Genomic DNA, 279,067 nt, shown 5'->3' on the forward strand with positions numbered 1-279,067 from the left:
GCCTTAGGGAAGCTATTGAACATCTCTCTGAGACTGTACCCCAGGGGTTAAATGTCATCACTGTGCAACGATGCCTCCTTATACGCTTCTGCGTGCCATCTTCACAGCAATTCTGGAAGACGGGTTTCTCAGCCACCCTCTTATAGATGTGGAGGGAAGGACAAATATAGCATTCATCGAAGGCTTGCTGCACACCAGGCCACGTGCTGAGCCTGAAAGAAAAGCCGAGGAAATCCTATAGCCTCCCCTTAGAACATATGTGTCTTCAAAAGCCGAGGACTGGTTAATAGCTCCTACGGGTAAAACTGTAAAGCGGCAGTGCCCCCAGGCAGCCAAAAAGCCTGCCGCTCATCATCTTGGCTGGGACACTCAGAGAACGGTCACTCAGTCCCCAACCCAAGGAGCCGTTGTCAGCTGCAGTTGGATGGCCCCATACCCCCTTCCAGAGTGGTTCCCCTTCTTGTTGCCCCACAAGCCCCAACCCAGCTGATGACTGGTGTGCAGGAGCTGATCCAAGTTGGTTCTTCAGTATATTTTCGCTACCATCTGAGAGCTAAATGCTTTATGGCTGCTATCTCATTCGACCCCCCACAACAACCCCCAAAATGAGTATTATTGCACCAATCTTGCCAAGGAGGAAACCAAGCCTTAGAAAGAGGGCCACCCCATCTGCTGTGGGGTCTCAGTCTGTGGGAACAGCACCCTCCGTGCCTGGCAGCAGGACTGCACAGGTGCTGAAGGACAGACTCAGGTCCATTCATAGCAAAGGATTCTAGGCCTGAATAATCAACTGCCTATGCATCAGCACCACCAGGTGCCCACCGGACTGCTCAAATCCCACATGTCCAAAACCAAACCTCTGACCTTGCCCTCTAGTGGCCCTTCACTCATAGCTTCCCCACCACAACAAATAGCAACTCCATCCTTCCAACCCCCTGGGCCAGAAATCTTGGAGCCACCACTGATACACGTCCCCAAGATCTCACCTTCAATCATCCGAAAGCCTTGTCGGCTCTACCTTCAAAATATATTCAGACCCATCATTCCCAAACTCTGCTCACACCAACCTGCCATCCCCCCTCCCTGGATCACTTCAATGGCCTCTCACAGGTCGCCCTTCTTCTGCCGTTGGGCCCTACGGTCTACACAGTAACCAGAGTTAGAGTTGACCTTTTAAAGCCAACCTCATCCCTCCGCTCAACACCTTCCAGTGTTATTTCCCACTCAGAGCAAAAGCCAGGGCCTCACAATGGGTTCCAGGACCCACCCCATCTGACCTCTGCCCTCTCCCCCCAACTCTTCCTTCCACTCCAGCCCCACTGGCCTCAAACACTCTGGATACACTCCTGCCTCAGGGCCTTTGCTTCAACTGTTTTCCTTCCCCCAAATTTCCCCATGGCTCCCTCCTTTAATCATAAATCTCACCTCAATTAGGCCAACTCTGACCAAGCTATTTTTTTCTGTAACCACTCCTCCCTCAATACTCTCAATCTTCTCCTCTTATCCTATTCAACTTGATGTCCAAAGACTTTATTGGTTTCTAATACACCCTATGATTTACTTATTTTTATATTTTCTTCTTTATTGTCTCTCTTGCCCACTAGAATTTCAGCTCCATGCCGGCAGGCAAATCTGTTTTGTTCACTGCTGCATCCCAAGTACCTAGAACTATGATTGGCACATAGTAGGTGCTTAATAAATATTTCTTGAATGAATGAGACAACTGAGCTGATATATATATCCTCAAGATACCTTTGGCACAGCACATCTTAGGAGATTCTTTTGGTCAATGATTTTGGAGGGCTGCCATGTGTCAGGTCCCGTGCTAAGTAAGTCTAGGAAAGTGATCAGGGACAGATGTAATCCCTGCTCTGGAGACTCTTTACCCAGAAGAGGATACAAGTATACCTCCGCTATCTCTAGCAACGGGCTGTTGCAGGGGGGAGGGCGGTCATTCAACTTAATGCAAATAGTAATCATTGAGCACGCAACATACGGTTGTGTGGCTTAGACAAGTTTTACTTTGCCCTTAAAATACATTTCACAATTGAAAACACCTTTGCATCCATATCTCCTGAGATCCTCACTATCATTACCACCATATCACCCCCACATTCTTCCTTCCATCTTGCTTGCCTGCCTGCCTGCCTGCCTGCCTTCTCTCTTTCCTTTCTTCCAGAACACTTCCTTAGTACCTGCTCCTTCCATAACACAGCAAGGTAGGGTGGTAGGCTGCCCATGTGGTTCCAGAATCCCAGGAGATTTAGAACCGCACCCACAACAATTTCAACAACAAGACCAAGCTGTTAGATAAGGAACAGGACAAGCTATAGCGCCCCAGAGCAGGTAGGCTTGATCAAAGATACAGCGAGTTCTCATGGAGAAAGTAGATCTGAGCCAGATCTTTTAAAAAAGGATTTTCAGATATTCCAACACTGAAGGGAGGAAGAAAAGGATGCCCAGTGCACAGCTTGAACAAAGTCTTGGAGAAAAGAATGAGCCTGGCATAAAGGGCATGAATCTGGTTGCACCAGCAAGGTCATTTGAGGAGTGGTGGGATTCAAGGAGCACCTCGCCCAAATGATGAATGGGAAGGTCAGCAGGTCAACTGTGCAGCTGGATTTTGTAGCACAGATGGTATGTAGCTGGACAAAGCACCAACTCTGCATTCATGCAGACCTGGGTTCAAATCCTGACCACGCCCCTTGGAAAAGTCACTTTTCTGTCTTGGATTTCTTACCTCTAAAATAAGATAATTCCCAGGTCATGCAGAATTTGAAGATTAAATGAGATGATATATATGAAAACCTCTGGCTTAGCACTTTGTAGATGCTTTTTAAAAATGTTTATTGAATCTGAGAAAATTAAGGCAGTGGGTGTGAACCACTCATTCAAGAAGTTTAGTCATGAAAAGAGGGAAACATATTGCACAATGGTCACAGAGTTCAGAGCAGGGTTAAGAGAGCCTTTTTTTTTTTTTAAGCTGAGGAAGACCTGTGGGTGTTTGAAAGCTGAGAGGGTGGGTGCTGCCAAAAGACAGGCTGGCTGGTGATGAAAATGCTCTAAAACTGATTGTGGAGATGGTTGCACAACTCTGCGACTAGACTAAAACCACTGGATTGTCACTTTCAGTGGGTGAACTGTATGGCATGGGAATTACATCTCAATAGACCTTTAAAAAAAAAGAAGAAGGCAGGATAGATAGAACCGCGAGCTCCTTTGGGAGTCAGGAAGGGGGGTGCTCAGCAGGGGCCAGACTTAGAGAACAGAGGGGATGCAGGGTTCCTCCAAAACCCAGTGGCAGGCTGGAGGACTCACTCATCACTTGCATAGGCGTTAATGAGTGCCTACTAAGTGCCAAGTGCTGTGGTGGGGGCTGGGAGACTCAGATGCCCTTGAGTTGCTCACAACACTTGGGCGAGTCCAACATGGGCAGAGCTATGGAAGGGCACACGGAGCGTGCTGGGAGCAGGAAGAACAGGCGGAAGCAGAGACGGGATGGTCGCCCTGCTACCATCACAGTCTTCACCAACCAGAATGGGGTTGATTTCTCAATCACAGATAGACTCGCAGGTGAGCTCAGAGCTGCAGCAGACAGACAGATGCTTGGGCTGTGACTGGGGAGCAGGGATCAGCAAGGCGGGGAGCTCCATAGCCTAACTAGGAGAGTTGTTAGAAGTGCCCCATTGTGGAAGAGGTCAGAGAGTCCTGAAGCTATCATCTCCAACCCCCAAGTCACTTCCATTAGACCTCGATGCGGGGCGGGGGGGTGCTGAGAACATCAGGAGTCTTCACTGTTCTAACCTGCACATGGTTTCTTTACTTCCTTGAGTGAATGCCTCCCACCCCCAAAACCACTGTAGGGCCTGCTCATGTGGTAAAGTGATACCACTGATGATAGGTGCAGAGAGAGGGACCTGGTAGGTTTGGGGACAGGGCAAGGAGCCAGTTTGGGCCACAGAGAAGCCACCAAATGGACAAACCACGGTTGGAAGAGCACTGAGAGTCTCTTGAATCAACAGTAAGGGTCTTCGGGACACACCCCGGACCCACCTGTAATGTCAGGTATTCAACATGACCCCAAGCACCAGGACGTCCTCTTGACCGCCACCCAGACCTAATCACAGTCTTTCTCTTCATCCCCACAGAGCCACACCCCTGCTGGCCCTCTCCCTACACCGCCCTGCTCCCCAGTACATCAGGCAAACTGAGGCAGTGTGCTGGAGAGAGGGTCCTAAAAGGGGTCGTGGATTCTAGACCCCCAGGCTCTGCCCTCAACTTGCTGTGTAGCACCTGCTCTGGGCTCAGTCTCCTCACCTGTGTAAGAGGTAGAATGTGTGACGCTTCAGAGCCTGGGCTCCCCACCAGACTCCCGGGTCTTGATTTCCAGCTCTTCACTTACTAGTTTTGTGAACCTGGGACTGTTATGTATCCTCTCTGTGTCTCACTTCCTTTATCTGAAGCGGGGATAATGGTAGCATCCACCTCAAAGTTTAGTGTGAGGATTTAATGGGTTAATCAGCACAAACACTTGGAATGCTGCCTGGCACAGAGGAAGGGCTCAAAAAATATTAGGTATTTGTGTTATTATGACCATGAGGGAGGAGTGCTCAGCGGTCTCCAAGGGCCCTTCTAGCTCCGGTATTCAACCTGTCCTATCATATTTGGCTACGTTTCTAATTATGTGACCATTATTTGAGTAACCCAGGCATCTCAAATCCGAATGCTTGCTTGACCTTGGGCCTCCTTGATTTACCTTTTCCTATGACATCCTGGAGGAAGCCTCGAGCCCCCTTCCACACACTGTGGGGAGTCAGAGCCCTTCCTAGCATCTTTGAGGGCTGGGCATGGGGCGTCCTCTCACACCTTTCCTCGTGAAGCCCTCTGCCGTGTGGTGATCCACTCCTAAGCCTCACCAGGCCCACATCTGTGTGGCTGACTTTCCTGAAGATTCAAGGGTACAAGGGGAAATTACAGCACAGAGCAGGAAGTGACTTGACCATGGAGGTGAGACAGTAGGACTCTGGGTAAATAAACCTCTGTACACAAACCCAGTGGAGCACAGCACAGCTGTCAGAAAACCAGAAAGCCCTGCTGCTCCCGGGCTGATCACTAAGGAAATGCAAAGCTAAGCAAATGCTGAGTAAATACAGAGCGAGGTGCAGGGTCCTGTGAATGACATATTTGCAAAAGAAAGGGGGAAAAGCAGGAAGGAAAATATGTTTACATAGAGTTGCCCTATATACATAGAAGATCTCCGGGAAGCCACATGAGAAACTGGCGGTAAGCTTAGTGGCCCAGGGGCAGGGGTGGAGGGAGAGCTTTCATTGTGCGTATACACCTCTGTGTGCTTAATTTTTTTTTTAAGATTTTATTTATTTATTTGAGAGAGAGAACACAAGCAGGGTGAGGGGCAGAGGGAGAAGCAGACCCCCCGCTGAGCAGGAAGGCCGGGGCTCCATCCCAGGACTCCGAGATCATGGCCTGAGCCGAAGGCAGATGCTGAGCCACCCAGGCGCCCCTGTGCACTTAACTCTTTGAAATATGCAAACATATTCCCTACTAACAAAAAACAATTTTTTAAAAATTGAGATGAGACTTCTCCCTGGAGATTTCTTTGCTGGTCCTCACCCACTGGCCCTCTTTGGAGGACCCTACCCCCAGCGCTCTCCTCCCAGCTGCCCCAGACGTGACAGTTTTCTGAACACCTCAGGTCATGCGAAACTTTCACTCTGCCTTCACCTCATCCTCACCCACTCAGGCCATGCCTTTCTCACCCAAGCGGCCCATTGCTGTGTGTTCCCCACAAAAGAACCACTTCCCTAACATGAAACATAGCACATTTCTAGAAAGCAGAAAGAGCAGCTACTTCTGCATTAAACGGCCCTTTCGTTTCTTTGCCGGATCTGTTTTGGTGCCAGCCTCCCATCTGGACTGTGAGTTTCTGGAGGGCAGGCACCTGTCTCGTTCACCCTTAACCCCCGAATCACAGGTGCTTGCGTGCACACCACGTCAAATCTCCGGGAAGACAGCTGCTGTGGAATAAGAACAGCTCACATTTTTTGAGCATTTTACTACGTGCTGGGTACTCCTCTACATGCTTTTCATGCATTAACTCCTTCAATCTTCGCAATGACAGCCTTACTATCATTCCCATTGTATAGACAAGAAAACTGAGACACAGAAGATTGAGGGACTTGCCCGACATCACAGCTAATAGGTGGCAGAGCTGGGATTTGAACCCAGTCTGAGCCCAGAATATATGCTCCCAATTATTCAAATTGTCTCACGTGGCCACAATATAAGCCACACTATCCAGCCCAGCCAGTGCACAAATGAGATGGGGAGGGTGGAGCCCAGCCAGAGCTTGGGACTGAGAAGTGGGGGAAGGCCTTATGGAGTCTCCCTCTCCAGAGACTTTTTTTTTAAGATTTTATTTATTTATTTATTTGAGAGAGAGCAAGAGTGAGAGAGCACAAGCGAGGCGGGGAGCAGCAAGAGGCAGAGGGAGAAGCAGGCTCCTGGCTGAGCAGGGAGCCCCATGAGGGGCTTGATCCCAGGACCCTGGGATCATGACCTGAGCCGAAGGCAGACGCTTAATCGCCTGCGCCACCCACGCGCCCCCAGAGACTTTTTTTTTTAAGATTATATTTATTTATTTTAGAGGGAGCATGGGGGGAGGGGCAGAGAGAGGGAGGGAGAGAGAGAATCTCAAGCAGACTCCCCGCCGAGTGTGGAGCCCAACTCAGGGCTCCATCTCACAACCCTGAGATCACGAAATCACGAGTCAGACGCTTAATCGCCTGCGCCACTCAGGCACCCCTCCAGAGACTTCCAAAGGAAAGGGCAGACCGCTCTCAGTCCAGGCCTGCCTGGAAGCAGTAAGCTGGACAAGATCGCCTTCCAAGATTTTCACCGTCTTCTGGCTCTCACCTACGCCGAGAGCCCTAACAGCAGAAGTCTACGGGTGGCGTCCCTCACTGGGTCCAGCATGGAGCCGCTGCCAATGCCAGAGGTTCAAGGTAGGGAGCAGGGCAGCTCCTGAAGAAAGACAAATATTGATCTGACCCCACATCCCTGCTTAGCCGTCAGAGGCCCCCGGTGAGGCTGTCGGGAAGCAGGCAAAGGGCAGAAAAAGGCAGGGCCTTTCCAGCTCCCAAAGGGCCAACCCCAAAGGGGCCTGGCCCCCTTCCCCACTGCCCGTGCTCCCAAGTGTGTGCTCACAGAAGTCCTGGCCCAAGCATAGGCGCTCCCACATCCCCTGAGGGTGCAACAACCCTCAGCTGTGCAGGTACAACGTACCAGTGAGTCCACGGGCCAGCAAATCCATCCATCTATCCGTTCTTCATCTCACAAACTTCCACTGAGCTCACGAAGCCGCAAGCCCCAGGCCGGGCACCAGAGACGCAGGCCCACGTAGCAGTTACCCTTCTGGTGGAGAAAAACAGCACCTGAATGAGGAAGCACAATAACTAAATAATCCGTGAGCCCAGCTGATGCAGGAGTCAGCAAAGGATTCTTAAAAGAGGCGACGTTTGTGCGGAAACTTAAAAGAAAAGTGAAAGAGGGCAGGGGGGCAGGGGCGGGCATGAGCTTTCCAGGCCTCGGCCGGAGCCCACCTCTCCCCGGGCAGAATATGTTTCCTGTTGTGGGAGACTGCGGCTCATCTGGGCTGACTGGCATGTGGAGTCCAAGAGGTACAGCCACAGATGAGGGATGGAGAGAGGAGGGAGACAGAAGGCTGGGCACCGCGCAGGCCCCTGCAGGGCCCCAGGCTCACGCTGCAAGGGCCAGAGAAGCACGGAGGCATAGTAAGCAAGAGAGTGACGTGGTCTTCTTTCTGGCTTAGAAAGACCATGCTGGGGCGCCTGGGTGGCTCAGTCAGTTAAGCGTCTGCCTTCGGCTCAGGTCATGATCCCAGGGTCCTGGGATCGAGTCCTGCATCGGGTTCCCTGCTCTGCGGGGAGCCTGCTTCTCCCTCTGCCTCTGTCTCTCATGAATAAATAAATAAATAATCTTTAAAAAAAAAAAAAAAGAAAGAAAGACCATGCTGGCAGGGCAAAGAAGGATCTGAAGGAGAGAACTCTGGGCCTTGTCGGTCAACGTCATGGTCTGCAAGCCCCTCCTGCCCTTTGTACCAAACAAGACTCTGTCTACATGTTTTACACGTTAAGGGAAGGGAAAGGGTGATGACCTCCTGCATGGCTGGTCCAGACACTGCCCTAGGCCCCAAAGATGTGCAATGCTGGATCCAGCTAGCCTCACTAGTATCAGCTGCAACCCCAGCAGGGGCGCCGAGGAGAGTAAGAGAGAGCCTTTCATGGGGGAGGCGGGGCCCGAAAATAAGGTTAGAGATTTAAAATGGCAGCAAACTTTTATGGAGTGCTTAGCGTACGCTAGGCACCGTCTCGAGGCTTTATACATATTAATCCTATGAAGTAAGTTCTATTCACTGTCCCCATGTTGCAAAACAAAGCAAGTAGAGCAAAGAAAGTTCCCGCGCTGTCTCCCATGCAGATTCAAACCCAGAGTCTGGCTCTTTTTGGTTATTCAATAAACGCTTACTGAATATCTACCATGTGCCAGGCACTGTCTAAACACTTATTACACAATAGTGGGTAAGTAGTCAGTTCACAAATGGGCCATGTAGTCAACAACTAGGCCGCACTACCTCCCCGAGGTTGCACTTATCTAAAACGGTCATTCTCCAACTTGGCTATAAATTCGAATCACTTGAGGATCATCTAAAAATCCTGATGCTCAGGCCACAAACTACGCCAAATAAATCAGCATCTCTGAGGCTGAAAACAAGTCAAGAGTAGTTTTTAAAGCTCTCCAAAGGATTTTAAAGGGCAGTTTGAGAACCAGTGATGTGGACCAAGCCCTTTATAACCCAGGGAGGAGAACGGCCCAAGGTCACACAGCGAGGCAGCAAACCTGTCTTCCAGGGCCCAGGGCAGGCCTCCATCTGCCGGGCCCCAGCCCCCACCCTGCATGTTGCCGTGGGAACTGAGCTGACCCACTGCTACTCCCACACGGACCTTGGAGTTCTTGGCTCAAGGCTGGCTCAGAGGAAGGAATCCAGGACAGGCTGACAGAGCCCAGAGCCCCCTCACCCCAATGTGCTCTCCTACAAGCAGCCCCTTAGGCTGGATACCTTAGGGTAGAGCCCAGCCTGGAAATTCTCTAGACCAGGATACCAGCCTGGATTTCAAGGGCCCTCAGGAAGACTGGGGGAGGTGGGGGTGGGGGTGGGGAGATGATGGGTGGGACTTGGAGCAAGGACATCAAGGAGAGACATGCTATAGTCACAGGGGAGAGCTGGGGGTGGGGATGGATGATGACTGCCCTGACCCCACCCTGTGGGGCCCCAGGACTCCCCACTCCCTCCGCTCCCCACCCTTCTAATGACGCACTGACCCGTGCCCTCCACCTCACTGCCCTCACCCTTGATGGGGAGGCAACAACAGAAATGCCGGCAGCCTGAAGGCTATCAGACGCTGTTTCATTCTGGGGTCTGCCTGGGCTTCATAGGTCCATCCAGGGCCCCACAGGGTCCTGTGTCCAGGCTGCCCTGTCTGGGGGGCACAAACAGACAGGAGGATGGAGCCTCTCACTGGGAAGAGGGTCGGGGACAGAGTCTGTCCTTCGTGGGGCTGCAGGACTGGTAATATACCCTGAGACTCCTTCTTCAAGTCCATTATCAACACAGTGCAGTGAAAGACCATGGCTAGAAGCATGGACAGGTGCTGGTCCTCGCTCCCCCTTTCTCTGCCTTGAGCAAACTGGCTTCTCAGAGCCTCAATTTCTTTATCCATAAAACAGAATAGTTGCGGGCGCCTGGGTGGCTCAGTTGGTTAAGCGACTGCCTTCGGCTCAGGTCATGATCCTGGAGTCCCGGGATCGAGTCCCACATCGGGCTCCCTGCTCGGCAGGGAGTCTGCTTCTCCCTCTGACCCTCCTCCCTCTCATGCTCTCTGTCTCTCATTCTCTCTCTCAAATAAATAAATAAATAAATAAATCTTTAAAAAAAAAAAACAAAAAAAACAGAATAGTTGCCACCTGGCAAGTACTTGTGATAATTAAGTGATTAAGTCTGCATACTCCTGAGTGTATAGCAAGCAAGCAATACAAGGTAGCCTTTTATCATAAAAAAATAAAAGCCGATTTGTACACCTGTGTTCATAGCAGCATTAGTCACAACAGTTAAAACGTGGGAGCAACCCCAGTGTCCGTGATGGATGAATGGAGGAGCAAAATGTGGTCTACACACAACGGAATATTACTCGGCCTTCCAAAGGAAGGAAATCCTAACTTACACCGCAACATGGATGAACCTTGCGGACATTATGCTAAGTGGAATAAGCCAGGCACAAAAAGACAAATTGTACTGTGTGACTCCTCTCATATGAGGTACTTGGAGTAATCGACATCATAGAGACAGAAAGTAGAACATACTCACCGGGGACCGAGAGGAAAACAGAATGGGGAATTAGTACTTATAGGGAGGGAGCTTGAGTTTTACAAGATGAAAAGATTTCTGGGGATGGATGGTGGTGATGGCTGCACAGTATTAAGAATGTATTTGATACGGCGAGCTTTACACTCAGATGTGACATTTTATGTTATGCATACTTTACCACAATAAAGCAAAACATGGGGGAAAAACATTCGAAGTCAAACTTGGTCATACAGCTGAGTACAGGCCTGAGGGAGGCTACTCCCAGGGAAGAGCAGACACGTGGCCCTCTCTTCGGGCCTCCCGTTCTGAGATAGATACAGCAAGACAGATGCACAATGAATGAGCCCAGGATTTACACCACTAATAAACAGGAAATAATAGATGGGTTTAAATATTTACACGGCATGCAGGCTTCTGGGTGGGGACATGATCAGGGAGGGCAGAGAGGAGGAGGGAGAGGAAGGGGTAGGAGCCAGAAGGACAATGGAAGGCTCGGTAAAAAATGGGGGTTGAAGTTGCCCACCGGTGTTTCAAGCACACCCAGGAAAAGAGGGACAGCGACAGGAGGGGAAACCCCTGTCCAGGCTCAGGGGAGTGTGACAGAAGCCTGGGCCCTGCTGCCCCTTCCCTCCACGGAGAACCTTGTTTACTCTGCGAGGCTGGAAGAGAATGTAATCAAATTATGACTCGTTATTCTAAATTACTGTCTCTAGCGGGGAAGGCAGGCAGGCAGGGCTCCTGGAAGGGGAAACAAGTTGTTTTCCAGGACATTGTTTGCTCACTCTCCGGCTCCCTCTGTCCCCAAGCCCTTTCCCTCCCTTTCTGCCTCCCCACCCCACCCCCCCCAATCCTGGCCGCTCCCTCCCTCCTTCCTGAGCTCTGCTCCCTATGCCCCCAGCTCCTGGGAAGACTCAGGGCGAGGGGAACTCAGCCGGTGCCCACGGGAATATCCCGTACCCCAGGACTACCTGACCAGCCAAACAGAATTTTTCCAGCCCCTCCCGCCTCCCAACCAGAGAGAACAAATACAATCTATTTCTAGATGGCAGGTCACTGGATTGACTAGGACTCTGACTCTAACTGGCTACTACTCACTTTAAGCAAGTCATTTGTCCTATCTAGAGCTGGGAGGTCATTCCAGAGAGGGGAACACCCTCTGCTGCCACTTCCTGCCTCCCAGGCCTGGGATGAGACAAGGGGGGACTCCACCATCAGAGACCCTAGGAGCCTAGGAGCCTGAGGTGATGATACACACAGGCCTTCAAGGGCAAGGGCAGGGGGAGCCAGGGGTCATAGAATGGCCCCATGTCCTTCCCCCGCCCCCAGACCCCAGGACCAAGCTGGCCTGGAAGGCATGAGTTCCATGCTCCCCCACCCCCACCCCAGGGAGAATCCCATCTATCTCCCTCCTCTGCTCAGGGCAAAAGAGAGGAGGGGAGCAGGACACAGGTCCCACTGAAAGGTCAGATGGGCTAGAAAGGGAAAAGGAAAGAAAGCAGTCTCCCTCTCCCTCTGCTCGATGCCTTCCAGCCACCCAGAGGAGTGAGCAGAGTTTGGCTCCACTTCCTCCCCTGGGTTCTCACGTTCCAAGGCTGGCAGCTGTATGGTGATAAATACAACCAAAAATCTTCTCAGGGGTCAAAAGGAAACTGTGAGCAAAGGGGAAAAGTGGCATTTTTTCCAAACATCAAGTCATATTTTTTGAAGATTTTATTTATTTGTCAGAGAGAGCGAGCCAGCACAAGCAGGGGGAGTGGCAGGCAGAGGGAGAAGCAGGCTCCCCGCTGAGCAGGGAGCCCAATGCGGGGCTCCATCCCAGGACCCTGGGATCATGACCTGAGCCGAAGGCAGATGCTTAACCCGACTGAAACACCCAGGCGTCCCCCAAACATCAAGTTATGACAGATCTCCCTCTTTCATTCTCATTCTCTTCATCACACACACACACACACACACACACACACACACACACACACACCAGCCGTGCACAGAGCACATACCACGTGGTTATGAGTATCCGTGTCACAGATAAAATCTAGTTTATATTCTTTTATTATTAATACCCTTAACTTTAATAAATTCACCCTGAAACTGTCAGATCCAAAGCTCACCCAGAAGTTGCCACAAGCCAGGAAGGACAATACTGAGGGAGGGTTGTGACCCTGGGCCCCAGAGTCTTCTCATCTCCCGCACCACCCTCCCACCCCACCCCTACCCACCTCCACCCAAAGACAGCCTTTGAGGAGGAAGCTTGCTCCGCTGGCTCCCAGTCTCTGCCCATCCTAGCCCCGGCGACAGAAGAGCAATGGAAGGACATTAGCTCTCGAGTGATGGAACCACAAAGTTAGAGATGAGCTCAGAGACTTTCTACCTGACCTCATTCTTTAAAAAAAAAAAAAAAAGATTTTATTTATTTATTTGAGAGAGAGACAGAGGGAGAGAGAGGGAGAGCATGAGATGGGGGAGGGTCAGAGAAGGAAGCAGGTTCCCCACCAAACAGAGAGCCCGATGTGGGACTTGATCCCAGGACTCCAGAATCACGACCTGAGCTGAAGGCAGTCACTTTACCAACTGAGCTACCCAGGCACCCTACCTGACCTCATTCTTCAGAGGAGGTCACTGGAGTCGACAGTGGTCCAGGGACATGCCCCAGGTCACACAGCCAGTGAGGGGCAGACCTATCACGGAGACTCAGGTCTCCTGACTCTAATCCTCAGCGGTGACCGTCAGGGGTTCTCCAGCCGCTTCCTTCCTCCCCTGCCACCACCAGGGTCTTCGTCAGCTCAGCCTGCTGCCGAGTGGGTTCACACACAGACATTCCTTTCTCACAGTTCTGGGGGCTGGGAAGCCCAAGGTGCCAAAAGATTTGGCTCTTGGTGAGGGTCTGCTTCCTGACTTGCAGATGGCTTCATTCTCACCAGGTCTTCCCAAGACAGAGGGAGGAAGCTCTGGTGTCTCTTCCTCTTCTTATAAGGGCACTAACGTGAACACTGGGGCTCCACATTCCTGACTCATCTAAACCTAATCACCTCCCAAAGGCCCCTACCTCCTAATACCATCATACTGGGGGTTAGCACTCCAACATATAAATTGGGAGGGAGAAGGTGGAATACAAAAATTCAGTCCCGGACAACCACTCTGTGACTTTTGTCCCCTGCCAGGCCTTTCCAGGACTCTGAGGAAAACCATTCCAAATAGTAGAGCTCCCCAGGGGCCCCTGCCAGCTGGTCCCTCAGGCAGCCCCCCTCTCATCTCGATGCCCATCCCTGGCCTGGGACCCTAGTGACCTCCTGGCCCTTGGATAATGCCCACAGTAAACCAGAGCAAGCCAGAGATTAGGGGAGGGCATGGGAATCACCTCTGGATTCAGAGCAGGCCTTTTAGGCAGAGTTCCGGCCACAGCTGGAACCTGGCCCACCCTCAGCCATGCCACCTGCTAGCACCCCAGACATCATTTTTTTATGAGAGGAGAAACTGAGCCTCAGCAAGGTGAAAGGACTGGTCCGGGCTGACCCAGTTGGTCAGCCGCAGTTCTAGAGCCCCCAGCTCTTCCATTCCGGGGTAGATGCCATGAGGCCCTGTTCAGACCCCATTTCAAGATAAAGGACCTATTTTTCCAGCTGCTTAGAGGGCAGCAGGCCGAAAGCCCTGAGCTGCCAACTCCTGTGGAGAATGTCTAGCGGAAAGGGACCTACATCCAATGGCTCATCATCATTCGAATACAAAGACCTGGCCGTCTTGGGGCGCCTGGGTGGCTCAATCAGTTGAGTGTCTGACTTTGGCTTGGGTCATGATCTCAGGGTCCTGGGATTGGGACCCCACACCGGGCTCTATGCTCAGCGGGGAGTCTGCTCCCCCTCTCCCTCTCATCCTCTCTCTCTAATAAAATAAATACAATCTTAAAAAAAAAAAAAAAAAAAGACCTGGCCCTCTTGTCCCTACGTGAGACAATCCTGAAGGGTCATCCCAGCTTCAGAGCTCCCTGTAGGAGGCTGGGACATTTCACTGAGACCTCATTGCAGCTTGCCCCCTCCCTCTGTCCGATCCTCCTTCCTTCCCTCCCTTTAGCAAACATGGGTCCTAAGAGCACTCCCTAAAAAACCCATTGCGTGCTAGCCTCCGCCTCAGAGTCCACTTCTAAGAAGCCCAATCTGCAACATACTCTGAAGTCAGGGTGCTTTCCATTGTTCTGAGAGACCTTGCACCTTACTTAGGAAAATAACCTTACCCAAAGAAAGACAAAAAATAAACAGCTCCATGGGAACATGAAAGATGGCTCCTGACCCTGGCAGAAGTCAGAAGGAAAAGCAAATCCACCAGCTGACAGTCAAGGTATTAAGTGAAGGCTCTAGACACTTGTAAAGACCTGCTGTGGGCTCAGCCGGCCGGGGGAGCAGAGTGTGGAATGCGAGCATTTTGGCAGCATGATGACCACGTGAGGGTAAGTGTGAAGTTAGTCGGCAATTAGCCCACCAGACATGAGATACCACATTCTCCCTCAATCTTGGGCACATTAACAGATGTAGGGTGTTGAGATGGGGATACCAAAAGCCCAATTATATCCTCTACAGGTCACAGAACATCTGGGGCACTGAGCCCCACTGAAGGATCCACATTTTTAAGGAAGATACTGACCAGCCTCAGCTGCACACCAGGGTCTGGAACTTATGAGAGAAAAACAGAATTTAAGGGTGATAGGACCAAAACTGACTTGGATGCCAGTGTTGTCTTCTAAAAATGTAAATACTATAGTGTAGAAAAGAGTTAGAGGGCATAGGGAGACCCGGCAGGTATAAGTCACAGATGGGTGGATGTGGGCTGTCCAGAAATGGAGCCGGTCACCTTACCTAGCAGTGTGTTCCCCATGGGCTGGAAATGCCCCCTTGAAGCACCTCAGGGATTATGGTCACGGCACGGGCTAGTCGCCTAAGATCCATCCCACCCTTCTTCCTCAGCGTGTAAGAGCACCTCTGATTCTGAGCTGTGCGTGTGGCTGCCCAGAATTAAGGCATCTCTCAGAAGCTCTCACCGCTGAGTATAGCTATAGAACTAAGTTCTGGCAATACAAGGGATATAAGCTGAAGTGTGTGCAACTTCCAGGAGGCATCTTTAAAGGATAGCAAGTCGGGCCGTTCTTCATTCATTTCTCCTTTCTGCTCCCTAGACTGTATGGGCAGAGTGGCTGGCGCTCAAGCAGTCTTCTAGAACTATAAGATGGCAGAGCAACAAGCTAGACAAAGCCTGGGTCTCTCTCTCCAGAGTCCTTTGCATCTTATTTAAGTCACTGCTCTTGGGGGTTTTCCTCATGCATAGCTGACCCGAATCCTAACTAACACAGTTACTGTGACAAATGGGTGACCATTGACTAATTTTTCTGTCCAGCATTTTCCCTTTATCTTGGAACAGTACTCCCCCTTCTTTGGGGAAACATATCCTCTTTTGCCTTTTCTGCAGCTTCTCCATAGCATTCCCCTGGGGCCTGCCAATCTTAGGATCTCCACCCTGTCTCAAGCCTAGGAACCACCAGCAGCCTTACAGAGAGGAGTGAATAACGGCACAATGCAGAGAGAAATAGAGACATGAGAGAAGGGGAGGATGGGCCCCGTGTTTCTGAGTTTCTGGCTCCAGTTGCCCCGAGGCCCCACTGAACCCTGCCTCTCCTGGGTTGGTTATAAGAAGTAGCAAATGGGGGTGCTTGGGTGGCTCAATTGATTAAGCAGTTAAGCGTCTGCCTTCGGCTCAGGTCATGATCCCGGGGTCCTGGGATCGAGCCCCACATCGGGCTCCCTGCTCAGTGGGGAGCCTGCTTCTCCCCTTCCCTCTGCCACTCCCCCTGCTTGTGCTTGCTCTCTCCCTCTTTCTCTCTCTGTATCAAATAAATAAATAAAATGTTAAAAAAAAAAAAAAAGGTAGCAAATGTCCTCCTGTAAGTTTGATGACTCACTTACAGCCCAGAGAGTCCTGGCTCGTGTGGAATAGCGTGGAATCAAGTCACCAGAGGTAGGAGCAGCCTAGCACTGGAGGGGCAGGTAGGCAAGAGAGAATACCCAGAAAGCTCAGATACAAGAAATCTGGGGAGGAAGGAGGGGAGAAGTGGGCCGGGCCTTGAAAGAAGGGAAGGCACCCCTGAAGAGGAACATAGTGACAGTAAGGGGGCTGGGGGGGGAATGGGCACAGGGGAGGCTTTGAGAGTCCCTGTGGGAGAAGAGAGGGAAGAGGGAGAGGGGGGGCCACCTCGAGGAAGGCCCTGTGTGTGAAGCTGGGACTTTACTTCCCTTGGTCAGCAATTCTCAGATGTTAGTATTCCAGGACTTCTTTAAAAATGCAGATTCAGAAGCCAGTTGCAAGCGACAAGATGCCATCAAGCCGGGAAGAGCCCAGGCGTGTTTGGGAAAATTAGACGGGGACAGTCAAGTAGACTGGAAAGGGAGGCACAGGGCAAGGGGCAAGGCAAACGGAGGTACTGGAAAAATGACAGAAATGGAGATGGTGAGGAAGAGGGGAAATCAGGAGGTAACTTTGAAATGTGCAAAATGTATGAAAACTTTGGCGATTGGATGGGGACAGTAGATGGTGACTCTGTGAGCCACAGGGAGACTGACAGAAGTGCTGATAGTTATCAGGAAGGCGGCGGTGGCCTCACTTAGACACGGTGCACATTTATGCTCCTTCAGAAGAACCAAATAGAAATCTCTATAGAGAGTTGGAGACAGGCTGGAGCAGGGCTATGGATTTCGGACTTACCAGCGTCAAGGTGAGAGCCGAAGGGTCAAAATGAGTGAGATCTCTGAATGGGAGCAGAAAGGGGAGGAGGAAGCTAAAGACCAGACACTCTCACTCTGTGTCTTTATGGAGTCAGAATTTTAGAACCAGATGGGACTCCTTACTGAGGGGGAAACTTAGGCCCAGAGAGCATTACTGACTTAAGGCGGCCAGTGGGTAGAGCAGAGCCTCATTTTCAGGCTGCAGCTCTTCCATTTTGCTTTTGTATGTGTCCCTCATGTGCAAGCAGGGGACAACATCTGCCTAGGGTACCATTTTGTCCCTATTCACAAAAATACGCCAATAGTTCCAAAGTGCTCTAAGAGGTAAAAATCTCCCCCCTTATGTAAGAATTGGATTCAGGCACCCAGAGAAAGCAATCTGACGAGTTCCTTAACCTGACAGGGATGTGAAGACCCTTTCCAAAGGGGCACCCAGCCCTCTGCACAAAGGTCTAGCCACAGCCAGAATGACTTAATTTGCGAGGACACGGAGTTGAGCGGGTGGCACTGACCCCAACCATTGGCTGAAGCTAGAGTGAGGCTAATGCCAGGTGAGCTCTGGGGGTCCCTACCAGGGTGCACTCACTTGGAGAGGATTCTGGCCTGTGCCTGGGGAATACACACAAAGGGCATGGCAGCCTCTCTCTCCTTCAGCAGTTTTGGGTTTTTTTTTTTTTAATTGTTATGTTAATCCCCATACATTACATTATTAGTTTTAGATATAGTGTTCCATGATTCATTGTTTGTGCATAACACCCAGTGCTCCATGCAGAACGTGCCCTCCTCAATACCCATCACCAGGCTAACCCATCCTCCCACCCCCCTCCCCTCTAGAACCCTCAGTTTGTTTTTCAGAGTCCATCGTCTCTCATGGTTCTTCTGCCTTCAGCAGTTTTGTCTGGGGCCTCCCTTCCTCTGGCCTCACTTTCCTGAAAGGTTTTGAAGGCCCCTAAAGCCACCTCTCACCAATTTCACTTCTCTTTCATATATCCCCCCTCCCTCCAGCTGTTGTTCTGGCAGCAGCATGCCCTAGTGATCCAGCATAGAAACGAATCCATTTTGCCTTTTAATTAATCCCTTGTATGGTACGTTGAAGTTATATGATTTTTCTGAACATATTTTATTTTACTAATAAAAAATGCTTTTTAAAAAGGGGGGGAGGAAGCAAATAGATCCCAGGGCAATCGTCCAGTTCACATAATGTTTTTTTGTCAGACAAGAGCTTCTACCCCTTGAGAGTCTCCCCTGGTGCATGTAATCATTTGTTTGCAAAAGGCACACAGTAGCTGTTCAGTGGATACTTGCTGGCCCAATGAATCCATGAACAAATGAGGGGATAAGATGAATAACTTGGACAGAATCAAAGTCCCAGCGAGGAAGAGGAGCAACTCTGAAAAACCGATGGAAAGCCCTGAATTGCCCAGGACTCTAGACATAGCCTAGTTGTTTCTAGGCCCATTGAGTCAAACAGGGCATGCCTGTAGAGAGGCCACCACCAAGCAAGGGGTTCTTTGCCCAAGGTCTCCTCACCCACCCCCATTCATACCTGTTTGGAGGCAGCAGCCCTGCCAGACCAGCAAGAAACTGCCCTTTTTTAAAGGTCACAGGAAACACAGGTGAGCAGCCAGGCGAGCCCAAAGCAGGCAGTCCCTGGCTGTCCCCCGCAACCTCTCATGCTCTCCGTTGAGGTGTTGTCCCTTCCCTCAACTGCACAAAGCCAGTTGGGGAGGAGGGGCAACTGCTGCAGATGAAACCAGACCCTTCTTGGGAGGTTCACAGCCTGGGCTCCTGGCCTGGGCAGGGCAGGCCACGTGTTGTTATGGTTGAGTCAACCAGCTGGGAATCAGCAGGGGTTTGTAAGGAAACCACATTAATTAGGAGAAAGCAAACATGACAGTCATTCACTCTGTCAGCCTTTTCCCCTGGCTTCTCTTGCAGCCCCCTCCCACCCTGGTCTCTAGCAGATCAGCTCCCTCCACCTTCCCGCGCCTTTTCACTGTCTCTGTCATTCACAGGGAACATCTGTGTGGCTCTTGGCTCTGACCCATTCTTCCTGGGCGAGGTGGGAAGAAGGCTGGAAGAGCATCTTCATCCACAGCTGGGACCAGAACTTCCTCAGCCCCAAAGCCATAGACAGGCTGACCCACCCATGGCTTCCCAGTTTCTTGTCTTTGCTCTGGCCCCAGCTGGCTGGCCTGGTGGCTGGGAGCAAGTCTCTAGACCAGACTGTTTCTGCTGCTAGTGTAAGTTTCTCTTGGCAAAATGAGCATTTCTGGTCTCATCCCTTGTGAATGTTTCCCCAAACATCTTCATTAGGACAGTTTATTGGGGATGTGAGCTATCTCCAGACTTAAGATATAGGATCCAGGACAAGTAATGGACAAAAGAAGGAAGACTTCCCTGGCAAATGGGGTGGAAGCAAGGGGGCTGGGCTCCTCAGAAGAAGGGATGGATAGGAAATTTTGTCAAGCTAAGGAGTGGCTGGTTCAGCAGCCTCCCTTCTCTCATCTCCATGTATCCCAGGGTCACTGCTGCTCTTCAGGGTCCAGAACTGCTAATGTAGATGCACACAGCTCGCCCCAGGCACCAGAGTGACTCTGCCAACAGCCCCAGAGACCCTGGCTCTTGAAAAGACCCTTCCTTTGCATAGCAGCTATCATTCTGCAGCCCCCAGAGAAGGGCCCTCACTCCCTCTTATTCCACAGCACGGTTTTACTTTAAAAAAAAAAAAAAATCCAGGGACGCCTGGGTGGCTCAGTCTTTAAGCGTCTGCCTTCGGCTCAGGTCATGATCCCAGGGTCCTGGGATCGAGCCCCGCATCGGGCTCCCTGCTCAGTGGGGAGTCTGCTTCTCCCTCTCTTACTCCCCCTGCTTGTGTTCCCTCTCTCGCTGTGTCTCTCTCTGTCAAATAAATAAATAAAATTTTTAAAAAATTAAAAATTAAAATTAAAATTTAAAAAAAAATCCATGGGCGCCTGGGTGGCTCAGTCAGTTAAGCATCCAACCCCTAGTTTTGGCTCAGGTCATGATCTCAGGGTCATGGGATCAAGCCTTGAGTCTGGCTCCATGCTCAGTACAGAGTCTGCTTGAGATTCTCTCTCTCACTCCCTCTCCCTCCTCCTCCACCCCTCCTTGAGCTCTCTCTCTCTCTCTCTCTCTCAAATAAATAAATAAATAAAATCTTTTTTAAAAAGTCCACAACACACCCAACTGGGAACGGGGTATGTAAGACTCACTGATGAAATACAAAATGCTATTTTTGGAATAGGGAGATAGGTCTTAGAAAATATGTTCAAAGTAAAAGCAACTTAAATTCCTAGCAATTGGGGATATGACACTTCCAGACAATGAAATAGTATACAGCCATTTAAAATAATGCTAAGGGACAGAAAAAGAGACCAAATAGAAACTCCAGAAACAGATCTAAACCAGATAAAATGCAATGAGGGAATATGTGATGTTTTTAATAAATGGTGCCAGGTCAGTTAAATATTCCTAAAAAAAAAAAAAAAAAAATGAATCTTAATCCCAATCTCATATCATATAATAAAACAATTCTAGGTGAGTTTTGATCTAATTAAAAGGTAAAACAATACAGTTTTTGGAAAAAAAACATAGAACATCTTCATGATTTTGAAAAGGAAAAAATTTAAATAAGAAACCAAAGGGGCACCTGCTGGCTCAGTTGTTAGTGTGTGACTCTTGATCTCTGCATCATGAGTTCGAGCCCCAAGTTAGGCATGGAGCCTACTTAAAATACCAAAAATGCCAACCACAAAAGAAAAAACTGATAAATTACACTATATTAAACAATTTAAGGGGTGCCTGGGTGGCTCAGCTGGTTAAGTGTCTGCCTTCGGCTCAGGTCATGATCCCAGGGTCCTGGGATCAAGCCCCACATTGGGCTCCCTGCTGAGCAGGGAGTCTGCTTCTCCCTCTGCCCCTCCCCACTGCTCATGCTCTCTCACTCACTCTCTCTCTCAAATAAATAAATAAAATCTTTTAAAAAATTTAAAATACTGCTCATCAAAACAATATATTACAGAAGGCAACTCAGCAAGGAAGATGACATTTGCTGTACTTATATCCAACAAAGGACAAGTATCCAGAATATATAAAGAACTTCTACAATCAATAAGAAAAATACAGGCAGGGATGCCTGGGTGGCTCAGTCGGTTAAGCATCTGCCTTCGGCTCAGGTCATGATCTCAGGGTTGTGGGATCAAGTTCTGCATTGGGCTTCTTGCTCAGCAGGGAGTCTGCTCCTCCCTCCTCCTGCTGTTCCTCCTGCTTTATACCCTCTCCCTCTCCCCCCTCTCTCTATTACAAAAAAATAAATAAAATCTTGAAAAAAAATCACTTCATTGAAAAAAAAATAAAGGCAACCCAATATAAAATGGGCCAAAGACTTGAACAGACATTTTACAAAAGAAAGTATCTAAAGGACATAAACATATGAAAAATGATTCATCTTCATTAGGCATCAGAGAAATGTAAATTAAATACACAATGAAGTCCTATGACATACTCACCAGAATGGCCAAGATGAAAAGCACAAAAAAATATCAAATATTGATAAAGATGTGGAGCAACAAGAACTCTTATACACAACTGGTACCAAATAAACTGTTTGGCAGTATCTACTATCTAGTATCTAAGTACATATATACCCTATGATCCAACAGTTCCACTGCTAGATATATTCCTGAGGGATGTCTGTTCTTGTGTTCACCAAAAATCATACAGAAGAGTGTTCATCGCAGCACAATTTATAGTAGTCCCAACTGGAAAGTATCCAAATCCTATTAACAAGAGAAAGGATAAATTGTAGTATAACCGCAGTGGAACATTATATAGCAATGAGAATGCATAAATAACAACTACACATAACAATATGGGTGAATCCCACTCATGTTGTTGATGAGTAGATGAAAGCAGACACAAAAGAGCACATGCTATGTAGATTCTATTTATACAAAGTTCAAATGCAGGAAAAAGTAAATTATGATGCCAAAAATTAGGATAATGATTACCCTTGAAGAGGGGATAATGTCTGGAAGGGGACACCACAGGGTCTTCTGAATTGTTATTAATGTTCTACTTGGTGGTGTGGATAGTGTATTCCCTTTGTGAAAATTCATCAAGCTGCACACTGATAATTTGTGTACTTTCTTATACAGGTTATTCTTTGTTTAAAAATTTTTTTTTATTTTTTTTAAGGTTTTTATTTGACAGAGAGATAGAGAGAGAGCACAGGTAGGCTGAGCGGCAGGCAGAGGGAGAGGGAGAAGCGGGCTCTCTGCTGAGCAGGGAGCCCGACGCGGGGCTCGATCCCAGGACCCTGGGATCATGACCTGAGCTGAAGGCAGCTGCTTAATCAACTGAGCCACCCAGGTGCCCCTAAAAAAAATTTTTTTAAAGCTAGTCTCCTGAGCAAAATCTGGTCTCAAAGAATTTTTTTTCATGTAGGGACTAATAATAAATAGGTTCAGAAAAATAAGATATTGCAAAGTATTATTTCAGTATTATTTCATTTTGCTAAATGTAAATAATGTTTAACTCTGGATTATGGATGATATATATTTACTTTTTACTTTACTGTTTTATTTTTTCTACAGTAATCACATTACTTGTCATTGTATAAAATATAAGTTGTTTCTTAAAAGAAAATTTGATTATAATAAGTCAGGATAAGATAATGAAGAGAGGGTTGGCACTCAAATACTTTAGCTCATTGTGTCCAAAATAAGCTCTGGGTGGAGGCTCTCTTACTGCCCTGGTTGCTACTGGATCATCAGAAGCTGGGGACTTGTAAAGAAACAGGGGATATGGTATAAGCAAGAAGGGCTCAAGGTCATCATACAGAAGGAAAGTGGAAGCTATAGGAAAAGCCAAGGCTTTCCTGATCCTGGCCAGGACATCTTGAAAAATACCCCACCAAAACCCTCTCCACGACTCCTAATTCATGTGTCTGTCTCATTCACCCATACCGATCTTTCTCTCCAGGATCTGCCTTTACTGAATGTGATGTTTTATGGTAACCCGATGCCATATTTCTACTGTTTTCCTTGTCTATGGCGATATCACTCAAGCTCCCCATAGAGCAGCTGTTCTGCATCTCCTTAGTCCACCAGGGTGACAGTCCCAACTGGAAGATGGGCTCCTTCCCTCCCCTTTATCAGGAAACATTTAATACTCTGCCATTTAATGAGCCTGATTTTTCCATCTATGAGTCAGGGTAGGATAACTAGAAAATCCCCTTTCAGGTTTATTTTGGAGGGTGGAAAAGAATATCCTATTCACCAAGTGGAAGAATTGAGCTGTGTATATTTCTTATGTAGCTCTAGGGGAGCATCCTATATATCCTGCAAATCCAAAAGAGGGAAAACTGGGCAGTTGTGTTTTCTTTATAGCACTACAAGCTTCTCATTATGAAAGTACATCAAACTTATGAAAAGTACCTAGCACGAGGGCCATCTCAGTAATTGCCTTATTAATTAGCTTTTGTTTATTGAGCACTTAGGTCTTATCTCATCTAATCTTCACAACCCTATGAGATAGATTCTACTCATTCATTGCACTTATTGTGTTTCAGCACTGCATTAACTGCTGAAGATATAAGTCAACAAAAAAACAGTATTTCTGCCTTCATGGAGTTTACAGTCTGGTGAAGAGACACGTATTATACAAATAGAGGTAAAACCCCATTATGCCAAGTACTAAAATGGAGAGTTATCTGGTGCTGAGAGCCAGTAATAGGGAGGTTTAGGAAGACTCTAATGTGGAAGTAAATTTTGAGCTGAGCTCTGAGAAATAAGGAGTTTAGCAGGTGGCCAAAGAGCACGTAGAGGAAATAGCTATGCAAAGGCCCTGGGGCCAAAGGTAAGTGTTAGGTATAGGAGAATGAAAGACAAGTGTGTTTGGGGGGGTGGGGAGGACACAGATTGGTGGAGAAGTTAGGAATTAATTCTATCCCAGGTCTGCCTGATACCTGACGTTCCAGAACTAGAGTCCTAACGATCTCAAACTCTACTGTACAGGTCTAGTCTTAGCCATAAGAGGCAGAAAATCCACATCTGACTTGAAGAAAAAGCTTTTAAGTAAATAGGGGTGGTGTATGTGATTTTACAAAGAAAGCCTGTGAGGGTACGAAAGCGACCTGACACTTCGAGGACCGGCAGACGGGAGCCAGAACACCTGCCCTAGACCCTCAGAACGAAGCACAGGCTTAACACAGAAAACTCTAGGCTTACCCCTCCGTGGGACAGACTAGGGAAAAAGAAGTGCGAGAGTATCCGAGCGAGAAGCTCACAGCCGCACACTTCCTGCTCACCACTGCGGCTGCGCGCGCGCCGTTCCGGAAGCGGAAGTGCACAAGAGGTCACCGTTGGATTTCAAGATGGCGGCCCTCAATGTGCTGGTGTATCCCTGTGGACGGCTGCTCCGAGGGCTCCTGGCTGGCCCGATCGCGACCAGCTGGGCTCGGCTTCCAGCTCGCGGGTTCAGGGAAGGTTAGTCCTGGGTCCCGGTTATCTCCCAAGGTTGAGGAAAAGATCAGTGGAGTTTGCTTTCTCCAGCCCCCGTGTACTCCCCTCCCTCCCTTTCCTTCGCGCGGTTCTGAAACCCGGGAGATGCTGGCGCTCCGGGGGTGCTTGAAAGCCCTTTCCAGACCTTGATGCTATTATCTTGACCTCCCACCGCTCGCGAGTGTTCTTACTGGTGGGGGCGGGGAAGGACGGAAAGAAAGCCCTGCTTAGTTAGCAGGGGCAGGAAGAAACCTGGCCCGGGATTCAGACAAGTTTTTGGTAAAGGTTAGCGTGTTAGTTTTGCTTTCTGTATTCTCTCAGCCGCCGCCTCCTTTGTTAAAAAAAATCCCTGGACCATGAGAGAAGGACATGTAGCTATCCTTCCCAGGGCCTCCCTTTCCAGTTTCTCATCTGAAAATGCTGTGCTCTGATGGCGTCTTTTTCTGCCCCGGCCCCTAGTCTCCCAGAGAGGTGGAAGCTAAGGTGGAAAAGCCATCGAACAGCTGAAACAGAGACAAATGCTGGATGGTGGTTCTCCTTTTCATTAATCTTAAGCCTTGAAAGGCAGCCTGATTATAGTCTTGAACTGGGAGCTTACTGAAGGCCAAATACTGTACTTCAGACTGTCAAAGGATTCTGGAAAAAGAGAAAATTCAGCCCTTTTCCTGAGAAGTTGGGTTCTAAAGAGATGATATGTATACTGTCCAGTAAATGCAAGTTAGGTATTTACATGATTAACTACAGGGAGATTTGGTTACCAGAAACAGAAACCCAATTGGAAGTTTTAATGAGGGGAATGTGTCTTGAAAGGCTTTTAAAAGGATGGAATCTCACAAAGAGTGAAAAGGTCTGTCAGGACGCAGCCTTCCTTTGTGCACTGCTGGAAGCCAGAATGGATGAATGATGTGCAAAAGAACTGATGTGGGTTTGTTTGTTTTTAAGATTCTGGCATGGTATTGGCCAGCGTATCCTTTAAAGTTGAGAGGTGCCGAGAGGAAAAGAGTGATCATTGTTGTCAGAGGGAGCAGAAAAGTCCAAAGAGAGGAACCTAAAGAGGAGTCCATTGGATTTGTCTCAGAAAGAAAGCTGTTTCGGCTTTCAAACAGCAGTGGCAGACAGGGCTCCTTGTAGGCCCAGGCGCAGCGCAACCAGCTGGACTCGACCTCCATCTGGCAGATTCAGGGGAAGGGAGGGCTGGATCCCAGTTTGGGGAAATCAAAGAGATATTTCATGAAGAAATGAAAATAGGTATATTAGAAGAATTTAGCTATGAAGGAAAGATGGAACATATAGTAGAAAGAACAACAAAATCCAGATACTGCGTGGTTAATATTAGATAAACTAATCCATTAATAAAGAAAGGTACCAAAGAGATCATGCTGATGATAGGAAGGACATGGTAAGATGTTTCATCTATACCCTGCTGCAAAATAAGCATATACCCTTAACATTTTTGAGGGTGTCTCCAAAGTGTCAAGCTCTAATAGCTGTAATTTACATATCCATTGTGAAATTCAGAGTTGAAAACAGTTCTTTGCTATGTTCCCAGAGAATGGGGAAGAGGAATAGTTTTTTTTTTTTTTTGTCTGTCTGTTTGTTTACAAAAGAATATTTGAGATTGGAATTTTTTCAGTTGGAGATTTTGTGAATTGATGGACTGTATGATCATATGGGTCTTTGAACTTCTTTCCATAAATACCTGGGTTGGTAACTCTTCTGTTACTTGCTGTCAGACCTAAAAGCTAAATAATTGAATTGATGTGATCTTACATGAAGGCACTACCGTATTCTTTATTCTGCTTGAGAACCACCTGTCTTCAAAGCCTTTAAATGAAAAAACTTTGTCTTGATATACTACCTTCTATGTGTAAGGTGTAAAATATTAAATATGTAGTTAATTTTGACTGCCCGGTCCCGGCTGGTATATTTGACACCCAAACAATATTGTACACACAGAATTTAAAGTTGTGGGCAGGAAGCTGGATGTTTGCTGAAAATATTCAAGAGTATCAAATAGCATTACTTAATTTTAGTCAGAGTTTATGAGCACCCAGCATTCCGTGCTCTTGCCTGTAGAGACTCTCAGGCTAAAGCAGTGGTTCTCAGTTGGGGGGCAGTTTTGTCCCCTGGGAACATCTGGCAATGTCTAGAAGCATTTTTGGTTGTCACAACTGGTACTCCTGGCATCTGGTGGGTAGAGGCCAGGGATGCTGCTCAACATCTTACAGTGCCCAGGACGTCCCCCTCCCCCGCCCCCAAACAAAGGACCGCCTGGCCTGAAATGTCAGTTGTGCTGCTATTGAGAAAGCCTGGTTGAAAGTTTGATAAGAGGGACACACAAAGGCAAGAAGGATAGTGGAAGGAACAAAAGTGAAGGAAGACAGAAATGGAAATTGGGGTTTAGTCTGTGCCTGCTACAAGCACTGTGCTAGGTTTTCCACATACATTTATTCCGTCTTCTCAACAGTCTTTAAAGGCAGATATTACTGACAAATTACTGAGGAAATCTGGCCCAGAGGAGTTCAGTAGCTGCCCCGGATCACCCAGCTAGTAAGTGGTGGCATTGGAAGTAGAACCAGCACTCCTCCCTCTCCACCACTAAGACTGCCATGGTACGCCATGGGAGGGCTGCCCTGTGGTTCTCCCACCTGAAAGCTTTCATCATTTAACTTGCTGAAGACGGTGTAGTGCTTTTTATGGGAAAGATTGTGTTAGATCTCATTCCTGCCTTCTCACTCTTGGGAAGGAAATGTATTTAAAACAAAAACACATGTGACTCTGAATTAACAGGGCTCATCTATCGGAAACTAGTGCAGAGCGTGTTGAAATGAGTAAAGGCTGAAGGGAATTTTCTTCATCTCTTCCAGTTAGCTGAGGGGCTTTCTGGAGGACCTAGCATTTCAGACAGGGACGCACCTGGCAGGATGGGCAGCCCTGTACTAAAAGCTTTGAGAGGGGAGTGTGTGAGTTGGGGGCCTCAAAGACTTCAAGGGACATAGTCCAGAGGAACCTGCTAGTGGAAAAAGCCTAGTGCAGAGGGACGTTCCCTCAGAGGTCCAGGGGAAAGAACGGGATAGGTGATTGGAGAATCAGAAAACTTGAGTAGTAGAATTAAAGATGCACAGAGGGAAGTGGGGAAGGAGTTTGAGAAAAGTAGTCAACGGCCGGAAGTGCAGCCACATGTCCCAAACACACACTCCACTCTCTGGTCCTCCGCCAAGACTTGTGAGTGGTGCCTTTTAGCCATCAGTGACTCTGTTCTGTCATTCTCTGCTTGGTACTTGGTTTCCATGGATCCTTTCCAAGAAGGACTTGGTTTCTGGGCACTTCCTATAGCAGCGCCCTCCACATCATTCATGAGTCCTCCCTTCCTCCTTCACTAAACAGTTGGGTCTTGATACTGCTGCATTTCACTGTGTCTGTGTTTATGTGGCCATCGAGGTCTTTCTGCGTTCACTACAATCTCAGCCCAGCACTGTTTGCTCTAGACTGTTACAATTCAGTTATCTTGGACTCCATCCTAAGCGAGTATTTATTGAAGTACTCAAAGGACCTCTTTACGAGGCGTAGACTTTTATTGTACTGAAGTTCCCATACTTGGTTTCGTTCCCTTTTCTCCTCTAGGGTAAAGACTGTCTTCCTATTCTGTTGTAGCCCTCCATAGTAGGTGGGGCCGGGCTGTACTCCCTGGGGGCTCAGCAAATGTGTTGTCTCACGTGGGACGGGTTATTTGATGTGTATGAGAGAAGTGCTGGTCTTAGAAGATTTGGCCCCTAACTCCAGTTTAGAAACTCCAGTTTCATGTTTTTCCTTAGTTTACATCATAATAGCCATATTTCAGAACACACGGGTGATTCCACCTTTTTCTAAACAAGTTGTCTGTCAGTACCTAAATGTCTTAGTCCAGTTTTTCATGGTTACCCCCATCTTGAGTGGTGAGGAGGCCAGGAACAAAATGGATCTCAGGTTTGGTTTGGTTTTGACCTGTTTTTGTATGCACACTGGAAAGCAAAACTATTTTGATTCCTATCTCCTGTTTTCAGAGGCTTAAAATCTAGGGGTTTCTTGAGGTTCCACTCAGGCCTCCTGCCCCTGCACTGAGACACCGTCCTCATCACTCTCAATCTTGTACGAGTTCTCAGGTCATTCTTTCTGGTTTGACAAATTGTCTGTAGTAGATAAGCATCTGCCTATTGTCTTACCCCCTGGCATACAGTAAGATGATTCACTGGCTCAGGGTTGCTGTGTGGGGAGCTGGCAAACAGTGGAGCTGGCCATAGGCTTTGATCTCTTTTCCAGGGGCCAATGGAATGACTTCAGGGTTTGATTCTTTGCCGGGAGTGATGTGTGTTTTGTTAGATTTGTTTACTCATGGTTAGGACCCAAGTGCCTCCACAGAGAGGGGAACCACGTGTTTATCCGCTTTTTGTTTCAGGCCATCTTCTCCAGCTGGCTCAAGTGGTACCAGGAATGTGTCTCTCCTTTTGTTTCCTCCCAGGATTCTTAGAAACTTCCCCCTCACCTGTTGCTGCTTAGATTTGGTTGCCTTCCATCCCTCTCCCAGGTTGGTTTTTTGCAAAGTTTCCGGGGTGCCTGGAAGCCCTGCTGAGCTGGGGCTCTGCCCTGCTTCTGCTCCCCCATGTCTGTAGGTTGACATATTCCAGTGACTGTCCCCCCGCAGCTGTGCAGGCCTCCCGACTGAGCACCAGGCTGAGTCTCACCCACATCCCGTTTAGGCTGGTCTGCGTTCCGAACAAGTAGATCCGAGTGTGGGGTGACGCATTTTCTTTTACAGGGAGAAAACTAGTTTGTCTTTGAATTGATTAGTTAACTACAGTGTTCTGGAGAAAGCTTCAGGGCCTTTCTGGCCATCGTGGCTTCTTTGTGTGTATCTGGAGTTGGAACACTGAGGGGCTCTCAGGTTGGTTGTTTTGGAGTAATGAGGCTTTATGAATGGCCTTGCGCAGAAAACAAATGGGGGACAATTCCAGGCAGTCTGTGTCCAATTAGGTGTTGGTCACAGAGCTCAGTGATCACAGATGCTGCCAAGGGCCTCCGGTTGGGTTAGAGTTGCCTCACTTTTTTCTTAGACATTCATTCTCTTTCTCTCTTTTTACTGTTTATTTTTAAAACTTCAGAAAATCCAGGCAGGCATAAAGAACAAAGTAAAAATCATGTACCGCCACCACCGAGAGAAAACCAGCATTACCATTTAGGTACACATGTTTGATTGTATGTGTGCTTATGAATATATTTCCAGGAAAAGGTCCATAACTTTCACTAGATTCTTAACATTAAGAATCTTAGGCTCTTTCTTTTTTTCCTTTCTTTTTTAAAGATTTGTTTATTTATTTTTAGAGAAAGAGAGCGCAGGGGGAGGGGCAGAGGGAGAGAGAGAATCTCAAGCGGATTCCCCGCCAAGCACAGAGCCAGACACAGGGCTCGATCTCACGACCCCGAGATCATGACCTGAGCCAAAACCAAGAGTCCGACGCTCCACCAACTGAGCCACCCAGGCGCCCCCCCCCCCCCCCCCCGCCCCGGAACCTTAGGCTCTTTCTAAGCTGCACTACTTCTTGCCTCGCTGAAGCTGAGTAAAACTACTTGTGGGAGCCCGGCTGCTGTTTCGATACGGTGTTTGTACGTAAGGAGACGGTTTGCAGTCTAGCTCTGCAGACCAAGGTTTTGTGTAGCAGTGATTAGCAGTCAGAAGGGGCCGTGCTGACCGTTTCACGGTCTTGGTGCTAGCTAGCATTGACTGAGCATCTGCGTGCCGCTTCCCACGCTAACCGCAGTGGCTCCTCTCTTTCTAAAGACACTGGAGAACAAGGGGGAAGCTCCAAGAGCTTTGTTTGATTATATTGGCCAAACGTGCGCCATTGGCTTGGTTCTTCCTTGGAATATTCTTGAAGTTGTCATTCTTTATCCTGGTGAAGTAAGCGAGGAAATACATACAGCCTGAGGGATGTGTGCAACTTACCGTCCTGCCCTCGAGTTCTCCTCCGGGCAGAGCGATGAGGGACCCCCCCTCCGTTTGCACTTGCAGCGCTCTCCTGAGAACTCAGCCCGGGCGGGCGTCTGCAGGCCCCTCTCCCCCACCCCTGCCCCCACCTGCTCCCGCGTACATGCATAGCACAGCGCACCCTGCACGAGCCGCGTGCAGAAGGGCAGAGGATTTAACTCACACAGCTGCCTCTTAGAGCTCTAGCACCGCTCCCCGAGCCGAGTTCTGCGGGTGAGCTGCTCTCACTCCTTATCTGCCCTGGGGCCGCTGGAGCAGCCTTAGTTCAGGCCTGTATCAGAGACTGCACATTCTTCAGGGTCAGAAGCCATGTTTGTGTGATTCTCGTCATGAAAGGACACACGCAATGGGTACTTTTGAAGGTCTTTTAGATGCTTCCACTCCCACCCAGCCTAACTCTGAGGTCATTATTGCTAGCCACGGGAGGGCAGGATCTTGCCAATTCCCTTGGTTTAGAACCAAGATGAATCTTGGCTTAGAAAGACAAAAACAGTGTAGAGACCCTTAATCCCAGAGAGATGGTATTACTTGGGCATCTAGGCTTGCCCCCACCCAGCCTCGAGGGCATAGAGCCTTGGCACTTGGAGATGAACCCCGCACGCTTTCTTTCCCAGGTGGGGACCGTGGGAGAGTGCAGACCGAAGGCTCCGATTTTCTGCATGTGTAGAATTTGAGATGTTATTTGAAACTCCCTGTTCCTTATTAAATGGCTGACCTGATTTTTCCCCTTTATCTCTGTAGTGGTGGAGATCCAAGAAGGGAAGACGACTACAGTAAGTATCATCAAATTGGCCACTTACAACCTCTTTAACTCTTGGAGCTGCTGGGGGGCAGGGAGGGGGGAGGAGGAAGGCCAACCCAAACTGGACTCCTGGCATCAGGAGCAGCTCCGTCACCATAAATCCCACAGTCTAACGTTTTTCAAGCTGTGTGCTGTCATGTGGTTGAATCAGGAACAGTCATCGTGCCTGGACTGAGGCATCCGTTGTTTGATTAAAGTGGCCTTTTGTATGATAAGGTCTCAGAGGTCTTTGGTGGGGATAAATCAGTTTTCCAAAGGGGAAACCAAGGCAGTGGTGAGAGTAGAGAGCCCAAGTAAGTTGACCCATGGCCGGGAGCCTGGACCAAGCTACTTCTTAAGTGATGCCATTAAAAGGTGACACTCTCTGGGCCCTGGGCTCACTGGCCGGCACGCTGGCTTGTCTTTTGGTTAAAAAGCTAGAATGATTCTTCATCCACCTACTCCCCCCTTTCCCTTGTTGGGCCCATCTCACCTCCCTTCCTCGGGGAGTCATGGGGCCTAGATTATCCTATAATCCCTGAAAGACAACGTTGTTTTCACATGGCCTTCCATGCTTCCAGGAAATCTCAGCCACTCCACGGAGCTCCCAGAAGCCTCCGTAACTTCCATGTCAACCAGGGATTTAACCCTTCTGGCAGCCAGCCAAGCTCGGTCCTCCCCCAAAGCAGTCTTAACCCCAGGACGAGCCCTTAGGGTTCCCTCTTTGGGTCTTCCCCAGAATACTCCTCAGCCTTTTCACTGCTTAGCCTCAAAACGGTTCTTTTTAGGGGGCCCCCATCCCCTTTGGGCACCTCTTTTGGTTCCCTTATTCAAAGCCAAAACAAGCATTCACCCTAGGAACTCCATGCTGGTGGAGAAAAATATATCTGCCTTTTGAGTATGGAGTGTTTCTCATGTGAGGCGTCAGTCTGCTATTTGCAAAATGAACATGGAGACATCGTGGCTCCGTGAGACCCACTGGGGGAGGGAAGGCCATCCGTGCCTCCGGGGAGAGATTATCGCTGCGGCTGACCGGGCATTGCTCACTTTTTGGGGTCTCACTTTCTTCATCTATAACATAAGATCATGAATCTTCTTTCACGAGGTCTTGGGGGTGAAATGAGGTGATATGTTTGAACCGTTATTAGCACAGAGCCAGGCATGCAATGGGGAGTCAATAAATGTTAGCCGTGTCCCCCGCCAGGCCCACCGTAACCCCCTCCCAAGACCCAGCGTGCACCTCCACATTTTCCCTAGTGCACTTCTCCGTTTCTGGCGTGGCTGCGGTGGCCTTGGCAGAAAGTCAGGTAGCAGGACCCTGCACAGCCCCCTTTCCCTTTTGCCAGTTTCTCCCCCAGGAGACAGTATTACTTCCCTCCCAAAGCCTCAGACCTGTCCCAACTTCCCTCTCATAATCCATGGCCTCAATCAGCAAGGCTTTCTAAACTCCCCCTCTTGTAATCAGAGCCGCCTCCCAGATCATTGGCTTCTTGCACTTGGTAATTCCAAGGCTGTGTCACAGGATACAGAGCAATGGCGGAGGTCATTGCACACGTGGCCTCAGCAGGGTTTGAAAGGTGGCATCCAAAATGATAAAAGTGAGGAGGGCAGGCAAATATATCTTCCCATGTGTGTTTCTAAAAGAGCGAGCAAGGAAGCAGGCATGCACACGGTACCTGCTTGGAAGGGCGTAGAGTGGGCTCTCTCAGCCTCGAAGCTGCTGGCCTTTGGGGCTGGCTAGGGCTTTGTCGTGGGGGGCAGCATGGTTAGCAGCTTCCCTGCTGGATGCCCGGCGCACCCCATCCCCCAGCCGTGACAGTCAGAAATGTCTCCGACATTGTCCAGTGTCCGCCGGGGGGAGGGGGGAGGTGGCAAAATCCTGCCTGGTTGGGAACCGCTGCTATAGACTGGCCTCTGTCACGTGAAGCTGGAAAGGGCAGTTTCCTCTGAGAAGGACATGGTATGTGGGATGGGAGGGAGACTTCCTTTTCACTGTGTATCCCTGCACTGTTGGAAACTTTCTACCTTGTGCAGGTATTACTTTTTTCCAGAGCGGGAAGCATAATGTTCTGGTGTTTTGTTTTGTTTTTGAGGAAGGAAGGGTAGCATTCAGCTGATAGAACAAACCGCTGCCTCTTGCCCCCAGCATTGTCTAATTGCCACGATGCTTGCATGCCACCAGGTCACGTCTCTGTGGCCACCCCGAGGTCCAGTATGCAATGGCTGCAGAACCACTGCCGCAGGGGAGGCGGAGAGACCTATTAGCCACTCCCACAGAGGCCCCCACAGATGAACTCTCCCCGGCATCTCACCATTTGGGGGGTTGCTCAAGGATCTGAGGCTCCACATGCCCTCTCCCTCACTGGCTGTCTTTCTCTTCCTCCTAGATCGAAGGCCGGTTAACGGGGACTCCCAAGGAAAGCCCAAGCCCCCCTAACCCCTCTGGCCAGTGCCCCATCTGCCGGTGGAACCTGAAGCACAAGTATGGCTATGAGGTGAGCTGAGCTGCGCGCAGACACGCTCTGCATGGCGTGGAGGTTGCAGTCCCTGGTTCACTTCAGCGGCTTCCCCACCCCCCAGCCACTGCTGCATCTCAACCCCGGCTGCCCCAGGGAGCTTTAAAATCCTCCTCGGGCCCCACCCGCAGACACTGACTGCGCTTGGTCTGGGTGGAGCCCGACCATCATTCATTTGTAAAGCTCCCCAGGTGATTCGACAGTGCTGCCAGGGTTGAGAGTCACTAATCCAGATCATGGCGCTGGTTGCAGGCAGTTCAGACCACCAGGGCCCTGTAACCCCGTCTTGCAGGGTGTGTTCCCAACAGATGGAATCAGGCTCTGGATTTGGCTTTCCTCCTTTTATAAGGAGGGTATATTTGGAGAGTCCTCACTGTGACCTGAGGACACATTACTGTCTCCCTCCATACTGGAGCTACAAAGACTCCCGTTTGCTCCAGCTCCTGTTCTCTCTGTTCTCTCCACAGAAAGATGCTGAGGGTGACTAAGAATGGGAACCCCCACAGTGCAGGCTCCGTGTCAGGCACTGTGGTACGCATTTACAGGCCCTCATTCACTTGGTTTTCACCATATCCCTATGAAGTAGGTACTGTTTTCATCCTTGATTTCCAGACGAGGAACTTCGAGGCATGAAAAGTTGATGAACTTGCCTCAGATCACCCAGCTAATATCAGAGCCAGGCTATAAACTCCAGGGATACAAAACCCAGGCAGAGCCTACTATCCTGACGACTGCTCTCCATCCTCGCTAGAAACAGGGCGGGCTTGGGGGAAGGACGCAGCCCTAGAGAAATCCATACTTGTCCTTCAGGGTTCTATTGGTGACATTAAGCACCCTATTTTTAGGTTTCAGGTGATTAGGCTCTGGGCCAGTTTGACCTGCAAGTTGTCCCTGTACCGCTCTGTGGAATGGGATGACTAAAGGCAGAGGTCCTGGTCAGGTGGTGGGAGCAGGAGCGGCCACATGCCCATGGGATCCGAACAGAATGACCCAACTAATCTCCTGGGCTGGGAGCCTTGGCTCCGGGCCACCGGGCGGGGAGGAGGGTGCTCCTTTCACTCTGCTACCGGCTCTTCTGCTCATGGCTACCCGGACTAATAGGAAACCTATAGGCCACAGGACAGTGTTCACAGCTTCTTGTGACATAGAAGTTAATGGAGTTGTGGCCGCACTTAGAATCCCAGCTGAAGATGGGGAAGTGAAGTCCACACCTGCCTAACCACCATGGGGCACTCCTTCTACCAGCCATTTCCAGGAAATGGACTTGGCTGTGTTTATCCAACAGACGAAATCCAATCCCCCCCGAGGTAAAGGCTACAGTTGTTTTCCTTTTACCCCTTTCCACTCAGGACACCGTTAGCCTGAGCTGCACAAAGCTGTCAGCTTGCTTGGCAGCCTACGGTGGGGGGCTGGGGCTGCGGGCCCAGTTTATTAGTCCTGGATAATCCAATCCAAGTTGTTTTCACCAGATTCTAAAGATTACAGGGGTGGGAATTGGGGGCCCGGGTCCCTCAGGAGCTGTCCAGTGATTAAAACAAATCTGCGGTTATACAACGAGGCGCCTGCCAGGGCAGCAGATCGGTTTGTGGGACAGGACTGCGAAGACGGGCATGGCGGGCCCCTCGGTGGGCGGGGCCCCCCTCTCCTTGGGGAAGCCGTGGCTTTTGTTTAACCCCCTCAGCCACCCTGTGAAAGTTGGAAGGGGAAGTGGTCTCTTGGCTTGATTTTGGCTGTGTTTATCCTTGTGCCCTCGACTCATCCAAAGCAGTCTGATGGTCCAGAGGAAGCCAGAGAATCCATTCACATCTGGCCATGGGGGCTTAGAAGATGTGGCTCTTAACGTCACCACCCCGATCCTCTCCTCCCCAGCTCGTACGCTGCCTGCGCTTGCAGGGGAACTGCAGAGGTGGAGGGGCTGTCTGTGCGGATTCTGGCCTGTAGGCTATAGGGGTGGAAACCGTAGTGGTTTTTCCCCCTTGTGTGGATATCTATGACACGCCCCCTACCTCGCCCAAGGAGAATAACAGGCCTTTCATTACCAGGAGAGATGCTGCCCGTGCTCTAAAGATGAACACTTTTTGAAGAGTTTCTGTTCTGTAATCTCTCAAAGATTCTCATGGAGATGCTGGGAGCCCTTGGGGTTGGAAAATCTTACCAACTTGGGATTTAGATTTTGTTAGGGCAAAAATAGACCAGTGTGCAAAAGCTCTGTGTAGAGGGTGTGGTCCCTGGTTGGTTCCCGAGGGAGACATCAACCCCTTGGGGTGCTGGGGTAGGAAGGCCTCCTCTGTAAGCCACGAGGCCCTGGTGTCCCGTTTCAGACGCCCACCGGCTGACTGACTGCAGTTTTCCGTTTCCCCTAGGATGTTCTGCTGCTCAGTCAGTTCCTCCGGCCTTGTGGAGGCATGCTGCCTCGAAGGATCACAGGCCTGTGCCAGGAAGAACACCGTAAGATTGAGGAGTGCGTGAAGATGGCCCACCGAGCAGGTAGAAGGCCCTCTCGGGGCGAAGAGGAGGGCAGAGGGCTACAGGCGCCATCCCCCCATCCCACCCCTTGCCGGCTGCCCCCTGGTCCAGCCCCTCCTGGAAGAGATAGGAACATCCAGAGTCTTCGCTGTACTCACCCCCCCAGTGCCAGCCTCCCACCCCCCTTGGGCTTTCCGTCTACCCCTGAGAGCTGCAGAGGGAGCTGCAAGACCATCCCATACGTGCTCTTGTCTCTACTCAGGTCTCTTCCCAAATCACAGGCCTCAGCTTCCTGAAGGATTTGTTCCGAAGAGCAAACCCCAACTCAACCGGTAAGCAAAGCCAGGTATCGCCACCCAGAGCATTCTGCAGGCCCTCAGCTCTCACTGTCTGGAACTCGTCCCACAGCCCAGGAAAGCTAGAGTGCTCCCTTGGCTGTCTGTTCCATTCCTCCCCGCGTGAGCACCCACCCCCTTCAGTCCCAGCACTGCTGGGTGGATCCTGTGCACACTTCTGTGCGTCTCCCCTGCTGGCCTCAGACTCTCTCCTCTTCCCTTCCCGGCTGGGCACTTAGCACAGGGGCACGAAGGGTAAGAAGGTCTGCCGGTTGGGCATTAGAATGTGCTAATCCCCGGTTTATGACATCATACTGGGTTGCTATGGGAATGTCAGAGCACTTCTACAAACTTTTCAGTATCCCAGCACGGGGTTATTAAAGGGCAAAATGAGGCCTTAGAAAGGGGAGGGCTCTTTGGGGTGGGGCCACCGCACATAGCCGTGCCCGTCACGCACTGCAGAACTTCAGCCTCCATAGCGCTCCCTAGGGTCGTGCGGTTAACCTGCACAGCTGCCCTGGAGCGGGCTGGGAGGTCCTGGGCTTTTGTAGAGTGGAGGAACGCCCCCAGACCCTGGAATCAATCAGTCTGCCTTCCAGCCAAAGCAGGGGGCCCCCTCTGGTGTAGGAGCAGATTCCCATCTCACCCTCAAACAGCCGTCCTGCCATGAGCTCCCTGTCCCCCCGCCCCGGCCCCAACAAGACCACACTCATGTCCTCCCAGATCTGCAATAGCCCCTGCTCAAGAGTAGATCCAGGTCTATAAAATTGATTCTGGTCTTGTCTTCTTGTTCGCCCTGTCAACGGCCCCTCCCCTCTTCGGTCTGTCCAGCTACTACTGTAACTGCTCTCTCTAGGGGACCCAAGATGGCTGAAGCAGGGCAAGACAGCGCCTCTGCAGCCAACCTCCAAGGCTGATCCCCAACAAAATGCAGGCACGGAGGGTGGGGGGCCAGGCAAGTCCAGCTTCGGATGGCTGGACTGGGGGTGCAGGGCCAGAGCTGGGTCTTCACTGACACCTCGCCAGCACCCTGGCCCCATGCCCATCTCCACCTGAACCTCCCACATGGCTAGCTGGGCCATCTGCCAGCAGCCTGGGGGAGCAGGACATATTAACCTCTTCCTGTCTTTCCCGCTTGTGCTCTGGACCATTTGGAAGTTGAGCCCACCCTCCCGTCTGACTTGTAAAGAGACAGCAGCAGGCCTAAGGACATAATCCATCCTGCCCTCAGGCCTTTGAAGCAAGGCCAGGCTCCCTCCCATATATCCGGTGTCCTTTAACGTGACACAGGATTGATGATGTGTGGGGGCTCTTGGGTTGCAAAAGGCCACTCTAGGGGGGAGGGGGAGTCCTGGCTACGAAGGAGTGTGATTCTCTTGCATCAAGGGACTTTATGATTCCATCCAGAGGTCCTTGAGCTGCTGTGGACTGGCCCAGGCTCTGCTGGGCCCTAGGGAGCCACACTTCCTCCTTCCCCTGCCCCTTCAGGAGAGGTACGAAGGAGCCTTGGTTCTTCCTAGAGCTGGAGGGTTGCCCCGAGAGCTAACTGGAGGCCACTAACCACCGCCCCCCCCCCACCCCCAGCTGGCTGTTTCGGGTGGCACAGGCATCAGGCCCAGGGCTAGCTGAAGCCCAGCTTCCCTCCGCTCTCTCCAGGGCAGGGGGAAAACAGCCTGAGGGCAGCAGCTTTGGACAAGCTGGTCAGCCTCAGGCTCTCCCGGGGTCTTTGATCCCACTGCGCGTTTCTTTTAGGGAGCCTGCTCCCACTCTCTGTTTCTTCCCCCACCCCCTCTGAAAACTGGGAGATGCCGGCTCAGGGGCCTGCCAGGTGCTCCCCTCACTTCACCTTCACCTTCACGCTTCTGTTAGCCCGGCACCACCATAGAGAAGCCAGCCGTCGGCCCCACCCACTGCACAGAGGCCTTCCTGTTCGGGGGCATTGAGAGGGACAGCACACGTGGAGAGCACCCCCTCCCTGCCCACCTCATACTTGGAATGTAGGCTAGCACTTCCCACAGCTTTTTACTGCCTCGCAGAGCTGTTCCCTTTGCTCAGGACTAAGAGCAGGAAACCAAGGTCCAGGGAAGGGGAGCTCAGTTGAAATATGTAAATCAGTAATCATTTTTTTTTAGTTTTATCTAAAAATTCTCAACCAAGGTGATTAATTTTTTAAATGAAAAAGTCTCTCATGCGAGGGTCTCTAGCGGCTGCTGGGTTGAGCCCCAGCCTAGAGTGGAGGCAGAAGAGGAGCCTGGCTTTGCCATGGCTGAGCTTTGAGGACGAAGGGTGGGCCTCTCTGGACAGGATCCAAGTTGCATTCTGGATGGAGTAAACCCCAGTCCCAGCCGGCATGAGCCACTTTTCCGGGAACTGTCAGGGCCCTGGCCATCCCCAAAGGAGGCCAAAGGACTGTGGGCGGCAGCCATCTTTCCCCACTCCCCTCCTACTTACAGGAACCTTCCTGGGCTAGGTCTGTACCACGGGCCCTCACCCTTGGCTCCCATTATGAGGGTGAGGGGCAGGGGCCCTACACCAGTGATGGCCGCCCAGGGGAGCTCCTGGAAGGCTGGGGTGACAGAGTGAGCCAAGTGGGGAAGAGGGAAGGATCTCTCCAGGCCTTACATCAGCCTCTCCTCTCCCCATGATTGAGGCCAGAGAGGAATGATCTGCTTTCTGGGCAGCCTCTTCCTCCGCCTCCTCCCCCAGCAAGTATACACACAAACATTGACAACTCATAAAGATCAAGGGAGCGCATGGCCCTGGGCTGCCTGACCCTGGCCACACACGCTTGCGGCAGCAAGAGCCCAGCCCATCTGTTTACGGCACACTCAGCCATTGCTCCCAGGAAAAGCCCCTGCTCCTCGAGAAGGGAAACTGGTGAAAGGCTTTGGCCCGAGGAGACATGACCCATTGTCCCAGCTCCAGCATGCGCCCCCCAGCCCTCACAGCCACCTCCCTACCCTCCACAGGTACCTGACGCGCTGGTCTCCACGCTCTGTCAAGCCCATCTATAATAAAGGCCACCGCTGGAACAAAGTGCGCATGGCCGTGGGGTCACCCCTCCTGAAAGACAACGTCTCCTACTCAAGAAAGCCTCTGATGCTGTATCACTGACTGGGAGCAGGGCTCCCTGAGAACGTGACCAGAGCGCCCACACTCCAGCCCCATCCCGCCATGGCGGCCCAGCTCCTCCGGCAGGTGCAAGAGGCAGTGGGACTGACTTCAGTGCCCCCAGCCCGCCTGGCAACAGCACCGGGAAGATGGTTGGGTCCCTGAGCAGCAGCGGTGGTCTCATGACCACCGTGGGCCATGTTCAGTGCGGGGGAACAGGAGTTCTCCCCAAAGGAATGTCATAAACCAGGCTCATGGACTCTTGCCACTGGGTGTGTGCTTGCTGCCTGGGAAGTGCAGGGGGCTTGAGCCCATTTCTAGCCAGTTCTTGAGCACTGAGTCACTCATCTCTTGTGATAGGCCACATGAATGCCACCAGAGGAAGTTTCCGGGCCAAGTGGGTTCCCATGCCCTGTGTTGACAAGCCCTCAGCTCTTCAGCTTCCTCCGAGGACTCCTGGCTGTCCCCGCCTCCCCCAGCCCCTTCCACCCACCATCATCTCCCTCATGAGCACATTCCAGCCCTCCACCGCTTGCTCTAGAGCTGGGTCCCCTGGCACAGCGGCCTGTCCTCAGAGCCTGGACACCAGACGGGGGCAGAGGTGTGGAGAAGCAGCGGGACAGAACAAACAGACCAAATTCACAGCCATTTATGAAAGTAACATTTAGACTCTAATACACTCCCCCCGGCCGGCCCCTGCTACAGCATAAAGGGGAGGTCTATGTTCTTCTCGCCGGTGCCCACGTAGATCGAGCCATAGCTCTTGGTGCGGGGAGCATGGAAGAAGGTGAGGCCTGGCCAGAGCAGGCTGCGCAGCACCACCAGGGCGTTGCCCCTCTCCATCTGGATGCTCCAGGACCCTGGGAGGAGGTGGGCAGGAGGGGAGGCCTGGGTGCTGGGGAGCCAGAGCTCTGCCCTCTGCAGAGGCCCCCCAGCCCCTTGGGCAGCCTGGCCCGGGTGCTACGGTTCCACTGGGAAAGGGAAGACAATTTAATTATCCAGCGCTTTACTCCTCCTGATTGCCTTTTAGCCGTTTCACTGCTCATTAAAACCACTTCCAGAGGGAGGGCAAAGGAAATGAAAAGAGGTGAAGCACACCCCGCTTCATTTTGTTCCTGTCAGCAAGGCTAGTTAAAGGTTGAATGGGGGAGGAAGCGGAGTCCACAGGCGGGGGAGATGGGGCCCGGCTAGGAGAGGCTCTCTCCAGGCTTCCCCACTCAATACGAGGGGCAGCCCGTCACCGGTGACCTGCAGTCCTGACGCAGTTTGCCCTTCTTGCCCCTTTACTCTCTCATCCCCAGTCCCAGAAGCCTCTGCTCTGAGATGGATTAGACCTGACCAGGGGCGCACAGAAGTTGAGCTGTTTCAGGCCTCCCAGCCTCAATAGCCCGACCTGGCAGCCGGCAGACTGGGAGCCATGCTTGGCGGGAGGGGACTTGGGCTGCAGCTAATGAGCCTTTGTCCATGCTGGGTTCTGCCCTGGATTTTTGCTCCCCAGACAGGAGCAGCCCAGCCTCGGGCTGAGTTGTGCAGCCATGAGGACTTGGCGGGAAGGGCCTGATCCGGCTCCAGAACCAAGGGAGGGAGCCCCTGTGTGGGAGGAAGGAGCCTGGGAAAATCGCCTCTGGATGCAGATCTGGAGCTTCTATTCCCCTGCGCACTGAGGCCTCTCCCCGGCCCAGCCGCAGCTCTGCTCCAGGCCCTGCCAGAAAGGCAAAGGCTTTGAAGGTTTTGGTGTTGGAACAGCCAGTGATGCGCCGAGGCCTTCATCCGCTGCCAGCTCAGCCCGGCTGCTTGGCTCCCACCACCCAGCTTCCCACAGGCCTCCTCCCGCCATGGCCCACCCTAGTCACTCCACACCCAACAGCCTCACGGCTCCGTCCCCACCCATCAGGGGCCACCCTGCATCTGAGAGACCTGACCCCCAGGCGCCCTGGGGCCCCATAGCAGCTCAGTCCTGCTCAGGGTGCCACCACCTGCCCGGGTCAAAGCCAGAGCTTTCCAGGTGCATGTAGGTCAGCCGGCACCAAGTGCCACCACCACCTGTTCAGGAGAAGGTGCAGTGGAAGGCACAGTGTGGCCTTCATCCCGCCCCCAGGCCCACACAGTGCCGGCCAGATGGCATCGAGAAAGAAGAGGGCCCCTGGGTTACCAGAGCTCTGGCTGGGACACTGGGAAGAGGGGGCCCTTTCCTGGCCAGAGAAGGGGGTAGTGTTTCCCCTGGCTCCTACAACTTTCCTCTCTGAGCACCTGAGGTCCTCCACCTCCCAGACCTGCCCTCAGAGTTCTAGAGGCCCTAGCCCGCTGCTTTCCCAGACGCTCGTTACAGAAGACAGATTGCCTGGGGGGAATGGGAGTGAGGGTGTGACAGAACAAAGTGTCCCCAGTGCATGGCATTCAGCTTTTGGCCAGAAGAACAGACCCCAGGAAGGTACGTTCCCAACCCCCCCCACCACCATCCAGTCACTCCCACCAGTGCCCAGAGCATCATCTGGGGACAGTCCCTGCCCTCGGAGCCCACAGCCACACAGTTCTCTTGAACTGAAAGCAGGTCAGGCTCTGCCTCACTTCTCTCTGCCCACCCAGGAGGGCAGCTTGCAACCTGCCTGGGCCCAAATGCACTGAAAGAAATGAAACCCTGGAGGCCTCGCTCTCAAGTTCACAGTCACCAGCACCTTGGCACACCCTGGCGAGGGCTGACCTTCCCTCGCACAACCTTGGCCACCTCCTACCTCCTGCCTCCAGTAGATGAAGGGGCCCAGACTGAGCAGGGCACCCCCAGCCCCCACCGAGAGCAAGGGGGAGCTGGCAGGGAGGCCAGAGAAATGCAGTACCCCCACCGGGGCAAGGGGGCAGCGCCAAGCAGGCTGAAGGGTGCTGGCAGCGAATGGAAGTGGCATGTGAGGGGCCGGCCAGCCAGCAGCACTGCCTCCCTCCCTCCCTTGCATTCCTGTCACACTCCTGTCCTCCTCTCCTTGTCCCTGGCTCAGCTGGTCGCCCAGGAAACACACACACGCGCACAGACTCTCAACGTGCCAGGAGTCACGTAGCGTCTACCTGGAGAGCCCAGCACTCGCTGTCACCTTCACCCACTTGTATTGCAATTGCTGGAAAGGCCGGGCCCGGCCACTGCCACCGCCTCCTCTCAGACTCCAGGGGAAGCAGCCTCCCGTGGCCTTGGTCTCTCCTAAGTCTCCCCAAAACTTCCCTCCTGCCCTCTGGCAGCCACTCTTCTCTAAGGAGCTGTGTTTTGAGGATGTGGTGGGGGGCAAGCAGGTAAATCAGGGATGGAGCCTCTTGTCAGGAAGCCCTCCTGGGTTGCGTGGGCCCCAGGGGTCTCACAGGGCTAGTGGAAGCCTCAGGCTAGCCTCAGGCAGGCATGCGCATCCTGATTACACTCGCGTGCCCTCCTGGAAGAAACGCAGCAAAGCTCTGAGATGGTGTTTGAGGGAGAGAGCGGGCCAGACTGGGGATCGGGGCTCTCCAGCCACAGCAGATGGTTTTACACTTTCTCTTCAGACCAGCCCCACACAACTGGTCACACACACAGAAATGGCCATGGGTCACTTCTCTCAGAGTGGTCACTCCCCCCTCCCCCCACCAGGGCCACAAGTGATGGTCAAATCCCCTGACGGAAGAGTACCCTGCTCGATGGGCAAGGCCGGGCCTCCTGGTCCAGAAGGCTAAGCACCTGTCAGCCAGGCTTCCAAGGGGCTGGGTGGGAGGAGCCACCTGCACACACCCCCAAGAGAAAGCTGATCTGCCACGGTGTTCCCCTCCTGTCTCCAGGGTTCTGACTCCCCCGTCGCCCGCCTCCTCCTCACCAGGCCGGCAGGCAGGCCCCATGCTGCCCTCTGCTGCCTGAACTGGGCATTGCTGCCTGGCTCCTGAATGCTGCAGCCCCGCAGCCCGGGGGCCGGCGGTTCCTGAGATCCGTGGGCTCCAGCCCCTGAGTGGAGTAAGGAGAGAGCCTCTGCCCTCCACCCCCCCACACACCCGGCTCTGCTTCCCAGGACACCAGTGACCTTGTTCGTGAGGCACCTTCTATTTCACATTTCCACTTCCCATCCTGTTTCAGGTGATCTTCCCAAACCTCTGTGAGGCAAGGGCAGTGTCTGGTGGGTGAGGGCATCCTGCTGCCTGGCACGCAGTACCTGCTCAGTGGCTATCTGCTGAGGAGCACTGAACGGAGTGCTGCCTAGAAATCTGGCCCGACCTGGTGCTCCATCTGCCTCAGCTGACTGCAGACAGGCTCGGAGAACTCCTGGCTGGCCCTTCGTCCACCAGGATGATGGTTCTGCCCCCAAAGCTGCCCACTCCCACAAAACTCTGCAGACCCCAGGGCAAGGCAGGATGGCTCAGAAAGGCATTGGTGGAAGCAGGCAACATCCCTCCCCATCCTGTCTGCAACCATGGCTGGTCCAGGAACAAGCTGCTGAGCTGGCCTACCTCCATGCGCACAGAGAACAGGAGTCCCCGGGGCAGGCCCAACCTAAACCATCCCTGCTAACAGGTGACCCAAAGTCCCCCTGAACAATTGCCTCCGTCCCAGAAAGGAAACAATTATCCTACCCGGGCAGAAAACGACTGTCAAATTCCACTCCTCCAGCCAGTGCTGGTGTCCCAGGGAACCCTTCCCTGGGATTTTGGCCCTACTTCGCAGCCAGGCCCATTGAGGCTGCTGTCTGCCTTGCAGGCAGCCTCCCAGCAGCTCTTTCTGCTCCTTCACTGGCAGGTAAGGAAGGGAGTCCGGGAGCAAAATCTGAGTGTGCGCTCTTCCCTGGACCACCCACACTTCCACCACCACCCCCCAACACCACAGCCCCAACCAAGTCATCGTGAGGAAAAGCTGGGCCTGACTGCCTGGAGGTTTTCTGATGGTGGCTCTGGGAGGCAGGGAGCTGGAGGCCCAGAAGCTGTGATGTTCCCCAAGGTGAGGCCAGGAGCATCCCCCCTCAGGCCCACACACACAGATGCCAGGAGCCCTCAGCCACGAAGTCTCCAGCACTGAAGGCAAAGCCACACGCCAGGGCAGACTGAACCATCAGTTGATCCTTCAGCCCTGAGGCCCGCCGTATGGGCAGGATGTCTAGGGCCTCAGGCCACTGCAGCTCACCTAGCTCCCAGGCCCAGGTTCTTACCTCCTGATGAATTCACTTGCCGACTAGACACATCAGGGTGGCCCCAGCATCCTTTAGGAAGATCCCCCAAAGTTCCATAGCTTACAACCCCAGCTGCAGGGAGAGACAGCTACCTCCTGTGTCCCCTTTATCCAAAATGAAAGGGCAGACAGGGTTGCTGGGGTTCCCTTAGGTAGACTTTGCTGGGTCCCCACACCCCATCTAGCTGGCTTTGGTCTTGGCTGCAAAGGCCCTAGCACACCCCTCCCTGCTCCCACCGCAGAGGATGAAGCTCCAAAGGGAAGGAGGCACTCTTGGGCCAGTCCCCTAGTCAGCCAGCACTGCGGAGGGAGTGCAGCATCCCTGGGCCCTGGAGCATCCGGCTGCAGGTGAGCCCTGGAGCAGGGCTTTCCAGCCATGCCCAGATTCAGGGGAGCAGGGCTACAGCCCCCAGATGAGCGGTGTGAAGAGGACTTTTCTCAGCCCGCCCCTCAGACCCTGGTGCTGTGTCCCACCACCACAGTGTTGCTGGCTTCCTGTATCCACCAGGGATGTGCAGGCCACTCTGGCTTCTGGCCAGGCTGGGAGCACAGAGTTGGGGGAGATAACGGGAGTCTGGAAAGCGTGTCTTGTGGGGGAGAAGTGCCCCAGCCCTACCAACCTTCTTTATCTCCCCTGCAGGTCCAGGAGGCCCGTGCTATGCTCAGGGAGGTTTGACTTGGGACCCCCATGTGGCAGAGGCCAGAGTGGCCATTCCTTGCTGGCAGCCCTTACCCCCTTGGGACCATTGCCCGGCCCCTGGGGCACTGCAGGAGCCATGAAATGGCCTCCAGATCCCTACCTGGCCCCATTCCGTCCTTCTGTGCACCTTATTGTCACAGCTCCCACCGCCTTGCTGTAGGCCTCCTACCCCTTGGCTTCCTCGGTCCTCTTGGCCTGCCCTGACTCCCCTCTAAGGCCTTTTTGCCACTAAAAATAACACAAGTAATAATGACTAATTTTCATTTGAGTCCTTACTATGTGGTAGGCCCTGCTAGAAACATCTTGTATATCCATTAACTCATTCCATTCTCAGAACAGCCCAATGAGGTGAAAAATACCATTATTCCCTTTTAGGAATGAGGGAATGGAGGCACAAGGAAAGTGGGGGGCCTGCCCTGGGATCACACAGCTCGCGAGTGGCAGATTTGGGATCCCAGCCGAGGCTGTCTGATGCCAGAGTCCCTGCCTCCGCCATCCCATCCCCTCCCCCTGGCTGGGAGTGCACATGCTCCCCAGAAGTGGTCCCCCTCATGGTGGGGGCAAAGATTGTCCTGCTGTCCCCACTGTCCACTGAAAAGGAAACACTCATCTACTTGACACCACAGTTCATGCCAGAGCCCTGGAGACTAAGGCTCACCGTGTCTGTCCTTGGGTTTTGCTGTCCGAGCCTGCTTCCTCACCTGTAAAACGGGGATGAAACAGTAGCCCCCCCCCCCCAGGGCGGCTGTGAGGGGGAACGTGAAATAAGGCGTGGAGGGGGCTGAGCACAGCGCCCTGTGCACAGCAAGCAGGGCCATCACTCTCAGGAGTCGCCATTCCTGTCATTATCCTCGTTAGCACTGCTGGCATCCATAGCAGGTCCCTGCAGTGCTCAGAAACCCCAAACGTGGGGAGGGAACGAGGCAGGGTGCTGTGTCAGCACCCAGGGCCTCGGCCCCACTTGCCCAGAGCCTGGCACCTGTTCTGGCAGACAGCCTCCAAGCAAGAGCGTCTTCCCAGGACACACACTTCTCTACTGGCACAGCTCGGGGGAAGGAAATGGGGTCCCTGTGCCCCCACCCCCCAACTGCTGGGGGTGTGCCTGGGCCGGCTGGGCCCTGAAAGACCTCTGAGGCTGTACGTTTTAAGATTAAGACCTACCACGCACATAGCGGGAAGCAAATGTACAGAACTCATTTCCTTAGCAGGTGGTTTGCCCTTCAGTCGCTCAGCACCCACTCACCGAGCACCGGCTACGTGCCAAGCACTGGATCTATCCCCAAAACTGACAGTTAGGATAGACGTGTGGCTAGTATTTTCAGGGATGTTTTCAGCGATGTTTGGGAGAGGATCCCCAGCCTGCCTCCTTCAAGACTGGTATGGAAATCAAGAGAGGCACTGAGAGACCTCCTGTGTGTGGCATCACATGGAAGACAGTGCCTCCTTTTGTCTGAAGACATGTACCAACTGTTTATTATGAGCCGAGCCCTGGATTGGGCCCTGGGGAAGCCCCCACCCTCAGGGAACCCCAGTGAACCACCAGTTCCCACTCGGGCCCTTGGTTCCAATCTCAGAGGAGAATGGCAGGTGGCATGACCCACTGCTCTGACCTGGAGGCAGATCCAATGTCGTCCAAGTCATAGGCTATTACCTTTGGGGATGTCATGCTCTAAGGAGTCCATGAAGTCCAGGGAGGGGTCCAGGTCAGCCTTCTCAAGCAAGGTCTTGTTCTTCAGCTCAACAGGCTCCCTGAAGTGGAAGTAGGAACTAAGCTTCTTGGCTTCAGACAAGGACAGTCCTAAAAAGAGGTGGTAGGTAGGAAGGGATGGTCGTGCCCAAACCCCACAGTCTCCCTTTCTCCATGCATGAGGACCACATGGAGAGGGCTGCAAAGGACTCAGTCAGATACTGACAGAACTAAAGGGAGAAAAAGGAGTTGTGTTTTGTCAGCCCAGCCTTGCTCCAGACCCTGCGATGAGAAGACACCAAAGAGGAAGAAGGTGGGAAAGGCAGGGAGCCCAGAAGGCAAAGCCCTGGGACCCAGATGGCCAAATGCTCTCCTACCCTCAGACAGAAAAGAGTCAGGGTCCAGTGACTGGGCAGCCCATGCCAACCCACCAATGCCAGGCCATGGAGCACATCCTCCCAAGTGATATGGCCACAGCTGGTCTTTCTCTGAGGAAGTGGGACAGGTTCCCCAGGACTCCCAGAAATGTGTCTGACTATGCTTGGGAAGAGATGCCCTCCTGCCCTTGAGAGGGGCCCTGGAGACTTCACCTTCAAAGGTCCGATTGACGTGGATAGGTCCAAAAGGGGTCTTAAAAAGGGCTCCTCGGGGGATGACTGCCACAGCCTTGTCAATCTGGTCAATGACAGACACCAAGCGGGTCTCTTCCTTGATCTGGACCTGAGGAGACAGGAGACAAGCCAACCTGCCAGAGTGCTGTGCCCACTCACCCCTGGTGCAAGGGCCCTCTGCATGACCACCTGACCTGGATCACCACCACGTAGATGCCAAATCCATGGAAAATCATGTTGGGCAAGCCCTCGCCTTTCCTCCTCTCAAGATTCCCTCTCTCACTCCCTCCCTTCCTTCTCTTCCTTCATTCCTCTCTCTTTTAAATTGGTAATACATACTGATGGTGCAATATTTAAAACTACAAAAAAAAAAAAAAATAACAGTCTCTCTCACCCCATCCCTGACCCTCCAACTGCCCTCACTGGAGGCAACCACTGTTAATGGTTTTTTATGTACTCTTCCAGAAACATACCATCCTATCATCATATGTAAATGTTGCTTATTTTGCCTTTTTAAAATATAAACGCAATCCTGATCACTGTTGAATATTTAGGTAATATAGAAATAGTTTATAATATACTCCACAAAGAATTAAAACCATTCATCATCCACCTCCTAAAGATAATCACTAATAACATATTGGCATACTTCCTTCTATTCTCTTTTCTGTGCATATATTTAAAACAAGAGTCTCAGTTCATATAGTTTCAGATCCTATGCTTTGACTTAACATCTCTCAAGCACCACCCCATATTATAACATTTTCATGCGGATGAAATTGGTTACAATCAATATCAAGGGCAACCCTGAATAAAAGGACTTCGCAGCAATGTCTGGAGAAAAGCAGCACTTGACAGGGAAAACGTGTCACCAGGGGCCCTGAGAGTCACTCCGCCACCTATTTCCCAGGAGCTGCCAACTGGAATTTTTACACATTAGATGGAAACGAATGCTTTACACATGCCTAGCCCAGGGCCTTCACATAGGTTGCTTCATTTAACCTGTACGAGATTACAAAGTAGATATAATTATCCCACTGTTTGAGAAAATACACCTCAGGGAGGTCAAGTTTGTCAGGTGGGGTGGGGGAGAGGGGTGGGGACGGAAGTTGAGGCATCATAGGCCTCGACTGAGACTTTTGGCCTCACCCAGGTTCAAGGGCGCAGGCTGTGTTTTGAACTCCAGGTTTGTCTAATTTCAAAATTTGCACTCCGTATTTTTTGACCCAGCAGTTCCATTTCTAGGAACTGAAACTTCAGAGAGCATACACACGTTGGAAGTGTGTATGAGCTACAACTCGGAGACGTCGTGCATTTCCACGACGAAGACACTGGTCCGACTGTGGGACGTTCACACACAGTAAAAACAATAGGGGAGGCTCTTTAGAGTACTGACATAGAAAGAGCTCCAAAACATATTAGGTGAGAAAAGCAAGATGCAGAACTCTGTGCGTAACATCTGCCATTTGTTTCGTCTTAAGATCAAAAGAGACTATGTAGACGTCAGGTATTTGCTGAGGCTTGTATTTGCATCAAATATCTCTGGAAGTAGAGCTTCTGAAACTTTAATGTGTATTCGAATCCCCTGGGACTATGTTAAAAATTCCGATCCCGATACCAGCTGGAGAGTGTGCATTTCTAACTCCCAGGCCGTGGTGATGCTTCTGATCCAGACAGCACTTTGCGTAGCAAGACGTGGGCACGCACATACGTGCAAAATGGGTTACGTTAATGTCCCCCAGAAAGAGGACCTGGGGGACTGGCAGACAGGGATGAGAGGGGCACTTTGCTAAATTCCTCTTTGTGCCTTCAAATTGCAAATCATGTGGATATATTATCCAGTAAAATAAAAACTGATAGATACGAGAGCCTGTGCACATCCCATTACCCCATAGCACAACACAGACCCCCTCCCCCAGCCCCCGCCCAGAGCCAGGCTCCCGACAGAGCGGCCCGTCCACTCTCCACCCTGTCACACAGGAGCTGTGTGGCTTTATGCTATTGCCACCATAATTTCTATTGGGCTGGGCTTTGGGTGGCCCAGGCTCTCTCTGTCCTCCTGCTCTCGTCTTCACTCACCACTACTTCTTCTTCAAAGACCTTTTCGCCCTCACTCGTCTTCTGCAGCTCAGTGTGTTCATATTCATGCGAGGGGTCCCCCATGAAGCGGCCCTTCACCACAGATGTCTGCAGCAGCATATCCTCCGTGGCCGGGGGCAAGAGGCTCCACTCCATGCAGTTCAGGCTGCCAATGACATCCCCAGGATCCTGGTTTCCAGGCTTCCTGCCACCACCCCTTCTCTTGAGGATGAAGCCCAAGAAAAATGTTGGGAGTCACACCTCTCCCCTTCCAAGGCCTAAGTGCCTATGGTGCACCCTACCCCCGTGTGTGAGGCAAACTCAAATTTATTTCATAAAAAGTCAAGGTCACAAAAGCTTTGTAAATACCAAAATTCCAAAAAGCTTTTTCCTAGATAACTGCACTGTGAGATTCCTGATGAGCTTCTAGAAGCTGAACTTTCCTCAATTACAAGCGCTTCTGTGTTGGTAGGCCCCAAATTCATGCTCCGCCTGCCTACTGAGCCAGCAGCACGGCCACATTCCCCCATTTCTCAGGAAAGCCGGTCCCAGGCTCCAGGACCTGTCCTCTGAGGTCTCCAGCACTGACCAGCCGAGTCCCTTCTTCCCCACTCCTGCCAGGAGAGGGCGTCCTCCCACTCCTCTCTAACCCACTCAGCCTGTTGGGGTAGGCTTGCTCACCTTTCCACCCTTCTAGAACTCTCCACGGGCTCCTTTCTCAACATCAAAACTTCTCAGCTTTCTAAAACAACAGCCCTGAAAGCCATGCCCTGCTAGAAAATAGTCTTTTCCCGTCCCTCACTCCTCTCCTCCAGCTCTAAACAATAATCTCAGAACAACTGGCCCTGTGGAAGCCTTTCCTCCCCTCACCTTCACTCTGCCCACTACACGGTCACTTCTGCCCCTGCCACCCCACAAAACTGCTTAGGAGGACATCCTCAGGACCTAAAAACCAACAAATGCATCTCCCTTCTCTCTCCTCCACTGCCCTAAGCATTCCCAGGGATCTATTCTCACCCCTCTGTTCTCTCTGCAGGCTGGCCCACCTGACTCCCAAGGCCCTAGCTACTGCCTAGTTGGTATCCAGAACCCAACCACCTCTCACCACCTCCACTGCCCCCCGCTGGTCCAAGCCCCTATCTACTCTTACCTAGATACTACGGTAACCTCCTAACTGGTCTCCCCAAATCCATACCTGCTCCCCTTTCAGTCTAGTTCCCACCCAGCTGCCAGATCATGTCTCTGTGTAGAAGCTTCCAAAGACTTCCCATTGAGCCAAGTCCTTGCAATGCCCCACAAAGCCCTCTGGTCCCTTACCTCTCTGACCTCATGTCCTATAATGTTCCCTCCTCTCCAGCCACACTAGACTCTAAGGGTTTCGACCAACACTAAGTACACATCTGCCTCAGGGCCTTTGTGCTTGCCTGGAATTCTCTTCCCTCAGATGAACACAGAGCTCACTCAGTTGTTTCAGGTCTCTTCACATATGTTACCTTATCAGAGAGACTATCTCTGACCACCCTATTTAAAACAGTACCGCATCCTGTATTCTCTAGATCTGCGATCTTTGTGTTTATTTATTGTCTCCCCTCCCCCCCCCACCCCCACACACTATAATATAGACTCCATGAAGACAAGGACTTTGTCTCATTTACCACTGAATTCCTGGTGCCTGGATCAATGCCTGGCACATAGTAGGTGCTGAAGAAATAAAAACTTATGGAATAAAATGAGTCCCAAATCTCTATCTTCAGTCCAGATGTTTTGTCTGGACTCTGGGTTTGTACTTTAATATGCCTCCTTATGACCCTGCCCCGCCCCCCACAGTCACCTCATACCAAGTTCAATGGGGCTTTCCTAGTCCTGCTTCCTGAATTCTGTTCCAGTGAGTGGCACTAGGACTAACCCAGCCGCCTTAGCTTCTCCACCTCTCCCATTCAGGCCCAAGTCTGGCCAGTGCCACCGCTTACATCTTTCCAACCCATCCCCTGACCTACAGTCCCTCAGCTACCTCTCCCTTGCAGTCCCCTTCATCTGGACCCTGCAACAGTCTCCTGGATGCTCACCCACTTCAGGCTGGCCTGAGCAGGCTCTTCTTGCTTAAGGCCCCTGAATGGCTCTCCAGCTCTCCATAGCCCCTGAACAAATCCCCAGACTCTCCATCCAGTCTACGTAACATCCTGGCCTGCCATTGTCAGGTTTACCTACCTGCCATTCTCCCAAACACTCCAAGCCCACTCCAGCCAAGTTTGCAGAACTCTTCCCTCTAACTGGCATGCCTTTCCCCCACACCTTCCTGGGGAACTCCGGATCAGCTTTCAGATCTCTCTTAGCAATTTTTATTTCATTGCTCTCTAGAAGGCCCCCCTCGGTCCCCCTTTGCATACCCCTCTATCCTGGGATTAACACTTTGCTTTAATTGCTGGGTTACATATCGGTCTTCCTTCCTAGGATGTGAATAACTTGGAGACAGGTGAGTCTTAGCCATCTTTGTAACCCCAAGTCTACAAAGAATGCCTCCAATCAATGTTGGATTGATGCATGGACAGATAAATGAAGTCTCCAACTCCCTGCGGCCTGAATGGCTTGTTTTGTAAGGTGGGGAGCTTCCCGGCGTCGCTGGGGGTAGTCAAGAAAGAGGCGGGGTGGCCTTGCAGGGAAGGTAGCGTCTGGGGAATTTCCCCCAGTTCTAAATCCCTCCTCTCCCTTTCTGCATTCTTTCTCTACTTCCTAGAGCGCCTCCTTTTGTGAGCCAACTCCTCCACCGAAGATACTTCTGGACCCGCTTCCAAACAGCACCTCATTACCGTTTAGGGCTTCTGACCCTTCTCCAAGCTGTGCTCTTCAGAATGCCAGGCCTGCACCCGGCGTCTACTCCAGGTCCCCATTCTCCGGGACCTTTCACCTTGCTCCGCCTCCGTTCTTGACCCTGTCTGTATTATAAACCCACCTACGTCCAAATTTCTCTCCCCCCGCCCCTGCTCCGCGATGTTCTCAGGTCCCGGCCCCTTAATCCTCACCAGCTTAGTTGCGTCCCCGGCCCCGCCCCCTGGGCCCTTCTCCAGTTGGGTCTCCCCAGACCCTCTCCACCCGCTGCCCGGAGCCCGTCGGCCCCACCCCTTTCGAGTCCTACCACGCCCACCCCTTCCCGGCCGCCCGGTGGCGCCCCCTTCAGGAGCCAGGGACCGCCGCGGCCTGCTAGGGCGTCGCCTCAACCTGTAGAGAGTCTTGCGTGGTGCGAGCTGGTCCTCACTCAGGCCCTGCGCGATGTAGTAATCGGCGACGAGGCCGAGGATGCGGCCCCAGAAGAGGACCCGATCGTAGCGGTAGTCGCGCTTCACCAGCGTAAGGGAGGTGAGCAGCGAGGCCCGACGGTCGGGGCTGAGGCCCTGCCCGCTGCCGGACGCCAGCTCCAGCGACAGCAGGAGGCTCTCCGCGTCCATTGCGCCCACGGCTCTGATCAACGCCCGCCAGGTTGCTAGGAGAAGCTGTCTCCATGGAGACCTAAAGCTCTGCCCTTCCGTCGGGCAGGAAGGATTCCACCCACCCGGCCGCCCCCGGCCCCGCCCTCCCGGAACCTCAGGCCCGCCCTGCTCCCGACACAGCCCTTCCTTCCCCAAGTCTGGGCACACACTGGCTCCTGTCCTCGGTCCTTCTCGCGTTGGGGACCGCACGTGTTCTGCTGTCACGGTAACGGCGTGGTTTCCCCTAACATAGGTAGCCTACCGTGTGGGATTGAAGGTCCCCAGTTCCATGGATATTTTTGCCTTTTCTGAGCCTTTCCAACAGTTGAATAATTGAGTCCTCACCGTATATGCAATGAGGGCTTGGGAAGAAAAATAACACAACAGTAACGTTAGCTGTATTATTTCACTCCAGTTGTGTCCCTTCTTGGCCTCAGAATTGTGTGACGAAAAGAATTTGAGATCTTGGCTCTAACAGTCTAGGAATCTAAGACAATTAACCCCCACCCCAAGCCAGGTCCTACAGAGTGTGTGTGTGGGGGGTCCATCGTTCCATTCTCCTCAGTCTTCATGAGATGTCTCTCTTCACTCCTTCCATAGGACTGTTCCACCCAAGTGACAAATGGAGACCTAGGCACCGGGGCAAGGCCCACACCTTGGGGGAGCAGGGTGTGAAGAGAAGTACAAAAAGGATGACATCACCTGCCACCTACATTTAGCTACCTCGGCCCTACAACTGTTGCTTTTAGGCCCAAATGGTAGCAAAATAGAAAAGGCCAGAATCCTACTGCAGCTGGGGCTTTTCACTCCCTGGGTTAGAGACTACGTCACATCCAACTCCAGAGTCCCCAGCCAAGGTCAAACAGGTGAACAGATGCCTCAGCAAGCCTGTTGTCAAGGAAAGAGATGGGATGTGTTGAATTTTTTAAGATTTTATTTATTTATTTGAGAGAGGGAGAGAGAGAGAGAAACAGAGAGAGGGCATGAGCGGGGGGGAGAGGGAGAGGGAGAAGCAGACTCCCCACTGAGCAGGGAGCCCAACAGCCTGTTGTTAATATTGACTGACCTTTTCATTTCTGGATTCCTTTGGAGAGGACTCATGCAATCAGAATGACGTGGTCCCCCATGCCAAGCCAAAAGAGAAATAAGTGTCTAAATTACCCAGATAATTACTTTGTTTTGATTATGAAGGCTTTTACAATTGCTTATGAAGGCTTTTACAATTTGAGGGAGCTGACTTGGCCTAAGGTGTTTTCCATCTCAAAACAATCTGTTAACTCCCTTGTCCAAAACTCTTCCTCCCCGTAGAGCCCTCACCCTGTCCATTCCCAAGTAGGATATGGCCCAGGTCCTCTTTTGTAACGCAGTATCCTCAAACCAAAAACCAGCTGAAATTCTAACTGGTGGAATATGCTTCAAGTGGTCACAGCACCAAAAATCACCCAAACCTTTTGTCCTCACTGATTCCAGATGTACTGACCACTTATTACCGGCAGCTTCCTTGTCAGGAACCATGGTCTGAAGCCAGGGAAGGGAGTCCTGCAGATTTCCAATGCTACCACCTTTGGCAGAGTGAGCCTGCTTATTTCAGAGTAAAACCACACAGGCCATACAGCACAATGTACAGTACTCAGCCTCTGGAGCCGGGTGGACTGGGTTAGAATCCAGGTTTCACCACATAGGCAAGTTATTCTATTTCCCAACCCTCATCTGTAAGATGGGAACAACACATACTGTGGAAGGTTGTTACATGAGATCATGTATGTAAAGTGCTTAAAACACAGTGTAAAATTTAAACCATGTTTTATGTTTTCTTAACATAAAACATTCTTCGTAAAACATAAAAAATAGTATATATTTATACTGTCCCCATTTACACACATACACACACACACACACACACACACACACACACAAACCTGCCTATCTCCAACACCAACAGGGTAAGGACTCTGTCTTCAACTTGCTTCCAAGAAACAAGCAGGTGTTCTCAGGGACAAAGAGCATCAATGCTTAGCAGTCAGGATGGCAACAAGCCAGAGGAGAGCAAAGATCAGGATGGCCAAGTCAGAGGCGCAGCTGAGGGGAAGTGCCGCAGGTGGGAGAGTGGGGTGTGCCTAAGGACAGTGTGGCCAACAGGGACTGCCCACGGCCACCAGACGACGGCAATGCAGACAGGCTAGGCAGAACCCCCGAAGGGACAGCTGGCCTCGGGAGCTGTTCCCACGGGTTTGCAGCTTTGCAAAGGCCCTCTCAGTTTTCCTTTCTCAGCCCAATCTCTCAGCCCCTTTTCCCCTGTGTGACCTTTGGCACACATACCGTAATGATCACAAAAACCCCTATGTGGCAAGGAAAGGAGGTCAGGCTAGCAGGTAGCTGATGAGGACTCTAGTCCCAACTCTGACATCAAAGTGTTATACAGAACCTTAGCCAAGTCCCTTCACTTCCCAGATGGGCCTAGGGCTGATGAAGAGAAAGAACCATCAGTAAAAAAAAAAAAAAAAATCCTAGAAGCCCTGAAGCATAAGAGGCCAAGGAGAAAGACAAAATACTCCAATCTTAACCCTGGAAATCTTTAAGCCAAGAGTTACAGGATAATTTAATGCAAATCCATTCATTTTTTTTATATTCAACTTCATTATGTCCCTAGTAAAAATTCTGAAAGGCCACAGCAAAAAGCGTAATAGGGCCACTTCCATAAGAGTGTCTGTCTATGGGCCCACATTTGCTTTCCAACCCGAACAGAAATGCCTGACCCAGCACCTTCTGGGAAAACCAACCTTTGATTCAAAGAGATGTGTTCAGTGATAATTATGACAGCCACAGCCACAAAACCAGCCCACCAGGAAGTCTAAGGAAGGGAGGCAGGCAGCTGAAAGGACAGAACATTCCTCTCACCAGGAAGCAACTCTAGCTCCAAGCAAGAGATGGGTGACTTGATGCCACAGGGGCAAAGATCATTTAAGCCATTGTGTTCACGATGAAGAAGCACCCCCATTCACTCATGGAAGCCTTTAAGTGTCACTGGTGCCTGGAACCAAATGTAATCCTCCCAGGCCGTGGCTGGGATAGACGGTCTGCCACAGGACAGGGTCACAGTCAGTTTGTGGCCACGGGTGGGCACTCGGTAGTTGAGCTTGGGTCGAAACCAATCTTCTCCACAGTCCCGGTGCCCCTGTGCCATGACAATGGTGCCCATGAGCGGAGGAGCCTGGAGCTCACTGAAGGCATCAGCCATGAAAATGGCTCGGAAGAGACGGCGCAAACAAGCTGCTGTGCTCAGGCTCTGGTCCATGCTGCTGGGGGCCAAGCGGGACAAGTCAAGCTCGTAGAACTCCTTGGGACTTAAGGCACTGCCACCAAGGAGGATAAGCACGCGGGGTACTAATGTCCGGGCAAAGAAACCCTCTAGGTGGCTGAGGACACTCTCCAGTTCTGCCAGGGCTTGTTGGCATTTCCTGCTGCTCACCTCAGCGGTGGCCCGAGCTTTCTTCTTCATCGCATCCTCGGCCTGTGAGGACAAAGACCGGTGAAAGGGAAGGACGAGATGGGGGAGGCTAATGCCCTTTGAAGAACCCTGTGGGGATGCAGTATACTTCTGGGACTGGGTTTCCATGGCCATGACACTGGGCTTTTATCAGAGGGCAATATATTTAAAAAGGAAAATGCATTCTTTGTACAAAACCATACCTTTCCCATGCTCAGAACAGCAAAGACAGTACTCTGAAGCAGGAGGGCATCCAGAAATAAGCAACTAAAATAGTCAAGGAGATTTGGTGGCATGGCAGGTGGCAAACTTTGCTGTGCCATGAGTGACAACAGGAAATGAGGATAATCTGGATTAATAAAGGTGATTCTGGAGTTGGTCTTCAGTTAAATGTGGAAAATTAAACACATGCTTATTTGTGGTCCCATCTAAAATACTACTAAATGAGATAAAAAGGAAGGGAAGGAGGGGAGAAAGAAAGGGAACTCCCAAGGGCAAAGAGAACTGGGAAGCAGACAAAGGTAACCACAATTTCTGGAAAAGAGAAGGCAGATGGAAGAATTCAAGGGAGCTGAATACCAAGTGCTAAAAGAGGGAACCCTCCATGAAAAGCAAACCGATTCACACTGCAGAACCTCAGAAGGGCTCAGGAATTGACAATTTAGGTACCACAGAAGAATGAACAGAGAGGAACTGAGTGAAAACCCATGTGAGGACCCTTAGATCATCTCCCAATTTCCTCCACCCAGTCTTCTCCAGAGAGAAGACTTCCCATACTGATGTTTCAGGAGTCCTCCAAAGAGACCACTAGGTTCCTACCCAATATCCTCAGAGTGAAGTCTACAGCTCACAAGGCCCAGCCACGTACACAGAGCTTTCATTAATTTATTCTTAACTATTCATCAGACACAGAATAAAAGCCTCTAACATGACAGTCAGAGACCAAAACAAATAGGAAACTGAAAAACTGAAAAGAACAGAGTAAAAGTTCAAAAATACAATAATGAATATCCTCAAGTAAGAGAAGATCATATAGACATGAAACAACAGGATGGTATAAAAAAGAAACATGGAAAAAATTAGAAAGAGCTCTTAAGACTATGATCACAGGGGCGCCTGGGTGGCTCAGTTAGTTAAGTGTCCGCCTTTGGCTCAGGTCAGGATCCCAGGGTTCTGGGACTGAGCCCCATGTCAGGCTCCCTGCTCAGCGGGGCTCTGCTTCTCCCTCTGCCCCTCCCCCACCCCGACTCATTCTCTCTCTGTCTCAAATAAATAAATAATCTTTTTTTTTTGAAGATTTTATTTATTTATTTGACAAAGAGAGAGAGGGAGAGCAGGAACACAAGCAGGGGGAGTGGAAAAGGGAGGAGCAGACCCCCACTGAGCAGGGAGCCCGATGCAGGGCTGATCCTAGGACCCTGGGATCACGACCCAAGCTGAAGGCAGACAGACACTTAATAACTGAGCCACCCAGGCACCCCATAAATAAAAAATCTTAAAAAAAAAAAAAAATTATGATTGCCAAAGAAAATTATAAAAGTGTTAGAATATAAAGTCAAGGAAGTCCCCCAGTAAGTAAAACATAAAAATAAAGATGGGGGGTGCCTGGGTGGCTCAGTCAGTTAAGCGTCTCCCTTGGGCTCAGGTCATGATTCCAGGGTCCTGGGATCAAGCCCTGCACGGGGCTCCCTGCTCAGTGGGAGGCCTGCTTCTCCCTCTGCCTGCCGCTCCCCCTGCTTGTGCTCTATCAAATAAATAAAATCTCAAAAAAAAAAAAAAACACAAAGACAAAGGGATGAACATCTGGGGAGAAAAGACATTAAAATTAAAAGGTCAGTTCATCAAGTCCAAATGCAACACACTAGCAGTTTCAGAAAAAGAAAATGAGAAAATGCTGGAGGGTTAGACTATCAAAGACTAGGGTGGGGAGAAACTAAAGCCATGCAGCTGAAACATTCCTTACAGCTGTTGAGGCTGACAGGGCCTGAAGATTCCTCAGAACCCCTTTTCACCTGCCTACCATGTACAGTCACAGTGTCCTCACCAGCTTTCTCCCAAAGCCTGTGCCTACCTGGGTAGGAGGTTTTCGATAGAAGTGCTTAAGCTGTTCATAGGGCAGAGGCAGTTGTTGGCGCTGGTACATGATATGCTTTAGAAGTTCACAAGTAAACCGACAGCAGCCTTCCTGGCTCACAGGCCCGGGAAACACCACCGGCACCATGCAGTCTCTGGGGCGAAAGGGCTCCGAAAGGTTGGGAGGTTCTTGAGTAGAGGTAGTCTCAAGTAGTTCTATCTGGGGGGCGTGGGTTTCCTCTGACTTCTCATACCATTCCAAATCTAGTAGGTGCGCAGAGGGACAAAAGAGAGACAAAAAATTTAAAAGCCAGTCAGTCTTCTCATTCCCTTGTACTGGGGAGGGGACAGCCCGACACATTCCCTCCGCAAACTCCTTGAGGGTGGTGGCGGGGAGATTCCAGACCCCAGTCGCCTAAGATGATTTCAGTGACTGCTGGATGGGGAATGGGAATGGGGGAGGGAGAATTTCGGACGCCGTGACTAGGGCTCCGCTCAGAAAGTGGAGGCCCTAACCCGGGGAAATTCGTTTACACTAAATGTAATCAAGCGGGATCCAGAACGCCGCGGAGAGGAAGACAGAGTGGGGACGAACCAATGGGATCCAGGACCGAGGGGGCGATGGAGTCCCTGGAGCCGAGGGGGCGATGGAGTCCCTGGAGCCGAGCGGGAGCCAGGAGGGACGCCGGCAAATGGGGGCAAGGAAGACTGGCCAGAGAAAGGGTCATGGACTAAAAGACTGGATAGCGGCGGTAGGGAAGAAACAGGTCCCCAAGGCTCCCTGAGCTCCGAAGCCCAGGCCTTACCAGGTACTGCAGGCCGGCACAGCACTTCCGGCTCCGGAGCCGCCATCACGACCTCCTCCCGCTTCTCCGTGCGGTTTGAATAGGCGCCTCGCGGGGTATCATGGGAAGCCCTTGCCTCCACTTCCGGCTCGACTGGGACGAGCCGGGGCGCGGCGCCGCCGCAGTGGTGGAAGCTGGGCGGGGTTGGGATTTGAGCCCGGTGCTCTCTCCGAACACTCCTGCACGGGTTCCGCCGAGCCCTTCCCCCACAGGGAACCCACGCTCTCTCAGCCACTGAGGTCTGCCTTCCAGAGGACACTCGCCCTCACGCACCCATTCTCTCCTGCGTTCACTCTTCACTGTGCACCTACTTCGTGCCAGGCCCTGTCCTAGGTGCTGGAGCCTCTGGCAAACAAGCAGAAGGCGGTTGCTGTCCTAAGGGGTTTGCTGCCTAGAAATACGATACCATGTGATGAATTATATACCGTGGGGTGTGCACGGGCTGTGGATAGAGGAACCGGCCACCTAAGCTAGAGGGGTGGTCCCAGAGGAAATGTGCCCAGGAAACTGTGACCTATAGGATGAGTAAAAGTAAAGAGGAGGGCTTAGGTATCCTGGAGACCTTGAGAGACAAGAGAATCCTCCATTCAAGGAATGAAAAGAGTTCAAGGGCGCCTGGGTGGCTCAGTAGGTTGAGTGAGGGACTCTTGATTTGGGCTCAGGTCATGATCTCAGGGTCAGGACATTAACTCTGCAAGGGGCTCTGCACTCAGTGCCAGAGTCTGCTTGAGATTCTCTCTCTCCCTCTCCCTCTGCCCCTCACCCACTCACGCGCTCTCTCTCTCTAAATAAATTTTAAAAATTTTAAAAAAGAAAGAAAAGAGTTCAAATTATAAAGAGTTAAGGCTGTGGCAGACAAACAGGATCCAGATCATGGTAAAGCTTTACAAGTCCTGTTAAAAAGTTTGAACTTGATGCCCATAGGGGGATGGGGAAGCTTTGAAAGCTATCAGTAGGGGAGTGACATGATTAAATTTATAAATTTAATCTCTACACCTGCTGCAGTGTAGAGATTACAGGGAGGATGACAGAGGAGGCAGGGATACCAATTAGAGCTGCAGTTTTCCAAGTGTATTGGTGAAAGAGACCTGAACTCTGGTAGTCACGGTGGGGTGGAAAGAAATTGGTGAACCCTAGAGATATTTAGAAGGTCCAATGAGCATGACTTGGTGGTTGATCCCAGGAAGAGGAAAAGGGATAAAGACTACCAAGAAGACAAGCAGATTTTTTAAGTTTAGCAACTATATGGCCAGTTGTGCCATTCAATGAAGGAGGGAACACTACAGGAAGACCAGGTTTATTGGTGTGTGGATATGGAAAAAAGATGAGTTCAGTTTTTGACAGGTTGACTTTGCTGTTCCACTGGACAGTGAAGAGACATTTAGGAACACCATTAGGAATAGAAATGTGTTTGAGAGTCATCTGTGTAGGAGTGTATAAGATCACCCAGGGAGGGCACGTAGAATGAGGATGAGCTAGGATCCTAAAGACACTAATGTTTAGGGGATGAATATAGAAAGAAGAACCTAGGTACTGAGGAGTACCTAGAGAGGTATAAAGAAGAATAGACAAGTGTCAGGTCATGGAGGCCAAGAGGGGTGTGTCTCAGGAGGTAGGGAGCAGAGACCAAACATACTGTAAAAGTACAATGATTAAAATACTGTGGTGTTGGTTCAGGAATAAGCAAACAAATAATAAAATAGGAGAGAGTCCAGAAACAGATCCATGTATATGTAGATCTCAGTATATGATGAGGGTGACTTTCAAAGCAAGTAACTTGAGACAGCTCCTTATGCATTTAAAATAAAAAACATCAAATTAGTTCCTACCACACATCTTACAAAAAGATAAATTCCAAATGAATTAAAGATCTAGGGGCACTTGGGTGGTGCAGTCGGTTAAGTGGCTGCTTCTCGGTTTTGGCTCAGGTCATGATCTCAGGGTCCTGGGATGGAGCCCTGTGTCTGGCCCCAGGCTCAGCAAGGAGTCTGCTTCAGGATTCTCTCTCTCCCTCTGCCCCTCCCCCCGCTCTTGCTCACGCTCTCTCGCTCTCTCTCTCTAAAGTGAATAAACAAATCTTTTTTTAAAAGATTTTATTTATTTATTTGACAGAGAGAGACTGCAAGAAAGGGACCACAAGCAGGGGGAGTGGGAGAGGGAGAAGCAGGCTTCCTGCTGAGCAGGGAGCCCAGGACCCTGGGATCAGGACCTGAGCTGAAGGTAGACGCTTAACAACTGAGCCACTCAGCGCCCCAAATAAATCTTTTTTAAAAATGGATTGAAGGGGTGCCTGGGTGGTTCAGTCGGTTAAGTGTTTGCCTTTGGCTCAGGTCCTGATCCCAGGATCCTGGGATCAAGCCCCGAGTCAGGCTCTCTGCTCAGCAGGGAGCCTGCTTCTCCCTCTTCCTTTGTGCCTCCCCTCCACTTGTGCTCACTCTATCTCGCCCTATCTCTCAAATAAATAAATAAAATCTTTTAAAAAATAAAATGGATTGGGGCACCTGGGTGGCTCAGTTCATTAAGCGACTGCCTTCGGCTCAGGTCATGATCCTGGAGTCCCAAGATCGAGTCCCACACTGGGCTCCCTGCTCGGCAGGGAGTCTGCTTCTCCCTCTGACCCTCCCCCCTTTCGTGCTCTCTCTCTCAAATAAATAAATTTTAAAAAAATAACAAAATGGATTAAAGATCTAAACATAAAAATAAACCTCCAAACTCCTTGAAGAAAATATTGGGGAATAATTCATAATCTAGCAGTGGGGTTACCCTAGGCATGACACAAAACCAAGAAAGTATAAATGGAAAGATTGCTACTTCGAATTTATTTTTAAATTTTTTTTATTTTTTTATTTCATTATTTATTTGTCAGAGAGAGAGGGAGAGAGAGAGAACAAGCAGGTGGTGTGGCAGGCCGGGGGATTGGCAGGCAGAGGGAGAAGCAGGCTCCCCGCTGAGCAAGAAGCCCAACTCGGGACTCGATCCCAGGACCCTGAGATCATGACCCTAGCCAAAGGCAGATGCTTAACCAACTGAGCCACCCACGTGTCCCTGAATTTAAAACTTATGTAAAGGTACTCTACACAAAGAATAAATGACTAATTATATACCAGGAAAAATTGTGTGTGTGTGTGTGTGTGTGTAATCCCATAGCCAAACACCTCATAATCAACCCCTCCAGGAAACCAAACACATCTACTACCTTCCATTTCCCAGGACCCTGATCTCCTCCTAGACAGTCATCCCTGTTTAGTCTACTCCTCTGCCAGCCTTCACTCCTGTCCATGGTAAGCTAGGTTGTTCAAGAATGGGATATCAGAATAGGTTATCCCCTCCCATTTCTTAGAAGAAATTCTCCACTTAGGAGACAAGAGGATTGGGATGGACGAAGTGAAATTTTGTATGTTGGGTCATTGAAAGACACAAGGAGATGAGAGGATGAGTGTTATCAGGCAAGTGCAGCAGGCCCTGGTTATCAAGGGAACACAGAGTTGGTGGTGGTGAGAATGTTGGGGGAATAGTCTTGGCTCTCCCTTCCAACTTCCATCCTTCTTGAGATCTCTTACTGAGTTCCTCAGTCTCAGCCTCTAAGTAGCAGTTTTCCTGGCAGGGTCGTGCCCCTGGCTGGAGTTGACCTCTGCAGCATTACCTTCCTTTCGCTGAATAGGGTGGAAAAGAGAGAAGTCATGCGTGCTTTCAACCACTGAAGATGGCAAAATTGGCTGCATCTGCTGGGCCCTTTTGCAGATTTTGGTCCTTCTGCTTCCACGGCTTTGGGGAGTTATGCCTTGTGGAGAGCAACTGAATGATAAGTAACCCACCTCCCTCCTTGTAGTCTTGAGGGGAAGCCATGGACTCCACGAGGTCTGAACCCCTGAAAGGATCACCAGAGGTAAGTCACTGTTGCAGCTTCTAGTTTTCCAAGGAAAACTGAGACCTGGAGGGAAGGGTCGTTTTATTTCCTGGCTGTGTGAGAGCATCTCGATGTTTGTGAAAGAGGGGAAGTGGACATAGGGTGAGTGGTGAATCATGAGACAGCCATGGGGCTAGGAATTGAACCCTGGCGTCCTGACTCCCAGCCCTGCAACACTAATTGCTTCTCCACTCTGCCTTTCCAGTGTCTTGTGCGCTGGTTTTCTGTCGCTGAGTGTTTATTCTTTGCCGACTGCAAGAGCCCTAAAGAGCAAGAGAGATGGCTTGGCGAGAAAGTCAAAAGTCAGTAATCCCCTGGGCCCTTGGCCAAGTTTCTATTGCCGGCCACTTCTCCCAGCCACAGCCCTAGCAGTGGCTGACGTAACCCGAGCCCCAGCCCCGCCCCAAGTAGGGGCCAGGCGCCTCCTACGGGCCTGGCTATTTTAAAACTAAACTCGCTGTGCCGGGATTGGTTCGGCTTCAAAACAAAGGGGAGGGGTAATACTCGCTAAGGGCATCCTTGTAGCCCTCGGGCTGCAAGGCTGGTTTATAGGTTCGGGCCTCGTGTCGGTGGCACCGCGGTGTCTCGGGTTGCTAAAACCAGCCCCCGGAGGGTACCAGCCTGGTAATAAAGTAGTGACTACTGGGTAAAGGTGGCATAATCATCGCAACAATAACAGCCGTAATTAGGCTAACCACCATCTGCCTCCGCCCTGGCATTCGCCCTGACTCACCCCGACGGCACGCCAGCTGTCGGGGAAGAAACTGAGGCAGGGGCGGAGCCAGCCGGCTGGAGGGACCAGTCGCCCTGAATTTTGCAGCTCTCCAGGTCCAAAACCTGTTGTCTGGGATCTCGCTAAGGGGCCAAACCAAGGAGCGCCCACAAAGGTTGATTCTGATGTAAGCTCTCCGCCTCGGGTGACTGCCCCACCCCCAGGCCGCGGGTCCCTAAACTTCTCCCCCAAGGAGGCCCTAGGAAAAGACCCGCTCAGAGCAAGGAGATTGGGAATCAGACTACAGCTCCCCTAGGCCTTTGCGCGCAAAGGCGCACTCCTTGCCTACGCCCCGAAGCCACGCTGCGGCCCCTTGAGCTGCAATGCCTCCTGGGAATTGTAGGGCATCGGCAGCTCATTTAGGGGAGGTCCCAGGCTTGAGGACTCTATCTCCCGTGGTGCCCCGCGGCTGTTTCTGACGCGACCCCGGGCCAGAGAAGGGCGGGGGCGTGGCCTGCGGAGGGCCCCACCCCGCTCTCCTCTGGCTGGCCCGACGCGGCGGTGGCAGTAGGGGCGGCGGCGGCGGCGGCGGTGGCGGTGGGGGGGAGGGGCCGGGCGGGGGGCTGGTGGCAGCGGCGGATGGACTCGCGGGTATCGGAGCTGTTCGGCGGCTGCTGCCGGCCCGGAGGGGGCCCGGCCGTGGGCGGAACCCTTAAGGCTAGGGGGGCCGGCGGCAGCAGCGGCTGCGGGGGCCCAAAGGGGAAAAAGAAGAACGGAAGGAACAGAGGGGGCAAAGCCAACAACCCTCCGTACTTGCCCCCCGAGGTGAGCCCCATGAGAAGTGGCGGGTGAGGAGAGGAAACCGGGACTCTTTCCGGTCCCGGGACTCCAGGGAGGCGGAGCAGAGGGAATTGATACCCCCTTCCGGTGTCAGAACACTGTGGGGAGAGGAGAACCCTTCCTTCCGGTCCCAGGACCCCTGGGAGGACTTTCCTTCTGGTGTCAGGACCCCAGGGAGGAAGATTGGGGAGGGAGGATTTCTGAAGGAGGATTCTGATCCAGTAACCTCAGGAGGAGGAGTGGCGAAAGGGTATCCCACTTTCATCCCCTTGGAGAAAGCAAAGTAGAATGCCCTGGCTTCATCCTTCTCCTGCAACAGAAGGGAGACTGCATCCTGGGATGAGAAGGCAGCAGAGTTTTCTAAACTTGTTCCACAGGGGAGGAGGGGAGTACTGGGGAAAAGAGCAATATGTTCCGCCTCTGTCCCTGAGTACACATATACACACACATAAAAACAGACAACAGTCAGGCTTAAGTCCTCTTGCCCTTTGTCCTATGAGGAAGTGGGGATGGCTTCCTGCCCCATCTATCCCTAAGGCAGAGAATAACTGCTGTTTTGTCCCTCTTAGGAAAGGAGGACCGAGGGGGAAGAGCCTAAGCCAGTGGTTATCAAACTTTAGCATGTATCAGAATCACCCGGATTGCTGCCTCACCCCTGGAGTTTCTGATTCAGTAGGTCAGAGGTGGGCCTGATACTCCGCATTTCTTACAAGTTCCCAGGCAGTGCTAATGCTACTGGTCCTGGGATCACACTTTGAGAACCATTGGCCTAGACCGTCATCCTTGTACCACTTTTCTGAAGCCACCCATCCTAATTCTTCACCTTTAGCAAAATGATAAAAAGGAAGGTCTTTGTTAATGGGAAAAGATCTCCTTTTACTCCATGAGGTAGAGATTGTGGGTGAAGACCTGTTAGAGCCTGGAAGTCAGAGGGCCTTGAAGAGATGGAATGATGACAGGAAGGAAAAAAGAAAAATGGCCAGGGAGGAGGAGTGCCAAAATGCAGGACAGGCACAAGAAGCAAATCTCTTATCCTGTTGCACCCTAGAGGGGAAGGCTCAGGCAACAGGTTGCTTCTGTGGTGGGTCACCTGATAGAGGGAAGATGTAGAGGAGGTTGTGTGGGTGGATTCAGGATTTCATCTCATCTGAGGCATGTGAATCTGGTTGGTGGAGTCTGTCCCCTTTATTGCATTTCCCGAGTTTCTTCTCTTCATCTCAGCCCCAACTTTGGAGCCCTGCCCCTCATTTTACCTGGGCTAGTCTCTCATCAGGCTTATAGTGACCAGCGCTGAGCTCACCCTTTGGCCCTGGTCCAGAACCTCTTGCAGCCTCTTAGGCTTGGTGACATCAGCTGAGAGGGGTGGGCTGGAAGGAAATGGTGTCTCCCAGACCAGTGGCAGAGAATGACCTCAGCAACCTGAACACAGGAAATCTGGACTTCTGGGAACAACAGTTTGAGGCCCCAGGGAGAAGGAAGGGGTGATCTTGCATCTAGGAAGAGTATACCACCAGTAATCAAAGAAAGGAGGGACTAGGTTTTTGTTTCTGGCTCACGTGGGTGACTCACTGTATTCTTAGAGGCCTTCAGAGAGGTCCATTGGGAGTGAGTAGAGGGTTTGTGTCTAAGCAGGTGCCACTGAGGTTCCTGCTCTCTCAAGTTAGCTGCCTGGGCCCCAGCAGGAATCAGAGGGAAGTAGAAGTTGGTCAGGACCGTGTGTCAAAACTGCTTTCTGTTTCTTTTCAGGCTGAAGATGGAAACATCGAATATAAAGTGAGTCTTAGGCTGGGGAGGGGCAGGTTGTCCTTGCTGGTATGGGGTGATTTTTTCTGAGATCCTTCCAACCCCATGATGTATAGCAATTTAGGGATATGATTCAGGGTAAAGGCTCTATACCTCATTCTGTTGGAGGGGGACTCACTGTTTGAGGAGACCAGGGATGAGGGGCTTTAAGTGGGAAGGAAAGGTCCTAGTCCTTACAGCAGGACAGGTGGGAGCATGTGGGTTTAGGAGGAGCATCTCTGACTTGATTTTCTTATGACACCTCACCTGTCCTAAGCTGAAGCTGGTGAATCCATCCCAGTACCGCTTTGAGCACCTGGTGACACAGATGAAGTGGCGGCTCCAGGAGGGCCGCGGTGAGGCTGTCTACCAGATTGGGGTAGAGGACAATGGGCTGCTGGTGGGGCTGGCTGAGGAGGAGATGCGGGCATCCCTCAAGACCCTGCACCGGATGGCAGAGAAGTATGCTTCCCAATCCCTATTCTCTTTACCTAACTGGAGCAGACCTGTGAATACCCAGTCACCTTGGGCCTGAGGGGCCAACGCGGGACTTTCCTTCTGCTACCTGCTCTTGACAAAGGGCTGAAGTGGGGAGGGCTAGTGTTCTGGGTTCCTCCATATTGGACCGAGGCTTTTTTGCTCCTTGATTTAAGATTTGTTTGTTTAAAAGGATGTGGGATAGGCTGGAGGGTGGTAGGAAGCGAAGTCGCGTGTTGGGAGGTGTTGAAAGGCCATTTGGTCCAGAGCCAGGTTGGAAGGTGGGGGACAGGAGAGTACAGGTGAGATGTGGCAGCCGTGGCCTTGCTCTGACAGGGTCGGGGCAGATATCACTGTTCTCCGGGAGCGGGAAGTGGATTATGACAGCGACATGCCCCGGAAGATTACCGAAGTGCTGGTACGAAAGGTCCCTGACAACCAACAGGTGAGCATACACCCTTCCCTTACCTCTCACACCCTTGCTCCCCAGGAGGGTCACTGGCCTGGGAACCTGGGGGCGTCCAGGTCATTATTTGGTCCCCAGGGAGTGTCACTGCCCTTAACTCACCCATCCGTGGAGAGACGTAAGGGATTGGAGCCCTTACCTCTCGCAATTCATCCACAGTTCCTAGACCTCCGTGTGGCCGTCCTGGGCAATGTGGACTCAGGGAAGTCGACTCTGCTTGGAGTCCTGACCCAGGGAGAGCTGGACAATGGGCGGGGCCGGGCTCGGCTCAACCTTTTCCGCCACCTGCATGAGATTCAGTCTGGCCGAACCTCCAGCATCAGCTTCGAGATCCTGGGCTTTAACAGCAAGGGAGAGGTGCATGCAATCAGCGGGACCCAGTGGGGCCAGACTCTGAGGATGGGATGGTAGTGGTGAAGGACGGAGCCCGAGGACAGAGCCCAAGGGCAGACTTTTTGGAGTAGTGTAGAAGACCCTGAGGGCAGGGAACAAGCTCTGTCTCCTTAGAAAACAAATGGGGAATCAGCTGAGTTAAATCAGATATGGGGCTCAGGGGTAGGAGGCAGGGTCACCCAGTGACTGGTTTAGGTCCTGGCGACTCTTAAAGGGTTGGGGAGGCTGACAGGGGGCACTGAGAGCCCTGGGCTCTGGGCCAGGTGGTGAATTACAGTGACTCACGGACGGCAGAAGAGATCTGTGAAAGCAGCTCCAAGATGATCACGTTCATCGACCTGGCAGGCCACCACAAGTACCTGCACACTACCATCTTCGGCCTCACCTCCTACTGCCCCGACTGCGCCCTGCTGCTCGTCAGTGCTAACACTGGGATTGGTACGGGGCAGGGGGGCAGGGACGGGGCTGGTGGGGGGTGCTGACCCTCCTACCCTGAATCTCCTCGAATCCGGGAGTCAGACGAACTCTCCTGTCCCCCCTGCGCCCTCCCACATTCTCACCCCTCTCCTGCTGCCCGCCTTCCTTCTCTGAGGCAGCTGGCACCACAAGGGAGCATCTGGGGCTGGCCTTGGCCCTGAAAGTGCCCTTCTTCATCGTGGTCAGCAAGGTGGACCTGTGTGCCAAGACCACAGTGGAGAGGACAGTACGCCAACTAGAGCGGGTCCTCAAGCAGCCTGGCTGCCACAAAGTCCCCATGCTGGTCACCTCTGAGGATGACGCTGTCACTGCGGCTCAGCAGTTCGCCCAGTCACCCAAGTAAGCCTTCCTCACTCCAGAGCCCTGATCACGGGGGAGGCTGCCGCGTGGCGTCCCACCCCAGGACAAGACCAGTTCTGGCTCAGTTCTGTGTTTTTTCCGGTTGGGATTGTGGGAGGGAGTCTGCTAGCCAGCCTGGAGGCTTGCTGGTGCCTGGGACGCAGGAGACAAAGTGCTATGCCAGGCATTCGCTGTCTCCCTTGGGCTCCGGGATGAGCCTTGTGAGCCACATTCCTTGGCTGGCTCACAGAGAAAGGACTCAGAGCTCCTGACAAGGTCAGCAGATAGGAGAGAGGTGCCCCTGCCCACCCCCCCCACCCCCGCCCTAGAAGCTCCCCATTGCATGCAGGGAGCTCTAGCCTCTGCTTCCTATTAGAAGCTTCCTCATCTGTCCATTCCATGCCTCCCTCTACAGCGTCACTCCTATCTTCACGCTGTCCAGCGTGTCTGGAGAGAGTCTGGACCTGCTTAAAGTCTTTCTGAATATCTTGCCACCACTCACCAACAGCAAAGAGCAGGAGGAACTCATGCAGCAGCTGACGGAATTCCAGGTAATTTGCCACCTGAACGGGCAGTGAGTTGGAGAACTGGGAGGGACTAATTCTGACCGAGCCCTGAGCCTGTTTCGAGATTTTGGACTTGCCAGCCCTACTTGGCTGGCTGTTGATAGCGTTTCCTTTGGCCTCAGGTGGACGAAATCTACACAGTACCGGAGGTGGGGACAGTTGTTGGAGGGACACTTTCCAGGTGAGTTGCTTTGCTTGCTCCCCACCCCCTTCAGCCCTCACATACCCATACACTCCATCATGGCCTTAAGGAGACCTTGGAGTTGTACAGACCCATCTAAGCGACGTGCTTGTTTCCGGATTGGGCTTTCACCATGAGAAGAGCTGGAGAAGGCTAGTCTGTTGACTCAGGAGGGAAGAAATAGTATTGCCGCTAACTAGAAATCTCCAGGCTCCTGAGGGAGAAGTGTGGGTCTTGAGCCCCAGTTGTATTCACCTGACATCATTTCCACGTAGGGAAATGAGAGATCCCTTAAGACTTTTTTCAAAGCAGAGGGTGTGTTTAGTGTCAAAGCTGCAGGTACCTCTCACCGTCACTACTGGCCTTTCTAGGTATTAGCCGTTAGAGTCTGAAGCTTGAACTGGGGCCTCCTCCCCTGCCCCCCCCCCCCAACCGAGGGAGTCAGCTTAGAAGGGAAAGAACATTCTGGGTGACCCTCGCAGAGAAGCAGGTTGTAGGGGAGGGGGTGCTAAACTGACACCGTGCCACCTGCCCTCTGGGCCGCAGTGGGATTTGCCGTGAGGGGGACCAGCTGGTGGTGGGCCCCACGGACGATGGCTGCTTCCTGGAGCTGAGAGTGTGCAGCATCCAGCGCAACCGCTCTGCCTGTCGTGTGCTGCGAGCTGGTCAGGCTGCTACGTTGGCCCTCGGGGACTTTGACCGTGCACTTCTTCGCAAGGTAAGGTGGGAGGATGGGTTGGAGAGGGAACCCAAAGAGAAGTGCCTGGGAGACTGACTGCTTGAATGAGAAGCTCCTAAGATGCTTCAGAGGAACTCAAAGGAAATAGTCTCTAACCCAAGAAGGTGGTTACATAGACTGAAAAAGGCTTGGAATACTGAGAATACTTAAATATGGATCATTGTCGTCCAGGAGCCTAGAAATACTAAGCATTAGAAGGATTAGAGGACATGGCAGGGATGAGGAAGAGTTCTAAGTGGAGAGTTTGAATACTGTCTTCTGAGGTCTTTGTGTTCGAAGTCCTAGAGGAAGAGGTTCGGGAGCTGGAGGGGGTGTGACGGTGGTGGGGGAGGGAGAGACTAATGCAAGGTCTGCCCTGGGTCTGGGGGCTGTGCCTCCGCAGGGCATGGTGATGGTGAGCCCCGAGATGAATCCCACCATCTGCTCAGTGTTCGAGGCAGAGATAGTCCTACTGTTCCATGCCACCACGTTCCGGCGAGGCTTCCAGGTGACCGTACACGTGGGCAACGTACGTCAGACAGCAGTGGTGGAAAAGATCCATGCCAAGGTGAGAGGGACCCAGCCATGCCGTTTTTCCAGGGAAAAGTTAGAATTCTTCTGCCTCCAGAAAGGAAGGAGGCCTGGCCCCAGACTCACAGAGAACTCCCTGATCCCACAAAGGGGACAGAGCCCCACTCTGGGTGGGTAGAAGCCTGATAGGCCCCTGAGGGTGGAGAGCCACGGCTGGTAGAGAATGGGCCGGGAGGCACTGTCCAGGACGAGTGACGGCGTATCTGCTGCAGGACAAGCTGCGGACAGGGGAGAAGGCGGTGGTACGTTTCCGCTTCCTGAAACACCCAGAGTACCTGAAGGTGGGCGCCAAGCTGCTGTTCCGGGAGGGTGTCACCAAGGGCATCGGCCATGTCACCGATGTACAAGCCATTGCAGCAGGAGAGGCCCAGGCCAACATGGGCTTCTGAACTCCTCCAGGCAGGCACAGCTCCATTGCTGTCCCTACAATACATGAGGTGACTTCTGGCCATGCTGCCCACTGTTGGCGGCTCTGTGTGTTAATAGGCAAGGGAGAGACCGGTGCTCTCTGCCCCATGCTCCCTGCCACCTTTCTGGAGAGGTGCCAAGCTCGGTGTGGCCAGGGAGGGGCGGTCCTGAGGGAGAAGACAGGAGAATTCAGGGCAGTGCTCAGCAGCTGTGTGCCCACCTGGTTGGCTCATCAGCCCTGGCAACCCCATGGCCTGTCTGCTGGAGGGAGCTGACCACCGCCACCCTGGCCCCACTGTCGAGACTGGGCATGATTCGCCGGTGTGGTCCCTGCACTTCAGGAATTGTCACAACAACTGGGGGTGGTCCTCGAAAGCACTCCTTTTTCTATACCTCTTCTCAAGGCCATGTAAGTTGCCCATCTCTACTTGACTGTGGACAAAAGACATTTGCTCCTGGCCATCTGGTGGCCCAGGATCTGAAGAAATGGCACAGGGACAGAGCTCCCACCTTGTGCTGAGACATGAGGTCTGTTCCTCAGCTTTGTCTCCTTTCCCCTCTTCACTCAAGGGCCATTTCCCATTTCTCTGCTCATAGGCCCCACAGGTGCTATTTGTCGTGCTGGCCCAGGCGTGGGGCTGCCAAGCTCAGGTTTGGCATACCGAAGGTCAGCTGCATGTCAGTCAGTCTTGTCCCCTCCTCTGCAGTGATTTGTTGGTTTTAATGCTGGATCAAACAGTGTTTTACTTTCCCAGACAAGTGACTGGGGACCTGACCCACAGCTCCTCATCCTGCCACCCTTTCCCCCCCCTTCCTGCTCCCATGTAAGTCCTCCCTCTGTTGCAGGGAACCTGGAGGAAAGGGAAAGATGTTGCCATATTTCCTACTCTTTTAGGGCATGGACTCCCTCCTTTCCCTTTGTTAATGTCCTGGGTTCCCCGGACTCAGGGATTTGTTGGTTCAGGTTTCTCTGCATATATGTGTGTGTGTGTGTGTATATATATATATATACACACACACACACACATATATACACACACACACACATATATATACATATATATATATTTAAATACACACATATATATTGTACAGAATAAAAAATGTTTTATTGAATACACTGTGCTTATGCTTAAGATATGGGCTCAGCTTCCAGAGCTAGATTCCTCTTCAGGATCAGACAAGTGAAACCCTAACACTGCTGAGCCCTGAATGGGGAAGGAACCCATCTGGTGTCTCATTCACCATTCTTCCTTTCCTCTCCCTCCCATGCGATCAGTGTTCTGGTATTGTGACCTGGCTATTCTGGCCTATTTGCATAGTTCTCAAGTGAGTAGAATAGAAAGTGAAACTGCCGCCTTTTCAGCTGAGATAGGTAACCACGCCCCCTGCTGTGGTCACAGTGGTGAGGAGACCGCTCCTGTGCCTGTCAGAGATTTGGAGATTAGCGTGCCAGCTACTTAATGAAGAATGGATCTTAGAGTCTTGGCAATCTGGCCCTCAGACTTTCCCTAGCAATGCAAAATAGCCTGAAGTGAAGTTTATGTAGCCTAAACTGGCTTCTTGGAGCTCTGAGGGCCACCCAGCGAAACCTTAGTCCTTTCTTCCTGTTTCTGTGTTCAGAGTACCTGTCATGTTTTATGGGACTGCGTTTTGAGTACTGATCCTTACGAAAGAAATTTGATGATAAATGTGGCCCAAGGTCCCATGAGGCATTCTGTCTACAGGGTTTTTTGTTTGTTTGTTTTTAAGAGGGAGAGTGCGTGCCAGCGAGCAGCCGGGTTGGTGTTGGGTGGGGGGGTGGACAGAGAGAGAGAAAATCTCCCAAGCTGGGCCTGACACAGGGCTTGATCTCAAGACCCCAAGATCATGACGTGAGCTAAAATCAAGAGTGGGAAGCTGAACCGACTGAGCCACCCAGGCGCCCCCATCTCCAGGGTATTAAAGTAATAGCTTCCCTAACTATTCAAGCTCTGCTGTTTTTAAAAGATATCACTGGCTTAACTTGCTACCGTAAGAAGCCTGTGGTTGAAGAACTTCCTCTTCCTCCTGCGTTGGGGACTAAGAGCTATTTACTTCCTTCTGTGCAGTTGCTGATAAACAGCTCTGAGAGTAGGTTGTATTCAGCAAAAACGTACTATAGCTTTCACCCAACACTGACTTTTGCATGTCTGTCTGCTGTCCCCTCCACAGGCTAATTGTCAGTATGCTGGGGCAGGGTTGGCATTTCCAAGAAAACAGAAGGTGTGCTGCTGGTATGGTCGTGACTAGTTACCCATTCCCCCCGTCTTGGCCTCTAGAAGTCCAATGAAACCAGAGTTCCTACCACATTGCTTTTCTATATGACTCTTTCCAATCAAAGTGTTCAAAATTTGTTCCACTTAATCTGTATAGTACCCGAAGGAGAGTATTGCTTCATTTTAGGGTTTGTTTTTTTTTTTACTTTTCACTGGATTAAGAAAGGAAATTTCAGAAAATGATCTCAGTACTTACTTTTTTAAAGATTTTATTCATTTATTTGTCAGAGAGAGAGAGCACGCACACACAAGCGGGGGGGGGGGGGCAGGCAGAGGGAGAAGCAGGTGGGACTCGATCCCGGGACCGAGGGATCATGACCTGAGCCGAAGGCAGGCGCTTTTACCGACTGAGCCACCCAGGTGTCCCGTGATACCAGTATTTAGTAAGACATCTTCAGGAACCTGTGAGCTATACCTTGCTACATTAATGGAACATTTAGGAGGATAAAAAGATGTGTAAAGCAGCCCCCCCCACCACACCAGTGGCATGTACATTTTTACTCCCAGTTCCAGTAATCATCTAAAATTATTTACTACGTATGTTTCATCCAGTGAATCTCAAGCACCTATTATGTACAAGGCACTGTGAAGAATTCTTGCCCTCAAGAAACTACAAATCTATTAGGAAAGGGCCATGTACACAGTATTCAACTGCTACAAGAGGAAAATATTTTTGAAGGAAGAAGTAATTTTCTGCTATACTCAGCGTTTTTCAAATGCTGCCCCCTTCTTCAAACTAAATACAGACCCCCCCCAATTTATAAATAAGTTTGAAAAGCAGTTCGTTTGTGTATTATGTATGAGAGGAGGGATACGTACACCATTCTTCCTACTCACTTCACCCAACACCACCTAGTTCAGTTCATCTTCAGTTGGGTTCTCTGTGTAACACAAGGTTTCCCATATCAAAAAAGCTGATTTTCCACATAGAAGAATGCAGATTAAGAATACAGTACTATAAACACAGATAAGTGCAGAAAGCTACAATAAACCCTAAGGTAAATATTCAAACATCAGAAGGGAAGACAGGAACATGCCAGTGACCCTGAAAGCCAAGCCCTACCTCTTAAGTTTGTACTTTAGGGTTTAAGGAAATGTCATTGCCCTCTACAAACCTGGCTGGCCACGCCATCTTCTAGATCAGTATTTCTCAAACACCCTGGAGAATCCTGTTAATATACAGATTCTGATTCAGTAGGAATGGGGGTAAGGCTGAGACAATTTCTTTTCTTTTCTTTTTTTTTTTTAAGATTTTATTATTTGACAGAGACAGCGAGAGAGGGAACACAAGCAGGGGAGTGGGAGAGGGAGAAGCAGGCTTCCGGCTGAACAGGAGCCCAATGTGGGGCTCGCTCCCAGGACCCTGGGATCGTGACCGGAGCCGAAGGCAGACGCCTAACAACTGAGCCACCCAGGCGCCCCAAGGCTGAGACAATTTCTAACAAGTTCCCTGATGACCCTGATGCTCCTGTTCCTCAAAATCACACTCAGCCTAGGAAGATTCTAGAGATGATCTAGTTCTGAGCATGACTTACCCAATCTAAACAGAGTTCCTGAACTGGTCCATTAACAATCTCATTCTACACTAGACCAAATGCAAGAGGTAGAAGGGCCAGTGGCTAAAACTGTGGCCATAACAGGATTTACTTGTATGAAATGCAGTATTTATTGAGCAGCTTCTGTGTACAGAGCCCTACCCTAAACTAGTTATCACTTTAGGGTTTCAGGTCTTCACCTCATGTTCTCAAACCTCACATTTTGGTCAAAGCATTATCTGAACTGCCCCCGTCACAGAGCTTGGGGAAAATTTTTTAAAAAAACGTTTTTTTCTCAGTTCCTATTTTGTGCCATCTTTAAGCCACGTACTTTAAATACACTGTCCTCAATCTCCCATAATCTGTAAGGTTTATCAGTTGTACAGATAAGGAAAGTGCCTCTCCCAGGCTTCGAGGCCCACACATTTGTATTCTGACGCTGCCTCCCTAAACTCTGATAATTAAAAACTCAAAGCAGTGATATCTGCAAGATAAATTAGTTTTTACATCTCTGTCAGCAATGGAATTGGGATCCATGCATGTGAAGAGATGGGAGTTTTAACTCCGCATCTAACTGGATTATTTCTCTTACTAAAAATTTCATAAAATTACAGATTTCCTTGCGAAGTGAGCATATTTCCATCTCCTAGTTTACAGGTAAAATATTAAAACCCTGCAGCAAGCCTGAGGGCAGCACTAGTGTGTTAATGGCTTAAAAAATGATTCCAATGTCCGCATGCCCTCAGGCCTAGGGCGTTTATTACTGGAGGCTGAAGGGCTCTTGGGATTTCTTTTGCTTTGAGGAGAACCGGCAGGAACAGCCTGTGAGTTTGAGGAGTGGGGCTGCAAAAAGGATTTTTGCAACTCCAGTGCAAAATGATAGTCCATATGTTCTGGCATCTCCCAGACAGGTACCAGAGAGCCACACTTCTCACAGGGCACTTGGTCCTCAGCTGCCATAGGACTTGGGGTAGTAGTTGATTTCTGAGCCACCTCCAGAGCAGAGCTGGAAGTTAAAGAAGCAAGCCTGCTTGGGCTGTTCTGGGCCAAATCCATCTCTGTAGGAGTTGTTTTAGAGGATCCTGGCTTCAACGCTGCTTGACAGACAGGGGTGCAGTCTGGATACTCTGCTGGAAGACAGTTTGTTAACTCTTTACGGCTGGACTGTGGATTTTGTGGAGTGAAGAAAACTGAAGGATTATTAAGCTGTTTCTGTTTTAGAAGTAGATTCTTCAGCTTAAAGAAGGGCTCAGTTCCCATAGTACGACTGGTTTGGAAAGGTAAGGAGGGCTTGGATGGTGAATTGCTCATGGGGGCCTGGGTAGTGGCAGTAAGAGATGACAGTGAAGCTTCTTTGACTTTCTGCTTTTCTGCAGCTTTTTGGAAGAATGATTCCAGAGAAGTGGTTGCTCTCTTAGTGGCTGTCACTGCTGGGCCACATCCCTGGGTCTTAGCTTCTGGACTGGTAACTGGCACCTTTGGCAGAGAACTTGGGTCATTGCTCAAGAAGGTGGTGATGTCTGTGCAAGATGAAGGGGCAGGGGCGGAGAATTTGGTAGCACAGAGGAAGAGCATTTTGAGGGGAGGGGACCTATATAGAAAGTAAAGGAACAAGATTAGCACTAGGTCACATACGCAGTTTGTAAATGACTGGAATTATGATTCTGCCACAAGAGGAAACTATTACTGCAGTGTTCTTAAATATTAGGGCATCAGATTAGTACAGATTCAGTAGACCTGGAATACGCAGAGAATATGCCTTCCTAACAAGTTCCTAGGTGATGCTGATATTGCTGGCTTAGGACCACATCTTGAGAACTGCTGACTTGGTGAACACCTAACCACGTCAGACATATACAAAATGGATCCCCTGACAGCTAGGTATCATAAGGTATATCAGAAGATACATAAGAGCAGTTATAATTTAGGATTGAGGCAAGAAATTTTAGTCAGGGCAACAAAAAAGCTTTAGAATATTTAGATTGGGAATTCTCTTGAAAAAATCCTGTTACCCATTCTGTTTTTAAAGAGGGCACCACCATTATAACCCTCATTCTGACAGACTTGCAACTCGAATTTCTAGAGAATGAAATCGCACAACTGGAATTACCTAACCTAGTCTCAGAAACATTTCAAGAAATTCCTGCCATGTCTAATTACTCAAATAATTTTCACATGAGTTGAATTTCAGACGATAAAACATGCTTTTATATACAGATTAGTCTCTCGATAAGGTAAAGAGTAAATGCCGTTTTAAAACTGTTATGACAGTATCTCACTATCCCCTGGTTTCATGCTTTTGGACACTCTTATAATCAGATCATTTTGATGCTTCCCTGTCAACAGATTTCACATTCCCGATAAATTATTAGAGTCTGTCAATTTATAAGGTTTCATATGAACACAGTATCATATTTATCTTTTAGTTCAATGAAACTGTTCAATATTTGAAAATAAACACATATACCAGGAAGTAAAAGTTAAATAAACTATTCCACACAAAGAACAAAGATTCCAGCTTTAGAGACCCCATCATATTGTAGGTCTGCACATACAGTAGTACCCACAGAGTTAGATAAGCAATAACTTAGGTGTTCAATGAATATTTATTTATTTATTTGTAGTTGACACAATGTCACATTAGTTTCAGGTTAAATTTTATTTTTTATAATCTTCAGTATAGATCTATAAGTAAACAACCAATTTATGTTTCTCACATAATTATATTTCCATTGTGAATTAGGAATACTTTTTTCAATGTAACAGGCTATGTTAAATAAAGGATTCCAATACTGAAAATCATTAATATCTGAGCAATAAATAAACACATTCCAATGATATATTTGGTTATTTTTCATTACCAAATGAAGTGAAATTTAATATGACATTCGGTATTATGCCAGTGGAGCTTGTAATTGAGTTGGGATGTTAGATTGAGATTATCAATAAATACAGGTCGCTTTCATTATCAAGGAAGATAGTTTTAAGATAGAACAATCAAGTGTTGAGAGAGAAGTTCCCAAGTGTATCCTTGAAACTTGAGTTCCATACTCACACATGCAATTGGTTGTTCCCTCTGATTGCAGCAAAGGTAGGGATAATATTGGTTTACTTTGCGTCTGAAACCCACCCCTCAGAACTGGAATGCACCAAATGTCGGCACAGAAGCTGTAGTTGAGCTGCCTTATTTCTGGTGTTTCTGTTGTGTTCTGCCATTCCTCTCTGGGATAGGTCCTACTAGCAAGAGTCACCAGGAACCTACCCCAGCTGGAAAGCTATATACCCACGAATTTTAGACCAAGTCAGGGTACAAGTGTCTTCTAAGAAGACAAGCTAGAATTCAACTCACCAGTCAGTTTTGATTCCTGAGGTGTTACAGTTCCTGATGACCGCAAACGCGTCATGGCTCATCTTGTGAGCATCATAGCGGGTAAGGGCACAGCAGCGGCGCACGCTGCTGAGACGTTTGTCTCCTTGTATATGAATGCTCACAGCCAACTGGGTGGCCACCCTGTCATTCTGTGGGTATAAAAGGATTGAGACCAGAACTAAAGTTCTTGTGAGCATCTGGATTTTATATACTGAACTCGTGTGAGAGGAAATTAAGAACCAGGGTGACAGAATGGTTTGGAAATAATCACTCTTAATTAATACTTTAAACAGTGATATGACAAGGATCTTATACGTCCAGAATTACTTTTGGCATAAAGTCCTTTTAAGCTTAAAGATAGATAAATTTCCAGGGATCCCTACTGTGTTGCATTAGATACAAAGTGGGAGGAAAAGCCCCACTTTAAGGCTTTTAAAGCCTTATGAAGCCTTATAAAGATAAATGAGAACAGAGCGACACCTAGTGAGCAAAGGCAAGTAGGCCCATAACAACTGGGATCCTCTCCCTCTTTATGTGGCCCACCAAAGAACAAACATTCACCACCACCAATTCAGCTAACAAGGGGCAAACAGGTAGTTGTGGATGATTTCTGACAGTGTACAGTTGACTTGTAGGACTCCTAGATGAGGAAACACAAGAGAACATACCAAACAATACCATCAGGAAAGTGAAAAAACCCTCAGAATGGGAGAAAATATTTGCAAATGATTTGTCTGACAAGGGACTTACACCCAGAATATAAAGAGAACTCTAAAAACTCAATGATGAAGACACAAATAAACCACTTTAAAAATGGGCAAAGGATCTTGACAAATTTCTTCAAAGAAGATAAGAAAATGGCCAATAAGCACCTGAAAACCATATCCACTAGTATGCTAAAATAAGAAAAAGGCAGTAACAAGGATATAGTGAAATTAAACCCTTTTTACATTGCTGGGAATGTAACATAGTACAGCAACAGTCTGGTAGTTCTTCAAAATGCTAAATATAGTTACCATGTGAACCAGCAATTCTAATCCTAGGCACATACCCAAGAGAAAGGAAACATGTCTACACAAATATCTGTACATGGATGTTCATAGCAACACTGTTCATAATAGCCAAAAAGTGGAAACAACTCAAATATCCATTCACTGATGAATGGATAAACAAACTATGGCATATCCATACAAGAGAATATTATTCATTCATAAAAGGAAAAAAGATACTGATACATGTTACAATATGAGTGAGTCTTGAAACTATTACGTTAACCAAAAGATCTGAAGCCAGCCAAAAGGCCACATATTGCCTTAGTCCACTTACACGGAATGTCCAGAATAGTAAGTCTATGAAGACAAAGCACACTAGTGGTTGCCTAGAACGGGGTAACTGCTAATGGGTATAGGATTTCTTTTCTGGGTGATGAAAATGTTCTTGATTGTGGAATGGTTGAAACAATTCTGGAATATACTAAGTTCAAACTACTAGCTGTATACTGTAAATGGGTGAATTTTATGGTATGTAAAATATATACCAATAAAGCTATTTTTAAAGATTTTTTTAAAAATTTACTTATTTGAGAGAGAGAACGAGAGAGATGGAGAGGGAGAAGGGGCTCGATCCCAGGACCCCAGGATCATGACCTGAGCCGAACGCAGATGCTTAACTGAATGAGCCACCCAGGCACCCCAATAAAGCTATTTTTTTTTCTTAAGGAAAGGATAAACTAATCATCAGATGTCAAATCTTTGACTTTATACTCTCTCTCTAAAACTGCCAGTAATTTTCTGTCACTTGGACTATATTTAAGTTGCAATAATTTACAGTCTAATCCCTGAATGCCCTTTTTAATGGCTCTGTATTCTGATGAAGATCCACTGGATCTTCATCAGATTGCAGGGGGGGTTAGATAAGAAATATACAAAAGAGTAGAGGCAAATAGTAATGAGGGGGATGAGGTAGTCATATGTTCACAGTTCTAGGCTTTCAAAGATCATGTTGAGTTTTATGGGAGTTCTATGGAAGAAGATAAAAGATTTCTTAAAATTTCCTACTCTAGGGGCGCCTGGGTGGCTCAGTCATTACGCATCTGCCTTCAGCTCAGGTCATGATCCCAGTGTCCTGGGATCGAGCCCCACATCGGGCTCCCTGCTCCGCGGGAAGCCTGCTTCTTCCTCTCCCACTCCCCTTGCTTGTGTTCCCTCTCTCGCTGTGTCTCTGTCAAATTAAAAAATATATATATTAAAAAAAAATTTCCTAATCTGGTATCTTTTTGTATCTTTGTCTCTACTCCTCTTTCAGGTAATTAACAACTGGTAATTAAATCCCAAAGCTCACCCCAAGAATAAAGAAAGAAAATCTTACATCATTTCGGTCCTTGGTTAGTCTCTCCTCTAGTTCATGGGCTAATTGCAAAAGCCACCATTGGACCTAAAAAAGTGTTGAGACTTTAATCTTTCATTTAAAAATTCTAGGTTTGTTATAGTACTAGATGGAGGATTTGTTCAGTTCTCCCACAAATATAAGTGTACAATAAAATCTCCCCCATAACTAAGGGATCACCAGATTATAGAAATTTTCTGACCTGCCCTAGCTCAAGATTTTCATTTTCTTTTCTGGCTGGCATGCCATCAGGTGAACTTCAGGCATGTTTCAGCTCTGAGAAAAAAGAACACACACAAACTTGGGGCATAATATCCCAGGCCTTCCAAGTTACCACCTACTCAAAAACTGAGTAATTCCATTTCGAACTTCAGTTAGTTCCATTTTATTTCTTTTTGGGTGGAAAAAATAATAAATCAAGCTCCATTTTCAACACACACAAAAAAAGACCTTCATACTTTACAACCGAAAGGTCCCATCTAACTTATTAAACTTTCTGCAGTTATCAAAACCTACCCACTAACCCCTGTAAGAAACAATGTTCTCGTCAAGAATGCCTGCCTACCTGTTCGCGAGTAGCCAGGGCCGTCATTCCTGGGAAGTTCTTGCCACAGCCAATGGATTTAGGTAGTTTCCTGGGTTTAACTGGATCATGTTCAATCCCACGGCACATGGCATATAGCCAAGATCTAATAAAAGCAGCAAAAAAACTTTAAGGTGAAAGTAAACGCTTATTTTTGTTAAAATAAAATACCTACATTGCGCTACCCTTTTATCTCCTTCATGGAAAAGGAAAAATATGTCCAAAATTAAGTATACTTCACCTCTGACAGAATCCCTGCCCTTCCCAAAGAATTCTAGTGCAATATATTGCCAAGGAGAGGAACACTTGGTTATGCTTTTTAAAGTCAAGTCATCATTTGTATTTTTGGAAAAGTGTCAAGCAAACCACTGATTCATATCCCCAAGTTTTTTGGTACTTACTTACAAAGATTTTAAGGGAATTATCAGCATTTTAGCACACAAAAATGATGTATATACCCAAGCCTATCAACCTATTTAGGTAAATGAAAAACTACTCTAGACTGACAGGCCACAGTGATTTAATATTTTAAAGCAAAAGGACCAATGATATTACCTCGAGGAACAAATGTTAACTTAAAGATAGGTCTAAATTTTACTGGATGCTTTTGTCCATATTTGAATTTAGCATCTCCATAAAGGTTATGATTGAAAAGTATTAGGAATCACTTACCCATTCTTCTCCCCAAAATGACTCTGAAGCTGGGATTCAGTGAACTGAGTCAGTTCACCCATGTATTCCACCCCCAGGATTTCAATGACAGAGGCACCTAGCTTTCCTCCAAGATTACGGCTAACAAAAGAGATAAAGAATTTATAGGTCACATCATAAATATCTGGTTAGCAGCAGACATAAGAAATTTTGCTTGTGTAAATAGCTCTCCAGAGGATTCAGGGAAAATGAGAGCATATATTGGTCAGTCCTGTAAACTATTAATTTTCTAGTATAAGACTGAATGATTCTGGAAATTCAAATACTCTGGGAGTTAGGACCTGGGAAGATTAACAATAGCATAAACAAAAGGTTAAAGTCATTGATTAGGGGCACCTGGGTGGCTCAGTCGTTAAGCATCTGCCTTCGGCTCACGTCATGATCCCAGGGTCCTGGGATCGAGCCCCGCATCGGGCTCCCTGCTCGACGGGAAGCCTGCTTCTCCCTCTCCCACTCCCCCTGCTTGTGTTCCCTCTCTCACTGTGTCTCTCTCTGTCAAATAAATAAATAAAAATAAATCTTAAAAAAAAAAAAATAAAGTCATTGATTAGTTTTCAAGTCAACTGTATATAAAACTTTCAATTGTACAGGATCTACTGTCCCATTGAGGGATTAAAATTCTAACCCCAGGGGCACCTGGGTGGCTCAGCCAGTTAAGCATCTGCCTTTGGCTCAGGTCCTGATCCCAGGGTCCTGGGATCAAGCCCGGAGTTGGGCTCTCTGCTCAGTGGGGAGGCCTGCTTCTCCCTCTGCCTGCCGCTCCCCCTGCTTGTGCTCTCTTTCTGTCAAATAAATAAAATCTTAAAAAAAAAAAAAAGAATATAATAATAATTCTTAAGCTTGGCCCTTGAGGCTTCCTATAATCTGTCATCAACCTACCTTTTCAGTCCTATTTCTAGCACATATCTTCTTCATTTTGGTCCAGTTAAACTAGTTTATGTCCCAGCTCACTGAAAATACCTTATACTTTCCCCCTCTTTGTGTTCAAAACATTATTGAAATCAGAATTGCTCATCAATTCTCATCTGACAAAACAAAATCTCATGTCTTTTTCATAAATCCTCAGATTTCTCTTCTATGAACTCTGATAACTACCCATACAACTCATTTAGCAACTACTCATGTACAGTCTTTTTTTTTTTTAAGATTTTATTTATTTGACAGTAATAGAGCCAGAGAGTACAAGCCGGGGGAGGGGGGACTGGCAGAGGGAGAGGGAGAAGCAGCCCCCCCACCAGCTGAGCAGGGAGCCCCATGTGGGCTAGATGTGGGGCTGGAATCATGACCTGAGCCGAAGGCAGACGCTTAACCAACTGAGCCACCCAGGTGCCTCACTCATGTACAGCCTTGATAGCACTTTCACTGTTGCTTTCAACTGTTACATCTTGTCCCTTCCACGATATTATACACCCTTGCCAAGGACCCACATTGGTATGCACAGCCTAGTTATTCATTTTATTTGGCTTTTTCTCTCATACCTAGTTTGGGAGCAGTTCAGCAGCCCTAAACACCTTGATATCATATTAGAAGAAAAATAGGAAGTAAAATCTCTATTTGTTTTGTTATTTAGTAACAGACATGAATAAAAAGGCTAGAGGGAAATTAAATATACAGCTAAAAACCAGTTCATTTTTAAAATTCAGGATTAAGTAACTTCCACAGATAATACAGAATTGAAGGTTCATTAGGAAAAAAAGTCTCTGTGTTTTTCAAAATCTCCTGTGTTATCTCCCTTCTACTTTCCTGGCTACCTACTTTTCCTGGCTCCAGTCTTTCATAAGGAACAGAAAAAACCAGAGAGTGCCCTCACAAAGTATATGAGTGAAACTGGAGGTACTCCCTGAATACTTACATTTTGTTAATAGGCATTTGGCTGAAGAGCTGTGGGACTGACCTATGTGAGACCAGGGTCTGGCGGTTGGGCTTGTTTAGTCCACAGGCCAGTTTTGCCAGGACCTGGAGTATGGAAAGCATAAAAACTTCATTACTGACAACCTCACCCCCACAGAGAGTTGGTGAATATTAACACACACAAACAAACACAGGCACAGCTTAAGGGCTGTAACTAATGGTTTCCACATTAAAACCAAAAACAAAACCAGAAACTCAAGATCTCTAAACTTTGGTATCCCACAGCATCCTCAGTGGAAACTATGACCCATTATCAGCATCCTCATTATTCTTTCCACATCTTCTATTCTCAGTTTTCCTTTAGTCATTTTTTCCATCCCCATCTATTCCTTAAGGTTCTCCCACTTCAAGAGGGTAAAAAGCCTAGAGAAGCTGCAGAAGAAACTTCTATAAGATGCATTTCTTAGCATGTCCATATAAAAATGCTGAAACCAACCTGTTTTACCCTACTCCATTTATTTATATTTCTTGATTAATGGTTAGTCCATTTTGAGTCCTGGATTTAACACAGTTTACCATAATTTAAGTTTCTGTGATACGAGATTGGACTCAAAACCATCTTCCAATAGCAAACATCTTATGCTAGGAACAAGACTTCAAAATTAAAAAACAAAAACAAAAAAACCCCTTAAATCCTTGAGAACTCTTTTGAAAGAATAAGGTGCTTCAGTGGTATCATTTCACAAATTATAATTGGTAGGAAAAGTATAAAATCATCCTTTAAATTCACTGGAGAGATTCTCTGGAACTTCTACTAGGCAATATTTAGTCTCATTTAAATTACTACAGTGGGACTTTGGTTTCCCCTCCCTTCACCCAATCAGAAAAATATTCTAAAACTCTGTGGGATAGTTTGGCAATTGGAGGAAGGGGGAAAAGGCAGTAACCAGGAATAATCAGCCACTGCCCAATTATTGAGCCTAGTCAGAAGGGGACGAAGATCCCAGACCCTCACTGTACTTTAATAAGAAAACCAGTTATTCTGCCCCTGGATTATTGACAATTGTCTGTATTCCCTAAATCAAAATAGTGGTCCAAATTAATAAAATTTTATTATTCCATCTTTCTTATTCCTCATTAGAAAGGAGGGAATAGGCAAAAGCCTAAAATACTCAGGCAATACCACAAAGGTAGTGAGATAATACTAGGATATTCCGCAAGTGAAAAGAAACAGGTTTGTATATAAAATTCAAAGATTAACATTAACCTCCTTTCCTAGATAGTTCAGTCATTAAGGAAATATTTTGGATACAACTATATAGATAAGCATTTTCTGCAGATTTTTCAGATTGCTTCTTAGGAAAGTACATGTTCACCTTATTGTGTGAAATTCCAGCTGAACACTGAAAGCCCGTCTCCTTCTCTATGGCTGCTCTCATTTCCTCTACAATCACGGCTCCAACAGTGAGCTGCAGGTCTGGAGAGGTGGTGTTATCAATCTGAAGAGACTCAAGCCATTGAAATAAGCCTTGTTTTCGCATCTCCTCTGAAAAAATTGAAAGGTTGTATTTAGACATTTTTTTAAAGTCAGGATTTTGTGTTATCTAATACAGAAATGCTTCCTTTTCACGGTACTTTAGATATGTACATTTTCTTTTTTTTTTTTAAAGATTTTATTTATTTATTTGATAGAGAGATAGAAGAGCACAAGCAGAGGGAATGGCAGAGGGAGAAGGAGAAGCAGGCTCTGCACTGAGCAGGGAGCCTGATGCGGGACTCGATCCCAGGACCCTGGGATCATGACCTGAGCCAAAGGCAGACGCTTAACCATCTGAGCCACCCAGGCGCCCCGTTTTCTTTTTTTTTTTTTCCTTTTTATTTAAGAGAGAGAGACAGAGAGAGCATGAGTGGGGAGAGGGAGACACAGAGGAAGAAGCAGTCTCCCCACTGAGCATGGAGGCAGATGTGGGGCTCAATCCCAGGACCCCAAGATCATGACCTAAGCCAAAGTCAGACACAACCAACTGAGCCATCCAGGTGCCCTGATATATACTTTTCAGACACAAAAAAAATGGCAGTTGCTTAGACTTCTAGGTACTCAGAAGAGAGATCCATTTCTCCTTCCTATCAGTTCTAGCAGCCTTAGCTTCAGCATAGGCTGAAACTTATAATATGCAACAAATATTTTATATATTGTCTTTCATGATCAATGATTTTAAAGTACATCTGTTTTCTCTCTCTGGTTCTCTGGAACTTTCTTCCTCCAACTTTCCCTTGTACTCCCCCCACCCACAAGAATTCTGTTATTCAATTAGAAAATATTCAGAATTAACTCACGCTTCAAAATAAATGTATTTATATATTTTTAGAGACTGGGTCTCCTGGTGAGTAGCTAAAATTCTGATGAGACACTAGTTTTACTCTTTTTTTTTTTTTTTAAGACTTTATTTATTTATTTGACAGAGACAGCGAGAGAGGGAACACAAGCAGGGGGAGTGGGAGAGGGAGAAGCAGGCTTCCCCCTGAGCAGGGAGCCCGATGCGGGGCTCGATCCCAGGACCCTGGGATCATGACCTGAGCCGAAGGCAGACGCTTAACGACTGAGCCACCCAGGCGCCCCTAGTTTTATTCTCCTGACAAGCTATTGAAATTAGATATAGCTTTGGACTCAGGGCCTTGAAAATATCTTACTATCCAATTTAGAACTAGTCAGTTTTGAAAAAGCCTAAAAAATGATTATAAAGCAAGGGAGGTAGGTATATAGAAAATCTAGACATGTTGGTTTAAAGAGACAGTAATGAGGTATGAACAAGGCAAGATAATACACCAAATTATTGTGGAGAGGTACAGTGAGGATTCCCATACATAGAAGAGGAAGATGACCACATAGAAGTATTTTCCAACTCTAGATGACTGCTGCTTCTCTCCTTTGCTGGCTTATCTTCTTCCTCTAACACTCTAGCAGATACTGAGCAACATTCTCTTATCTGCAGATATGCTTTTTTCTCTTGGTGAACTGGTACTGGCTTACGTTTCAGTTTGCTTATGCTGAGTACACACAAATCTTAATCTCTATTCTCAAACTCTTAAACTCTAATCCCTTATCTCTATCTACCTCCCCACAGAATACCTCTTCTTGAATTTTTCATTATAGTTTCAAACTATAGTTCACTATGCTTTCTAAACATAACGAAAATCAATCTTTATTATGTTCCTTCTCAAATATTCTCTTTCCCAAACAACTCCCTATTTCTTTTTTTTTTTTTTTTTTTAAGTAGGCTCCATGCCCAGCATGGAGCCCAACACAGGGCTTGAACTCAGAACCCTGAGATCAAGACCTGAGCTGAGATCAAGAGTTGGATGCTTAACCAACTAAGCCACCTAGGTGCCCCACAACTCCCTATTTCTAGTAAAGGTTTGAAATTCAAATAATATTGGCTTCCTTTCTCTCATTCCCATTTAGTCAACAAAACCCACTTCAAAGTATTTCATATATCCATTGCAACCCACCCTATTTTGTTCAGCTTTTCTTCATTCCTGCCCAGACCACCTTAACTCCTAAACTACCCTCTCTCTGAATGCATTTTACATAATGCCCATGAATGAAATATTCTCAAATACCAATGTCATCCATCTTATCCCCTCTTCAAAACTGATGTTAGGGCGCCTGGGTGGCTTAGTGGTTAAGTGTCTGCCTTCAGCTCAGGTCATGATCCCAGGGTCCTGGGATCGAGTCCTGCATTGGGCTCCTTGCTCAGCAGGGAGCCTGCTTCTCCCTCTCCCTCTGCCTGCCGCTCCCCGCTACTTGTGCTCTAATAAATAAAATCTTAAAAAAGTAAAACTGGTGTTAGCTCTCTCACACCTGTAGAATAAAGTACCAACTCTATAAACTGGCATTGAAGACCATCTGGCCTTTTCAATTCATGTTCCACTAATCTCAAATTTGTTATATCCTTACAATTTCCTGAACATATGATGTCTCAACTTTAAGACATCACTTATTCTATTTCCCTGCTCTTATTTAACTCTGATCTCCCCTTTGCTTAAATAAATATTATTTATACTTTAGGGCTTATTCAAGCCTCATCTATCATGTGGTCTTCTCCAACTAGTCTAGCTAACTTTGGGGCGCTCCCATTAAAGTCCTTTAGCTCTTATCTGTAACACATACAGCATAATTGTTAAAAGAATATTCTGTAGTCAGTGTTCAAATATTGACTTTACCACTATGTGACTTTGAACAAGTTCCATAATTCTCTAAGTTTCAGTTTCATGGTCTATGACATGAGCTTGAGTACTGTATCTCATACGATTATTGTGAGGAATTATATATATAATGTGTGTGTGTGTATGTGCACGTGTGTGTGTGTGTGTGTATTCTTATATAAAGCTCCTTAGCACAATGCCTTGCATATATTAACAACAGTAAATATAACACCCTTCTTTTATTTTATTTTATTTTTTAAAGATTTTATTTATTTATTTGACAGAGAGACACAGCGAGAGAGGGAACACAAGCAGGGGGAGTGGGAGAGGGAGAAGCAGGCTTCCCGCCGAGCAGGGAGCCCGATGTGGGGCTCGATCCCAGGACCCTGGGATCATGATGTGAGCCGAAGGCAGACGCTTAACGACTGAGCCACCCAGGCGCCCCAACACCCTTCTTTTAAAGCCACTTATTATTTATTAGGTTTGGGAAACAAAAAAACATGAATTTATTGAAATTGTGGGGTTTTGGGGGCATTTTTCCCAACTACTAGAGCTAAATTTTCTCTGCTTTAGATTTCTTCATTATTGCTTTCCCAGATTAAGTAATGTTACAATCCTGCTACTCTATATCCAGGTCAGTTGAACAGGTCCACAAAAGATAAGCAGCATTTCTTTGTTTCCTTCTCTACTTGATAAGAAGAATCTATACTATTTTGGTTTTTCTCTGATACACCGAAGGGGACTAGAGGGAGAAGATTCCGGCAGTTTTTGGTGTAAAATGCCCAATAGAAGTGAGAGACTTCCCTTTTCATATTGAATTATCTGAGTAGCTTTGTGGAAACCAACTGACCAAAAAATGTGGTAATCTATTTGTGTACTTTCTATTCTGTACCATCGATCTGTCTCATCTTATACCAATACTACACTGCCCTAGTTACTGTAAATTTATAGTTATATCATTTTTTTTTTTAAGTAGGCACCACACCCAGCATGGAGCCCAACATGGGGCTTGAACTCATGACCCTGAGATCAAGACCTGAGCTGAGATCAGGAGTTGGACACTTAACCGACTGAGCCACCCAGGTGCCCCATAAATTTACAATTAAATCTTAAAACCAGATAGTGTTTAAGTCTTCTAACTTAGTTCTTTTTCAAAGTTGTTTGGCTATCCCACATCTTTTGCATTTCCATACAAATTTTCAAGTCAGTTTGGCAAATTCTACAAAATCCTACTGAGTCTAGAAGGGAATGCAATGAATCTTAGGTCAATCTGGGGCAACTTGAGCTCTAATAACATTTAATCTTTTGATCCATAAGCATGGTATGTCTCTCCATTTATTTCATCTTTTTTAATTTCTCAGGAATGTTTTAGTTTTTGTTTTTTGGTGTTTTTTTTGAGAGAGAGAGAGAATGAGAGAGAACACAAGTGAGGTGAGGGGTAGAGGGCAAGGTAGACATCACGCTGAGCAGGGAGCCTGAAGCGGGGCTCGATCCTGGGACTCCAGGATCATGACCTGAGCTGAAGGCAGCCGCTTAACTGACTGAGCCACCAGGCGCCCTTGTTTTATAGTTTTTACGGAACTAGTTTTTCAGATATATATGTATATATATATATATATATATATATATATTTCATATATTTCTCTAATAATTTCATGATTGTAATGCTATTGCAAATAATATGTCTTTTTAAATTTCAATTTCCCGTTTTAAATTTTAGTGTGTAGAAATGCTATTGATTTTTGCATACTGACTTCGTCCCCTACGACCTTGCTAATCTAACTTACTGCATTTTTTGGCGGGGGGCAGGGGGCAAGGGTAGATTCCTTAGGATTTTCTACAAACATGATCATTTCACCAGCAAACAAAGTTTACTTCTTCCTTCACATCTGAATATCTTTTATTTCCCCGTCTGTTCTGATTGCAGTCTTGTACCTCCAGTACAATGATGAACAGAACTGGCATAAGAGAGAGCATTGATGAGTTGTGCCAAAACTTTGGAGTTAAACTGATAAACCTCTAGCTATAGTCCACAATTCCAGGTACCATAACTACAAAAGAGAAGTTACTGTACTGGTAATAAGTGTGCCCTCCTCTATGCTATGAGCTGATTAGTGTCTTCCAAGCTACCTCTCATTGGCAGAATTTGGTCCCCATTTTTTTTGCTGGCTGTCAGCAGAGGGCAACTCTCAGAGCCTAGCCATGGGGGCCTTCTCCAAAGGCCCTCTCAGAATATGGCAGCTTACTACTTCAAAGCCAACAGGGGGTCCCTCCAACCCCCCCAACTCTCATCTTTAACAATGATTTATAATTTCTTATACAACTACACAACTGCTTCATGTCCTAGGCATTTAGAAGATGCTCATTGGGGCGCCTGGGTGGCTCAGTCGTTAAGCATCTGCCTTCGGCTCAGGTCATGATCCCGGAGTCCTGGGATCGAGCTCCGCATTGGGCTGCCTGCTCTGCGGGAAGCCTGCTTCTCCCTCTCCTACTCCCCCTGCTTGTGTTCCCTCTCTCGCTGTTGTCTCTGTCAAATAAATAAATAAAATCTTAAAAAAAAAAAATAAAATGATGATGCTCATTATATGTTTAGAAAGAAATAAATTAAGAGCAAAGGGAGGAGATAACTAAGGAGTTCCTTAGCTGATACAAACTACTTACAAAATGGCCCTGAAAGGAAAGTTTTCACTCTGGCAGTTTTTGAGTATTATTTTTAAGTAATCCTACCACTTAAAGCTTTCCACACACATAACTATTTCAGAAACAGAAAATAAGCTGCAAACACAGTATGGCTGATCAGCATTGCCAGGTTTGTATTAAGAGGCAGGAGAGCAAAGTTGAACAGAAACTTCAGTATCAAAACATCACAAATACCTGGCTTCCTTACAGGTTTGAAATATGTCACATCCATGAAAAATAATTTCTGAAAGATTATACACACTTAGATCAGCTAATTTCTGTTATCAGTTTTCTTGGTTGCACACATCATATGAAGACCCAGGAATATAATATGAAATACCATACACCATTTACTAGGCATTGCACTGTTTTGAACACTATCAATAAAAAGATGGTTTACTCCATCTGGAAACTTAATACTTAAACTGGACACACTAAAGCAATAGTTACATAAGACATACAGAAATAAGACTTCTTTATAAACCTCTGCATTTTTAATAAAAATGTACATAGGTAAAAAAAAATCAATGTAGAAGAAAGAGGAGCATGTCCATTTGAGTTGAGGTAACATTTGCCAACAGTGAAGGTATGTACCATAATCTTTGCCAATGCTCTTTGACAATGAGTTGCAGCCAAAAATACCAATGTAATGTGTAGTAACAGTTCTTATTCTGAGGTATGTGGTTTTCAGAGGGTCTGTGAATCTCCTGAAAACTGCCCACAAAACTGTCTAATGTGTAGATATGTGTTTTTCTGAGGCAAGCAAGGGTCCATAGCTTTCAAAAAATTTTCAAAAGGGGATACAGCACACAGTAAAATGTAGTACACAAGACTAAGACCAAAGAAAAACCTTCTTTCTTTTTTTTTTTTTAATTTGAGATAGAAAGTGCAAAAGAGAGAGCACAAGTTGGGGTGCAGAGGGAGAGGGAGAAGCAGGCTCCCTGCTGAGCAGGGAGCCCGATGTGGGGCTCAATCCCAGGATCCTGAGATCATGACCTGAGCTGAAGGCAGACGCTTTTTTTTTTCCAGATTTTATTTATTTACAAGAGAGAGCACACACACATGAGCAAGGGGGAAGGGCAGAGGCATAGGGATCCTTCTGGGACCCTGGGATCATGACCTGAGCTGAAGCCAGACTCTTAACCAACTGAGCCACCCAGGCACCCCTGATCATTACACTTCTGACTCTGGTCCCAGACTAATAAAAGAAAATCATGACATATTTCATCACCAAATGTTTATGTACTATAACTGCCTCCTTTAAGTGGCACATTTTTTTTTTTTTAAGATTTTATTTATTTGCGAGAGAGAGAATGAGAGACAGAGAGCATGAGAGGGAGGAGGGTCAGAGGAAGAAGCAGACTCCCTGCTGAGCAGGGAGCCCGATGTGGGACTCGATCCCGGGACTTCAGGATCATGACCTGAGCCGAAGGCAGTCGCTTAACCAACTGAGCCACCCAGGTGCCCTGTTTTTTTTGTTTTTGTTTTTTAAGATTTTATTTATTTGACAGAGAGAGACACAACGAAAGAGGGAACACAAGCAGGGGAGTGAGAGAGGGAGAAGCAGAGCAAGCAGCCCAATGCAGGGCTCAATCCCAGGACCCTAGGATCATGACCTGAGCTGAAGGCAGACTCCCTATCAACTGAGCCACCCAGGTGCCCCTAAGTGGCACATTTTTATTGTCCACTGTATTTTCCTGAAAGAACTGAAGGATTTGCAGCCGCTATATCAGGATCAGAGAATAAAATAATTCCTCAATTGTCTTTCTCAGAAGCTTCCCTGGGCAGTTCTACTACTACCCTTCAACACATTAAAGGCATATCATACAACTGTTCAATGGCAAAAGGATACTTTACATCTTACATCTTATTTTAAAACATGGAACCCATGGGAAATTTACCACTTTAACTAGAAGTAAGCTAAACTCTCTCTGAGCTTTTTCTAGACAAATCTTTGTTTCTACAAGTAATAACATATTGCCTTAAGGTTCCCCCCCATAAGAAGTTAACTTGCTACAGGTTGGTATCCAGATAGTTTCCTTTGGGTTAATAGCCAGCATGCAAAACTTTTTACTGAAAAAGCACTTCTGAATAAGAACAATGTTACAAAATAATAGTTCTAAAAGTACATGTTACAAACGAAGAGGAGATACACTGTTTTGAAGACAGCCTTTATGAAAAGTACTAGAAAATGTCTAGGAAAAACTGTAGATACCCTATTAAAAAGCCTCTAACTGCCAAGTTCTTTGCTCTGGGAGATCCAGCTGAATTCCAGTTTCATAATATTTGATTAAAAAAATTTAAGACCCGGGGTGCCTGGGTGGCTCAGATGGTTAGGTGTCTGTCTTTGGCTCAGGTCATGATCCCAGGGTCCTGGGATTGAGCCCCACATTGGGCTTCTGGCTCAGTGGGGAGCCCACTTCTCCCTCTCCCTCTGCCTCTCCCCCTGCTTATGCTCTATCTCTGTGTCTCAAATGAATCAGTAAAAAAATCTTTAAAAAAAAATTTAAGACCCAGATTCTCTTAGATCTGGTATCTAGAACTATTATAAACTAGTAATACCACAAAAGCAAAATTTTTGTTGCCCTAATTTTAAGAAAATATTTTTAACCATTAAGTACACTTATTAAAAGCATTTTCATGCAGATTACAGGATACCTTGTTTTATTGTGCCTTGCTTCAATGTGCTTTTATAAACTGAAGATTTGTGTCAACACTGCATGAAGTAAATCTATTGGCACCATTTTCCCAATAGCATTTGCTCACTTTGTATCTCCATGTTACATTTTGGTAATCTTCACAATATCTCAAACCTTTTCATTACTGTTATATTTGTTATGGTGATCTGTGATCAGTGATTACAACTTGCTGAAAGCTCATGTGGTTAGCATTTTTTAGCACAAAGTTTTTTTAAAATTAAGGTATGTACTTTTAAAGACATAACACTATGGTGCCTGGATGGCTCAGTTGGTTAAGTGTCCAACTCTTGATCTCAGGGTCATAAGCTCAAGCCCTGTGTTGGGCTCCACATTGGGCGTGAAGCCTACTTATAAACAAACAAATAAATAAATAACACTATTGTACACTTAGTAAGACTACAGTGTAGTATAAACATAACTTCTATATGCACTAGGAAACCAAAAAATTAACCTGATTAACTTTACTGAGATATTTCCTTTATTGTGGATTGTCGGTAACCAAACCTGAAATATCTCTGAGGTATGCCTATATATCACAAGTTTTTGTCAGGTAGGTAAAGTAAAGATGAACTTATAAAAAAAAAAAAAAAATCACTTATCATTCCCCTACACATCAATAACCAAGCATAAAATAAAATAGAAAAAAAGTTAAAAAATAGCAATAAAAAAATTAAAGCATCTAGGAACTACAACACATGAATGCATTAGACCTTTGTAAAAAAAAAAAAAGTAAAGCTTTAATAAATATATAATAATTGGACACTCACATAATAAGGAATTTTGATCCCCATTTCACACCCTATAGACACATACACAATGGACAGTAAATCTAAATGTGAAAAGCAAAACAATAAAGCTTCTAAAAAAAGACAGCAGAATTGCTTCGTAACCTTGAGGTAGGTAAGTACTTCTTAAATAGCACATAAAAAATGCTATCCATAAAGAAAAAGAAAAGATACATGGACCAAATTAAAATTAAGAACCTCTGTTCATCAGAAGCCACCAGTAAGAGAATGAGAAACAAGGCAATGACCGGAAGATATTTGCAATACATATATTAATAAAGGATTCATTTCCAGACTATACAAAGAAGTCCTACAGATGAATGAGACAAGATAATCCAACAACAAAAAAATGGGCAAAAGATTTAAATAGGTACTTAATGAAAGAAGATATCAAAATGGTGAATAAACTTACAAAAGGTGCTCAACTTCATTAAGACCAGCGACAAACTAAAACCAGTGACATCACTACACACCCATCAAAATGGCTAAAATGCAAAAGAGGAAAAAAGCAAGTGCTGAAAAGGATGTGAAACAACTGGAACTTTCATATATGCTACTAGTGGGATTATAAATTGGTACAACCATTTTGGAAAACTGTTTGGCAGTACCTACTAAAGCTAACTATAAGCAAACTAAAACTGGTTTTAGGAAATCTTACAATTGAACACTTCTAATCATATACCCAACAGAAATGCATACACTTGTTCACCAAAGATATTTATAAGAATGTTCATAGCAGCACTATTCTTAGTAGCCCCAAATTGGAAACAACCCAAATATCCAATAGCAGTAGGAATGATAATTTGTGGTATATTCATGTAATGCAATACTACACAGTAATGAGAATAAACAAACTCAACTATATACAATAGAATGGATGAATCTCACAAAGACAGTGTTGACCAAATGAAGCCAGACTTATACACTGAATGATTTCAATTTTATAAAGTTCAAAAATAAGCTAAATAGAAATCAGGACAGTGGTTACTGTAGAATGGGAAGAGGAACGGATAGTGACTGGAAATGTAGGCAGGTGTTCCTTCTAAGGTTCTGGTTTTGTTTTTGATTTGGGTGGTTCTTAAAAAGGTGGGTTTACTTTGTGAAAATTAGTTATGGAATACAATTGCGATTTGTACACTTTATGTGTATTATATCAAATAAAGGTGTAGATGAGAAAGAGAAAGGCAAATATACTGGATTATAGATCTCAGAAAAAGTAAAAATACTACAACAGCTAAAACTTTTTAGCTTAAAAAAAAAAAAACATTAAAAGGGACACAAATGAAGACCTAAAAATTGGTGATATGTTTATGGATGGCATAAATTAACACTGAGATAACTATCCTCTCTGGGGTGCCTGGGTGGCTTAGTTGGTTGAGAGTCTGACTCTTGATCTCAACTCAGGTCTTGATATCAGGATCGTGAGTTTAAACCTCGTGCCGGGCTCCACACAGCATAGAGCCTACTTATAAAAAAAAAAAGATAACTATCCTCTGTAATATATAAATTCAATGTAATCTCATCACAATTTTTTGAGGAGTTCAGCTAATGTATTCTAAAATGCACACTAAGCAACAAAGGCACATATATAGCTAAGACAATTTTGAACAAAAGCAGAGGGGAGTCCTTACCAAATATACTACAAACAGTAATAAAAAAAATTGTGTTTCTGGAGCAGGAGCAGACAGACAAATGGGATACTATAGAAATTGACCCAGGGGCGCCTGTGTGGCTCAGTCATTAAGAGTCTGCCTTCAGCTCAGGTCATGATCCTGGGGTCCTGGGATCGAGCCCCGCATCGGGCTCCCTGCTCGGTGGGAAGCCTGCTTCTCCCTCTCCCACTCCCCCTACTTGTGTTCCTTCTCTTGCTTTGTCTCTGTCAAATAAATAAATAAAATCTTAAAAAAAAAAGAAAAGAAAAAAGAAATTGACCCAGTTATATATACATGTGAAGTCGGGAAAGAATGGATTATTTAATAACTAATTGTTCGGAAGACAGGCTCTATAATTGTAAGAACATTAAAAAATAAAAATAGTAAGAATAAGATTTTTATTTATAAACTCAAATAAAAAGGTGAACTCCACATAGTCAAAAAAACCTAAAAATAAATTGTAAGGCAAATAAAAGAAAGTGTAGAAAAAGGTCTTAATGAACTTCTAGTAGAAATGGATGTCTAAAACAAGATTCAAAATGCATAAACCATAAGGTGAAAAATTGATGGACTAAAAGAATTTTGTTCAACAAAGTATAGCATAAACAAAGTTCGTGGATGACAGATTTGGGAGAAGATATTTGCAATGTCAAAAATAGAAAAGGGACTAATAACTGCAATATAAAAGGAACTCTTGCAAAACAAAAAAGGCAGGAAATCCAATGATAAATTGGGTAAAGATTATAAATAAGCAATTGACAAAAGTAGAAACTCAATTAGCTAACAAGTATATGAAGAAATGCTCAACTTCAATTGGTAAATAGAGAAATATAAATTTAAACAAACCAAAAACAAGAAATACCAAATCACAGACCTGTACCCCTGAAACAAATAATACATTTTATGTTAAAAAAAAAAAAAAAAGAATACAGGAACCAACTTGAAGGGAAGGCATTGCAAAATTCAGGCCAAATTGAGCATTGAAATTAATAATAGTAATAATGGATTGTAACCCAATGAATAAGATAAGTTGTGAGTTCATTAAATAAATCAATGGATTAAAAAACCAAACATGAAATACCACTTTATAGCCATCACACTGAAAATATTTTTAAACATTAGAAAATAGCAATTGCTGGTGAGGATATGAGGGCAACAGGAATTCTTGTGTACTTCAGGAGTAGGGTAACTGTTACAGCCATTCTGGGAAATGATTTGGCAGTATTTAGTGAAACTAAGTATGTGTATGCCTTATGACCTAACAGTCCACTCCTAAAAACATTTCTCAGAGAAACCCCTGCATTGGTCCAAAAGAGGATGAATGAGGATATTTATCATATAAACAGTAAAAAAAAAAAAAAAAAAAGAAGTAACAAATGAATGCATCACTAGTAGATTGGTCGTAAACATGATAGGTCCATACCATGGATTATGCTACAATTAAAAGCAATCAATTACACATAAATACAACTACATGGGAAGATCTATAAAATCATCACTGAAGGAAAATTAAGAAAAAGAATGAGATCTACACTGTATGTTGACTATACTGGAATTAAAATTAAAAAAATAAAAAAACAAGAATAAGATCTATAACACAGTACTGTCTTTTAATTAAAAAGCACAAATTTTAAAAGCACATACACAAAGCAACACTGTACAATTTGTAAAGACACACACATTTAAAAAGATACACCAAACACATCAGTGGGTGCCAGAAGCTGGGTTGGGTAGGGAGGGAGTGGGGGGAAATCACTATGAAGGGGAAAGGAAAATAAATAAAATGAGAGAGGCATTGCACAGTCCACTGATATTTTACTATACATTTTTATTTTTTTAAAGATTTTATTTATTTATTTGACAGAGACACAGTGAAAGAGGAAACACAAGTAGGGGGAGTGGGAGAGGGGGAAGCAGGCTTCCCGCAGAGCAGGGAGCCCGATGTGGGGCTCGATCCCAGGACCCTGGGATCATGACCTGAGCCGAAGGCAGACACTTAATGACTGAGCCACCCAGGCGCCCCTACTGTACATTTTTAAAAAACATTTTTTATTTGAGAGAGAGAGAGAGAGAACACACAAGCGGGGGTGGGAGGAAAGAACGGGCAGAGGGAGAGGAAAAAGCAAGCTTCCCACTGAGCAGGGAGCCCTGCATGGGGCTTGATCCCAGGACTCCAGGATTATAACCTGAGCTGAAGGCAGACACTTAACTGACTGAGCCACCCGGGCGCCCCAATATTTAACTATAAATTGATCAAAAATTCTGAGTGACTCAACTTCCTATACTTGAGGTCCCCCTTAAAAAAACTTAAATGATGAGGGCGCCTGGGTGGCTCAGTGGTTAGGCGTCTGCCTTCAGCTCAGGTCATGATCCCAGGGTCCTGGGATCGAGCCCCGCATCGGGCTCCCTGCTCTGCGGGAAGCCTGCTTCTCCCTCTCCTGCTCCCCATTTGTGCGCTCTTTCTCTCTGTCAAATAAATAAATAAAATCTTAAAAAAAAAAAACTTAAAATGATGAAGAAACCAAGTTACTGCATTATAAATTAACCTACAAATGACAGAAATGCTCAGTCTACTGATAACTCAAACCTGCTCTAGTTTAGGGCGCCTGGGTGGCTCAGTTGTTAAGCGTCTGCCTTCGGCTCAGGTCATGATCCCAGGGTCCTGGGATCGAGCCCCGCATCGGGCTCCCTGCTCAGCGGGAAGCCTGCTTCTCCCTGTCCCACTCCTCCTGCTTGTGTTCCCTCTCTCGCTGTGTCTCTCTCTGTCAAATAAATAAATAAAATCTTTAAAAAAAAAAAAAACCTGCTCTAGTTTATATCTAAATAGAAATTTGATTTCATACAGATTTCACAGCTTCTCAACATCCATATACCTGGAAACATAAGAGAATTTGTATATCCTTCCACGCGAGTCCTTGTGATTCATTCAGGTTGTAGTTTAAGTTTCCTTTCAATCAATCCAAGAAGGGTCAGCGTGACCAAGCAAAGCAGATTCCAAAGGCAGGAAGCAGAAGCATATGACGCTATGGAAGTACCTTTCTGATCAGTCCCTTCTGCTGTTGTAGGGCCTTGGGGCAACCCTTCAATGTAGGTGGTTGGCAACAGCTCAGCTGAGATAGGCTGACCTTGTAGCTTTTGTAGTCTCTCTTGTACAGCACTGGTCAGGTCTATATAAGCCTCATCAATGCTGCCACGTTCAATCCCAGCAAAACGAGACATTACCCCCATCACTTCCACACTGGCTTCCCGGTACCTAAAAAGTATAAGAATTATCGTATGTGTAGGCAATAAATGAAGGTAACATTGAGATTGTCAGCCCCCATCCCCTTCATCTCATAATGGAATCATATAAATAAACAGTGTAAGGTCTCCTTAAAGGGAGGAATGGCTTGGCAGAAATGAGGTAACACAAATGAAGGGGTCAATGAACAGGCAGATGGTCAGTAACAGAAGCAAAGAAAAAGAAGCACCATGGAGGCAAACATGTTTAGTGACTCTAGCACTACGAAGGTGGAAAGCATCCAGACCATAAACATGTTTTTGTGGATCTCTCCAAACAGGAAAGAAATGCTTCAAACTTGTTCAACTACATTTTACTAAGATCACCTATTCTTTTTGTTATTTTCATATATCCACTATGTATTTTCTACTTCTACTTTTGTCTTCAAATAAGACATAATTTACAGGAAACACTGCCCTGATTCATGAACCCAAGTATCTGGTCTTTCTCAAGACAGTATTTCTCACTATAAATTAACAAAGTGACATATGGATTTTATACCTCAGTCAACAGTGAGTTGGATCAATATGTGAGCTGGTTCTTGCTACATATATACACATACGCACACACACACATCCAACCAATCAAGTCCAATCACTTCACTTCTGGGTATACCAACATTCAAATAATCAAATTGAAGATAAATGCCTAGAATGTGCTGACAGCCTTCCCCAGGGGATACCAATTTCACCATAAACCTTCTATTTAAACCATAACAAGCAGCTCTTCTGGCTGTAGATAGCTAGTTTCCTATGGCAATATGTGCATACTTTCTTTGCTTTGAACCTGCTATGGAATTTAAAGTAAGTTCTTTGTTCCTGATAAATCTATCATAAAAATGGGAATATTTGCACCATTTCACAAAGACATCTATAAAAACTAGTATAATTATTGTTCTAAAACATCCTCAAAAGAATTAGAGAAATATTTGGCTTTTTTTCTTTTAATCATTATTTGTGCTGGAAAGAGGATAGTCAGACCTCAAAGGAAATAAAAGAGTACAAGCGTGTGCAAGAGCATGAGAACATGACACACACACACACACACACACACACACACACACACAGAGTGAGGAAAGAACACCTTATTGCAGTAGTTGGTGTTCCTTCACAGCCTCCTGGGCAAATTACTCCAAAGTATCTTAAGAATATTTGATAAAATGTATGTGTATACATTTCTGCAAATCATATTTTATAACTTGGTATCACAAGTTAATTATTAAAAAAATAATTTTAAATTGCCAGGTCTTAATAATTCTGGTCTATACACTAACTCCTAAATTTGGTAAACGGCTTTGTTCATTATTTCATGAAGATATTTTTTTTTTAATTTTTATTTATTTGTCAGAGAGAGAGAGAGAACACAAGCAGGGAGAGCGGCATGCAAAGGGAGAAGCAGGCTCCCTGCCAAGCAAGGAGCTCAATGTGGGACTCGATCCCAGAACCCTGGGATCATGACCTGAGCCAAAGGCAGATGCTTAACCAACTGAGCCACCCAGGTGTCCCATTTGATGAAGATTTTAAAAGGAAAATAAATGATCCAGTTTAAAGCATGCAGCTTTTCAAAATCATACTCGGAAGTCAACTATATTTCTGGGAAGTTACATTGTCTTTACCAGCATAAAATTCAATGCAGTGTAGCATATGTCCATTAGCTGAGTTAATTTTACTTTAGGGTTAAGATACTAATCTTCAGTCAAATCTGTCTTCTCTTCTGACAATAACTCCAAGGTGAAGTTGCTTATGGCACACCACCTTTAGACTTGTAATTCATAGGTGAATTCTCAAGTCTTAAGTCAAATCATGATCCCTACACACCACACTACATGGTAGAATATACTGTGAGAATGTGGCTACTGAAATCTAAAAAAACCCCTGAATCCTCAGTTTTCTATCTCCTGGCTGTGTGAACTTATATTATTTAACCTCTCTAAACTTGTTTCTTTGTGGAGGTGGGGGTGGGTAATACTAGAACCTATCTTACAATAATGTGAGATTTAAGAGATCTTGCCTATGGAGAGCTTGTACAGGCTGGCATAGGACAAATGCTCAATATATACTATCTATAAGGAGTATTATAATGGCTGGAGCTTGTACTTAACCTCTAACTTAGCTATGCCCATATAGACTAATGTCCTACAATCTGGGGAGCGACAGCTCACTTCAAACACAGAGGTAATCTCCTTTGAGATTGTTCAGTTCTAGCAAGTAATTCTAGATACTGCACTATAATGTCAGTTTGACTCATCCTTCTCTGGAAAAGCTTAGTTTCAGTCAATTTAATTACTTCAAACATTTCAGACTTTTGGCCTAAGAACATGGAAATTGGTATTAAGTTTTAACTATAACACCAATTCTTAAACAATTAAGGAACTGAAAGGGTGTTAAGGGCAGCAATTGTTATAGGCTGTAATGACTCTGCACTGTTCCTGAAACATAGTACCAAATATATTTTCATTTCAGAGAGTAAAGCTGGCTGTGCAAAGGAACTTTGTCAGGTGTTAATTATACAAAACAAATTTGAAACATCAGTTCCTAGGCTCACAGAATATTATTTCCAATTCTTCCATTCCCCTAAACAATCTTTTCTTCTTACTTGGTGAGGTTAGCCTTCCCACGGGACTCATGAACTTGTACCAGTAGAAGATCTGGACATAACTTCTTAGCATCATCTGCCCACATGCTTCTAGCAACCCCAAATGCACGAGCTTCATAACTCACTGCAATTATTCTAAGGTTAGGAAAAAAAAAAGAGAAACAGAAAAATATTACACAATCACAAACAAAAATAACTAAAATTTAACTGAATGGGCTATAAACATAATAGTAGAAACTTTTTGGTCACAGATGCCACTATTCCATCTCAAACAGAGCAGTTCAGAAATCTCAAAAACAGGACCTAACATACTGCCATGTATTCTTATAGAATAAAATAGCTGACAGTTACAATAACTATGATACATACCCACCACCCTTCCATGATTTGTACTGTGCAACCGCACAAGGTTTATTCTTCAAATGAGGATTTTGCCGCTGTTCCACTTGAACAAAAAAACAGTCCATGTCCAGTAGGGCAACTACCCGGTCCTGTCCAGTAGCCATTTTTCTGTAAGACAATATTTTATGGTCAGAAAAGACACCTAATCCAAAGTGCCAAGGAAAACTGTTATTTCTGTTCTTCCATTGTTGAGTTATCATGAGCATGGATACTAACAAGAATGAAATAGGCATTTTCATATACTGCTGTTAGGAGAATAATAAATAAATTGGTACAATTTTAGGAAGGTAGTAAAGCTTAGTCATCATGTCGCCTTAGTCTTCTATAATCTGTGACAGTTCCTCAGTCTTCCCTATTTTTCATGACCTTGACACTTTTGAAGAGAACTAGTCCATTACTTTGAGAATCTCTCTCAATTTACGCTTGTCCAATGTTCCCTCTTGATTAGATTAAGGCTATACATTTTTGGCAAGAATATAATGGAAGTGGGCACCTGGGTGGCTCAGTTGGTTAAGCGACTGCCTTCGGCTCAGGTCATGATCCTGGGAGTCCCGGGATCGAGTCCCACATCGGGCTCCCTGCTCAGCAGGGAGTCTGCTTCTCCCTCTGACCCTCCTCCCTCTCATGCTCTCTGTCTCTCATTCTCTCTCTCGCAAGTAAATAAAATCTTAAAAAAAAAAAAAAAAATTATGGAAGTGATGTACTCTTCTCAGTATATCATATTGAAGAGGTACATGACATCAAAATGTGTTATTACTCGTGGTGTTAACCATGATCATTTGGTTGTGATAGTGTTTGCCAGGTTTCTCACTGTAAAGTTATTTTTACTTTTGTAATTGTTATCTTAGGGGAGATACTTTGAGATTATGCAAATATCCTGGTTTTCCTCAAACTTTCAACCATTAAGCACCTATCAGTGGGTCTTGCCTGTAACACTTTACAGTGTTCTAATGGTGATTTTCTATCCATTTATGTAAACTTCTGAAGACAAAAAAAATACTACATACTATTCATATAAAAACATAGATAAAGGTATGGATGGTAGATTGGAAGAACAGACCTTATATACTTGATATCGGGCTCCCTGCTCAGCGGGAAGCCTGCTTCTCCCTCTCCCACTCCCCCTGCTTGTGTTCCCTCTCTCTGCCAAATAAAATTAAAAAAAAAAAAAATTTTTTTTTTAAATAATAAAATAAATTTAAAAAGTGAATTATTATAAGGGTTTTTAAAAATAAGCTTTAATATCGGGATGCCTGGGTGGCTCAGTCAGTTAAACGTCTCCCTTTGGCTCGGGTCATGATTCCAGGGTCCTGGGATCGAGTCCCACATCTGGCTCCTTGCTCAGTGAGGAGCCTGCTTCTCCCTCTCCCTCTGCCTGCCGCTCCCCCTGCTTGTGTGCTCTCTCTCTGACAAATAAATAAAAATCTTATTAAAAAAATAAGCTTTAATATCAATAATGTACTTGTGTAAACAAAAATTTAATTTTCCTTCATTTGCTACGAAGGGTGTTTTCTTGAACTACTGGTCTGCTCCTGATAAATTTTTCTTTACCTTTTTAAGTAATCTGCCTAGAAAACAAAAGATTCTGTTTCGTCAAAATTTCCTGTGCTTCATGTTATCTTTATCAAGTCATTCATTATAGAAAACAGAGTCTTCTCTATTAAGAGCTAAAGTTTTTTGGGGGCGCCTGGGTGGCTCAGTCGTTAAGCGTCTGCCTTCGGCTCAGGTCATGATCCCAGGGTCCTGGGATCGAGCCCCGCATCGGGCTCCCTGCTCCGCGGGAAGCCTGCTTTTCCCTCTCCCACTCCCCCTGCTTGTGTTCCCTCTCTCGCTGTCTCTCTCTCTGTCAAATAAATAAATAAAATCTTTAAAAAAATAAAAAATAAAAAAAAAAAAAAAAAAAAAAAAAGAGCTAAAGTTTTTTTGTTTGTTTTTTTTACAACTATGTAACTTGCCGTATTTGCTTGCAAAGTCTTTCTCACTTTGATTAAATGGACAACTAAGTATTGTTTCACAATGACCTGTGATCCTATTTAATCAAGGGGTTTCAACCTTTTTGTTATTTTTGACAACCTTCACCAGAAACTACACTCAGCATCTCAATACCAAACAGCCATAGCTTTGTGGACTATGTGAGCATATGAGCTTTCTCTTCATTTATTTTGTGGATCCGATGGCAAAATGTGTCCTAAGGTATCAGAAAAGTTTAAGAGAGGTTATTTTTTAGGTCTGAGAATGCTCAAAAACTTTTCCATATAAACAAATGGTAACTGCTTTTTTTGCTTTACACCACTTTGGTCTATGGGGTGCCTGGGTGGCTCAGTCGGTTAAGCATCTGCCTCAGGTCATGATCCCAAGGTCCTGGGATAGAGCCCTGAATGGGGCTCCCTGCTCAGCGGGGAGCCTGCTTATCCCTCTCCTCCCTGCTTGTGCTCTCTCTTGCTATCTCTGTCTCTCTCCCTCAAATAAATAAATAAAATCTTAAAAAAAAAAAAAAAAAAGGAACGCTCTACTTTCAGATAGTGGGGTTAACCTGTATGGTATGTTAAATTATGTGGGAAGCAGTGTCAAATATGAAATAATGCTAAACCTTCTTTATGCATATCCTTGTATGGAAATATAAGTGTTCAAGAAACTATATGAAATTCCTAAAATTCTGATATATTATCAATCTTAATTCCAATTATCTTTTGAAAAGTTATCATTTTAAAATGTTATGTGTCACTTGGGGTGCCAGGGCTCAGTCGGTTAAGTGACTCTTGGTTTCAGCTCGGGTCATGATCTCAGGGTTGTGAGACTGGCCCCATGTTGGGCTCTGGGCGTGGAGTCTGCTTGGGAATTCTCTCTCTCCCTCTGCCCCTCCCCCTCTCTAAAAAATGTTATGTGTCACAGAAATACCAAATTTCCTTGCCAAATGCATTATAATGAACTCTCAGATCTTTAACTATGGACATTTTTAAGTCTTTTGTCATTTAGAGTTGTTTGCAAATGTGTTTCATCTTCAGAAATTCATGTAAAGGACACTGATAAGTACTCTAGAATACAGGTTCTGATAACTTTTAGATCATACCACTGAACTGGGTAAGAACTGACAGGACACTAATAGAGAAACTGATGGTTTCATAAAACTTAACAAAAAATCAACAAGAATTCCATGGGACTGAATGAACTGATGAGGATGATTATAATTTTTATGACTTTTTGTATGAAACATTGTTGGTTCTTTAATGTTTTTTTCGTTTTAAAAAACCTCTTTTCTTAAGCTACCTCTGACTTATAGCAATTTGGTAAAGTATACTTTTGAGAACACAGATGAAACAATTACTTTTTCTCCCTACCTGATCCCTCCAGAACTAAAAAATGTCAGTGAATATTCTTATTTTCGTGGGAATATAATTATCTGCATAATCTGTTCATCTTGTAACCGGACACAAAGGGAAACATTGGTTATATTACCCAGACTTTCAGTGGAATGTCATATTTGAGAAAGACATACATAGATATAATAGTTAAGGAACTAAGGTTGACTTTATGGAGCCAATAAAGCCCCTTGAAAAATCAGCCTGCTACCTTGCTTACAGAGTTCCCAATAGCCTTCCTAAGGAAGGTCACTTCCTGGCAAGCCCAGGAACCTCAGGGTGTTTTAGGAACCTCAAGAAGAGAGGAATTCACCTAAATTTATAGGTATTGCAGGCAAGACCTACTGGCAGGTTTCTGGATTGGCTTCCTGGCCTTGAGAGGCTTTTATAAATTCAGTCTGAGATTCCTTATGAAAAGTTCCAGCAAAGCAGACTTAAAAGTCTATATGGTCAATTCTTGCTGCAATGATGTAAATTCTTACTGCAATTATGTAAATAATCAGCCAAATTTAATGAGATTAAACTTATTTTACAAATTAGCCTTACTTCGACTATCTCTGATAGAAATGGGGGTGATGGTGAGACAAAGAATGTTTTAGTAATATACCTTTGTGGATATCAGATTCTGTCGCTGTTATTTGTCTTTGAGGTTTTGTTTTCCACCTCTAAACTGAACTAGATCCTGAATTCTTCTAGTTTCCTCCAATATTTGGCTACAACTCTCCAAACTAACATTTCCAAGTGTTATCCCACCCTTCTGACTTGGAAACACTGAGAACTAAAATTGCCCTTTCCCAAAGCCATGCAAGCTGAAATGGGACTTGATATAAACTTAAGAGAAATCACCACAATAGTTCGTGTATAGACAATTTTTGTGCCTGTTACTGTGTGGGCCACTCAGAAAAGATCGCCAGAGACATTCAAACTGCAAACCAGGAAAATCTAAGATTGCCACTGTCTGCCCTCATTTCCATCTGAAGATGCTTTGAACCTGACATCTAGAAATCTTCTCAACTGGCTGCCTTCAGAACTCAGAAACTGGGATTATAATCTCCTCCAAACATTAACCTTTGTTTTTATTTTTGTTTCCATAGACATACCTCTTATTAAATGCCTGAAGCAAATACTTCCACCATGTAGGCCTGTTAAAAAAGAGACAGCAGGCCCAAAATGGAGTCACTTATACTAAGCCCATGTCACCAAACCAAGACTGAATACCTAATCTCAGTTTTAGCCCCTCCCAGTCTGTAATCTTAACCTGTCAGTCTGGAATTTCCTGGTCAGCATTAGTGCCCTGCCTTCCCCCAAAGAAAGGTGGCCTTGCTTGAAACAATCCACTCTTTGACAGTAACTTTCTTGTCATGCCCCCTTCTGCCTCTAAAAGTCTTTCATTTTGTACAGCTCTTGGGAGTTTGTTAGATGGGATGCTGCCCAATTCATAATCTTTGAATAAAGCCAGTAAGATCTTTACATTTATTCAGTGTTTGTTTTTTTTTTAAACAGGCTTAACTTGGGGAACCCACCTGCATGACCACCTTCTGAAATGAGACACAACCTTTTAATTATTCTCAGGACTAAGAAACTGGTTCCATTGAATATGAAACAATCTAGCAACTCAGGACAGGCTCAAACCTACTTATACCATATGGCTGAAGATGTTAAAATATTTCACAATATTACCCAAATCCTTGAACAGATTTCCAGGGCTAGCTAAATAGTCAGGATCACTGACCTATTTTCATGGCTGGACCCTTTCAAGTTTGGGACAATAGCTAGAGACTGGATTTCAAACTATGGCCTGTATAATTATTTATATAACTTTTAACATACCAGCTATCCAGGTAGTTAATGTCCTCATCATTGACTCTGGCATCACAGGGTAGATTATTATGTAAACCCTGACAGTTGTTCTCCCCCACCCCTTTTTCATAAGGGAGATGCCTGATTTAAGCTTGGATTGCTGAGGCATCTGCTCCAAGATAACTATCTTGAATAAACACATAGGCAGCCAAATGACTAGATAAAGTGCCAGACCACCTCCCCCAGCTAAGACTCCTTTGTTTTAGAGTTCTTGGTTGATTTCAATTAACTGGCCATTTTTTGGGTGCTTGGTTTTTTGTTTTCCATTTTCTCTCTTCCTATACTTTAAATTCCCACCTTTTTTTTTTTTTTTTTTTACGATTTTATTTGATTGAGAGAGGGGACGGGGGGCGGGGCGGACGGGGAGAAGAGAGGGAGAAGCAGACTCCCAACTGATCAGGGAGCCCCCCACAGGGCTCAATCCCAGGATCCCGAGATCATGACCTAAGTCAAAGCAGACACTTAACCGACTGAGCCACCCAGGCTGCCCCTCCTGCTCTTCTTTTTTAAATTCACTGATGAAACTCTTGATCGCCACCCTCAATCCCAGTAAAAGCAGAACCCCGGGCCTGTTCTAGCTTGCTTCCTCTCTACCTGTAACTGTGCTGTGTGCCCAACTGGTTTGTCTTGTGAGCTCCAGGGCTTGTAAGGAATAAACTTTTTTTTTCTTTCAAAGTTTCCTGCGAGTCACTGCTAAAGGGTGTCCTGCAATCATACTAAGAACCATAAGAACACTGGTTTGGAAAGAGATGTCTGTGGGAAGCTCACTGGAGCCCAGGTGAGTGCCCCCAAACATTTCTAACCCTAGCATTACGATCGCTAGGCTGAGATAGCACAAAACACATCCATACCAATTAAATTAGGATGTCTGGTGGTAGAACCAAAATATCAATGCTACTTAAATATTATTTTATTTAAATTTATTATTTTAAAGCATTATTACTAATAGACCAAGAGAGCACAAAACAGGGTGTGACCTGGGCATTGTGATTTTTAAAAGCTCTCCAGGCAGTTCTAGTATGTAGCAGAGATTGGAAACAACTGACCTAAAGTAAATAAGATACTTATGGAAACACCAGTAATTCATGATTTAAATATGAGAAACATAGGTTATACAGTTGAGTAAGCACTGGACTGTATTTAAAAAGGTCAACAATTAACATTCACCTTGAGAAAAGTGGCAGGCAACTAAGAATGACAGAAGATTACTGGAAAGAAAACAATGAATAAAAAATCTGAGTAATCAAGGCATTAATTCCTTATAAATTTCACTCACTGAAAACTGGAAGAATGTGTAACTTTAAACATTTGTAAGTTAAAACCATAACATGTCAGAAATCACCTTGCTTGAAAGGAAGTGGTTTTTGTGTTGCACTGGAACAGATAATGCCAGAATAAAAACAGTAAACACATTTTCTCACACACATACACATACACCCACATCCACCCCCACCCCCACCACGGAAGTACCATGCTAGATGCAAATAGCAGAAATGTAGTTTGAATAGGAAGTAGTGATTTAAGTCCAGCAAACATTTTACTGAGTAAACAAACACAAAACCCAATATGCAAACTTCAACAGATAATGAAGCTGCTGAAGTGTTCAATTTATGTATTATGCTGGAGAAAGCAAGAGCTTTTTAAAAATGGAATAATGAAATACACTCGCTGCCAAAAACCCCCCTTCCCGAATAAGGATTACACTGTTTTGAAGTCTTACATGTAGCACTTCAAATGATCCAAACTGCACAAGCCTTCAATAATTGTAATTATTCACCTAGCGAAAATGCCGTTTTCCCACAAGAAAATTCCTCTTAGGGGACCATACCGGGGCCTTACGTCTCAGTGAGCATGCGTTTGTTTCACCGAATTTGGGTCCAACGTCACCACCAGCCACTGCTATAGCATAAAACCAATAGCCAAAATATTAAAAGTCTGAAAACAGCGATACCGAACGGTTCTAAATCCTCTTACCAATGTAGCAAGCACCTGGAAAAACTGCCAACCACGGACGCCAAAGATGCCGGGCTCGCTGTCCACTGGAAGATGAAGGGGTCCTGAATATCTGCCCCCTTTCCGGGACAGGACCAGTCGGTTTCGAGAGCTTTATTCCCCGTGCTGCCGGAGAAACGGACCAGAGGTCACGGACGACCCTTGACTGGGGAGCCGTCCGCCCTACCCCACCGGTCTAGAGAGGCTTTGCGCGCTCAGCGGCCAGCCCTCAGAACGTAGATTAGACAGCGCGCGCAGCACAAAAAGCCGTTGACGCGCCTGCGCACTGCTGCCCTTCCGTCCTCCGCTCCGCCCACTGAGAAGAAACCGTCACCCCGGAGCCGCCACTTCCGCGGGCGCGTGCGCAGTGGCGAGTCGGGCGCGTGCGCAACCCCCGATTCTTCCAGGCTGGAGCTTCTGCAGCTCACGCTCCTCCTCCCGCTCCCCACCCCCCAGCCAGCCGCGGCCCGGTACCAGCGTGTGGTCCCGCGAGGGGAGCGGTCGGTACCTCGTGCTCACGACACGACCGTGGTCCGCGCTCGCGGCGCGTGGCACTGGCCATGGCGATGGATCAAGTGAACGCGTTGTGTGAGCAGCTGGTGAAAGCGGTGACGGTCATGATGGACCCCAGCTCCACCCAGCGCTACCGGCTGGAAGCCCTCAAGGTAGACGGGGTCTGGCGCCCCGGGCCTGCCCCAAGACCCTCCCCCAACCCCAGCGGTCCCCCCGCAGCCCAAAGCCCTGCTGGTTTCCCGCCCACGCAGCCCTTGGACCTCCTACCGCAACCCCGGGGGGCCTTAGCCTTTCCCCTCCCCGCCCTCCGCGCCTCTTCTCACTCCGGGCTTTCTCTGCTAACCGCGCCTCCCCTTCTCTCGGGACCCTCCGGTTCCTTGCTGCTTCTCATCTCATTACCACTTCCCACTGCCCTCTCCTCTCCTTTCCCCACTTCTGTTCAGTCTTGCCCGCACCAGAGCCGGATGCTTCTATTTTATTACCCCAAGCCCCACATCCCCTAGGCTTCCCGTGGCGCACGTGCCCATCACGTCCCCAACACCAGCTACATTCTTGACAGTCTCCCCTGCATTAAACGTTTCCTTGCACCCTCCTGACCCGTCCTAGTCGAGCTCCAGCCCCCTAATGCCACTTTATTTACATTCTTACACCTCTCACTAATCCTCTCTGTGTCTTGGGTTATTTCTGGGCTAATTCTCACACACCCTCCCCCCATGTTCTTTTACTGTGTTCTATTCTCAGGCTATTTTGCGCAAAGATGAACTTCTACCACTTACTTTGCATTTTAACAAGGGCACTTTGGTTTCCTGAAAGTAGTTTTCTTGAATCCGGATGCTCAGCTCCTGGGACTGACTCTTGTGTTGCAGTTTGGGAATGCTAATACAAATTGGGATGCTAATAAAATGTGAACTTATTCCCACATCAAACTATGTGTGTAGGATGTGAGAGATGACCATTAGGAAAAACACTTGTGCATATATATTTTTTTAAGTTTTTATTCAGTTAAGTGCTGTGTATGTTTTAAATGATGTAACTTTATAGAGTGAACATCATTTAGGGAAAACTTTACTTTTAAAAACATACAGATGTCTGCCACAGGATTTGGAATGAGAAACAGTTGGGTTCTATTAGTTTGGTTTTTTGCTATAAAATATTAAAAATATACGCAAAAGTAAAGGGAATAATACTACAATGATCTTGTATATACCCCTCACCTAAATTCAGGAGTTATAAAGATTTTGCCACATTTGCTTTATTCCTTCCCCCCACCTAACTTTTTTTAAAGCAAATGCTAGAAATTGTCATTTCATCCCTATATACTTCAGGGGTATATCTCTAACAAATGATTTTTTACTCCTTTAGGTCAGACTTTTTTCAACATTATTTGGCCATAGCATGGAAAATTTATAACTATCAAAGTGAAAGGAATGTTTATCAGTTCTTTACTCATATACTATTGGTCTAGATTCTGCAGTTTAAAAATGTAGCTCAGGTTGGAGTTCCGTAAGATGCAGTTTTTTAATTTTTTAATCCCCACTCTCTCTTGCCTCCTAAGGGAAATACTTTTTTTGTTTCAGTTTTGTGAAGAGTTTAAAGAAAAGTGCCCTATCTGTGTCCCCTGTGGCTTGAGGTTGGCTGAGAAAACACAAGTTGCCATCGTCAGACATTTTGGCCTTCAAATCCTGGAACACGTTGTCAAGTAAGGAGCTTTTGGACAGTACCACTGAAGTCTGTGAGAGAGCAAATCTTTATTTCTTATATAACTCATAGAGATAATCTTTAGGTGAGTAGAAAAGAACAATCTCCAAGAAGAAAGGAGTGATCCCCAAGAGATTATCACAGCCTCAAGAGTACTCTTATTTAAGACTTAACCTTCCTCTTTTTCAGTTTTTTCATCCATGTAAAATACATGGTACAGTCAAAGCATTCTACATATATTATCTGATAGTGGTTCAGTCAGTATTTATTGAGCTGCTACTATATGCCAGCAGATCTCAGTCTTTTTAGAATAATACAGTGTATAGGTAATAAATCTCTGGTTAGGCATGGTACTTTTAATTCTTTTTTTTAAGTTTGAGTGTGTTCTTTCTCTGAATGGCAAATCTGAAGCAGGATTATATGAGAAAAACTGAAAACCCTTCCTAACTTGAGTCTCCTATCCCTAGCATCTATCAGAAGAATCAGCTTTTAAGACTTAGCCATAGTTTTTGTGTTTTGTGTTATTCATAAGCCAGCACCAGAAAAAGAGGAATTAGTGGTATCACCGTTGCATTTTCTGAAAAGCAACTACATTTGTTGCAGTTGTCCCAGGTGTATATTTGCTTTTGACCTATCAGTAAAATCAAGAGGAAAAGCTAATCTGTGCACAAATCCTGTGTGAATTTCAAATAGTGGACCACTTCCTATATAGAACTTTTTCCCAAGAATTTTTCTGTTGTCAGCATTTTAGTTGAATATAGAGTGTTCTTGTCCATTCTTTGAAGGGTACAAAATCAAAAGTATAATTTCTTGGTGAAATCACTAGCATAATATAACACAGAATCAAAGCTAGTCTCTTATGAAGACTTCTAATGTGGTTCTCTTGACCTTACACATTTTGGTGGCCAGGTTTCGGTGGAACAGCATGTCTCGATTGGAGAAGGTCTATCTGAAGAACAGTGTCATGGAGCTGATTGCAAATGTAAGGAATGATTGGTTGGAACACTTGTGTTTCAGAGGTAGTTTAGACTAAGGGTGACTTCTTTAGCATTTATGTAAAAACTAGGTCTACATAGGTCAAACAGCATGCTCAACAGGGCAGAGAAGATGAAACATTTTCAGCAAATGAACAAGATTATTAGATCTAAATTAGATTGCACTTTGCTGTTTGTTTCCTTTTATTCCAAACCGAATTACTGTATGATTTTAACAATACAAAATATGCAGTATGAATTAGTATCAGGAATTAGGATATGACTTTAAACATGCCTAAAATCCACAGCCTTTTTTCTTTTTTTTACAAATGGCATGAAAAGTTGAATTCCCACCTTTTCCTCTCCAAAGTTGAGTGACTTTAATAGAAAAAAATCCCCTTCAAAACTATTTATCAATTTAGGATTTGTATTTTGCTGGTTCTTGGGAAACTTGATAGAAATCCTAATTCATTAATCTCGCTATCAAACTCCAGAAGAACAAAGTCCCAGGAATAGTTTTTTTGGTCTTATAATGCTAGAACTATCAGTAAAATATTTAGTTTTGCTTCCCAAACTCTCTTATTTTATCAGCTTCTTATTGTCCTCCTTCTTTCTGTACTCTTCTACTTTGGCGCTCTTACAAAATGAAATAGTATGAGAGTCTCTTCAGTTTGTAAAGGAAAACGATGTCTTCCTTGCTCTGTGTGACAGTCACTTTATTAGCTGATGCCACCCTTACTTAAGCTTTAAGTGAGGAAAATGGTTAGTGAGAATACAGGACAAGTGACTCAGACCTGGAGAGCAGGTTTGTTTACCCCGTTTAGTTTAAAAGCAAGCCTGCTGAGGAGTTGTGTACACTTTCACAGTGCAGGGTTTTGGGTTTTTTAGGTTTCTTAAATTCAGTCTTGCAAACCTCTTACTATCTCTTATTCTTTTTCAGGGAACACTGAATATTTTGGAAGAAGAGAACCATATTAAAGATGTTTTGTCTCGAATTGTAGTAGAAATGATCAAGCGGGAGTGGCCACAGCACTGGCCTGATATGCTAATAGAACTGGACACCCTTTCCAAACAAGGGGTATGAAATATAACTATATTAGTTCCGTTTATTTTGGGGGGCTGTTCTGGAGTTTGTTTTGTCAACAGAAAAGAGCTTTTGGGCATACCTATAGTGAAAAAGAAGTTTCAGTTTAATTAGCTTATTTCTATTGATACAGGAAACACAGACAGAATTAGTGATGTTTATCCTTTTACGACTGGCAGAGGATGTAGTGACCTTTCAGACACTACCCCCTCAAAGAAGAAGGGATATCCAGCAAACATTAACCCAGAACATGGAAAAGATCTTCAGTTTTCTACTTAACACGCTTCAAGAAAATGTAAACAAGTACCGACAAGTGGTAAGGGCTACCCCACCTCCCAAAAGTTCTATTTTCTAATATGAGTGGTTTTGTTGTTTGTTTTTTTGAAGTTAAAATAATCTGTCAGCAAGGAATTAGGATGTCTAGTTCAGCAAAAGGAAACCATTTTATAAGCAAAAGAGAAACAGATGACAGGAAGAACTGGAACTAATTTTCCAAGAAACTCAGGTCAGTGAGTTCCCATGTTAAAAAAATAATCCTTTATAGTAAGAAACTTCTTAAAACAGTATAAAAATTGTTAATTCTTAATGTTTAAAGTATTTAAAACCCGGATTTCCGGTAGGTCAGGGTAGCATCCCTGTTAAATTTTGATGCCATATTTAGTCCTGGTCCCTTTTGCAGGAAATTGCCAGGTTTTATTTATCTTGACCACATGATTCTTGGTCCAGATTTCCCCTGCTACCTGAAAGAAGAGCGTTCCCTTGAAATCTTTTGTAAGCCCAAATAGCATAGAATGAAGAAGAAATTACCATTAATTTATATGGAATAATTTCTGAACATTCCCACATCCAAAAAATAACCTCTCCTTAGCTTTTATGACACATTAGGGACACATCTTGCTAACAGGCACACAAAATAAGTCAAGATAAAGCGCAGATGCTCCCAGACACAGTTCAAAGCTATGGCAGCTCCATGCGGAGATGCTGAGTGTAGTTCCTGGGAAAGGAACTTAGTGGTACCTCTGTAAGGTCTTGCTGTAAAACAAATATTGAAAGCTATTTTCGCTTTTTGCCTTTCTTTAAAGTAAAAGCAGAAAATCCTCCTCGGATTTCTTTCAGTTAAAGAAAACAGCTACTAATGTGGGTCTTGTGAAAAATCAAAGTTTCATAACACAAACTTACAAAAAGTGGGAAATACCTGTATTTTATTCTTTCTGGGAAGGTATTCTGCAGAAGAGGGCAAGCCAGATACTGTGTTTCCAACCATTGTCATTTTTAACAGAGAGCTTTCAGAAGAAAGCCATGTGAAAATTAATCTAGTACAGTAGTTCTCAGCAAGGGATAGTTTTGTCCCACATGTTATCACAGCTGGGGGGTTGCTGCTGGCATCTAGTGGGTAGAGGCCAGGCATACTGCTAAACATTCTGTAACACACATAATGGTTCGTCTACAATAAAGAATTATCCAACCCAAATGCCAATAGTATTGAGGTTGAAAAACCCTGATCTAAGGATGCCTGGGTGGCTCAGTCGGTTAAGCCATCCAACTCTTGATTTCAACTTAGGTCATGATCTCAGGGTCAGGAGATTGAGCCCCACGTTGGGCGCCTCACTGAACGTGGAGCCTGCTTAGGATTCTCTGTCTCCCTATCCCTCTGCCCCTCTTACCCCACCTAAAAAATAAAAGGAAAAGAAAAACCCTGATCTAGAATTCTTATATGTGCTTATTCACAAAATAGGATTAATTAAAATTAGTTATTTTTTACACCCCTGGCAATTTTTTTTTTTTTAAGATTTTATTTATTTGACAGAGAGAAAGGGATCACAAGTAGGCAGAGTGGCAGGGAGAGGGAGAAGCAGGCTCCCTGCTAAGCAGAGAGCCCGATGTGGAGCTCAATCCCAGTACCCTGGGATCATGACCTGAGCCGAAGGCTGATGCTTAACCGACTGAGCCACCCAGGCGCCCCAGGCCCCTGGCAATTTTTAGAGAAGTATTAGATACTAACACAAATGATGGGAAGGTACTTTGAGCTGTTGGGGTGGGGAGAACTCAGAGTAAGTACCTAATATATTGCCATATACTTGTTTGCACTTTGTGTGTTACTTAATCTTCAGAACAACCCTAAGAGTCAGAAAGTATAGTCTCCATTTTATGGATGAAGAAAACAAGGTCCAGAGAATAATTATTGAAGATGCCCTAGTAAATGGTGGTGGTGAACTTAAAGTCCCATTCTATAATGGCCTGTTTCCCCTAGAATATCTCCCCAAGATTTTTCAAAAGAAAATGTCAGGAAAATACTTGCACTTAAAAACTTAGGTGTATTGAGGGTGAAGGAGGTATTTTTTTTCCTTTTCACCTAGGAGATTTTATCTGTGGGAGAAGGGGGACAAATTATGACTCCTTAGATGCCCCAGCAGTCTAGCCAGCATGCCTGCGCAGGGCTGATGAGTGATGGTCTGAGATGTTAGAAACACATCCGCTGCAGTGTTTTTCTTTAGCCTCAGTTTCAGTTCCCTTCATCTGTTAAACCAGACTACCTCTTGTGTCCAAGACCAGAGCACACCAGGAGCTGTCTTGTGTACCTGGAACAACGTCTTTTGCTTGAGAAGTTGCATCCCTTCTTCCATTCCTTCTCTCCTTTCCTCCCTTCTCTCTTTCCATCTCAGCTTCTTACTCCCTTCCCTTCCCCTTCTCGCCTTCCATCCCTTCACCTTCCCAGTTGGGGGGGGGGGGGAGTAGGTTGAATGGTAAACGCGACAGGATGAGTAGGCTCGCTGTCCCTGTCCAGTGACCTGGGCCCTGGTCCAAGGGGACCTACAGGATCGGAGTGGGACTGAAAAATTGTTGGAGAGGAAAGACTGGACTTGGCTCTTGTCACTTGGATTCCTTTTCCTTCTTGGACAGCATCAGTAGATGCTGGTGTGAGAGGGTTCTCCTCTCTGCCCATTAACACCTCTATTCCGTCACTGATGATGAAGACTTAATACTTGTCCTTTATTAACAAACGTATTTTTTAAAAGTTGAAAAGAGGAATTGTAGAACAAATCCTTTATAGTCCTAATGGCAGTGAGTTTTTCAGGTGCTTCAAAAGTTGTTATTCCTGCTTCTGTTCCCCTTTACCTGTCTTCAGGAGTTATTCTTCATTTTAATTTCAGAAGTTTTTTGGAAAATAATAGTTTTGTACGTGTAAATTATAAGCATTTTGTAATATTTATGGAATTTGAAGTATAAGGGTAGAAATCAGTTATAATTGTACATTTACTGAATGGACATTATTTTTATCTATTCAGCATGTGATATTTTTGTGTGTGTGATTTTCCTGTGTTATGTCCATACATACATGGTCATAAATTACGTTCATTCAACTTTGTCTCGCTTTTTTCCATTTATATTACATCATTTCAGTATTCTTTTGCTAGTTATAACTTGTCTTTATTTGAATATGAAAAAATGCTCATACTTTGTTTTGAGTTATATTTCTTTGATCCCTAGCAGTGTGGAGCCTTATTTATTCATCTGTTGTATTTATTTCTAAACAGTGTGCTTTGAAACTGTCTTTGTGGACTTAATGTTGTAACAAATTTGTGTAAGCTCTTTAGATACTAACTTTCTGTCATATTGCTAAAATTCAAATAACCTTTCCTTAGGGGAAATAGTAGCTAAATTTTCTTAATGCACTTGTATTCTTTTCCAAGGTTAAAAGTGGAGTCTGTATTTAAAATCATTATTCAAGGGACTTTATTAAGTGGGTGGAAAGTTACTTACATAGCCTTTTGCTCATTAAAAACATTGGATCCTTATACTTCTTTTCTTTCAGAAGACAGATAATTCTCAGGAGTCAAAGGTAAGAGCTCTTGTGGAGTTGGAAGGAGACTTCTTTGAGGCTTTCAGGTACAGAGATGCATATACCTAGTGGAGGGTAACCTCAGCCTTGGTTTAGATGATCACTGAGCAATGGTAGAAGGGAGTTAGAATTGCCGTATTTCCAATTTATCAGAGGAGATGAAATGGCTACATGCGCCAGTATGATCTCATTGACAGACACTGAGAATGCTGTTGTTTGAGAAGTTGTGCATCAAAAGAAGACCTTTGAGTGCTCTGTCTGGCTGTTACATGAGTACGTTTTTTTAAAAAAAATTGTTTTCTTTTTAGAATTAGAGAATAGGAGGAGCTAAGGTATAACCACAGCCTCTTTGTCTGTTAGTGAGGACTTAATGATTAAAAGTTATTTCTTTTCACGCAGGCCCAAGCAAACTGTCGAGTAGGAGTCGCAGCGCTGAATACTCTAGCAGGCTACATTGACTGGGTGTCCATGAGTCATATCACTGCTGAAAACTGTAAGCTTTTAGAGATGCTCTGCCTGCTTCTGAATGAACAGGAACTTCAGTTGGGAGCAGCTGAGTGTCTTCTCATTGCAGTCAGCAGAAAAGTAAGTTACCACTTCAAACTGACTTTTATCCTCAGAGTCTCTACAGGGTGTGTATGTGTGTCTAATTGTACGTTGTGGCAGAAAGACATTGGAAAGTTTGGGATTTATTTTTACCTGACACCAATTTAATTATCTGCCTCCAACCTCTTTGGACTGTAGTTTGCCTGTATTCTAGGGATCCATTGGCAGCATATACAGAGATGTGTTAGACTACCTTATTTTTGAAATCCCTATGAATCTTGGCACTTCACACTGAAGAAACAAGATGAAAGTAATACTAAAATTTGGGGCCCCTGGGTGGCTCAGTCGTTAAGCGTCTGCCTTCGGCTCAGGTCATGATCTCAGGGTCCTGGGATCAAGCCCCACATCAGGCTCCCTGTTCGGCGGGAAGCCTGCTTCTCCCTCTCCCACTCCCCTTGCTTGTGTTCCCTCTCTCGCTGTGCCTCTGTCAAATAAATAATAAAATCTTTAAAAAAAAGAAAGTAATACTAAAATTTAAAACTCAGTGTTATGTCAAAGAATCTTAGGTGGTAGCTACACTGGCTTTATATTGGCCTGGGCTAATAAATGGGACTGTGACTCTTTTCTCTGTAGGAATATTATCTTTAGATGTAATTTACTTTGTTTTCATATCAGCGTTATTGCCCAACACATTTAAAAATAGAAGAGATAGAAATCCAGTTTTGATTTTAAAGAATTGGCCTTTTTTCCAGTGTTTAGTTTGCCCTGGGACTGTGAGAAATTATGAAGTCAGTATATTTGATTATATAGGTATAGAAGATGTTAGTATTTGGAGGTTTTTAATAACAGAGTTTGTATTACCTGTGTTTCCCTAAAATTGATTCTAGGGCAAGTTGGAAGACCGGAAGCCCTTGATGGTCTTATTTGGGGATGTTGCCATGCATTATATACTCTCTGCTGCACAGTGAGTATCTACTCTTCTATGTGTTTTCTGATTTCTTTGTCATTTCTGTAGTTTATACCAATATATCTGAAGTTCCTATCTGAATATTGGCAGTCAGTTGACAGTGTTTTTAATTTGAAAGGCAGTCTTAAAGGAACTTTTTAACCTTTTTAAAGACTTTATGCTGGAAAGAAGTTGTGGCCGTTGACTCTATACCCAGTCACTTTCACAGTTTTCCCCACTCTTCCCAGACAGCTCATCTCCTTGATTCTGTTTGCTTCTGATGATCCCCAAGCCTCCTAGTAGCGCTGGTGCCTAGGCCTGAGAATGCTCTGATCTTCTGGACCAGAGTCTGCCCCAGGGCCTGCCTTGACTGCAGAACTCCAGACGCTGCTCCCTCCTCTCCTGCTCAAAGTAATCAATGCCTAAAGTGCTGAGGCTCTTGGAAGCAGCAGGAACAGTGTGTTCGATGAGAAATGTATGCATGGGACCTGCAAACACATTCTGTGTCCTAAAATAATGGCTTCCACTTTCTTTCATTTTTAACTGCTTTGGAAAACACTTGACCATTTCCTGATATGTGTTTCTTACTAGGAAGGCAGGTAGAACTGTACTACAAAGACAGTTAAAGCTGTCATAGCATCTTCTTTTTTTTTTTTTTGGATACTCTTCTCTTAGTCCCAGGGACAAATGAAAAGATATGAGATACACATGTATTACTTAAAATCTCTTACTGTCCATTCCAACACAGCTTTTATGATGGCTTTCTTTTCTCTGCAGACTAGCTCTGTTTTTAAGGGATCCTTTTAATTAAATTCATAACATGTCTTTTGGATGGCCACTGTAGTTGACTGTTCCCCAGGCCCATTTCTTAGTTCCATAGAAACCATGACATTCACACTGAGGTGTCCCATCTCTGTTGTGTTACTTACTGGTACTGGTTAGTAAAGCTATGATTTGAATCAGGCAATCAGACTCAAGTCCTGCATTAGAAACTGTAATGCCGTATTATCCCTCAACATGGCTAGAGCCCAGGTCTTCTTACCCCGAGGCCCATGCTTTTTACATTATACTCTGCCTCAGGAACACAGCTAATATGACTGCTGTACACACTAGTTATTACTAATTCTTACTAGTGTGAATAGTCCTGCATCATTTCAGGTCAGGTTTTGCCACCAAGTAAGTTATAATTTTTTTTTTTTTTTTTTTTTTTAGGGATGCCTGGGTGGCTCAGTCGGTTAAGCATCTGCCTTCAGCTCAGGTCATGATGCCAGGGGCCTGGGATCGAGTCATGCATTGGGCTTCATGCTCAGCGGGGAGTTGTCTTCTCCTTCTGCCTCTGCCACTCCCCTGGCTTGTGCTTTCTCTCTCTGACAAATGAATAAATAAAATCTTAAAAAAAAAAAAGATTTTATTTATTTTTATGAGAGAGAGAGAGCGTGCATGTGCATGGTAGGAGAGGGGAGGAGCAGAGGGAGAAGCAGACGTGAGCCAGGAGCCCAATGCAGGACTTGATCCCAGGACCTGGAGATCATGACCTGAGCTGAAGGTAGACACTTAACCGACTGAGCCACCCAGGCACCCCTTTTTTGAAGAGTTATTTGGATTCTAAAATAGTAGCTAAGGGATTACACATCTGAACTAAATGACTTTGAGAAGTGACACACAAAGTTATGTTTTTATTTATTTTTTTAAATTTTTTTAAAGATTTACATTTTTAAGAGCAATTTCAGGTTCACAGCAAAATTCAGCACAGGTGCAGAGCTTTCCCATGCTCCCCCCACATGCATAGCCTCTCTCATTAACAACATCCCCAACCAAAGTGGTACATTTGTTACAATTGATGAACCTACACTGACATTATAATCATCCAAAGTCCATAGTTTACTTTAGGGTTCACTTCTTGGTGGTGTACATTCTGTGGGTTTCAACAAATGTATAATAACGTGTATCATTACAGTATCTTACAGAGTATTTTTACTGCCCGAAAAATCCTCATTGCTCTGCCTATTCATCTCTCCTCTCCCACCCCAGCATCTGGCAACAACTGATCTGATCTTTTTACTTTCTCCATAGTTTTGCCTTTTCCAGAATGTCATATAGTTGGAATCATATAACCTTTTCAGATTGACTTCTTTCAGTTGGTAACATGCATTTAGAGCTTTCCCATGTGTTTTTATGGCCTTGATAGCTCATTCCTTGTTAACAGTGAATAATATCCCATTGTCTGGTTGTACCGGTTTATTCATTCACCTATCAAAAGACATCTTGGTTGCCTCCAAATTTTGCCAGTTATAAATAAAGCTGCAATAAACACCTAGATTTAACATGTTATAAACACGCAGGTCTTTGTGTGAACGTATTTTCAACTCCTTTGGGTAAATACTAAGAAGCATGATTGCTGGATTATTAAGAGTATGCTTAGTTTTGTAAGAAACTCAAATTGTCTTCAAAGTGGCTATACCATTTTGCATTCTCACCCGCAATGAATGAGAGTTCCTGTTGCTCCACATCCTCCACCACCATTTGGTGTTGTCATTGGTCTGGATTCTGGCCATTCTAATAGGTGTGAAAGGTATCTTATTTGAATTTGCAATTTCCTGATGACATATGATGTGGAGCATCTTTTCATATGTTTATTTGTCATCTGTTTATCTTTGGTGAGATGTCTGTTAAGCTTTTTGGCCTATGTTTTAATCAGGTTGTTTTCTTATTGTTGAGTTTTAAGAGTTCCTTATATATTTTGGATAACAGTCCTTTTTTAGATGTGACTTTTGCAGATATTTTCTCCCAGTCTGTGGCTTGTCTTTTCTTTCTCTTGATTATAGCCCTTTTAATTTTGTCAGTGGTGTAAGGAATTGTTACATGCTTTCCTACGCATCTCTCTTTAAGTCCTCCCTGGGTATCAACAAATGCCTATAAGTATATGCATTGTTGTATGCAGTCATGCTTAGAGTTTACATTATTAATCCAAAATACTTAAGGACCATATAATGTGCAGAACTAGAGTGTTTCTTTGAGGGGTAAGATTGCATTGAACCCTGTTCCTCATATTGATCCTTCAGTGTTTGGTTTGAGTTTTTTTGGTTTTTTAATTTTAATAACAGAAATTTGAATGTTGAAGCACAGACCACATACAGCTCCATTTGGTGGGAATCTTTTTGGTTCTCTTGATGTGCAACTAATCACACTATTTTCTCATCTTACAGGACTGCTGATGGAGGAGGCTTGGTAGAAAAACACTATGTCTTCCTGAAGAGACTCTGTCAGGTGTTGTGTGCTCTGGGCAATCAGCTGTGTGCATTACTGGTGAGCACTTACTTTCTGGAGAGTTTCAGGGCCATTTGAACAGAGCATTTAGAAAGTTATATTTGTATAATGAGTGGAACATGCCATTAATTTTAGCCTTGTGGAGCATTGCCCTACAGGTTATTTCATACAATTTTATAGATTAAGTTATTGTAACAGGGTTTGAATGATGTAAATTTCTTTTAACAAGTCAGTTATTGATGTTAACAGGAAACATCCACATCTGTTATTCCATAAAGTCAACATTACTATTCTTGTGAATTTTGGTACTTATAGAACATCAGTTTGCTGAATGCATTACCCTTTAGAGTCCTATTAGATCATGAAATATTATGTGTTTGAATAAACAACCCTTTTCCCAAATTTAAAGGATTGTATTATTGATCATAAAAGAAAACTTTAGTGTGATTGACCTAGAAATACCTGTCTTGAGGGAAATATTTAATAACTCCTAAGTTGAGAGATAGGACATTGCTACAGACATTTGCGTCTGATGTTATCCCTTTTTATGGTGGTTTGGATGGCTAGAGAGGATAGAGCTTCAGACATACGATATATACCATCAAGTGGTTGTTTAATAGATTTGGTCACAGAGATATGAATAGACTAGGTGTGAAGAAATAATACAGATTTTTTCTTTCTGTGATTTCTGAAATGAATGCTCTTTTTCATTTTAGTATTTGACTACAGAATGAGTTTTAATGATGATGATTAAGGAGGTAAAGCACCTTTCCTCTTTTTAGCCCTTGAATTGATGCCTTCCTTAGGTCACAAGGAAGTATAAAGTCCTTTCAAAACTGAAATTTGTGAGGGTTTAAGTTCTCTACAGTTGACCCTTGAACGACACAGGTTTGAACTGCATGGGTCCACTTAGACACATATTTTTTGATAAATACATGCAGTTCTGTAAATGTATTTTCTTTCTTAGAATTTTCTTAATAACTTTTTTTTTTTAGCTTCCTTTATTGTAAGGACACAGTATATAATATATATACAAAGTATGTGTTATGTGTTAAATCAGTTTACATTATCAGTAAGGCCTCCGGTCTATCGGAGGCTGTTAAGTTTTGGGGGAATGAAAAGTTGTATGTGGATTTTTGACCCTTAGCCCCCGTGTTCAAGAGTCAGCTGTGTTTGTTACCCTACTCCTCCCACTATCCTCTTCCACCCCCCATCAACGTCACTGATGTAGTGGTCTTTTTGTCCCTCAGGGTGTGGATTCTGATGTAGAAACACCAGCAAACTTTGGAAAATACCTGGAATCTTTCCTTGCTTTCACAACCCATCCAAGTCAGGTAAACGTTATGTAGGCAACGTCTGAAAATTTTAGTTAGGTAAACCAAAATCAAGCACTACGGCTTGAAATAATTAGCAGCTCAGTGTTTAAAATCCTGACTCTTAAGGCCCTAGGAAATAACTCTAGTGTGATTTCATTAAGAGAATTGTTGAGTCGTCTTCCTGAGCCAGGTGTTGCACCATCTAGGTTAACAGCTTTTTCCCTCAGGTAATATTCTGCTGATACTCAATCAGATGTGAGGTGTGTCTTGGGTGATTTGCTACCAAAGGCATTTTAAATGCAAAAGTCTAATTGATTGTGTTATAAAATTAATTTCACACATTTAAGGTTTTCCTTGTAGTACCACCCTGAGATTCCCATATCCTTTTTTGCCCTTAAAGTGGTAGAAGGGTACCTGGCTGGCTCAGTCGGTAGAGCATGCAACTCTTTTTCTCCAGGTTGTTCGAGCCCCACATTGGGCATAGAGCTTACATAGAATAAAAAAGAAGAAAAAGTGGTAGGGCTTGGCTGACACTCCAGGAATTAAACCTGACCCATAGTTTGTCTTAACAGGCAGTCATTACTGATAGAGTACAATATGGACAGTTTCAAAGTATTATAGAGATTTATTTCCATGAAAAAATATTGTTAATAATTGTTGGGCTAAGTAATAATCTTGGTTATATAAAATCCAAATCCTTAAACTGAGGTTTTTCTTTTTTTTCCCCCCCACCCCCTTTAGTTTCTACGCTCTTCAACTCAAATGACTTGGGGGGCCCTTTTCCGGCATGAGATCCTATCCCGTGACCCTTTGCTATTAGCAATAATACCAAAATATCTTCGTGCTTCTATGACTAACTTGGTCAAGGTAGGCAATGGGAATCAAAATGTGGAATGGAATGCCTGGGTGGCTTAGTCAGTTCAGCGTCTCGATTTCGGCTCAGGTCATGATCTTAGGGTTGTGGGATCGAGCTCCACATTGGGCTCTGCGCTCAACAGGGAGTCTGCTTGGGATTCTGTCTCTCCTGCCCCTTCCCCTGCTCACTCGCTCATTCTCTCTCAAACAAATCTTAAAAAACAAAACAGGGTGCCTGGGTGGCTCGGTCGGTTGGGTGGTTCGGCTCAGGTCATGATCCCAGGGTCCTGGGATCGAGGCCCGCATCGGGCTCCCTGCTCGGCGGAGACCCTGCTTCTCCTTCTCCCTCTGTCTACCGCTCTGCCTACTTGTGCTCTCTCTATCTCTGTTAAATAAATAAATAAAAATCTTTAAAACAAAACAAAACATGGAATGTAGGTGAATACACATAATAAGACTTAGATTGGCATTACTGACAGCCCATTTTGGTCACCAAGATCCCATCGTTAGGCATATTATTCTCTTATTCACTAAGAAGAAGGCAGTCCAAACTGGTTATTATATACACTTTTTCATATTTTGGAGCACTTCATACAGAGTACTGGGCTAGGTGCTAGGAAGAAGAACAAGAGCTGTGACCCATGACCATGCAGTGGGATAATGCTTTTCCCAGTTTAAAAGCAGGCAGGGTGGCGCCTGGGTGGCTCAGGTGATTAGGCATCTACCTTCGGCTCGGGTCATGATCTCAGGGTCCTGGGATCGAGCCCCACATCGGACTCCCTGCTCACTGGGGAGCCTGCTTCTCCTTCTCACTCCGCTACTCCCTCTGCTTTGTGCTCTCTTGCTCTCTCCGTCAAATAAATAAATAAAATCTTAAAAAAAAGAACTTGGGTGCAGGAGCTCATGCATTTCAGTCTAATAATAATAATAATAAAAGCAGGCAGGGTGGAGCCAAGATTCCAAGATGAAGTCCTATGTGATTGTTTCTGAAGGTCTAGTGAGGGTCTGAAGGTGAGTGAGAAGGGAGGACGGAAAGTGGAAGCAAATTGCTCACCACTTCAGTAGAATTGCTTGTGAATTCCCTGAGATCTGCTAAGGCCTCTTGTAGCTGACAGATGCTTAATCTTGATTTGTAAAAATCAGAGAATGGCACCTATATAAGGGTCCTCCTATTTCCTCAAGGAATACACCTAGCACTTGGCACCCTGTTCTCATTCTCTGCCATGGTCTTCAGGACTTTTTGAGTGGAACATGCAAAGTTCCATGCTTATTCCCAGGGTTCAGCATTGAAGGACACAGATCGTTCTCAATTCTTTCTTGGTTATTGCATGCTGTATTAGCATTTTGTTTTGGGACAGGTTTATACTCAGATACCGTAAACACAATCCAGAACTTAATTCTCCCTGAGGAATCTGGAGGAGAACATCAAATGAGTTTTCTCTTATCTACCACTCTCGGAATTATTGGAACTAGGAGAAGACTGTGGACTTGGGGTAGACCAGAAGCTTATAGAAGATCTCATGCAAACCCTTAACTCTTCTTAAATTAAAAAGTGCTTGAGCTCCTAGAGTTTAAACCTCTTTGGGTAGGTCTTTTTTTTTCCCCTACCCCAATTATCTTTCTCTTTGCAGATGGGCTTTCCTTCTAAAACAGACAGCCCTAGCTGTGAATACTCTCGGTTTGATTTTGATAGTGATGAGGACTTCAATGCTTTCTTCAACTGTAAGTGATCGTAGCCTGGAATTTCTGCCAGTCATCTGAGAATGGCATCTAGTATTAGGAATCATGGTGCCTGACCCTTAGGGTTCTATATTAAAGGGCCCAAGATCTGGACAAGCAGCCTGTTTAATCTCTAGTTTCACATTGCAGCAGGTACTGGGATAGCGCTCATTCCAAGTGTAGTATTCTCTCTTGTGCGTTGCATTACACACACACACATGCATGCGCACATACACAGCCTTTGGACTTTGGCGTTTTGGCATAGTAACTATATGTAAGGCACTTGAATTTTTTTATACCTAGGATTAAATACTACCTTACCTTGCTGGTCTTCTAAAAAAGGAAAAACCCACATTCTGATAACCTAATTCTGTTCTGGGTTTTTTGTAGTCTGGCTGGTCCCCCCTTCCTTTTTTTTTTTTTAAATAACATCTTTATGAGATACAATTTGTTTACCACAACATTCACTCATTTATAGTATACAGTTCAGTGGTTTTTTCTATTTTCAGAGTTGTGCAACTATTGCCACAATTTGTGGACATTTTCATGACCCCAAGAATCCCTGTCAGCCATCCCCAGTCCCCTCATCCCTCCCAGCTCCAGGCAAACCAGTAATCCACTTTCTGTTTCTACATTTCACCTACTCTGAACATTTCATATAAACAGATTATACGATATATGGTCTCTTGTAACTGCCTTCTTTCACTTAGGGTTATGTCTTTAAAATTCACCCATATTGTGGCATGTATCAGTACTTTGTTTCTTTTTATTGCCAATATTTCATTGTATGGGCGTACCACATTTTATTCATCCATTTCATAAGTTGGATATTTGAGTTGTTTCTACTTCTTAGCTGTTGAGAATAATGCTGCTATTGGGGTGCGTGGCTGGCTCAGTCAGAGTATACAACTCTTGGTCTTGGAGTCATGAGTTCAAGCTCCTCGTTGGGCCTAGAGCTTACTTTAAAAAAAAAAAGGAATAATGCTGCTGTACCATTTATGTACAAGTTGAGTGGACAGACATGTTTTTATTTCTCTTGGGTATATGTCTGTATTCGATCATATAGTAATGTCACGTTTAATGTTTTGAGGAACTGCCAGGCTGTTTTCCACAGCAGCCACACTGTTAACATCTGCACCAACCTAATCTTTTATTAATTCCAACAGAAATGGGAGACCGCTTTTAGTTTGCCTCTTAGAGGATTGAGCTGGTAGGGCGGCTTCCAGAGACAATTTACTTTTAAAAATTTCTGAATTCGTTAATCTTTATTGAACGTGTTACATTCAGAGCATAAATCTGCAGAACAGAGTTTCTTTGAACACTTTACTCCTGGGATGGATAAATGAATGAACATTAACTAAGTACCTCTTATCTGCCAGTTACTGATTTATGTCTTTCTCTTGGCAGCCTCCCGGGCCCAACAAGGAGAGGTAATGAGGTTAGCATGTCGTTTGGATCCTAAGACTAGCTTCCAGATGGCTGGGGAGTGGCTAAAGTATCAGCTGTCAACTTCTGTTGATACTGGATCCATGAACTGTAAGGTTTTTTTAATTTCTAAACATTAGTGAAGTATTATATCAAATATACATAGGAAATAAGCCTTGTAGGGCGCCTGGGTGGCTCAGTTGGTTAAGCGACTGCCTTCAGCTCAGGTCATGATCCTGGAGTCCCTGGATCGAGTCCCACATCGGGCTCCCCTGCTTGGCAGGGAGCCTGCTTCTCCCTAACCCTCCCCCCTCTCATGTGCTCTCTCTCTCTCTCATTCTCTCTGTCTCAAATAAATAAATAAAATCTTAAAAAAAAAAAAAAAAAGGAAATAAGCCTTGTAAGCCACACTTCAGAACAGCATGCTAATAATAATAAGCATTCGAAAATGATCTGTTTAAATTAGGGTAAAATCATGTCCCTGTCAGTCTTGCCTTCATTTTTCTTTCCTAACAGAATGAACCAGTTGCTCATTGTTGATTATATTACTTCACTGTTGGCACCATCTTATCAAATTGCATGTCTAGACTTTTTAAAGCTTTTCTACCAAATTCTCGCATAGAACCACTCCTAAACTTAGAAAGAATGCCTTGTTGGTCAGGCATTATAGGAGCACTACAGGGGCTTTCTCTTTCACTCAGCCACCTCAAAGCCTTTGGAAATGCTGCTTTGTACAAAATCAAAATAACACTTCTGTACCAAATGCATAAGCCAGGTAACTTCTCTGTACTCCATGTCATCTGTCTATTGTCTTACTAATTAATGCATGCTGTGGGTGACAGGATTTAATAAAACAGGAGAAGGTATAAGTCACTCCTTTAGAAAGGTTCCATATTTATGGTCAGTTACCAGATACACTAGTTACTTGGCATTCATAGGATTTAACATTTTGTTTTGGGTATTCATAACTGACTCTAAAGGTCCATGGTATCTGGTAATTTGAATGTTTGTGGAGGCCCACATACGTTGCACCAAGGTAAAGCTAGTAAATGGGAGCACTATATGGAAGGAAGAAAAGTAATTCATAAATCTTTTTGCCTGTGCCTTGCTGTTTGATGTGCTTTGCTGATACTTACGAACTTGAAGGGTGGCACAGTTCTCTAGAACTTGGAGTTGTCGTGAGGCTACTGGATATGAAGTAGCATTTTGTTATCTTATATCAGGTTTTGTTTCTGTTTTTTTTTTTTTTTGAAAGGATTCTTTATGGTCACAAATATCTTAATTATTTAGATTTTCATGGACAGGTTATAAAGGAGAGGAAGAGAGAGCTTAATTGATATTTATCAATTGCCTGTGTTTCTTGATGCTTACGTGTGTATTCTCATTCAATATTCAGAATCGTTTTACAGGTAGGACTCACAGAGGGAGTTCTGACAGCTCATTGTTAGAGGTGGAGGCAGTATAGGCCCCTCGTCTACTTTTAGTTCTTTTCTTTCCCCCAGGCTGAGAGGGATTAGATTATCCTAGTTCTTCAACTGTGAACTTACGTGATCTCTAAGTCCCCACTAAGTCCGCATTGTCTCTCTGTATCTTCTGTGATCCTGCAGTTGTGTGTGTGTGTGTGTGTGTGTTTATGTTTGTGTTTTAAAACCCTGTTCTCCTACAGCTGGAACTGGAGAAGGCAGCCTCTGCTCCATCTTCTCATCTTCATTCGTGCAGTGGGAAGCCATGACTTTTTTTTTGGAAAGTGTGGTCAACCAGATGTTTCGGACACTAGATAAAGAAGTAAGTAACTGTTTCCCGTGCTCATTGCATAATAATTTTGATCCTTTTTTTTTTTAAGATTTTATTTATTTATTTGACAGAGACACAGCGCGAGAGGGAACACAAGCAGGGGGAGTAGGAGAGGGAGAAGCAGGCTTCCCTCTGAGCAAGGAGCCTGATATGGGGCTCGATCCCTGGACCCTGGGATCATGACCTGAGCCGAAGGCAGATGCCCAACCAACTGAGCCACCCAGGCACCCCGATTTTGATCTTTTTAAAACTGACAGAGGGATAGGAAAATCTGTGGATGTGCGTCTCACAGAGGAGGAAATGGAAAATCAGAGAGGTTAAATAACATACTCAAGTTCAAATTGCAGGTCTGACTCTAAGCCTACAATGGTCAATATTCATTTTAAGCGGATAATAAGATAAGCCTGTTCATATAGTGAAGCACAGGTAGGACAACTTTTGCAGGGAGGACAGCAGTGGTAATCTTGAGTTGGAAAATCTTTGGAGATGTTTGCCATTAAGCATCCTTTTCAGTTTATGGCAGATAGACCCAATATTCATGTTAGCTGATCCGTGTCCTCTTCCCTGAATAATCTGAATAAAGTGGTCTTGTTTTTTATGCTTCATGTGACCTATTACCCTTCTCTTATCTACCCTAGATGGAGCTGTAATAAATTGGGTTAAAATCATTGGATCGCTCATTTCAGGGTGATTATGTCTTAGTATATTCCAGGTTAGTTGTAGGAAAAATCTAAATCCCTTGAAGATCAGTGAGATATAGTGCTTTTTCTCACAAAAGGCATATTAACAAATTAGATCTTAGAGTCACTAACTTCATCTGCCTGTATATTGATTTGAGTTTGAAATGATGGTATTCAGAGTTTGTTCCAAAATTTAGGTAGGAAATCCTACTTGGATCCTGCATTTTTTACTAAATGAGCCCTTTTTCAGGTTTAAGTGGGACTATCTAATCAAGAAAGCCCTTTATTGAATCAAGGGAAATGGCCCTGGGGTTTCTTTTCCTGGCATTTTTTAAGTTAGACAACTTGATAGATCCAAATACTTGGATATGATGCTGTTGGAAAGCAAGAGAATGAAATGGTCAGGATTTATCAGGTGTTTGTCTTTAAAATGTACGAAAGGACTGGCAGTATTGCGGGGGGTGGGGGGTGCCTAGTTGGTTGTAGGCTGGATTGTATGATATGTCCTTGAATATGATGGTATTTGGTCAAAATGCAAAATATCAGTTGGTCAGAAAGTACAAAAAGTTTGGATTGTATATAAGAGAAAGATGTGGGCTGGAGACAAAGCAAAGGTAACAATTAGAAACTGAGTAGGAGTCAGAATAATTGGTGGGAGAAAGATAGTAGAACGAAATTCTTTTTTCCTCAGGAGAATCCTAGATTGTAGTATTCAGGCTTCTGTTAGTGACTTAAAGTAAACCTCTGACTCTCAAACCATTTTTCTTCACCAAAATTAAATGGGTCAGAATGAAGCATTCCTAATGAAGAGAAGTGAGTTTTTGGTGAATGTATATATGATGAAATTATTCACTACTTGTTAAGGAAGCTGTAACACTTTATATGTCCCAGGAGTGTGCAAGTGACAGAACTCAGCCTGTCACATTCCCACTTGCTGCTCTCAGTTTCTGACTCTGCATAGCATTGTCTAGTCCAGCAGTCTTGCACACTGCTCACTCTGCGCCCTCAATCCCCACCCTCACCCAGGGTCTGTCAGCAGCTCAGCTGGTAGCCTGTGAAAGAGTTTGACCAAGAGGTTCTTTGGCTAAAAGAGGTTTTTGTTTTGTTTTGTTTTTAAGATGTTATTTATTTATTTGAGAAAGAAAGAAGGCACACACAGGGAGAGAGAGAAGCAGGCTCCCTGCTGAGCAGGAAGCCCGTTGCAGGGCTCAGTCCTAGGACCTTGGGATCATGACCTGAGCCAAAGGCAGACACTTAACCGACTGAGCCACCCAGGCATCCCTAAAGATTTTATTTATTTGAGAGAAAGAGAGGGAGGGAGCACGAGTTGGGGGAGGGGCAGAGGGACAAGCAGAGTCCCCAATGAGCTGGGAGCCCAACATGGAGCTCGATCCCAGGACCCTGAGATCATGACCTGCTCTGAAGTCAGACACTTAACCGGCTGAGCCACCTAGACGCCCACTAAGAGTTTTCTGAAAAGCCATTCCTCTCATTTGTAGTGGCATTAGCTGAGCTGCTAGCTTATATTTCCAGAAGACTTACTTTAACAATGGATTAATACAGGGAATAACTTTGGGTGGGGGGGATCACATCTTGAAGAAGACGATGATTGATTTGCCTCAGATAGCAAGATATGAAGGTACGATATTTTATAGGCAGTGTGGTACTGACATTAGATGCAGCTCACTGGGACAGAATAGCCCAGAAACAACCTGGAGCATATATAAGCATCCCAAAGAAATAGAGAAGGATTGGGTCATTTAATAAATAGCATTAGGGAAAATTAACTGTTTGAGGAAAGGTCCCTGTGTTGAAAAATAATGGAAGTAATCACAAAAAAGTGAATGGGTTTAACTACTTTTTTAAAAAAGATATCATAAAATAAACTTTGAAAGGCAAACTTGCAACAATATTTGCAATAAATATGATGGGATTAATATTCTTACTATAAAAACTTGTATTTCCTAAATAGTGCTTTTTGAGTACAATTGATATCACAACTTGGGAGACTAATTTGACGACATCTAGTTGAAGATGCCTAGCCTTATAACCCAGCAACTTCACTTCTAAGTCTGTACTCTGAAGAAACCCCTGCATATGCACTGAGCAACCAACATTCTATAGAATCCTTATGTGTTGAGCCAATGAAAACCTTAATAATCCTCCGTAGATTGTACAGAATAAATGATAATATGTTTATAGAGCAGTGAAAGGGAACTAGGATATACTATGAATAAGTATGAGTCTCATAAGCATGATGGTGACCCCAAACAGCAAGCTACAAAAGTAAACATACACAATTCTGTGTAACCAGGAATATGTACATATGTGGCAGAGTATACAGAAATGATGGAGTCCTTGAAATTGTGAGCACCAAATTCAGGATAGTGGCCACCTCTAGGTCTGAAGAGGAGGGTACGTACACAAAGCAACCACTCTGTCGGTAACATTGTACATCTCAAAGTGGTCGCATGGAGAGTTAAAGTATTGCTTACACCTTTCTAAAGGTCTGGAATATTTCGCAATAAGTTTTTTTCTTTATATGTAAATTAATAACACTAGAATCTAGTGGAGAAAAAGACAAAAGATGAGATTTATATAGAGAAAAGAAACTAAAGTAGTTAAAAAATACGCAAAAAATTCACTCCTCATTAGTAATTGTGAAGAAATGCAAATTTAAATAAACTCATTATTTAACTTACTGCAAAGATTTTAGGGAATAAACTCAAAATTGCTACTGAGAACATGGTAAGAAGGGCATATATTGGTGGACAGAGAATCAATTGATACAGCCTGTAAAGAAGAAAAACAATTTGACTTAGAAATATTCATACCTTTTGATTCAGTAATTCCAGCTGTCGCTGTCCCCAAAAGTCTCTACCTCAAATGAAATAATGGAAAATGTAGCCAAAAAATTTTTGCAAAGATGTATTAACACTATTGGTAATAGGTAAAGAACTAGTAACATTCTCAATTTCTAGTAGTAGGAAGAGCTACATCCTTAAGATGGCACATGGTAGCATCATTTAGGAAAAGTTTTAATAACATGGGGTAAGGGGCTTGGAATTTTCAGGTTAAAAAGCAGTATATAAAACCATATGTGGTAACCATATTGCATATTTATAAACCAAATCCTAAAGGAAATTTTACCGAAAGTGCTCATCAGCCATGTCAACGTCCTTTTTCATTGTCTGTATTACAGGCAGTTCCTGTTAATGATGGAATAGAGCTGTTGCAAATGGTCCTGAACTTTGACACCAAGGATCCTCTCATCCTGTCCTGTGTCCTCACTAATGTCTCAGCACTCTTTCCATTTGTCACCTACAGACCAGAGTTCCTGCCCCAGGTCTTCTCTAAGGTAAATTCCATCTCCTTTGTAAACTTTGGGTATTTTTGAACTAATTATTTTTTGTGATTGTTTTTGAGAGTCTTTGAGACAAGCTGATAAACAGTCATTTATTCATTCATCAACTATTCAGTATTTACAGTGGATTATTAGCCTTACTTACCCTTCAGGCGTTCTGTTTGGAAATAAAATTACATAAACAGTTGTTGTACCCATGTGGCATTATAATTAATAGACGAGTATCCTGAGAAGTGGAAAAGAATACCTAAAGAGGGTATCAATATGCTCTCAGTTTATTCGAAGGGGATTTGTAAAAGGAATGGTTAGTGTGGATCGTTTTTGGGTTTCCAGTTTAGGTGAATAGTAGAGAACTACCTGAGTGAAAATAATGGAATCGGTAAGAATGAGGAAGGAGGGATGAGTTCAGTTTAGGAATACTACATTTGAAGTGTATGTAGAATATCTACGAGAAGATACTTCACAATAAATTGGCTATTTGAGGTTAAAGGTCTAGAGTCTGGAAAATTACAATATTAAGGTGGCATCATCATAGAAGTGCCTAGAGCAGAGGTGAAGCCCTAGGAAAGAGGGTGATGTGTATGTAGAGTTGGACATGTGGCTCAAGCAGGGAACCCTGGGGATTGTCATCATGGGGGGGGGGGCAAAGAATGAGAATTCTCCAAAGAAGAATAAAGATACAGCCAGAGAAATGAGAAAATGTTGTGTTACAAAGGTCAGTAGAACTTCAAAAAGGTAGACTCATTTGTTGCAACAGAAATTCTCTAAGAACTGGGAAATATCTGTTGGGTTTCTTTCTTTCTTTTTTTTTTTTTAAGATTTTATTTATGAGAGAAAGAGTGCATGGGGGGAGGGGCAGAGGGAGGGAGAAGCAGACTTAGCAGGGAGCTCAACGAGGGGCTCGATCCTAGGACCCTGAGATCATGACCTGAGCTGAAGGCAGACGCTTAACCAACTGAGCCACCCAGGCGTCTGTCCATTGGGTTTCTTGATTAGACCTTTGTTAGAGTATAATTCTATCCTGGTGACTAGCGCAGTAGTCATGCTGTATTAGGTAAAAAAGTCCGTGAGAAGTGACACAGTGGAATCAGAGAGGGTATCACCATGGCTGAGTGTTTGGCTGATGGCTTGGATTGTTCGGGGATTCTGTGACCTCCGCCTTTGTAAAATATTTGATGGTAAAGTTGTGAATCTCAAGCCTCTTGTAGAGTTCTCTGAGAAAATGAGCATCTGAAACTTCGTAACACCAATTGAAAACCCTTTTGTTAGTATATTGTTTACACTTTCGAGATTTTATTGGAAACTTGATGCAAGCTACTATTTAAAAGCATTTTATGCATTTGGTCCTGATGAGTGACTTTTTCTTTCTTACCCTTAGCTATTTTCATCTGTCACTTTTGAAACTGTTGAAGAAAGTAAGGTAAGACCATTAAATCAACCAACAAATCCTAACTTCTGGAGAGCAAAAGTATGAATGCCTAACACCTAAGTCTAGATTTTTTTTTTATAGGTAGAAGGGGTTAGTAAAGGCAGGAGATGGTCACATGATACAGTGTTTTGTACCAGAGATATTCTAAGGCGAAAACAGTGAACATGTGGATTCATGGTGACTATAAGTGTCACTCCATTAAACTCCCACATTGTGAAAATTGTGAATTTGCCTCTGAAGGAAGTATTTTATGTGTTCTATGCAGCATCTGTAAATTTTATTAAAAGTGGCTCCAGGTTTGTTGACTATGTCTTCCCAGGCCCCCAGAACCCGGGCAGTGAGGAATGTGAGGAGACACGCTTGTTCCTCCATCATCAAGACTTGTCGTGACTACCCCCAGCTCGTACTGGTAAGCTGCTGGCCTCAAACCAGGTAGCCACTGAGACCTGTCAAGTTTAGTTACATTCCTCTGTAAATCCAGCCCTAATTATACCTCACGTAAATAGAAAACTAGGAACTATAGCTTTGCTTCAAATAAGCGTTCTTGAGTTGATGCCTTCTTCCTCTCCTCCTTAGTAGTGGAATTAAAAATGCAAATATATTCCTTCGAAATGAGTAGTTCTTTTCCATGTAGATGACCAAGTTTTTCCTGTCAGTGTACACATCTTTCCTATGTGATGTTTACTGCCAAATGGTGTGCCTAATCTTGAGAGAAGCCAGATGCAAATCCCAACCTTTTTTGGAGGGTTTCTATAGGAAATTTAGCACTATTCCAGATTAGAAATTAGTCAAAAATTTCTTCTCTGAATACACAGCAGTTACGTGTCTCCCTAACATATATAAACAAACTAATCTTTGTCTGTGAATATACTATAAAATTGAAATAGAAAAAAAGACCTATTGTTTTCACAGTTGTAGCATGGGACAGTACAGTTACCCAAACACCCGAGACAAGAACCACCTTCTGCCTAAATTGCCTTACTTGTTTAGGCAAAAGAACAACGTTACAACTAAATTACTTAAGTGACAGTCTTATAGGCCTGACCTTCCTAGGAATGCCTTGATTCTCTCTCCACCTTCCTTGAGTGACCCACCTCTCCTTAAAAATCAGACCTTCACCACCTTTGGGTTTTTTTCTTTGTAATCTGCAGCCCAATCTTGACATGCTTTATAACCATGTGAAACAACTCCTCTCCAATGAGTTACTCTTGACACAAATGGAGAAGTGTGCCCTCATGGAAGCCCTGGTTCTCATTAGCAACCAGTTCAAGAACTACGAGCGTCAGAAGGTGTTCCTAGAGGAGCTGATGGCACCAGTGGCCAGCATCTGGCTTTCTGAAGACATGCACAGGTAGAGGAGAGCCTTTGCCCCAGACCCTCACTGCACTGGAGCACCCCTTCTGTATTTGAAGAGCTGCCCCGGGTGGCAGTGTAAGGATGTCAAGGTGTGATGGCCCCATCGGTGACATCTGAAGTTCTCCAAAAGCAGTCGTTTATTCTAATTGCTGAGACTGTCATCTTGAGTTCCGAGGTGTAGGGAGAGGGAAGAAGTGAGTAGAGGTGGGCAGTACGGTTGGGAGGCCGCAGAGCGCTTGCAGTGTCCGTATTGTAGTGCCGGCCCGCGTAGACACATGAGCACGGCCAGCAGGGGCCACGCGAAGTAGGCGTCACACACTCACTGTGCCCATGTAGCATTCTCAAGCCTGCATCCTTTTTATTAGTGACATTTCAGAAGTGGGAAGAGAAGTTTCAGCCTTCACATGACAGCAGGCAGTATGATTAAATTCCTCTCACCGTAACAAGTGCTCTTTGGGGCCAAATAATCATAGCTTATTAGCTTTTGTGGAAGAAACTGTCTGTGCTTCGAATCATGGTATGACTCGTCTTTCCCACTCCAACCTTCAGAGTGCTGTCAGATGTTGATGCTTTTATTGCTTACGTGGGCGCCGATCGGAAGAGCTGTGACCCAGGCCCGGAGGATCCCTGTGGTCTAAACCGCGCACGGGTGAGTAAGCCTCTCCTGGGAATGGGGCACTGCTGTGGCCGCAGGTAGGAGTAGGGTGTTAACCATTTGTAGAGTCTCTTACAGATTTATGTTTTTCCTGCGTGTGTGAGAAATCTGGGAGTCTCCACTTCCCTAAGTTTCTCCTTTCTTTTCTTTAGTTTTGAATTCTTGAGTTAGTTCCCACAGCAGAGCAGATGGTCTTTTATTTGAAGTCATTATTTTGGCTTTAAGGATCCCTAAATAGCTCCGAAAACTGTATAATGAGGAATTGGGTCAGCAGTGTGCGTCCTTCCTGCCACTGCTGTCTGGCATGTAGTGTCCTAAAGGTGGTCTAACTTGTAAACCTGAGATTTTCAGTTCTGTGCTATTCAAATAAGCATTCTTCCTGGCTCCAGTATGGCAGAAGTCTTATTAAATTAACCTGGCAAGTAGTAGGTTGGTTGAGAGTACCATGAGTGAGGATTATGGCAAGAGGTGTCAAGACAGGCTGGAGGGTCCAAGGTCAGCCAAAAACAAGACGAAATGTTGGCAGTCTAAGCACTTGGTTGTGAAGCAGCATCCAGGCCACCTTTTCATTGGGATCCTGCAAGAGGGTCACTGCAGCCCTTGGAAGGACAGCCTCATGTAAAGGAAACTTCAAGAGCCTACCACTGATGCAGAAGATGGCAATGAAAGGACCCCTCTTAGACTGACCCTAAAAGAAGGAACAGAATGGGGCGGGGTCCTTTCCTTCTCTCTGGCCTGTGGTATCACATTTGCTATAACCTTGCATATGTGTAATAACACTTTTGATTTTTCTTCCTCTTTATGTTTACCTTTTGTTCTACGTTTTTCTGTAGATGAGCTTTTGTGTATATAGCATTCTGGGTGTTGTGAAACGAACTTGCTGGCCCACTGACCTAGAAGAAGCCAAAGCTGGGGGATTCGTGGTGGGTTATACGCCCAGTGGAAATCCAATCTTCCGTAACCCCTGCACAGAACAGATTCTGAAACTTCTTGACAATTTGCTTGCCCTTATAAGGTGAGTTGAAATAATGGTTTTTCTGTTGTTTTATTTTTTTTTACCTTAAGAATCTCAAAAGTGTAATCTGTTGATATTTCTTCAGGTCACAGTGGCTAGTAAATGAGGAATTAGTTCTTGTTTCTTTCTCGACTGGGATCCCTTTTTTTAAAAATAACAGTAGTCCTCACTCGCTTAAGTCTTGCATTCCAAGTGAACACATGACGGCTGATCCCCAAATGGCTTTTCTCATTTGGAGCCTCTCCTCTATGTTCCTCTCCTACTTCCTTATACTTTATCCCTACTTTTTACTTTAGGTTTTATTTGTCCAAATTTTTGCCACTAAAGGAGTTGTTCATTGGGAGCAGGACAGTTGCTTTCTTAGTGGTGCTTCTCTGATATTCAGATGAGCTCATCTGAATTTATCAATAACAACTCTACCCGCCAATGGACCAAACATGCAGTGGCTGATCATGCCCAAGGAAGGCATGATACGTGTTCCACCTCCGTTTCCTAGGTCTTTAATTCTCAAAGCTGAGTCCTCAGACCAGCAGCAACAATCACCTAAGAGCTTGTTTGAAATGCAGAGTCGGGACCCCACCCCAGACATACTAGGTCAGAATCTGCATTTTTAACAAGATCTCCAGGTGGTTTGTGCTTACATTAAAGGTTCAGAGTCACTGTTACAAATCACATCAACTAATGTATTCAAGTGGAAGTGGGCCAGGCCTACGCTTGTTCGTTACCTGAGGTGTTTGATGATTCAGGGACACGCTACAGAGAAAAGTAGGCAGTGGCTAGAATTCAGTTCTTACTGGCCAAAGCAAGGTTTGATTCTTTTTTATTTCATTTATTTATTTTTTTAAAGATTTTATTCATTTATTTTGAGAGCGAGCGAGCAGGGGAAGGGGCAGAAGGAGAGGGAGAAGCAGCCTCCCCGCAGAGCAGGGAGCCCAACTCGAGACTTCTTCCCGGGACCCTGGGATCATGACCTGGGCCGAAGGCAGGCGCTTAACTGACTGAGCCACCCAGGCGCCCCTTGATTCTTTTTTAGCTCTCATAGTATTTCTGAGTTACAGGTTAGAGCTCTGTTCCAGTGGGTTTTGGCCTCTTACCCAGGGTGGAAGAGCAGCATCTCAACTGAGCGAACCAAATTACTCATGTCCCTGGGACGCTGTACTAGAAGCAGACTCCCTAGATCATCAGCTTAAGAATCCAAGTGTTTAAGTTAAGGTTGACCAAACTGGGGAGCTGGAGTGTCTGAAAGAGTGGTCATTGGGGATCTGTGGAAAAAGGCCTTATTTTGTTCTGATTTCAAAAGGAAGAAAGACATTTCAATAAAGAAGTATGGTTTGCATATTGAGAGGGTAGTAAATATTTAGTCAAGAAAATTTTTGCTTCCATATTGATGTTTTTAAAACCAGAAGGTTCTTCTGTAGCTTAGAGAAAAGTGAAAGTGATGGAATCAGGTAGCAACATACTGTCTTTTTAGGCTTGTGGCCAGAGTCCATGTGGTGGGAACCCAGACCTGGAAAGAAAGTTCATTCCCGGTTGGGCGAAACCACAAGAATAGTATGGTTGCCATCTTGTTAACTTTTCTAAGAGTTCAGTGTTTTGGAAAATCCCGAAGTCAATCAGAAGATATTTTGAAAAATGTTCACCACAGTTATGGAGCAGTTTGATTCTTTGAATAATGTACATCTGGAGCTATTAGAGTCTTGTCTTGTTTTTATAGTAACTTTTATCTTGAAGGATAATGTAAGGGCACAAATAGATCTAAGGAAAGGACAGGAATTATGAGTGCATGTAGCTGAATTTTCACAAAGGAGACACATCCCTGCGATCAGCACCCAGATCAACAAACAACCTTAGCAATCACCTCTTTCAAGTCATTACCTGCCCCTCAGGGGTAACCACTATTCTGACCTTTCCACATTTTGCCTGGTTTTCTGAGTTTTAATAAATGTAGTCCGAAGCATGTATGCCTTCATGTCTGGCTTCTCTTGCTCAATAATATGTTTGTGAGAGTCATCCGAGTTATTGCGTGTCATTGTGGTTTGTTCATTCGCATTGCTGGCATGGTAGTCTGTTGTGTAATTACTCGGTCACTTATTTATTCATTTAGAATTGGTGGATTTTTGGGGCGCCTGGGTGGCTCAGTCGTTAAGCGTCTGCCTTCAGCTCAGGTCATGATCCCAGGGTCTTGGGATCGAGCCCCGCATCGGGCTCCCTGCTCCGTGGGAAGCCTGCTTCTCCCTCTCCCACTCCCCCTGCTTGTGTTCCCTCTCTCGCTGTGTCTCTCTCTGTCAAATAAATAAAATCTTAAAAAAAAAAAAAGAATTGGTGGACTTTTCAATAGTTTCCAGCATTTTATTGTTACAGATAGTGCAGCCATGCTGCTGTTAGCATTCTTGTAAATGTCTTTTGGGGCATGCATAATTTCTTTTGGGTTGGAATAGAATCCTACATATAAGAGTAGAATTCCTGGTTCATGAGGTATGCATATTTTCCGTTTTACAGATAGAACCAAATAGTTTTCTAAAGTGGTGTACTAATTTACATTCCCAACAGTTGGGTGTTGGAGCTGTGAGTTTTAACTCCTTGTCAGATAGTCTGATAACTAACAAGCCACATGTGGCTGGCTATCAAGCACTTGAACTGTGACTAGTTTGAAATGAGATAAGCTGTAAGTGTAAAATACACATCAGATTTCAAAAACTTAGTACACAAAAGGAATATAAAATACCTTGTTAATAATTTTTTATATTGATGTTGAAGTTTTTTGGGGTTTTTTGTTTGTTTTGCTGCATTGGGTTAAATAGAATTAATATAACCTGTTTCTTTTTGTTTTTTTAAGCTTGGCTGGCTAGAAGATTTTATTTATTTTATTTATTTTTTATTTATTTTTTATTTTTTAAAGATTTTATTTATTTATTTGACAGAGAGAGAGAGAGCGAGAGAGGGAACACAAGCAGGGGGAGTGGGAGAAGGAGAAGCAGGCTTCCCGCGGAGCAGGGAGCCCGATGCGGGGCTCGATCCCAGGACCCTGGGATCATGACCTGAGCCGAAGGCAGATGCTTAACGACTGAGCCACCCAGGCGCCCCTATTTTATTTATTTTTTTAAAAGATTTTACTTATTTATTAGAGAGAGCGTGCAAACGCACGCACGTGCACTCACACAGGAGCAGGGGGAGGGGCAGAGAAGCAGACTCCCCGCCGAGCAGGGAGCCAGACGCAGGGGCTTGATCCCAGGACCCTGGGATCATGACCTGAGCTGAAGGCAGACGCTTAACCGACTGAGCCACCCAGGTGCCCCTGGCTAGAAAATTTTAATTGGCTTATGTGGCTTATATTATATTTCTGTTGGATAATGTTCCTAGGGGGTCAGATGGAGGACAGATGTGGGGAGCAGAACTCGGGTTCTCAAGAGGTGCATTGTCATCATCGTCTGTTTAGAATGATAACAGTTTTTCTGTTAATTTGAAGTTTGTTACGTTGTATCTGTATGTCCTCTATATATTTTATTGAAATCTTATATGTGTGAACTCGTGTTTAGCATCATGGTTATACGCAGCTGTTATTACTGAGAAAATTTCACATAGGTACAGACCATGTAAAACTTGAAACTTTTATTACCTGGTTGTCTTTTTCTTTGCCGAGCAATAACTAGTTTTCTCTTAATGTGGAAGCACAGAACCCTGCCTTGCAAGTGTGTCAGGAAAGGTGATATTTTAGGAGCCTAAACATTAGTAGTTGTGGATGTCCCTGCTACAAGCACCTGACTAGAAATCAGAGATATTGAAACAATGTATACTCTGAGTCCTCCTGCCACTGCTTGTGAGTTAGAGATAGAGCCCCAGGGTACCATCATCTTCTTGAGCAGGAGGAGAGGGGAGACCAGAAGGAATACAAGATTCTGTTGTAGTGTCAGGTATGTTGGACCAAGGATGTGTTAACAATACCTGTTTTTGGGCGCCTGGGTGGCTCAGTCGTTAAGCGTCTGCCTTCGGCTCAGGTCATGATCCCAGGGTCCTGGGATCGAGTCCCACATCGGGCTCCCTGCTCGGCGGGAGGCCTGCTTCTCCCTCTCCCACTCCCCCTGCTTGTGTTCCTGCTCTCGCTACCTCTCTGTCAAATAAATAAATAAAATCTTTTAAAAAAAAAAAAAAAAAAAAAAAAACAATACCTGTTTTTTAAATTCATTAAATTATGTCTTGAGGTCACAATCACACTTAATTAAAGGATAAAGAAACAGCTTGTCTGCTCCCTGTCAGATTTAAGACTGAATTTCTTCTCAGTAAGAACTGATTTTATCAGAGATCATTTCATAGTATTAGCCATCTTCCCAAACCACCAACAAAGACTTAAATTAGAAACTAAAAAGATGGCAGGGGCGCCTGGGTGGCTCAAGTGTGGATCAAGTCCCACATCGGGCTCCCTGCTCAGCGGGGAGTCTGCTTCTCCCTCTGCCTCTGCCCTACCCCCTGCTTGTGCACGGGTGCTCTCTCTCTCTCTCTCTCTGTCAAAAAAAGAAACTAAAAATAGATGGCAAATTGCAGTTTTTCAAAGTAAGTGGGTCCTTTTACCTATTCTTGGCCTCCACACAGCAGTGTAGGTAAAGGCTAAGGCAGAGTTTTGGATGGCCTCACAAAATAGGAGCAAACTGAATCCAACAGCATGATTAAGAGATTATACACCATGACAAGTGGGATTTAGCCCAGGGATGTAAGAGTACTTCAGCACATGAAAGTAAACTAGTGTAATACACTATATTAATAGAACAAAGGAAAAAACCCACCTGATCATCTTAATTGACACAGAAAAGGCATTTGACAAAAATCTAAATTTAACACCCTTTGATGATAAAAACACTTAGCAAACTATGAGTAGAAGGGAATTTGCTCAAAATGAAAAATGATTCTTATGACAAATCCATAGCTTATATCCTACTCAGGGGTGGAAGATGGAGAGCTTTCCCCCTACCATCAGTAACATGACAAGGATGCCCAATTCCGGGGCGCCTGGGTGGCTCAGTCATTAAGCGTCTGCCTTCAGCTCAGGTCATGATCCCAGGGTCCTGGGATTGACTCCCGCATCGGGCTCCCTGCTCGGCGGGAAGCCTGCTTCTCCCTCTCCCACTCCCCCTGCTTGTGTTCGCTCTCTTGCTATGTCTCTGTCAAATAAATAAATAAAATCTTTAAAAAACAAAAACACAGGATGCCCAATTCCACTGCTATTCGACATTGTGTACTGCAAGTCCCAGAGGGATAATTAAGGCAAGAAAAAGAAATAAAGGCGTCCAAATTGGAAAAGAAGTAAAACTATCTCCATTCACAAATGACATAGAAAATCCCCCAAACTCACAGAAAAAGATATTACTGGTAAGAAGCAAATTTAACAAAGTTACAAGATACAGGATCAACATAAAAAATCAGTTGTTTTTGTACATTAGCAATGAATAATACCAGAAGAAAATGAAGAAAATAATTCCATTTATAATAGCATCAAAAGAATAAAGTATATAGGAATAAATTTAACCAAGGATAAGAAAGACATCATACACTGAGCGCTACAAAACATTCCTGAAATTAAAAACAATCTAAAGGGAAAAGCATCCCATATTCATGAATTAGAAGATTTAATTTTGTTGAGATGGAAAACTACCCAAAGCAAACTACAGATTCAATGCAATCCCTACTAAAATTCCAATTTCCAATGGACTTTTTTGCAGAACTGGAAAAGTAGGGTCTTCAGATTAATATGGAATTGTAAGGGGCCCCAGAAAGCTAAAACAACCTTGAAAAAGAACAAAGTTAGGGGACTCAAACTTCTCAATCTCAACTCACTACAAAGCTACAGATATCAAGTTAATTTGGTGCTGCCATAAGGATAGACATAGACAGCCCAATCAAAAACCCAGTCAAAAGACTTGGATAGACATTTCTCCAAAGAAGATAGACAACTGACCAACAAGCCCATGAAAAAATGCTCATCATCATTAGACATTAGGGAAGTGCAAATAAAAACCAGGAGATCACTTCACACCCAATAGAATGGTTATAATAAATAGTAATAATAATTTTTTAAGAAACAAAATTATGGGGCGCTTGGGTGGCTCAGTCAGTTAAGTGCCTGCCTTTGGCTCAGGTCATGATCTCAGGGTCCTGGGACTGAGCCCAGTATCTTCTCCCTCTCCCTCTACCGCTCCCCGCACTCGTGTTCTCGCTCGCTCTGCTCTCTCAAATAAATAATCTTTAAAAAAGAAACAAAATTATGGGGCACCTGGGTGGCTCAGTCAGTTAAGCGTCTTGACTCTTGATTTCAGCTCAGGTCATAATCCCAGTCGTGAGAATGAGCCCTGTGTCGTGCTCCATGCTGGGTGTGAAGCCTGCTTAAGATTCCTTCTCCCTCTGTGCCTCACCACCTCCTGCCCCCACCCCCCCAAAATTGTATAACTTGGCAAGGATGAGGAGAAACTGGAACCCTCGTACATTGCTGGTGAGGAACGTGAAATGGTTCAACTGCTATGGAAAAAAGAAAATGGTTAATTTTTCAGAAATTTAAATATAGAATTACCACATGACCTAGCATTTCCACTCTTGCACGTATACCCAAAATAATTGCCAACAGGTACACAAATACTTGCTGACGAATGTTCTGCCAGCACTCTATCACAATAGCAAATCAGTGGAAACTCAGATATTCAGCCATAAGAAGGAGTGAAGTATTGTTAACATGCTATAATGTAGAAGAACCTCAAAACCATTATGCTAAGTGAAAGATGCCAGACACAGAAGGCCACATATTGTATAATTCCATTTATGTGAAATATCTAGAATAGATAAATCCGTAGAGACAGTAAATTGGTGTTGCCAGAGCTGGAGGAAGGGAGAAATGGAGATTAACTGCTGCTACTTCACTGTTCCTCCTTAATGACTATGGGGTGGGGCGGGGCGGGGGGGGGGGGGATGGAGGGTGTGACCTGCCGTTGGCCCTTGTCCTTCCCTGAACTTCCCTGAAGTTTCACATATTAAAAGTTGAGGGGCGCCTGGGTGGCTCAAACAGTTAAGCATCTGCTTTCGGCTCAGGTCATGATCCCAGAGTTCTGGGATCGAGTCCCGAATTGGGCTCCCTGCTCGGCGGGAAGCCTGCTTCTCCCTCTCCACCAGCTTGTATGCTCTCACGTGCGTGCGCACTCTTTCTCTTTCACTGTCTCTCTCAAATCAACTTTTTTTTAAAAAAAAAGTTGAGCTGGTGGTTGGACAACATTGTGATATCTTAAATAGCACTGAATTGTATATACTTTTTAAGATTTTATTTATTTATTTGAGGTATTTTCTCAAATCTCAGCCATTTTCTAAGGCTGCTTTAATACCAAAACTAGACTTTGTGTTTCTTCAATAAACATCAGTTCTTACTAACGTACAGCATTCTTGTGAGAACCAAATGAAATCATTGCTCTGAAAACCCTTTGTAAACCATAGGATAGCAGGTAAATCTTTGATGGCTTCATTAAATAGCCTTCAGGAGCATTGAGGAGAGAGCATTTAACTCTGATGGAGAGAATGGAGGGTCAGGTAACAATGCAGTTGAAGTCTGAAGGTTTATTAGCCAATTGAGGCAAAGAAGAGGAAAGGTGAGGGGAACAGCATGAGCAAAGGTGAGCAAGAGGATGGCACACTTAGAAACAAGGTGGGGGTTGATACACACATATGCACACTAGGGTCATAGCCCTCTTCCTGTACCAAGGCAGGGGTAGAGAAGACTGCGTCCTTAGCTGTGACCTTGTGGTCGTTATTTAATTTATCTGAGCTCCCTGAGCCTAGGTGTGGCCTAGAGTCACTAAGCCATGGGCATGACACACACTAATAGCATTGTTGAACTGCTGCTTAATGCAGTTGTGCCCCCAAGGTTGTGCTCATTTCCTAGAAGAGTAACACAAAAGACTCTTCATTTTTTTTTTTTTAAGATTTTATTTTTAAGTAATCCCTACATCTGATGTGGGGCCTGAACGTTTACAAGCCCGAGATCAAGCCCTCAGGCGCTACCGACTGAGCCAGCCAGGGGCCCCCAGAAAGGTCTCTATCTTAAAATCATTGGCAACTAGTGTGCTGCAACTACTCAAAGTAACAACCTTACTTGAGTTTCCTTTTTTCATCTGTTACATGGGGAGAATAAAACTCACCAACCCCCAGAGGATTGTTGTGAATGAGACAAAACTTGGAGGGGGCCTCCATAAGGCACTGGTTTGTGCCTCGTCCTCACGTTAGCAAAAGCTAGTTATTTGGTAACAGAATGTTCCAAAGTACTAGAACCCAGGTCAGGAAACTTAACACAGCCTTTTGGAATCACAGAGACGAGTAAATGAGAGAAGGTACAGTGTAATTTCAGGACTGTAGAAGGAAATAGGTTATGAATTCCCGTTAATTCCAGTGGGATACTGGTGAACAGTACAGAAGGTGGTTTGGAATAAGAATGTGCGTCATCTGATTCCCGAAGATGGTACATAGCCCTCCAGTTAAGAGTCTGGCCAGCTAAAAACAAAAATCTAGTCCTAAAGTGTGCTACTAATCAAAAAGGAATTTACTTTTATTCTTTGAAACACTTAAACAGATGAATGGCAAAATACGTTTGCTTAGTTGTCAGTAAGACAAGGAGTTCATACCGTCTTCCACAGAGGAGGCAAAACTAGACATTGACAGTGCCAAAGAGGACAAGATAGGCATAAAAGCACTTGTAAACACAGATGTAGAAATTACAAATAAGAAATTACTAATCCAGGGGTGCCTGGGTGGCTCAGTTGGTGAAGTGTCTGCCTTCGGCTCAGGTCATGATCCCGGGGTCCTGGGATTGAGTCCTGCATCAGGCTTCTTGCTCAGTGGGGAGCCTGCTTCTCCCTCTGCCTGCTGCGCCCCCTTGCGCATGCGCGCTTGCTCTTGCTCTGTCTCTCTCTCTCTCTCTTTCTGACAAATAAATAAATCTTTGGGAGAAAGAAAAGAAACTACCGATCCATTGTTAGATCTTAAAATAGTAACAGTAATTCCTTAACATCACCAAATGTCCCATCAGTGTGCAAATAGTCCCAAAATATTTTAGGTGGTTTTTTTTGTTTGTTTGACTCAGGATCCAAACTAGGTCTGTTCGTAGTGTTTGAGATGTCTTTGATGTCTAAATTTGTTAGTTGCCCTGTCTTCTTTTCAATTTATTTGGTGAAAAAACTAGGTTTGTACTTGTACGGTTTCCCCTAGTTTGGATTTTGCTGATTGCATCTCCATAGCACTGTTTAACTTAGTCTACTTTAGTTTATATTTCTTATAAATAATTAGATCTAGAGCAGGGGTTGGCAAACCACAGCCCAAGGGCCAAGTATGGGTCTCTGCATATTTTATAAATAAAGTTTTATTGGAGCACGCCATGCCCATTCATTCGCTTATTGCCTATGGCTGCTATTGTGCTTCAGCAGCAGAGTGGCATATTCAGGAGAGAAAGCATATGGCTGGTTAAGTCTCCAATATATACTCTCTGACTCCTGGTCTATAAAATTAATCTGATACTGGTCATTTTTTAGTAGAAATCTTTCTTAGGTGATGATGGGTTCAATGCAATGGTAAAAGTGTCCAGGTAGACTCTTGGGGTGTGTGTGACAGATTGATCTATGACAGAAGTAATGACCGAAGTAATGTAAGTCAGTGAAAAAGAAAGCTAAATTATTTAACGCATCATGCAGGGACAGTTGGCTTTCTCGGATGGGGTGGCGGGGGAGTGGATTCCTTCCTGTCATCATACAGAAAAAGAAGTTTCAAATAGATTAATACACTAAAGACTCCTAGACTGTATTTATGGTATCAGGATAGTGAATGAGTTCTTAAGACACAAGAAGAACAAACCATGATGAAGGTCAGTACGTTTGCGTTAAAACTAAAGCCCAGGAAGATGGCAGAGTAAGAAGCACTAGGAATCTGTCACCCCATCTAGATAACAGTTGTACTGGCAGAATCTGATTTTGGAACTCTGGAATCTTGAAGGCTTGCAACTTCCACAGGAAGACTTGAATGGTAAATTGTGGGTAATTCCAGTCAGTATCAGCTCTTAGCGCAATAGCAGCTACCTAGCCCCCAGCCCCTTGGCAGGCAGCTGTGCACATGTTCCTGGAGCAGCTTGCACACAGCTTGTAGAACCAGGGTGGGCAAAAAGGCCCCAGTTCACTAAATATTGGAGATCTGTGCTCTGATCACTGATTGCTACTTCTGATCACACCAGTGCAGACACAGACAGTGTTGCAAGCCTCCTCCCCTCCTGCTGAAGTAACATCCAGGAGATTTAAAAGGCCATTTACACCCTCCCCTTTCATTTTTCAACTTTTCCCCTTTTGTGAGCCAGACTAAAGTTTAGGGCATCTTTGGGCACCTGGGTGGCTCAGTCGTTAAGCGTCTGCCTTCGGCTCAGGTCATGATCCCAGGGTACTGGGATCAACTCCCGCATCGGGCTCCCTGCTCCGCGGGAAGCCTGCTTCTCTCTCTCCCACTCCCCCTGCTTGTGTTCTTGCTCTCGCTATCTCTCTCTCTGTCAAATAAATAAATAAAATCTTTAAAAAAATAAAGTTTAGGGCATTCCAGAACAACTGCATATATGGGGATAATTAAAAAGTGGTTGTGCATACCCAGGGAAAGGCTCAGAAAAGACCTGAGAAAACATTGAGTTTATACCTTAGTGGATCTTTGGCCCAGAGACAGCCTACAACAATCAAAAAAATCAGTATGGGGAAGAAGAATATGATTTTCAGAGTTACCACATCATTAGACTCAAATGTCCAGTGTTCAACGAAAAATCAGAAGGCATGCACAGAAAGTATGCCCATTCAAAGGAAAAAATAAATCAACAGAAACTATCTCTGAAAAAGATCTAAATGTCAAGCCTACTAGAGAAAAGAGAAAGACTTTATTTTTAGAGCATTCGCGAGTGGGGTGGGGGAAGGGCAGAGGAAGAAGGAGAGAATTTTTTTTTTTTTTTAAGATTCCATTAATTTATTTGACAGCATAAGAAAGCCAGAGCAGCAGGGAGAGGGAGAAGCAGACTCCCCACTGAGCAGAGAGCCCGAGACGCTGGGGTCCATCCCAGGACCCTGGGATCACGGCCTGAGTGGAAAGCAGATGCATAACTGACGGAGAGAGAAAGGGCGGGTGCGGGGGGGGGGGGAATCTTAAGCAGGCTCCATGCTCAGTGCGACCCTGAGATCATGACGAGAGCCAAAATTAAGTCAGATGCCTAACCAACTGAACCACCCGGGCTCCCCTAAACAAAGACTTTATTTTTTTTTTTTTAAGATTTTATTTATTTATTAGAGCGAGGGGGGTGGAGAGAGAGAGGCAGGCTCCCTGCTGAGCAAGGAGCCCCATGCAGGGCTCAATCCTAGGACCCGGGATCATGACCTGAGCCAAAGGCAGACACTTAACCAGCTGAGCCACCCAGGCATCCCTAGACAAAGATTTTAAAACAACGGTCTTAAAAATGCTCAAAGAACTAAAAGAAGATGTGGAGAAAGTCAAGAAAACAATGTGAACAAAATGGAAATATCTATAAAAGGAATAGAAAACCTAACAGGAAACCAAAAAGAAATTCTGGAGCTGAAAAAGTACAATAACTGAAATGAAAATTCACTAGAGGGATTCAAAGGCAGATTTCCAGAGCAGAAGAAAGTAAGTTCCTGGCTGCCTCAGTCAGAGGAGCATGTGACTCTTGATCTTGGGGTTGTGAGTTCAAGCCCCCCCATTGGGTGTAGAGATTATTAAAAATAAATAATTTTTTTAAAGTCAAGATAGGACAATGGAAATTAATGAGGCTGACGAACAGAAAAAAAAGATTGAAGAGAAGGTAACAGCCTAAGGAGTAGGCAGGTCACTATCAAGCAGACACTAATAAGAATTGTGGGAGTGCACTGTTGTGAGAATATAAAATGGGACAGCTGCTGCAAAAAACAGTTGGATAGTTCCTCAAAAAAATAAAAATATCATATGATCCAGCAATTCCAGTTCTGGGTTCTCAAAAGAATTGAAGGCAGCGTCTCAAGAGTTATTTATACACTCAAGTTCATAGCATCATTCATACTAGCTAAAACGTGGAAGCAGGGGTGCCTGGCTGGTTCAGTCGGAGGAGCATGGGCCTCTTGATCTCAGGATTGTGAGTTTGAGCCCCACATTGGGCATGGAGATTGCTTAAAAACCTTAAAAAAAAAAAGTTGAAGCAACCCAAGTGTCCATTGATGGATGAATGTGATATTTACATACAACAGAATATCTTTCAGCCTTTAAAAGGAAGACGGTTCTTCAATATGCTACAACATGGATGAACCTTGAGGACAGTGTGCTAAATGATATAAGCCAGTCACAGAAGGACAAATCCTGTAGGGTTTTACTTACACAAGATGCTGAATATGGTCACAATCCTAAAGTCAGAAAGTAAAATGGTGCTTGCCAGGATCTGGGGGAGGGAGGAATGGGATGCTACTGTTTAATAGGTAGAGAGTTGCAGTTTTTTTTTTTTTTTTTTTTTAAAGATTTTATTTATTTATTTGAGACAGAGAGAATGAGAGAGAGAGAGCACATGAGAGGGGGGAGGGTCAGAGGGAGAAGCAGACTCCCTGCCGAGCAGGGAGCCCGATGTGGGACTCGATCCAGGGACTCCAGGATCATGACCTGAGCCGAAGGCAGTCGCTTAACCAACTGAGCCACCCAGGCGCCCGAGAGTTGCAGTTTTATAAGACAAAAAATAGGGGATGGATAGTGGTGATGGTTGCACAACAGTCTGAGTGTATTTAGTACCACTGAACTGTACACTTAAAAGTGAGAAATTTTATATGTATTTTACCACAATGGAAAAAACGGGGCATAAAGCCTATTGGAAATATTAGTATAAGCAAGTCAGGCCACAGACCAGAAGACTTGTGCAGCACATGAGTTGCAAAGCACAAGTATCCAGCAATTCTACGTGTTTCTGTCCATCATAGAGAAACTCACACATGTACACAAGAACTCTGCAGAAAAGCTCATTGCTAGAAGAGGGAACGAACTTACTAGCCCTCAGGGAGGTGGGGAGATTAACTAGAATTAATTAAGTGGCATTCTAAAAGTTGAAATGATTGTACTGAGTGTACATGGTTAGATTTAAAAAAAAAAGTGTTGAGTGTTTTTTAATTTAAATAAGCATGGTCTGAAATGATCTGTTCAGTGTGCATCTTAAATATTTAACCCTGCTGGTGTCTTTTTTGTAACTTCTGTATTTTGTACAATTTTTATTTTTTTGTAACTTTCCCTATGTTTGAAATGTTTTATAATTAACTTTTAAACGAAAAATAGGTAGTTACACTCTCTGGCTGTAGATTGTTGGTGGTGCCATTGCTGTGGGCAGGAGGAGGGGCTGATAGCTGTGGATGGCGGGTAGCTCAGGTCCATAGTCATTGCTCCTTAGTTCTACACAGCCAGGGACTGCTCAGGTAAGGCATTTTGGTCTTCTGTTGGGAACTGTGACTCTTCTTCCAGGAGGCAGAAGCAACTGTCAGAGCATTGTAGGGTCCAGGCTCTTAGAATGAATACCAGACATCTGAAAGTGAGGGCATTTCATTACCTGCTGTGTTCCCGCCTGTGAAAGCACAGAGCCTCTGACATTTCCTCCTTTCTCACCGGCAGTCTGCAAACTGGGAGTGCCCAGGCATTGTCTCAGATTTAAGAGAATTTCCCTTTTGGGGTGCCTGGGTTGCTCGGTTGGGCATCTGATTCTTGGTTTCCCCTCAGGTCATGATCTTCAGGGTCGTGGGATCGAGCCCTGCATTGGGCTCTGCACTGGGCTTTTGGAGTCTCCTTGGGATTCTCTCTCTCCATCTCTCTCTGCCCCTCGCCCCACTTGCATGCGTGGCATATACAGGCTCTCTCTCCCTCTCTTTAAAATAAGTAAGTCTTGGGCGCCTGGGTGGCTCAGTCGTTAAGCGTCTGCCTTCGGCTCAGGTCATGATCCCAGGGTCCTGGGATCGAGCCCCACATCGGGCTCCCTGCTCTGCGGGAGGCCTGCTTCTCTCTCTCCCACTCCCCCTGCTTGTGTTCCTGCTCTCGCTGTGTCTCTCTCTGTCAAATAAATAAATAAATAAATAAATGAATCTTTAAAAATAAAAAAAAATAAAAAATAAATAAAATAAAATAAGTAAGTCTTGGGGTGCCTGGGTGGCTCAGTCATTAAGCATCTGCCTTCAGCTCAGGTCATGATCCCAGGGTCCCGGGATCGAGTCCCGAGTCGGGCTCCCTGCTCATCGGGGAGCCTGCTTCTCCCTCTGCCTCTGCTGCTCCCCCTGCTGTGCGCGCTCTCTCTCGCTCGCTCGCTCTCTCTGTGTCAAATAAATTATTTTAAAAAATTAAATTTTAAAAAAGTCTTTGAAAAAAAAAAGAATTTCTATTTCTGGCTTTAGATTGTGCTATCATCCAGCTGTCTCAGGATTTGCTTCTCATTGTGATGCTTTTAGGTGTTGAATACTATACAGCCAAATAGTCTATTCCCGTTTCCAGGGAGACATTTAAGTATTTGTATCTTATTTTCTTTACCCTGTGGGGAGTAGTGTTGGCCAGGAGATCCATCTATGTGGATGTGTAGTATCACTGAATTATGGGGTGAAACCCATTCTTTCCTTCTGCAGCTGACGAGGAAAAGTTCACATAGCATCCTTGTTTCTTGCAGAACTCACAATACTTTATATGCATCAGAAATGCTGGCCAAGATGGCAGAGCCTTTCACAAAGGCTCTGGATATGCTTGAAGCGGAGAAATCTGCAATTTTAGGTAAGAAATCTAACCTTCTTTTCTTTCCTTGAAGTTTACCTTAGCTCTAATGGACTCCCGCAACAGCGTTGGGGTGCCCATGTCACCGTCACCTCCTCCTCGCCTGGCACCGCCTCAACTGCCTGTTTCTCTGTGGAGCTCCTACAGAGTCTCTAGGAACAAGTGCATTGACTTCGCTATCTTGGGTCTTCCAAGGCAGTTGTTCCCCTCTGCCACCCCCCTCTCACTGTTAACCCTTCCAGGTAGAGGGGTGTGTCAGAGCCTTAGATGATAAATAAACGATGGTCTTTTTGACCTGAAGGATATTAGCAGACTTTTCCTGCTTTCACGTATGAAAAAAAAAATGTTAAGTCAGTTAAGCTCTTAAATAAATAAATCTTGGAGCGCCTGGGTGGCTCAGTTGTTAAGCGTCTGCCTTTGGCTCAAGTCATGATCCCAGGGTCCTGGGATTGACTCCCGCATTGGGCTCCTTGCTCCACGGGGAGCCTGCTTCTCCCTCTCCCACTCCCCCTGCTTGTGTTCCCTCTCTCGCTGTGTCTCTGTCAAATAAATAAATCTTAAAAGCAGTTAAGCTCAGATATCTTTAATTAGCAATATATTATATGTATATAATCAAAAATCTTAAAGGAATAGATTCTAAACCATGTTTCCCAGTTGTTACCTTGATTCGAATGCTGCTTTAACTCATTTTTCCCATTAGCAAATAACTATGCAATCCTGTGATATGTGCTGGGAAGGAAAGTGGCCATGTGTTTATTGGGAAACATCACCCATGTTGGAGAGGAGTCAGAGGACTGCCTCGTAGTAGAGACTTGAAGGATAAGTAGGAAGGAGCTCATCAGGTTGGGGGCAAGAGAAGATATTGAGCCTTCTGGGCAGACAGAAAGGCAGGTACAAGATGCTGCGGCATGCAGGAAAGAGGTGTATCCAGGGAATAGAGAGGGGTGTCTCACATGGCTAGAACACACAGAGCGAGGCAGTGGTCAGAAGTTAAAGCCAGAGACATCCAGAGTTGCCTAAACCCTGTACGCATCTCTGGAGCTTTGTGCTGGCTCACCATCACAGCCCCCACAGTATCTCTTCGTTCCCAGCCATAACCTCTGCCTGGGCCTGGCTGTGAGTAAGCAGGCCAGTGAGCATTCCTCGGCTGTGACATTCATGAAAAGAAGGGTGTCAGTTGGCCTTGCTGGAGCTCGTGTCTGTCTGACTCGGCCTGCACGGTCCTGGGCCTTTTCCTTTTGGCATCACTGCACTAAAGGTTACAGAAAATAATAAAAATAGAACTTCCAAGAAATGTCTTGCAATTACTATAAAAAATAGCTGTTGCTTCACCACCCATTCCCGCTCCCCTACCCTGCCATTCAGTTATTCAAATTAAACCAGGAATTCCTGCTATAGAAATGGATGTTCACCCAAAACATACTAGAATGGACAAACAGTTCCCTCTGTCAGCTTCCAGCCATGAGCAAGACTTGAAATAAAAACTGCCTCTGATGAGAAATCTAGATCTTTTGGATCTTACAGATCTCTGTCAAACTGTGATTAATGGGTTTCATTATGATCTGCTTTACGTATTGGGCTTTTGCATAAAATGTTGCTTGAAAAAGAGGTTCCCCAACTTAAAAAGGGAGGGGGGCATCCCTGGTGCTTTATGGAGAGATCATTTTGAGCTGTCACCGTGTGTTTTGGTACAAGTACCATCTGAAGAAACCCAGGCAAAAAGTTGGAGCGCCCAGGTCTGGCCTGAAGTCCTGCGTACTGAAATAGCTTCGCCCTTTCCCTCCCAAAACACTGTTGTAGCGGTCACCTCAAGGGGGGCTCTTAGCACCTCCATCTGGTAGAAGACATGGCCAGCTGCTTCGCATTTACGGCAGTTGTCACCCCTACCCCCAAAACTTATCTGCCTGCCATAGGGTGTTGGCAGGTTAAGACCCTTGGCAGCAGAAGAGCATGTTCCCGACCCATCTCTCTCTGTAGGCTTACCTCAACCTCTCTTGGAACTGAATGACTCTCCTGTCTACAAAACGGTCTTGGAAAGAATGCAGCGTTTCTTCTGCACCCTCTATGAAAACTGGTAAGAAACCAATGCTGTTTCTCTCTAGTCTCTTTTTAGACACGCATAGTATAGGAATGCCATGGATAGGACTTCTGATGTAGAAGTCTAGTGCACAGGTAAGATGAGGCCAAAATTTGACAGGAAGCCAATGATTCTAGTGTCACACCGAAATGAATTGGCTGGCTTTCTTGCATTTGCTTTTTTATAATTGTCATATGTGTCTCCGCCCTAGCCATGACTTGAGATTTTATGCCTAACTTGTCTGCTTCCGGTGCATAAAATGCTGAGACCACAGTATAAGATCCAGTGAGTGAGGCTGCATTTTCTCAGAGCCCTCACTACTCAGCTACTTTGAATAGGACTCTGGAGGCCGCTAGCCAGACTTTGTCTTTGGGTCCTGGTTGTAGGATGGGGAGGTAACCGGCCCTCCCATAGCACACCACACCCCAGACATTGTCCTCACTCACCCAGTGCTCCGGTCAGCCAGGCTAACCAAAAGAGACTGTGTTGTAAATCCATATTGCTTATGAAGTAATGAAGGCTACTGTTGATCTTGGGTGCCAACATCTCTCTTTAAAAAGATGCTAAATCTACTATCAAGTTCCCTTAAAGGCGGGTGAGGGGTGCATTACTGATTGAGCCAAAGGTCTCTTACGAACCAAATGCAATTGCTTTTCTAGCTGAGAAGTCTTAGCATAGGCTAGAAATTCCTGGGGCATTCGGGGCTGGCAGGGACAAAGGTGGGGTTTGTCACTGGCCATGATTTTCCCTTACAGTTTCCATATTCTCGGGAAGGCGGGTCCTTCCATGCAGCAGGACTTCTACACTGTGGAGCACCTTGCTACTCAGCTCCTCAGCTCGGCCTTTGTCAACTTGAACAATATTCCTGACTACCGACTCAGACCCATGCTTCATATCCTTTCCAAAGTCCTTAGATAACCCAAAACCCAAAGGGCCGGAGGGTTGCAGACAGGAGCAGCTTTCAGGCACCAGAGGAGACAGAGCTGAGCAGGTGGAATAGATGGGATCATTTATCCAACTGTGTGATAACCACAGGAAGTGGACGAGAAGATTGGCGGAAATGCAGGAAAAACAGGAAGGCAGGCCAGCGGGGCTGGAAAGTGTTTTCCTTAGGGGTAAATCTTGACCATCCCACTTCTTGGAAATAGGAAAGATAAAGGTTTTTTTGGTTTTTTAATCTCTTTTCTACATCCTATCGGGTGCTTCTTCTCATACTTCATTCTCATTTGGACTCTTTTTTTTTTTTTCTTTAAATGTTTTTGAGAGTATCTTTCTTCCCTGAAGTTATAAGGAGACTAGCAAAGGAGAGTGTTCCTCCTCTTTTTTTCCTTCTGGGCAAATAAGTGTCTGTAATGTGCAGCCTATAATGTGTATCCATTCCTGAGCAGCCCGGGGTTTTGGAAGAGATTGAAGATTTTTGTTTTTGTTTTTAAGATTTTACTGATTTATTAGAGAGAGAGAGCACAAGTGGAGGGGAGGGGCAGAGTGAGAGGGAGAAGCAGACTCCCTGCTGAGCAGGGAGCCCGATGCGGGACTCGATCCCAGGACCCTGAGATCATGACCTGAGCTGAAGGCAGACGCTTCACCGACTGAGCCACCCAGGCGCCCCGGAGTTTTGCCTATTAACATAGAATGTCCTTGGCATCTTGCAGGTCCTTTGGGGGTTGACTCTGCCCATGGGGATATCCTGCTACGTGGCAGGAGTGGGGTGCCTTAGAATGAGAGGGGTCTGTGCTCATGTGCTAAAACTTCTTAACCCGCCGCGCCATGGGTCTTTGTGAAGCCTCTGGTGCTCTTCTGTCCCCCGGAGCACTACGAAGCCCTGGTGTCTCCAATCCTTGGACCTCTTTTCACCTACCTCCACATGGTAAGAGATTGGTCAGAAAGGGGAGCAAAGAGGACCCTCAGGCAGGTTGGCCTCTCATGAGTCTTGCAAGTCAGGAGTTCCTGAAAGTGTTGTCTCCTGGCCCTGTTCAGAGGTCTGTGCAGCGGTCCCAACACAGCAGGCTTTGCTTGCTGCAGCGGATTGAGCACCCCCCAAGAACTAAACTGGTTCAGTTGCCCATGAAGACCTGCAGACTCCAGTTCTGCTCCTGACCTCCAGTTAACTGAGGAAAGGTGGTCAGGGGAGTGCCTTCCCTGGGTCTCTTTCCCTGACTGTAGGATTAAGCAAAAGGACCAGCTAGGTGGAGAACAGTGTCCAGAGAGACCTGGGAATTCTGGAGTATCTTTGATTCTTTCCAAGGATACCCTGTCCTCGTCATGGGCGTGGGAGAGGTTCTAGAAACCACATCTGCTGGTTTAACCTTGTGGGGCTTCCCAGGGCTCTGTCATTGAGACCTAGAATCCTCCTCGGCTCATTCTAATCATGAAGTGGACCTTAGATATTATCTGTTTCAACCTCCTCCCCACTATCAGCATTATTTCCCTTTTGTTTTCCCAGAGGCTTTCCCAGAAATGGCAAGTCATCAACCAGAGGAGCCTGCTGTGGTAAGGAGCATCTCATCTCTTGGTGGAAAACGCTGCCGTTCAGGGCTAGAAAGCAGCAGGTTATGGCCGTTCTCAGCCTAGATGGGAGCCTGCTTGTCTGTGACCGTTAGGCATACTCCGGTCAGGCCTTTATAGGGGGGATCTTCAGCTGCCTGAGGAGGGTGCTGAGACATCCTTACCCACTTTGGATTTTGATCCAGTACCTCTAGCCAACTGGATACAGTCAAGTAATAACGTCTACCTCAGTGGATCATTGTTGTCCCATTCCCAGCATTTGTGTGGAATGTAGACCAAAGGAAGCCAGGAGAAGGAAGTGAGCACAGAGGGTCTGGTTAGGGTCACTGTTTTCCTTGTCCTTCCCTCTTTTGCACTCCTGTGGAACTTGGCCCCCTGCTTTCCTGCAGTGGGGAAGATGACACCGCAGATGACAACCCAGAGTCTCAAGAGATGTTAGAAGAACAACTGGTGAGGATGTTAACCCGAGAAGTCATGGACCTAATCAGTAAGTGGCATGTGGGATGTAGGGGTAGTAGGGAAGACTTTTTCTGGAAAAAGAACTGGTTGCTCACCCAAACCCATTAAGGCATGTTTACAGCATTACTGACAGATCGATTAAGAAATAATTAACTAGGTAGAAGCCAGGTAGTCCTTAAATCAACTTAAGGACATTCTATGAATTTTAAACTGTATTGTGTTTGTATTTGTAAGACCAGAATATGCGGGAATGGTCTAAAATAGCAGGAGAAATTTGGATTGATGGTAGGAGTAACTTCCTAGTTTTGTCAAAATAGGGGGAAAAAAATTTTTTTTTTTAAAGATTTTATTTATTTATTTGACAGAGACACAGAGAGAGGGAACACAAACAGGGAGAGTGGGAGAGGGAGAAGCAGGCTTCCCGCTGAGCAGGGAGCCCGATGTGGGACTCGATCCCAGGACCCTGGGGTCATGACCTGAGCCGGGCAGACGCTTAACGCCTAAGCCACCCAGGCGCCCCAAAATAGGGAAAATTTTTAAAACTTGGGCATGAAGGTGGCTAATTTTCTTTTTTCTTTTTCGGTCATTTCATTTGTTTGAGATCCGTAGCAGACCAAATCCGTATCAGCCATTCTCTCCTGGTCACCTACTCTCAGAAAATTCTGTCATTTCCCTCTAGTTAATTGAACTTAAAGGGGACCAGAGCAGTCTGGTCAAACCTTTATTTCTGCTGATGAAGGTGATTTTGTACCTGGACAGTGCCCCACTTTCCCCCATCTTCATCTGCCCTGAAGACCGTTTGGGATTTATTGGCCAGAGGTGGCTGTTATCTGGTGGCAGTAAGCCCAGTAACCCCACTTTCTTGCTTTAGCGGTGTGCTGTGTTTCAAAGAAAAGTGCTGACCATGGTACTGCACCCCCTACAGATGGAGATGGTAAGTGAGCCTGCTGTGTGGCCCTCCAGAGGTCTGCCGTTAGACTCCGAAATACTGTCCCTTCTGTATCCAGGTCAGCTCGTGTAGAAACGGTTTCCCCAGCAGTCTGCGCTAGGGGAGATGTCCACCTGGTTTATCTCTTTGCTGGCCCTTTTGCTGTATTCCTCCAGCATACTCCCACCGGACTGCCTTTGCCCTTGCTGTTTCCTCCGCTAGAATAACTCTTCTCCCAACTGTATCCATGGCCTGTCCCCTTGCCTCATTCACATGTCACCTCTGAAAGGTCTTCCATGACCAACTTAGAAAAACTAGCCACTCCAGCCAGCCACTCTGTGTTCTTCCTTTGCTCTGTTTTTCTTCATAGCACTTAACACTGCCTGACATTGTTTTGCTTCATGTATTCCGTTTCCCTAACTAGGATGTAAACTCCCATCAGGGAAGGGACTTCATCCTATTCCTGTTACATCCCCAGGAACTAAGTCAGTGCCTGCTGCAGTGGGGTCTTCAAATACTTCAACCACAAAAGATCCTCAGTGTTTGCAGCTTTTTGAGTAACTGTTCAGAGAATCTCCTGTTTCCCACTATTTTTCAAACTTCAGCCAGGTGCATCTCTAGACCTGCCATGGGCAGGGGCTTCTGCGCCTCTCAGGCAGCTGGGGGGCTGTCTCAGGACTGCTCATCTACCAGTCAACCTGGGGTACTCAGCTTTCCCTTACGTGGTGGCCTGCTCTTCTCTGTTCCGAAAAGATGGAGCTTAACATTCTGCTCTCTGCTTACAGATGAAGAGATGATGGCCACAGAGGTCGCCCCCTCCACCATGACGGAGCTTACAGACCTGGGCAAATGTCTAATGAAGCATGAGGTGGGTAGGGGGCGGGCAGGGGAGGTTTTTCTGCTTTCCGGGTATGGCGCCAGCTTCCACTTTTCTCAACCTGTGATGCCATCAAAGAATTCTTTTGGGTAATGCCACTTTATATGGGTTAAGTTCCTGGTTCCTAAAGCCCCCAGAAAACAGTGGGAGAGGTCAAGGTGTCTCCCATGCCGGCATGGGCAAAGGCTTTCAGAAAAACACACGGGCATGTTATGGTGTTCAGCCCCGCCCCCCCCAGCCTGAGCTTGGTCTCCTTACACATAGGTTTTCTCTTCTGTATGGATTGTTTTTTCTTCTTTTTGAGTACCTGATACACAGAGAGGGAATAAGCTCGTCTTCAGTAGCTGCTTTTATCATGTTCCTGTTTACCTATGAAAACTCTAGCTCCTCGTGCATAGGCCTACTCAGAAAATTGTGTTCATTTTCTCATTGTAATCCTTCATCCTTTCCCGCTAGGATGTTTGTACGGCGCTATTAATTACAGCCTTCAATTCCCTTGCCTGGAAGGATACTCTGTCCTGCCAGAGGACGACCACCCAGCTCTGCTGGCCTCTGCTCAAACAAGTATGGTTATTCACCCCTTCTCCTCACCCCTTACGAGAGGCTGGGGCCATGAGGATTCATTCGGTTGGAAGAATTGGGTTGCTGGGGCTCTCTGAGGGTACCCCTTTGGCCCTGAGCACAGCTGTGTCCCCAGGTGCTGTCAGGGACACTGCTCGCAGATGCTGTCACGTGGCTTTTCACCAGTGTGCTGAAGGGCTTACAGACGCACGGGCAGCATGACGGCTGCATGGCTTCCCTGGTGCACCTGGCCTTCCAGATCTACGAGGCACTGGTGAGTGAGACAGCAGGGAGGCCGGGTGCGCTGCAGCTTCAGCCCTCGGGGCCTGCTCCCGGGCAGTGGGGCCGTCATAAAAGTCGGCAGCTGGTGCCGCCTCGAGACATGGGTGTGGCAGGGGATGGGAAAGGTGGCAGGGCCCCGCCTGCGCCATGGCGTAGTTTTATATACCCCCACTCCACAGCGTCCCAGGTACCTGGAGATCAGAGCTGTGATGGAGCAGATCCCGGACATACAGAAGGACTCTCTGGACCAGTTTGACTGCAAGCTGTTGAACCCCTCTCTGCAGAAAGTGGCTGACAAGCGCCGGAAGGACCAATTCAAACGCCTCATTGCTGGCTGCATCGGGGTAGGTCCCGCGCCTCCCGTAATGCCTCCGCTAGTGCTCCCAACCGGCTGCACCCACCCTTGTGGTCTTCGTAGACCATGTGTCTGTGCAGACCAGAGACCAGCTGGAGTCATGCTCTTTCTTTTAATTTTTTTTAATAGATTTTATTTATTTGTCAGAGAGAGAGAGAGCACAGGCAGAGGGAGAGGGAGAAGCAGGCTCCCCATTGAGCAAGGAGCCCGATGTGTGGGACTCGATCCTGGGACCCTGGGAGCCCGATGTGTGGGACTCGATCCCGGGACCCTGGGATCATGACCTGAGCCGAAGGCAGATGCTGAACCGACTGAGCCACCCAGGTGTCCCAGTCATGATCTTTCAAACAACCCGCTACTCAGGGCCCAGCATCAATTCTTCTTATTTGTTTTCCACAGAAACCCTTGGGAGAGCAGTTCCGAAAAGAAGTTCACATTAAGAATCTTCCCTCACTTTTCAAAAAAACGAAGCCAATGCTGGAGACGGAGGTGCTGGACAACGAGGAGGGTGGCCTGGCCACCATCTTTGAACCCTGAATCAAACTTTTGGGCATTCTTCCTCGGCCTTTATTGTCATCTCTTCTTCCCCTTCGTAGCTAATCTCTAGGCCCCTCTCCACTGCCACCTCACTTTGCACCACTGTCAGCCTGGAGAGAGATCCAGGTCTGGAGCTGGAGAGAGGGGGCCCGGTGCAGGGCAGAAGTAACAATACCTGAGGTATCAAGAAAGGGAGTTCATGCTCACACCATTCCGTCTGGATCTCCCAGCTATCTCCCCTTCTACTTGGAGTTTCAACTTTTCCAAGAAAGAAAAGCTAGAGCAGACTGGCCCTACTCCCCAAGCCCTCCCGCCCCCATGTAGCCATACACCCGTGTAGAGTGGTAACTCGGGGTGCTAACACCCAACGCTGCGACTAGCCAGGCTTGCACAGGGGCTCGGTCCGCACTGCTTGCGCCAGAGAGTTCCTCCTGGGCCGCTGCAAGTGCCCCTGAGCCCCCTTACTGCTGGGCTGGCAGAGAACCTTCCCCGTCCCCCAGGGGCATGTCTGGGTCAGGTGCTGAGTGCTGAACTGAATGTGACCGGTTCCCTCTCTTTGTTTTGAGCAAGAATCTGGTCACCTGATGGGATCCCCGGTACAGGCTGCCGCCAAGCTCTGGACGCAGTGTCAAGTGTAGTACCATCAGGGACCACAGCTGGGCCAGGATCTGCAGTGCTTTCTGACATCCCCTTGGAGTTCACACGTATTCGCACGTATTCCGTGCAGTCCCTCAGCGCGGTTTCCCCAGCCCCGGGATCCACTCAGGCATAAGAGCCACGGTACCCTACCTAGTGTCGTGTGATGCCGTTGGCATCGGAGGAGAACGTAGACCAGCTAGGCTCTGTCTGTGATGAGCAGCTAGCAAAGCCACTGGTCTCTTCTCGGACTAGTTGGGTCCAGGTGCCTTCAAAAATCTCATGGTCTTTCAGGTCCCTGGTCACTCTCATGGACCATTTCCAAAAGAAAAGAACATATGCCTTCCTATCACAACCTGTATTGTGAGGCTTCACTCTGTTCTAGAGGTCACTGGATGGCCCTGTAAGCAGAGGGGACATGAATGCAGGACCCTAGCCTTGAGTCCCTGCTGGCCATAGACAGCCTTAATCTGTACGGAAAGCAGATAGAGCGTCTGCGTTCTGTAGGAGGAGGCCTGTCATCCATGCAGCCCATTGACACGAGGGTTTCTGGGGGGTACCGAGCAGAACAGCCTGGGCGCAAGCTACAGCTGTGAGCTGGTGGCACCCGGGCAGGGTTGGAGAGAGGCGAGCCTGCGGAAACAGGACTTGGGGTCCTGTGGAGCTGTTTCTGTGGCACAGATTTGCCCCATGCCCTCTTCCTGAGCGGTGCTTTGGGCCGCTTCCTGTCCACTGTGAAGGCCGCCTCCAAGTAGGTCTCCCTGCAAACCCGATGGCTGCCTACTCCTCCTCTCTGGTTGGGGCTGTGGAGGGCATAGTTGTATTTATTGTGCTGTAAGATTTTTAACATCCTGTGACTTCATGCTAGAGGTTTTCTATTGTTTATAGAACTTTTTGTAGAAACATTAACTCTAAAGCACATCTGCATGTCAGTAAAGATCTCAGTTTCATACAGAAAGGGCCCCATCTGCCTTTTTCAAACCAGTGACCTCTAGTGTCACTGCTCATGAGCATATCCTGCCAAGGGGACTGGACAGGAAGAGCTGTGACTGATGGACCAGCTTTCTCAAATAGTATGCCAGCCAGAAAAAGATTTCTGTTCCCGACAGACCTAGACCAGGCTGCCCATACCACTCTCCCGGCGTCCTCTGTGGCTGCTGGGCTGGACTCGGAGGGACTGTCCAAAGGGAATTGCTCCTGTTCCTTGTGGGACTTTTTTTTTTTTTTAAGATCTTATTTTTAAGTAATCTCTACACCCAAGGTGGGGCTTGAATTTTACAATCCTGAGGTAAGTGTCACCTGCTCTACTGACTGAGCCAGCCAGGTACCCACCCTTGTGTGACACTTGATAGCAGGGTGACTTGATGGCTGCGGACCATCCTTTTTCCTCAGACACTCCCTCTGATGATCCAGGAAATGGTAAGTGGCACACAGTAGCTTTCTGTGGTCCAGCTGAGCCCCCAGAAACCACCTCAATTTGGCATTTCTCTTAAGGCTTCAGACGGACTTGGCCCTGACCTGCAGTGACACCTGAAGCCAGTGTTCCCAAGGGCTAAATAATGCCAAACCTCTTCTGAGGGGAGGCCCCGTACTTTTGGGGCTAAAACCCAGGAAGTAGTCTCTGACAAAAGGAGTTTTATTTTGGATGTGAATTTTACATGATGGCCTTACGAAGGCACGAGGTGACGTTTTGTGGCACATGCAGCAAAATGTATTGACTGAAAATAAGGCTAGAATTGTCCCAGAAAACCCAGGACCTCCAGTCACACCGGACTCTGGGGCAGTCCTGTGAGGGCAGGTCCGGACCCGAAATCTTCAGCTTGGCTCAGGAGCAGCCCAGCCGTGCCGAGAAGTCCGGTGCAAACCTCAGTCCGTCTGAACTGCATCCAGTTCATCCAAGAAGCGCCGGCACTTCCCCATCAGTACCTTGATGGCTTCGCTCACTAGCACGGCTGGCGGCAGCACCCCTGTTGACTCGACAGAGACTGGCAAGCAGAGGGACCCCTGAGCCCACGCGGGCCCGCACCGGCTCCCGGGCTACGTCCCTGCCTGCTTCCGACCGGGACTCCACGGAAGCTGCGGCGCCACCCACCTGCCTGCGCCCCCCTGCGCCCCCCCCCGCAACCCGATACTCACAGATGTAGTGGTCGCGAACCCGAGCAAGTCGTACAAGCTTCTTCAGCTTCTCGTTCCGGAACACTTCCCTGCTGAAGGTATCTAGGCGGGGATTGGCAACTCTAGCCACCTTTTTACCTAATGAAAACAACTATTCTCAGTACACGAGCCCCGAGCTTTTCTTTCTGCTGCCTTCATAGAAAATATACTTTAGGTCCTGACCTGAATGCATCTGGCATCCCAGATGTCCTACCTTGGGCTTCTTGCACTTCAATGACCCCAGGTGAGAAGCACTGGCTCAGCTCCTCGGCTGCCTCCCCTTCCACAGGCTCAAGCAGGGTGATGTCCGGCAGGAGCCTGTAACTGGCTGTTGCCACAGGTGAAAACTTGGCATGATCTTTGCCTGGAGGGAAGACCAAAATCAGAGCCTGCGGGGACACCTTCACGTTAGACAAGCCCCTAAGAGCAGAGGCCCACTGGCTTTCTGCCTGTCAGGACCTCTCAGCTGAGCCCCTTAGTCACACCTCGCCCCAATGTAGTCACACTACCCTCCTGCCCCAGGCAGCCCGCAGGGTTCTTACCAATGCCCTTGACACAGTGCATGAGCAGGTCAATCTCCTGGCCAGGCCGCAGTTGGGCAATGAGAATATCATCGTGCACTGGTCTGATGGTGCCCTCTGGGAAGAGGTCAGCCTGATTCCCCAGGGGCACCCATGTCATGTGCCTGGTGTACACTGGAGAAAGCACATCAGGAAAACCTCAGTCCTTAAAACTAGCACCCAGCAAGGGGTGGGCCTTCTTGCTCACCCTACCACTACTCACCTTTGTGGTTCACATAGAGTTCGTTGGGGTCAGAGGAATCTTTAGCAGCATGGGGGTTCCGTGTGCACCTGACCTGAAGCCGAAACTGCAGGGTATCTATCTCTGTGCCTTCTTCATCTCCTGAACAAAAGATGGAAGTGGCAGCTCTTAAAGAACGACTGAATGTTTGGGCGCCAGGCACTACACTGTGTGCATTACTCTACATTGACCATTTAATCCTCTGGACAAATTTCAGAAAGCCAAGGGCAAGTGTTCACACAGATCCCAACAACTGATGTACCAAAACATTAGGAACTTGCTCACGGTCATACAGTAGTCAATCCAGGATTTGAACAGAGGCTGCATGACTCTAGAATCAACTTCGGAAGAGAGCTGTTCCCATTTTGCCACAATTTCATTTTCTCAAACACTGACCTTGGTTCCGATACTCAAAAAGACGGGGATCAGCATGAATGGGAATGAGCCCCAAGCGATGAGCAAGGATCTCATCCTGAACAATGGATGTGTTGTTGTACACCAGGACCTTTTCCACAGCCATGGTTGGCACCTGCCCAAGAAAACAATCATTCAGCTACAGAAACCCTACAGACTCCCCATTTACTCCCACTTCCTGACATGGGGGGACCTCTTCCTTGATGAAAAGTTTATGAGGAATGAGCAGGAGGAATGTTCAGCAAAACTGCAAGAAAACCAAAGGAAAGGGGCAACTTGAGAATCCTCCAAGTAAGGTGATGACACAATTTCCCATGCAACTCCACCCTTGCCACTACGCCCACCGATAAATACCTCAGCTAATAAAATGCGTCGAAAAGCATTGGCAATGGCCGCATCAATTCCCACCATGTCGAACTCCAATGAGTTTTCATCCAGGTGCACCACATCCACACGGAAATTCTGCAGGGACAGAAAATGCACTGTGGAGTCAGTACCCTCCCCCTGGATACTCCCCCCCAGTGTTCTCACCCAAGAACCTCCCTTTGGCCAGATGTCCCTCACAGAAGTTCCTTTCTCTCCCAATCCTTTATTATAATAGTTTCTTGAAAAGTCTCCCTGTTTTTATCCTCTATTCATTTAAAATCCTCTGTATTATGGCCTCCAGCCAGACCATCCAGAGACTGTTCCACTAGAGAACAGGCTTCCATACTGCTTCATCTAGTTGACACTACTCAATCCTTACCTTACTAGACTCCTCTGTTGCATTCGGCATTGATAGAATCCCTCCATTTTCAAAGTCTGCCTTGGTTTCTGAGCACTAATCTTCTGGTTCTCTTCCTCCTCCTGAATCCTAAATTCACTATCTTCTACCAACTCCATAAACGTCACTATTTCCGAGATTTTTGTCTCTCTCCAAAGTGACCTCAATCACATTCATGGTTTTAACATGTACTGAAAACTTCCAAATTTATCTCACTTCTGATCTCATTTCAAACACACGTTCTACTAGCCTGCTAGATTTCTCCACATACAGGAAACTTAGTGCAGCATCATTCCCCTTCCCCAGACCTATTTCTCATCAGTAAATGGCACCACCATCCATTAAAGCAGTTCCTCAAGCTAGGTCATTTTACACTCCCTCCTCACAGCCGACATCAAAGCAATGACCAAATTACCTTCTATCTCCCCTTTGCTCTATTTTCCTCATTATAATCTTAGTTCATGCCTTCAACCTCCGCTCCTGTATGCAATCCTGTCACAAATCTGAGTGCCCTATTTGATCTTTGATTCATTCTCTCCCAGCCATTACGGCTGCAAATCATTTCACATCTGCTTCAGAGCTCTTCAAAAGCTCCCTATCAGCGTCTAAGATGCACTTCGATCTTGCCTACCACTCATGCTAGCACTTTACATTCTAGCAATAATAAACTGCTAGGACATTCCCAGAACAGTTTACAAAGCCTTTATCATTTAGCTTCTAAGTCTTAGTTTCTCCTCCCCCCTCCCCTGTTCTCAAATTTTACTCATCGTTCAGGGCTCAATTCAGATGTCCTCTTCAGGAAGTAGATCTTCCAGACCGCTGCCCCGCTTTCCATTCTAGATTAAGTGCGTCTGCGGGATCACCCCACCCCTGATTGTCCTTATCGCTACGAACCACCTTTACCACATTATACTGAAATCATTTATGCGCGCTCTTCGACAAAATTAAACAGCTTGTTCGCCGAACAGAGCAAAAACCGTGTACACGGAACTCCGAACACGTTGCTCAATAAACGATTTATAAACCGAGCGAACCCCAAGGGCTGCTTCCACGACACAAGCTGCTAAGATCACAGGGTCCGTTCCTAATACCCTCTCCAGCCCCACCCACCTTCTCGAAGCGGTCTTGGTCCCAGGCATCATCATAGCCCGAATAGTTACCGGGAAAGTCGGTGGTATGAACCTAGAGCAAAAAGAGACGAGTCTGTCTGCGAAGGGGCAGGTAGGACAAGCCCGCCCCAACTCATCCCTGTTCCACTCTCTTTTCTCTTCCCGAGCTCAAGGCCACAGGCTTACATTGCGAACCCCGAACTCCCCTAGAACCACGCGGGTCCGCATTTCTTGCACCGCCCGTGCTGCCGCCATCTTCAACCCCTCCACGTGACTGGGGCAGCAAAACTGGCGCGTGCGTCCCAGCCGCCCTCTTCCGTCTCCGTGGCAACGCACCGCCTCCCGCATTCTTAAATATCGCGAGACTCTGTCCATCCTGCGTCCACGTCCCCAACTTCCGGAAGTCAGTTTTAGCCAAACATCCGGGTTTCTCCTTTTTGCGTTCCGGCTGAACCCACCTCTCTTTCTCGCCCCTAGACATCTCCGTCCCTCAGGCCCACGTCTCTCCCACTCCTCCTCCGCGCGGGGAACTAGCGCGGGCTTCAGCGACGGGAGCCTTCGAGGGACATGGCAACTACGGCGGCGCCGGCCGGCGGCGCCCGAAGCGGGGCTGGCCCGGAATGGGGAGGGTTCGAAGAAAACATCCAGGTAATCGCCCCCAAGGCTCCAGCTGCTAGCAGCCCCAGGGCTGGCAGCCGTCCTGAAGTGTCGTGGGGACTCTCCCTGGGAGCTTGGAAGTCTGCTCCATTTGCAACACTTGTTCTCTCCTTTTGCATCTTGGTGTACACGAAAGGCTGTGGGACTAGTGCTGACCTGAAAGGTCCAGACTGGTACTGCAGCCAGAGGGCCTCTGTCTCTGGGCCCGCCTGCTCTTGCTTTCGAGACAAGTTTGTTGATCAGGGTCAGGCGTGGCGAGGGAGTGGGCGGTATTCACTGGCACTGGCTAAAACCATGCTGTGTGCACAGCCTTATTTGGGGGATGGAAAAGACAAAGGAAATGGGCACTTTTGCGGCCCTCTGAGGATTTGATAGGGAAGGTAGCAGAAAGATATATATGCAAGACAGGGATTAGGTTTCCTAGGCTAGAAAAGGGGAAAAGGCCAGACAACCAAGGGTTCTGAGAACAAGTGAGAGGAAGAGAGCGGCATGATCTATGCAGATTCCAAGCCATATCCCCGGCCGTGGAAGAAGAAAGTCCCAAAAGCTGGGAGGAATACAGGAGGACATACGGATGGAGCAGAAGGATCCTGCACTCTAGAAGCCATTTGTCTTCACAGGGTGGGGGCTCAGCTGTCATTGACATGGAGAACATGGATGATACCTCCGGCTCCAGCTTCGAGGATATGGGTGAGCTGCATCAGCGACTGCGGGAGGAAGAAGTAGACGCTGATGCAGCCGCTGCTGAAGAAGAGGATGGGGATTTCCTGGGCATGAAGGGCTTTAAGGGACAGCTGAGCCGGCAGGTGGCGGATCAGGTAAGCAAGATTGAATCCATAGTAGGTGGGAAAGTATACCTGGGCAGGCCCCAAGTGCTGGAGTTGGTGTTGAAGTTCACCCCACGTCGTCTAACCCAATACAACTATGTAGAAGGCCAATAGAAAAAAGAGCAACAGGGACTGTAGCCAAGAATCTCTCTCACAGTACCTACCCACCCCACTTCCGTCTTCCTTACTCCAGATGTGGCAGGCAGGGAAGAGACAAGCCTCCAGGGCCTTCAGCTTGTACGCCAACATTGACATCCTGAGACCCTACTTTGATGTGGAGCCGGCCCAGGTGCGAAGCAGGTGAGAATCCTTCTCCTGATAGAAGCTGCCCTCATCATACCTAGTCCTTCATCCAAACTACAACCAGCTACCAAGCCCTGAGGCTCCCCTTATCATTGCACCTGTCTCCCAGCTACACCATCACTCTTACCAGTCACAGAACAGGACATGGTGGTAACACATTGCCTTCCTCCTTCTCTTTATCTAGCAGACTACTCTTGTTCCCTCAACACGCAGCTCAAATGTCACCTTCTCTGTTCCCCATTCCTCAACCCCCATCCCCAGTTTGTTCTCTCCTGGTGATCCTAGAGAACTCTGTGCTTTCCTCTAACAGATGACACCTCAGCAGTGCTGTACTCTCTTATTCCTGGGGCTGGCTCCCCAGAGACCACCTCAAAAACAAGCTCTGTTTTATTTTTTATATTCCCAGCACCGGAACAGTCTCCAAACCAGAGTATCAGTGCTTAGTTGTTGAATGACTTTTCGAGAAGTGGATCTGATTTTGGCTTGGTTCTTTGTTCATCCTTTAAGCAATGCTCATCAGACACCCAGTACCACTTAGCAGCTATTTATTGAGCATATGTTCTGTGCTGGGCACCGTAATGGTTCTGTCTCATGGAAGACAGAGGGTGAAGATAGATGGGAGCCTTGCCCTCCGGTGCCATTACAGTTCAGCCCTCATTTGCTCTGATGGGATCCACAGGAAGGACACCTGACCCAGAGTAGACTAGAGGGTGGGACAGGGCAGATTTCCCAGAGGAGGTAAGATCTAGCCAAAATCCAAGGTATGTTATTAGGAGCTGGCTACTTAAGAAGAGAGTGGGGGAAAGTGACTTGTACTTTTATTCTTTCTGTGTGGAATTTTTATACCACTTCAAGGCTATTTTTCAAGAAAATGGTCAGCGGTGCTCTGAGGAGTGGTAAGCAGGAAGAGACAGGAGACACACTGGTTCCCTCAAGTAAGACCTTTCCCAGGGCTTCACCATCACAGCCCTGAATTCTGGGCATTCTCTGCTGAGGTTGGCTTGTCTTTTAAAGGGGAAGCAGGTCAAATAGGTAAATCGTCAAGTGCTCTCCCAAGGCCCCGGGCAGGCTTTCTGAGTTCTCCGTGCGTGTCAGCACGGTATCAGAAGGTCGTCCTTCCTGGAAGCATTTTTAGGGACAGGGAAGTGATTTCCTCATTCCTTGTCTGTCTTTACCCCCCTCTTCTCCCTTTACCATCCAGCATGTTCTCTGGAGTTAGAGATGAATAGGATTCAGGCCCTCCAGAACCTCATAGCCTAGTGCCGCCTTGGCTCTCATCTCTCCTCTCCTCTCCCAGGCTCCTGGAGTCCATGATCCCGATCAAGATGGTCAACTTCCCCCAGGTGAATACCCAAGGTAGCATGTCTGGAAGAGCCAGGGGAGGCATGAGGGCAGAGGGTGGGGCCACCAGGCAAAGCCTAGGAAGACATAAACAGAAGAGCCATTGTACCCTCCAGCCTGAATGAGTTGGTATGTTGACAGAAAATCGCAGGTGAACTCTATGGACCTCTCATGCTGGTCTTCACGCTGGTTGCCATTCTCCTCCATGGGATGAAGACATCTGACACCATTATCGTAAGCAGGACAAAGGACTTTGGGGGGTGGCTGAACTAAATCGAAAGCTGCCCAAGGAGAGGATGGTGGAGTGAGGTAGAAGCAGCCCCTGAGGAAAGCCCTGGGTGAGGCTGAGAGGCCTCCCAGGACTAAGCAGAGCGTTCACCCCACAGCGAGAGGGCACCCTGATGGGCACAGCCATTGGCACCTGCTTCGGCTACTGGCTGGGCGTCTCGTCCTTCATTTACTTCCTCGCCTACCTGTGCAACGCCCAGATCACCATGCTCCAGATGCTGGCACTGCTGGTAAGAAGGAGTCCAGCAGGGTGGTGGGCAAGGGTAATCTTAAAAAAAGAGTAGCTAGGCCTTGGTCTGCACCTCTCCTGGGGCCCCAGGGGCTGGAATGGGATGAGCTGGCCAGTGGATCATTTCTTTCTCAGGGTCCTCATGAGAGCTCAAAGGCCAGCCCAGCCTGAGTGATTTTAGTGATCTTCCTCTCCGCCCTTCTGTTTCCTAGGGCTATGGCCTCTTTGGGCACTGCATTGTCTTGTTCATCACCTACAACATCCACCTCCATGCCCTCTTCTACCTCTTCTGGTTGCTGGTGGGTGGGCTGTCTACCCTCCGCATGGTAAGCTGGGCAAGAGGGTTCCCAGGGGTGGGCTGGCCTCCTGGGGAGTTCGGGAAAACAGCCCGTGGCTTGGGCCGAACCCCACAGAGGGCTCTGAATGCTCGGGGCAGGAGCGTCTTCACACTGCTGCCTTCGGAGCTGGGCCCTCTGAGTTGTATTCCTGTGGCCCTAGGTGGCAGTGCTGGTGTCACGGACTGTGGGCCCCACACAGCGGCTGCTGCTCTGTGGCACCCTGGCCGCCCTGCACATGCTCTTCCTGCTCTATCTGCACTTCGCCTACCACAAGGTGGTAGAGGGTGAGTGACAGGAGGGCCTGGGTGTGGGGGACGGAAGCAGCCTCGGAGGGCAGCGCCAGGCCAACTGTCGCTCACCTCCCGTCCTCTTGCTTTCAGGGATCCTGGACACGCTGGAGGGCCCCGACATCCCGCCCATGCAGAGGGTCCCCCGAGACATCCCTGCTGCGCTCCCTGCTGCTAGGCTCCCTGCCGCCGTGCTCAATGCCACAGCCAAGGCTGTCGCGGTGACCCTGCAGTCACACTGACCCCACCTGAGACCCTTGGCCGGCCCCCATTTCCCCATCTCCGGAGCAGAGGAAGATTAAAGAACAGTACTGATGCCGTGTGTCTCTTTGATGGGGTCTGCAGCTGCCTCTGAGCTGTAGCCGCTTAAGCCAACTCCTTGTCGCCTGTGGGCCTTCTGAAGGGCGCAAGCCCTGGAACCTCTGGCCAGGACTGCAGGGCTCTGCAGCCGGTGCGGAAAGTGGCTCAGCTCCTCCGAGGCCCTCTCTCCACCTACTCCTTCCTCCCTCTTTATCCCCCCCACGTTGTGTTGCTAAATATAGACTTGGTAATTAAAATACTGATTGAAGTTTGGAACTGCAGCTGCCATTCCAGTGGTCCTCCTTGCCCCCTTACCTCCTGTACACTTTCCTGTTCTCCTGTCACTGGCCGTAATGTCACGTGTTCTCTTCTTGATACCCTCATCCAGGCAGGACGAAGGTGGGACAGCCCAGACTACACTGACAGCAGAGACTGAGTATGGAACCTGTCCCTGGGGGCAGGGGACACCCGTCCCACGGAGTGGCGGGGAGGCCTCAAACACAGGAACCATAAGTCTGATGGAGGAGAGCACCCAGCTTGAGTGGCTCAGCCTCACTCTGGGGACACCAATGGAACAATGACAGTTGGTCAAAAACGCCCAGATTCAGCCCCATGCCGTTACAAGGCCCTTACACCTGGGCCATTGCACAGGGATAATTTTCCTGTGGGAGCTCACATTTGAAGCCAGACTTGCCTGTGTCCTGGTTATACTGGGGCCCAAGGAACAAAGCGGTCATCAGTTTTCTCTGTCCTTCCTCTCCAAGAGTGCTGTTCACTCTTAAATCCATTTACTCTGCTCCACTTAAGAAGTCAGGTGGTTAATGAAATAGAACTTTTGATCTCCCTTCACTACGCTTATGTTTTGTTGTTTTTTTTTATCCTCGTAAATCTGGGTCAGGATCTTTCCTCCTAGCAAAGGGCCTAAGAAAGACGTGCCCTTCATTTGTCCTGGTGATCCGATGTTATGTGAGGACCCCCCCACCGTATCACCAGTGGACGAAGTGCGAACAGCACTACCCGAACCGTGCAGTGTACCCTTCCTGAAAGTTCCAGGCCCATTAACAACGGCCGCCACCACTGCAGGTCGCTGATCCTAGCACCCCCTTCATGGGGCTACCCCAGTGTCACACTGAGAGCCCCGAGGCATCTGCCGCCGGCACCTGGGGAAGGGGTGGCACCAGCACCCTGCCCCTACTTGCGTCTCACCTGCCCCAGGAACGCTTCGGGGTTCTTCCGCCCCGTGGCCCCTGGGACCTCCGCTGCGGGGCCGCCATCTTGGCGAGGGGCACGCGGGGACGTCCCCCTGGGCTGGACCTCCCCCCACGCCCCGCGCGCGCGCCGCGGCCCGCAGCACGGGGCTCCAAACCGGACGGGAGGCCGTGCGCGGGACGCAGGCGAAGACAGCGAGGGTCTGGCCCTCCGGAAGAGGGAACGACGGGAGAATGGGCCGACGCAGCCGGGAACAGTCTCAAATGCCATCTCCACGTGACGTGCCTCCATTCTCCCCGCCACACCCCCTGCTCGTCCCCGGCCTCGACCCACTACCTACTTTCCGAGTACCGTCTGGGCCCACGCCCAGGGGAAGAGCGGCCCCCACCGCTCCCGAACGCCGGCTGTGCGCAGACCCCCGAGCCGCGTGGCCTAGGCCGGGCAGGGGGCGGGGCGAGCGGCGGTGACGCGGCCGTTGCCATGGGAACCCGCCGCCCGCTCAGGCGCAGGAGCCGGAGCCCGAGCCGGAGCTGCCGCCCGCCGCCGGCTGTCCCGCTGCCCGCCCGCCGGTTTCGGGCTCTCCCTGCGGGGAGGTAGGGGAGCCGGGCTGGAGGAGGGGAGGGAGCAGATGCTGCCTCCGAGCCGAGACCGGTCCCGCACGTCCTGAGCCGAGGCCCCGCAGCCGCCGCCCCGACCGCGAGGAACGAGGACAAGCGCGGAAACAGCAGCGCCCGCCTGGCCCCGGACCGCGCGCCCCGGCCCCCCGCCCAGACACGGACGGCACGGTCCGCCCCGGCCCCAGCGCCGCGCGGTCTCAGCCCGGCCGGCGACCTCGGCGCCTCCGCAACCCCCGCCGGCTCCGGCCGGGGCCCCGACGCTCTTCGCCGCCGCCGCCGCCGCCCCCGCCGCCGCCGCCCCCGCCGCGGCCGCCGCCGCCGCCGCCCGCGCCTCTGCCACCGCCTCTGCCCCCGCTCCGTCCGCGACCCCTGCCCAGGCCCCGGCCCCAGCCCCGACCCCGCCCTCGGCGCCGCCAACCTCGGCCGCGGCCCGCGCCCCGGCCCCGGAGGCCCAGCCGTGGGTACGATGCTGCCCAGCTCCATCCAGATTTCGGGGGAGCCGCTGTCCGGCGCCGAGGTGCGGGACATCTGCCGTGGCCTGCGCGACAACGCCGTGCGCCTGCTCTCACTGCGCGGCTGCCGCCTCTGCGACCGCGACTTCGGCCGCATCTGCCGGGCCCTGGCCGGGGCCACGTCCCTGGCGCAGCTCAACCTTAACCTAGGCGTCGTGTCCAGTCCCGGCCGCATCAAGCAGCTGGCGGAGGCGCTGCGGACCAACCGCTCCATCCAGTCCCTCTTGTGAGTGCGCTCCTTCGCAAGGGGGTCCCGGGCACTGCAGCCCTCTTCACGCGCCCGCCGCCACCGCCTGTCCCCCGCACACCTTCCTGTAGCTGTCTCCGCACCAGCCTGTCTTCTCAGCCCTGGACACCGCCCCCTCCCTCTACCCATGCCTCCATGACACCCTTACCTCTGGACTTTGCACAAACGGCCCCACCCCAAATGTGATGGGGTACCCACCCCTTTCTGGCAGGGCACCTGTACCTCCCCACCTAATCACCGGCACTGACTTCTTGGGGGCAGCTCCCCGGGTCTCAAGCAGGAACTCCCCTGGGGACTAGACCCCTGCCCCTGCATTCTGCCCCCTGAAGACTCCCAGTCCACCACCCACACACCCGTTCTCTTTGCTCTGTCCTGGATCCCAATCCCTGCCCCAGAAAAGAAACCAAATTCCCCTTCTAGCTGTGTTTTTGGAATCTAGAATTGTCTTTCTCCCTTCCCAAGGCTTCTCCCAAGTGCTGTGACAAGTGCCCTCCTCACCTCTAGGGCTCACGTAAGGGAAGGGCTGCATTCCCCTACAGGTAGGGCTGCTGACTGCAGTAACCTCTGCTCTCCCGTCTCACCCGCCAGCCTGCATGGGAGCCCCCTGACGGATGCGGGGCTGGCCTTGCTCAACCCGGCGCTGGCCCTCCACCCTGCCCTTGTGGCTCTGGACCTGGGGGACTGCATGCTGGGTGATGAAGCTATCAACCTCATCTGTGGCCTCCTCCCCCCAGATGGAGCCAAGTCAGGTGAGCAAGAGGCCCTGCTGAGGACACGGGCTGGTGTGGCCTTGATAAAAAGCTAGGTGCACAGGGCAGGGGGTGTGACCCAGAGCTGAGGGCTCTGACTGTGGGTGAGAATGTTTATCAGAAGGATTGGGGGCCGAGCAGAATGGAGACTCAGGCATCCAGCCTGCGGTGGGCAGGGGAAGGCAGGGGTCTCTCAGGGCCCAGGAGCTCTGTGGCGGGGCGGGGTGGCTCTCAGCCACCAGGGACACCCCAGAGATCCAGGGCAGGGGAGGGGCTTGAAGGGGCCTGACCTCCACCCTGGCTTCTCACTTTGATGCCGCCCAGGCTTGAAGGAGCTGACGCTGAGTGCCAACCCTGGCATCACCCCTAAGGGCTGGAGCCGCCTCGCGATTGCGGTGGCCCACAGCTCCCAGGTCCGCGTCCTCAATCTGGACTACAACCCCCTGGGTGAGACTCAAGGAAGCCCCCTGCGAGTCTCACCATCCCACCCCCATCCAAGAACTTGGGACCATTGTTTGCCATGGTAACCCCCCTCCCACTGGGGGAGGGAGAAGGGAGGGGGGACGTGGGAGGGAGTGGAGAAGCCACTTGTGAGGAGGACCAGACGAGCACCAGGTACCTGAAAGTACCCGTCACCACCCCTGGGCCTGGCTTGCTTCACCCATTCCCTCCCCAGTCACGGTGCCCCCCCCTCGGCCGCCTACCAAGTGTCAGCGTTTGCTGGCCCGAGGGTGGCATCTAGGGTCCTTAGGGCATGGGGGAGGCCGCGGGGAGGAAAGGTGAGCAGGCCGGCTCACGACTGCCCGTGACCGTGTGCACGTGTGCCGCCTGCCCAGGTGACCACGTGGCAGGGATGCTGGCTGTAGCTGTGGCCTCCAGCCGCACCTTAGAGGTCCTAGACTTGGAGGGCACGGGCCTTACCAACCAGTCAGCTCAGGTGAGACGTCTTTGTGCTGGCGGGCGGGGGGAAGGGGGCTAGAGGTGGGGGCGCGGGTGAGCCCACGTGTCTGTGGACATGTCGACGGGCTGGCAGGTTGCAGCCTTAACTGTGTTCGTCCTTTTGCGCCTTCTTCCCCACGTCAGACCCTGCTGGACATGGTAGAAAATTACCCCACGGCCTTGCGGAGCCTGGTGCTAGCTGAGAACAGCATTAGCCCAGAGCTGCAGCAACAGATCTGTGATCTGCTCTCCGAGGGAGAGGAGGAGGAGGAGTTGGCGGGAGGGGCCGGCGACACGCAGGAACCCGAGAGAGGGCGGGGGCCTGCTGCCCAGCCGTCCTGGATGTGCCCCGGTGGTAAGAGCCCCCGGGTCCGAGCAGAGCCAGGTCCGGAAGAGGCTTGGGACCAGGGAGGGTGCGTTTGTGAAACCCAGGCCGCCTCCCACCTGTGTCCCTGGTGGAGGAATGAATGGTGGTCTGAACGGCCCTCTGCCCTTCCACAGAATCCAGCTCTCAGATGGTGCTCATGACTTCAGGACTAGGCGACAGTCTGTTGGCCGAGACCGAGATGTGACTCTCCACTTGGGCCTCTGCACATCATGACGTGCTGGCTCTGTCCCCAGCACCTTGCCCCGGATATCAGGGTCAGGCCCTGGGGGCCTGGGAGGGAGGTGGGGGTGCCGGGCGCTCTGGTAGCTCCCGGCAGTGATGGGAAGCTCTGGAAGCTGACTAAGCAACAGCCTTGGGCGCACTCGAACCCAAGGCAACGTCCCTGGACTTGTCAGCAGCTCTGGCTGCAACCCGCTGGCTCGGAAGAGATTTTCTGAACAACCTGGCGTGTGGCTGTGGTCCCTGGGGGCGGGCAGCAGGGGAGGAATTGGAACCATTAGACGCTAGGGGGCAGTGCCACCCTCCAGCCCAAGCTCCAGGCAGTATCCACCGGGCCCCAAACGTCAAACAGGTCTGGCTCAGGTCTCTGACTCGTAGGACCTGGGATTCTGGGGTGACACCTTACATAGGCCCCCAGAAGGATCATAAGTAAGGTAAAGAGCTCACGTCCAGAGGTGAGAGTGGACCCCGCCTGGAGGAGAGACCCGGGGGCCCTGCCGAGGTTACTTGAGGTACCCTTCCCCACTGCCTGCTGCTCTGTGGCCAGACAGCCCAGGCAGGGCGCGGCAGCGAAGACCAGAACTTGGCTAGGGCTGCGAACGCTCAAGAACGGGGAGGAGAACGGCACAAGGAAAATCAGTAATAGACAAATTAGGCCGTATCAGTAAAATAATTTTAATTTTAAAATAGTCATCGATGTGAAAACTTCCCAAAGCTGGGAATAACAGTCTAGAGCCAAGGTTGGGAGGGGGCCGGGCCTCACCTAGAGCCCAGCTTGAGGCCCCTGAATCCCCCCCTCTCCTCCCTTCCAGAGGGAGGATGGACACAGCGGAGGCGAGCCCTGAGTGAGTCCTCTCGCTCATCCCCCAAGGGCCCCTTGAAGGCAACAGCTCGTGCAGAGGACTTGAGGGGAGGAAAGCAGGCAGAAAACAGAAATTAGAGGTTAATAATCCCAACGACGCCCCCCTCCCACCCCCAGAAAACAAACAAGAAAACAATTTGTGGGTATGAAAGGGAAATGGAGGATGAACACTGATGTAACAGACCCCTCAGCACCCCAGAACAGCCCAATTTGGGCTGACCGGAAGGAGGGTCTTGAGCCCCAGCTGCAGGTTACCTTTGGGGAGTACATATGCCAAGAAAAAAGGGACAAACTACGAGGCAAGCTGGTGCCAGTCACAGTCACTGCAGCTAAAAGGCCCGGTGTGGCCGGCCCTGCCCCTGCCCCCGCCCCCGCCCCGCACGAGGAGCAGAGCCGGCCGGCCTGCGGGAGGAGGGCTCCGGGGGGCGGCGGCGGCAGGAAGGCGGCGGGGGCCCTAGTTGAGCAGGTTGCCCTGCTCCTGGGCCTGCGTCAGGCTGTCCTTGCGGTGCAGGTGGTGCACCCCCATCCTCTTGGGGCTGCGCTGGGGGCGGCTGGGGCTGGGGAGCGCCCAGGCCCTGCCCTCGGCGTGGGAAGCCACAGGCCCCTCCTCTGTGCCATCATCACTGGCCAGCAGACTCCGGCGTTCTTCCTCAGGGCTGACGGGCAGGTTCAGCTCTTCCTCCTCCTCCCTGGGAGGGCCACAGTCAGCTTCCGTGGGCAGCAAAAGCCCACTCTCACCAGGTGGGGAAGAAGGTGCCAGAACCTCCTCATCTCCGTCAGTGGGGCTCAGAGCGAAATGGCGCTGCAGGTCAGGGAGTGCATCGCGTCCAAAGGCTGTGCGCTGGGCCACAGCGGCCGGGGGCGGGGTGCGGTCCACGAACGCCCGCTGCCAGCTGGCGAGCAGGTCCTCCTCCGAGCCGGCAGAGCTGGCTGGGGCGCTGCGAGCCGGGGGGAGAGGGCTGGGCTCGTGGAGGGGCGAGGCCTGGGCCGAGGCGGGGCTGCTGGGCACTGGGCTGGGGCGGGCCCGCTCCCCGCCCTCCTCCACCAGGCTCAAGGAAATGGCCTGGCGGGTAGCGTAAGTGCAGTTGGGCAGGGGGCTGTTGCGGGGGATTCGCACCTTATCCTCCGAGAACTCTATTACCTTGCGGCCGGGATACAGTGGGTGTGGTGGGGATGGGGTGGGGTAGGGGCTCAGCTTCTCGAAGGCTGGCAGGGGCACCTCCTCCTCTGGGGAGGCCCCAGCAGTGCCCAGAGGGCGGCATTCTCCATTGGGTTGCGGGGGGGGGCTGCCAGGGGCCGGGGGACTGGCTGGGTCACCCGGGCCACCCCCACTCATGTCCACGTGCACAAAGACATCCTCAGCCAAGGGGCGCCCGGCACTGCCCGACTGCGCCGAATTGAGCAGCAGAGACTCCGGCTTCTCTAACACTCGGGCAATGACCGACGTGGGCACCACGGCCCCCGGGGCCAGGCCGGGGCCCGGGCCGGCAGCTTCTTGACCACTGTGCAGGTGTTTCCGGACCATGTCCTGGAGCTCACAGGGCAGCTGGGGCAAAAGAGCGGGAGAAGGGAAGAGAGACATGAAGGCTCCCAGCCTCAGAGCAGAAACAACGGCCCCCGCGCCCGCCCGGGCAGCACCGCGCGGGTCTCCCACCAGGCCGGGGGACAGCCTCATTGCACAGACCCTCTGACGCTCGGCAGGGGCGAACCGACTTGAAGAGTCTGAGGAACACACCCAGCATGCGGTCCCAGAGCCCTAAGGGCCACGCGCTCTCAAACGCCCCCTCCCCCCACCTCAGCTGCGGCTTCGGCCCAAACCAGACGGAAGTCTGAGGGCGGGTACGGCCATTGGCCTCGGGCCAGCCTCCGCTCCTTCCACACACCCCATCAGCCTCGGGCCCAGAGTTTGCCTCCTGGGGGAAGGCGGTCAGTTGGGCCTAATCCCCTCTCGATACGCTTACAGCTGATGGCCACCCCCACCTTCCGCCACGGGACCCCGAAACGGGGCGCCTCCCTGTCTCTGTTCCAGAAATGCCGCCCTAGCGATGGCCCCGACAGCGCACGCACCCCGACCAGCGGCAGAGCCGACTGACTTGAGAGGAGACATGCAGGCGAGGGGAAGGCGAAGCAGAAAGGGGGAGTGGAGGCAGGACAGAGTGAGGTATCAAACCCCGAGCGAGAGGAGTCCTAAGGGGGCGGGGCTCGCGCCGGCAGGGACGCCGTTCGGCTCACATCGGCGAGCTTGTGGCTGCGGAAGTGGGACTTGTTGCACTTGAGGAGCTGCACAGCCAGGTTGCAGTCGAGCCGGTACCGCTCCTGCGGACACAGGCGGGGGTCACTGGGCGGCCGCGCTCCAGGCAGCGGGGCTGCGCCGGGGCCGAGGCAGCCGCAGGCGGGAGGGGCCCCGTGGCGCACGTACGTTGAGTTCCTCCAGCTTGTTGATGGTGTTCTTGGCGTCCAGCAGCTTATTGGTCAGCTCCACGATCTCCCAGTCCAGCGTCTTCCTATCCATCTCAGCCTTCTTGATCTGAGGCACAAAACTCATGTGAACCTCGCCCCCGCCCCGGCCGGCCTTCCTCCCCTTCGCCTCCTCCCAGCCCAGAGACACAGGAAGCCACAGGTGCTGGGGCAGCCAAGGCGGACGGAACAGACAGACGATGGACAGACAGAAGGAGACCAGCCACCTCTCCTGTTCTCCGGGCTGGCTGTGGGGTGGGGGCTTTCTGAACAAGACCTGCTGCCACCGGGGGCCCGGAGAGAGGCCATAGAGAGCCGTCCATCAAGGGGCTCTACACGGCAGGTCAGGCAGCCGGACCTGAGAAGGAGTAAGTGTGCAAACCCAGGGGCCAAAGCCTACGTGTGGAGCGCTTTCCAGGCTCAGGCTAGGAAGAGGGAGGAGGGATGGGGCTGGGTGGCAGCTGGGGGCGCCTGTGAGATTATCTAGTTGAGCCAGGAGGGAGCAGCGGGCTCAGCAGCAGCCCTCTGATCTTCAGTTCAGGGACTGGCGCCCCTTCACCCCGCTCCCCGCCCCCCCGCCCCCGGCCAAATGGCTTGGGCTTGTTGCCACCACAGCCGAGAAGCCGTGAGTGTTCAGTGGTGACATCAACCAGAACCTCTGCCCGAGCCAAGAGCCAGCTCCGCAGCTGTCCCCCAGGAGGGAGGTACTGTACCGAGCGGGCCTCACGTAAGGAGGAGGGAAGCAGGGGGCAGAGGCAAAGGGCCGGGGCCCCAGCAACCCCAGATCTCAGCTGAGGAGGAGGCCAGGGCAAGGGAGAAAACACACAAACTCAGACGCAACTGCAAAGATCCAGCTGTGGCTAAGAGAGGCCTGCCAGGAGAGGGCGGCGGCGGCGGCGGCAGCGTGAGGGGAAGACGGGAGAGAAGAGAAACAGTGTGAGCACTAAGACAGTCCAGACTCGCACAGCACACACTGCGGTCCCTTGCCCGCCACTGTCCCGCCCCCTTCCCAAGCCCCAGGGCACAGTGGCACTCCCCAGGCAAGTCCCAGCCCCCTGCTATGCTGTGAGCACAGTGCCAGCCAAAGTGCCCCCATGCCCCGCCCCACCCCCCGGCCCGGAGAGATTACCAGCGTGTGCAGCTTGTCCTCCAGCTCCTGGTTGGTCCTCTGAGAAGCCGTGTAGCTGTTCTGAAGCCTGTGGAGGAACACAAGGCGGACCCCTGGGTCAAGATCTGCTCCTCCGGCCCTCCTCAGCCCCTCCCTGATATGGGATGTGGGGCAGGTCATTCTCCTCCCAGGGCTTCGGTTTCCCCATCAGAATCAGATGATCTCTGAGGCCTCATCCCGCTAACCTCCTATGAACAGGGCAGGCGGGGGGTGTGTGTGTGTGTGCGCGTGTGTATGCGTGCATGGATGCCTGGCCCCTCGTTTCCACACCTGCGGAACTTGTCCTTAAACTTGTCCAGCTCCTCGCGGCTCTGGCCCAGCTCCAGCTCCAAGCAGTCCTGCCCGATTTCCAGCTCACGCTCCAGGGCCTCGGTGCGCCTGGTGGCCGAGGCCAGGCGGCGACGGAGCTCCTCATTCTCCTGCTGCAAGAGCCTGGCGGGGTGAGGGGTCAAGGGCAGAGGGGCATCCACATTAAGATGGGCCAGCCCTGGAACCCCAGGCTGGGCTCAAGAAGCTTGAAGGAGTAGGTATGACATGAGCACAGGCAACGCGGGGCGGGGCAAGGGACTCCCTGAGAAGGAGTCTGAGTGTGGGGCAGCAGATTCCATACGCCTGCTGGCCCTGAGAACACAGCCCAGCTTGGGGGCAGCCGGGGGGCGGGGAGCAGAGGGGATGGTAGAATCCACCCCCACCCGCGAAGAAGAATGAGAAGACAGAACTGGTGTGGGGGTAAGACTCCCCAGTCTGTCTCTGGTTACAGCCTAAGCCAGCCGGCCACCACGCCCTCCAGCTCCAGTTTCCCCACCGCACAATCAGGCTGCTCCATGATTAGTCTCTCAGAAACCCAGCCCGGCACTGACCTCCTTTCCAAAGGCCTGACGGGGCTGACAGAAAGGGCTGGAGGGAGGCAGCTGGTACAGGAGGGCCAGGAGCTGGGGAAGGGCTCCCTGGCAAGAGCAGGCCCCTCCGAGCACCCACCTCCTCGGTTCCAGGTTCTCTTGGAGCCCATGGAACAAAAACTCTTTCCAGAAGGAACATCCACATCAAGCCTCCTCCCAGAGTCCCTAAATACCCCACCCAACCTTTACTTCTACCTAATCCAATGAAAAGCCCCGGTGGTACCAACAGCCTTGCCTGGAGCTAAGAGGGAAGTGCTGAGGTAAAGCAGGGCAGGCTCTCGGGCAGCAGATACTCACTTCATCCTCTCCGCATCAGTCAGGGGTTCCTGGGCACAAAAGAATGGAAGCTTGAGGCTCAGCCCTAGACCACTGGCCCACGCTGCTTGCTCACCCCCCAAAGAGCCCTGGAAAGGGCTATTTCTGAAGCCCAAACAATCTCACAGAAGTGGGCCCCGTTAGATGCAGGCAATCCAGTAACGCCTGGACAAGCCTAGATCACTCTCTCCCATGCCAACCAGAAGGTTCAAGAACCCCTTCCAACATTCACCCTTACCCACACCACTTCCAACCCCTCTCATAATTCTAGAGCAAGTTGCAAATGAGTCCTGGTACCCACGCTGCATTTCCCAGGGATAAAGAGAGCCTCCCAGCTGTTCCCTGGGCTCCTAGTGAGCCCTGCAGGCATGGCAGAGACCTTCCAGAGAAGTGAAGAAGCCAAGTGAGCTACAGTAGGGTTCTGAGCTCTGACAAAGCCCTCCTGGCCCCTGGAGGAAGATGGGGCAGAATCAGGCCCTTCCAGGGGCTCAGAAGGAACAAGAACATGGATGAAAGAGCCTCTGGGGGCGCCTGGGTGGCTCAGTTGGTTAGGCGACTGCCTTCGGCTCAGGTCATGATCCTGGAGTCCCGGGATCGAGTCCCACATCGGCTCCCTGCTCGGCGGGGAGTCTGTTTCTCTCTCTGACCCTCCCCCCTCCCATGTGCTCTCTCTCTCTCTCATTCTCTCTCAAATGAATAAATAAAATCTTTAAAAAAAAAAAAAAAAGGAAGAGCCTCTGGTCTAGTCCTGACTGAGAGGAGTGACGTGTCTTATCCTTGTCCTGCTTGGAGCCTCCTGCCCCATCCTCCCGAAGCCCCCACGCTGGTCACAGCCCAAGAGCCAGAGCTCAGCCAGCCACAGAGCAGGGAAACGTCAAGAGGCCCACTCCAAATGGAGCTGACTGCTTCAGAATGCCGATCACAGGCCGGAAAATGAGGTGGGTGGCCCGGACCATGGGCTTTAGAGCCGAGGACACCTGGATTTTATCCCATTCTACCACACTCTGCTTGTACTAACCTTGCTGAGCCTTAGTGTCCTCATCTACAAAACCAAGGGAATGCCCACAGGATGGCACCTAGCACAATACCTGGCCTTCTTACTGTATGTTCCCTGAACTGAAAACGGGCAAGTCCCGGCATCCCTGCCCTGAATTGGACCAGAGCGGACCATGGTACACCTGATGCTCAGCGGGTCTGGAGGCTCTCTCGAGTTCTGTAAACGTGCTTTATGCGCGGCAACAGGGTGGGGACAAGCAGCCAGGTGAACTGACTGCAACACTCACGTCCTCCTGAGAGGAAACCGAATGAGGGAGGACAGCCAGTTTGGAGACTGTTTCACAGTGGCCCAAAGGCCTCCTAAGAACCTAACCCAGCTCCTGGCGGGGAGTGTGTCCCTCCCAAATGTTAGCCAGGCCAGGCAGAGCTGGAGGAAGGGCCGGACTTCCGGGGACAGCACAGAACAGCTGTCCTGGTGGGAAGAAGCCGGAGCACCACCTCCTCCACACAGTCCCAGCCTCCTGCGTGTGAGGACCCCCTCAGTCTGGTGGGCTGCCTCTTGCAGGAAAAACAATACTGCCTGGGAGCATTTCCGTTGAGCCATAAAGACTCTGGGGTTCCCTGACGTGGGGACATGTGCTCACAGCCGTCCTGTAAGCCTGCACGGCCGCCACCAGCGGGGCTGCAGCTAGGAGCCCCCAAGCGTAACTCAGCAAAGCCCCACTCACACCCCCGCTCAGGGGCCCAGAAGCCCCCTCGGGCGGGAGACGTCAGTCAGACCCCCAGCCTCAGGGGCGTGCATCTGCCAGCCAGGGTAGGAGTACGAGTCTTCTGACCTCCTGCTCCGGCCGGGATCCTGGGACCTCCAGCCGCAGCTCCCGGTGCTCAGGGGGTGCCTTACGGTACGGTTTCTTAGCAGGTGCCGCACTGGTCATTCTGGGAGGCGAGGGCTCCTCAACCTGCTGTGGGGAAGCCGGGGAGGAGGAGGCTCAGAGAGTGGGCAAGAGGCCCCTGGACTGAGGGAAAAAGGCCAGTAAAAGGGACATATGTAGGAGCCACCGGGCACACAGACAGGCCTGGGCCATTGCTGGGGTCATTAGAAACCTGGACTCTGGTGTATCAGTGCCCATGGGTCAGGGGAGTGCTGGAGGGGACAAGGGCCCAATGCGACCAGATGGGTGGGAAAGGCAGGGCCCACAGCTTGGGCACCAGGAAGAGTGGACTACAGCCTAGGAGTGGGACAAGGTATCTAAGAGCGGCCCACTGTTCACCTCTGTGGGCTTACAAAAGTGCCTCAGAGGGAAAAATTGTTCCCTCTCCATCGGTCTCCTTAACTCTACACTGGGGATGAGGAGAGCACCAATTTCATAGACCTGTTGTGAAGATTACATAAGCCACTAACCACAGTTACCTGGTACTTAGGAGACGTTCCGTATGTGTGAGCTCAGAAAAACCCCAGAAAGCAAACAAACAAAAACACCCCCAGTAACCAGAAAGTAAGGGTTTGAAGATGCTCCCCCAACCCAGGCACCTCGGGGGGGTCCTCCCAGCTTGAGAGTCCTGAAGGCCAAGCCTCTCTGGCCTCCACCACTCTCTTTTCACCAGCCCCCACCACGAGGGGCCACCTGCCTGCCCCCTGGCCCACCAGCCTCTCCGGAAGGGGGCCAAGGAGGGGTGCAGGCCCCCCAGGGACATACCGTCTGACTGTCGGCAGCTCTCTCTGTTCCGCTGTCCCACAGTTAGCCCTCGGCTCTCCGCATCCTGTGGCCCCTCCACTTCCTCTAGCCAACAGCTCCTGAAACCGGAGAAGGAAAGAAAGTGGAAACCAGGTGTCAGCTGCGGGTCTGTCAGTGCCCTCAGCCGGCCTACCCAGTCCAGGACTGGGAAGCCCCCCAGGGAGAGCCAGGCAGAAAAGCCACGGCCCAGGGAATCTGGGGAAAGCAGCGGAGGCAGGAGAGGACCAGAAGCACGGGGCTCCTTTCTCCATGAAAGCGGCGGTCACAGGCCCAGATGACACACATGCACGTCTTGTATGTGCTCATGGCCTCAGCTTACCACATGCCTGATTCTGGAATAGGTCTGGTCCTGTCCTGTCCCTATCCTACCCCACATCTGTCCTGTTCATCTCCCAGGCCTCTCAAGAGTCTGGAAACTAAGAGATCTGGGGAGCACGGCTTGCAGAAGAGAACACCAGGAAAAAGCCTAGTAGAGACTGAGAAGCTGCTGGGAAAAGTTCCTAGCAATGCTTCCAGGAGCCCAAAGACTACTTCCGTGTGTAACGGTTTTACACAGACTTTGCAACGAAGAAAGGTAGGCACGGGAGAGAAAAATCTGAAAAAGCAGCAGTTAGAGCAATGATTGAGCAATCTCAGCGAGGGTGATTTTGGGGTCCCCCATCTCTCTCACTTGCCCCCTCCCAGATCCCTGGCCACGTGTGAAGAGCTGTCACAACAGAGGGGAGAGCTAGTGGCATCTAGTGGGGAGAGGCCAGGGATGCTGCTGAACATCCTGCCACACGCAGGACAGCGCCCCGCGATGAAGAATTATCAGCACACCATGTTGACAGCACCCAGGCTGAGAACCTGGCGCAGAAGGCCCAAGCCTGGGGAGCTGAGACACTGGGCTCCGGGCTGTGCTGCTTCGACACCCCGCGTGGCCCCGGCTCAGTCCCTCACTGGTCTCTCTTCCACACACAGGGGGCCGGACTGAGGGACCTGGGAGGCCCCCGGCGGGTTCTGGGCCTGCCGGGCTCTGCCCCCCCCTGTAATGAGCCGGGCCGCAGCACGGGGGCAGTAACCACCACAGGGACCCGTGGAGGCAGTAACCTTAGGTGGCTTCGGGCATAAGCAATCTTCCCGCCGCTATCCTCCTAAACAGAGCTGGGGGCTGAGGGAAGCCTTGCGGGCTAAAGCATGTGTTCCTGCTGTCGGGACATGCCCTGGCCACAACTCCTGTCACATTCCAACAGAGCCTGGGGCAGCAAGAACGGTGAGGGGGTAGGGAAGGTGGGCAAGCAGGAGTGGCCTCCCTCCTCTGTCTGGGCAGCCTGGTCTCTGGTTGGGGTTCTGGGGGGAGCTGGGGCATGGCAGCAGGCACGAGCCGCCAACCTCCACCCCTTTGATGGTGAGGCGGACATGTCCCCACAGGGCACAAGCAGTGTGCTGTGTCGAGCTGACTCCTTGCACAGGAATCCGGGCGGGCCCAAAAGGACAGCACATTCCTGGGGTGTGGGGGAGCAAACAAGTCACCCCCGCAGGTTCCCCGGGGCTACCCCTCCTGCGGGCCGCAGGGTGTGAGCTCCTATGGCCTGGGGGAGAGGCCCAGAAAGTTCCAAGCCAGCCTGCATAGCTGGGTGCTGATAGTCTGAGGGTGTTAAGTGCGGGGTACATGAGTTAGAAAAGGCGACAGCCAGAGACGTGGAATAAGAGATACAGGAAGCCAAGAACCTCTACAAAATCCGGGTGGGGGGGGAGCTCCAGAGTTGGGCCTGCTCCCTTTCCCATCTGTACCCCCATCAGCTGAGTAGTCCCCTTCTCCCTGCAGGCCATGCTTTGGACCCCCTCGATTCTCAGCCTCTTTTCTTCCTTAGCCCTATTCCTGCTAATACCCACTCTGGCCTCTAGGTACCAGGACACTTGAATGGATGGCAGGCGAGCATGCAGGGAGCACACAGGCACGCTCAGGTACCTGGGGATCCTCCCTGAAGGAGAGTGGCCTTCACTCCATGCCCCGCAGCCCTAGCTCTACTTGTCACAGATCCTGCCTCACCCTGATGGCAAGTCTCTACTCCCTGGCCTCACACCACATACTCCCAGGGCTTTCCTGGCCAGATAACCTGGCTTGCTGAGGGACAGTGTGGAAGTGGCTATAGCAGGGAGATGGGGGAGTACTGCAAACACGACGCTCCGGGATGAATGGTGCCAGCAAGGGCAGGCAGTTATCTATCCTGGCCAGAGCCTACTCTTTCCATACACATCAGAGCCACAAGAAGGGAGCCGCTCCCAACCAAGGAAACAGAAGGCAAGGCCCACTAGGGAGACAGTCTGCAAAAGAGCCTGCAGTGTCCCCAGCACAAGCCCAGGAGGGAGAGTCTGTCTCACTCTCACTCCCTGCCCCACGTCCATAAACACCAGTACATGTTGGGGCCCTAGCTCCAACTCCTGAGATGCGCTAAGTGCCCCAGATCCAGCCCACAGTGGCGGGGGGCGGGGGGGGAGAGCGGGGAGACAATTCCAGCACTGAACAGGAATGCGATGGGCCTGACAGGCCACCGTCCTTGACTGGAAGCACAGCAAGGCAGGACAGACCCCGGAGGGAGAGCCATGCCAGGGACACTGGAGAACAAAGCGAGAAGCAGCTAGACACCAGGCCCACAGCCAGGAGAAGCTAAAAGGTGAGCTGCAAGACAACAGAGCAGTCCCACCGGCAAGACCCAACCACCAGGTGCGGCCTCTACTGGCCACGTCTCTTTCACCCAAAGATTCCCATGTTGCCTTGGAGTGGTTTCAGCCCAAGGAGGGCTCCCAAACCCCTGTCAAGAAGAAGTCCCCAGGGAAAGCAGCTGGATAACTCAGAATGGGATACGGGCCAGGATAAGCAAGCAAGCGGCCTTTGGGGTCTCTTGGCCTCTGGCTGCTGAGCTGGCTCCAGGACACCTCCAAGAAAATGGTCTTTTGGAAGGTCTAAAAATTGACCAAGAAGAATCCCACTCCCACCCCTCACCCCAAACTACCTGAGCTTCAAGGAACTTGGGGCAGAGGACTCGGGATGTGGGGCTACCAGATCACCCGCTGCGTCTGCACTACGACAGCTGTGCATGGGGAGAAAGGCTGAGGCCTAGGTGAAAACCTCTGGCTGACCCAGGTCAGCAGTGCCTGAGGGAGACACGCAGAGCAGCCTGGAGAAGGGAAAGCAAAGGGAAAGGGGCTCTCCTCAAGCCCCCGCCCCCCGAGCGCCGCCTCCCCGTTCCTCCTCTGCATAGCATTCATTCTTCACTCACTCAAACTCCGTTCAGAGGAGAGCCTCCTCGGGCTCTGCTGGGGTGAAGAGGGGGGTGAGAGCTTCCTAATTGCCATGTTGCAATCTGCCAGTCAGTGCAGGCCGCCTGTTGCCGCCTGCCCTGTATTAAATACCTTCTCCCTGATTACAGCCCATGGGGCACGATTAGCTGCCTCCAGAGAACAAAGTCTACTTTCATTAGAAATGGGACTCAGCACGCACAGCAAACCTGCACTGTGAACCCACTGAACAGCTGAGCACAGAGTGTAGTCAGAGACAGATATAAGGAAAAATGTGCGCCGGACGTTGACTGGGCAGAAGCCTTTAATCAAAGGACAAAAAAATTTGCCAAGCATCCCTCTTTACCCAGGAGATGGGACTCACACCTGCTCCCTTTTGTGGGTAAGTGCCCGGATGTGACCCGGGGCTGCCACCACGGTCAGGGGTCACCGCTGCTAGAGATGGAGCAGGGTAAGGAGAAACCTTCAGAATTCAGATTTTCCCCAAACTATATATCCTCACTCCCACTCTCTGCAGACACCCACAGTAGGTGTCAGCAAGAAGGTTCAAGCCCAAGAGTTCAGGGCGCCCTCTCACTTCCTTCTGCCATCTTTTCTGTGGGTCTGCCCAGGGCAAAGTCAAAGGTTCAGGAGAGGAGGGGAGGTCCGAGCCTCCAGCGTTGCCCCTGCGGAAGGAGACGGGAGTGAAACCAAAATGGGTGTGGCTCCGTGGCTTTTCACACTTCAGTCTGCCCCCACGGAGGCCTCCAGCTGCCCAAGTCCTGCTCTACGACCTCACTCCACCCGCCCCGGTTCCCCTGCCTTGCCCTAGGGAGCCCGGCTGCCTCCCCTGCTCCCCACATCACCCACACTCTGTAAGAAATTATGGCCCCAACAGTTTATCTGGTCTCAGACCATTTCCGAACCTACTGATATGCCTTTCTTCTCACAGCTGTCACCGATTCAAGCAAGTGAGGGACCATCAGGGAGGGGCCACACATCACCACAAAAATCATTAAAGCGCTTCCTCATTCACCTGAAGAAAGTCAAACAAAATCACTCAATTAGCAATCACTACCACTTTAAGAATGAAAGGAAACCGGCCCTTTTCCAGAACACTCCAGCTGTGTTTTACGCTGCCTTAATTCCCCCGTGGAACCCAGCACGACACAAATAAGTAACAAAAATAAACACAGGCCCTTCCTAAAGCCGCTCATCAATGGCTAAAACGTGAATGTCTGGTCACACAGGACCTAGTGCCTCCTCTGTGGGAATCATCCTCGGCTGTAAGCCCTGGATAGAGAGCCTGAACTCCGCGGGCCTGGAGGAAGCTGCGCCTTCGGGGGCAGGGCACGCTCCTGCCATACAAGCCTGGCTGCCTCTCAAGACTCTGAAATTCAGGGTCTGCATCCAACTGAGGCCCAAGAAACACAAACCATCACCCTGCAAGGGCCAGCCCTGTAGCCAGGCGACCCAGCAGAGGCCCTGGAGATTGCCTGCAAGGAGCCCCCCCCAACCACCATTAATACAGCCCCTCTCCCCCGGCACGGCGAGCTCACCCCACCAAAGCTGGCTGGGTTCAGCCCTCCCCCACATCGCCCCCCGGGTGCCCCTCCTGCTTGCTGCCGGCCCCCAGTTTCCGGCACGCAGCTGTTCCTGAGGTACATGAGCAAAGCCCTCAGCAATCCTGGGCGCGTGGCAGGCAAGCAGCCAGCAGAGCATGGGGTGGGGCCTGGGCAGGCTCTGCTCTGGGCCGATGACTAGGCTGGGAGATGCCAGGCTGTGCCCAGACCAGCCCTGCTGCCCCTCCAGCAGCCATGCCCGCCACCCCTCTGGGCAAGTACAACCTCACCCTCTTGGGCCAAGCTGCCTGCGGCCCTGACCTGGCCCCCTGCCTGCTCTAAGCGGTACCGACTGACAGGTTTTTAAAAAGTGGGTGGGAATTATTCTGCCCCAGAGTAAGCCTGAGGACTCCAAACTAGTGCTGGGGACCTTCGAGAACTCACCTGGCTCCCACCTGAGCAAATACCTCAAGTCTATCCAGCTGGCCTCTCACTCAAGCAAACACCTGACAGGAACAAAGGGACTGAAGACAACTATTGATGATGATCCAAGGAACCTCCCCTAAACAAAGGGAGGGACAAAAGTCCCCAAGATCAACCAGCACTTGACAGTAGTCCCCATGCCATCGCCTAAGGAAAGGCAAGGTAAGGGCCGCTGCAGGCCCCTCTTGTTTTCCTGGTCAGAGCCCAGCCACCAGGCACCCGTCCAGCTTGCTACTCCCGACTCAGGGTCCCTACACATCCAGGCAGCCCTTACACCCTCTCACACCCCATACTAGCAGGAAGCTCCCTGCTTCTCCCTCCCGGCCCAAGGGAAACAGCCCACCCAGAGGGCCTTCAGATCCCAAGTCCCCCCACCCAGCCTAGCCAGTACGGCACTGACTCCAGAGGCTGGAGCCAGATAGGCTGTCTAAGGAGTGACCTGTGCAGAACACCAGGGAGCCCCGAGCAATCGGCCTTCCTGCTATCCCCTTTCCAACCCTGGAAGGAGAAGGGAGTCTGGCGGGAGCTTCTCTATGGCAGGCTGTTCACCAGTCTCCCAGTCTGAGGCCAAGGCCTCTCCCAGGCCCACTGTGCAGTCCAAAGCTAGGGCCCGCCTGCTCTGGCAGAGGTGCCTTTCCAGCTCTTCTCGGTTAAAGTCCACCTGAAGCTCCACACATGGAAGGCGGTGGGGGGCCAAACTCCACCCACTCCACCTACCAGAGCAACGGGTGCCATGAGCTACATCTCAGGTGAGTACCTGGTTCCAGACTCTACCTTTCAGCTTCACTCTCTGCCCAGGGAGTTTCCCACAACCAGGCCACGGTTTTCCTCAATCCCCCCCACCAACCTTAAGGAGAACCTTGCAGTTGATCCTAAATGATTATCCTGGGGTGAGAATAATGGGGACACCATTCAGTCTTCCCCACTTGACAAAGGGAAGCAACTATCCAGTCAAGAAGAAAACTCCCCTCCCACTCTGGCTCCATCTGTCTCTGAGGTGTGAAACAGAGCATGGTCACTGCGAGATAAGTCTCAAATTCCACAATGCTGAGAGCAGATTGAACAGAAACTCTAACCAATCGTTTTCAGGGAGAGCTAGGCAGCACGGTACTGACTGAGGGGAGCTTGGGGTCGGCAGAAGCCAGCAGCAGGCTGGCAGATGGGCAGGCGTCTGTGCATAGGAAATCCCCCTCTCTCAGCCTTAGAGAAGACACATATCCCCCCTACACACACACACACACACCACAGCAAGGAGGCTGGGAAGATGGAGAGGCAGCAGTGAGGGCAAGAGAACAGAGGAGGCACGAGGTAAGCTAAGGGGAGGAGGCAGCCAGGCTGGCTGGGGGAGGGTGGGGGGGGTGACTGCTGGCGGTACCCCCAGGGCAGGTTAGCTGGCCCAGGTCAGACTCACAGGGTTAGTGTCTTCTGCCCAACCAGCCAGCTCTCCTGGTTAGCACGGTTAGCGACAGACTCATGGCAGACGCCCTCCAGGCACTCCATATAAACAGACAGCTTGGTTGAGAGCAGCCCGACTCCGGAGCTGCAAAGAGAGAGCAGAAGGAATGCCAAGCTGCAAGATGCCTGAGGGTACACACTGGGCTCTTCTGACAGGGGAAGCTCCTCCAGACTTACCACTAGACCCTCGGGGGCCTTCTCCCATCCACAGATCATGCCAGGTGGAAGGGCAGCACGCCCCCTGCCAACCAGTGAGTCCAGCTGGCTGACCCCAGGTGACAGGGCTCTCTGGTTGGTCAGCGCAGAGAGGAGAGCTGTGGGGGAAGGGGGCACCGCTGCCAGAGGGCCGCTCCCCTGCCTTGCCTTCTCCCTGGACACCGCCGCCAGGCCGCACCACAGCTCCGAAAGCGGGATTGTCAGAACAAAGCAGGCCACAGCTGCTGTGGCCACCCACCCCGGGCCTGTGCGAGCAGAGCCCACCCCGCCACCTCCCCCAGGCTCCGAGGCAAGGGGCCAGGAGAGGACTGGCGCGGGGATCAGAGGCTGCGACAAGAAGCGCATCGAAGGCACCATACAATGGGGCAGTGTGTGACCTGGCCCAGAGCTGGGCCAGCCGTGGGAAGGGGTGGCACGGTGCCACCTTTCAGTTTCCGACAGACCAGGGGGATGGCACTTCCCAGGGAGCTGGCCCCAGAGGAGCCCAGAGAGCAAGGATAAAGGCCATGCTGCAGCCAGGCTCCTCACGCACCCAGCAGTGACCATGCCACCCGCTCAGAACGAGCAGTTACCAGAGAGGGAACAGCAGAAAACATCTCTCCCAAAGCCTCCAGAACCACCCTAGGGGAAGTGACCCCCCGTGGCTTAGAGATCTCAAGACAAATGGAGCCGCAGTGGCGGAGTCCCAGAAACCCCACAAGATGTGACCCCTGGAGCGGCAGGAGAGGAGACCTACAGCAAATATAGCAGCAAGTACTGCTTGTGCTCAGAGAGGGCAGCACGTTGGCAAGGAAAAACCAGAAGGATTCCTCTTCTGTCTGGAAAGCCCTGTGGATGAAATGACGACTCAGGGTGGAGGGAGAACAGCGACCACCCGGGCACCACATGGGGGCCTGGTCCACCTCCGAAGCCTAGGTTTATCATTCCCAACTGCCTAATCCCGGGGTTCCCCGTAGTACTCTGACAACAGCCCCAGAGCCCAAAAGGCCAAGGCCTGACCCCGGAGGGGGAGATGACCACCGAGAAGAGAGAACAACTCTTCCTATAGGCTCTGACCTCTTCCCTAGACTGCTAAGAATTCATGGCCATTGACAGGCTCCCTTCAGAATCCTTGCCCCCAAATAAAACCGAAAAACACCAGCCAGGTCTGGTTTGCTTTCAAAACACAGAGCAGCAAGTAACCTAGGTAAATCCAAGGTTTCAGAAACCAGGGACTGTCTGTGCGCTGAAGCAGAGGTTGAGAAATCAGGTGAGTTTACTCTCTTCCCGGCCGCAGAGCCCAGAAGCGCAGCGGGGAGAAACGCCTATGAGGTGGAAGGGGTGGTGCCCACGCCATGTCTAGAACCATCCCAATTCCCACTCAGGGCACTCCTGCCAGACGACTTCATCGCAGCATAAAAAACCGCCCCTCAGAGATAACCAGCAGGCCTGGTACGGCGAGAACCTCTAGTAAAGATTCTCCGTCCCTCCCAAGGACCCAGCCCCAGAGGAAGCCCCTGAGCTGGGAAGGAGGCTCCAAAAGGAGCTGCTTGACCCCAGGTAAAGTGTTAGGTGAAGAGAGCAAGCTGAAGAACAGCATGGACTACTAGGAGCTGTGTTTTTAGTACAAGAGATACATGAGGAATGTCTAGAAGCACACAAAAATGATTAGAAGGAAACAGGATAGTTCCCTGTCTCTAGGAAAGGGGCTTAGACAGGAGCAGTGGGGGAAGAAAGGGGGGGGGGGGTCTTTTCACTTTTTCTTTTGCATATGTTTCTGTATGGCTGGTATTTTACGCAAGGACACATATTATGCTTATGATGAAAACAGCATTCCTGGACAAACGGACAAAACCCCTCCGTGTGCACTGTGCTTTACCATCCTGGAAGCACTTGCCTTCCATTGTATGTCCTTGGATTCTTGTGGCCCAGTGAGGCCCATGGAACAGGTGGAGTTCTCCCATTCTGAAGGGACAGAGAAGACCAGTGACTTGCCCAAGACCACAGACAGAACTGGGATAGAACTCTGTTTCCAATCCCAGGGCAAAGCATGGAAAGCAGCCTCCTCTAGGGAGCCACAGGAAAGCCCTGACGATTCTGCCCTGATGTAAAGGCCCTCCAAGGCTTCTGAGACTGAAGTCCGCACGGGCTTACCTGGGAAGGTGCAGAGGCCTGTTCAGTACCCCAAATGATAAACCCAGCGTTCTATGCTACTGTTAGCTGAGTGAGGCGCACCGCGAGGCCAGCAGTCTAGACTGACTTCCCGGCCCCGCCCTCAGGGAGGTCCCCCCACAGTTCACTGGGAAAGTAGAGCTCTTCACAAATGGGGGGCCATGTCCTTTCCAGCTTCTAAAGGTCACCTCGCAAACAGCTGGCACTTACGAGATAGTAACTAACGAGAGGTCCCACTCTCACACTCACGGCCAGTGCAGGAGACTCAGCCCCTCTGAAGCCTAAATGTACACAGCACAACCCCGTCCTGCTGGCCTCACCCCATCTCCTCTCAAATCGGCTGAACATACGAAGCAACTAACCAGCCCTGCCAAGACGCCATCGGCAAAGATATGCCACACTGCTCCGTGCACTCCCACACCGAGGGGCAAGGGGTAGAGCCCAGGGAAAACCCCATCACGTCACTTTCAGCTACTTGTCTCGTCCTTTTGACTCGTGTAGGCATTAACAACGTTGTAGTGGGTCCTGGCTGTGAGCGGGGGAGCACACCCAGACAATGAGCAATACGGCCAGAAAAGCAAGCAGGTTATGGGGCACTCACAGGAACTTAATGAGTAACAAAGAGGATGCCAGCAGTCAGACTTGTTGGAAGATGGTGGTTAGCAAGAAAATATACCGGTGTGTGCTTCACCTCTGCTTTTAACCTCTACTGCTGGCGTAGGGATGTGTTCCTAGAACATAAGAAGGCTAAAAAGGGAAACAGCTGAAGCCAAGCACCTGGAAGATCACTGAACCACATTAACTCAACTCTAGACAATAACTAGTAATGCTATCGCTAATTCTCTCACCTTTTGTTTACGCAGGACCTTGCTTCCTAAGAGTTCAGAGGATAGGTCCGACCTGCTTTCGTTTCAAGAAGGAAGGACCGGTTTGGGTCACACAGTAACCAGGACTGCTCAGCACCTACCACGGAGGGCCTCTAAGAAGCTTCCCGAGTTAAAAGATCTTGCCCCGAGTGGGAGAGAGACAGGTTAACAGCCACTTGCAAAAACAGTTTGGTACATACTTTGAGAGCCCAGAGGAGAGGCAGCTGGCTGGGGCAGGGGTTCAAGGACCAGACGAGAAGGCTGCCCTCCGAAAAACTCAAACCTATCTTCCTCATCTGGACTGTAAACTCAAACTGGAGCACACCTGGCATTATACAATTAAGAGGTCTAGACTTCTGGAGACACATTCCTCGGGTGTTTGTTGGGAACTGGTGCCCTAAGAACTACCCCCATAAACTACACTAAAAACAAAAAGGCAAAGAAGGGACAGTGAACTCCCAGCTACCAGCCCTATTTCTGGGGAGCATCTGAGTTAAGCCCTGTTCTGTGACACAAGATCAAAACCCTAAGAAAACTAGGGCCAAGAAGTCCAGCTTCCTGAATGCCTAGATGTGTTCTATCAGCTTCACCCAATATTTCTCAATCCATAAAACACCAGGGAACATGAATCCTCAAACACCCCATCCAGTCATCCACAGCCTGAACTACATTACAAATCTACCACTTACCTACCCCCACCTATAGCCACCAAGGTCACCGCCAACCTCACGTAAAGGGGATCCATCAAAGGAGTCATTACAACACAAAAGATGGGGAGAAATATCAACTATTTTGCACAGGCTACTCATTGACAATGTCCCTAGTCTCAGCTTTTATATTGCCTCATTATAAAGAGACTCTTCCAATTTTACTCCCACCTCAAAAAGGCTCCTGGCTACCTGGCAGAGATCAAAAGGCTTATTCTAGCTTGAATAAAACAAAGCCTTTTTCTTATTCATTGTGTTTTCCAGAATGACACTCATTTACTAAGCAAATATTAACTGAGTATCCTTCACATGACAGGTGCCCTGCTACACGCCATGAACTCATTATCTCTAATGCTCGATACTCCTACAAAAAAGATAACGTCACCCTCATTGTACAGGCGACAAGACCAAAAGTCCTACTAGCTAAGCAATTTGTCCAGAGTCACACAGCTGGTAAGTCGCAGAATCAAGATTCAACCAGGTCAGCCTCGCTCCAAAATCAGACTCTATCACCCCGCTCACCCCACTCCCAAGTCCCCATCCGCCCCCCACCTCATCCCATGGCCAGGGAGGGTCTCTCCTCTACAGAGGGTCAGCTCAGTGAAAGAGGCCAGCAAGTAAACAGAGAAATCACCATAAAACATGGTAAATGCCAGAACTGAGGCTGCTCATTGGAAGACAATTCTCACAGCAGCCTGGAAGTCAGACTGAAATGGGGAGAGATTCCCCACCACATTTCATGCATTCTATATGCCCCACCGCATCATAAAGTGCCTATTCAGTGCCTTGCACTATCCTAAAGGGTAGAATACAATAATGATTAAGACATGGTCCCTGTTATCAGCGCACTTACAGTCACGGGAGAGTCAGACAAGTAAATAGACAATTACAACGCAGCCTAAGTCTTAACACAGCAGCACAGAGGAAAGGCACAAAAGGAGTGGGGACCCCAAATTAAGAGACATTTAAACTGAGACCAAAGGACAAAGAGGTTGGTGGGGCTCCTGACTGGCTCAGTCGGTAGAGCATGCGACTCTTGATCTTGGGGTTGTAGTTCGAGCCCCACACTGGGTGTAGAGACTACTTAAAAATAAAATCTCTAAAATAAATAAATAAATAAATAAATAAAGGACAAAAAGGTAGGTAAAGGGTGGAGGGGGCAGAGCATTCCAAACAGCAGGGCTGGCAAGTGCAAAGGCCCAGAAGCTAGAGAGAATAAGCTCACAGAGCTGTTAATCTGTGGGGCGCCTGGGTGGCTCAGTTGGTTGGGCAGCTGCCTTCGGCTGCCCGAGGTCCTGGGATCAAGCCCCACTTGGGCTCCCTGCTCAGCAGGGGAGTCTACTTCTCCCTCTCCTTCTGACCCTTCGCCCGCTTGTGCTCTCTCTCTCTCTCACTCTATGTCAAATAAATAAATAAAATCTTAAAAAAAAAAAAAAAAGAAGAGGCTGAATCCAGGTGAGAGACGAAGGCCGGGTTTACCCAGAGGTCCCTGGCACTCAGAATATGGCGGTGAGGAAAAGGTGAAGGGATTAGATGCAAAGATTACACTTGAATAAGGGGTGTTAAGAGAAGAAATGGACTTTGTGAACAACAAAACCAGAACAGTAAAGGCAGAGAACCGGATCCAAATCTATCAGCTTCAGCCTGCAGTTCAATCATCTGCTAAAAGGAGACCTGAATCCAGAAAGTCTAAGGACTTCTACCAAAACACAAAGGTGTACTTTATGGAGATGACACGTTTCAGCATGCTGACTGCAGCACAAATCGAGATAAAGTACATTATCCTGACAACATATGGCTCCTCAGTTATTGGCGGACGGGAACAGACACTGACAGATACTAACTTTCAAAATCTCATGTGCCACAAGTAGAAAAAGGTCATTCGAAGGCTGGCTCGGAATTCCCAGAAAGAGCCCTAAGTCCTGAGCCCCCTATTCCTCTGAAATCTGCTCAGACATCAGACGCGTGCCTACTCTGATGGCCAGGTAGAGAGTCATTTACTAAAGAAAAAGATGGGCCCTGAGGGTGTGTTAAATAGACAGGACGTGACTCAGAAGGAGGGGAAGAGTGATTCTTAAGTGCAGGGCAAAGGAAAGCCAGTCAATCAAACCATGGGCACACCTCTGCCCCCAGCCTGCATGTGGGCCTCCGGCTTGGCTAAAGAGAAAGAGACTGGCAAGCGCCGGGCCAGGACCTTCCCTGATAGACCACAGGAGCTTCCGCAGAAGCACATCTGTTTTCCACTTTTCCCTCAAGCTGGAGGGCCGGCACTGCTTAAAATGCCACCTATTGTGGTTTTTTTGTGTAGTTTGCCACCTGCTATTTTTAAAACAAAGATGACATCCAGATTGTCTATGAATTTAACACTATGGCTACTTCAGCTGTTCCTGTCAGTAATCAGTAAAGTCAGAAATGAGCCTTTTATTTATGTCTACATTAATACACACACACACCCCCTTAATGTATGCTAAGGGTGGATCTTCATGTCAGTCCACTCACCCAACCCAGGTCCAAGGTTTTCCAAAGGGCAGTCACCAAGCTGAATCATGAAGAGAGAGTCCAGATTTGGCTAACAGGGCAGTGGGCTCCCTCCCACAGTCCCTGCACCAGTTTTTATATCTGAGAAGGGGAGAGCTGTGATGAAGAGCTCAGTTCCTAAAACAGTTTTTAAATAAATCAAAAAAGTTTACTACAATCTAATCATCATGACAAATAAACAAGAGATACAAATTGCCACCAGGCATATTTAATAAAGAGTTAATTTCATACCAAATCAAAAAAAAAAAGGAAGCTCAATTGCTGAAGCCAGATAGTCTGAGTTCAAATCTCAGCTCTGCCCCTTACTAGCTGGGTGACCTTGAACAAATTAACCACTCTGTACCTCTATTTACTCATCTGTAAAATGGGGACAATGGAAGTATTTGCTTGTAGGGTTGTTATAAAAATGAAATTGGGGCGCCTGGGTGGCTCAGTTGTTAAGCATCTGCCTTCAGCTCAGGTCATGATCCCAGGGTCCTGGGATGGAGCCCTGCATTGGGCTCCCTGCTCGGCGGGAAGCCTGCTTCTCCCTCTCCCACTACCCCTGCTTGTGTTCCTGCTCTCGCGATCTCTCTGTCAAATAAATAAATAAAATCTTTTTAAAAATTTAAATTAGTTAATACATTTAAAGCACTTACAACAGTGCCAGACACAGAATGTGCTCAATAAGCACTACTATTGTTATAGCTCAACTACAAAGATAACTCTAAAACCTCACAACTTCAAACAGGAAATCATGGGCATTTTAACATCAGTTTAAACAGTTTAACAAAGATGTTCTCACTACATGCAAAATCTATACTATTCAAAAGCTGCGCCTATCTCTCTAACATCAAGACAGAAGCTCAAACCAGTACAGGGCCTCCACAGAGAGACACCAGGTTCAATCATGAAGAAGTTAGTGCTGAGATCTGACCAGCACAGTAACACCAATTATGTATGGAGTGTCAGTCACTGTTCTAAATACATCAATGTATTAATTTATTTAACCCTCACAACAACCTTATGAGATGGGTACTCTTACCATCTCCATTTGAGTGATGAGAAAGCTGAGGCAAAGACAGCTATACAATTTCTAAAGGTCACAGAGCTACAAATAGCAAAGCCAGAAGTTGAACTAGGAATTCTGCCTCCAGAATCAGTGCTCTTAACCCCTATGTGTGCTCCCCACACTGCCCTTGCTGATTACAACTCTAAGGAGGCATCCACAAATTGTCCTCAGGAAGAGAAAGCTCCCAACCTTCTAGAGTCATAGCTAAATAACATCAGTTTTTCTGATACCTGAAGGTATTGAAGCTGGCCTAGTAACAGTGATTTGGGTTGGTCTATAACAAGCCTTTTGGGGGGGGCGCAGTCAGGGAGCAGGAGATGGTTGTGAGGAGTCCTAGATCAAACTAGACCTCCCAATCCAATCATGGAGTAGAGGCCAGTCATGAAACAAGCTTCTGTAAAAAGCCTGCCCCCAAATCTGGCTTGGGCATAACCACAGGGCATCAAAGGAAGTGAGGACCGTATGCACTGCACTTTGCGGCTCCAAACCCCTTTCCTTTTCTCTAACCCCAAATCCACTATCTCTTAAGCCATGCTTAGTTTGGTTAGTGAAACTGATTATTATTATTTTTTTTTAATGTGGTTGGACGGGGACAATACAAAGGAAGAGAAGAAAGCTATTAGAAAAGGTGTACCACCCCTTCCTCCCATCACCACACTGATCCAGACTGTAAAGCAGTTCTCAAATATCAGGGATCTCAGAGACAGAGAGTGATACAATAAATATTCCCAGAGCCTTACACCAGTCAACTCAACCCCTTACCATAAACTGATCTGGGTTTCTTCTCCCTAACCTCAACCTGCTTTTCCTCCTCCACTGACCCCACCTACCCACCAAATCCACAACCCCAAAGAAACACTAATGAGCCTTTCTTACCAAAAGAAAGCTCAAAAGGAGGAGACCTGCTGCAAGAGTGAATTCAGGAGTTGGTGACAGAATGCAGACTTTTTCTCATGACTCCCCCCCCATCTGTCACCCACAAATCTCTACTTCAGGTAGGATGCCAAACTGAAGATGTGATGGGGAGACCGAAAAAGATACAGTGAGCATGTAGGAAACTGCTTGTGACAGGGATGTGTTAAAGCACTTTCAGCCCATCTCTAGGCCCTTGGCCGTGTTCACTTGTACAGGTGACGGCACACAAGGCTGAATGCTACACCCAATTCTCAAAAATCAGTGTGCAATCTGAACAGAACACTAACTTACAGACCACAGGCAAAGGGCAACAGCTATAGAAGAGAGCCCTTTTCAGATTAAATGTTTCTCGGTATCACTCTGAGCCCATGCATCCTGCTTGCAGGGAGCATGCCAGCCTGTCATTGGAGGCCACCTTACCCGCTCTGGGGTTGAGCTCGGGCAGGTCGCTACCTCTTCTTTCCAAGCAGGTACTGTGATTTCTTCCAGTCCCTGGGGCCCCTGAGTCTTCAGCTGAAATTGGGGCAGATGCTATAGGAACTCTGGAAAGGCTGATCTAAGTCTGCAGAAGGGTCATCTGATGCTTTAGTTTCCTCCATACCAAACGTGCCCAGCATCCTCCAGGTCTCTCTTCCCCCCCTCCCCACTATCCTCCTCCATGGGAAAGACCTCTTTCCTACCGGCCCAGTACAGTCGGGGCTCGGCCACAAGCTCCAGGCTTCTTTACTCTCGGTTTAGAAATTCCTCTCCAATTTGTGACTGCTTTTCCAGGGCCTGCAAACCTACTTGTGCTCCCCCCGCCATGGACCCCTCCCCCAGGGCCGCCGCTGGATCCTAGGCCCCCTCCCCTCCGCCCCATCTCCCTCTTTTTTTCCCCCCACCTCCAACCTTCCAACATCCCATTTCTTCTTCTTAACCCCGGAGCTAGTCCCTCCTCCGCCCCTACTCCGCGAAAGTGTCCCCACGATCCCCCCCAACTCTAGCCTCCCGGCCGACTACTCCAATCCCACAACAAACTTTCTGCCGCTGCCCGCTGCCTTCACGCCGCCATCTTGCCGCGGGGCAGGCCGGGTAGTGGCCACGGCCGCGGGAATCCCCACGCACCGGGCGCCGCGCGTCATCGGGGGCGTGGCTAGGGGCGTGGTTTCGGGTTGGGGAATTAGGGCACCGGGTAATTGAGGAAAGATGGGGATCTCCTAAGAGCAGGGTTTGGAGGCCTGGCCGCTGGAGAAGGAAGGAGGTGTCATGGGTAAGGCAAAGGCTGAAGAGTGAAGAAAGATTCTGGTACTAAAAGAAAGGAAGAGAGAGATGCTGGGCATCTCTAGGCACTTGCACATAACTTCATTGTAGCTATCCTATGCTATAATTATTTATTTAAATAGTGCATCCCTTGCTAAGCTGCTGCTCCTTCAGGGCAAAAACTGTGTCTGATTGCATGTTCATATTCTCTAGCAGGTGCCCGGCACACAGTAAATGCTTAATGAATAAATAGCATGGCATCCTCCAATGCACTAAGCATACTCAGGGCTTTTAGGTTTGCTGTTCCCTGTGCCTGGAATGTTCTTCCCCGAGATATCACTCCCATTAGAGTCTCTGCTCAAATGTCACTATGTTAGAGAAGGTTTCCTTGGCCACTCTGTCCAAAACAGCATCCCCAGTCACTCACCCTTACCCTGATTTAATGTTTCCTTTTACAGTACTCATCATTATCTGATATTTGTTTATTGACCATCTCCCACTACAGTGCAAACTCCAGAGATCTAGGACTTTTTCTCATTCATCTCTGTCTCCCCGTGTCTAAAATAATGCCAGGCATAGTAGGTGCTTGACAAACATTTATTGAATGAATAAATGGCATGGAGATGAATGATAGAGGGATTTTGGAATATAGTGGTGGGGAAGAGGGGTTGAAAATACTACAGAATAGGGAAATGCATTGGTGGAAGTTATAGGCCCCCAGAGCCAGAGTTGGCCCTCTCAGGACTGGTAGCAAAGACAGAAGCCAGGCTCAGCAAAGGAGGGAGTAGAATGAGAGCTGGGTGGAACTCTGGAGGTGGGTACTAAGGGAGCAGAGCCCTCCTGGGAAAGCCATTGTTCAGGTAGAGGGCATGGGCTGGGCTGGAGGCCGACGTTTACTCAGATCTAAAGACAACATCCACCCCGAGCCCAGGCCTCTCTTGGCCAGATGGTTCCGGAGAAGCCTTAGCATCTGTTCCTCTGTAAATTATCCAGTGCTCCCTCCTGCCTGTCCTCTCTGGTGACAGCTGGAACAATTGTCCAGGAATTCCATCTGCTCTCCTGTCCTTCTCCCCTCCACAGCTCATCAACATTTCAGAACGGAGAGGTATCCCATTTCCCTGGGGCTAGGGACGGGAGCTGGGTCTGTCTCTTGGTGGAGCTGGCCGCAAGCCCTCACTTCTCCACCAACACACACAAATAAAACCTTGGCACAGATTCCCAGGGTCAGTCATCTTTATTTGCCATCCTGTCCATGCGTTTCAATCTCATACAACTTTTTTTATTGTTAATTTAATAAAATCAAACTAAATGAATCAATCATATTGGTTCTTGCAGAGCTTAAAATAAGGGCTGCCAATCATTACACATCTCCACATGGTTCCCCTTGAGTTGCCCATACAGTACTTTCAAAATGTGACATTCATTATGCTGTAAGAGCACAAACTCAGATTTTTTTTGAAATATGACTTACCATTTACTAAAAGAAATTTGTGTGAGAAAGAAATGAGGAAGATGGCTTTCTTTTCTAAATACATATAACCTTCAGATCCCCTCTCTATGTTTCCAGAAATTGTTTTGGGATCCCCAGCAGGATCACAGGCCTATGGACTCTCAGGTAAACAAACTTATGGTATATAAATTTGAAAAGTGATCCAAGCTTATATTTTTTAAACAGAAAAATTATCAGTAAACATAAACATACTTTTTTTTTTTTTAAAGATTTTATTTATTTATTTGACAGAGAGAGACACAGCGAGAGAGGGAACACAAGCAGGGGGAGTGGGAGAGGGAGAAGCAGGCTTCCCGCCGAGCAGGGAGCCCGATGTGGGGCTCGATCCCAGGACCCTGGGATCATGACCTGAGCCGAAGGCAGACGCTTAACGACTGAGCCACCCAGGCGCCCTATAAACATACTTTTTTTTAAAGAGAGAATTTTTTTTTTAATTTAGTGTTGGGGGAGACAGGGAGGGGCAGAGGGAGAGAGAGAGAGAGAGAATCTTAAGGAGACTCCATGCCCAGGTGAAGCCCAATGCAGGGCTCGATCTCACAACACTGAGCCTAAATCAAGAATCGGATGCTTCACCAAATGAGCGACCCAGGCATCCCAACATAAACATACCTTTGAAAAGAAAGGGAGTCACAGTCCTCCAGAGCTTTAAGCTTTTAGGATATGTGAGATTAAGTTCTTTTTGAATGAAAGATGAAGAGGCTGGTTTACCTCATCACTCCTTGCTCCGTGGATGTAAAAATGCACATGTGTAAGCCTGTATATTCATTAGGCCACAATTACATCTTTGTTCACCATCACTTAAGAGACCTGTGAAGAAGGGACAAAGATTAAAGACCCCTTCTCATGGGGCACCTGGGTGGCTTAGTTGGTTGAGCATCCAATTCTTGATTTTGGCTCAGGTCCTGATCTTGGGGTCCTGGGATCAGGCCCTGCATCGGACTCTGTGCTCAACAGGGAGTCTGCTTCTTTCCCTGCCCCTCCCCATGCATGCTCGCTGGCTCTCTCTCTCTCAAATAAATAAATAAATCTTAAAAATAAATAGATAGATAGATAGGTAGATAGATAGATAGATAGACACCCCCTTCTAAGCTTTCAGGGTTTTACAAAGTAGATGCAATTTGCAGAAGAGTCAGTTTCACTACATTTTGATGACGGTTTTCATACGATTGTGCCTTGGTGTCCATGGGGCAGTGGGGATGCAGGTCCTACCTATACCAGCATGATCAAGTATTTCCCAGCACGCAATCCACCTAGATCCAAGACCATTCTTTCACCTGATTTCATTTATGTAGACCTAGTCTCCCAGCTGGAATGACTGTATTAGTGTGTTCTGGGGTTGGCCTGACAGACTGCATAGGCAGAGGAGGGGCTTGGACTAGAAGTGCCATCTTGGACAAAGACAGCAATTTGAGCTCCAGGTATTGGAGGAAACTGCTGGGGAAAGACTTAAAACTGTCTTGCACTCAGCCCCAGAGTCTTTTGAACTGTTCATCATGATAGCTAGAAAGGCCATTGGCCATATGCAGCTTCTTTGGTTGCAACTGACATTATATACTAATAGTTTGAAGCCAGGAGGCTGCCTATATTCTTATTTATGACCCTGGTTGGACATGCTGGACCCTATTTACATGGTTCTTTGGAGAATGATTTCAAAACTTCAAGAGGTGGGGCACCTGGGTGGCTCAGTTGGTTAAGCGACTGCCTTCGGCTCAGGTCATGATCCTGGAGTCCCTGGATCGAGTCCCACATCGGGCTCCCTGCTTCGCCCTCTGACCCTCCCCCCTCTCATGTGATTTCTCTCTCTCTCAAATAAATAAATAAATAAATCTTTTTTAAAAAAAAATTCAAGAGGTGATAACTTAGTCTGCTTTCCAAATTTAAATAATACATATTTCCTAATTCTTCTATTAATAGAAATCCACAACTGCCACCCTGGTGGATAAGCTTTTATTATATGTAAATGTCTTTTTCCTAACTCAAGATGTTGAATTTGATGGGAGCCTAAGAAATGTCATTTTGTTTTTCTAAAGATTTTATTTATTTATTTATTTGACAGAGAGAGCGTGCACAAGCACACACACAAGCTGAGGGAGGGGCAGAGGGAGAGGGAGAAGCAGGCCCCCCACTGAGCAGAGACCCTGATGCAATGTGAGCCTGGATCCCAGGACCCTGGGATCATGACCTGAGCCAAAGGCAGATGCCTAACCAGCTAAGCCACCCAGGCGCCCCAGAAATATCATTTTAAAGATTTTGAAACTTGGTGGGATCTTGCGTTCTTTAATATTCTTAAAGCCACTTAACTCTTGGAAAATACTTAATGAAGGCAGGAATTCAAATAAATATTTCTATACCCATATATGCAATAATGCTCTTCATAGCAGCATTATTACAACAGCCAGAGGTGGAAGCAACCCAAGTACCCATCAGTGGATAAATGAATAAACAAAATGCGGTATACACATACAAGGAATATTTTTCAGCCATAAAAAGGAAGGAAATTCTTTTTTTTTTTTAAAGATTTTATTTATTTGACAGAGAGAGACACAGCAAGAGAGGGAACACAAGCAGGGGGAGTGGGAGAGGGAGAAGCAGGCTCCCGGCGGAGCAGGGAGCCGGATGCGGGGCTCGATCCCAGGACCCTGGGATCATGACCTGAGCCGAAGGCAGACGCTTAATGACTGAGACACCCAGGCGCCCCTACAAAGGAAGGAAATTCTGACACATGCTACAACATGAATGAATCTTGAGGACGTTATGCTAAGTGCAATAAGCCAGTCAAAAAAGGGCAAGTACTATATGATTCTTCTCATATGAGGTAGTACCTAGAATAGTCAAATTCATAGACACTGAAAATAGAATGGTGGTTGCCAAGTGGTGGGGCAAAGGGGAATAGGGAGTTAGTGTTTAATGAGTACAGGGTTTAATGAAAAAGTTCTGGAGCTGGATATTAGTGATGGTTGCCCAACAACGTGAGTGTTGGTAATCAGTGTCAATGCCACTGAACTATACACTTATTTTTTTTTTAAGAATTATTTATTTATTTGAGAGGGAGAGGGAGAGAGAGAGCGGGAGCAGGGGCAGAGGGAGAGGGACAAGCAGACTCCGCATTCAGCATGGAGCCCGACATGGGGCTTGATCCCAGGACCCTGAGATCATGATCTGAGCCGAAATCAAGAGTCGGACACTCAACCAACTGAGCCACCCAGGCGCCCCTGAACTGTACACTTAAAAATGATTCAAATGGTGTGACACCTGGGTGGCTCCATCTTGTTTTCTGGCTTCTGGTGGAGTCTTATCTCTCCCAACTCTAAGGCAGGGACCCCCTGGGGCAGACTTTAGGTCTCTCCCTTCAGACTTTGGGTACCCTGAGGTGCAATCCTGTGCCTCCCCTCTCAGACTTCAATTTTGAGTCCTGGGGAAGCTCAGAAAGTACAGAAGAAACAGCTTGTCTCCATCTTCTGGATGGTACTGGGACCCATTTGTCAGGCCCTGCTTCACTCTGGGCCAGTAGGGGCTGGACAGTTCTGCAGCCCCCAGTCTCTTTCTTAAATTAACACCTGAAACTTGGCCACTTCTCAACTAACCCCAAAGCACACAGTCAGTGTCGGCCTTGCCCAGCTTCTTCCCTTTCCATGAGCAAGTATCTCCTGGTGCCCCAAGCCTGGCATCCAAGGGCCTGAGACCTGGCACTCCAGCCCCTGAGGCACACAGTAGGCCCTGCCCACACACACACACACACACACACACACACAGGAATCACATGAATCACACACAGCCAAAAGGTGAGGCACAATGGTTGGTAAGGATTTCAGCCGTTGAGCAACTGATTCCAACTCCTTCTGTGAGGTTGGAGTGAGAGTGGAGGACAGGAAACAACCAAGGGGGAGGACATGCCTAAAGGCCCTGCTCTGGCAGAAAGTCTCGGTGGAAGGTGGCCTACGTGGACATGCTTGACTGCTTCTCTGTACCAGCTCAGCTCCCACTTGCAGCCTCCCCTTGATGGGCCGCCCAGACTGGCTTGGAGAGATGGTAGCAGGACAAAACCATCAGGTAGCTGATTGGCCCTTAGCTGGTGAGGACTGGGGCCAGGCCTGCATGCCCCTGGGTCTCCATGAGGTCCAGGGCCTGCAGGTGTGTCTGGTCCCCCTTCATCTGGAGTGTGTGGCAGTGAGTGGGTGTGCCTGCCCTACTAGTCTATGAGCTGTTTGAAGTCAGGGTCCAGCACTTTTTTTCATTCAGATTAATTCATTCACTCACTCAAAGAATGCTTATTTAGCTTCTGGGGTCCCCTCCTAACCTCTGACCACAGTGCTGACTATCATGCTAGGCTCCGACAGCGATGAGGAGAGATATTTGTTAGTGGGTCAATGAATGTGTGAATGAATGAGTGCCTACCCTTGCTCCCCAGTTTCTTGTCTCTGCACCCTCATTTTGTCTTGGTAATACACATAACTCGTTGTTTGGAAAGGAGGCTAGGGAGAGAGGTGGGTAATGTGAGAACCCACCCCTCAGGTGAGCAGCAGAGAGGCCGAGAAAGAGGAATCCATGTGCCTGGGGGCCCTGGAGGAGGGATTTATTGGCAGGTGCTCAGAAAAGAAATGCTAGGAAAGTGGGGAACCCCCACAGGCTTGGGAGAATGGGGTGTTCTAGAGCAGGAGTTTACCGTTCAGGTCTGGATCAAAGCCAGAAATGAACCTCATATGTCTATCGGCACCCCACCCAAAACAGAGGCCACTATTAAGGTAGGCTTAGGAGAACCCTAAAGTCATCAGGCTTCCTGCCCAATCCGCTGCCAAAGTCCTCCCTAAATTGTACCGTGAAGCAAAAATTAAAGCTAAGAGTTAGCTAGCATCAGCCAGGGGGCTCTCACCACCACACAGCCCGTACCAATCACTTCTCCCAAGGATAAGACAGTGTTTAAGAGCAGGGTCTCTGAAGTAGACTGCCTGGGTTCATATCTTGGCTCTATCACTTAACTAGCTGCCTGGACATAGGCAAATGACTGAAGTTCTTTGTGCTTCAGTTTTCCTATCTATAAAACGGGTTAAGCATAGTACCTGCCTCACAGTGTTGTCGTGAGGCTCAAATGCATTCATGCACGTAAAGTACTTAGAACGGTGCCCGGTGCACGGGATACCCATCTATTTACCAGCAAGGCCCTTGGGGCTCAGAAAAGCCAGATGCCTTCCGAAGGTCACCCAGCTATGGATGATGGAGCAGTCTGTGGTACTCTTGCCTTGACATCACACAGCCTGGAGAGAAGCAGGAGCGATCCTGGGCTGCTCTGAGCCAGGCAGTGAGTGGACAAGGGTGGAGTAAGAACATTCATCCTCAAGGCACCTTGGAGAATGGATGCATGGGAGAAAGGGGTGGGCCCGGACCCAAGGGACCACATAGGAAATACTTGTCATGAGTCTGGCGTAGTGAGGAAGGTGTTGACAAGGCTGGGGCAGTGGGATAGAAAGCTCCCCAACAACTTTTGGGGAGCAGCAGGAACAGGGGAATGGGAAAGAGAGAGGAGTCAGGGATGGCCTCAAGGTTTCAAGCCTCAGTTACCCAGAGAATAGCAGGATCTCTGGCAGAAACAGGTGATTGGTCCTGAGGATTCTTGGAAATCCAAGCAGTGAGTCATGCCCCTCTTTCTTGGGGGATTGTTAAATGGCAGAAGCAGTGTGTGTTAGAAGCTGTTTTGCAGAGACTAAATGCTGCCTGTTATGCCAAGGAGTTTCCACCTCTTGTAGTAGATGGATTCTCAAAGATACTGGGTCAGGGGCGCCTGGGTGGGCTCAGTTGGTTGAGCATCCAACTCTAGATTTCGGTTCAGGATATGATCTCAGGGTCCTAGGGTCGAGCCCCATGTCAGGCTCCGGGCTCTGCGCTCAGCATGGCATCTGCGCTCCTCCTGTTCTCTCTATCTTTCTCAGATAAATAAATAAAATCTTAAAAAAAAAAAAAAAGATACTGGATCAGAAGGGTGCCTGGCCAGCTCAGTCAGAGGAGCATGCAACTCTTGATCTAGGGGTTATGAGTTTGAGCCCCAAGTTGGATGTAGAGATTACTTAAATAAATAAAACTCAAAAAAAAAAAAAAAAAAACAGTTGCTAAGAGACAAACTCAGCACAGCTCAGAACAGCCCAGTTCAACTTCCCATCATTGATCTAGTCACCAACCCCCTCCCTACTCCAAGGTAGGGAACAGACTTTACCAGGGACCTCCAAAGCCTCAGCAACCGCTCACCCCAGGCCCTACTTCCTGCCTCCGGTTAACACACCTACACTTTCACACACACTATCTCCTTCTCTCCTTACAGCAGCCCCAATGGGGGTAAGGCTGGCACTATTCTCTGCATTTTACAGATACAAAAATGTTATGAGACTTTCTCAAAGGTCACACAGCCAATGTCAATCAGTGACCATATTCCAAATCCTGTTAATTTTACTTCAGTACACCACACCTCCACTTTAAGATATCTCAAGCAGATGGGGGCCAGAGGCCCAGGGACATCCCTTGGCATCCAAGGGCATTAGCTTTCTCTCTGGGAGTAACAGAATGGTGGGATAATGACCTGGTATTAAGGAGGCAGTGAAAATGGACGGTTGGAGATGTGGCAACATTATGGATAAGCACTAAACATCAGGGTTGGAACAACTCTAAGAAACCATGGAATTAATGCCTACTGTTTACAAGGGAAACTTAGGCCCAGAAAGAAGGGACTTGCCCACTGAATACTTCTGACACTTTGTCATCCCTTTGTTCCAGTTATTTATCACTGCACATAACAAATTACTTCAAAATTTAGTGGTTTAAGACAACAATAATTTTTTATGTCCCAGATTCCCGTGGGTCAGGGATTTAGGAAGGGCTCAGGTGGGCAGTTCTTTTTTTTAAGATTTATTTATTTAGTTAAACACACACACACACACACACACACACACACGAGTTGGGGGAGGGGTGGAGGGAGAGGGAGAGAGAGAGAGAATCTCACACAGACTCCATGCTGAGTGTGGAGTCCGACTCAGGGCTCAATCCCACGACCCTGAGATCATGTGACCTGAGCCGAAACCGAGCGTCAGATGCTTAACCGACTGACCACCCAGGTGCCCCTCAGCTGAGCAGTTCTGACTTTGTCCCTCATGAATAAAACTTCAGTCAGTCAGCAGCTGGAGTTGAAATAGTAGGACCTGGAGCACTCGTGGGCTGCCTGGGCCTCTCTCTTTCTCCACACAGTCTCAGGTCTTCTCCCTGTGGCCTCTCCACTGGGGCTAGTTTGGGCTTCCTCACAGTGACCTCAGGGCGATCACACGGATTACGCGGCAGCTCCGGTCTCCAAAGGCAAGTGTCTCAAGAGAATCACTTCAAACCTGGATCATCTTTTGTGACCCAACCCCAGAAGTCACAGAGCATCCCTTCCACCACAGTTACAAGCCTGCCTGAGGTCAAAGGAGGGGAACACAGAACTTACCTCTCGACGGGAGGAGTGTCAAAGCCACATTAGAAGAAGAGCATGTGGGGTGGGAGATCTATGGCAGCCATCTTTGGAAAATACCCTCTGCCGCCCCCCATGCATAATTGCCTAGATCAATAGCATGGCAGGGGAGCAAGCAGGCCTGGGTCTGAACCCTGGCTTCATCACCAGCTAGCTCTGTGACCTTGGGGGAGTCACCTAACCCCTTGTTCAATTCTCCTCCCTCATCCATAAAACTGAAATAATAGTAATGTCTGTCCTGCAGGGCTGTGGTGAGGATGCTAGGGGAGGGCCTGGCCCAGAGAAAGTTTGTTTTTCCTTCTTCCAGGTTATGAGAAAGCAGTGAGCACACCATCAACCAAAATCCTTCCTCCTGCCCATGAAACAGACTCAAATCTCAATAAAGACAGAAACTGAGACAAATAAGAGTGCAAATTCAGTGCCAAACACTACAAGATGTGGCATGATAAATCAAGAGCTGCCTATAGCAGTAAACAAAACAAAGCTGGGGCCCCTGGCTGGCTCAGTCGAGAAAACATACAACTCTTGATCTCAGTATTGTGAGTTTGAGCCCTACATTGGGTGTAGAGATTACTTAAATAAATAAATAACAACTTAAAAAAATCTTAAAACATAGATAAAATCTACAAAGATCTTGTAACTTAGTACTTATGGAACAAATAAACAAATTATTTTTTAAAAAATCTTAAAACAGGGGCGCTTGGGTGGCTCAGTCGTTAAGCGTCTGCCTTCAGCTCGAGTCCCGCTTCGGGCTCCCCCTGCTCTGCGGGGAGCCTGCTTCTCCCTCTCCCTCTGCTTGCACTCTCTCTCTCTCTGTCAAATAAATAAATAAAATCTTAAGAGAAAATCTTAAAACAAAGCCCTTGTCCTCATGGAATGAAAGGAACCTATCAACATGTAAATATATGCTAATAGATATGTATGTCAGGTAGAGAAAAGTGCTGTAAAGAAAAATAAAGTAGGATAAGGGAAATATGCCGGAGTGAGGGTGGGATTATTACATAGGGTGATCAGGGTGGGCGGCCTCTTTACTACAATGAAACTTGAACAGAGAACTGAATAAAATAAGGGAGTGAGCTATGAAAAGATCTGGGTAAGAGCATTCCAGGCAGAGGAAATAGCTAGTGCAAATGTCCTGAGGCAGGGGATATGCTTGATGTTCAATAATCAACGCAGAGGTGAGTTTGGCTGGAACAGAGTAAAGCAGGGAGAGTACAGGGGATAAAGCCAGATGGGATCCACTGGAAGGTTTTGACAGAGATATGACATAATCTAACTTCCATCTTTTAAATAAACTTTTTATTTTCAAATAAATTTAGATATACAATAAAGCTGCAAAGATAATAAAGAATGTACCATTCACCCAGATTCCCCTAGTGTTAGCAGTTACCGTGATACATTTGTCAAGCTGAAGAAGCTGACAGTGGTACCTTAATGTAAACTCAACTCCAGACTTAATTCAGACTTCGCCTGTTATTTCACTAATGATCTTTTTTTTTTTTAAGATTTTTTTATTTATTCATTCAAGACACAGAGATACAGAGAGAGAGAGAGAGAAAGCAGGAGCAGGGGGAGAGGCAGAGGGAGAAGCAGGCTCCCCGCTGAGCCAGGAGCCGGATGTGGGGCTCGATCCCAGGACTCTGGGATCATGACCCGAGCCAAAGGCAGGTGCTTAACCATCTGAGCCACCCAGGCGCCCCTCACTAATGATCTTTTTCTGTTTCAGAATCTGATTTAGGATTTAGTGCACCACATCACATTTTGCTGGCTTCTTATTTTATCAGGATCACCCTGGCTCCTACATGATAATAAAAGACCCATTAAGAAAGAAGCTGTTGCAGTAGGGGAGCCTGGGTGGCTCAGTTGGTTAAACATCCGACTCTTGATTTCCGCTCAGGTCAGGATCTCGGGATCGTGGGATCGAGCCCTGTGTCAGGCTCTGTGCTCGGTGTAGAGTCTGCTTGTCCCTCTCCCTCTGCTCCTCCCCCTGTGCCCTCTCTCTCTCTCTCTCTCTCATAAATAAATAAATAAATAAAATCTTTAAAGAAGAAGAAGCAGCTGTTGCAGTAGTCCAGGCAAGAGATGGTGGGGCTTGGACCAGATGTCAGAGGTCAGATTGTGAAATGTGGTCAAGTTCTGGCTGAACTTGAAGGCAGAGCCAACAGGATTTGCAGGATGTGGGATGTGAGAGCAAAAGGAGAGGTAAGTGCAATGCCAAGGACTTTGGTCTCAAACACTGAACAGATGAAATAGCCATTTACTGATCTCGGTAGACTGACATAGGAAGCCTCCTGTTTGAGGCTGGAAGCCAGGAGTCTGCATTTGGACAGGCTAAGTTCGAGTTGTCTGTTGGGCAATCCAAGGGGAGGTGTCAAGTAGGCCGTCAGATACACGAGTCTGGATTTCAAGGAGAAATCCTGGCTGGAAACATGAACTCGGGAAATAGGAACTCAGCTTCTAGCTCGGCCTTAATTAGGACTCCATTAGGCTGAATGAGATCATGACCGGAGTGAGTGAAGGTAGAAAAGAGGTCTGAGGGTCGAGCCCTGAGGCTGTGGAAGAAGTTGGAAGGACGAAGAAAAGGCAAAGGAGACAGGAGGGGAAGCTGTTGAGGGAGGTGGAAAAGCCAGTGAGCGGGATCCTAGAAGCCCAGGTGACAGCTGGGTCAGACGCAGCTTTACCCGGCCTCCGGGCCACCGAGATGAGGACACCGACAAGAGTTATCCCGGTGGTAGGGGTGGGGTGAGAGGGTTCAAGAGAAAATGAGAGAAGAGGTAAAGACAGCAAGCGCAGACAAATACTTTTCCAAGAGTTTTTAGTAAAGGGGAGCAGAGAAACGTAGCTGGAAGAGAATATGGGATTGAAGGAGGACATTTATTTTAAGATGGGCGACAGGTTGCTGGAAATGATCCCATAGCAGACTGACGATGCGGCGGAGATGGGGAGAACTGGGGAGCCCTGTAGTTACACAGGGAGAAGGATGGAAACTAGTACCCACGTGGAGGGGCTCACCTCGGTAAGAACGCAGGCAGTGCATCTATGGTAACAGGAGGGAGGGCAGGGTTTATGGAAACAGCTGCATGTAGGCGATAGAAGCCCGTGGAAATTCTCTTCAGACTGCTTCTATTTTCTCCATGAAGTTGGAAGCAAGACCACCAGCAGGGTGAGGAGAAAGGAGGAGTGGTTGGAGTTTGGAGGAGAGAGGAGAAGGTAAAGACAGCTTTCAGGGAGGGTGGGAGAACGCACAGAACTAAGGAAATGCAGGAGCATTGGAGGTTAACGCAAAGGACCTTTAGGGGCATGAATTTAAGGGGAGACAAGTCAGCCTGGAGACATGTTCTTTCCAGCCACGTTCAGCTGCTTGGGTGCAGGCTGGAGAAGGCACAGGGATGGAATTTTGCCAGATGAATACAATGGGAGAAAGGGGCAAGGGACAGATGATAATAATAAATCATGGAATCAGAGCTGGGTCAGGAGGGAAGGCTGGGTGGGGAGAGGGGACCAACCAAAAGGAGGTAGTATCAATGGAGAAGAGACAGGGCCAATTTATCCACCGGAGGCACCGTGCCTGAGGCTCACGATATTTTTAGGAGCCCACAAAATGTGTTTTTTTAAATTAATTAATTAATTAATTAATTTGTCAGAGAGAATGAGAGAGAGCACGCGCACAAGCAGGGGGAGCGGCAGGCAGAGGGAGAAGCAGGCTCCCCACTGAGCAAGGAGCCCGAACCGATGAGGGACTCGATCCCGGGACCCTGGGATCATGACCTGAGCCGAAGGCAGATGCTTAACCGATTTAGCCACCCAGGCGTCCTCCCACAAAATGTTTTAATTTTAATTTATTTTAAAATCAGAAGAAAAAGATGACTATAATAAAAATGAATATATAATATCAAATCCAGCCTGGATTGTATTCATCTCTTCACCAATGCGATTGTAAAATATAATTTTTTTGTAACGGATTTATTTTTGTTTTTTATTTTTTAAGTAGGCTCCATGCCCAACGCGGGGCTTGAGCTCATGAGTCGCATGCTCTACTGACTGAGTCAGCCAGGTGCCCCATAAAATATAATTTTCAATATCTTTTTACAGAGAGGCCCATGAAGATGAAGTGCCCAGAGCCCACAAAAATTGTAATGTGGCCCTTAGAGTGATCCCAGTGGATCCAATTCAATATTTGCTAAATGTAATCTAAATCTAGAATTGTTTGAGTCCAGGTACTAGAGGGCATGGGCTGAAAACAAGAGTTGGTAATAAGAAAGTATGATACTTAAAATTGAGATTATGAAGTGCATGAAACTACTGATAGTAACAAAGTTTTAGTGACCATCCTTCCCAATGGCGGAGAAGAAGAAATCAAGGAAATGGGAAGCTGGTTTTATCAGTCTATTGCCATGTTAACAAACTACTCCTAAATTGAGTGGCTTAAAACAACCACCATTCATCTGCTCATAGCTTGGTAATATGGGCTGGGCTCTGCTAAGCAATTCTTCCGCGGCTCTTGCCTAGGCTCATCCAGATGGCTGTGGTCATCTGGAAGCTTGACTGGGGCTGGGTAATAGGACCTCACGTGTCTGATGGTGGTTGGCCAGGGCACCTCAGCTCTCCTCCATGGGGCTTCTCGTCTTCCAGTAGGCCAGACCGGACTTCTTTACATCATGACTTTTCTAAGAGGACAAAGGGGCAGGATGCAAGGTGTCTTGAGGTCCAGACTCTGGGGACCCACACAGTGTCATTTCTGCCACATTCTGTTACTCAAAGCAAGTCATAAGGACAGCCCAGATTCAAGGCGTTACAGAAACAGACTCCACTTCTTGCTGGCAGAAGTGGCAAAATCACTGCCAAGGGTCATGTGGGGCAGGAGCCAGTGTGGCGACCATCTTTGCAAACACACTGATCACGCGTATTGGAAGAATTGCCTATGTGATACTAAATCATCAAGAATCACCAAGAATTTGAGGCAAGTGGGAGTAAAGAGTGACAACAAGCCAGGTGCTAAAATCTTCAAAGCATAAGGGAGGCGGGAGTGATGTAATCTGATGCCATCAACTCCCAGAGCTTCACATATCTACTGTTTCATCAGTGAATGTCAATGAATTTCATTAAGGAAAAGAACTGTTCATTTTTCACAACTTCTTTGACTCAGTCACTTATCAATTTAGACTCTATCTTAAGAAAGGAACCTAAACCATGGGAAAAAACTATAGGCATGAAAATCTGTGGCCCTACTATTTATCTGGAAGCCGTACCCCCAGGGCCTATGATGCTGTCTGGCACATAGTACTAGCACATGGGTGCTCAGTAAATATTTGTTGAATGAATTTATAAGGGCAAAAACAGAAACAACCTAAATATCCAGTAGTGAGGGCTAGGTTAAATAAAAATGATGGTCTATTGGGGCGCCTGGGTGGCTCAGTCGTTAAGCGTCTGCCTTCGGCTCAGGTCATGATCCCAGGGTCCTGGGATCGAGCCCCGCATCGAGCCCCACATCGGGCTCCCTGCTCCGCGGGAAGCCTGCTTCTCTCTTTCTCACTCCCCCTGCTTGTGTTCTCTCTCTCACTGTGTCTCTCTCTGTCAAATAAATAAAATCTTAAAAAAAAAAAAATGATGGTCTATTAATGGAATGTCATGTTGCCACAAAAAAAACTATGCTTTGGAGGACCATCAATATAGGACATACAGTTAAAAAAAAAAAAAAAAAGGCAGGATAGGGCGCCTGGGTGGTTCAGTCGGTTGAGCGACCGACTCTTGATCTCAGGGTTGTGAGTTCAAACCCTGCATTGGGCTCCATGCTGGGTGTGGAGCCTACTTTAAAAAAAAAAAGCAGGAGGGGCGCCTGGGTGGCTCAGACGTTAAGCGTCTGCCTTCGGCTCAGGTCATGATCCCAGAGTCCTGGGATCGAGTCCCACATCAGGCTCCCTGCTCGGCGGGAAGCCTGCTTCTCCCTCTCCCCCTCTCCCTGCTTGTGTTCCCTCTCTCACTGTGTCTCTCTCTGTCAAATAAATAAAATCTTTAAAAAAAAAAAAAAAGCAGGGTACATTACAGGTATTGTATAAAAACACCTGGACAGGAAAAGAGTTCAAAACAACAATAAGTGGTTTTATCACGCCAGGAGGATCATGAGTGATTTTTTCTTTTTATTTTATCCTAAACATTTTTTAATATTATTGAATTTCTTTCCTTTTTTTAAAAGATTGTATTCATTTATTTGAGAGAGAGAGCATGAGTGGTGGGGCAGAGGAAGAGGGACAAGCAGACTCCCTGCTCACAGGGAGCCCACAGTGGGGTAGGGGGTGGGTGGCTGGACCCCAGGACACCAACATCATGACCTGAGAGGAATGCAGACCCTTAACCAACTGAACCACCCAGGTGCCCCTGAATTTCTACAATAATAAAAAAAGTTGTACACACTCATTGTGGAAAAGGGGGAAATGCTGAAAAGCATCAATAAGAAAAAAAAATAGGGGCTCAGTTGGTTGGGCATTAGACTCTTGGTTTCCACTCAGGTCATGATCTCAGGGTCCTGGGATCAAGCCCTCCCCTTGGGCTCCTCATTCAGCGGGGAGTCTGCTTGAGGATTCTCTTTCCCTCTGCCCCTCCCCCCACTCACGTTCTCTCTCTCTCTCTCTCAAATAAATAAATAAATCTTTTTAAAAAGTCTATAATTCCATCATTCGGGAAAAAAAAATCACTGCCAACATTGAGATAGGTTTTTCTTTGTTCTTGCTCCCCTCCACACATACTTAACATATTCTTAGTTCTTTGGACATCTTCAGACTCAAAAGGTGATTTTTAGTAGTCATATAGTGTTTACATACCATAATCTATTTGGCCTACAGTAATTTTAGACAGTATAGGTCGTTTGCAATATTTCATTAAAAAAAACACAAAAAAACAAAACAAAACAAAAAAACAACCAAACGAATGATGAGAGCCACGGCGTCACTCAAATTCAGAAAGCTCTTCAGAAAAGAGGTGATCAGAGTTTCGGGGAAGTTGGCGAAGAGGTGGGGTGGGTGTGGCCGTTACGTCCAACGGCGGCTGCAAGAAAAATTAGTCCGCCCTTGTGTGTGTTGGTGGCGGCTGTAGGCAGCTGCTCTGCATGGGCCAGGGACCCCTCCTTCCAATGTTTTGAAATTAAAGATAGGGAACTCTTGATCTGAAGGACTAGAAGATGGGCAGTGGCATTCCTGCCCTCTGCCCTCTTGCCCTACGAGAACAAGAAATTGTTTCCTGTCCTTGTCTTGCACGGGTGTCTCTGAGCCATTAACCTGGAGGAGTAGTCCTGTCCCACTCCCCTCCCCCCTCCCCCCAAACTCTCTCAGTCTGAGCTCTGGGTTTGGGCAATTGACCATTAGCCTGAGACCAGGAACGGATGTGATCAGGGTACAGAAGTGGGAACCTGGGAGGTACATCTACAGAGTCGGGGGCGTTCCCAGTCCAGGGAGGTTTCCCAGTAGTGGTCGCAGAAAGGAATGGGGTGGAAAAGACAGTCTTTTGACAGAGCGAGGGATGGGGCGGGGGGAGGCGGTGCCCCAGGCTGATCCTTAGATAGGCATGGGTCGATCCTGGAAGGCTGTGGATGGCAATGAAGAGAGAAAGAAGAGGAGGGCGTGGAGGAGGAGAGGAGCACACAGACGAAGCAGGTGATGTAGGATGTACAAACGGAGGAGGCGTGGGCTGGTGACAGGAGGAGGGCCTGGAGCCGCAAGGGTGCCCTGAGCGTGGTTGAGATATAAAAGAGAAGCGTAATGGGAAGCTGACTGGCGAGAGCAGAGGTGGGGCACAGGATGAGGGGCGCGGGTCAGGATAGCAGGGATGCAAGATGGGAGAATAACGGCTGTGCACATTTGGCCGGCACTTGGCAGTCGGCTCCCTTTTAGATTCCCCTAATTTCCTCCTTTCGTTGAAGAAAGCGAGGGTCGGAGGGGTTAGGTGGCAGCGGAGGGTGGGGGCCCCAGGGGGCGCCGGGGCGCGGGGGGAACAGGCGAGCGCAGGGGCGAGGTGGGAGCCTTGCGTCGCCGGGGTAGGGGGGGAGGGCGCCGGACGCGGGCGGGTGGGGGGCGGGCCGGCGGCAGCTCCGGGAGGGGGAGGCGGGCTCCGCCGGCACACGCCGCCCCTGGCAGGCGGCCTGAGCGCGCGCGAGGAGCCGCCGCCGCAGCCGCCGCTCGGGGTCGCCTTGAGCCCCAGATTCCCGAGCGCTCCGCTCGCATGGCAGCCGACTCGGCGCCGGTCCCCGCGGCCCGTTAGGGGCGGCCCCGCGCCCCGGCCCCTCGGCGGAGCCCGTCGGATCCGGCCCCGCTCTGCGTCCCGGGGCGCGCTGCCTCCCAGCCCGAGGTGAGGACCGCGAGGGCTGGGGCGCGCGGGGCTAGGGGCGCTCTGGGGATTCCAGGCCGCGGCGACCGAGATGGGAAGGGGACGTGGGAGCATGTCCGGGAGGGTGGGGTGGGGGTGGGGGAGTCGAGGTTGGAGGCGGAGACTGCTCGCTGCCGGGAACCGGCCCCCGCGTCCCCTCCGTGCCCAAGGCCGCCTCTCGGCGCTGTCCCCATTCCCGCGGAGTCCTCCGTGCGGACTGCGTTCCCAGTCGGGGCCCCTCCAGCGCCTGGACCTCGTTCGGCGCTGCCCATCCTTCGCCTCCTTCCCACAGAGCCCGCTCCGGGGCTCCTGTCTCCAGTCCCCTCGCCTGCTCAGCCTTCCCCGCCTCCGCCCTCCCGCTGCCCCCACCTCCTTCTTCTGTCCGGACGCCCCTCTTCCCCCTCGGCTCCTGTCACTCGGAACCGGAATCCGTGCCACCATCTCCGGGTCCGGCCGCCTCCCAGCCTGTGCCGTCCCACAGGTGTCCGCACGTCCGGCCGTCCATCCGTCCGTCCCTCCTGGGGCCGGCGCTGACCATGCCCAGCGGCTGCCGCTGTCTGCATCTTGTGTGCCTGTTGTGCATCCTGGGGGCACCCGTTCAGCCTGCCCGAGGTGAGCGCGCCCCCGGGCTCAGGTCGCGGCCCTGCCCGGCCATCCTTCGCTAGCGCGTTGACCTCTGCCGGCCAGAGACGGCACTGCAGCCGCTCGACCCGCGGGGTTGACCAGACCCAAGGAGTCCCCTTGCAATGCGGAGTCTCTGTTCTGCCCTAGCCCGGAGCCGAGCCCAGCCAATGACTGAGACCCCGCATCCTCCGAGCCCCGCGTCTCAGGGAGCCGAACCCTGACCCGGGCTCACCCCTCCCACGTCAATCTCTTGCAGCGGATGACTGCAGCTCCCACTGTGACCTGGCCCACGGCTGCTGTGCGCCGGACGGCTCCTGCAGGTATCTCTCTCTCTCTCTCTCTCTCTCTCTCTCTCTCTCTCTCTCTCTCTCTCTTTCTCTCTCTCTCGTGCTCCCAAACCCTTTGCTGCCCATTTCCCAGCAGGTCCACACCCACAACCAGGTCAAGCCCCAGGGCAGAGTGTCTAGGGGCTGAAGGCCCTGCGGTTCGCTCCCCATTCCCTCATGGCCACAGGGCAGACTGGCTAGCTTCTGCCCGGCCCCCAGTTCCCCTCTGCTTTGCCTCTCTTTTGCTTCTTCTTGCTTATGCCTCCCCACTCCCAACTCCTTTACTCTCCCAAGGCTGATCCAGGAATTCTGAAACGTTCCTCCTCAAGATACCAGGAGAAAGACCTGAAGCTTGAGAGAGTTTGGAGATTGGGGACCATGAGGAAAGGGGGAGATAAAAATATAAAGAGAATGGGTTTAGCCTGAGAAAGAAAGGCTGCGGGAGGGTTGCTGGGGAGACGCACTTACAAAAGAGGATCTTTCTTGATGAATTTGAGTAATTGACTCATGGGGTGGGGGTTGGGCAAATTCTGGAGCAGGAAAAAAGTGTGTCTGGACATTAAGGAAAGGAGCTGTCAGGGCAAGGTGCTGGAGGGGCCGGCTGTGTTTGGGACACTGAAATAGTTTAGGTCTTTGTCCTGGAATTAGGATGGGAAGAGGGTCCTTATGACCTTTCAAGGTCACTCTTTTTAAACTGGTTCTGAGCACCTCAGACATGCCAGGAATGGTACTGGGGTTATTTACAAATGTCATCTTAATTTCTTCCTCAACCCAGCCCAACCCAAACCATTACAGATGAAAACACTGAGGCCCGGAAAGGTTAGACAAAGCGCAGAACCGGGACTTGAATGCTGGTATCTGAGGGTCTGATTCCATGTGTACATCCTATGACCTTGTACAACCCTATACCTACCTGGAGTAGGCCTGCTTTCCCTTAGGGGGTTCTCAGATGTCCTTCTGTTTTCTAGAAGCTCTGGTCTTGCCTCCTCCACTTCCTCAGATCCTCCTCCCCAGAGCCCCGCCCCTGTGCTTCTCCCCATCAGGTGTGACCCAGGCTGGGAAGGGCTGCACTGTGAGCGCTGTGTAAGAATGCCTGGCTGCCAGCACGGGACCTGCCACCAGCCCTGGCAGTGCATCTGTCATACTGGCTGGGCGGGCAAGTTCTGTGACAAAGGTAGGGGAGCAGAGAGGGTTGCTGTTGGGCTGGGGCCCCGTGTGTCTTGGGAGAACATCCATCCGTATTTATCAAGCACCTAATGTGCCTGGCTTACACCCCCCAATACGTGGTATTTTATCCTTTTAGACTTCATGCCTGTTACCTTAGTTGGTCCTCAACCTAATCCGGTGAGGTGGGCAAGGCAGCTGCCAAAAACGTACTCCTTTTACAGCTGTGGAAACTGAGACCCACAGACGAGATACAACCTGCCCAATAACTTTGAGGCCGACTGACAGTGCCAGGGCCAGGAGCCTCCTGACTCCAATTCAGTGTTGTTGGTTTCCCCCACTCCACCATACACGCTCTGGGTGGGTCTGTAGTACGGGTGATGCCCACAGAGCCGTGGGCGGGGCCTGGGGGCCAGGTCTGGGTGCCAGGTGTGAGGGACTCTCCTCGAGCCTTCTCCGTCTCCTCTGCAGATGAGCACATCTGTACTACGCAGACCCCCTGTCGGAATGGAGGCCAGTGCGTCTATGATGGCGGCGGCAAGTACCACTGTGTGTGCCCACCAGGCTTCCACGGGCGTGACTGCGAGCGCAAGGCTGGACCCTGTGAGCAGGCAGGGTGAGTACTGGCCCGTGGGTGGGTGGGAGGGAGGTTACGGGAGAAGCTGGTGGCAGGAGAGAGAGGGAGTGTAGAGAGGGCGGTGGTGAAGAACTAGGTCTGAGGGTCAGAAGTCCCTCACGGGAGTACCCGATGACAAAACCCCAGCCTGCCAAAGTGTCCCTAGTTCAGGGTTTCTCAACTTTTTGGGTATCATTTGAAGCATTTCTCCAACAACAAAGATCTGTAAGAGCTGGAGGGGTACCGCATCAATGTGTGATTGCTCTGGGTGGGAAGGTGGGTGTGGGGAGGCTGAGCACCTAGGATTCCCCTCGTCCCCTCGGGAAAGCCGGCTTGAAGCTCCTAGAGACCGTCCACACAGCACCTTTCTGCCTCACTGTGAATTAGGAAACGGGGCTGGCAGGGCTGGACTTGTCCTTGTTTCAGCCTCAGGCTTGAGAGGCTTCGAGGAGAATAATAGCACACTTGCCTTTGAGCCCTGCCTTTGGGGCAGGCCCCGTGCTAACTGCCTGACATTGGACTATCTCATTTAACCCTCACAATTTGGGAAGCCAGGGGACCATTCTTATTCTCATTTTTAAAACAAGGCGTTCAAGGCTCAGAGAGAGGAGCTCACGGCGACAAAGCCAGAAAGGGGTAGAAGGGCGGCAGTGGTCAGGATGCCGACCTGGGCTACCCTGAAGGTGCGAGCTGGCCTCAATGACCTCCTTCGCCCCCACTGCAGCTCCCCGTGCCGGAATGGCGGGCAGTGCCAGGACGACCAGGGCTTTGCCCTCAACTTCACCTGCCGCTGTTTGGCGGGCTTCGTGGGTGCCCGCTGCGAGGTCAATGTCGACGACTGTCTGATGCGGCCTTGTGCCAATGGCGCCACCTGCCTGGATGGCATAAACCGCTTCTCTTGCCTCTGCCCTGAGGGCTTTGCTGGACGCTTCTGCACCATCAACCTGGATGACTGTGCCAGCCGTCCTTGCCAGAGAGGGGCCCGCTGTCGGGACCGTGTCCACGACTTTGACTGTCTCTGCCCCAGTGGCTACGGTGGCAAGACTTGTGAGCTCATCTTACCGGTCCCAGACGCCGCCACCACAGTGGACATCCCCCCGGGGCCCACCCCGGCTATGGTGGTACCTGCCACAGGGCCTGCCCCCCACAGCGTGGGGGCGGGTCTGCTGCGCATCTCAGTGAAGGAGGTGGTGCGGAGGCAAGAGGTGGGGCTAGGTGCGTCCAGCCTGGTGGCCGTGGTGGTGTTTGGGGCCCTCACTGCCGCCCTGGTCCTGTCCACCATGTTGCTGACCCTGAGGGCCTGGCGCCGGGGCGTCTGCCCCCCTGGACCCTGTTGCTGCCCTGCCCCACACTATGCCCCGGCACGCCAAGACCAGGAATGTCAGGTTAGCATGCTGCCGGCAGGGCTCCCCCTGTCGCCCGACCTGCCCCTGGAGCCTGGGAAGACCACAGCACTGTGATGGAGGTGGGGGCTTTCCGGCCCCCACCTTCACCTCCTCAGCTTCTCGGACTGGAGTAGGCCTTTTTCTGCCGCCCCATTCCTGGGGTACACACACAGAGGGACCTCAGCCTCACACCAGAAATATTATTTTTTTAATACATAGAATGTAAGATGGAAATTTTATCCAATAAAACTATGAAAGTGCACCTGCCTGGAGTCCCAGCTGCGAGAGGGCCAGAGCGGAGGCCTGGTTCTGGAGAAGCCTCAGGACTCTGCCCCTCCACCGCCCCAAGAGAACATGGTTTCCGAAGAAGAACCCAGGGTACCCTCTTCCCCTCTGGGGAGTGAGGGAGAGGTAGAGCCACAAAGGAGAATGTAAACCAGCAGCCGGCACCCCTGCGCCTGCTCAGGAGTGGCTAAGACAGAGGGGAGACCCGGTAGGACACGGGGGTCGGGCTCAGGAGCCTCAGCGAGAGGAGTGGGATCCCTGCTGGCAGCTCTGCAGCAGCTGCTGGAACAGTGAGTGGGGCTGGCTGCGGAGCGCGGCGGGGGAGTCCAGCTCCACGACCCTCCCTGCTTGCAGCACCAGCACCCGGTCAGAGTTCAGGATCGTGTTGAGCCTGTGTGAGAGAGCGCAGTCAGTGCAGGGGGATGGAGGGCAAGGCCCTGAACAAGAAAGCTGACCTGCTCTTCCCTCTTCTCCCCCTGGACAGCACAGGGCTGCCCCACAGGCTTTAGCCCCTGGCTCTGTGCTGGGGAAGACTGCAGATACCCGCAGACCTGGAGAACAAGGAGCTGAGATTCATCGGGGGTTGGAATCTCTAGAGCCCTGACCCGTGGGGTCCCTGAAAGGAAGGGAGGCTCTGGGTTCATGTCACCATAGCCCCTGATGAGATTCTCCCTCTGGACGCTTGCACACCTGTGGGCAATGGTCAGCACCGTCTTGTTGGCAAAACGTTTGCAGACGGTCTGCTGGAGCAGCTGGTCTGTCTTCTGGTCCACGCTCGCCGTGGCCTCATCGATACACAGGATCTGGAACACGTGGAGAGGGTTGGGGAGGGGAGGGAGGAAGAGGGTTAGCCCTGACTCCTACCCAAGCACCAGCCCCCACCTCCTGGCCCGGCCCAGCCAGCCTACAACTCCCCACCTCCAGCTCTAAAAGGAAAACTAACTTAGTCCCCCGAAACCTCTCCCCAACCCACTTCTTCACCCTGACTATCCCCTGCCTCCTTCCTGGCCCTCTTGCATGTCCCTTCCTATTGCCTTACCTTGGCATCTGTGAGGAGAGCTCTAGCCAGACACAGCAGCTGCCTCTGCCCCAGGGATAAGCTCCGGCCCCCCTCGCTCAGCTCACTGTCCAGACCACCTGCAAGGAACAGCGTCCTCACTCCCGGGGTCCCAGCCCTCTCCCCGATCCCTTCCTGTTCCCTCTTGCCACCCTGCAGGGTAGGGCCTACTACTCACCCATGGACATAATCACGTCACTCAGGTGACACTGCTCCAGGGCCTGCCACAGGGCCCCGTCCTCATGTAAGCCCCGGGGATCCAGGTTTTCCCGAACAGTCCCACTGAACAAAAAGGGTTCCTGGGGGATGACAGCCAGCTGGGATCTGGGAGGGGGGAAGGAGGGGACAGGAAATGGGGTCTAGAATGGAGATGTGGCCACTTCTGTTCCGAGCTCAGGTTTTTAGCAGGCATTTCCAGGAAAAGCTTGGGGGTAAGACCTGAACAAACCACCCCCCCCACTCCCCAGTTGGTCAGCCATGTATCTAGAACTGTGCCAGTGCTACAAGAAATATCAAAGACACCAAAGGCCTCGACTCTATCCTCAAAGAGCTTACATCTCACTGAGGTACAGAACACTGAGGTACAAAACAGGAGGGGGCTAAACTGTGTGGGCCCAACTCCAGCAGCTGCTTGGGCAGCAGTGGGCAAGGAATGACCAGGGCACGAGTGGGGAGGGGACATGTCAAGGTCAGAGGCGGGCCTGGAATTGGGTCCTGAGGAGCTATATGGTTGGGCTATAAGGTAAGGCCACCACAGGTAAGAAGGTAAGGCAGGAAGAGCAGGGCCGGGGCTCGGCATCAGCCATGGGCTTTAGGACAGAGCTGCCCCACCTCGTGCATGTCACGGGACTCAGCAAAAATGATACTAGGTAAACCTGGAGGTGGGGGTGGGGAGATGATTAGGCCCAGAAGAGGCTACCTGTGGCCCGGGGCAACCGGCCCAGGTCTCAAGCTGTCCCAAGCACGGCCTGCTGAGCCTCAGGGCTAAGGACATCAGTATGGGGCTCTGCCCCTGGAAGACTCTGGTTCAGGAGGCAGTGACTGGCAGTCTCGAGCGGAGGTTGTGCGCTGGGAAGTATAAGGCAAAGCTGGGAAGGTGGGCCTGGGTCAGACTGCAGACCTTGAGACCACAGCTATGAGTCTGGACCTGGGCACTAGGAGCTTGCTGTCCTCACCTGCTTGTCCTGTCCTCCGTCCTGCCCCGGATTGGCCCTGGCCGCCCTGAGCTGATAGAAAGCCTTCCTAGCTGGACCTTCCTCCAAGGGCCAGCAGTCTGGTTCCCCTCCTCTCCCTCCCCCAGACCTGAGTTCAGACAGCTCCAGCTGGCTGGTGTCCACACCGTCCAGCAGCACTCGCCCCGAACTGGGTTCCAGCAGCCGGAAGAGCACCAACAACAGGGAAGACTTGCCAGAGCCAGTGCGGCCCACGATGCCCAGCTTCTCTCCGGGCTGCACACGGAAGGTCACCCCATCCAGGGCGTTCGGCAGCCCTGGCCGGTACACCAGCACCACATCCTGGAACTCCACACTCCCCTGGGTCAGCCAGCCGACGCCCAGCTGGTGGGGTCCGTGGGGGGGAGAGAGAGGGAGATGGGTGAGCAGGGGGAGGGGTGATGGGGAATGGAAAAGGGGGAGAAGAAGGAGAAAGGGTTGGCGCAAGAGGAAAAGGCACGTGTAGCAGAGGTGGGGCCCTCTTGACGGACACAGAGATGAGGGACACCGTGAAGAGGGTGGGATCACACGGTGACATGAGAGGAGCTGAGAAAGATAGTGAGGAGCAAAAGGAAAGGAACTAGGGGAGGCGGGGACTGTCAGGAGGGTCCTCTGGGGTTCTGGTGCCCCAGTCCGGGGTGGGGGTGCAGGCCTACCCGTGGCAGCTGGCCCTGGGGCTCTTGGGGCAGGTCACAGGAGTACTCCTCCAGCCGCTCGACGCTTACCAGCATGGTTTCTGTCTGTGTGAAGCTGCTCACCAGGCCCGAGAGCAGGCCCGTCAGGGACAGGGCATAGGACAGTGACAGGCCCACCAGTCCTAGGGGAGAGAAGCACAAGCCGCTAGGGGATGCCTGGACACTGGGATGCATGTGGGCGCACGGGTGGAGCAGAACGGGAGAATTCCAAGCTGCGGACTGCGGGCATGTAAAGGAAGCCAGCAGAGAAGCAGGAAGACGCCTGGACCCAGAAGGGGACCACAGGAGGTGAGCCACAAGGGAGGGCAGTGGGCCTGGAGAGGCTTCGAGGGAAGGCAGTGGAAGATGGGCCAGGCAGAGTGCCGGGGATGGGGCGGAGCAGGGGAGGGATGAAGATCGGAAGACCTGTTCTAGTCCCAGAGCCCCCACACCTGGCAAGTCTCTCCCCGGGACTCAGTTTCCTCAACTCTAAAATGGAGGCGATGACCATCACAACACATCCTCACAGGACCCCTGGGTGGGAGGTGAAATGTTGCGTGGAGAGTGCAGGGAGAGGTCTGGGGCGGGGGGGCTGACATGCTTCTGTGGTGAGAGTGAGGCTCCCCGGGGTGGCACCTGGGTCGGCGAGGCCCTGCTGGTGCTGCACCAGGGCAATGGCCGCGATGGCGCTGACCACCGTGGCCCCCATGAGCTGCAGCCGGATGTCCAGCCACTGCATGGTGGCGCTGGCGGCAAACTGGCACCTCTGGTTTAGCTCCAGCAGTCTCTGGTTCTCATCCTCAAACCTGCGAGAGGCCAGGAGGGGGGTGAGGCCGCTCCATCGCTGCGCGGACCCACCCAGACTCCTTCCCCGCAGACGCGTCTCTCTAGGAGCTGATCTACCCCCCGCGGCTGTACAGAGGGGCCCAGAGGGGCCAGTGTTCTGCCTGGTCTCCCCTATCCCGTTTCTCTGTGCCCTTCCTCTGTCCCTCGGGCACGCATCCACCCCTCCGTTCTCGGGAGCCCTGGGGCCCGGCCCCCCCGTGCCCTTCCTCCCCCCTGCCCCGGCTGCGGCGGGCAGGCAGACGTCACACACCTGCAGGCCGCCCCCGAGGCCCGGAGCACGGGGAGGCCAGCCAGGGTGTCGGCCAGGTGGCTGTAGAGTGGCGACAGGGTGAGGCTGCCGAGGCGCCGCAGCTCCCGCGAGGAGGCCCTGTAGCGGCGCTGCACCGCGTAGTAGGAGACGCTCAGGGGCGGCAGCAGCAGCAGCAGCCAGGGCAGCCCGGCGCCCAGCACGGCCAGGAGCCCCAGCAGGCCGGCGGCGTTGGCCAGCAAGATGTTGAGCATGAAGGGCAGGCTGTCGTCCGCACAGGCCACGTCTGAGGAGAAGCGGTTGAGGATGCGGCCGGTGGGTGTGGAGGTGAAGAAAGTCACTGGCGCCTGGGGGGAGCGGGGTGTGGTTGGGCAAGGGCTGGGCCTGGGGACAGCCCGGGGGGGGGGGGGGGGGGGAGGCGTGGGGGGAGAGGCCCAAAGTAGAGAACAGGAGAGGAGGAAAGTGTCCCCAGAGGTTGGGGGCAGAGAGGAGGGGCTGGGGGCGCTAGAAAGGGAGACTATCCCAGGGCGGGAAAGATGGAGACTCTCCCATCCGTCTGGCCAGTGGTGACCCTGAGAGGCCATGCTGGCCACTCCTCTACCTCTGTGCTAGACAGGCCTACTCCCCTTTCCAGGGCAGGGAGCCAGTCTCTCTCCAGAAGAAGGGGACTTGAGGCCAGTGAGTGGGATTTAGTTGGAGGTCAGGAGGATCATTCCGATTGCCCATGGCCGGACAGCAGTCTCAGTCAGTATGATCTCATGGCTAAGCACTGGGGCTCTGGAATCAGACTGCCCCTCGGATTCTAGCCCTGCCACCTACTGGATGGGAGACCCCAGGCAAGGAGCTTCATCTCTTAAAGGCCCCTGTTCCTCATCTCCACAACAGGGATAACAACACAACTGCAGCTCCCAGGCTGCTGGCAGGATTGAGAGCCACATATACAGCAAGCCGGTGCTTAGCACAGTCTGCCTGGCCCAGAGTTCAGGGCTCAGCAGCCACCAGCTGTTTAGATTGTTCCTCGGAGGGACCGTCTCAGAGAGAGCCAGTCTCCTTCCTCACCTTCTCCATCCCCCAGCTCTCCGCCTGTACTTGGGGAATAATCCTCTTAGGGCAGGGGACGAGGGCAAAGGACTTTTGGAAGCACCTCCTAATGCCAATTTATAAGAACTGAATTCCTTCACAGCCTGAAGAGGCCCTGGTCCTGGAGGAAAGGCGGAACAGTGGGCAGCTTGCTCCCTGACAGGCAACGGGAAGGTTCCCAGCCTGGCTCTCCACAGAACTAGCCTTGCCCAGGTCACTTACACTCTCAGAGCCTCAGTTTCCTTATTTGTAAAATGGGGATAACAGTACCTACCTCACAGGGTTATTATGAGGCCCTGATAAGATAACGGGCAAGAGGGGCCCCTGGCCGGCTCAGTTGGTGGAGCACAGCTGATACTCTTGATCTTAGGGTTGTGAGTTCAAGCCCCACACTGGGTGTAGAGATTACTTAAAAAATAAAAATTAAAAAAAAAAAGATAATGGACAAGAAAGGGCTTTATAATAATAACATCATTAACAATAATTGCTAATTGAGTATTTAGTGTGTGCCCGGCACTATCCTAAGTACTTTCCATGTACTAATTAATTTAATCCTCATAATAAGTCTATGGGGTCAGCAACAGACTAGACATGCACATGGCAACAGGGATGGATCTTAGAAACAGCGCCAAATAAAAATTGTAAGAAATGAATAAAAACACCGGCACACAAAACATAGGCGTTTTGCAAAAACAAACAAACAAACAAACAAACCCAAACACATACTAAACACATACTAAACACACTTAGAATGGTTGCTTATCAAGGAAAGGAGGGGAAAAGGAAATAGGGTACGCAGATAAAAGGGAATGGATAAATAAAATTAAAAAGGGATCTTGCATGATCTAAGGGGTGTCCTGTGTCCCGTGAGTAAGAGGTGAGTAATTCAGGCCAGAACAGAAGTGACCCTGAGCAAGCTTCTCTTCTCCCCATTTTACAGATGAGAACGCTACAGGCTTAAGGAGCTGGGTTTGAACCCAGGCAGCCGCTCCGCTCTCGGCCTCTCCAGGTCTCAAGCTGCCAAGTGCTGCACCCACCTGGGAGGGCTGTCTTCTCCTGAGGGCTAGGAGGTAGGATGGGGGCCCCGATGGGGCTCAGGTGCTGGGAGGGCTCCCCCATGCCCCCCCCATCCCCTCACCATAAGGACTCGACACAGCAGGCGGCGATGCAGGGTGGCGGCCGCTTGGAGGGTGCCCGCCGCAAAGAGCACTGCCCGGAGAAGCGTGCACAGGGAGTTGATCCCAGCAATGGTCGCGTAGACGGTGAGGTAGAAACGGATGTCTGAGGAGCCATTGGGGGCGGCTCTCGGCAGTGGGAACACTGAGGTGCTGGGGGGTGAGGAGGGGGCTGTGGATAACCAAAAGTAGGGCCCCTCGGGGGTCCCTTCCCCTCCCCCACACCACCTCTCCCCACCAGAAGACAGACCCCTGGAACCCCAGCCCCCCCCAATCCCTGCCTGGCAACCCCTCCGAGGGCACCAGGCCTGCTCAAGCCCCAGCCACTCACTAGAGGCTTCCGGGGGAGAAGAGGAGCAGCTGGGCAGAGAGGAGCCCTGTGGATCCCGGGCTGGTGGGGGCTGGCGCCTCCTGGGAGCTATTCTTGTCGGCCTTCAGCTGGGAGATCCAATGGGAGAGCCACCAGTCAGCAGCGTTCCTTGTGGCTGGGTGGGGATGGGGAGGGAAAAGCTGTGAGAGAGACTACTCATCCCTTTGTTCCATTCCAACAGCCCCTTCCTCTGTCCTTGACTCTGGCGACTCGTCTTCTTCACCCGCCCTGGCCCTCCCCACCTTGCCACTCTCCCATGTCCTCCCATGCCCCTAGTGTGCACTTCTTTCCTGGGCCCATCACCCTTTAGCTCTGAGGAGCGCATGATCTGGAATTTGCAGAGTGGGAGCTAGCTGTGGGGGCCGATCGGAAGATGGCTACAGAGCGCACCCCTTGGGTCCCTGGGACTCTCAGAATTGGCGGCTTGCCTCTCGTCCCAGCTGCTGCCCATGCCTGGGGAGGCTCAGGGCTTTGTGGCGATCAGTACAAGGCGATGGCTGTGACAGGGACCTAGGGCTGCGGTGGGATGAGGGGCTCGGGGGTTCACTCCTACCTTGCATGAGGAGCAACGAGAGGAGGATGGCTAGGGCCAGGCCCCGGCCCACGGCCCTCCAGTATGCTCGGTACACGTGCAAGGCCACAGCACCCTCCTTCTTGCTTTCCTCCTGCAGCAGGCGGCCACGCGCGTTCTCGTCCCCTCCCAGCCCCTCCTTTGTTTTCTCCAGGTCCCCAGCTGACGGCACTGTGGCTGTGAGGATGCGAGGGGAGGGCAGGGCTCTGATTAAGTTTGCGGGACGACAGCTCAGGGTTTCAGACACACAGGAAAACGTATCTCTACGGTGTGGTGGTGAAGGGCAAGCCCTTTCCTCAGCCCTGAGCCATACCTGAGTCAGCCTCTTGTCCATCCTCAGCCCAGGCTTTGGGGACAGCCTGGACCAATGGCAAGATCTCAGAGGGAGGCCCTGGAAGGTAGCAGGGAGATCATCGGGAGCCTGTCCTGGGTATATACTATATACTCTGCCTTTCTCATTGAGTGTGCCAATCCACCTCCCATTCTCTTTGGACCCCTTCCCTGACCCTCCCTAGCAGGGCCCTGCCCCAGACCCCCAGACTCTGAGCAGGACCCTCAAGTCCATCCCTCTGTGTCTGCAGTCCAACCAGCTCAGACAGAACACGTTCACCCCATAAGGAGAGTCACAGCCACCCAAGAGCACTCTGTCCAGAGTCACCTCTTGTTACTGCAGAGCTTTCTCCTCATGCTTCACGACATTTCTAACGCTCTGGTGGAGGCTCATTTCCTCCTGTTTCTCTCCCAGCGAACTTGCAGAGAGTTATGTCCCTCTGCATATTAATCCATCAGCAGTGGGCTTTTTGTTTATTTTTGTTTGAATTTTTAATAAAAAGACTGTTCTAAACTTGACTGCTGTCTCTTCTCTAAGGACGGACATCACTGTTCCCGGAGACCCTGGGCCTCTGTGTTCCCAAAGCACCCAGTCACACAGCCCAAGTCCCAGATCCCCTGGCATTTCACCAGTGTGCTCTTTTCTCTCCTCTCTGTGGCCTCACACCTATTCTTTGGAGGCAGGACAGGGTCTCCCGTGAGACAGGGGGAGAACAGGGCCCAAGCCACACATGAAAGGGGTGGCAGAGTCTACCTCTGACAATTGAGAGTCACACCTGGGCAGACAGCCCCCTCCCTGGGCTGGGCTCCCACCCTGGCGGCCCCCCTTACCGGCCCGAACAAGGCGCCCGGCCTCCATCAGCAGCACCACATCCGCCTTCGCCAGGTACTCGATCCGGTGAGTGCAGAGCAGCCTGGTGGTGTGGCTCAGCACTCCCAGGATGCACCTGTGCAGCAGGTGGTTGGCCACGTCGGCGTCCACAGCAGCCAGAGGGTCGTCCAGGAGATAGAGCTCCTTTTCCTAGGAAGAGGTGGGGACACCATGGGCACCAAGTCCCGGGTCCTCTGGTCAGAACCCAGACCTCTCCTAGGACACGATCTTGAGGCAGAGAAGACAGTTGAGAGGAACTCTGGGGGCCACCCCTAGAGCAGTAGAGAAGCAGGGGAGACTTGAGGGTGAACTTCCCTCCAGTCAAGCAAGGCCAGTGCTCAGCTTTACTGGGTCCCAGTGTTTCAAGCCACATATGTTTTTTTTTGTTTTTTAAAGATTTTATTTATTTATTTGAGAGAGAGAATGAGATAGAGAGAGCACATGAGAGGGGAAAGGGTCAGAGGGAGAAGCAGACTCCCCAATGAGCAGGGAGCCCGATGCGGGACTCAATCCCAGGACTCCAGGATCATGACCTGAGCCGAAGGCAGTTGCTTAACCAACTGAGCCACCCAGGTGCCCTCAAGTCACATATGTTTTTTATAGGGTGTTTAATTCTGCCTCCAATCTGCAAAAGGGAGATGGGATGCCCAAGGGACCAACACCTCAGGAACGTGAAGGGGGGAGGGAAAGAAACCAGATGCTGAGGAAAACATCCCTCCCTCCAAGACTGCAGACTCCCCCATTTTTAATTTACCTGGTAGACAGCACGAGCAAGGGCAATCCGGGCCCGCTGTCCCCCGCTGAGGGTCACACCCTTCTCCCCCACCTCTGTCTGGTCGCCAGCAGGCAGGATCTGATAGGACAGGCCCCCCCAGCATTGGTCAGTGGTCTTCCCAATACCTTCTACTCCATCCCTTTGCAGGGAAGAGGTGGAGGGGGTCAAGAGAGCCAGGGAGCTTGAGGAGAATGGACTTGAATTTGGGGTGAGCGAGCCACAGGGGATAATGTATAATTCCAACAGTCCAATCCCCACGACAACCTTATGAAGTTGGTATTATTTCTCTTTCACAGATGAGACCAAAGTTCCGAGTGACTCCCTTGGCCCAGGTTGTTCCACAGCTAGTAAGCTGGCAGGACGTGTAGATTCTTAGCCACCCTGACACACTCACTACCCTGCCCTTCTAAAGGCGACGATGAAGGTGGGCAAATCCAATGCGAAAGCTTTCATAGGTCTTTATACAAGGACTGTACCCCAAGCCTTCGTGTGGCCTCAGGAGTGGTCTCCTTAGTTCAGGGGGACCCACACCAGCGGAAGCACCTCTGGTCTACCAGACTGTGAGTCCCCCTGAGGGAAAAGCTTGGTAATTCACCTCTTTTCTTAGTGCCTAGATCCGCTCCCAGTACCTGACAGGCATTTGAGAAATGCTTGCTATATAAACAAATGATACATGGGTATAGGGTACCCCATAGTCAAAGTAAGGCCCTCTTTTCCGGGGAAGTCCCACATTTACTTGGACAGGGCAGTGGTGAGGACAGTCCTACAGGGGACATGGGGATTGAGTGGGGAAGCCATGAGTAAGATCTGAAATCTCACCCCCCTAAATTTAGTACTCTGGACGTAGGGGATCTAATGGACTTGCCTAGAGTAACTTTGACTCTGAAGCCTCTCCAGTGGGAGGTGGGGGAGAGCCTCTTGAATCAGAACCACTAGCCCAACCTACTTAGAGCTAAAGCCTCCGAGGGAACCCTAGCCTAGAGGCCTCAGAGTTCCCCTAGCTGCTGCGTGGAACACCCCATCACCACCATCCCTCTGGGTCCTCCTCGGAAAGGGGAACCACGCACTGGACACTCTGGGAGGGCCAAGCCTGACGACAGCCAGTCTTAGGTTGATGGTGCCTGAGCAGAAGCAACCCCTTCCCAGGGAAGCGAGTCTCTGACTTGAGGTGTCAGGGGCACGGGGAAGCAGGCAGCCAGGAGGCCTCAGGGCCAGGTACTCACGCAGAGGTCATCACCGAGGGCGCAGGCCTCCAGCACTTCCTTGTACAGCTGGGCATCAAATGTCTTCCCAAAGAGAATGTTGTCTCGGATGGTAGCAAACTGGATCCAGGGTTCCTGGGTGGCCAGGCCAAAGCCTTTGGACAGCCCCCACACTGCCACCCGCCCACGCAGCCTGCAGAGAGCCAGGCCAGCAGCATGTGGGGGCCAGCTCCCAACGGGGTCCCTCCATAACCAGCCCCTGGCCTCCCAGAAGCCTCTCCAGACTGCTGTCTTCGATGTCAGGTCCCCCTTCATGTCACATGGGTCTCTGGATGGGCAGCCACTGGGGTTGAGGGGTCCTAACGAGGCTGGAGGCTCATTCTGGACTGGGAAGGGAAGAAATTGCTCTTTGGCTATGGGCAAGTGCCTGTCAGATCTGGATGTGTTCAGAAGCTCAGAGGAGAGCATGGCCGCCACCCCGCACTCATTCATCCTCACTGTAAAGAAGGTCCTCCTTCATCCCTCTGCTCCTCCCTGGATCCCTCCCTGCATAACCACATTTTCTGAAAGAGGAGCTTTTGCGGGATGTTTCCATTTATTTCTTTACTCGCTATTATAGCACTCACAGCCCTCTGGTGTGAGGATTATGATAACTCACTTTCTTGACTGCCTTCCCCTTTCCAGACTGAAAACTCTCCCAAGAAAGGGACAAGGTCTTGTTCATCTCTGACCCTTGACATCCCTGGACCCTAAAACGGCGTCCACCACATGGTAGGGGATAGGCAAGTGTTTGCTGAAGGTCAAAGCTGAGGACAGGGGGGCCCTAGAGGTTACTCACCTGTGGAGCTCCCCAGCAATGGCGGCCAGCAGCGAGCTCTTCCCACAGCCCACCTTCCCCACGATACCCACCAAGGCACCCTGCAAGGAAGCCAGACAGTAACATCAGGTCTCCCTCCTGAGGCCCTGGGCTGCCAATCCTTCCACAGAAGCTTCTCTCTGGGCCCCAGTTAGCCTGTAAGGAAAGAATTCTCCAGCCCACAAACTGAGCTGTACCTCACTGAGTGACACCATGTAGGACACAGGGAAGTACAGTGCTTTTCTAGAAACAGGTGGGGTTCTCAGAAGCTCTGTCTGTGATGCCCCCAGTCTGTCAGCCAGGATTGACCCATCTCCAAGGGGCACCAGACCAAGCTGAGACCCTCCCCTGGGAATCCTCCCTCTTTCTGGCGGTAGCCTGTAAGTGGGAGGGCTCTCTGCAGTCACAGCTTCTGCTCAGCGGAGAGCAGGTCCGCTGAAAGAGAAGTATGAGGCAGATACAGAGAAGAGCAGACAGAAAGAGAGCTCTTTGAGCTGCGTCCTGATTCTGGGCTGCTGCTGAGATCCAGCTGCATGCATGCCTTTGAATTCTGCAATTCATCTCTATTTCCTTATTATAAATTCTTGTTTGCTTAAGCTAGCTCCAGTGGGTTTCTATGACTTATATCCAAAAAAGCCCCAACTGACAACATTAGTAAAATTCCTTTGAAAAATTCCAGCCTTGTCTTGCCTGAACTAAGAAGAAAAACAAAATATACAGCCCATGCCAGAAATGGGAGCCAAATGTGGTAGAGACGAGAGAACGCTGAGTTGAGCTGTGGGGCAAAGGGTTGGACAGGGGTCAGGGGAGAGGGAAAACTCAGGCCTGGGGTAAACACTGTCCTGCCAGGAATATTTTTCACGTGTTTCTTTGACGATGTATGATGTATGCGGTGGTGTGAATCACAGGGTGTGATCCCTTTTCAGCATGCTAAATAGAGGATTATCTACCCCGTTTGCAAAATCCTTCTCAGAAGAGGCTGCTGGGCCTTTCCCCTGGTCCCCAGCCTGGGGCAGATGCTGAATAAGCTCTGGGGTCTGTTCTGAACTTGCTGGCCTCGGAGGGGACAATGGAGAGACAGACGCACTTGTTGGCCTGGACGACGTGGATACAGTGGTCTAAAGACCAGGGAGAGAGTAGACGACTCTGAGAACACTGTGCTAAATGGGATGACGTCCAGAGAGGAGCGCACAACCTGCTCACCAGAGCCCCTCCAGTCTTTCTCTCGGTACTTCGAGATGCAGGCCATCTAGCTATGATGGGCCCTGGGCGTGTTTATCTGTCACTGAGTCTGTAGCTCTCATTCACCTGGGGACTGCCCGAGGTGGTCTAACCAACAAACCTTCTTCACTTCGAGGTGACTGATGAAGGTCTCCTGGCTGCTCCCGACCGGGTCCCAGGAGAACAGGGCTTCATGCAGCTCCAACACTGTAGATGGATCTGTGGGGGGATCTGAAGAGGGAAAAAGCCACTTGACGTGGGCTTCTCAGGCACAACCTCCCTACTTGGGGAGGGTAAACCAGGAGCGTGTCCTTGGCTTGCCTGTCCTGTATCTACCGGCCCAGGGCTAAGTCAGCCTTTGTCCTGGTCTGAGGATTCTCCCCCACTTGCTCTGCCTGGATGCTGGGGCCTCTGGCTCTTCTCGCCAGCACCTGTGTACAGCACCCTAGGGGCTACAGCTCCCTCCTCACCTGTGCCGGGCTCTTCCCTCTAGCTCCCCATTACCTGGGCTATAGTAGACTTGGGGGCTGTGGTTGGGAAGGTCAAGGAAACGCTGGATCCGGTCCAAGGACACTTTGGCCTCCAGGAGGCCATTAATCACCCAAGGGAAGTTGTTGAGGGGAAGAATGAGCATGCGCACCAGTGCCAATGCCGTGAACACCTAAGTAGGGCAGAAGGGGGATGAAGCATCACCTGAAGCCCAGGAGCTATCTGAAGGCCTATTCTATGAGTGGCCCTGGGGACAGGGGAGTGGAGGGAAGAATGGGGCAGCAGCAGAACTGAGGGGTTGGCAGGAAAATCCTTGGGTTAGAGATGGCAAAGGGAGCCACCTCAGAACCCTAGAAATTCCAGATGTTCCTCCAGAGATCCAGGTTGCCCCTCGATAAGCACACAGTCCGGGCGCATTCTGAGATTTCTGAAGTACAACCATCATCTGGTCCTGGCCAGAGCCAGCACTGGATCATGGATTTTTTTCCCCAAGGTCATCGAAATGAGGGTAAGGGGACCTAACATGGAGCCTGGGGCTAAAGTCGAGGAGGAAGGAAGAGAGGGAAAAAAGGAATTCCTTCACAGAGGAAAGGGTTGTATATCCGAGGCCCCAGAAATTTCAGAGAATTCCGCCTGGGTTGGGAAAGGTTAAGGCAGCCAGAGATCCTCCTTCCCAGCAGCCCCGAGGGCCTGAGCCCCCCTCCCGACTCCACTGCATTCCCCTTGCTGCTGCCTCTCCCCACACTTTCCTACAGCCATCTCCTCCTCTCCTGGCCCTCACCTTGGTGGCCGTGAGCTGGTGCCCCATGAGGACATAGGTGATGAAGATGACAATGGAGATGACAACTGGCAGGGCGGCCCACAGGTACACATAGGCTGCATCCAGGTATTTGATGACCCAGAGTCGCCCCAGTTCGCGAGCTCGGCAGGCTTCTACTCGGGCCCCCAGCGCCTGCTCCCACCCGAAGAACTTGATGACCCGAATGCCATTCAGCAGCTCTGTTATGAGCTAGGGTTGGAGACAAGAGAGCAGTGTGAAGTGGAGACCCTGCTACTGTGTGTCCATTCTCTGAGCGCCCAGATATTCTGTACTTCCCTAGCCCCCTCCCTTCTTCATCTCAGCCCTTTCCGGAAATCCTGCCCTCAAATCCCTTTCAGCCCTGAGTTGCTTCTCCTGCCAGTCTTTTACTTCTCCTCCATGTGTGCTCCTGAGCGGGGACCAAGTCAGAGCTGGAATCCCCCCCACCTTCTTAGGAGAGGAAGTGGTAAAAATACAGGAGGGTTACCACACTGGGGTAAAATCATTCCTTCCGTGAGATGAGGGACTAAGGACTCTTTCCCAAAGCCAGAAGCAAAGGGCTTCGGGAGCTAGTCGCCAGCCTGGCCCATGGCTTGGGTGGGATGGGAACTATTCCTGTAGGAGCACACAGGTGTAGGAGGCCCACACCACAGCCCAGGCTCAGACGAGTCCAGGCAAGATGGGCAAGGGCTAGAGGAACTCCTTGCATCCCCACATTCACACATCCCCAGCCCGCAAGCCAGCGAGGCACCGGGACCCTAGTCTGTAGCTGTCGTGGGTAGGGGAAAAGGGCCCGGGCCATAACCAACTACGAGGGACCTGTTAGCACTCTGAGCTAGCCCCGTAAGAGGCTGACAACTATGCTGTGTGGATCGCCAGGCCTGCCATCCCCCAGTCACTGCAGAACCCAGAACGGACTCAGCCAGACCCTCAACACCTACAGCTGGCCCAGGCAGACTGACCTACTCCCTTCCCCACAGCCCATCCCTTAGAGGTAGCTGGGGTTCTCCTAGGCCTCTCCACATGTGGCTATGAGATGGTCTCTGCCCTAGACGAAGAGGTAGAAGACTCGTTTCCGGGCACTAATACTAAAAGCCCATTTGGTCCCAGACAGGCTGCTTCCTACCTCCTAGGGCTGCCGCTTAGGGCTGCGTGAGCTAATACTATAGTATTACAAATAGGCCACTCTATTTAGTGCTTACTTTGTGCTGGCCCCATACCCAGAGTTACCTCATACCATCCTCACGACAACCCTATGAAGCAAGCTATTATTACAGTCATTTCCCCAGATGAGGAGACAGAGGCCCAAAGAGGTTAAGCGACTTGTCTGAGGTAATTAAACTAGTAGGTGGAAGAGTTGGGATATGAACCCATGTCTTTCGGGCGCCTGGGTGGCTCAGTCGTTAAGCGTCTGCCTTCGGCTCAGGTCATGGTCCCAGGGTCCTGGGATCGAGCCCCGCATCGGGCTCCCTGCTCAGCGGGAGGCCTGCTTCTCCCTCTCCCACTCCCCCTGCTTGTGTTCCCTCTCTCGCTGTGTCTCTCTCTGTCAAATAAATAAATAAAATCTTAAAAAAAAAAAAATGAACCCATGTCTTTCTCCAGTCTGAGCTCTTAACTTCTAGATCATGCTCACACCCTCGGGCACTGGGCATGGGAGGACCTAGGGACCAGGATGCTGGGTGGGGTCTCCGGATTGCTGAGGGACCCTAAGCAGCCCTCACCTTCACCCGCGCATCCTTGTGCTGTAGCATCTCCCGGTTGCTGGCCATGATGCGGGTGGCAATAACTTTGTTGACAGGGACCAGCAGCAGTGCCAGGATCAGACCACCCACGAAGGCCACACCCACCTGCTGGTGCAGCAGGTAGAGGGTGATGGCCAGCTGCAGGGGCAGGCCCCAGGCTTCATGGAAGCTCCCAGCAAAGTTGAGCAGCCGCTCAGAGTCAGTGCCCAGTAGATTCAGGGCCTCCCCGGCAGGAGGGCGTCTGGGCCCCAGCTGTAAAGCCTTTCGGTACAGAATATTCAGCACAGTCCCCCGTGCCTGAAGCGTCACCTTCCGTATCTCATACCCATACTGATTCTGCAGCACAGCGCCCAGTACGGCCCCACCAGCTAGCCCCAGGGCATAGAGCAGTCCATTGCTCAGCGGCTCCTGCCCCTCCTCCAGGAAGCCCACCAGGAGGGAAAGCAGCAAGGGCCCCGAGAATCCCAGCATGGTCCCCACCAGCTTCAGTAGTCCAAGCGCCAGGTAGTGCCGGCCAAAGGCCTTATACAGGGCCCTCCACAGCCGGGCCCCTTCCTGCCAGTGCTCCTGGAAGGCACGAGCCAGGTAGATTGGGTGCAGCCTGCGTGGGAGGCGGCAAGTGTCCTGGGGCTGCCGGAGCTCTCCACGGGCCCCTCGGGCCAGCAAGGGTGCCAGCCAGGCATAGGAAAAGCGTGACAGCCAACTCTCCCCATCTTCAGCTACCTCAGGCTCCTGTCCCTGAGACAGGAGGGGCTCCGGGGCCCAGGGCTCCCGGGGCCCCCCGGGGACTGCCCAGCCCAGTCCATAGGCGAAGAGCGCAGCCAGCTGCAGGATGAGAAGGCACAGGCGGGACAGCGGTCCTGGGAGAAGCGGGGGCAGAAGTGTGCCTCGCTGGCAGTGCCACAGCAGGGTCAAAACCAGGGCTGGGGCCGGCAGGAAGGCAGCCAGAGCCACGGCCAGCGGTCCCCGGGAGTGGCCGCGGGCGGGATGAGCCAGTGCCCACAAGGCCAGGCAGTGGCTGGTCCAGGCCACCGCCGCCACCCCCCCTGCCAGCACTTCTAGCCCTACGGGCCCTGGGCCTGCCCCAGGTGGCAAAGTGACTGGAAGGAGGTCTAGCAATGGAAGGACGGAGAGCAGGAAGGAGGCTGTGAGTCGGAGGCGCCAGCCGGGACCGCAGTGCAGGATGTAACCTGGATTCCTAGGGACAAGGGGGCAAAAGAAAAGGAGGCACATAACGGCTGACTGAGGGCCAGACACACCTCTAATAACTCACTTACCTCGAGGTAATCAGCTCCTTTTCCTGCCTTTATACCTTATTTCTATCCCATTTTACCCTGAAATGCAGGGCTTTTCCTCCAGGAAGTCTTCCTGGCACAACCTAATCTGTTTTCCAATCTACCCATACCATTTCTGATCATTCTTTTGCCACAGAAACTAACAATTTTTAGTTAAGGATGTCTGGAATGTGAAGACTAACTAGAAAAAAAAAATCCTAAGTTTTCATACAGATAACGACCAAGAAATGAGTATTCATTTTTATGAAAGTATCTACCTAAAATAACCCTTAAATTCACCCAAGGCACTATTAGATGAATAGAAACTTGACTTATATATGGCTTCTACACTCTAATACAATAGCCTAAATTTTATGAAGCCTCAAAATATTCTACTCTCTTTCCAACGGTTGTAGAAGGTGGTATAGATCATATTTGTGACTCCATTTGCTGAACAAAAACCTCTTTTTAGTTTTGTCTCTATCTTCTTGGCATGCAAAAAACGTTTTCAGTCAACAAAAGGGTGACCTGTCTACTTTAAAAATCAAGTACAGGATAATACACCTGCAGCAGTAAATATTAGAATGCCTTGAAGGTTTACATAATGAGAAGACTAACTCTATTGTTCCCTTTGTTGGCAGGGCTGGGGTACTGAAAAAGTTTAATCCTAAATTAGAATGCTTTGGATTTCCTCTAAAAAATCCAGTTAATCACAGTAATGTGGAGCGGTTTATACTGGGATAAAAGCTAACCTTTAAGAATCCTATTTCCTAAGATGTGGGGACAAAACATTGGGCCCTTGGAGGCCCCAAGTTGGCCATCAACCAGTCTTCTTATGCCCCTGGGTAAGGTTTCCTTCCCTCTCGCATTTCATTTTCCTTATCAGTACAGTGAGCAGTGAGGAGTCTGGACCCAGAGCCTTCTCAGGTCCTTTCTTGTCTGAGATTCTGGATCTCTCTAACCATTTTCAGCAATGTACAAAAAGTCTGACAAGTGAAGTGCAAAAACCGCAATTTCTATTGATTATATGATGGTCTTTCTTGCCTGCTCCTTAGACTGTGGGTTCCCAGAAGCACTGTGTCTATTTTTAATAGATACTCCTCTGAGCAGGCTTTGGATGTCTATGCTAACTGATTAACCCTCCCTAGACTTCTGCCTCATTCTATGTAAAAGGCAAATCAGGATTCCCCCCAGACCAAGCAGATCCCAAGCTTCTCCTCCTCAAGGAAGGGATTCATCAGCCCCCTGATTCATCTTGGATAGGGACACATTCCGTCTATCAGACTAGGGACTCCAAAAGGCAGAGACTAGACTTCTCTCCTGCCTTGTCAGTAGCCAGAGTGAATAACTTCAGACGTATCTAGCCATACAGAAAATAAATACAAAATCAAGGTGAGTTTGATACTTGCACGGTAGAGCCCCAAACCTAGGAAGATTAAGGTTTTGGTTTTGCTCTTCTCTTTTACCTACTGCTTCCTTTCCAGCAGGGTACATACACTTCTCTTAGTCTAGGGAACACGGAGTTTTCATGGATGGAAGTGGTGAGAAACTGGTCCTACAACTACAACAGAAGCTATCCTTTCTGGCTAAAAACATTGTTCACCCAATTTTGCCTCCAATCATGACAGTTGTGTTTGGGTATCTGAAAATCTACAGACCTGATGCTTTCTATCACGCATCGGGCCTTTAAAAATGTACCAGGCACTGCGCTATATGCTTTAATGCATTATCTGATTTAAACCTCCCAACAATGCTATGAGGCTCAGAGAAGACAGGTAACTCGACCCAAAACGGCTACGCTGCTGCAAGGTGCTAATGCGCAGATTTTATTTTATTTTTGCCCCACTCCATAGACCTCACTATTCTGGTTACACTACCGCGGAAATGTGGGTTTCGGCTGAGGTCCGCAGGCACACATGGACAGATGTCTTGCACCTGCTTCTACCCACCTCGGAGTGCCCCAGTGGCAGGCACTGAGCACGGCGAGGAGCGCATGGGGCAGGGCGCTGAGCACCAGCTGGGTGAAGCAGTGGCCCGTGGTGTCCCCCTCCCACACCGGCAGCGGCTGCAACACACTGGTCTCGCACAGCTGGGCCAGGAACCGCTCCATGGAGGCTTCACCTGAGAGGACAGCCGAGGGTGGAGGGAGGAAAGGGTCCTCCCAGAGAGGGAGGAATCCGTGTTCCCAACTGCGAGGTCCAGGTAGGGAGCCGGCACCCGGTGGGACGGAGTGGGGACGCAGACCAGGAAGCGGGGCTGGTGTAGGCGGGCCCTGACAGCCGAGTCTCCCCGCCTCCAACCCCGCCCCCCGAACCGGCACCTCCCCTCGCTTGGGCCCCGGGGCCAGACCCCGCCCATTCTCGCGTTACCTCTAAGGGAAGTGGTTTGGCTTCTCGGAGCTGGCCGATTTCTGGGCTGGTCACCTACCCGGCCTCGCTTCTCCCCCTCCCGCTGTGTTTCCGTCCCCAGAGATCCGGAACGTCTTACCTGAAGGAGCTGCTTGCCACCGGATCCCAAGATCCCGAGCACTGGCTGGTGAATGCAGAAGAGCCTGCTGCTGGGTTAGGGTGCTAGCCAGGCTCGCCTGGCACCCCCTATAGGCGGGATGACCTCTGAGGCACCGTTCGCCCCGCCCCTCCGCCGGGCTTCTGCGCGCCTGCGCACTTCTCTGCCAAGGTCTCAAAGAGCCGGCGCGCTGCTGCTGGCGCTTCCTTGTGTTTCAGCGGGTTTATGCTATACCTTATTTGCATAGGAACAGATGTCAGCTCTAGTGCCACGTCATTTATACACGCTCAGGTAGAGTACTCGCTCCCATCTGTCTACTGTTAACTAGCAGGCACGTGCATTGCACTAATTCTTAAAGCTTACCGAACTGAGAAGCCAGACGTGCGTGCTACACGGACGGATAATGCCACTTGGGGACACTTAGGCCATGTCCTTCTTTACTCCAAGGCTTCATGGCTTTGGGGAAGTTACCTGACCTCTTTGAACTTCAGGGGTTTTTTTTGTCCGTGCAAAGTGGGCAATACCAATACCAAGATACTGATGAGAGAGTTGAATAAAATGTTTAGGGCAAGTGCCTTGCTGAGAGTAGTCCCACAATAAAATACATTTTAGAAAAGCAGTGGGAAGAACATAAACTTTGTAGTTAGATGGACCTGGCTTTAAATCCTGACTCCACCAATATTTAGCAGTGTGATCTTTGGCAAGTGGCTTCTTCATACTAGTTTTATTATCCGTTTATTGGACATGGTATTGGTACCTTATGAAAGTATGTACAGCATCCTAAGAAAAATAGCTTAACAAACAACTATAATTATCCCATTTAATCTCAGTAAGAAACCTGGTATCTCTAATGTCAGGTATTAGTGTTCCTATTTTTACAAATTAAGAAATGTAGATTTGAACAGAAGCAAGGTAACCTTAGGCTTCTAGGAGCTACTGAATTGCCCACTGTGACTCCTGCGCTAAGAGCCATAGGAAATATTGTCACTGGGACAGATGAACAGACTCAGGTTGTAATAGATGCAGGAGCACTTGCTGTCTTTCCCAGCCTGCTAACGAACCCCCAAACCAAGGAAGTTATGTAGACAATGTCAAACATCACAGCTGGTCGCCAGGACCAGATACAGCAAGTTGTGAATCATGGATTAGTCCCATTCCTTGTTGGTGTTCTCTCTAAGGCAGACTTTTAAGACACCAAAGGAAGCTGTCTGGGCTGTGACCAACTATACAAGTAGCAGAACAGTTGAACAGATTGTATACCTCATTCATGGTGGCATAATAGAACCATGGATGAACCTCTTAACTGCAAAAGATACCAAATTATTCTGGTTATTCTGGATGCCATTTCAAACATCTTTCAGGCTGCTGAGAAATTAGGTGAAACTGGGAAACTTACTATAATGATTGAAGAATGTGGAGGTTTGGACAAAATTGAAGCTCTACAAAACCATGAAGATGAGCCTCTGTACGAAGCTTCGTTGAACTTGATTGAGAAGTATTGCTCTGTAGAGGGAGAGGAAGATCAGAATGTTGTGCCAGAAACACCTCTGAAGGCTATACGTTCCAGGTTCAGGATGGCACTCCTGGGACCTTTAACTTTTAGATGGTACAGCCGAGGCAGAAAGTTGTTTGTTGTGTACTCCGTTTGGTAGAAGTTTGTCTTACTCTTTCTCTACTAGGAACTCTTTTTAAATATGTTTTGTTACTGTAGCACTTTTTACAATGAAACTATACTTGACTAGTTCCAAACTGTGCAAACTGTATGAAGCCCCTCCTCTCAGTGGGTTTCTTATTTCTATGTGGAATCTCCTATGTTGCAGTGTCCTGTAAATAAAGATTAGATTCCGAAAAAAAGAAAAGAAAAAAGAAATGTAGATTTGTGAGGCACCTGGGTGGCTCAGTCGATTAAGCGTCAGATTCTTGATGTCTGCTCAGGTCATGATCTCAAGGTCCTGAAATTGAGCCCTGAGTTGGGCTGTGCGCTGAGCATGGAGCCTGCCTAATTCTCTCGCTCCCCTTCTCCCCCCCCCACAGGCTCTCTCTCTCTAAAAAAAGAAAGAGAGAGAGAGAGAAAGAAGGAAAGAAAGAAAGAAAATAACAAAATGTAGATTTGCATTTCATAATTGCTAATAATTAATGGATCATTTAGGCAATGACCGTCAATGGCTGCTGACTCACAAAAAGAGAGACAACCAGACATTAGATGCCTCCTGGTGAAAAATAAAATATTCTCGTCAAAAAAATCTAACTTGAATCAAGCCCCTCTATCTAATCATCTACTGGCAAGAAATACAGGAGACAGCTAAGCAATACTACAGGGCTATTTGCAAGTGAGCAGCTGTTTGCAAATTTACATTAGCCACTGGAGACAAATACATCATCCTATCCAGAAGTCTGAGCTAAGGGGTGTTTCATTGCCTCTATCCAAGCAGGATGGGGTGAAGTTAAGTGTGGAGATATAAGTGCCAGAGGACAAGAGGGCTCTTTAGAGAGGCCACTTCTAAAAAGAGGGTAAGAGGGACAGTTAACACTCCTGTTAAAGATTACTCCTCCTCTGCCACCTTCTGCCCCAACCCAGGGTCAACTAGGTGCTCAGGCACATTGGGAAAGCCCAAGTTCCCACTGCCCATCTGAAGAAGGTGGTGCAGAATTCGGCCCCCTCATTTTTTTTAAAGATTTTATTTATTTATTTGACAGAGAGAGACACAGCAAGAGGGAACACAAGCAGGGGGAGTGGGAGAGGGAGAAGCAGGCTTCCTGCGGACCCTGGGATCATGGATCCTGGGATTATGACCTGAGCCAAAGGCAGTCGCTTAACAACTGAGCCACCCAGGTGCCCCAAAGCCCCCTCATTTGCATAACACTCTAATGCCCTAATTTTCTTTTTTTTTTAATTTTTTATTGTTATGTTAATCCCCATACATTACATCATTAGTTTTAGATAGAGTGTTCCATGATTCATTGTTTGTGCATAACACCCAGTGCTCCATGCAGAACGTGCCCTCCTCAATACCCATCACCAGGCTAACCCATCCTCCCACCCCCCTCCCCTCTAGAACCCTCAGTTTGTTTTTCAGAGTCCATCGTCTCTCATGATTCTTCTCCCCCTCCGATTTCCCCCCCTTCATTCTTCCCCTCCTGCTACATTCTTCTTCTTCTTTTTTTCTTTCTTAACATATATTGCATCTAATGCCCTAATTTTCAATAGGAAGTTTGGCAAAGGAGTCACAGTACTGACAGGATAATTTCTGACTGTTACAAACAACCAAATAATTTACATTTTCCCAGAACATAGAGGAGGAAAGATCATTTGAAACAAATAATTTCTCCAGTCCGTGTCCTTTGACCCCTTAGTTTCAGCCAGTTTCCCAGAGAAATTTTACTCCATGGTTTCTAAAAAATGAGGCTAAAAGTATAAATTTGTCTTCTTCCTTACACTTTGGGGAGTTGTTGGTAAGTGGAGCGACCACCAGGTGCGAATACGAGGTGAAGAGAGAGAAGAGGAAGTCATTGGTCACTAGATAATTCACATTCCATAGAGAAAGGATGGCCAAATTCTCCAAAATCTGGATGGCTAAAGGAAGATTGTACAACTTTGAAAACTGACTTCACACTCATCCAGATCTGATGTGACCCGTCCACCTTAAAAATTAAACAAAGGTTATGGAGCAGTAAATGAGTTTATTCAGGAATAGCAGAGGAGATGCAATACAGGACACCCAAATGATGGCGAACCCTAGGCACGTGCAGAGAACAGAGAAGGAGAGGGTCCTTTTATAGAGGAAAGGAGGAAGCTGGAAGGGGTGGTTTTGAACAGAAATCCATTGGAGGAAAATGAGCATTCGAAGTGGCTGCAGGTGAGGGCAGCTTGCTCTTGCTGGGCGGGGAGGAAAACTTCCTTCTTCCTACTGAGCTGCAAGCTTCCATGAGTCGTGGTGCATGAGAGACCCCCCTTCGTGGCTTCCCTATTCCATTTTGAAGGAGGTTTCCTTTATTCATTTTCACAGAACTGAGCATGGGTGCCCAAGCACTCACAGAGATAGAGGGAGTGGGTGTGAGCAGATTCAGCTGAGTGCCTAGGAGGGGCTGGGAGGGAAGAGAATGCAGTAGAGGTACTTCTGAGGAATGAAGAAGAGCTTTCTCAGATGGTAGCTTCCCAAGGAAATAGGTTCTGTCTCCCAGGTCCCCTCTTGGCTTACTTTCTCCTTGCTGCTTACACTTTGCTCCACAGTTATCAGCAAGGTGATTTGCTGGAGAGTAAGGGGGCAAGTGTGGCTACTGCTGAATCTGCGCAAGTTTCTTGCCTCACCCAGATGTTCATCCCACCCACATCTTCTTCATGCCAGGTCACCATTTGAGAGGTCACTTGAGTGGTGCTAGTCTGAAGGCTTGGAAGGGAATAGGAACTAGGAAGGCAATAGGAACTAGGGCTGCCCAACCCACCGGTCATCGGCTTCTCTTTCCCAAAGATGACCTTTCATATAAATGAAATCATACAGTATGTGGCCTTTTGTGTCTGGCTTCTTTCACTTTGCGTAATGTTTTTGAGGTTCACTGGTGTTGTAGTATATATTGATAGTTCATTCTTCTTTTATGTATTTTTTAAAAGATTTGTTTATTATTTTCGAGGTGGGGGAGAGAGAGAGTAGGGTTGGGAGGGGAGAGGAAGAGAGAGAGAGAATCTCAAGCAGACTCTGCACTGAGCACAGAGCCTGATGCATGCTCAATCTCATGACCCTAAGATCACGACCTGAGCCAAACTAAGAGTTGGACACTTAACCAACTGTGCCACCCGGGCGCCCCCATTCTTTTTTTATAAAACAGCCTTATTGGGGCACCTGGGTGACTCAGATGGTTAAGCCTCTGCCTTTGGCTGCGGTCATGATCTCCAGGTCCTGGGATTGAGCTCTCAGTTCAGTGGGGAATCTGCTTCTCCCTCTCCTCTGCCTCTCCCCCTGCTTGTGCTCTGTCTCTTTCTCTCAAATGAATAAATAAAATCTTTAATGAAAAAAACTAGCCTTATTGAGAGATAATTCACATAAACAATTCATTCAAATTGTACCACTTCAAGTGTACAATTCAGTGGTTTTGACTATATTCACATAAATATTCAGTCACCACCACAGTGAACTTTAGAACATTTTCATCACCTCAAAAAGAAACACTTTAAATACCTAAAGTACTTAAGTAAACCCTAAAGTACCCTTTAGCTATCCATCTTTTATTCATCACCTCCTCTCACCACCACCCCCCCCCCCCCCCGCCACCAGCCCTAATCTATCTGTCTGTATCGATTTACCTATTTTAGACTTTCAGGCACAATATATGTGAACTTTTGTGACCGACTTATTTTCACCTAGCATAATGTTTTCAGTGTTCATGCAAGTTGTAGCACGTATCAATACTTCATTCCTTACTTCCTTTTATTGTGGTAAAATGCACATACCATAGAATTTACCATTTTAAACATTTTAACTGTCCATACAGTTCAGTGGTATTAAGTATATTTACATTGTTGTCCAGCCATCACCACTATCTATCTATACTCCTTTTTCCATCTTCCCAAACTGAAACTCTATACCTATTACATGCTAGTTCTGCATTCCTCCTCTCTCCAACCCCTGGCAGCCACTATTCTGTTTTCTCTCTATAAATTTGAATAGTCTAGGTATTTCATATAAGTGGAATCATACAAATTTGTCTTTTTGTGAATAGCCTATTCCACTTAACTTTTTTTTTTTTTTTTTAACTTTCATTTCCGGGTTTTCATTGCAAGTGTATAAAAATAGAATTTTTTAAAATATTGATCTTGGGACACCTGGCCGGCTCAGTCGGAAGAACATGTGACTCTTGATCAGGGTAGTAAGTTCGAGCCCCACTTTGGGTGTAGAAGGTACTAAATAAATAATCCTTTAAAAAAATACTGATCTTGTATCCTACAATCTTGCTGAACTAGTTTCTTAGTTATAAGAATCTCTAGTGGATTCCTTGGATTTCTTATTTACACAATCATGTCACCTGTAAATAGAGATAGCCTTCTTCCTTTCCAATTTGGATGCCTTTTATTTCTTTTTCTTGCCCAGTTGCCCTGGCCAGCCCCTCCAGTACAATGTTGAATAGAAGTGGGGAGAGCAGAGAGCCTAGTCTTGTTCCTGATCTTAGGGGTAAAGCATTCAGTCTTTCACCATTAAGTATGATATTAGCTGTGTGGGTTTGATTTTTTTTTTTTTTTAATGCAGGGCTCGAACTCACAACCATGACATCAAGACCTAAGCCAAGGTCAAGAGTCAGACACTTAAGCAACTGAGCCCCCCAGGCACCCCAGCTGTGTGTTTTTAATAGAAGACCTTTATCAGGTTGAGGAAGTTCCCTTCTAGTCCTAATTTGTTGAGTGTTTTTTAGCATGAAAGAGTGTTGGGTTTTGTCAAATTCTTCTTTGTATATTGAGATGATCATGTAATTTTTTTCTATTCTAGTAACAGAATGTATTACATGAATTGATTTTCAGATGTTGAACCATCCTGGCATTGTAGTGCTTTCCTTTTTATTCCTGAATGGTATCCCATTGTATGGATATACCACATTTTGTATATCCATTCATCCATTGAAGAAAATTTGGGTTGTTTCCAGTTTGGGCTATTATGAATAACACTGCTATAAACGTTCATGTAAAAGTATTTGTGTGGACATAGGTTTTCATTTCTCTTGGGTAGATACTTAGTTGTGAAATTGCTAGATCTTAATGGTAACTTTATGTTTATCCTTTTAAGAAACTGACAGACTATTTTCCAAAGTTGCTGTGCGTTTTATATTCTCCGTGTCTGAGATCTCCTGTTTTTTCACATCTGGGCCAGCACTTTTTTTTTTAAGTTTTAAAAATACATTTATTTATTTTAGGAAAAGTGAGAGTGTGTGCGAGTGGGGGTGGGGCAGAGGGAGAGACTCTCAAGCAGACTCCTCGCTGAGCACAGAGCCCAGCACGGGGCTCTATCCCATGACCCATTAGATCACAACCTGAGCTGAAACCAAGAGTTAGCACTCAACCGACTGAGCCACCCAGGCACCCCAGCTTAGTTTTAAAATTATTAATAATAACATTTCTTTTTAGATTTTTACAGATTAAAGATATTAATTAAAGACACTTAGGGACATATGAAAAAGTACACAAATACATGATCGATATCTAAAATTCCATTTCATAGAGATAACCATTGCGAATTTCCTCTCCATGGGCCGGCACTTTTAATTGTTTATCTTTTTATTTTTTTTTTTTTTATTTTTTTTTTATTTTTTTTTAAATGTTTTATTTATTTATTCATGAGAGTCAGAGAGACAGAGAGAGAGAGAGAGGCAGAGGCAGAGGGAGAAGCAGGCTCCCCGCCTAGCAGGGAGCCCGCTGCGGGACTCGATCCCAGGACTCTGGGATCATGACCTGAGCCGAAGGCAGATGCTTAACCATCTGAGCCACCCAGGCGCCCTAATTGTTTCTCTTTTTAATTTTAGTCATTCCAGTGGTGCAAAATGGTATCTCATTGTGGTTTCTTTTTTATTCATTGTGTTTTGTTTTTTTTTTTAAGATTTTATTTATTTGACAGAGAGAGACACAGCATGAGAGGGAACACAAGCAGGGGGAATGGGAGAGGGAGAAGCAGGCTTCCTGCGGAGCAGGGAGCCCGATGCGGGGCTCGATCCCAGGACCCTGGGACCATGACCTGAGCCGAAGGCAGCTGCTTAACAACTGAGCCACCCAGGTGCCCCGTTATTCATTGTGGTTTTAATTTGCATTTCCCCGATGGATAATGATGTTGAACATTTTTTCAACTGCTTATTTTCTTTTTTAAAAAAATATTTTATTTATTTATTTGAAAGAGAGAGAAAGAGCATGAGAGGGAGAAGCAGACTCCCCGTGGGGCTCGATCCCAGGATGCTGAGATTATGACCTGGGCCAAAGGCAGACGCCTAACCAACAGAGCCACCCAGGTGCCCCTCAACTGCTTATTTTCATGTGTTTTTTAGCCATTCATATATCTTCTTTGGTGAAATGTGTATTGAATTCTTTTGCCCATTTTTAAATTGTGTTGTTTTGACAAGACCTATGTTTTAATGGCATCGTATGGTGACAGATGGTAGCTACACTTGTGGTCAGCATAGAATAACATATAGACTTGTGGAATCACTATGTTGCGTACCTGAGACTAATGTAACATTATGTGTCAACCATACTTCAATAATAATAATAAAAAGAAAGAATGTACATGTTGGATATGGTATGGTAAAGTCAGTACAGGCACAGGAGGAGACGAGAATGAGGCTTGAGAGGAAGAATTTTTTTTTTTTTTTTTTAAAGGCTTCACTTATTTGACAGAGAGGGAACACAAGCAGGAGGAGTGGGAGAGGGAGAAGCGGGCTCTCTGCTCGGCAGAGAGCCCGATGCGGGGCTCGATCCCAGGACTCTGGGACCACGACCTGAGCCGAAGGCAGACGCCCAACGACTGAGCCACCCAGGCGCCCCAAGAATTTTTTTTTCTTAAGTAGGCTCCATGCCCATTGTGGGTCTCTTGAGATCAAGAGTCACATGCTCTACTGACTGAGCCAGCCAGGTACCCCAAAAGGAAGAAAATTATTATACTCCCATATCCTAGAGAGAGGTCACCGCACACTAGGCAGGGCCACGTAGCAAGCACCGGCATTGATCAGAAGGTAGAGCCTAGTCCATGGCCCTTTCTGGGCTTGCCATGGAAAAGACAATGCAGGACGAACAGTTTAGGATTGGCTAGTTTTGAAATAATTTTCGTCAGCTGTGAGCTCTAGGGGTGGTCCCTAGTTACCTGGTACTGGGATCTGGAATCATTTAGGGCAAGGGCAATACAGTTTACCCTTGAGCAGTGTGGGGGTTGGGCACCAGGACACCCTGTCTCCCACCCTGTGCACAGTCAAAAATCTGCATATAACTTTTGACTCCCCCCAAATTTTACTAATAGCGTACTGATGACTGGATGCCATACCACTAACATAAACAGTCAACTAACACATATTTTGTATGTTATATATTTTATATACTGTATTCTTACAATAAAGTAAGCTAGAGAAAAAGAAAATATTATTGAGAAAATAGAAGACTGAGAAAGTACCTTTATAGTACTGTAGTATATTTATTGAAAAAAATCCATTTATAAGTGGACCCACACAGTTCAAACCCGTGTTGTTCAAGGACCAACTATACTGGCTTAGTGTGTGAGAGTTAGATCAGAAGGTAGTTGGGAGTATGAACTCTGAATTGGTTGGTAGGCATACAAAAGGCGTGCTCGTAGGCCACTCTGGGAGGGGCAGTCTCTCCCTAGCCAGAAAGGTTTTTTAATGTCATAATGTCAAATATACATCAAAATGTCATAATTTACAGAAAATTTAAAAAATATTTACAATACATCATGTTTATCTTATGACATATTTTAAATACTTTTTTTTTTTTTGGTCAAAGTCTCAGAGCTCTATATTTTTAACTCATTCAATCTACGGAAAGTGTCTGCTAAATGTGTTGACAAAGTCCGTCCTCTGTCAAATACTTTGTCTTCCAATTGAAATAAACAGGTTAATGATAGCCCTGTAATAACAACAATATCTCATTCTGAAGTTTAACGGCTAAATAGCCTGAGAAGATATGGCTACTTGCCATGAATTTATCCTTGAACAAAATAAAGTGACTTTATCTGCTGTATTTCTTACCTACATTCTGTTTGCTTTGTTCTCACGGGACCTTCCCTCAGGAGGAGCTTTGATAGTAGAGAGCAGAAGAGTGGAGGTTAGTAGGTGAAAATTTCTTTTATCCTTTCACCTGTTGATGGAAATTTGGGTAGTTTCATTTGTTTGCCTGATGCACAGAGAAAATTAAGGCACTCACTACCACACCTACCACTGAAAGCATCTGTACGCTTACACTCTGTCTGCCCTCCTCCTACAGCTGAACCGTCTCTGCTCCCAAGGCCAACTCCTTGACTTGGGTTCTAGATCTCTTCTCTCCACTGCTCGGGGACACTGCACCTGCCAGCCGTGTACCCCTCTGTTTTCAGTTTGTCCTGTTCCCGTCATCTCCATTAGCAAATATATAAGGCTATGTGATCTTTCACTGTAATTGTGCTCATTGTTGATGGTATTGTTAGAGAAACATAATTTATAGGCATAACAGGGCTTGTAATAAACATATGAAAATGAAATATTAAAGTATAAGGTAGCAAATGATAATGTGCTGAGTTTCATGGCTTATTTAAAATAGAAGTTTAGAAGGTAGGGCGCCTGGGTGGCTCAGTCGTTAGGCGTCTGCCTTCGGCTCAGGTCATGATCCCAGGGTCCTGGGATCGAGCCCCGCATCGGGCTCTCTGCTCTGCGGGAAGCCTGCTTGTCCCTCTCCCACTCCCCCTGCTTGTGTTCCTGCTCTCGCTATGTCTCTCTCTGTCAAATAAATAAATAAAATCTTTAAAAAAAAAAAGAAGTTTAGAAGGTAGATAAGTGTGGTTTTAAGTGGTATAGAGACACAGAATGGAGGACAGCTTTTTGAAATGCTATATTTGTCAGAGTTCTCAGTCGCAAGCAACGGAAATAGATTCTGATTTTTTAAGTTAAGCTATAGATAGCTCACAGAATCACTGGGAAAGCTGGAGAACCAGGCTCAGAGCCTAAATGGCTAAAACCAGAGCCAAAAATCACTCTATAAACACTGTTTGGTGAGGATACCACTGTCCACTAGATGTCACACCTCACACCGCTGACACGGTCGGGCTGAGAACCGAGCTCCACAGGACTGCCAGGGAAACTGCCAGGAACACCGGTCCATTGATTCTGCTTTTTTCCACCAGTAAGTCCAGAGTCAAAGTCTACCATACCTGCATCTGATCAGCCCAGCCCAGCCCAGGTCAGTGCCAGCGCCCGTTGCAGAAGGGGCTGGGAAAGCACATACCTGGCATTTTCAGCTTCTAGAGTGACAGTGAGGTCTGCATAAAAGATTCATAAGGTGGGAAATTCTCAGATGCTGAGCAGCCTCCCTCGCCCACCCCTCAAAAAAGAAATGTCCACCCACCGTTGGCCAAACCTAGAGCGCAGGAAAAGGAAGGAGAATGGCTGGTCAAGAGATAGAAGTGGTCTACGATGGTGGGAATAAATCTTTTTAAAAAAATTTTTAATAAGATCTTACTTATTTGCGAGACAGCACACAAGCAGGGGGAGTGGAGGCAGAGGAAGAAGCAGGCTCCCCACTGAGCAAGGAGCCTGACACAGGACTCAATCCCAGGACCCTGGGACCGTGATCCAAGCCAAACGCAGACACTTAACTGACTAAGCCACCCAGGAGCCCGGTGGGAATGATTCTTCAAGAAGCCTGGGAGGAGGGATGCCTGGGTAGCTCAGTTGGTTAAGTGTCTGCCTTCAGCTCAGGTCACGATCCCAGGCTCTTGGGATCAAGTCCTGCATCAGGGTCCTTGCTCAGTGGAGAGTCTGCTTTTCCCTCTCCCTGCTGCTCCCCCTGTTTGTGCTCTCTCTCTCTCTCTGACAAATAAATAAATAAAATCTTAAAAAAAAAAAAAAAAGAAGCCTGGGAGGAGTATTCATGGAAGGAAAGGTGAGGGGCCAAGTGCCTTGGAGAATTCTAGAGAGGGTTAGGAGTGCTCTTTGTATTTGGAAGATCTCACCAAGGGCAATTTCAGTGGAATGTCGAGGTCAAAGCCAATTACAGGGAATTGGGGAGAACATGAGGATAAAGACAGGGAGGAATCTGACATCAAAAAGATTGAGGGGTGCCTGGCTGGCTCAGTTGGTGCAACTCTTGATTTCGGGGTTGTGAGGTCGAGCCCCACGTTGGGTGCAGAGATTACTTAAAAATGAAATCTTAGGGACACCTGGGTGGCTCATTCGATTAAGCGTCTGCCTTCGGCTCAAGTCAGGGTCCTGGGATTGAGCCCCGCATCGGGCTCCTTGCTCAGCGGGGAGCCTGTTTCTCCCTCTGCCTGCCACTCCCCCTGCTTGTGCTCTCTCTCTCTCTCTGTCTGACAAATAAATAAAATCTTAAAAAAATAATAAAATCTTAAAAAATATTGAAAATGTTTGCCACTGTTAATCATCACAAAAACAAAACGTGTTGTGTTGTGTTTTGCTTTGTTTTTTTTAAGATTATTTGAGAGAGAGCAAAAGTGAGAGAGATCACAGAGGAGAGGGAGAAGCCGACTTGCAGCTGAGCGGAGAGCCCCATATGGGGCTCGATCCCAGGAGCCTGGGACCATGACCCCAGCCGAAGGCAGACGCTTAACCGACTAAGCCACCCAGGCACCCCACACAATGTGTTTTGATTACTCGTGAAGATAAACATGTTTCAGTGTTTTGTTTTATTTTGTTTTGGACACTTGTATTCCTCTTTTGTGAACTGCCTATTCATATATTTTGCTTATTTTTCTGCTGAGGTGTTTTTCTCCCAGGAATTACAGGTGCTTTTCATTGATTACAGGTATTAACCCTTTACCTGTCATATGTGTTGCAAATATTTATTCCCAGTTTATTGTCTTTGGACTCCGTTTATGGTGTCTTTTGCAATACAATTTTAAATTTTACGTTGGTAAGTGTGTCTTTTCCTTCTTGCTTCAGAAAGTTGCTCTCATCCTAAAGTTATACAAATGTTTGCCATGATTTTCCTCTATATTTTTATTATTTTATCTGGATCTTCTTTAATCCACATGGCCTGTCAGTTAAGTGGAAGTGTTTCTTGAGTAGAATTGCTGGGTCATTGGTTCCCAAGTGTTCAAATTCACAAGATGGTGTCATGTTGTTTTGCCAAGTAGTTGAACCAAATTACATTCCTATTAGGAGTGGTTAAGAATTTCATATATTTTCTGATACTGGGCATTATGAGACTTCTTAGTTTTTAAGAAACTGGTGGCTATAGGTAGTATCTCATACAATCTTTTAAAAATCCTTTTTGTTTTTGTTCATTCAGATATAATTTACATACACATATGTATGCACAGATCTCAAATAAGTTTGAATAGTTATGATGACAAATATATACTATCATCACCCTAATCAAATTCTAGAACATTTTCATCACCCCAGAAATTTCCCTCCTACCGCTTTCTAATCAATTCCTGGCCCCCCATAGAGGCAACCAAAATTCTGGTTCGTATCACCATGGATTGATTTTGCTAGCTTCTGCACTTTATATGAATACAGCGTGGATTCTTTTGTGTCTGGCTTCTTTTCTTTAACATCCATTTTTTTTTTTTTTATGTTATGTTAGTCACCATGCATTACATCATTAGTTTTTGATGTAGTGTTCCATGATTCGTTGTTTGCATATAACACCCAGTGCTCCGTTCAATACATGCCCTCCTTAATACCCATCACCAGGCTAACCCATCCCCCCACCCCCCTCCCCTCTAAAACCCTCAGTTTGTTTCTCAGAGGCCATAGCCTTTCATGGTTCGTCTCCCCCTCCGATTTCCCCCCCTTCATTTTTCCCTTCCGACTATCTTCTTCTTTTTTTTTTTTTTTAAACATATAATGTATTATTTGTTTCAGAGGTACAGGTCTGTGATTCATCAGTCTTACACAATTCACAGCGCTCACCATAGCACATACCTTCCCCAATGCCTATCACCCAGCCACCCCATCCCTCCCACAACAATCCTCAGTTTGTTTCCTGAGATTAAGAATTCTTCATATCAGGGGCGCCTGGGTGGCTCAGTTGTTGATCGTCTGCCTTTGGCTCAGGTCATGATCCCGGGGTCCTGGGATCGAGCCCCGCATCGGGCTCCTTGCTCTGCAGGAAGCCTGCTTCTCCCTCTCCCACTCCCCCTGCTTGTGTTCCTTCTCTCGCTGTGTCTCTCGCTGTCAAATAAATAAATAAAATCTTTAAAAAAAATAAAAAAAAAAAAAAAAAAGAATTCTTCATATCAGTGAGCTCATATGATACTTGTCTTTCTCTGACTGACTTATTTCGCTTAGCATAATACCCTCTAGTTCCGTCCACATTGTTGCAAATGGCAAGATTTCGTGTTTTTTGATGGCTGCATGATATTCCATTGTGTCTGTATGTGTATATATATATATATATATATATATATATATATATATATACCACATCTTCTTTATCCATCTGTTGATGGACATCTTGGCTCTTTCCATAGTTTGGCTATTGTAGACGTTGATGCTATAAACATTGGGGTGCACGTACCCCTTTGGATCAGTACATTTGTATCTTTGGAGTAAATAGCCAGTAGTGCAATTGCTGGGTCGTAGGGTAGCTCTATTTTCAACTTTTTGAGGAACCTCCATACTGATTTCCAGAGTGGCTGCACCAGCTTGCATTCCCACCAACAGTGTAGGAGGGTTCCCCTTTCTCCGCATCCCCGCCAACATCTGTCATTTCCTGACTTGTTAATTTTAGCCATTCTGACTGGTGTGAGATGGCATCTCATTGAGGTTTTGATTTGGATTTCCCTGATGCCGAGTGATGTTGAACACTTTTGTCTGTTGGCCATTTGGATGTCTTCTTTGCAGAAATGTCTGTTCATGTTTTCTGCCCATTTCTTGATTGGATTCTTTTTCTTTGGGTGTTGAGTTTGATAAGTTCTTTATAGATTTTGGATACTAGCCCTTTATCTGATATGTCATTTGCAAATATCTTCTCCCATTCTGTCAGTTGTCTTTTGGTTTTGTTGACTGTTTCCTTTGCTGTGCAAAAGCTTTTTATCTTGATGAAGTCCCAATAGTTCATTTTTGCCCTTGCTTCCCTTGCCTTTGGCGATTCAACATCCTATTTTTGAGATTAGTCCATGCTATTGTGTTTATCAGTAGTTTGTTCTTTTTATTTCTATGCAATATTTCACTGCAAAGATGTAATCCCAATTTGCTTATTCTTTCATCTGTTGATGGAAATTTGGGTTGTTTCCAGTTTTCCAGCAGGCGTTATTAATTTTAATAAAGTTCAATTTGTCTTTTCTTTTTTCTTTTCTTTTATGGCTAGTGCCTTTTACATCACATCTAATCTTTAGACAAAGATTCCATCAATCTTTGTCTACCCCGAGACTGTGAAGTCATCCTGTATTGTATTAGTTGGCTAGGGCTGTATGATCTTTTTTTCACTTACAATACTTCTGACGTCAAATGTGAGTTTTTTTCCATACCAAGCATTTTCTGCTGACATCAACTGAGTGTCTTACAATTCAGTTAATTTTTTTTTTAAGATTTTATTTATTTGTCAGAGAGAGAGAGTACAAGCAGGGGGAGTGGCAGGCCGAGGGAGAAGCAGGCTCCCCGCTGAGCAAGGAGCCGGACTTGGGACTCGATCCTAGGACCCTGGGATCATGACCTGAGCCAAAGGCAGATGCTTAACCGACTGAGCTACCCAGGTATCCCTCAATTCATTTTTGACACTAACTACCCAGAGTAAGTTTGGACTCTACAGGTTTAAGGGCTTAATCTCCCAAAACTGCCCTGCCTGCAGACACCCATCAAAAGTTCCAAGTTACCACCTGCACTTCTGACCAACTGGCTATAACTTGTGAGGGTTCTCACAACTCCCACCTCAGATTCAATAATTTGCTGGAATGGCTCACAGAACTGAAGAAAATCCTTTATTTACTATTACTGGCTTATTATAAGTGACACAACTCAGGGTTAGCCAAATGGAAGAGACACATAGGACAAGATGTGGGGTAAGGGACAAGGAGCTTCCTTTGGGCATGCTACCCTCCCAGCACTTTGATGTGGTCACCAATTTGGAAGCTCTCCCAACGCCATCATTTAGGGGTTCCATTATTTAAGCACGATTGATTAAATCATTGGCCATTGGGAATTAACTCAATCTCCAGCTCCTCTCCCCTTCCTGGAGGTGAGGAGTGGCCGATGGGACTGAAAGTTCCAACCCTCTAATGAAGCCCTGGTCTTTTGGCAACCAACCCTTTCCCCCACCCCAAGCCATTTACAGGTTCCCAGCCACTAATCATCTCATTAGCATATAAAGATACTCTTATCACTCAGATGATTACAAGGGTTTTAGAAATTCTGTACCAGGAACTGGGGACAAAGACCAAACATATTTCTTCCTTCCTTTTTTTGTACGATTCTGTAAGGAACCTACGCGAGTTCCTTCCTTGGTGAGTCAGAAACTGCACCAGGTTGAGTTAATTTAGGGTTAGGATGAGTATTTAGATAGGGAAGCCTTGTAATGTGTAGCGGTGGCATAAGGTTGTACATGTGCCTAAGGAAACATGCCTACACACACATTGTATGTTATGTAAATGAGGCTTGTGTTCCTCCTTGGGTGGAGATTTTAGTATTATAATGAGATAAAGGTAGTTGTCAATCATTCCATGGTCATTCTATGGTCTTTCCATGGTCCATCTGTGCAGGTGCGAGTCAGGGTTAAGTTCAAACTGGTCTGGGCCATCTGGGCTGGTTGGAGGTCTCGTCAAGGCAGTCATTATTTCTCCATGGGCAGTTTTGCTTTCCATTTGCTTGAGTTAAGAGATAAGCTGGAAAGAAGAGGTTAAAGAAAAAGTGGGACAAAGGTCGGTGAGTACAAGCAGGTGGGCAGTAAAGATAGGTCTTGGGGACTAGCTGGTGACAATGTCATTTAAATTTATTTTTGTTGGGCTCGTGAGTGGCTCAGTTGGTTAAGCATCTGCCTTCGGCTCAGGTCATGATCCCAGCGTCCTGGGATCGAGCCCCGCGTCAGCCTCCCTGCTCAGCGGAGATCCTGCTTCTCCCTCTCCCTCTGCAGCTCCCTCTGCCACTCCCCCTGCTTGTGCTCTCTCTCTTTCTGTCAAATAAATAAATAGTCTTTTAAAAAAAAGAAATCTATTTTTGTCAACAAGTTGTAAACAAAGGAAATACGGAGATAATACATAATAATTTTAGTACTTATTTTGATAAAATACATTTATGCTCTCAAACATAAGTATAATTGTTCTATAAGTACATTGATTGCATTTATTTTTTTAATTGCAGCTTTATCAAGGTAGTTGAAAAAAAACTTGTAAGACATTTAAAATGTACATCATGGTGTTTTGATAAATGGATACATTGTGAAGGGAACCCCCATCTAGTTAATTAACACATCCATCACCTCACATATTTATCTTTTTTTTGTTGTTGATAACATTTAAGTTCTCTCAGCAAATTTCAATTATACAATATAGTGTAATCAAATGCAGTCACCATGTTTTACATTAGACCCTCAGAACTTAACTTATTTTATAACTGAAAGTTTTTACCTTTTCACCAACCTCTCCCTACCTCCTGCTCCCATCCCCCACCCCCCACTTCTACCTCTGGCAAACACTTTTTTACTCTCTCTTTCTGAGTTCGATTTTCCCCCCCAACACCTAAGTGACACCATGCAGTGTTTATCTTTCTCTGGTTTGTTTCACATAGCATAATGCCCTCAAGGTCTATCCATGTTGCTGCAAGTGGCAGGATTTCCTTCTTTCTCATGGCTGCATAATATGCCACGTATATATAATCACATCTTTATTCATTCATTGATGGACACTTAGCTTGTTTCTCTATCTTGGCTACTGTGAATATTGCTGCAGTGAACATGGGAATGCAGATATCTCTTTGATATCCTGTTTTCATTTCCTTTGGATTTATATCCAGAAGTGGGATTGCTGGATCATATGGTGATTCTATTTTTAATTTTTGGAGGAAACTTCATGCTGTTTTCCATAGTGGTTGCAGCAATTTACATTCCCACCAATGGTGCACAAGGATTCCATTTTCTCCACATTCTCAACCACACTTATCTCTCTTTTTTTTTTTAAGATTTTATTTATTTATTTGACAGAGAGAGAGAGAGAAAGCACAAGCAGGAGAAGCAGCAGGCAGGGGAGAAGGAGGCTCCCCACCAAGCAAGGAGCCTGATGCAGGAGTCAATCCCAGGACCCTGGCATAATGACCTGAGCTAAAGGCGGACACTTAACCGACTGAGCCACCCCAGGCTTTTTTGATGATAGCCATCGTAATAGGTGTGAGGTGGTATCTCATTGTGATTTTGATTTGCATTTCCCTGATGATTAGTGATGTTGAGCACCTTTTCATGTACCTGTTGGCCATTTGTATGTCTTCTTGGGAAAAATGTCTACTCAGTTTCTCTGCTCATTTTTAATTCAGATTTTTTTTTTTTTTTTGCTATTAAGTTGTATGGGTCCTTTTATAATATGGATATTAATCTCTTATTGAAGCGGAGAGCTAGGTTCTTGTCTCATGGAGTTGAAGAGTGAATCTTGCAGACAAAGGAGAGTGAGCAAAGCGATAGAGTTTAATCTATCTCAGGGGTGAGAGGGATCCCAACAGGGTTGCCACTGAGGGCTTTTAGGGTTGCTCTCTTATTGAAGGCTAACCAGGGAACTTAAATCTTTTTTTTTTTTTTAAGATTTTATTTATTTATTTTGACAGAGAGAGAGAGACACAGTGAGAGAGGGAACACAAGCAGGGGGAGTGGGAGAGGGAGAAGCAGGCTTCCCACTGAGCAGGGAGCCCGATGTGGGGCTCGATCCCAGGACCCTGGGATCATGACCTGAGCCAAAGGCAGACAGACGCTTAACGACTGAGCCACCCAGGCGCCCCAGAACTTAAATCTTTTTGACTTCTCTACTGGTAGCACCACTGATTAAGGACTAGTGATAACATCTTTAATGGCTTACTCCTTTTTACGGTCTGGTTATTTTCTGTTGACCACAGGAGACTGTCATAAATAAGCCCCCCCCACCCCCACCCCCAGACACCTAGGGCAGGGTAGTCTGGTGTGTTCCTTTTTCTCTGGTTTCCTTATACCTCCACATTTTTGGGATTTCTGTGAGCCTGATCACATAGCCCCCTATCTATTTCTCCCTACCTAGCCCCGCCTGTCCCTTACTCATTATCAGATAAATAATTTGTAATTATTTTCTCCCATTCTGTAGTTTGCCCTTTTCAATTTATTGTTTCCCTTGCTCTGTAGAAGCTCTTTAGTTTGATGTAGCCTCACTTGTTTATTTCAGCTTCTGATGCCTTTGCTTTTGGTGTCAAATCCAAAAAATTGTTGCCAAGACCAATATCAACCAGCTTACCCCCTATGTCTTTTAAGAGTTTTATGATTTTAGGTCTTATGTTCATCTTTAATCCATTTTGAATGGATTTTTGTGTATGGTGAGAGATAGGGGTCTAGTTTCATTCTTTTGCATGTGATGATCCAGTTTTCCCAACACAATTTATTGAAAAGACTATCCTTTCCCCATTGTATGTTCCTGGCTCCTTTGTTGTAAATTAACTGACCATATATGTATGCGTTTATTTGTGGGGTCTCTATTCTGTTCCATTGATCTAGGTGTCTATTTTTATGTCAGTGCCACACTGTTTTGATTACTAAGGCTTTGTGATATATTTTGTAATCTATATCTATATTTTTAAAGATTTATCCATTTATTTGAGAGAGAGAGAGTGGGGAGGGAGGGGCAGAGGGAGGGGGAGAGAGAAACTCAAGCAGACTCCTCACCGAGTGCGGAGCCCACGTGGGGCCTGATTTCACGACCCCCAGATCATGACCTGAGCCAGCAAAACCAAGAGTGGGCCGCTCAACCAACTGCGCCACCCAGGCGCCCCTATTTTGTAATATATTTTGAAATCAAGAGGTGTGATGCCTCTAGCTTTGTTCTTCTTTCTCAAGATTGCTTTGGCTATTTGGGGTCTTTCATGGTTCCATACAAATTTTAGGATTTTTTGTTCTATTTCTGTGAAAAATGCCATTGGAATTTTGATAGGGATTGCATTGAATCTGTAGGTTGCTTTGGGTAGTATGGGCATTTTAACAATATCAGCTCTTCCAATCGATGAGCACAGAATATTTTCCCATTTATTTGTGTCTTCTTCAATTTCTATCATCAGTGACTTATAATTTTTAGTATACAGATCTTTCACCTCTTTGGTTAAATTTATTCATAAGTAATTTATTCTTTTTGATGCAAAAAGATGTCCTAGTGGGGTCAAGTAGTATTTCATGGTTTGTTTTTTTTTTTTAAAGATTTTATTTATTTACTTGACAGAAAGAGACACAGCGAGAGAGGGAACACAAGCAGGGGGAGTGAGAGAGGGAAAAGGAGGCTTCCCCCTGAGCAGGGAGCCCGATGCAGGACTCGATCCCAGGACCCTGGGATCATGACCTGAGCTGAAGGCAGATGCTTAACGACTGAGCCACCCAGCTGCCCCATATTTCATGGTTTTGATTTGCATTTCCTCAGTGACTAATGATGTTGAGCATCTTTTTTGATGTAGTTTGAAGGTTGGGATTTGGAGCTGATGGCCAAAAAAGAATTCTTAAGCCATCTTTGGTGCAAATAGGTGGTTTTATTAAAGCACGGGGACAAGACCCGTGGGCAGAAAGAGCTGCTGCCCTGGGGTTGTGAGGGGTGGCTGATTATATACTTGAGAATGGGGGGAGGTAAGGAAAAGGGAGGTTTCAAAAGGATTTTTGTATGTTAAAGAAGACTCACAGGATACCAGAGGGCTTGCCATTGTCAAGTTAAGGTGTTTTTCCTTCTAGTAAGGCATTAACAGCAAGATAGTTGGGAGCTTCCTGGAGAGACATTACACTTTGCCCACTTCAAGTGTCTGTCAATGGGCTACAGATTATAAGGACATTTCATTGTATCTACATTCCCTTCTGGAAGCTAGGCCATTGATAGAAATGCTTTGTCCTTGTAAATTGCTAAGACTTTTGTAAACTGAGGGAGACTTCTGTCCTGCAGGACTGTGATCTCTTATCAGTTAACCATTTGTTTTTCCTTTAGGGCAGCCGGGACTACCTGAGGAATGTCACACATACCACATGGGGGGAGGTGGGTGTAGGGTGTCAGCTTCTGCTTTGTTCTCAGCTAGCCTTCTGCTCCCTCATCAGAATCAGGCAATATGGACTCTTCGGCCTGACTTCTTCCGTTCGTCACAATGTTTTGGAGATCTATCCACATTCTCTTATATATGTCAGTGGCTCATTCCTTTTTGTTGCTGAGTAGTAATCCAGCGTTTAGATATATCACGTTCAGGTAATTTTTGAGATAAGATTTCTGTATATTACAGGACAGAGAAAAAGGAGTCAACGAACAGGGGAAGAGGAGAGTCACTAACATGGAAGGTTAATATGGTAGATTTCTGCTCTATATTCTTTATTAAAGAAAATCTTCCCATCTGTTTCTTCAGTCAGTTAAATCAAGATTTAAAGGACTGAATTTTGCTTTTAATGCTAACTAATGAAATGCCAGAGCCTGGCCTTTAAAAGCAAGTCTCGGGGTGCCTGCGTAGCTCAGTCGGTTAAGTGTCTGCCTTCAGCTCACGTCATGATCTCAGGGTCTTGGGGGGCTCCCTGCTCAGTGGGGAGACTGCTTCTCCCTCTCTCTCTGCTTGCCACTTCCCTCTGCTTGTGCTCTCTCGCTTGTGTGTGCTCTCTCAAATAAATAAATAAAAATTTTTAAAAAAATAAATAAAAGGAAGTCTCACAATTTTTTTTAAAGATTTTATTTATTTATTTGAGGTAAAGAGCAAGAGCAGGGGGCAGAGGGAGAAGTAGGCTCCTCCTGAGCAGGGAGCCCAATGTGGGGCTCAATCCCAGGACCCTGGGATCACGACCCGAGCTGAAGGCAGACACTTAACCGACTGAGCCACCCAGGCACCCCAAGACTGACATTTTTATAAACGTTCTCAATTTAACTCCTTGTCAAATCAGATTCTTTGAACTACTTTGATAATGCAGAATGCTATTCCTTCCTCTGTTGCTGCAAGGAAGAGGGGACATCTTCATTTCTTTCACAGACACTTTTGTTAAAAATTGTGAGACTTGGGGCACCTGGGTGGCTCAGTCAGTTAAGCATCTGCCTTCAGCTCAGGTCATGATCCCGGGGTCCTGAAACTGAGCCCCGCATCAGCCTCCTGCTCAGCAGGAAGCCTGCTTCTCCCTCTCCAGCTACCTCCTGCTTGTGTTCTCTCTCTCACTGTCAAATAAATAAATAAAATCTTTTAAAAAAAAAATGTCGGTCTTGTTTTCCATTTTCATTTGTGCCAATTGGAGACTTGGTGATGATAACTATTATCAACTTGCTATGTTCTCTCTTAATTTAAATATGTCCTTGGAAGTGTAATTTGAATAAAGGGGTCATAAAAGACTTTCGTCCTGGGAAAATTACTTTCAAAATAAACCTATAGTTCTTATTAGTTTTCTTACTTGATCATATGTTTGATTTATTGCCCTAATAATATTGTGCTAATTGCTATTTTTATGTTCCTAAACACTGCAAATACTCTAAGTATAAATACTGTCTCCCCAAATCAGAAGAGGATGATTGGCATAATGCAAAACATAAAAACTCCTAACTGTGCTAGGTTTTTTTATTTTCACAAGGAGATTGAGTCTGGTCTCATGTAAATTAGTACCAAAGAATGAGAATAATTGTGAAAGAAGCGCCCTCCAGAGGCAGGAAAGCAATTAGAATCATTTACAGTTAAAATAGTACGTGGTTACAAAATTACACAATCACATGTGCTAAGAAAACATAGTTCATTTTCTGTAAGTGATCAAATCTTCACAACCCCAATACCACTAGTGGGTTGGTACCTTAAACTTGCCAATTAATAGAATCTCTGTGTCTTTCGGTTTCAACAGACTCTTTGTGGCAAAACAATTCCTTCAGGCAAATTCTAAAGTCTTGAGATTGTCTCCTCCTCCTCTTCTTTCTGATATGTCTTCTGGAGTGTGCAATGGCTGTGTGACCTCCTGGTAAATGGGGAGAGAGAGTCTTAGATCTGCTCTCACCGGGTCTTTGGCACCCGTGGTTTCTGAAGTACTTTTCCTTTTCTGCCTTTCTGATCACCGGGGAACCTTGTTGGCTACTGCCCTTGAAGTCCGCATGCGATGAGTTGGTCTAATCTCTTGGTTCAGTTATGACTCGGCGGTACGTACACCGATAACTGTCTCATACGGGCTCCTGTTGGCTCTAACAATCTCTCTGAGTCTCACTCATGTCCTGGAACGATCCTGGTTCAAGCTGAAACGCGATTCTTCTGAAACACTGTGGGGTCTCAGGAAATTTCGGAGGCTGTTTCATGCCCTCTTTGCCTAGTTAGGGCACATTACCACATCTACATTTTTATGCATGGCAAGGGAGGGAGGTGAAGAGAGATGCAAGTCACCCACCTCTTAAATCTCTGAAAGTCCAAGTTCTTTGCCTTACCTTTGACTTCCCCTTCTTCCCTGACTCAGGAATTTTTTTTTTAAATAAAGATTTTGTTTATTTACTTGAGAGAGAGAGCATAGAGGGAGAGGGAGAAGTAGACTCCCGGATGAGCAGGAAGCCCGACGTGGGGCTCAATTCCAGGACCCCAGGATCAGGACTTGAGCCAAAGGCAGACACTCAACCAAATGAGCCACCCAGGTGCCCCTAAAATAGCAATTTTAAAATGCAAGAGTTGATTAAGACATCAAAAGATGCCATTAAGAAAGTAAGAAGGCAGAAAAAAAAAAAAGTAAGAAGGCAAGCCACTGTATGGAAGAAACTATGTGTGATGCATATAGGTGACAAATGACTCGGCAGAATATATGAAGAATTCTTAAAAATTGGTAAGTGTCAGATGCTATGAAAGCACACACACAAGTTGTATCTTTCCACAGTGTCAGCTTTAGTCAATCATGAAGCAAAGTTAAATCACAACAGGGGCGCCTGGGTGGCTCAGTCGTTAAGCGTCTGCCTTCGGCTCAGGTCATGATCTCAGGGTCCTGGGATCGAGCCCCGCATTGGGCTCCCTGTTAGCGGGAAGCCTGCTTCTCCCTCTCCCACTCCCCCTGCTTGTGTTCCCTCTCTCGCTGTGCCTCTCTCTGTCAAATAAATAAATAAAATCTTTTTTAAAAAGAAACTTTAAATCACAACTATAAAGCGGGTTCAGGATTCCAAACTCAATGACATTTCACCATGTGATTAAACTTGGCTTCCTACACAGCACACAGAGCAGGACAGAAGACAAACCAAACAACAAACAAGATAACAGAAGGGTGCAGGAAGTGAACGAACTAAACGCGAAGTCTGTCTGTGGGTGCGCAGTTGAGATAAGGCCTCGGTCTGGTCCAGTCAGCCCGTGGCCCTCACTGCTTCTGGTGTTCAAACAGGGAAGGATCTCGGTTCTGTTCGGAGATCAATCAGGCAGAGCCTTCCGTGGCAGCTGCCTTTTTTAAATGGTCAGCCATAGAGGGTTCATGTCTGAAGAGTCTAACAGTTGGCTGCCAAAATCCTTCCCTTTTTACCTTTTTAAAGGGATTTAATCGGTTTCGGGTCCCCGCAGGCCTCCTCTGGTTCTGCTCGTTATCAGTTCTGGGATGTCAGCTGACATGCGTCCCAGCGACATCTCCTAGCTGCAGTACCTTTAACTGCTTGCGTCATTGCTTGACCCAGGCTCCTGCTTGACATGAGAGACTCCATTCTGTTCTCTACAATAAGAAAAAGGGGCTCCTGGGTGGCTAAGTTCGTTAGGCGGCCAGCTCTTTATTTCAGCTCAGGTCAGGATCTCAGGGTCCTGGGATCAAGCCCCGAGTGGGGCTCTGGGCTCAGCGGGGAATCTGAAGATTCTGTCTCTCTCTCCCTCTCCCTCTGCCCCTCCTCCTGCTTGCACTCTCTTGCTCTCTCTCTCTTTCCCTAAAATAAATCTTTAAAAAATAATTGATAAGAAAAAGAGAGACAGGGATGCCTGGGTGGCTCAGTCGTTAAGCGTCTGCCTTCGGCTCAGGTCATGATCCCAGGGTCCTGGGATCGAGTCCCACATCAGGCTCCTTGCTCAGTGAGGAGCCTGCTTCTCCCTCTCCCTCTACTGCTCCCCCTGCTTGTGCTCTCTCTCTCACTCTGACAAATAAATAAATAAAAATCTTTAAAAAAAAAAAAAGAAAGAAAAAGAGAGACAATCCAATGGAAAAGTAGGCGGGAGAATTAAGCAGGCAATTCACAAGTGGATATGTGAATGACCGATAAACATATGAAAAGATGTACCATTTTATTTTATTTTTTTTAAAGATTTTATTTATTTATTTGATAGAGAGAGAGACAGCGAGAGAGAGAACACAAGCAGGGGGAGTGGGAGAGGGAGAAGCAGGCTTCCCGCAGAGCAGAGAGCCCAATGTGGGGCTCCATCCCAGGACCCTGGGATCATGACCTGAGCCGAAGGCAGATGCTTAACGACTGAGCCACCCAGGCGCCCCAAGATGTACCATTTTATTTGTCTTTAGGGACATGGAAATTAAACCAACAATGATATAGTACTTGTATCAATCATGTCTACAGGATTCACAAAGGTGATTGACTGAGTGATGACACAGAGAGGCTAATGCCATTGAAAGAAGATTTGTATTACTTAGAGTTTCCAGGAGAAGGGGGTACACATGCTATGCCGGGCCACCCAGGGAAGCATCGGGTTTGGTCAGCAGGGAGAAGCAGGAGTGAGGGAAAAGCATAGGTCACAGCCTTTAGGAGGTTTTCTCAAGAAAGGCAAGGCAGGGCAAGGTAGGCAGTTTAGGGTTGGCCGGTTTGAATAATGTCAGCCACAGGAGTGGTCTCTAGTTATCTGGTACCTATCCCTGGTTGATTTCGGGCAGGGGAAATATTGGGTTGGTATGAGAGTTAGATAAAGTGGGGGTTGAGGGGATGGCCGAGGGATTTGTTGAAGGGTTTGTAATATGATTTTTGCGTGTTCACAAAAGCTGGATTGCAGGGGAGATGTAAACAGTTTTGGCTGTTAATTTGGCCCTGTGATTAATGGCTGCCAAATAGACAAATACAGAATCTAAGAAAACAGAACGCACTACGTCTCTACTAGAAAGGCTAACATTGAAAAGAAAAAACTGACAATACCACAATCTGGCAAGGGTGTGGAGCAGCTGTAATGCTCACACGCTGCTGGTATATGAAGTTCAAGAATAGGACAAACTAATCGAGGTATTAGAAGTAAGAATAGTGGTTTCATCTTCTTTTTTAAAATTCTTAATTTAATTTAATTTTATTTTATTTTTAAGATTTTATTTATTTATTTGACAGAGAGAGAGACTGAGAGCACAAGCAGGGGGAGCAGCAGGGAGAGGGAGAAGCAGGCTCCTCACTGAGCAGGGAACCCCAATGCGGGGCTCGATTCCAGGACCCTGGGATCATGACCTGAGCCGAAGGCAGACGCTTAACCGACTGAGCCACCAGGCATCCCTGATTTCATCTTGTTGGGGGGAGCGTTACTGAAAAAGGGGGTGCACAAAGAGGATATTGCAGTGGTGAAGTCTTTTTCTTGGGCTTCATTAACAGAAAATAGATGTAATACATAACCATATGCATTTATCGTATCATCTCTTGGTTACATAAATTCTCTGGCTCATGCCACAATTTAGTGCATAGGGATTTTGACCATCTTACCCATCCCACAAGACTTCTTGCCAGATGTGATATAATAAGAAATATGTACTTGATCTCTGCCCTCATTCCTAACACAGAGCTCCTAAAACCCAAGTAATTTCCTGAGTAATGGGGTGATAGGAGCATCTTACACAGAGCTCTGAAATCCCTTGGAATTTCCTGGGTGATTAGAATGCCTTTAGTTCTAATGAGGTGACTCTTGGTGGGCTCCTGGATAGGGGCTGTTCACCAGAAAGACCAAGCCATGATTAAAAGTTTGGAACTTTCAGCTCATCCTCTGGAGAATGAGAGGGGATGAGGCTGTTAGTAATCAACCCATGTGATGAAGTCTCCGTAAAAATCCCTGAACCACAGGGTTTAGAGAGCTTCCAGGTTGGTGAACACATCATGTACCAGAAATGCAGCACAACGTGCTCAGGATCCTTCTGGATCTCATCCTATGTGTCCCTTACATCTGGCTGGTCATTTGTATCATTTATAATAAACCAATAATAGTTAAGTAAAGTTTTTCTCTGACTTCTGTGAGCTATTACAGCAAATTATCAAACCTGAGAAGGGGGGGCATCTGGGTGGCTCAGTTAGTTAAGCGTCTGCCTTTGGCTCAGGTCATGATCCCGGGTCCTGAGATCCAGCCCAGAGTCAGGCTCCCTGCTCAGCGGGGAGCCTGCTTCTCCCTCTCCCTCTCCCTCTGCCCCTCCACCCTGCACTCATGCTTGCTCTCTTTCTCAAATAAATAAATAAAATAAAATAAAACAGCAAGTGCCTTACATGCTTTGGGAAACACATGTATACCAAAGGGCTGGGAGACTAAAATACAAAGGGCTTTCACTTCATTGAGGTGTTTTGTGGTTTTGCATATAGGCATCCCCTCCAAAATGAAGGACAAATTGCTTTACTTGTGCTACCACTAAATGAAAAAAACAGAGACAACACTCAGGTAAGTTTAGAGACAGTGTTTACCATATTTAGGTGTACTACTCTGATCTCCTTACCTGGTCACCAAAATGAAGCCACATTTGAGTGGGACTCAGGAGGGGAAGCTTCTCCAGCTGGTCCAGTCTGCAGTGCAGCCGGGTCCTTATGATCCCCTTGATGTGCACAGTGTTTGTGGCCGAGGTCCTGTGTGGACCCTGTGGAGAGTTCTGACAGGAGAATGAGAGCAGAGGCCCTTGGCCATGACCTTCGACAAAGAAATATTCTCTCTTTGAGAACCAGCTCACGGCTTGCTGCTGGGCTGTGGACACAGGATTACCGTGGACCTCAAGCTGCTCATCATGAGCTCTGTCGTCCTCCTAAACATGAAGCTGGGTATCATCAAGTAGAAATGATCTGTACGAGGTGATGCTTGAGCAGATCCCGAAGCCACAAGCGGCTCACAGTACCCATGCCCCTATCTCTGCTGTGTTACTGCTTCCATCACTATGACCTGATGTGCCCTGTTAGCAGTTGGCTATGGTAGGAAGACATCAATATTAGTTTGTAGCCGCCTTTACCTGACATGCAGGCATTAGAAAGATATGGACTGGGGCGCCTGGGTGGCTCAGTCGTTAAGCGTCTGCCTTCGGCTCAGGTCATGGTCCCAGTGTCCTGGGATCGAGCCCCGCATCGGGCTCCCTGCTCAGCGGGAAGCCTGCTTCTCCCTTTCCCACTCCCCCTGCTTGTGTTCCCTCTCTCACTGTCTCTCTCTCTGTCAAGTAAATAAATAAAATCTTTAAAAAAAAAAAAAAAAAAGAAAGATATGGACTGCTGAACTATTATGGCCCCAAATCAAGGTTGACCCTGGAAGACATTAGGGGTAGGCAGAACTTCAAGAACTATATCTATGTAGTTTTCCCAAAAGGAGAGAGGGCCTGAGGTAAAAACCTGCACTGATTCTTGGAAAGAGGCTAATGGTTTGGCTATATGGAGAATTAGAAGTAATATTAAAAGGAAGTTTGGAGGGATGCCTGGGTGGCTCAGTCGGTTCAGCATCTGCCTTTGGCTCAGGTCATGATCCCGGGGTCCTGGGATCGAGCCCCGCATCGGGCTCCCTGCTCCCGCGGGGAGCCTGCTTCTCCCTCTCCTTCTGCTGCTCCCTCTGCTTGTGCTCTCTCTCCCTCTCTCTGACAAATAAATAAATAAAATCTTTAAAAAAACGGGGGGGGTAGTTTGGAGAGGAAGAATATAGATGAAACTCTCAGAAGGGCCTCGAATGTGAGACTATCTGTCAGGCTTCAGTTGCAGACTGCAGATATCACTCTATCTAGTTGAAGGGAAAAGGGATTTACTATCAGGGATTAGGTGGCTTATACAATATTTGGAAGGGCTAGAGGAATAAGTTTTACACGGGACTTGTAAGAGCAACTTCCTGCCCCTAGAATCTCACGGGTTCGGCTATGGTTGGGTAAGTTATGGCTGCCACCACAGGAAACTATCAAATTAGTGAACTAGTAACCACAGAGCTGGTTTCTCTGCCATGATCCACAGCAGCAAAGTAGATAATTCGCACTCTGCCTCCTGTGTACTTAACTCAGTGAGTTCAGTTTTAAATTCAAGTCTCATGTAAGTGCAAGACTGACAGATTCTCTTGGGGTGCCTGGGTGGCTCAGTCAGTTAAGCGTCTGCCTTCACCTCAGGTCATGATCTCAGGGTCCTGGGATCGAGCCCCAAGTCATCAGGCTTTCGGGGCTCTCGGGGCTCTCGGGCCTCTCTGTTTGGTGGGGAGTCTGTTTCTCCCTCTCCCTCTGCCTGCCACTCCCCCTGCTCGTGCGTGCAGTCTCTCTCTCTGTCAAATAAATAAAATCTTAAAAAAAAAAAAAAAAAGATAGATTCTCCATCACATCTGGAACCCTAACTGCAACAAGATTTAAGAGTTTTAGCTTTCCCCACTGTGAGGAAAGGCACACTAGAAGGAGGTTGGAATGTGTGTTGAGCAAACAATCTACTGTAGTGAGAATATTTATGTCCCAGGAGTAGAAGAGGCTCTAAGCAATCTAAACAGGTGGACAACATGACCTGTTCTGTGAATGGTGTCCAGCCTCAACCCTAGTTAGCCCAGAGCTTGCTCTAAGAGCTCATGAACAAAGGGGCCATGGGGTGATTGGTGGGGGTTATGCAAGGGCTCAACAATATGGACTTTCTCATACTAAGATGGACCTGGCTAGTGCCAACCTGGACCCCTTAGGAGGGGGCACTAATGTCCTCACCGTAGAAGAAACCTATTTTGGATTTCTATATATTTTCCCTGCCTACCATACTTTTGCCAGCACCGCCATCCAGGAAGTTATGGGATGCCTTCTACATCAAGATGACATTCCACACATCACTGCTTTTGACCCAGGGAATTCACAGTGAAAGAAGTAGGGCAGTCGGGATACACAAGTTAACCCTTATGGTACTCCTTTGACTTATCATGTATTCTAGCTGGCCTTATCAGATAGACCTATTGCAGTCTTAGTTATTTTGCCAACCAGAAGACAACATCTTGTAATATTAGAGTGCTATACGATAGAATGTGCCATGTGCTCTGCACCAGAGGCCAACTCTAATGGAGCTATTTTTCTCATACCCAGAATTCATAAGTGGTGCCTCTTAAAATTACACTTGCATCTGTGAGAAATCACCACAAACTTAGTGGCCCAAAACAACACATTTATGGTCTTACAGTTCTGGAGGTCAGAAGTCTGAAATGGGGGCGCCTGGGTGGCTCAGTTGGTTAGGCGACTGCCTTCGGCTCAGGTCATGATCCTGGAGTCCTGGGATCAAGTCCCGCATCAGGCTCCCTGCTCGGCGGGGAGTCTGCTTCTCCCTCTGACCCTCCTCCCTCTCATGCTCTCTGTCTCTCATTCTGTCTCTCTCAAATAAATAAATAAAATCTTTAAAAAAAAAAAAAAAGAAGTCTGAAATGGTTCTCACTGAGCTAAAATCAAATGACGTTATGGCTGTATGACTTGGAGGTTCTAGGGGCAAACCTGTTTCCTTGCCTTTTCTGACTTCTAGAGACTGCCCACAGTGCTAACTCTTCTAGGAAACTTAAGCTGTCTTCATGTCATGGTGACCTTGTAGCTTCCTGGCCAATCATGGCCCCCTTCCATTTTCTTTCTTTTTTTTTTATTTATTTTTTATTTTAATTCCAGTATAGTTAACATACAGTATTATATTAGTTTTAGGTGTACAATATAGTGATTCAACAATTCCATACACCACACTGTGCTCATCACAGCAAGCACACTCCTTAATCCCCATCAACTATTTCCCCCATGCTCCCACCCACCTCCCCTCTGGTAACCATCAGTTTGTTCTCCAAAGTTAGGAGTCTGTTTCTTGGTTTGTCTCTCTCTCTCTCTTTTCTTTGCTCGTTTGTTTTGTTTCTTAAATTCCACATATAAGTGAAATCATATGGCATTTGTCTTTCTTTGATTTACTTCACTTGGCATTGTACTCTCTAGCTCCATCCATGTCATTGCAAATGGCAAAAGAGAAATAAAAGCAAAAATAAACTATTGGGACTACATCAAAATAAAAAGCTTCTGCACAGTAAAGGAAACAACAAAACTAAAAGGGAACCTACTGAATGGAAGAAGATATTTGCAAATTATATGTCCAATAAAGGGTTAATACACAAACTATATAAAGAACTTCTACAACTCAACACCCCAGAAACAAATAATCCAATTAAAAAATGGGCAGAAGACATGAAGAGACATTTCTCCAAAGAAGACATACAGATGGCCAACAGACACATGAAAAGATGTTCAACGTCATCCATCATCAGGGAAATGCAAATCAAAACCACAATGAGATATCACCTCACACCTGTCAGAATGGCTAAAATCAAAAAGACATGAAGCAACGAATGCTGGCAAGAATGTAGAGAAAAAGAAAGCTCTTGCACTGTTGGTGGGAATGCAAATGGGTGCAGCCGCTGTGGAAACTTTTTATGGAGTTTCCTCAAAAAGTTAAAAATAGAATTACCCTACAATCCAGCAATCACACTACTGGGTATTTACCCCCAAAATACAAAAACACTAATTCAAAGGGATACATGCACGCGTATGTTTATAGCAGCATTATTTACAATAGCCAAATTATGGAAGTGACCCCCTTCCATTTTCAAAGCCGGTGATGACTGGTCAACTCTTTTTCAGGCTTCATCACTGAAATTGAATCTCCTGCCTTCCTCTTTCATTTATAAGGTAAACACTTGTGATTACATTGGGCCCCTGGATAATCTAGGACACTCTCCCCATCTCAAGGTCAACTGATTAACAATTTTAATGCCACCTGCAACCTTAATCCCTCATGCCATGCAACCTAACATATTCACAAGTTTTAGGTATTAAGACAAAGCCATCTTTGGGGACCATTATTCTGCCTACCACAACATCAACTCTGTGCTCTGCTAGTAGGAAAGGTTTGGTTTGACCAAGTTGGCACATTAGAGAGGGCCAGGTTGCCACTTCACCATTTTGGACTCCTCATTGCAGTGGGTCAACAGGGAAAAGTAAAGTTTCCAGCATTGACTAGAATCATTAATCCTAATTTTCAAGGAGAAATAAGTTTGTGACTACATGATGGGGTCAAGAGGCATATGGATGGGACCCAGAGGGCTCCCAGCGGTACACCCATACACAGCCATGACCAGTACTAGAAGTTAATGAAAGACTCCTTCAACTTCTTATATAAGCAGGACCACCAAGGGCTTGGATCCCTCAGAAATGAGATTTGGGACACACCCTGGATGAAAATTAACCAGCTGAAGTTCTGCCTAAAGGCATAGAGAACATGGACCAATTAGAGAGGGCAGAAGTCATAAATACCCACAGCCTTACACCATTTGTTGTGGAAATGAGAATTGTAGTCTCCACCCGTATTTCCTTCCTCTATTTTTACTAAATATATTCATCTATCTAAATTAATTTCTCTTTTCTTTGAATTCCTTTCCCACTTAAAAAAAAAAAAGTTTATTTATTTATTTTCATAATTTCTGCACCCAACATGGGGCTCGAACTCATGACCCTGAAATCAAGAGTCACATGCTCTTCCAACTGAGCCGGCCAAGTGCCCCTATTTTCCCACTTTTTGAAAAACATAAATGCCGTAATTGGTGATTGATAACTTTACAAGTTAGTTTAGAGAAATAGCAGATGAGCAGATGAGAACTAGGAGGGAAGTGGTCATCAGCCGACACTAGACTTGGAGCTGGATGCAGTGACTGTTGAAACCTGAGGTTGTCTTTTTGGGAGGAAAGAGTGAATGATTTCATTTGTTTAAAGAATATCTAGGGGCGCCTGGGTGGCTCAGTCAGTTAAGCATCCAACGTCAGCTCAGGTCATGATCTTAGGGTCCTGGGATTGAGCCCTCAGTGGGGAGTCGGCTTGTCCCTCTGCCCCTTCCCCCCGCTTGTGCTTGTATGCACACGCCTTCTCTCTCTCAAATAAAATAAAATCTTTTTTTAAAATTCTTTTTTAAGGATCTTATTTATTTATTTGTTGGAGAGCGAGAGCACGTGAGCACAAGCAGGGGAGCAGAGGGAGCGGGAGAAGCAGGCTCTCCACTGAGCAGGGAGCCTGACTTGGGGTTCCATCCCAGGACCCTGGGATGATGACCTGAGCCAAATGCAGACACTTAACTGACTGAGCCATCAGGCGTCCCTAAAATATAATCTTTCAAAAAAAGGGAGAGAATATCTAAAATGTGTCAGATAGAATTACTTTTTGGAAGACTAAGTATAGGAGAAGAATGTATGTGGATAACAAGCAGCAGGAGGGATTTTTGGAGCCTTGTTCTGTATATTTCTCATCAATACTGTGAACTGCACAATTGACTTTCAATCATTTTATTTCCAGCTTAAGTTAGCCAAGAGTTGAGACTTCTTACTTATACCTAAAAACCCTGATTGACACAGCCTCCCAGACTGCTTTATCCCTCCCCCTCTCTCTTCACACCTATCAGTTTCTTCTTCCTAAAACACAGAAAGGATTAAGATCACCTTATTTTGTCATGCAGAAACCTCCAGAGGCTTCTCCACTACTGACAGGGAAAATTCTAGACTCCTTAGTCTGAGACGCAAGGTTCTCACCAGGCTGATGCCAAGCTGGCTTTCCAAATGTGTCTTTGCCTGCTCCCTTCTAAAAATCCAGCATTCAAGTGAGATCGTCTCTTGGGTGCCCAACGAATCACCAAGAACATTGCAATGTAACCTTTTCTCGGGACAAGGGAGTATAGCCTTTGACCATCCCAGTCCTCAAAGAGGTCTCCATACATAGAACTCTTGTTTGTGACAATTGGACTTAATGATTCACCACCTCATGATGTATGTATTTTTTATTGTATTTCAAGAGGATTTCAACTACCCCCATGGTGACATCAGTCTGTACTTTCTTTTTTTTTTTTTTTTTTTTTAGATTTTTTTTTTTATTTATTTATTTGACAGAGAGAGACACAGCGAGAGGGGGAACACAAGCAGGGGGAGTGGGAGAGGGAGAAGCAGGCTTCCCGCGGAGCAGGGAGCCCGATGCGGGGCTCGATCCCAGGACGCTGGGATCATGACCTGAGCCAAAGGCAGACGCTTAACGACTGAGCCACCCAGGCGCCCCTAGTCTGTACTTTCTAATTGATTAAGTTCTTCTTTCCAGCTTACGTCTTAACTCAGGCAAAAGACCCTGCAGGCAAAGCAACCTCCCCCTCAAGCAATAAAGACTGCCCTAAGCCAGCGAGGCCCTGCGTCAGTGACTCCTAGACAGCGATCCACCTGCCCTTTCCGGCCCACCTGCACGTACCCACTGACCTCTGTCCCACATTTTCCTTATATAAACCTGGAAATATTTTCGGCACTTTGGAGACAGTCTTTGAGATGCTAGTCCATGGTCTCCCCGGTGGTGGCCTCACCAAAATACATTCCTTTCGTGATTCACCACCACTCATCTCTCCGCCTTTGGGATTTTGTTGGCAGCGAGTGGCTGAAACTACTAGTCCGTTTGGGACCCCCCCCGGAGCCGGGTGCTCTTGCACCCCTGCACCCCGGCTACAATATCTTGAACCGCCACAGAACAAAAAAACAAACAAAAAGCAAAAAAATACCTCCAAAACCCTATGAGCTTTTCAAAGATAGGGACCATGTCTTACTCATCATTGTAGAACAAAACCTGTGTTCCTGGCAGCTATTATTATTAGAGTTTTAAACAATTCAAGAATATTTAATTTTTTTTCTTTTTGCAAGTAACAGCACCAATTTGAGCTGGTTTAAACTAAAAATGGAATCAATTAGACGGTGTGATGGTGTTAATTTGATGTGTCAACCTGGCTCAGCCATGGTGCCCAAATATTTAGACATACAATATTCTGGAGGTCTTTGTGCAAGTGTTTTTTGGATGAGATTTACATTTAAATTGGTGAATTTTGAGTAAAGCAGATTACTTCCATAATGTGGGTGGCCCTCATGCAATCAGTTGAAGGCCTTAGTAGAACAAAGTGATATCCCCAAGCAAGAAGAAATTCTGCCAGCAGACAGCCTTCAGACTTGAGTGCGGCTCTTCCCCAGGTCTCCAGCTGCTGGCCTACCCTGCAGACTTTGGACTTGCCAGGCCGTCACAACTGCATGAGCCAATTCCTTAAAATAAATCTCTATATATATCCACATCCTGTTGGTTCTGTTTCTCTGGAGAATCCTGACTAATACAGAAGTTATTAGGTTATTGTGTGTAATATGAAATGTATTTGGCCTTTTCCCCGTTTCTAGCACAAAGTCCCTAAAACCCTTGGAATTTCCTGATAGGAGTGTCTTTGGTTATTCATAAGGAGCCCCTAATGAGCACACTTAAGTTTATGATAATAAGGTGACTGAGGGTGGGACCTTAGATAGCCTTAAAATGGGGCTGGTCAACAGAAAGACCAAGTGATTAGAAAGTTGAAACTTTCAGCCCCACCCACTGACCTCAGGGAAGGGGAAGGAGAAGAGCTGTAGATTAAATTCTATAAACTCGTTAAAGATTTTATTTATTTGGGCACCTGGGTGGCTCAGTCAGTTAAGCATTTGCCTTCTGTTCAGATCGTGATCCTGGGGCCCTGGGATCGAGTTCCGAACGGGGCTCCCTGCTCAGCGGAGAGTCTCCTTCTCCCTCTGCCCCTACCCCCTGCTCATGATCTCTCTCTCTTCCTCTCTCTCGGATAAATAAATAAAATCTTTTTTAAAAAGAGATTTTATTTATTTGACAGAGAGAGAGAGAGAGCGTGCGCACAAGCAGGGGAGACGGGTAGAGGGAGAAGCAGACTCCCTGCTGAGCAGGGAGCCCGATTGGAGACTCAATCCCAGGACCCTGGGATCATGACCTGAGCTGAAGGCAGACGCTTAACC

General features: G+C 48.0%; 12 protein-coding genes and 2 long non-coding RNA genes across 56 annotated transcripts; 6 read left to right on the forward strand and 8 right to left on the reverse strand.

Annotated features, from left to right (window-relative positions):
- Positions 1-6,643: 6,643 nt before the first annotated feature.
- On the reverse strand, positions 6,644-24,599 carry LOC118555730 (uncharacterized). 4 transcript variants are annotated; one of them, XR_004927131.2, is made up of 4 exons: positions 24,480-24,599; positions 21,759-22,028; positions 7,225-7,451; positions 6,644-7,041 (listed from the first exon to the last, which is right to left on the reverse strand). It is a non-coding gene; the product is annotated as an uncharacterized LOC118555730 (long non-coding RNA). The 4 variants fall into 4 exon arrangements; XR_004927132.2 differs by having other exon boundaries at positions 7,303-7,451; positions 24,480-24,598; XR_013441256.1 differs by having other exon boundaries at positions 6,644-7,451; positions 24,480-24,597.
- MRPS18A (mitochondrial ribosomal protein S18A) lies at positions 24,581-46,161 on the forward strand. 2 transcript variants are annotated; one of them, XM_036123974.2, is made up of 6 exons: positions 24,581-24,737; positions 31,516-31,547; positions 33,943-34,050; positions 36,435-36,558; positions 36,800-36,869; positions 45,785-46,161. In XM_036123974.2, the coding sequence occupies exons 1-6, from the start codon at positions 24,626-24,628 to the stop codon at positions 46,002-46,004; spliced, it is 666 nt and encodes a 221-aa protein (XP_035979867.1). In that variant the 5' UTR covers positions 24,581-24,625; the 3' UTR covers positions 46,005-46,161. The 2 variants fall into 2 exon arrangements, with proteins under 2 accessions (XP_035979867.1, XP_035979868.1); XM_036123975.2 differs by lacking the exon at positions 45,785-46,161 and adding an exon at positions 39,842-40,247.
- Positions 40,611-53,730, reverse strand: RSPH9 (radial spoke head component 9). 2 transcript variants are annotated; one of them, XM_078055283.1, is made up of 7 exons: positions 53,438-53,730; positions 50,222-50,387; positions 48,122-48,251; positions 47,496-47,642; positions 46,972-46,979; positions 44,433-44,524; positions 40,611-40,843 (listed from the first exon to the last, which is right to left on the reverse strand). In XM_078055283.1, exons 1-7 carry the CDS (start codon positions 53,662-53,664, stop codon positions 40,648-40,650), a joined length of 966 nt encoding a protein of 321 aa, XP_077911409.1. In that variant the 5' UTR covers positions 53,665-53,730; the 3' UTR covers positions 40,611-40,647. The 2 variants fall into 2 exon arrangements, with proteins under 2 accessions (XP_077911409.1, XP_035979864.1); XM_036123971.2 differs by lacking the exons at positions 44,433-44,524; positions 46,972-46,979 and having other exon boundaries at positions 53,438-53,726.
- An 867-nt stretch (positions 53,731-54,597) lies between these two features.
- MAD2L1BP (MAD2L1 binding protein) lies at positions 54,598-60,156 on the reverse strand. Its single transcript, XM_036123972.2, has 3 exons — positions 60,052-60,156; positions 59,244-59,509; positions 54,598-57,196 (listed from the first exon to the last, which is right to left on the reverse strand). Exons 1-3 carry the CDS (start codon positions 60,095-60,097, stop codon positions 56,684-56,686), a joined length of 825 nt encoding a protein of 274 aa, XP_035979865.1. The 5' UTR covers positions 60,098-60,156; the 3' UTR covers positions 54,598-56,683.
- Positions 60,157-65,333: 5,177 nt separating this feature from the next.
- On the forward strand, positions 65,334-78,619 carry GTPBP2 (GTP binding protein 2). 2 transcript variants are annotated; one of them, XM_036123984.2, is made up of 12 exons: positions 65,334-65,534; positions 67,296-67,322; positions 67,609-67,793; positions 68,145-68,253; positions 68,434-68,631; positions 68,931-69,105; positions 69,264-69,483; positions 69,899-70,034; positions 70,172-70,230; positions 70,777-70,948; positions 71,352-71,516; positions 71,752-78,619. In XM_036123984.2, the coding sequence occupies exons 1-12, from the start codon at positions 65,349-65,351 to the stop codon at positions 71,926-71,928; spliced, it is 1,809 nt and encodes a 602-aa protein (XP_035979877.1). In that variant the 5' UTR covers positions 65,334-65,348; the 3' UTR covers positions 71,929-78,619. The 2 variants fall into 2 exon arrangements, with proteins under 2 accessions (XP_035979877.1, XP_035979879.1); XM_036123986.2 differs by lacking the exon at positions 68,434-68,631.
- POLH (DNA polymerase eta) lies at positions 74,437-110,476 on the reverse strand. Of its 2 annotated transcripts, XM_036123979.2 has the most exons (11): positions 110,171-110,475; positions 102,945-103,085; positions 102,576-102,710; positions 99,736-99,953; positions 86,056-86,225; positions 84,681-84,784; positions 82,790-82,909; positions 82,100-82,223; positions 81,517-81,582; positions 79,129-79,298; positions 74,437-77,370 (listed from the first exon to the last, which is right to left on the reverse strand). In XM_036123979.2, exons 2-11 carry the CDS (start codon positions 103,079-103,081, stop codon positions 76,476-76,478), a joined length of 2,139 nt encoding a protein of 712 aa, XP_035979872.1. In that variant the 5' UTR covers positions 103,082-103,085; positions 110,171-110,475; the 3' UTR covers positions 74,437-76,475. The 2 variants fall into 2 exon arrangements, with proteins under 2 accessions (XP_035979872.1, XP_035979873.1); XM_036123980.2 differs by lacking the exon at positions 81,517-81,582 and having other exon boundaries at positions 110,171-110,476.
- A 92-nt stretch (positions 110,477-110,568) lies between these two features.
- XPO5 (exportin 5) lies at positions 110,569-162,066 on the forward strand. Of its 2 annotated transcripts, XM_036123976.2 has the most exons (32): positions 110,569-110,853; positions 112,279-112,400; positions 113,309-113,381; positions 114,314-114,451; positions 114,591-114,773; positions 118,272-118,298; positions 118,698-118,883; positions 119,732-119,808; positions 122,997-123,096; positions 124,308-124,391; positions 125,115-125,240; positions 126,860-126,950; positions 128,355-128,483; positions 130,039-130,157; positions 134,049-134,204; positions 135,589-135,630; positions 135,959-136,048; positions 136,791-136,990; positions 137,545-137,644; positions 138,484-138,665; positions 153,364-153,464; positions 155,442-155,538; positions 156,297-156,433; positions 157,311-157,408; positions 157,985-158,031; positions 158,436-158,533; positions 159,377-159,439; positions 160,219-160,301; positions 160,767-160,874; positions 161,008-161,145; positions 161,333-161,497; positions 161,908-162,066. In XM_036123976.2, the coding sequence occupies exons 1-32, from the start codon at positions 110,749-110,751 to the stop codon at positions 162,043-162,045; spliced, it is 3,603 nt and encodes a 1,200-aa protein (XP_035979869.2). In that variant the 5' UTR covers positions 110,569-110,748; the 3' UTR covers positions 162,046-162,066. The 2 variants fall into 2 exon arrangements, with proteins under 2 accessions (XP_035979869.2, XP_035979870.2); XM_036123977.2 differs by lacking the exon at positions 118,272-118,298.
- A 2,230-nt stretch (positions 162,067-164,296) lies between these two features.
- Positions 164,297-168,256, reverse strand: POLR1C (RNA polymerase I and III subunit C). The gene is made up of 9 exons (XM_036124012.2): positions 168,109-168,256; positions 167,924-167,995; positions 166,405-166,512; positions 166,033-166,165; positions 165,619-165,738; positions 165,378-165,530; positions 165,050-165,199; positions 164,818-164,934; positions 164,297-164,666 (listed from the first exon to the last, which is right to left on the reverse strand). Exons 1-9 carry the CDS (start codon positions 168,175-168,177, stop codon positions 164,548-164,550), a joined length of 1,041 nt encoding a protein of 346 aa, XP_035979905.2. The 5' UTR covers positions 168,178-168,256; the 3' UTR covers positions 164,297-164,547.
- A 64-nt stretch (positions 168,257-168,320) lies between these two features.
- On the forward strand, positions 168,321-172,773 carry YIPF3 (Yip1 domain family member 3). The gene is made up of 9 exons (XM_036124014.2): positions 168,321-168,570; positions 169,200-169,397; positions 169,600-169,706; positions 171,007-171,052; positions 171,192-171,284; positions 171,437-171,568; positions 171,780-171,893; positions 172,066-172,189; positions 172,286-172,773. The coding sequence occupies exons 1-9, from the start codon at positions 168,490-168,492 to the stop codon at positions 172,432-172,434; spliced, it is 1,044 nt and encodes a 347-aa protein (XP_035979907.2). The 5' UTR covers positions 168,321-168,489; the 3' UTR covers positions 172,435-172,773.
- On the reverse strand, positions 170,238-174,226 carry LOC118555738 (uncharacterized). Its single transcript, XR_004927133.2, has 2 exons — positions 174,042-174,226; positions 170,238-171,127 (listed from the first exon to the last, which is right to left on the reverse strand). It is a non-coding gene; the product is annotated as an uncharacterized LOC118555738 (long non-coding RNA).
- Positions 174,227-174,726: 500 nt separating this feature from the next.
- On the forward strand, positions 174,727-177,595 carry LRRC73 (leucine rich repeat containing 73). 3 transcript variants are annotated; one of them, XM_036124015.2, is made up of 6 exons: positions 174,731-175,056; positions 175,666-175,826; positions 176,151-176,273; positions 176,663-176,763; positions 176,910-177,178; positions 177,267-177,595. In XM_036124015.2, the coding sequence occupies exons 1-6, from the start codon at positions 174,785-174,787 to the stop codon at positions 177,364-177,366; spliced, it is 1,026 nt and encodes a 341-aa protein (XP_035979908.1). In that variant the 5' UTR covers positions 174,731-174,784; the 3' UTR covers positions 177,367-177,595. The 3 variants fall into 3 exon arrangements, with proteins under 3 accessions (XP_035979910.1, XP_035979908.1, XP_035979909.1); XM_036124016.2 differs by having other exon boundaries at positions 174,734-175,056; positions 176,910-177,120; XM_036124017.2 differs by lacking the exon at positions 176,151-176,273 and having other exon boundaries at positions 174,727-175,056.
- Positions 177,596-178,033: 438 nt separating this feature from the next.
- TJAP1 (tight junction associated protein 1) lies at positions 178,034-202,099 on the reverse strand. 26 transcript variants are annotated; one of them, XM_078055288.1, is made up of 14 exons: positions 202,028-202,087; positions 201,431-201,523; positions 193,519-193,610; positions 192,744-192,880; positions 192,523-192,651; positions 185,767-185,864; positions 184,906-185,031; positions 183,056-183,084; positions 182,130-182,291; positions 181,821-181,887; positions 181,533-181,562; positions 180,654-180,761; positions 180,467-180,550; positions 178,034-179,780 (listed from the first exon to the last, which is right to left on the reverse strand). In XM_078055288.1, the coding sequence occupies exons 7-14, from the start codon at positions 185,002-185,004 to the stop codon at positions 178,689-178,691; spliced, it is 1,671 nt and encodes a 556-aa protein (XP_077911414.1). In that variant the 5' UTR covers positions 185,005-185,031; positions 185,767-185,864; positions 192,523-192,651; positions 192,744-192,880; positions 193,519-193,610; positions 201,431-201,523; positions 202,028-202,087; the 3' UTR covers positions 178,034-178,688. The 26 variants fall into 26 exon arrangements, with proteins under 26 accessions (XP_077911414.1, XP_077911416.1, XP_077911418.1 ...); XM_078055290.1 differs by adding an exon at positions 189,997-190,102 and having other exon boundaries at positions 192,744-193,610; XM_078055292.1 differs by adding an exon at positions 189,993-190,102 and having other exon boundaries at positions 192,744-193,610.
- Positions 202,100-218,769: 16,670 nt separating this feature from the next.
- Positions 218,770-223,793, forward strand: DLK2 (delta like non-canonical Notch ligand 2). Of its 4 annotated transcripts, none has more exons than XM_036124022.2 (6): positions 218,770-218,891; positions 220,082-220,212; positions 220,481-220,544; positions 221,594-221,724; positions 222,186-222,330; positions 223,055-223,793. In XM_036124022.2, exons 1-6 carry the CDS (start codon positions 218,803-218,805, stop codon positions 223,788-223,790), a joined length of 1,296 nt encoding a protein of 431 aa, XP_035979915.2. In that variant the 5' UTR covers positions 218,770-218,802; the 3' UTR covers positions 223,791-223,793. The 4 variants fall into 4 exon arrangements, with proteins under 4 accessions (XP_035979915.2, XP_035979917.2, XP_035979916.2 ...); XM_036124024.2 differs by lacking the exon at positions 218,770-218,891 and adding an exon at positions 218,931-219,023; XM_036124023.2 differs by lacking the exon at positions 218,770-218,891 and adding an exon at positions 219,343-219,582.
- A 108-nt stretch (positions 223,794-223,901) lies between these two features.
- Positions 223,902-243,420, reverse strand: ABCC10 (ATP binding cassette subfamily C member 10). 5 transcript variants are annotated; one of them, XM_036124018.2, is made up of 22 exons: positions 243,278-243,420; positions 242,740-242,911; positions 239,496-240,714; positions 237,757-237,984; positions 236,991-237,147; positions 236,608-236,717; positions 235,248-235,327; positions 234,431-234,602; positions 233,187-233,285; positions 232,393-232,582; positions 231,545-231,622; positions 231,214-231,408; positions 230,622-230,775; positions 230,254-230,443; positions 228,039-228,382; positions 227,579-227,748; positions 226,925-227,085; positions 226,360-226,613; positions 225,236-225,381; positions 225,040-225,137; positions 224,691-224,803; positions 223,902-224,391 (listed from the first exon to the last, which is right to left on the reverse strand). In XM_036124018.2, exons 2-22 carry the CDS (start codon positions 242,898-242,900, stop codon positions 224,238-224,240), a joined length of 4,473 nt encoding a protein of 1,490 aa, XP_035979911.2. In that variant the 5' UTR covers positions 242,901-242,911; positions 243,278-243,420; the 3' UTR covers positions 223,902-224,237. The 5 variants fall into 5 exon arrangements, 3 of the variants coding, with proteins under 3 accessions (XP_035979911.2, XP_035979912.2, XP_077911426.1); XM_036124019.2 differs by lacking the exon at positions 243,278-243,420 and adding an exon at positions 243,160-243,261; XM_078055300.1 differs by lacking the exon at positions 231,545-231,622.
- Between the last annotated feature and the right edge of the window lie 35,647 nt (positions 243,421-279,067).

Source organism: Halichoerus grypus, chromosome 9, assembly GCF_964656455.1.
Source record: "Halichoerus grypus chromosome 9, mHalGry1.hap1.1, whole genome shotgun sequence".
NCBI lineage: Eukaryota > Metazoa > Chordata > Mammalia > Carnivora > Phocidae > Halichoerus > Halichoerus grypus.

Bases quoted from the DNA above. Each gene is read 5' to 3' on its own strand.
- YIPF3 (XM_036124014.2), top strand. From the start codon at position 168,490: ATGGCAACTACGGCGGCGCCGGCCGGCGGCGCCCGAAGCGGGGCTGGC. The intron at 169,398-169,599 runs GTAAGCAAGATT...TCCTTACTCCAG, and splicing joins GCCGGCAGGTGGCGGATCAG to ATGTGGCAGGCAGGGAAGAG. The intron at 171,053-171,191 runs GTGAATACCCAA...GTATGTTGACAG, and splicing joins AGATGGTCAACTTCCCCCAG to AAAATCGCAGGTGAACTCTA.
- GTPBP2 (XM_036123984.2), top strand. From the start codon at position 65,349: ATGGACTCGCGGGTATCGGAGCTGTTCGGCGGCTGCTGCCGGCCCGGA. The intron at 68,632-68,930 runs GTGCATGCAATC...GCTCTGGGCCAG, and splicing joins GCTTTAACAGCAAGGGAGAG to GTGGTGAATTACAGTGACTC. The intron at 70,949-71,351 runs GTAAGGTGGGAG...GTGCCTCCGCAG, and splicing joins ACCGTGCACTTCTTCGCAAG to GGCATGGTGATGGTGAGCCC.
- MAD2L1BP (XM_036123972.2), bottom strand. From the start codon at position 60,097: ATGGCGGCTCCGGAGCCGGAAGTGCTGTGCCGGCCTGCAGTACCTG. The intron at 59,510-60,051 runs GTAAGGCCTGGG...CGCACCTACTAG, and splicing joins GTGCCGGCCTGCAGTACCTG to ATTTGGAATGGTATGAGAAG. The intron at 57,197-59,243 runs GTAGGCACAGGC...TTGTCCTCACAG, and splicing joins ATCGAAAACCTCCTACCCAG to GCCGAGGATGCGATGAAGAA.
- RSPH9 (XM_078055283.1), bottom strand. From the start codon at position 53,664: ATGGACGCGGAGAGCCTCCTGCTGTCGCTGGAGCTGGCGTCCGGCAGC. The intron at 48,252-50,221 runs GTGAGTGAAGAC...CTGTCTCCTCAG, and splicing joins TCTTTGAAGAAGAAGTAGTG to GTCCAGATCAAGGAAGAGAC. The intron at 47,643-48,121 runs GTGAAGTCTCCA...ACCTCTTTTTAG, and splicing joins CGTCAATCGGACCTTTGAAG to GACTGTCCTTGTCTGAAGCC.
- POLH (XM_036123979.2), bottom strand. From the start codon at position 103,081: ATGGCTACTGGACAGGACCGGGTAGTTGCCCTACTGGACATGGACTGT. The intron at 86,226-99,735 runs GTACTTCCATAG...CAATTTTTTCAG, and splicing joins AGAAGGGACTGATCAGAAAG to AGGAGATGCGAAAACAAGGC. The intron at 77,371-79,128 runs GTGAGTTGAATT...CTTTCTATATAG, and splicing joins TCAGGAATCAAAACTGACTG to GTCCCCTCCCCTCAAAATGC.
- MRPS18A (XM_036123974.2), top strand. From the start codon at position 24,626: ATGGCGGCCCTCAATGTGCTGGTGTATCCCTGTGGACGGCTGCTCCGA. The intron at 24,738-31,515 runs GTTAGTCCTGGG...TTATCTCTGTAG, and splicing joins AGCTCGCGGGTTCAGGGAAG to TGGTGGAGATCCAAGAAGGG. The intron at 36,870-45,784 runs GTAAGCAAAGCC...TCTCCCCTGCAG, and splicing joins AGCAAACCCCAACTCAACCG to GTCCAGGAGGCCCGTGCTAT.
- ABCC10 (XM_036124018.2), bottom strand. From the start codon at position 242,900: ATGGAGCGGTTCCTGGCCCAGCTGTGCGAGACCAGTGTGTTGCAGCCG. The intron at 231,623-232,392 runs GTAAGGGGGGCC...GCTACCTTCCAG, and splicing joins CGGGCGCCTTGTTCGGGCCG to GGCCTCCCTCTGAGATCTTG. The intron at 227,086-227,578 runs GTGCCACCCCGG...TCTCTCCCCTAG, and splicing joins GCAGGGCCTCGCCGACCCAG to GACTGGTGGGCCTGTCACTG.
- DLK2 (XM_036124022.2), top strand. From the start codon at position 218,803: ATGGGTCGATCCTGGAAGGCTGTGGATGGCAATGAAGAGAGAAAGAAG. The intron at 220,213-220,480 runs GTGAGCGCGCCC...AATCTCTTGCAG, and splicing joins ACCCGTTCAGCCTGCCCGAG to CGGATGACTGCAGCTCCCAC. The intron at 221,725-222,185 runs GTAGGGGAGCAG...TCTCCTCTGCAG, and splicing joins GGGCAAGTTCTGTGACAAAG to ATGAGCACATCTGTACTACG.
- LRRC73 (XM_036124015.2), top strand. From the start codon at position 174,785: ATGCTGCCCAGCTCCATCCAGATTTCGGGGGAGCCGCTGTCCGGCGCC. The intron at 175,057-175,665 runs GTGAGTGCGCTC...CTCACCCGCCAG, and splicing joins CGCTCCATCCAGTCCCTCTT to CCTGCATGGGAGCCCCCTGA. The intron at 176,764-176,909 runs GTGAGACGTCTT...TCCCCACGTCAG, and splicing joins TTACCAACCAGTCAGCTCAG to ACCCTGCTGGACATGGTAGA.
- POLR1C (XM_036124012.2), bottom strand. From the start codon at position 168,177: ATGGCGGCAGCACGGGCGGTGCAAGAAATGCGGACCCGCGTGGTTCTA. The intron at 167,996-168,108 runs GTAAGCCTGTGG...TTTTTGCTCTAG, and splicing joins GGGAGTTCGGGGTTCGCAAT to GTTCATACCACCGACTTTCC. The intron at 165,531-165,618 runs GTGAGTAGTGGT...TGCTTTCTCCAG, and splicing joins ACTCTATGTGAACCACAAAG to TGTACACCAGGCACATGACA.
- TJAP1 (XM_036124009.2), bottom strand. From the start codon at position 185,004: ATGACCAGTGCGGCACCTGCTAAGAAACCGTACCGTAAGGCACCCCCT. The intron at 181,888-182,129 runs GTGTGGAAACGA...GTTCCTCCACAG, and splicing joins TTTAAGGACAAGTTCCGCAG to GCTTCAGAACAGCTACACGG. The intron at 180,551-180,653 runs GTACGTGCGCCA...CTGTGTCCGCAG, and splicing joins ACAAGCTGGAGGAACTCAAC to GAGCGGTACCGGCTCGACTG.
- XPO5 (XM_036123976.2), top strand. From the start codon at position 110,749: ATGGCGATGGATCAAGTGAACGCGTTGTGTGAGCAGCTGGTGAAAGCG. The intron at 123,097-124,307 runs GTGAGCACTTAC...TTTGTCCCTCAG, and splicing joins ATCAGCTGTGTGCATTACTG to GGTGTGGATTCTGATGTAGA. The intron at 159,440-160,218 runs GTAAGTGAGCCT...CTCTGCTTACAG, and splicing joins ACCCCCTACAGATGGAGATG to ATGAAGAGATGATGGCCACA.